General features: G+C 40.7%; 1 protein-coding gene across 22 annotated transcripts; it reads left to right on the forward strand.

The window, feature by feature from the left end:
• Window positions 1–92,241: 92,241 nt before the first annotated feature.
• On the forward strand, window positions 92,242–234,340 carry ARPP21 (cAMP regulated phosphoprotein 21). Of its 22 annotated transcripts, none has more exons than XM_059664211.1 (21): window positions 92,242–92,438; window positions 131,857–132,028; window positions 133,828–133,994; window positions 135,006–135,047; window positions 135,809–135,898; window positions 140,069–140,213; window positions 141,682–141,760; window positions 142,374–142,433; window positions 143,144–143,284; window positions 155,221–155,329; window positions 157,246–157,347; window positions 163,745–163,782; window positions 165,621–165,680; window positions 168,833–169,065; window positions 175,794–176,027; window positions 184,050–184,231; window positions 185,281–185,385; window positions 186,451–186,711; window positions 189,139–189,265; window positions 232,364–232,509; window positions 233,561–234,340. In XM_059664211.1, the coding sequence occupies exons 3-21, from the start codon at window positions 133,866–133,868 to the stop codon at window positions 233,816–233,818; spliced, it is 2,541 nt and encodes an 846-aa protein (XP_059520194.1). In that variant the 5' UTR covers window positions 92,242–92,438; window positions 131,857–132,028; window positions 133,828–133,865; the 3' UTR covers window positions 233,819–234,340. The 22 variants fall into 22 exon arrangements, 21 of the variants coding, with proteins under 21 accessions (XP_059520194.1, XP_059520200.1, XP_059520212.1 ...); XM_059664217.1 differs by lacking the exon at window positions 92,242–92,438 and adding an exon at window positions 92,495–92,516; XR_009448580.1 differs by lacking the exons at window positions 92,242–92,438; window positions 233,561–234,340 and adding exons at window positions 92,556–93,236; window positions 227,403–227,477 and having other exon boundaries at window positions 232,364–232,490.
• Window positions 234,341–288,358: the final 54,018 nt, after the last annotated feature.

Below are 288,358 nucleotides of genomic sequence, written 5' to 3' on the forward strand. Positions count from 1 at the left end.
ACTTCAGGGTTCTCTCATGGTGCTGTACATTCTATGGGTTTGGACAAATGTATAATGATATGTGTCTACCATTATGGTATCAAGCAGAGGATTTCCACAGAATAACTTTCTAGAATTTTTATTGGGATTGTATTGAGTCTATAGATCAGTTGGGGAAAAACTGACATCTTGGCAGTATTAAGTTATCCTGTCCATGAACTTGGAATATCTTTCTATTTATTTCATTTTTAGATTTCTTTTATCAGTGTTTTGAAGTTCTCCTCATATAGAGTTTATACGTATTTTGTTATATTTATACCTGAGTACTTCATTTTGGGAGGTGCTAATATAATTTTTTTTCAAATTCTACTTATTTATTACTTAGATATAGGGAAGTAGTTAACATCTGTGTATTAACCTTGTATCCTACAACCTTGCTATAATCACCTATTCAAAAAGTTTTTAAAATTCATTTGTGTTTTCTATATAGACAATCATGTCATGTGTGAACTAAGGCAGTTTTATGTACTCATTCCCAATCTGTATACTTTTTATTTCCTTTTTATTGCAATAATTCTAGTACAAGGTTGAAAAGGAATGGAAAAAGGTGACATCCTTACTTTGTATCTGGTATTACTGGGGAAATTGTAGTTTCTCACCATAAGTTGACATTAGCAGGAGATTTTTTAGAGATAATCTGTACCAAGTTGAGAAAGTTTTCTTCAATTTCTAGTTTACTGAAAGTTTTATCATGAATGTTATGGATTTTGACAAATGCTTTCGCTACATCTATTTATATAATCATAGGATTTATTTTCTTTAGCATTTTGATGTGATGATTTACATTAATTGATTTTCAGGTGCTGAACCATTCTTTCATACCTAGAATAAAATTCTACTTGGTGGTGAGTATAATTATTTTTATGTACTTTTCATTTCACTTACTAATATTTTATTCAGTATATTGGCAATTATTTTCATGAGAGATATTGACTATAATTATATTTTCTTATAATGTTATTGTCTGATTTTGGAGTTAAAGAAAGCCAAGCTTCATCAAACAAGTTAGGAAGTATTCTTCTACTATTCTTTAAGAGAGATTAGAGAAATGGCATAATTTCTTCCTTAAATATTTGGTAGAATATGTTATCTATTTTTATATTGAGCTGCAGTGGACCTGGTTTTAGGACTAGACTTGTACTTATCTATATACAATTTATCTCTAGTCAACTATGCCAGACTAAGAAAAGAATGTTTCAAAACTCACAGTTTATGTGAGTACGCACTGTCATGAGTACTATTTGGATGTCAAATGTTATTATTAATGTGTCCCGTTGTGGCCTTTAAGTGTCCCAGGAACATTTGTCCGTGGAGAGTTTAAGGAAAGCTGCCTCCGGTGTCTTATTGAGGGCTGGCTTTCCCTCTGGCTATTCTGATGCTCCAGCCTGTTTCATTTGGCTTTCTGCTTTGTCATCCACTTCCATGGATTCTAGAATCATCTCTAGGCTGTGACTGGGGGGGGGGAAAATCTTTTCGTTTTGGGCTTATTGATTTATACATAATAATTGCATTGAAGAGCTACTCACCCCATGCCCCACACTCCCAGAATTGTTAGAAATGTGAGGATAATCACTCACAACCAGAGGCCTGAGAGGTCTCTACTCTTTGCTCAAAGGGCTGTCATGTGGGACACATGATGATAGGTCCATGTGTTTTGCTAGAAAACACTCCTTCCTTACTTCAGCCTCCTCTTTTCCATCTGAAATTCAGTGAACCTGGAGATAACATATCCTGCCCCTAATCGGGCATCAATATGAGTATTACTTGTCATGTAATTGAAGAGGTTGTAGCATTGGAAGACCCAAGTCTTTGGCCTGTAACCTTCTATCACCTATGCAGGGAACACTGAAGTAAGTACATTATTCACTGCAGCAGCTAAATGAGGAGAAGTGTGTATAGGATTTGCTGGTGTAGGGGTTTTCATTTAATTAAATCTGCATTTGTATCTGCCCTGGGGACCTTATTGATAAAGGGAAGGTGCTGAAAAAGCTGTGTCGGTGTTTAAGTCCCGCGGTAACTTTTTCCTGATATAATTAAAGTCCGTCCATTGATTTTATTGTCAAGGAAGGTTATTGTTTTGGAGGCAACACTGTCATAGCTACTTTGCATATATAGGACAGCTTTATTAGTCCTGTGAACTTGTGCAAGTCACTTAACCCCTCTGACTTTTGGTTTAAAGCAGAGTTATTAATGTCTACTAAACAGAGCTGTTGTCAGGATACGCGAGATAATGAGTGTGGAAGGGCCTCATTACTTAGAAAGGCAGCCCACCTGCATTATCTCAGTTCATCCTGACGATACCAGTGGGTGCAGGATAGGCCAGTGTGTGTGTGTGTGTGTGTGTGTGTGTGTGTGTGTGTGTGTGTGTGACCCTACACTCCAGATGAGGATTCAGGTTCAGAAAAATTAAGTAAACTGTTTATCATTGCAGAGCTGGGAAGGTAGCAAAACAGAGATTTTCCTGTGGCTACTTGACATTCATCACACATCAGACCTACATATATTCCCTGACAGTAAAGCCTGACCTCATTTAGGAACCTCACATTGACTCTCAGTATGTTGCAAAAGATCAGACATTTAAGAGAGCAAACAAAAGACGCCCTTAGAAATCTATCGAAGAAATCTCTGGAAACTGACCTAGAACTGAAAGTGCTCAGTTTGGGGTAGAACCCCTGGTGTGCTGGGAAGGCTTATAGTGTCTTGTGAGAGTCAACGGTTAAATTGTTAGGAATTTTATGAGCCCATTGTTAAATACAACTATTATTAAAAACTAAATTATATGAACATAACATTAAATTATAGTGCAAACAAAGTGGATAAATACTCAAAACCTATCACTTCCTACATGTTTTTACTACATTTACTATTAACTATACACTTGAGCATATTGTATCTCTATGGTGGACATACTATATAATGGTCCCTTACTGCCCATTTGGCAGAAGTGATCGCATGTCCCTTTCGGTATTAGGCCATCAAAGACTTCAACTCCCATCCTGGGTTGCTTTCTCTGTGCCTCGTGGATCTCTCACTCCAGCTGCCATGTCCTATGGAGAGGCCCACATGGCAGGGAAATGAGGTCTCCATCTTGCAGCCAGAGAGCAGCTGAGGCCTGCCAATAACCACATGAGTCTGGAAGTCTTCAAAAGACTGCAGTCCCAGATGACAACTTTGCCGAAATTTCAAGAAAGACCTTGAGCCAGAACCAGCCAGTTAAGTTGCTCCCAGGAATCAATAATTACTACAGTAGCAAAGCATCTAAATATTTCATCTTGGTGTCCAATTTTGGAGGGGTTCCTGTAGAGGTCAGGAAACCTCTATTTTTCCCTAAACATTAAAAAATGGTTGGCCAAACCAAAAATTATTCCCACTATTAATATAAAAATGTGTCCTTTTATATGCTGTTAGTTAGTAGGTCCAGACAAAGCAATTCAACCTGCTCTCTGAAAATCTTTATTTTTGTCTCTTTAAATATGACCTGCCAAACATGCAAAATAAAACCGGCATTATCCAAGAAAGTCTCTCGTAGGTCAGTGCAAGGCATGAATAGATTCTTCTTAGCTGAAGTAAAAATTATGGGTGGGATTGTCCTTATTGACTAAGGGAAGAAACGTGGCCAATTTTCAGGTAACACATGCATCCAAAGAGCTCACTCAGGTACACAGGGCATCCCTCCCTGCTGAGCCAGAAAGCTGACCGGACCGGGAGGCTGGGGGTGCCACAGCCTTACTCTCTTGTTCCCAGAGCTGCTCTGGTAACTGCCTGGGAAAACACAATTTAGAAAATGGCATTCGACTCTCCTCAGAAAGACATCATTAGTTAATTAAACTGTAGCCATTTAAGTACCTGTAACAACTAATGGGAATTTCAATTCTACTGATAAAAAGGTATTATTTATAATGAGCCTTACCACCAAATGAGCTCTGAATGTGGAAGGCTAACCATTAAATTGTGAGTTTGAAGCTGCACATGATAGCGAGGAGAACTAGGATATGGAGAAAGTATGAGAGGTAATGATCCCAGCCTATAGGACTATTAGGCTCTCTCAGGAAGAATCTTCTCTGTTTGCTGGGGTAGAAATGGGAGGAAGGAAAGTATGCCAGGAATGGGGCCATTGTTTTGTTTCTCCCCAGTAATATGGGATTCAAAGGAGAATCCGGGTGTTTGATTTTTAAAAAAATATTTCTAGAAGGTTCTGCATTTTTCCTCTAGGAAATGTCAACAGCAACTGTAACTTCTTTTTTTAAATATATTTTATTTATTTTTTACAGAGAGGAAAGGAGAGGGATAGAGAGTTAGAAACATCATTGAGAGAGAAACATTGATCAGCTGCCCTCCTGCACACCCCCTAACTGAGGATGTGCCCGCAACCAAGGTACATGCCCTTGACCGGAATCGAACCTGGGACCCTTGAATCAGCAGGCAGACGCTCTATCCACTGAGCCAAACCGGTTAGGGCAACAACTGTAACTTCTTAGAGAAATCATTCAGTGATACTAGGATCAGTGCTCTTGGCTCCCATAACTTTTTAGACCATACTCTTTCCTTTGTCATTAAATGCCACCATTGAATTTGAGCTGTTCCATACCACCCACTACCTTAAGTTGTTAGAGTGAACTGCCAAGCCCCAGGACATTTACTCCCTTCCTTGAAGATTTTAGCTCTGCCTCACTGTCACTGTCCTATGTAGTCTGTCTGTCATGACCCTTGTGATAATGGGACAATTTTTCACGCATTGTGCATTTCTGAATGTATGTACTGATAAATCTGATGTGTGTTCTGAGAGAAGATGAGAAGACAAATTTTTACTTTCAGTAATTGTTCATTTTACTAAAATGGAGAACACTGAGACAAGAGCAGATTGCAGACTAGGGGTTGGAAAGACCAGAGTTCTAGTTTAGTTATGCAGTAGTTTAGTGCTTCTTCCCATATCTGAATGGAAATGTAAGTAGACTATGTTGCTGCAGCTCAGAGGAGAAATCAGGACCGGTAATCTTAATTGGCAGCTATGAACATGTGTCCCTCTCGTGAATGAAAGAGGTATAAAAGGGCCCCTAATCCATCGTTAGATATATTATTTCATAATTCCCTCCCAAGTTTTCTTCCTGAAAACTCCATAAAAGAGGGAGTTCTCCAACTCTCAAAAGAGTCTATTTTGTTTTGGATCTCAATTAGTGGCTAGATTTTTTTTTTCCTTTTGAGTCAAAAGTTGATTTCCTTAAATATTTATTCATTGGCCATTAGTCAGTCTGATGAAATACACAGAAAGTTCACATAAGAAACTTTAGAACATACAGGGGCCGTGATTACTTCTGATGCAAAACTTCTCTGTACTCTGTTAGGTACTCTTGCTTCTAAATGATTCACTCTACGCCCTGCAATTGGTTTTCTAGACCCACTACTACTTTATTCTTCCCCTTACAGACATGCGAATAGTTAGCAATGCCCTTTGCACAGCGTATATCTCAGAAGACGACTGTGGCAGCTCTTGTCATCATGTATTGGCAGCTGAACGTATTTTGCAAAGCTTCATGACCCTGTGTCTCTCATGGAGTAGAGGCCTGCAGTATTTGAAAGAAAATGATAAAAATTAAAAGCTATGTTTTTTACTTGCACAATAAATGTTGATTTAATTCAAGATGTATGTAATTGGGAGTGAAATTCTTTAGGCTGATTCTCTCTGGGACATACCGGTAAAAACCCTTCTAATTAGTACAATTTATAAATGGAGGCGTTTGCGTGTTTCTGAATCTGACAAATTGACTTTAAACCTCTGCCCTATTAGCTTGAGGGTTAATGCAATGGAACTTCCACTATAAAAAATATTAAACTTGAACAGTTGTGGACAGTTAGGAAAGGATAAAAAATAGTATCTCAGGTGCAGAAATAACAACTGAAGACTTGGACTGACTATATTTAATTGTCTAAATTAAAAACAAATTTCTGTTTTTCCTTAAAAGCATTTTTTATCATGTAAAGAATGGAGACCACAGTAGATGTGCTACACTTTGACATCAGTAAAATGCCTGCTAAAGTGTGTCATGAAGTATGACCCAGAAAATTGGTTTAAATTGACTTGCAAAAGGACATAGTCGCATGGCTTAGAAACTAGCTAAATCATGAGAAAAATCAATGATGATTACAAAGGTGGCGTCTCTATGTTTCGGGTCCCAGTGTTTAGTTAACCTTCTGATTAGGGATATTTCCATAATCACAATCGGCAAATGCAGTCATTTAAGAAGCGTCTGATTTAAACTGGTGCTCAGATAAGCTATATGTTGAATTAAATGGCCACAAATCAGCTGACAATCTTTTCATCCAAGACATGGAGCTTCTGTCCCTGTTACTGGAAAGGGGCCTGGTCCTTGCTGTTAGTGGGTAGGTTCTTGACTTCTTGCAGGAAAATATTCACAACACGAGTCCAGGTAAGTTTGAGAGGATTTTTTTTTTATATATATATAAATATATATACTTTTATTGATTTCAGAGAGGAAGGGAGAGGGAGGGATAGAAACATCAAGGACAAAAGAGAATCATTGACCTTCCGCCTCCTGCAGACCCCACACTGGGGTTCAAGCCTGCAACCCAGGCATGTGCCCTGACTGGGAGACGAACTGTGGCCTCCTGGTCCATAAGTTGACGCTCAGCTAGGGTTTTAAAGGCCGGGAGTTGAGGGGTGGTCTTCTGGGAGGACCAATAGAACACTCCTCAGCCGAGAGGATGTTGTTAAAGCTGGGGACAGTGAAACAAGAACGGGCTGGGGAATGAGGCTGGGCTGCTTTGGCTCACTAAGAAGTCAGAGAAAAAGGGGCCCTGGGGACAGGTTCAGGGGGATTAGCCTGGGGTGAACGGCCACTGCCCATTGCTCCCCTGGTTGCAAGCCTCCTGGGGTCCCTTGGAATTTAGCAGAGGCCTGCCTGTGGGGGAAGAAAGGAGGGCGAAGCACAGGCTTATTCCTGGGAGGGAGAGCATGTGATGGGACTTTTGCTTTTCGAGGGGTTTTAAAGGCTGGGTGTTTAAGGGGGTCTTAGGGGAAGATCAATAGAATATTCATCAGCTTTATGCTGATGTACCAAAATGAGATTCATTCTCTTAACTTCATCTGTCCTTGGGTGTGATTGGCAAATAGCACTAATTAGATTCTGCGATCTGTCTCCCTGGTTGGGGAGGAGAAGGGCAAACCATTTACTCTTCAGTGTCCTTGGTTTAAGGAAGAGAGGCTGCAAACTGCTTGGCATCTAGATTTCCTTGATGGCTGCAAACTGCTGTTTAACTGTCTGTCTCAGTTTCCCTGTTGGGCTTGTCCTGGCTTACTGGCCTCCCTCATCCCCTCCCCATGAGTATGAGCAGACTCAGTGTCTGCTTACAGAATACAGAAGTGACCTTGTGGTATTTCCCTGGCCCAGGACTGAAATCTTCCACTCCGAACTCCTCACTGTTTGCTCCCTTTGGGATCTCATCATTCTACCGTGACAAACCCAGATTGCACAGAGAAGGCAGATACGGTTCCTCCAGGCAGTAGACTAGCTGAACTCCCAGCTGACAGCGAGGATCAACTGCCAGCCTTGCGGAGAAAACATCCAGCCCCATAGGCCTTGGCTTGATGCAGCCCCAGCCACCACCGGAAGACAACTGCATAAGAGATCCCAGCTGACCCCTGCCACCCCAAGAAGTAGGAGAGATTATAATAAATTTGGGAAGTAAAAGTGGTTCCACAGCAATAGATAACTATAACAACCTTTAAATAGTGACAAAGGTGGTATTAAAAACAAAGCTATAATCTTTCAGCAAAAGATGCTTTCATTGACTTACATTAGGAAGTAATTGAAGATGCATAAGCTGGATATTTAGATACAAACAGCCCTGGTTGGTGTGGCTTAGTTGATTGAGCATCATAATCCCATGCACTAAGAGGTCACTGGTTCAGTTCCTGGTCAGGGCACATACCCAGGTAGTAGACTGGACCCTCAGTAAGGGGATGTGCCTATGGGTACTTCTCTCATGGATGTTTCTCTCATGGATGTTTCTCTCTCATCTCCTTCCTCTCTCTCTAAAATCAATAAAAGCATATTCAAAACAAAGCAAAATCTGCAAACAAATATAATTTCTACCCCTCAAATATCTCCCATAAATTTATTCTTTAATTTTCTCTTTGAATTCAGTGGCAAGGGAAGAAAGTGCTACTATATATACTATACTATGTAGTCTGGTTTAAGGTGAACACTTGGTTGTATTATAATATCTACAAAGCTAATAGGATTTGTTTAATTTTTTATTATGTTAATGGTTTTAGATGATATTGTACAGATCTCAGATTATGTTTTTTTAATAGCCCTACTGTGGTTAAACTATACTTAAAGTTAAAAGAACACATTCCAAAACAAACCACATTTTCTTTGTGAAAAAACAGTATTCACCCTTTCAAATAATAAGTGTGATGGTGGTGAAATAGTATCTGACTCAGGAATGAAACAGTCATTTTAGCCCCATAGGAGACACTCGAAAACTACCTGTTAATCAACTGATTGATGGCCTGGCCTACAGAAAAAGGTTCCATGTCATGAAGACAGACAACTCTGTACATCTCCGGCCACATCCTACATGCAAGGAAATGCTTCAGGCTGCAAGGTATAGACATTTATATAAATCAACACCTGGAGGACTCTTTTAAGTCTTTCCATTATCCATCTTTATCTAACTCTCTGACAGTTCATGTCATAGTACTAACCGTCCCACTACAATCTAGGTCTGGATTTTAGACATGGTAATTGATTGAAGATGGTCTCCAGTTCTTTTAAGAGAGAAAAGAAATGGAGTTAACTTGTGTGTGTTTTTTTCAGCACTCATACCAAACATTCATAAGAATTAAAATGCTGACATTTATTCATCTCATAACTCTTTAAGAACGAATTTAGATTTTATTTTTTTTTGGCACAACCTTTTGAATCAAAAATATAATTGGGAGGAGAAACCAGACATTTCAAAGAGTGCAAACTTTGCAATTGTTGCCTGCATTAAAAACAAACAAACAAAAAAAACACAACTACAAACAAACCATGTTTTTCTCTCTACTTGGAACTATGGTTAGCTAATACAATCCATTACTGACTCCAACTGGGACTCGTGCCAACATTGCAAATCGCCACCTGATCAAGACTCCTTACCTTCTTTTATGTGTGCCTCTTGCCAAAAAAAGAAAAAAAAAAAAAAAAGGAGTTTGAAAGAAAAGAGAGAGGGTTTATACAGGAAGTTAGCCTGGTGAGAAGGATAAGGAAGCGAGTAATGTGTGAATGTCAGAAATAGATGTTTTCTTGGCATTCCCTGGCTTTTGGTGTGTGTGGGATATTTATTTTTATTTTTTTACTATTTCCACCAGAGGAAAAAGGACTCAAATAAAATTGGAATGAAAGAGAGGATTTCTTCTTCCGATGTTTCCTGTGTCCCAAAATAAAATTGAATCAGAGAGAAAATAAAGCAGATACTCTTTCTACTTTCTTTAGATACCTTTTCCTCTCAGTTGCTTTTCAAGCCACTGCTTGTTCAGAACCTTGTGTGTGCGCATGTCTGTGTGCATGCGTGTGTGTGTGTGTGTGTGTGTGTGTGTGTGTGTATGCATGGGAAAGTACTCTTTAAGACACTTCAACTCTGAAGTTTCAAAGTATATGGCAAGGTTGTAGAAAAGTACCTCGTTGAGAGACATTGGGCAGAAGACTTTGTCACGCTTTATCTATTACCGGGTGAACGTGACTCTTCGGGGGTGTTTCCCTAACTCTCTGCTGGATGCTGTATCACAGTGCTTATCAGCCTAAGTGAGGCAAAATGAATCTGTAGAAATGAAACATGATAGAGATCTACTGAACACAAGGTTAAAACAGTGTTTCTTGAGACATCCAGACCTAAAAAGTCAAACACCAATGTTAGGACCCGAAATTTCACTAGTGGATTTTATGAAACATTTACATTATCAATCTCACACAAACTCTTCTAGAGAAGAGAAAAAAAGGAGATACTGACTAGTCTGTTTGATGGGCCCAACTTCACCTTGATACAAAAATGTAATAAATACATCATAAGAAAGGAAAATTGCAGGCCAATTCATCTTAATCTAGAAATACCTAAAGAGGATACCATTACATAGTTTAGAAATAACACCAGTAATATTAACAAACTAGGGGCCCGGTGCACGAAATTCGTGCACTGGGTGTGTGTGTGGGGGGGAGTGTCCCTCAGCCCAGCCTGCCCCCTCTCACATACTGGGAGCCCTCAGGCATTGACCCCCATCACCCTCCAATCGCAGGACCGGCCCCTTGCCCAGGCCTGACGCCTCTGGCCTAGGCGTCCGGCCCGGGCAGCAGGGACCCACAGCTGCAGCGGCCCCGCGATCCTGGGCTTCGCTTTAGGCCCAGGCAAGGGACCCCTAGCTCCTGGGACTGCCAGCTTCGACCTTGCCCAGCTCCCATCGCTGGCTCCACCCCTACTTCCTGCTATCACTGGCCAGGGCGGCAAAGGCACCTGATTCTCCAATCATGGCTGGGGGGGCAGGGCAAAGGCAGCCCCAGGGCCGCCTTTGCCCTGCCCCCCAGCTCTTAGCTCCCCCCTGGGTTTCCAATCACTGTCAGTGGCAGGGGGCTTCTTCCTGCTTTCCCTTTCGCCTCCCTGCATTGTGCCTACATATGCAAATTAACCGCCATCTTGTTGGCAGTTAACTGCCAATCTTAGTTGCATATAGCCCTGATTAGCCAATGAAAAGGGTAGCTCGTACGCCAATTACCATTTTTCTCTTTTATTAGTGTTGACTAGGGGCCCGGTGCACGAAATTCGTGCACTGGGTGTGTGTGGGGAGGGGAGTGTCCCTCAGCCCAGCCTGCCCCCTCTCACATACTGCGAGCCCTCAGGCGTTGACCCCCATCACCCTCCAATCGCCTGATCGGCCCCTTGCCCAGGCCTGACGCCTCCGCCAGAGGTGTCAGGCTTGGACAGGGGACCCCCATCTCCCCCTGATCACTGGCTCTGGCCCCCGCCCAGGCCTGAGGCCTCTGGCCCAGGAATCATGCCTGGGCAGGGAACCCCCATCTCCCTCTGATCGCTGGCTCCACCCCCCGCCCAAGCCTGACGCCTCTGACCCAGGCTTCAGGCCTGGGCAAGGGGCCCATCATATCCCCCCAATCCCCGGCTCAGCCCCCCGCCCAGGCCTGATGCCTCGGCCAGAGGAGTTGACCCTCATCACCCTCCGATCACCAATCACCGGATCGGCCCCTTGACCAGGCCTGAGGCCTCCGGCAGAGGTGTCAGGCCTGGGCAGGGGACCCCCAGCTCCCCGCGGTTGCAGGCTCCGCCCCTGCCCCTGCAGGAAGCCTCTGGCCTAGGCGTCCGGCCCGGGCAGCGGGGACCCGCAGCTGCAGCGGCTCTGCGATCGTGGGCTCTGCTTTAGGCCCAGGCAAGGGACCCCTAGCTCCCGGGACTGCCAGCCTCGACCGTGCCCAGCTCCCATCGCTGGCTCCACTCCTACTTCCTGCTATCACTGGCCAGGGCAGCAAAGGCGCCTGATTCTCCGATCATGGCTGGGGGGCAGGGCAAAGGTGGCCCCAGGGCCGCCTTTGCCCTGCCCCCCAGCTCTTAGCTCCCCCCTGGGTTTCTGATCACTGTCAGTGGCAGGGGGCTTCTTCCTGCTTTCCCTTTTGCCTCCCTGCATTGTGCCTACATATGCAAATTAACCGCCATCTTGTTGGCAGTTAACTGCCAATCAATCATAGTTGGCAGTTAATTTGCATATAGCCCTGATTAGCCAATGAAAAGGGTATCGTCGTACGCCAATTACCATTTTTCTCTTTTATTAGATAGGATAGGTGGGGAGATATATTGTGTCCATGGATTCTATCTCAATATTTTTATGAGGAATATAGTCCACCAATATCATTTCTTAAAACTGTAATTGAAATGCCAGCCTTTTTTTGAGGATAGTAACTGGTTTATTCTAACATTTATATAGAAATGAAAATGACCAAAAAATTCTTGAAGGAGAAAACATATATAGAACAGAATTCAAAGGTGAGAAACATATTCCTACAAATAATTTACCATCACTAAGGTTGAAATTTGGTTTTTCATTAATTTTATATCACTTGTTTTTCCACATATTTCTTTATTTAAATTATAGACTACTTAGGTGAGTAAGAAACTTTGTATATGTAGTATATTATAAAATATAACAGTAACTTTTATAATCTCAAGTGCCAGAAACAATATTTGTCTTACCGACCACTGTATTTCTAGACGTTGGAACACTGTCTGATATGTTATAAATTCTCACTAAATATTTGAAAAATAGAAATATGAGTGATTGACAGAAGAAACAAATAAGGATAAAATAAAAAAAATTAATGATCCATATACAAATTTTTTGATATATAGTAATAGGAAATTTAATTTTCCTGGTAGACCACAAAGTCTACCACAGCTTACTTAAAAATAATTTAGTGCCCTAGCTGGTTTGGCTTAGTGGATAGAGCGTCTGCCTGCAGACTGAAGGGTCCCGGGTTTGATTCCGGTCAAGGGCACATGCCTGGGTTGCAGGCTCAATCCCCGGTGGGGGTGTGCAGGAGGCAGCCAATCAATGATTCTCTCTCACCAGTGATATTTCCACCTCTTTCTCTCTTTCCCTTCCTCTCTGAAATCAATACAAATATATATATTTTTAAAAAATAATAATTTAGTAATAAAGACTGAAGGCATGAAGTTATCTAAGTAAGAAGTAAGGTGTGAAGAAATAAAAATGGTTATGCAAGAAAATCTTGAGAGGGATAACATGCAGATTTAACTAAAATGTAAATAAATATAGATTCATCCATAATGTAAAACACATGGCTGTGCATGAACCTAAACTTAGTCAATGTGTAAAGTGCTCAATTAACCCTTCACAAATTCACAGATCTGTGAGGTAGTTATCCTACCATGAACTGGCTAAGTGGGTGCAGCAGGACCTGGACTGGTTCGTTTCACGTGTGCAAATATAAGGATATATTTTAATTTAAAATCCTCCCTGCTCTTAAGCTTTTTCTTTCTGAAGGTTTTCCCCTTTAAAAAAAAAAAAAAAAAAAAAAAAAAAACAATCTACTTGGAATAAAAATTCAAAATGTCATGTGTAATTTTATCTACCAGGCATAACAAGGTAGTCCTTTTGGTTTATTTCCCATTGATTTTTGGATTATGGCTCCATTAGATATTAGAGTGAATCACGAATTCTCAGAATACAGAAGAATTTCAACATTGACCTTCAAAAACTAGATACAAGACAAAAACAATAGTGTTTGTATTCTTTTTGGTGTATAATGGACTACCGCAGCACCAACATGTAAAGAACTTAGAAGTTGTCCAATGTGTCTTTGGTTTCTTGGACCAATCAGAGAACTGTGGGAGAGGAAGAAATTTTCCTCTACCCTTCTAGGTTCTTTTTAGCTGGTCTGAAAATTAAATAGAGGTGAAACAGATTAATAAAATAAAATAACCAAAATTAGTTACATACTACATCCTGGAATTGTATACCCAGCCAAACTAGTACTCAAGAGGAGTCTCAGTTTTTCCCTCTCATTCACCCATTACCAAGAAGTTAATGGAGGATTATTCTACCCAAATGAGAGAATCAAGAAACAGGAGAATAATTTAGAAATATAGTTTTCAGAATGTAAGAATGAAGAGGGAATTTCTGGAATATTTTATAAGGGGAAAGCCCGGAAGGAGAGTTGTAAGGCAGGTCCAGAGAGCAAGTGGATCCGATGAGATTTATCAGTGTTAAATATATAGGGGAGTGTGAAAAGGTGGAAATGTGTAAACACGTTACTACTTGGTTCAGTAATAAGTAATTTATACTTATAATATAATATAGTTTGTGCAATGATTTCATACAACTGTGAGAATACTGCATTGTGGTATTAGTAGGAACTCAGAATTAGAAAATTATATAGGTGAATGGGGAGTCTGCAAGGCTAAATTATATTTTTTTTACATTATGAAGGAAAAATGATATCTAAGAAAAGTAAATATGTGTTATGGAACTAGGAAGTTTTAAAATAGCTTTAAAAAAGTTGAAAGTGTTAACTTCTAGGATATGGAAAAAGGCGTGGAGCTGACCTAGTTGGGGGGTTTGGGGAGGTTGCTATTTTTGTTTTATTATATACCTTGTAGAACAAATTTCAAATATTCTGTCTATGTATTTTTATAAAAAATGATATCTACATTTCAAAATGTAAGGAATTAAAATTAGACCATGGGGATTACTGAAATTCACACATGCGTTTTCCTAATTTTACCTTTTACTTTGAAATATAAATCTTCAAGTAAAATCTGAAAATTAGGGTCATTCTATTTTTTCCTGTTTTAATTCTAAAAGATTTATTGATCCCCTAATAGTAGCAACAAAGTATTAAACATTTAAACTGCCCCCTGTTTACCGTTCTTCTGATGTGGCTTTCATCTTTGTAATGACTTTTTTTCCCTCTTCTATTTTTTCCCTGAGCTAATTGAGCTCATTTTAATCACCTTTGCTTGTCATTTTGTCACCTTTTCAAAGAGAACATTTTCATTAGTTTTCTTCTGGCACTAAGGAAAACCATTTGAACTCTTTTGTCTCCTCGAGTAATTGCTTTCCTAGTGAATGCTTTCTCTTTTATTTTGTTTGTTCTCTGTTGCTTCATCTGACTGTTGTAAATGTCAATGTCCATGCATAGATCTTATGCTGATGCCATTTTGACGATTATAAATATTGAACTGGAGTATTCAGCTACATGCTGGGAAAGATTGTGGGGAGTGTAGAAGGATGTGAGCTGGGATGAAATGAAACTGTAACCTAAAGCACTTTCTTATCCAATCGAATGTGCCCTCTCTTCTGAAGACACATTTCCTCTGGCTTTTGCTGCCTGGATGGTTTGTGGGGCTCATGAGGAATCCCATCCAATTTTAGAACCTTCTATTGTGACGTGGCGATTTTTTTGGTCCCCTTGGCCCTTCATCTGGAAGCGTTTCGATCACAGTCCCATAACCAGGAGGCTGAATTACCAATAACAAGGTGATGTACCTTCAGTTTCTTTTTTTCTCTTTCACTTACCCGCCATTGTTTACTCTCGCATTCATCCTGTTCTTGGTAGCCAGCAGAATCAAATCACAAGAAAAGCTACAGCAGAGGGAGTTTTTAGTTGGAAACTGTAGAGACAAAAACGTCAGCAAACTTCAAATTTGGAGCTGTGACTGATAGATTTGCTTCCTGAGAATGATATTCTGCTCGATTTATATTGATTTCACAATGTATTATAAAGGTAGGATGGAACTCAGCATCCACCCTGAAGACTATTAGCTGTGGGCTGGTGAAGAGAAATTCTTTAAAAATCTTTACAACAGATACTAGCATGAAGTGTATGGATGCTGACATCAGAACTAATGAAAATGTATCGTCCTGGATGAATGCGGATACTGGCTATCACGATGACTTTATACTTGGAGTTATTTTGGTTCTTATGCTGGTTTCTGTGCCACTTGACACATATAGTAGAATTCTCAGGCTACTAAATATTGGTGAGTCAGGGGCTTTTTAAACATGGATGAATTTAACTGTGCTTTTTTTTTCTTTCTTCTTCTTTTTTTCTTTTTAGAGGGGAATGCAGTGTGGCAGTTTGCCACCTCTCTACTCCTTTATTATTTACTAGAGGCCCAGTGCACAAAAATTCATGCACACGGGAGGTTCCCTCAGCCCAGCCTGCGCCCTCTTGCAGTCCGGGACCGTTCAGGAGATGTTCACCTGCTGGCTTACACCCGCTCCCTGGGTTATCAGGCCTAAGCTGGCAGTCAGACGTCCCTCTGGCAGCCTGTGAGCCCTCAGGGGATGTCCGACTGACGGCTTAGGCCCGCTTCCCATGGGAGTGCAGTTGGGCATCCTTAGTGCATCCCAGGAGGCAGGAGAGGCTCCCACCACCACCGCTGAGCTCATAGCCCCATCAGCCCAGATTGTGGCTGAGTGGAGCTCCCCCTGTGGGAGCGCACTGACCACCAGGGGGCAGCTCCTGTATTGAGCATCTTCCCCCTGGTGGTCAGTGCATGTCATGGTGACTGGTCGTTCTCCCGTTAGGGTCAATTGGCATATTACCCATTTATTATATAGGATTATTTGTTTGTTTGTTTGTTTGTTTGTTTGTTTGTTGTTAATCCTCACCCAAGGATATTTTTCCATTGATTTTTAGAAAGTAGAAGAGAGAGGGAGAGAAAGTGAGAAACATCGATGTGAGAGAAACACATCGATTGGTTGCCTCCTGCACGAGCCCCGACGAAGGCCTGGCCAAGGAGGAGCCTGCAACCTAGGTACATGCCCTTGACCAGAATCGAACCTGAGACCCTTTGATCTGCAGACCAATACTCTATCCACTGAGCCAAACCGGTTAGGGCTAACTGTGCTCTTTTTCCATCTTCCATTTCAGCTGGTTAAATCAGGTGTAGGATGTCACTGCAAAATGATTATCAGTATGGAGGTATGCACTGAATAGTAGATAGCCTTATCTGAGGTTTAGCTTTCTGTGGTTTCACTAGCCTGCTGTCAGCCACCGTCAGTACATATGAAATGTAAGATTCCAAAAATAAACAATTCATAGTTTGAAATTGCACACCATTCTGAATAGCATGATGAAATCTTGTACCTCCTGCTCTGCCCTGCTCCATTCCACCTGGGATGTGAATCATCCCTTTGTCCAGTGTCTCTGCCATGTATACACTAACCGACTATGAGTCACTTAGTAGCCATCAAGGTTATGAGAGAGAGATCACATCTATATGACATTTATTACAGAGTATGTTACAATTGTTTAATTTTATTATTACTTACTAGAGTCCCGGTGCACGAAATTTGTGCACTTGGGGAAGTCCCATAGCCTGGCCTCCACCCTCTCGCAGTCCAGGAGCCCTCGGGGGATGTCCGACTGCCATGGAGGCAGGAGAGGCTCCCACCACCACCAGCTCTTGCCAGCCATGAGCCCGGCTTCTGGCTGAGCGGCACTCCCCCTGTGGGAGTGCACTGACCACCAGGGGGCAGCTCCTGCCTTGAGTGTCTGCCCCCTGGTGGTCAGTGCAGGTCACCAAATTGCCTTTAACAAATTTGCACTGATGTGCGATCCTAATTTATGTGAGACTGCACACCACCCTGTACCAGCTCTGGCACTAGCAGTTAATCAATACTTATATCTTAGCCAAAGTCAAAACCTGAGCACAGGATAGCTTTGCTCTTTGAAGTTTTACATGATGAGTTACTGTAAATAGAAAAATATCATTATAAGATGTATAGTGATTAACAGTTATTTTTAGTTAATTATTCCTGAAAATCTTCTCATTATTTTTTACCAGAGTCCTGTTTTTTTTAAATTAATGTATAAGGTTGTGTATGCTTATTCATATATCTCCCTGAAATTGGTCCTTTTTATTAAATGTATCTTTTATTTTCTCACTTGCTTTAAATTTTTTTCTCACAGGATTTTATATTACGAAAAATATGTTAGTTTTTAGGTAATAAAACCTATCAGTATTTTATATTATGGTTTCAGAGTCTACTATCATAATATGAAATACCTTCAGTAACCCAAAACTATATCTCTGCTTTCATATTTCTATAAATGTATTTTATTGCAATTGGCTATTAATACATCTATACTTAATTTGATGTTAGATAGAATTCTAACATGCCTCCTCAACTTGTCCAAATACAATTTATTGAATTAATTATTTTACCCGTTGCTTGAAATTCAAATTATATAATGTAAGTTGTTATAAGAAGTTCTTGGATCTATTTCTCAACTGCACAGTCATTTTCACTGCTCTGTTTGTCTTTCTGCACCAAATTTTGCCCTCGTCCTTCTTTTTTATTCCCAAAGTTTTAGTTTTTAGTTTGCTCTTTTATTTCTTTTCTTTTTGTCCAGTTCCTCATATAATCCCAATGGGTTTTAAGTAGAATAAATTTGGATAGAATTGGCATCTATACTATACTGAATCTACATATCTAGGACATGATAAGCATATGTTTTTGTGTAAAGTTTTTCAATGATCAAATAATGAGCTATTGTTTTCAAAAAGGTTCTACACAATTATTGTTATGTTTTATATTTTGGTCCCATAATTACTAGGTGATTAGGGCCTTTTCCATCTCAACTTAATAATCTTGCAAGCTCTTTATGTCTGTGTATCATTTTTTAAACTGCTTTCATTAAATAATCTGATTGGTTCTAAAAGGTTTGTAATTTATTTACTTTCTAATCAAACACTATTGCTGATAGCAACTATTATTTATTGTGTATATATTATATACCAGGCCCTACCCAAACACTCGGCACTTATTTAATAGCATGAGAGGCTAGGAAAGGTAGTCTTCCCTTTGTCCAGGAATGAGAAATGGTGTGGTGAGCACGTGACATTTCTGTCACAGTATATATGTTAATTTTTCAATCATGGTTTTCAATTAATTTAGTTATCCCCAGTTGTTAATTTTGCAACTTATTGAGTTGTGGCCAGAAAGTAGACTGAAAAGTTTAAATGTATTGAGTTTTTCTTTAAGAACTTGGTGGATATAATTAATTTTGTTAAATGGTCCATGGACATTCAGAACATTTGTGAATTCTTTCAAATGGTGGAAAGTTAATATATCTGTTAATCGAGCATATTTTATTCTTTAAAATCTCATCTGTATCTCCTTAAATAGTGTTATATTTCTACCTAGCAAAATTCTCTTTGTAATTTCTTCATATATGTAAATTATTTGTTTTACTTTACAGTCCTGACTTTATTCAGATATCCTTTCTCTGTTCATTTTCAGAATCTAGCCCAGGACACTATATTTTATTTAGTCTTCATGTCTCCATAGGCTTCTCTAAACTGTAACAGTCTCTCAGATGTTCTTTGTTGTTGATGACCTTGAGAGTTGGAAGAGCACTGGGCAGGCATTACATGGAATGTCCCTCAAATAGGATCTGTCTAATGTTTTCCAGATAATTAGACTGGCTTATGGGTTTGGGGGAGAAAAACAACAGAGGAAAAGCGCTATTCTCATCCCATCATATTGATGGTACACACTTACCACAATGGATGTAAACTTTGATCATCTGGCTGAGGTAGTGTTTGTCAGGTTTCTTCACTGTAAAGTTCTTTCCCCCTTTTCTATCCTGTATGTACTTTTGGGAGGAAGTGACTATCGGCATCCAACAATTAAGAAAAGTTGCCTACACTCCACTTCTTATGGGTGGAGCGTCCACATAAGGTGTTTGGAATTCCTCTTCACAGATCCATCATCGGGAGTCCTCCGATGAAGGAGTCTAAGTGTATGCCTTGATCTATGCCAGTGATTTGGCACACTGGTGTGCATGTGTATGCGTATGTCTGCTTGGAAAAAAAAGCAATTAGAACTTTTCAAAATGTTACCATGTGTTTTTAGTCTCTTTTCCTTAATTTCGCCTGAATTTCAAGGATTTGTATTAACAAACTTCTATGTTTTTTTCTTCTGAGAAATGTTTACTATTATTTATTTGAGTATTTTTATTTTCTTCTTTCTCATTAAAAATATTTTTTATTACATGCTCAAAATGCCTTCAAAGTAGATATCAAATCTCATTTCGAGATAGGCGATCTGAAGCACCCAGGATTTTACAACTCTCCCAGTCTGGTCAAACTACAATGCTCCTAACTTTTAAGAGAAAAGGATTATATTCAGTTTACATTTAAAAAGTAGAGCTCAGAGGGGTAATTTGTGTCAAGCAGTGTCACATAGTATGTTGGTGGAGGAGGGAGAAAGTACTAAGTCTACAACCCTAAATTCGGGGCTATCTTTTCTAATATTTCTACTTTTCTAATTTCAAATATTTTTCTAAGAACAGGAAGAAAACTATTCATTCTGAAAGCTCCAAGGGACACAGCGTAGGAGGGGCACTGGGGAGACGGGCGGGCCCCAGTGGATGGGACACACCCCGCCTGCAAGGGAAAGGATGGTTTGTAAATTCCTCCGCACACCACTGTGCAACGTGGCTCCCACAGCCAGGCTGTTCTTTTTCATTAAGGAGTCTTGGAGGTGGCAAGGCAGTCATCAGCTTATGCAAATTCCTGTGGGCACAAAAGAGGGACCTTTTAAGCTGCCTGTTACTTTATTATTGCTGAAAGAAAGGAAAGGAAAGCACAAAGGAAGAGAGGGGTGTGGGGAGAATTAAGGATCTAATAACAGTGAGAGCTCCCTGCGCAGGTTGTGTCTCTTGCTGCGTTTGAATGATTTTTCTTTGTCGACAGCCTTGCACTGGGCTATTTTTAGTATCTCTTTAATAATTGAGCTGTTGCAATTGTGCTCAGCAGCTGGAACAGGCAGGGAAAATAGCAACGCCAAGACATAGTACAGCAGGGTCAGAATATGAGTCAAGCTGCACCATAGAGCATACCTTTCTCTGAGGCTGAATGCTGAGGTGGGAAAAGAGAAAACAAATCTAAGACTAGAAAGAGAAGAAGACAAAAGGAAGTGATGGATGGAGAGTATTTTTGTGTTGTTGTTTTTTTAATTAAAAAAAAAATCTGAGAATGTGCCTTATCGGACAGATTCCTTCGATGGCAAAGAAAGTGGGGAGTCAGGGCCTTGCTCCTTTATGAGAAAAACAGGACAGAAGCTTAGGTTGCCAGAAGTGATGTTTGCCGTAGTCCCTGAGCTGAATGGAAAACGAGCATTTCTGCACAACATTGTGACTGGCATTTCACGAAGCTAGTGTGTTAGGAGGGAACTCTGGCTACTGACAGAGGAACTGGCTGGGATGAGGAAGGGGAAATCTCTCATTGCCCAATATTTTCCTAGCCCGAAAGGTTGTGGTCAAGGAGTATACAACTTTGGATGACACAGCTAGGTCTTTCAAAGTCCAATTCTCAGATCCATCATTGAACAGCTGATTTAGGTCATTCAGCCGGCGGGCATGGTATCCATCTCGCTTGGCCAAAATCGTTATTTTGCTGCTGCCTCTCTTCCAGTGGAGTCTCCAAAGTGAGATGGAGACTTGCCAAATGGAGACTTAATAAGTGTCCCTGTATCTGATCAGTGGAGACATTCAGCCTGAGTAATGCGGACAATCTAAACAAACAAACAAAATGGTAAAGGTTGTCTTTAATTGAATGATCAAACTAGCTCAGTAACTGCCCAATTGCTCATGTCTTTTTTGGCTAGACAGAGACTGCTAAAGACTGATGAGGTTGAGCTTTCTTCCTCAGCACTTCCAACTGTTTGCCTTTTAAATATATTTTTGTTTGTTTTGCTATAATCCTTGCTGTTCTTCACTACCTCCCTTTGTTTTCCCTGCTTACCTCCCTGTCATCCTCACTGCATTTCCCTCTGCCCTTGTGCTTTCTTGCTGTGGTATTAGATAGGAGCCTTTGGGATTGGAGAAACTTTCTAAGCAGGGAATTGGGTTGGTGTGACATTCCATCCAGTAGAGGTCAATGTGACAAAGGGAATTTCCACAACTCTAGGCATATCCACAGGCTAACAGCACAATGTGTCAAAAGTGAATGGCCACCCATGATTGGTTACAGGGCAAAGAAACAATTTTCCCACCAGCTCCTGTGTCCTCTCATTATAAAAATAGCCATTTAGTAGTTTAAAACTCATCTTTAGGCACTTGAAATGAAAAACCAGTATAAAAATACTTTTTTGTATATTCCTTAAACATCAGAGTGAATGATAATTCATGGTTCTTCTAAATAGAAGAGAAAAAAAAGAGAGAAGAAAGGTAGAAAGGTCTGTTACCATGATTTATTTAATCAAATTTTATGAGTGGGTGTTTAGGTGATTTTTTAATACCTGGACTTTACAACCAATTACCTCACTTTCACCCATGATAGACAGTGATACTTTATCACACAACTAGAGGCCCAGTGCACAAATTTGTGCATGGGTGGGGTCCTTCACCCTGGCCAGTGATCGGGGCTGATCGGGGCTGGCCAGGGGGGAGGGAGCGCGGGAGGTTGGCCGGCCACAGGAGGTTGGTTGTGGGAGTGCACTGACCACCAGGGGGCAGCTCCTGTGTTAAGTGTCTGCCCCCTGGTGGTCAGTGCACATCATAGCAACCAGTCTTTCTGTCGCTTAGGCTTTTATATGTATAGAGTCTTCCTGCTAAGATTGAACAAACAGAGCTTTTTTAAACACAGCAACTCAGGACTCTACTGCCAGCCAATCAGAGATAATGTATTTCTGTAAACGTATTTCCTGCTTCTCATTTCATGCGTCTCCGATTGGCTGATGTGAAATCATTGTCTATCCCCACCTCCTAATGCTCTATTCCTTGGAGGTGATACAGTATATGGACCACCACTGACTTCAGCACTTCCTGCTTCCATTTAGAACCTCCGGCCTGTCAAGATGTTAAGCCTACCTATCTGGCCATCCCCACCCTACTTCTTAGGTTATTTTTTTTTTCCTGATTCTTGCTTTGAATAAATGTATTTTTTAGTGAGGATGAGGGTTTGGAAGTAGGAAGCACTATTGAGGCATAGGAAATAAACAATGTTCAGACATCTCAAAAAGCAGCGCATAATAGGAGAGGTCTAGCTGGGTGGGCTGTTTTTCATTATTTACTTTTTTGAGTGTTTGGTTAAGCCAAAATGATGGGAGACATACCAATTCCTAACTCCTACACTGCCACCCACCCATGTGCCAAATCCTCCTTTATGCAGACTAGTCTAGTTATGTCATGAAGTACATTTCAAATATCTGTGGTTGTGTTTTAATTTCTAATCTCGTTCAATTGGCTTCATTATTAGAATGAATTTCCTCCAGATTCTGTAATTAGGCTTTCTGTTGATATTGGTGAGATTCTCATCTTTATTCACATATTCATATGTAGAGAAGTTGAGAAAGGCCATTTCTGGACCTGCACATCATACAAAATCTTAACTGATGACATGTATTTTAGATATGAATTCACACAGCTGTTATCTTGAGTTGCTATTTGCCCACTACAATCCACAAAGGTCAGTGACCTAACCAACTGAAATGAATTGAAGTTATTTCTTACTGCTTTATTGTAGGTTTTACATTTTCAACTGTAACTAATTGCATGGAACATGAAATCTAATTAAAACCTTATTGTACCATCTGGGGTCTTTGGTTAAAGGACATGTACTATTAAACACGTGTTGAAAAGGAGGCATTGAAAGAGTTACTTAAAATTCAGTTCCTTCTTGTCTCGAAGACTAGATGGTGGCAGGTTGTAATACTCCAATGTTGTATCTAATCTTTAAGCGCTCCTCAGAGCTGTAGCTAATTTTCCTATTGTTACAGACTAGAGATTTCACCGCCAAATTAAACCTCACAATTTTAGCAATAAAAGAGAGAGAAAAATAAAGAAACATGCACACACACAAATACATACACGCACACACACATATATAACATATTGAGAAAACCAATTTTGATAACGCCCACACACAACAGGTTTCTAAGGGTACTATGTTTTCTTCTCTCACCTTATTTAATGCAAATAAGGAGAATTGTGTTTAACTGGGGAATTTAAGGGTTTCCCCTGTCTGCAAATGGACCAACCCCAATAATTATAATTTCTCGGCATTACTTGGTACACAGGTTAGAGAGTAGAAAAGAAAGAAAATGAAGAAAGGATACTATTGCAGTGAAATACACATACCTTCAAAAAAAGTTAGCTGACTACCATGGCTTAACTCACACTAGTATGGCCTATACTTAGTTTATTCTTTCTCTAATTGTCATGTGACATTACAGAGAAATCATTGCTGTTGAGTCTTAATGTAAATGCTAAAAATCAGTTGCAAAGGAAATCCTCACAGGCTCCTACTATGTTAAAAAGTTAAAAAATATATTAATACACGTTGTCTTTGTAGATCTTAGATTAAAAACAAAAAAGAACTACGATGGCGTCTAGTTTATTTATATTCCAGCAGCTGCAGTCATGAAATCAAGATGCAATAAAACGATCTCTCAGTTATGCAGGCACCTGTTGCTAAAGGGAAATCTGGGCCAAATGGACAGAGGCTGTGGGAGGGGAGTCTAAGCGATGGTGGGGACGCTGAGGAAGTGGACATATTTGCAAGCAGCTGAGCCAGAGGTTTAGGCGTCAGTGGTGGAATGTCCCCTACTTTGGCCCTTCGTTAAACTGACCTTATTCACTCACAGGCAGACATCAATTGTCATGTGCAACTCACAGCAAAACTATGATGGAAGAAATTCTAATATTTCTCCTGCTTTTGAAGCTGTGTGCACTGTTGTAGAAGACCCCAAAGCACACAATAGCCCTCAACAAATGCCAGTGTCTACAATGGGACAATACATACTTCAGACTTGGAAATGACCCAGGACAACAGCAACCCACATTTAAACACAGTGGTTGTCCCACATATCTAAGGGGCTTGCGAGTGGTTGTAGTTTTCATAAGAGCCACACTTGAGGCACTTATGTGACGCTTAAAGATACTGTCATTCACAAAAGTCGAGTGATCCACGTAAGGTCACATAACAGAAAGCTGATCTAGGATGAGCATCCAATTGTTATAGTGACTCTAAGCCACCTGGGCACACAAACACCGATTGTGAATTCTGACTTCATCACTTGCTTTCTCTCGGAGACTCCATCTCCTTGTCTGTGCATGGTTTGATGTGGACTCAAATATAATCACTCACACCTGACGAAAACACCGCCACCATGAATGACACAGGGAGGACTGTACCTGGCATGTGGCAGGTGGCCTGTACTTCCTGTTTTCCACCCTCCCTGAGAGCACACACCTAAACTACCCAACGGAAATTTAAAGGGACCTGTAGGAATATGGTTCTTCTCTAAGACAGGTGTCTCTGCTCAAGGATAGCCCCATCACAGCCAAGGTTGGGGTCTAGGAAAGCAGTCAGTCCACCCTGATGGTAACACAGATTTCGATTTAAGGTCCTCAGTGTTCAGCTGCTTCCCACCTACCCGACCACAGCTCTCCCAATACCTGGGAAGTTATTGGGGAGGGCAGGAAAGTGAAAAGCATCAATAGTCATTTGATGCCATTCTCATAGGAACAAATGAGAAATATTTGATTCTGAAAATAAAATCCCTTGATTTTCCAGTTCATTGTTATTTTCAAAAGAGCAGGTATCATATGTCTTGATGATCTGTGGCTTTCAGACTTGAGGGAGCTCTAGAAAGAATATTCTGCCATAGACTCCTTGTGTCCAAACACATATTTAGATGCCGAAGTTCTATAATCCTTGTAAAGTAAACTCTGTTGATGGAATGCCTGAGTGCTCTTTGTCAACTCTGAGCAGTAAACCATCCTTTATTAATCAGCTAGGCTTCAGGCAGGACCTGCGAAACTTCTGCATCTCAAGCAGTTTTAGAAATTCCTTATTTCCATTTTTCACATATAAAATAAATTATGATGATAACATCGGTGATATATAAATCCACTGGGCACTTGCTGTTTGCCAAGCACCATACCAAGACTTGACAAACAAGAACACTCTCAGGTAGGTAGTCTTAGTAATTGCATTTTATAGAAAAGAAAACTCAAAAAGCGTACAGTAGTACTCAGGGCAGTCACTTATGTTGCACTATTAGCGAGCTATCTTTACATGACACATAATTATCTCTATCTATATATACATATACACACTTCATAACAACGCTATGAGAGAACAATTATTTCATTACCATTTACAAATGAGAACATGGAAGCAAGAAGGGACTATGTAACTTGCTTAAAGCCACACAGCAGCAAGTGGTCCAGGACAGACTTGAACCTAGAAAATCCAGTTCAGGGTCCATATCTGTCACTGTGCTGTGACGCCTCTTACGTACTCATAACATATTTGCTTTAAAAAGGAAAAATGCCAGTTAAGAAAGGACAGATTGCCATTTGCAACAACATGGGTGGATCTTGAGAGTATGGTGCTAAGTGAAATAAGTCAGGCGGAAAATGACAAGAACCATATGATTTCATGCATATGTGGGGTATAAAACAAAAAGCAATAAATGAACAACAAGAAAAAAAAACTACAAGTAAATTCATAGATATAGACAACAGACTAGTGGTTACCAGAGTGGTAGGGAGTAGGGGGAGAATGAAGAGAGTAAAGGGGATCAAATATGTGGTGATGGAAGGAGATTCGACTTCAGGTGGCTAGCACACAAGGGAATATACAGACGTTGTATTATGATGTTGCACAGATGAAATTTATATAGTGCCATTAACCAATATTACCCAATAAATTTAATTTAAAAAAGAAAGCTGAATGGATAGGTGAAAGTTCCTCTGATGATGCAGCAAATAATACATATAACAGAAACTCCTGCTCTGAACAACTGTGCTCTCTCACGCTTCTCATCTCACTCCAAAAGAATTGTAGTTGGCCTGGGTTGTCCTTTTAAAAGAAAAATACTCGGGATAAAAACCTGGGTTTTAGGCACTTGTCAGTGATGTGGTGAGACATTACTTGCACAGTGGAGCAGGAACTCCTGGGTGATATGACTGTATGTGAATAGTGATCCTTTCAGTAATTGCACCACATATTCTGAATATATTGTATAAAAATGAATGAGATGAAAATCACAAATTTATTAGCCAACTCCATGACAAACAAGAGCAGAAATCACCCTGGCTTAACATCAGTCTGAGAGTTTAAATTATTAGAATGGGAAAGAGGGGCTGATTTAGACACAGTCTGCAGGAATTGTGTGGGATAATTGACCCTTTGTAGTATGAAAAGTTAGCTTTTTATTAATTATAATTTTGCAGATAATTTTTGGTTTACTAAAACAAGTGATTCTTTCAAATAACTTCTTTCCTTTTTATAGTCTCAATATCTCCAAGACATAGTAGGCATTAAATAATTTTGGTCAAAGGCTTCAGGATTTTAAATCCAATTTAAAATTCAGATAGAGATACTCAGCTGGCTCTTCTTTTAGCATAATTAATACTTGTATGATTATAAATTATGAAAAGTAGAAAATAGAATTATTTTAGAAATAGAAATGGAATAGAAATATTTTAGAAATTATAAATTATGGAAAAACAGAAAAGCATTCATGTGAAATTTAAATATCAGTATTTTAATTAATACACAGGCTTGGGCAAAAGTAGGTTTAAAGTTGTTTGTGTGGAAAATAATACAATAATTAATAAGTTAAAATATAAATATAAACTGTGTTTTTTATACTCACAACTGTAAACCTATGTTTGCCCCCCCCCCATATTGATATGTATTCTAGCCAAGGTTAGTTGCTCATTTATAGTCTTTCTATTTTATAAAATAAGGATCTTACTTCCATGGTTATTTGTTTATATATTGTCATAATCTTCCATGTTACTAAATATTCTTCAAAACATCATTTTAATGAATGCTGAATATTTTACGGAGTAGGTAAACCATACTATGGTTAACCAATCCTCAATTAAACATTTAGATTTTCTGTTATAATCAATCTATGATGAGCATTCCCAAATACTGTGTGAATCTCTGTTAGGATCTGCAGAGGATCTAGGTACTTCTCAAAAATTTCATGAAGGATTGATATCTTAAGAAAAATGCCCGTGGACAGTTATTGTTTGCGAAGTATATTAAAATAGAAAAAAACCTGAAAATGCTTTATGTAATTTCTTTCATAAGTAAAAGCATCAGTAGGTGCAAATTTTAGAAATGGTCATTAGATTATAGTTTTCTAAATTGTATATTCATTGTAATAGTTCAAAAAAGACATTTACTCAGATAATTCCAGTTTCAGTTGAATGTATTTGGAATAGCAATTTCATTATAATCTTTATTTATATTATTAATAAGCCCATGTAAGACAAGTATAGAAAGAGAGAAATAACAGCATATTATTTTGAAAGAAATAATACTTTACAAGTCATTTCCATGGCAATTAATGCATTTTTATAAAAGGAAGTGGAAGTTTATGGAACGATATAAACATCATTTATTTTTATACCACTTTGATATTTAAGACCACATAAAGTTTGAAGAGCACTTACCATCCAAAGATAATTTTGAATTTATAGAAATACTCACGAGGAAAGATTATGGAGACAGTGAAAATATCAGTGGTTTCTAGGGCTGTGAGTTGGGGAGATGGTGGAGAGGGGGATGAGTAGGTGGAGCACAGAGGATTTTTAAGGCAATAAAAACATTTTATATGATATTATAATGATGGATACTTGACATTATATGTTTGTCCACATCCATAGAATGTACAACAAGAGTGAATCCTAGCCAAAACTGGTTTGGCTCAGTGGATAGAGTGTCGGCTTGCGGACTGAAAGGTCCCAGGTTCGATTCCGGTCAAGGGCATGTACCTGGGTTGCGGGCACGTCCCCAGTGGGGGGTGTGCAGGAGGCAGCTGATCGATGTTTCTCTCTCATCGATGTTTCTAACTCTCTATCTCTCTCCCTTCCTCTCTGTAAAAAAATCAATAAAATATATTAAAAAAAAAAAAAAGAGTGAATCCTAATGAAAACTATGGACTCTGGGGGCATTATGATTTTTCAATGTGGGTTCATCAACTGTAACAAATCTACTACTCTGGCAAGTGATATTGATAGTGGGGGGAGTTATGCATGTTGGGGAGCAAAGGTCTACATAGGAAATCTCAGTATCTTTCTCTCAATTTTGCTGTAAACATAAAACAGCTCTTAAAAAAAGTCTCTGATGAAAAGTACTCATATGTTCACACATTATTTTTTCAGTAAGAGTACACTTGGAAACACCAAGACCTCTTTAATGTTTCCATGTTCACTGGGCCCAGGCCTGCAAAGTCATTCTAGAAGTACATTAGCAACTTAATGCCCTAGAAGTAACCCTCATCCAGTGGGGGATGGAGCCAAGGGACAAATGCCCAGGCTGTCTTTCCATCATCAGCTAGGCAATTCTGGAAGGTATTCTACTTGCTTTTCAGGAGGCCCAGTGGAATCAAGTTTATTTTGTTCACTAGTAGGAAAAGAACACACATTTATTAACTCACAGTTTGCTGGGTCAGGAGTCTTGGAACAGCTTAACTGGTTCTCTGCTTTCATATTTCACAAGGTTGCAAATTGTTGGTTGGGGCTGCAGTCTCATCTGAAGCTCTACTGGGGAAGAATTGATTTTCAAGATTGTAAAATTGTTGGCAGCATCTAGTCCATTGTGAACTATTAAACTAAGAGCTTCTATTTCTTGATAGCTGTCAGTTGAAGATGTTTCTTGCCATGTGGACCTTTTCAACCTCACTGCTTGCTTCTCAAAGCCTTCAAGAGAGAAGTTCACCTAACAAAATATGTTAAAATCTTAAGTATCACTATCACAATAATGACATCCATCACCTCTATCATATTCTATTGATATAAATAAGTTATCGGCTCATAGTCAAGGGGGCAGAAATTTCATAGGGCATGAATACCAGGAGATGGGGATCTTAGGGCTACCTTTGAGTATGTCTACCATAAATGTATTTATATTTTAATATATTTTATAGCTATAAAAATGGTAGTAAAAGTTATTTTTCTTTTCTTAATTTCTTTCTGTTTTTGCTCTTTTCTGTTTCACTTACATTTGTCTTGCTATAGATCTGATGCTATGTATTTCTCTTAAGTTGGGGCAGCCAGCATCCCAGGTGAGTAATGGTCATAGGAAGCTGTCTACACCACAGCCATATCATGACTTGGTTTTCATTTTTACTAGAAAATTTGTAGTGAATGATATTTTGTAATAATTGAATAATTTAAAGAAACAATGTTATTCTTATAGAAAACAAGCCAACTGAGAAAAACAGGGCTCTGGAGGTAGATTCCAATTGTTTGGAGCTTTACAAATACAACATAGCACTGAAAGAATTAATTTATACATTTCATTGAATGCAAATAATTCAAGGGGAGGCCTACTAGACTGAAAATCAAATCCCCTTGTGCATTGGTCTGGGATTTCCTCATGATACATCTGCAGAATGAATTTTTCAGGGGAAGCGATCATTTATGTCTATTTCATTGTCTCTTGGAAAGGCTAATTTCTTTCAAACAACCAGGGCTCATTAATTTAGACTACTTTTTGGAAGTCCAGCCAAAATATTCAGAAATAACTATAGTCATTCAAATAGATCACATAAGTTCTTACTATATAAAAACCATTATACTGTAGAGTTTGGAGTATATAATGTTATAATTTATTAAGCCCCTATATTAAAGAAGAGTGACTTCACTGTCCATAATTATACTAGCTCAAGCTGTACCAACAAAAAGGTCCTTAGTTTTGGAATCAACAAGACCTGCTTTAGGAATTTATAGTTTTCCTCATTAACTTAATTTTTTTTCTATTTTAATTGTCTCGGGCTTATTGGTATTAAATGATTGAATGCTTTGACATTTTGTTAATGTTAATTTAACCAAATGATCTTATTCTTAGACTCCAAACCTAGCTGTTCCTGAGAAATTGATTTATAGACTCCAAGTTGTCTTAAGTTGTATCTCATAATTGTTAGGATGTCTCAGTCAAAAGTAAGGAGAAGGTCTTGGCGACCTACATAAGAATTAGAAGTCTGGAATCTTAGGCATCGTTTATGCTCCTTAATAATGGAATTAAGCAGCTTTACTGCAATTGAATCTGCTTTCTACTAACCATGGCTTTAGGTAAAATCCAAATTTCTTAAAATGTTCTCTAGGGTTTTGCACTATTTGGCCCCATACATACTTCTTCAGCTTGAACTTATACCAGGCCCCCCACCTTTACCCCAGCTCTTTTATTGTAGCTACTCTGCTACTTTGCCCAGTTTGCCAATGTTCTCTTCACCACCGTGCCTTTGCAAATACTCTTCTCTTGACCTTAGTTAATAAAAACACTCTCCCTTAACTGTCTTTCTTTCTCTCTATCCCCCGCCCCTCTCTTTAGTTAACTCTGTTCCTTTAAGCCTCAGCTCAATTTTTACTTGAGATTTCATCTCAATTGTATAGCATTTTCAAGCAATATGTACCTGTTTCCACTAGCAATTAACATACTTGTAATATTTTACAGTTTGTGTGGCTATATGTCTGTCTGTTTCACTAGATTGGCAGGGAGGGCAAACAGAAAACAGCTGGCCCAGGGAACAGAATAGGTGAACAAAAATTAGTGTTTATTCTTAAAGTAATGAAACAGATGCCTACCTAAGGAGTCGGGGAGAATGTGGTAGACAGTTAGATCCATTTGGAAGTAAATGCTTTAATCCACAGGCAGCCAGGGCAGATTTTTGAACACGAAAATAAAATTTTAAAACTCATGTTTCAGGAATATTAGTTCAGCCATTGTAGGCAGGGTAAATGGTAAACCAGGAAGTAAGAGGTCAGGCTTGAAAAAAAATGTAAGCATACAGCCTCAGATGGTGGCCTTAGGAGTAGAAAGGAATTGGTTTACACTGTGATAATCATTTTTCTTCAAGTATCTTTGAACAAGTTCACATTACAATCTTGGCACAGGTTTTTCCTGGAAGGCTTTCGAAGGGTAAGAACCACTTTAAAGTTGCAGACTCAGGTTGTCAAATTATCCTTCAAAATGCTTGAATTGATTTATACTTTCCATCAATAAGTGTGGAGTTGTCAGTTACCCCATTGATAATCACCACTCTTTTTTTTTTTCAATCTCATAGGCCACTGAGAAGTTCATTTCAGTTACCTTGTATGCCTAAGAACACCTCTACAACCACACTGAACCATATTTTTAATCTGTTTCTGTGTCTGTCCTTGATCTTCAAGTGCCTCTCACTTTAATGTTTCTGTTGTCTCTCTAGTTTTCTCTCATTCTTTCAACATGGGGATATCTGAGAGTAACACCAAAGAGACTGTCTCAGAGGAAAGTGATTAAATAGATAATATTCTTAGAACCAAAGAAGACAGAGGAGATATAAGAATTTTACACACACACACAAAAATGATGACCTACTTAGAGAATACAGTCATATGAAAGGAGAAAAATGTCTTCCATGCATGTAAAGGAATAACTTGAGATGTCACAGTTTAAAAGTTAAGATCATTTGGCATCATAACTAGGAAATAAACGTAATAGTCATATTATTACATGGTTATTTATAATTAAGAGATGTGATATTATTTCAAATAAATCTATAACATCTAGATTATTAGTCTATTCAATTAACATTTAATATAGAATTTAATAAAACTTCTTTATTAGAGTTCTTTCTTCGTAAAAAAAAAAATAAAAGTAGGGAAGGAATTTATTAATGAATACAAAATGAGATGGGATGTGCTTACACAGATCCAAGGTCTCCCTAAGATCCGAAACCTTCAGTTAATTCTACTTGTACATCACCTTCATTTAAATTCGGGACAGTTTGTAAAGCCCTCTATGGAAATAGCTTATTGAAATAATTATATACTATATCATAGGCTGCAAAATTGGAATCTTATTGACTTGAGTTTGCTTCACTGGGAAAAACAGGCAATTAAAATATAAGTGTGTGTGTGTGTGTGTGTGTGTGTGTGTGTATTACCCAAAGTTCTTGTATTAGGTAAGGAGTTGATACACCTGGAAGGGGCGCCAACTCTGGTCTTTATACTGGGTATTCAAATATACAGAAGAAACTAAGACCAGAAGTATCATAACCCGACATGAAGTGATGAAGGGACATCTCTTGTCTCTGTGATTTGGTGTTGACAGAGTCCAGGACTCTGGATCTAGATGCCCTTGCTTGGGCCACTTGGTCTCATGTTATCCTCACCCTTCACCACAGCTTTTTGATTCTTCAATTGCTCTTCTCCCCACAAAAGAAAGACCTTTCATTCTGGTACCTGCTTGTTTCCACATGACTTTATTAGTTTTCCAAGTTTCCCAGTACACTGACCTGTGTTTCACTGATCTTTAGCTAGTACTCATCCTGTTAAGCACTCTTATCCTCAGTAAAAAGATTTGAGGGTGCGGTAACCAACTGCATTCAAATTTCACTTTCCAACACAAATAACTACTGAGAGAAGCTTACCCCACACATCCTTTCTCAATCCTCCTGTGCCTCACTCCCTTTTAAAATTCTATTTCCATCAAAGGTATTCTGCTTCTCTGTTTGTATAAACTGCAAAGAGTAGAATCAAAGAATAAAAACACCAGGACAAGCAAACATGTTGGGAAATATCTATATTCTACACTGGAAAATGCTTTTGGTGTGAATGCAAAATTTCTTCAATTGATACTGATTGTCTAGATAACCTAATTGATAAGGATAGCGAGGGTTCATTTGTACCCAATTCGAAAGCTCTGTGATTGATTAATGATTTCTGGTTTAGTTATGGGACTACAGAGAGGTCATTTGCACTGGATATGTCATACTCTGACCTAGCCCACCCTCCTTTTTTTCAGTGGAAGGGTCTAAGGTTTTTAAAGTTTAAATAACTGCCTTTCTAAAGACCACACAGCTAGTCCCTGCTGAAAAGACAAACAAGATTTTCTGAGTCCTAGGAACCGGTGTCCAGGTATTAAAGATATCTAATTCCAAGAGTCACATTATCTTTACTTCTCCCATGTTCCAGGGCATCATAGTCACAACTCCTTAAAGCTTTCACTTCTTTATTCTTATTCTTTCTAGCACCTAAGTACAGTCTCTTTTCTTCTCACCTTCTGTCAAGCCCCTGCTAACTGTTTGTTTGTTTTTTTGTTTGGGGCTCTCACTAACTATTGCTCCAATCAGTCCTGTTCTCTGCACTAGATAAATCTCCCTAAAGCACTAATATGATAATCTTACTAACAATAACAATATAAATATTTCCAAGATTAAATTTATTTCTCTAACTACATTTTAAGGTCTTCCATGACCTTATCACTTGGGAAAATGCAACTCCTACTATGACTCAATAGGCAACATATTCACCAGCTATTGTGCTTTGTTATTTACCTGAATGTGGCATTATAATTTCTACCTAACAAAAACTCTTCATCTGTTTTCTCTATCCTATTGTTGCCAACTGCTTTTCTACATCTCCAGCATCTCATTCTAATCTCACAATACAAAGATCCACACACATAGATTCACACTTGACTTTTACCCAACAGAAATCTCATCAGTGCTCTAAGGGTCAGTGGAAATAACCAGGAAATAAAAGCATTATGTGCGAACCTTCACATATGAAGAGTCACAAAGAATGTTGGCTCAGTTCTATGGCATACATCGTAAGAAACCCAATAATTATTTTTCTCATAATGATGTTGGTATGAAAAGATTGTAGTGACTCAGATTGGCTGTAATTTTATTAATTTGAAGCATATCTACATACTGATTTTCTCTTAAAATAGACAGTTTAGAATCCCCAGACAATTCTTTTCATTACTTTCCTGAAATTGATCAATTTCATCCCTGGCTTGTTTGACAGTCAACAATGAAATTGAATTGCTTTTGAACAAGTAAATGGGTTCCCACTCCTTTTCTTTCTTGAAAGAAAATACTTATTTGCAGCACAAATAAACACTACACATGTCCATTTCCACAATACAAAACTTCTTTGAAGAATGCACTCAACTAGAAAATATAGGGGTAAGAAACTATACACAAGTCTAGAAACTGCATCAGGGGGAAAAATAAATCTGTCAGCGTCTGTACCTATTTATTCATTATATAAGGGACAGCTGTGGCACCAAAAGTTTCAGTTATTTTAGGCATCTCTTCACTGTAAGCCTAGGTTGGGTGAGGTTGCAGTGGGTGGGGCAGAAGAGATAAAAATCTAAACTAGATGTATTAGGAGCTTATTCCCCCTTTAATGTTGTTTTCATTTTTATTAATTTTAAGGGAAAATACTAGAAGTTAATAATGGTTAAGTTCTCGGTACAAGCAGTCCCACAGAGCCCTGTAGTTTATTCAGATTCCCTAAAGATCATGCACTATGTCAATTATTTTTTAAAAAAAATATATTTTATTGATTTTTTACAGAGAGGAAGGGAGAGGGATAGAGAGTTAGAAACATCTATGAGAGAGAAACATCGATCAGCTGCCTCCTGCACACCTCCTACTGGGGATGTGCCCACAACCAAGGTACATGCCCTTGACCGGAATCGAACCTGGGACCTTTCAGTCTGCAGGCTGATGCTCTATCCACTGAGCCAAACCAGTTAGGGCAATTCTTAATGTATAAGTAACAGAGCATCAAAATACTTGAGGAAAAAATGATGCCACTGCAAGGAGAAATAAGTGAATCCACTCTTAGAGTTGGCAACTTAACATCACTCTATCAGAAATGGACATATCAAGCAGGCAGAAAGTCAGTAAGAACATAAAGTTGAATTTAACTACACCACCAGTCACCTGAATATAATTGAAATCATAGACTACATCTTCCAAAAACAGCTAACATGAGACATATACCAAGATGGACCACATTCTGGGCCATAAAATATACCTTAACCAATTTAAAACAATAGAAACTATACAATGTCTGCTCCCAGACCATAATGGAATTAAATTAGAAATCTATAACAGAAAGATAGCTGGATACATTGACAATACTTGGAGATTAAACTGCATCCACTAAATAACACATGGGCTAAGGAAAAAAGTCCTCAAGAGAAATTTGAGTATATTTTGAGCTAAGTGAAAATGAAAATATAATTATCAAAATCTATGGGGTGCAGGGACAAAAATTGCTTAGAAGGAAATTTATATCATGAATGCATATGTTAGAAAAGAAGAAAGATCTAAAATCAATAACGTAAAGTTCCATCTTGGGAAACTAGGCAGAGAACAGCAAATTAAATCCAAAGGAAATAGAATAAAATAAATAAATAATAAAAATTAGAGGAGCACTCAAGGATATTTGAAACAGGAAATAGAGAAAATCAACAAAACCACAAGCTGTTATTTTTTTGTTTTGTTTTGTTTTTTACCCCCAAGAGGTTAATAAAGTCAATAAGCCTCTAACCAGGCCAACTAAGAAAAAAAGAGAGTATCATGTGTATATACAGTATCAGAAATAAAAGAGGGGAGGGTATTACTACAGAGCCCATAAGCATTAAAAGGATAATAAAGGATCATGAACAACTCAATGCCCGCATATTTATTAACATGGATGAAATAGACCAATATTTTGAAAGACAATCTATCAAAACTTTAAAAATAGACCATCTGAATTCAAGAATTAAATCAATGATAATAACATTCCAAAAGAGAAAACATTGGGCGCCGATGGGTTTACCAAATATCAAGAAAGAGATCACACCAATTCTCTACAGTTTTTTTCAGAAGGTAGAAATAGAGGGAAGGAATACTTTGTAACTTGTTCTATGAGGCCAGCATTATTCTAATACTAAAACCAAACAAAGATATTAAAAGAACTGCTGACCAGTATTTCTCATGAACATAAATGCAAAAATCATCAAAAATATTAGCAAATCTAATCTAACAATGTATTAAAAAATGAGACATCGCAACCAAGTGAGATTTACCCTTGTTATGAAAGATTTATCCAACCTTTTAAAAAAAATTAATGTGATAAGCAAAAGGAAATAAAAGGTATACAGATTGGGAAGGAAGAAATAAAATTCTTTGTTTGCAGTTAATGTTATTGTCTATGAAGAAAATTTGAAAGAATCAAGAACTAAAACCTCCTGTAGCTAATAAACGATGATAGCAAGGTAGCAGAATTGATTTTTTTATATACCAGATACGAACAAGTGGAATTTGAAATTAAAAACTCAGTACCACTCTCAAATTTTTTTAAAAAACCTCAATACTGCTTTTATTAGCTCCCACAAAAATGAAATGATTGGATATAAATCTAACAAAATGTGTGCAAGATCTATATAAGGAAAAAAACTCTGATAATTTAATTTAAAAATGAAATAAGTGGAGAGATATTTCACGTTCCTGAATGGAAGGCTCAAGACTGACAAGCTGTTTATACTTCCCAAATTAATCTATAGATTCAGTGTAATTCCAGTCAAAATTCCAACATTTTGTTAATATTGAAAATCAGGCTAGGGGACTGTCTAGGGCGGGGGGAAAAATGGACACATATGTAATACCCTTTGTAAAAAAAAAAAAAAAATCAGATTCTAATGTTTATATAGAGAAGCAAAACACCCAGAATAGCCAACTCCATATTGAAGAAAAACATAGTTGGAGGACTGATAGTTCCCAACTTCAGTATTCACCACAACACTATATTAACCAAGACAATGTGGAATTAGCAAAAGAATGGATAAGTAGATCAAGGGAACAGCGTAGTCCAGGAATAGAACCACCTAAATATAGTCAACTGATCTTTGACAAAAGATCAAAGGCAATGCAATGGAGCAAACATAGTCTCTTCACAAATGGTTGAAACAACTGGATATCTACAGGCAAAGATAAAAAAACACACAACACATATCTAGACATAGACCTTACATCCTTTGCAAAAATTAACTCAAAGTTGATCATATACTTAAACATAAAACACAAAATGATAAAATTCCAAGTTGATAACATAGAATATATTCTGACCTTGGCCATGGCAATGACTCGTTAGAAACAATGCAAAAAAAAAAAAAAAAAAACAGGACTCATGAAAGGAGTAATTATTAAGCTGGACTTTATTAAAATTAAAAATTCTTCTCTGGGAAAGAAGATGTCAGAGAATAAGATGACAAGATGCTGATATCTGATAAAGGACCATTGTCCAAAATATACAAAGAACTCTTCAAACTCAACAGTAAAAAGATGTACAATTAAAAAAAATGGTCAAAAGACATAAACACTTCATTAGAGGAGGTATACACCTGGCTCAGCTGGTGTGGCTAAGTGGTTGAGCATCGACCTATGAACCAGGAGGTCAAGGTTCAATTCCTGGTCAGGGCACATGGATCAATCCCCAGTGTGTGACATGCAGGAGGCAGCCGATCAATGATTCTCCTCATCATTTATGTTTCTATCTCTCCTTCTCTCTTCCTCTCTGAAATCAATAAAAATATTTTCATAAAGAAGGTATACACCTGAAAAATAAGCAAATGAAAAGATACTCCACATTATATGTTATTAGGGACATGCAAGTTAAAGTAACTATGTGATACTACTTCATACCTACTAGAATGGCCAAAATCCGGAGTACTGACAACATCAAATGTGGCAAGGATGTGGAACAACAGGAACTCTCACTGCTAATGGAATTACAAAATGTATAGTACAGACACTTTTAAAGACCTACAGTTTCAGTCAAAACTAAATATAATTTTACCCACACAATCCAGCAATTACACTCCTTGGTATCTACTCAAATGATATGAAAACTTATTTCTACAGAAAAGGCTGCAGATGGATGTTTATAGCAGGTTTGTTTATCCATAATTGCTAAAACCTGGTAGCAACCAAGATCCCTTTAGTAGGCGAAGGGTACAACCACAATGAAATACTTAGTTGTGGAAAAGAAATTAGCTATGGAGTCATGAAAAGATATGGAGGAACCATAAATGCATATTACTAAGTAAAAGAAGTCAATCTGAAAGGCCTCCATAAACTATGATTCCAACTATATTCCATTCTGGAAAAGGCAGTTTAAAGATCAGTGATTAACAGCGGTTCAAGATGGGGCAGGGATTAAAAAAAAAAAGCACAGAAAAAATTTAGGGCAGTGAAATTATTCTGTGTGATACTGGGATGATTGATACATGGCATACAGTTGACAAAACCTATAGAATGTGCAACACCAGGAATGAACCCTAATGTAAACTAAGGACTTCCAGTGATAACGATTTGTCAGTGTACATAATTCACTTCTCTGGTGAGAGATGTTGATAGCGGGGGAGAGCATTGCATGGAGGGAATGAGTTATAGAGAAGTTGTGTGTACTTTTTGCTCAATTTTGCTGTACACCTAAATCTGCTCTGAAAAATAGTTTATTTGAAAGGGGGGGAAAAGACCCACCAACTTAATTTTTAAGCTGTTGAATGATATTCCATAATATGAACATCATGTAATTACTGAAGCATTCTCCTATTGATGGGCACTTATGTGTTTGTGATATTTTCTTTATTAAAAATAAGGCTAAGAGGAAAATCATGTTTCACATCTGTTAGAGTAGAAATTGTCCAAGAGACCCAGGAATATGAAAGTTGATATTAATTGACAAATGATCTCTGAAACCTGATGCCAAGTTTTAGCCCCATCAACAGCACATAATAGTTGTTTTTTTCCCCTGAAATAATACTAACTTTGAGTGCTATTACTATTTTTAGTCTTTACCAAACCAATAGTGGGAAACATGCTTTATTCTAAAATAATTCCATGTTTCTTATTGTGTAGCTGGGAAATTCTTCATATGTTTTTGGACTATTTGTACTTCTTTCAGTAATTGCCAATTTTTTTTATTAATGTTATTATTTGATTGAGTGACTTGCCTTTCATTATTTAATAAAAATAAATGATTGAGCTAAGTACCCGAGTTAAAATGTTAAAGTATAATAAGATCAACCTTCAAGACGGGAAGAAAAAAGATATGAAATTCATCATGTATAAGTTATAATACTTAGAAAAATAAAAAGAACAAGTATACATTTGAAAAAAGGTGTTTTTATAAAAGGTCACTAAAATAACACTTTTGAAAAACTTATAAAAATAAATTATGAATATGTTAAATATTATTGAGGACAGAATCTTAGACATATGAAAGATTAAATATAAAAATGTCATTCCATGCTAATACATTTGAAAATCAGAATGAAATGCCTTTTTTTAGGAGATTAAAATTACTAAACTGATTTAGAAGAGTCTAATAACAGAGTAAGAAAGTTTGAAAATTTGCCCAAAGTACTCAAAGAAATGCTTCACATGTATTTATTTACTGTTAATTTTTGTAAGCAAGTGAAAAATATAAATATGTGTTAGGTGAAAATGTCCTTTCTGAAATAGGTAATACATTACAGGAAACACATTTGAATAGAAAAATTGATTGTTGAAGTTATGAATCTTGCTTAAGGAATTTAAAAGTCAGCATTCTTTGCTGGTCCTTAGCGATAAGAGTTCCAATGGATTCTATTTATATACTCAAGAATTACACATTGTTGGAATAAATAAATAGAATCTATTGGAAGCTACAGGAGATGCTGGATTCATGCTGTGCATATCTCTGGAATGTTATTTCATTAAAATCCACATACTTTATTTGCAAAAATAAATTTGCAGTGGTGATTAGTTGCAAATAAGGTCCTCAGCCTAGATAGTTTTATGGTTGAAGTCTATCAAACCTTCAAAGAATTAGAATACTAAATGCAATATTACATTCTAGAACCTAGAAAAATGCTGGCTTTCCCATTAATACTATACAGCTAGCATAATGCTAAAATGGAATTAGATTTTTAAAAATAGCCCAATGGGAATATGAAGATCAGTTCAACTAGAATACTAAATAAATACAATTTTATTAAAAAAAATAGTTGCAATTAAAGTTGTTGAATGAATGAATGAAATGTGTAGATTCACCAGGCCATTTGCTTAATTAATTAATTAATTAATTAATTTTTTTACTTTTTCAGAACAGAGTTTATTCATGATTTGTCATATTTGGAAGATATGTTTGGCCACATTAATGTGATACATTTTTTTTTACTCAAACTCAAGGTCCATCACTACAAGAGTATGTACATTTCTGGTCAAGCTGCTCACTTTTGAAGAAAATGTTGGATGTAAAGCACTATATAAATGTAATGTTAATAGCTCTGGCCAGGTGACTCCATTGGTTAGCGTATCATCCCAATATGCCAAGGTTGTGTGTTCGATTCCCAGTCAGGGCACATATAAGAATCAAACAATGAATGCATAAATAAGTGGATCTCTCGCTCTCTCTCTCGATCTCTCTCTCATCAATCCAATTAAAAAGGTACGTTAATGAAGTGTTTCTACAGTCTATAATTAAGAATGGCAATGCTTGAATGTCTCTGTAAGCAGAAAACTGCAGATATCTGGGAAAAAACCAGTCTTTTTTAAACATTACTGCTACTCAGGTGAATTTAGAATCAAAACATGAATTCATTATAATTTTCTTGCTGATACTGCTATCATCTGTGCCTTTTCAATGATAGCTTCCTTGGTTTGAAAATCACAAAGTAATGTTACATGAATTTAACTACTCAACATTGAGAATTCCATATTTATAATCCCTTCATATGACAAAGTGAATTATAAGAGACAACACAATGAAGAAGAATTACAGGCCAATATCCCTCATAGACATAGATGCCAAAATCCTCAATAACAGTCTAGCAAATCGGATCCAGCATTACATCAGAAAGATCATACACCATGACCAAGTAGGATTTATCCCAGGGATGCAAGGATGGTACAATATCTGCAAATCAATAAATGTGATACATTACATAAACAAATTGAGAGATAAAAATAACATAGTCATATCAATTGATGTAGAAAAAGCATTTGACAAAATCCAACACCCTTTCTTGATAAAAACACTCAGCAAAATTGGAATAGAGGGATCATACCTCAACATAATAAAAGCCTTATGTGACAAACCTACAGCCAACATCATACTCAGTGGGCAAAAACTAAAACCATTTCACCCAAGAACAGGAATGAGACAGGGATGCCCACTTTCACCACTCCTGTTAGACATAGCTCTGGAAGTGCTAGCCATAGCAATTACACAAGAAGAAGAAATAAGAGGTATCCAAATTGGAAAAGAAGACGTTAAACTGTAATTATTTGCAGATGACATGATACTGTATATAGAAAATCCTAAAGATTCCATCAACAATTATTAGACTTAATAAATGAATTCAGCAGTGTAGCAGGATACAAAATTAATGCCAAGAAATCTATGGCATTTTTATACACCAATAGTGAATTTATAGAAAGAGAGATTTAAAAAACAATTCCATTTACCACTGCACCAAAAAAATTAAAATACCAAGGAATAAACTTAACTAAAGAGGTAAAAGGCCCATACTCGGAAAACTACAGGACTGATAAAAGAGATAGAGGAAGACATAAACAGATGGAAGAACATACCGTGTTCATGGATTGGTCACATCAATATCATTAAAATGTCCATATTACCCAAAGCAATCTATAGAGCCAATGCAAGCCCTATTAAAATGCCATTTGCTTATTATACCTCAACATGGTTCTGTATCAAGGAAGAACCTAGGAACAATCATTTATTTTGAACATACTGTATGTCAGACAGGAAACTCTTTGAGGACACAGCATGAATAAATTATAGGCCTTGCCCTTGAGGAGGTCCCAGTCTGAATGTATACAACAGTTCTATAATGTGCATCCATGGTAGATTTGCTTCAAGAGGAAAATTATTTTCTGTTGCAAGAGTCACTTGCACTAGCAGTAAAGTCCTGCCTTAGCTTAAATCCTCAGCAGAATACCCATCACATAAAGGACACCTCAGGGAAGTGCCTTACTTTGGAGTGTATGCCTGGATTTTGAATTTTCACTTCCCCTAAGCCCAGTTCAGTGGCTGATAGTGGATTGATTCACACATCAAAAGAGCTCAAAGCTCTACATACTTAACCTTTGTAACCAGCTATTGCTGCAGAAATAATAAGCAAGTCTTAGGAGAGGAAAAGTGTTGCTTGAAATTCTGCAGTCCTTTTGATCTTGTGAAGGATGGGATATAAATCAGTAAATAACAATATCATCTAGTGGTGCAATTACATTTTCTGTCCACTTAAAAACACTGAGAAGATGTGGTTGGTTCCAAAAGCTTTCTTCCTTGGACAGTAATAACAGACTAAATTTTTCCTTCTGCTGCTAGGCCACGAGTCTGGGTCTGGGTTAGAGTCCTTCCAATGAGACAGAAATACTCTAATAAAAAATAAGTCCAAGTCCTTTCTCAAATTAGAAACATGTACGTCTTTAAAGCTATGTCTTAAATAGCTCCAAAAATTAGATTATTATACACAGAATCATAGAGATAGTTGGAATCTTTGAAGTGACTAATTTCAAGTGAGAAAAAAAGTGTTTTACCAAAAGCAATATAGCTACTTTTAGGTATTATCATATTATGCCTTAAGTACAAAACACTCTGCTAAGAATTTGGTCCAATATCAATTGTTTCCTCTCCATTATTATAGTTTAGCAGCTCCCTCTATACCAAAGGTATTTCAGTTCCTTAATGTAGAATTGTTGGGTCTTTTTCCCTGATTGGTTTGATTAAAAAAGTAATGAGATTTACTTTGCTGGAATGGGTACCATCATGCCGTTAAATATTAGGTATAAAATAACTTGCCTAAATTTTCAAATGAAAAGTATTCAATGCATATGTGCTCAGAATTCATCAGTATATGTTTTCTTCACTTTAAAAGAAATTCTTCTTTCACTTGGGATCTGAGTTGTTTACCTGGGAGGTTTGATGTAGGGTTTTAGGCTAGTATACATCTTGAGGCCCAATGATAATAGGAGCCAAGAAGGAAGGAAGAATTCATCAGCAGATTAAGTGGAATGGGTTGGAATGATAAAGAAAGAAAGGTAGAATTACAAATGTACTGTCAAGTGATAGTATCACAAAATGGATTTTGGAAAAGGTTAGATACACATTTACGTAGATGTGTAGGATGTTGAGAAGGTATGAGAACATGTGCAGACGTATGACAAGTTATGCAAAAATTTCGATCTAGAACTGCTGATAGAGAATAAACAGAGAGGGCAACTAATTTTAAAAACACAAGATTTGGAATCGGAGGATCCTGAGTGGAACGCATGTTCCTCTATATTCTCAGGGCATGACCCAAGGCCTTGTCACTTCACCTCTTTCCACTTCCATCTCCTCTCTGCTAAAATGTGGTTATTTCTGCCTGATAAGATTATTATAAGAGTAAGAGAGAGAGATCAAAACCACAATTGACTGCAGCAGCTTCTACCCCTCATTGCCCCCTGGAGCAGGTAACCTTTTGTTTAGCAAAACAAAATTATGGGACTTTTGGCTGTGACAATAGTGGCTTTGAGGCATGATAAGAAAGAAAGTGTTTAAAATAAAGAGGATTAAATTGCCCTCCATAATACACATGAATTTTCAAGTTTCTAGAACTGGAGAGAAGCCCACTAGGATGAGGAAGGTGGGGCCCCTGTGGGCTCTCAACCAGGGAAAGTAGCTCAAGGTCTCCTTAAGAAAGCCACTGCCCAGTAATAACCAGTTTTAACCTGTTTGCTGATTGTACAGCCGGACAACCCCACACCCATTATCCACAAATCTCCGTGAGGAACTGCTGCAGAAAAAGGCTACCATGTGGGGGACTCTGGTGAATGAATGTTGGGAAGGTGTCTGTTTGGGGGTGTTAAACAGTGAACAGCATGTAAGATTCCAGAAGAAACTCCAGAAGACTTACAGGTTTCCTATCACAGATGCAATAGACTTTGTCACCAAGGACAGTGTGTCTCCAGGTGACATCTGGGTTGCATTGGGGTAGCTAAATTAATGCAGGTAAAAATGCTTCATAACACCAAACAGAACAGTGCACAGTGAATGTTACTTCCGACTCACCCACGGAACAGAGCTTGGGATTGCACCCTCACTGGTTGGAATCATAATCCCAGTTTAGTCAGTATTGCCTACACTGGGCAATAAACATAGTGAACGCTCCGAGCCTCCATTTCCTTATTTATAAAATTTGGAAACTAATTTTAACTTATAGATTTCTACTTTGGCAAGAATTAAATACATTAACACACATAAAGTGCTTAGAACAAAGCCGTGAATATTTAAGTAAGTAATAAATATTACTGGCCCTGGCCAGGTGGTTTGGATGGTTGGCGCATCATCTCATACACCAAAAGGTTGCTGGTTGGATTTCCGGTCAGGGCACATAACTAGGTTGTGGGTTCAATCCCCAGTCAGGGCACATACAAGAGGCAACCAATCCATTTCTCTTTCACATTGATGTTTCTCTCTCTCTTCCTCCCTTCTTCTCTCTCTAAAATAAAAAATTTTAAAAAAACAGTACATATCCTTGGTGAGGATTAAAAAAAACATAAATATTTTTATTATTAAATATTTATCTCCTATACCTACTGTATTACAAAGCAATCTCATAACATTTAATTTCAACAGAGAAAGAAAGATCTTTTGGAAAGAGCAGTAACTGCGGGAGGTCTCGACAGACTGTGAAACCCTGAGTCCGGTTGTCCCTAAGGTTAAACTGCTTCATTTATAAATCATGGACTTTGAACCACATAATCCCAAAGGTGTATTTTCATCCTTACTAGCATATTTGAAATCTCTAATTCTATATAAGTGCATCCATTAGTAATATTCACATACATTTTATTGAAAAATCTTACACGCAAAGACAGTTAAGTTTTTCCATCCCCTGGGCAGAATTCTCCAAAGGCTCATAAAAGTACAAAGTGGCTTTTTATCCAAGCCATATACTTTTATGGAAATGCCTTTGTCTCTGTGAATCTTGGATTACCCACGTATAAAACTGAAGGGTGGTTTCCAAAGGATGGAATAATCTTTCTCAACTTGGGATTTGACTCAACATTATGGGAGTCAGAGTATGCAGAGAGGTAGAAGGCAAGAGGAAGTCAGGGATACGGAACACTGCCTGGCTTTGAGAGCGGCCACAGTGAGGAGCCATGGTCCTTAGAGAGCGATGAGGAAGCCAGAGGCCTCTGGGAACCTGAGTGGGTTAAAGGAACTGATGGGAAGAAGGTAGTGAAAGAAAGGGAGGGGCCAGAATTTGAGTGACAACTCCTGAGTTTTGCCCAAGACCCGCTAGTAGGAAAGTGATCTGTACGTATGGAAAAAGTAAGACAGAACTCTTCATACTTAATGTACCAGGCAAGAGATGATAACGTCTTAGACTAAAGTATTGGCAGTAGAAACAGAGAGAAGTTGATATAGTTGAGGTATCTTTGTGATTAAATTTCTAGGATTTACTGATATAGCAGAATGGGAGGTTGGGAAGAGGAAAAGTCAAGGATGATGCTAAATTTCTGACTTTAGCAATTGAGTTCTGGTTGACAGCCTTTAATTAAGTGGGAAAGACTAGATAAAGAATACGCCTGGGAAATAAAATAGCAAAATTAAGATTTCTGTTTTGGACCAGTTAATTTGAGATGCAGGTGTGAGTTCCAAATGGAAAAGTGAAATAGCAGTTTGATGAATGAGTCTGGCATACAAAGAACAGGTTTGAGGCACAAATATCCCTCCTGTGGCCCATGAGTGAGTAACTTTTTAAAGCATGGGGAAAGGATGAAATCACTGAAGCAGAGGGCCTCGCATCAAACCCCTGGCACCAGAATATGGAGTGGGAAAGAAGAAAGAACCTATTAAGGTGAAAGAGAAGAAGTGGCTAAAAAGGCAGGTGACCACTTTAAGAAGGCTGGATGTTCAGTTCTGTGAATTGCAGCTGAGAAGTTGAGCATAGAAAATAATGTTTTGGATTTTGAACATGGAAGTTTATTGTCGATTTTATAAGAGCAGTTTGGGTGGTGTCTTGTAAGCAAAAACCCAATTGAAATTTTTCAAAACTAAATTGGAAGTCTGACTGAAAGAAAGCAACACTTTCAGTAAAGTATTTTGCAAAATCACTTTTTCAGGGAAGCAGAGATACGGAGGGGAGCTTGACCAACTTGAATTTATTAAAAATTGCCTGAGTGTTTTTGTGTGTGTTTTCTGCTCATTGCTTGGTATTTCATCCTAATTCTGCTGCCATCTCTGACTACAGCTAGTGAATAGTGGTAGGCTCTGGGCTCACCACCTCTAGACTTCACATAATGTCAATTTAGTAAGACATGATTGAAACTTCTAGTCCATTATGGGTTTCTAGAAGCTCCCCTGGAGCTCTGAATCATCCTTCATGTAAAGCCAGAGGCTAAAGAAGATGATACCAGGGCAATCCAGATGGACGGGTCTCATTTAGGTGTGGTGCTGGTTAGGATCTTCTTTTGTTCCTAATATTCTGACTTTGAGATAACCACACACACCCCAGGGAGAGTTACCTTCTTACTCGACCCAGACACAAGTGCTCTTGCCCCAAGGAAAGACCTACATGGCTAGTGTATAGGGAGATGAAATCTGAGAGGTGGAGATAAGCAACAAGGGGCCCACAGAAGGCAAAGAGTTTCCTGGTCCCGTGGATTGCCTCCCCTGGGGCCTATACAGATCTTTCTAGCACAATTCAGAACCTAGATAGCTCCAAGAAAAAATTACATTCAAGTTAATTGACTGCAGATAGCATCTAATATTTATTATATTAGTTCAGAGTTCAAGCTATGCCATGTCATATCTTTTACCTGCGTTTTCTTGTTTTATTATAAGAATCCTATAATGTGGAATGTAGAGCATGAGGAGAAGAGCATGAAGCTCTGAGATGATGGCAAGTCTGAAGAACAGGAAGAACCGTGAGCCGGGCAGGCTGTGGGAGGCAGCAAGCCTGGGGGTGGGTGGGCAGTGCAGGAAGAGTAGTAGCTGGCAATGACCCAAAGCCATGAGATGCACTGTGTAATTATTCTCTTTAACTCGCCCACTATCAGTTTCTCTTTCCAAACAACACCTTGCCCTTGTTTTGAAGAAATAGTTCTTATGCATTAGAATCCAGCTGGAAATTAACAATGTTAGGGGCCTTGTCCTAGAAAAAAGGTGAACATATGAACTTGGAGAGGCTCTTCTCTGGGATTTGAAACTTAGAGGCACAAAAAGGCAGACATGTCTGGTATCCACTTTGGCCCCATGGATGTGTCCTGCACAATAGGGACTATCCCAGTAATTCTGGTTCTCACTTCTGCAACTGCCTTGTTTCCTGCCTTGCTTCTCTAATGTTTCTTTAATTTGCTGTGCCCGATTTTTTCTAGGGAATGGCATTTTGCTTGAATGCATTAGGGTTGAGTTTCTGTTGCTGGCAAGTAAGGATCCCTGACTGGTTCAGTGGTCACCATCCTTCAGAAGTTAGATGAGAACAGTTAGAAGGAGAATGTAAACCCATACACCTAACTGCAAGGTTGTTGAAAATGAACAAAGAGGAGTGGCAGGAAGAGGTTTGCATTTATCCAAACTTCAAGCACAAGAATTACCACTTTTAAAAGTTCCTCTGGCGATCCTTAATCTGTCCAGAGGCCCCTTTCTATCTCAGTGGCAAAGCTTTTAATCGTAATTATTGCAGAGCCTTCCACCTCCTGCCGTGAGATATGCCAGAAACTGGAATGTGTATGTTGTCAAAAGAGGAAGGAAGTGGTCTGGTGTGGGCTCTACCATCTGTCCCTTGGGCACTTCTCCTTGGTTCCCAGCACTGACCACGGAGGCCACATCATAGCTCTCCTTCTGTCACCCACCAGCCAGAAGGACACCTACCTGCAATTCTGTCTTCAGTGCTCAGTTCTTGGGAGAAGCTCAAATGTCAAGTCCAGCCACTTCTACTTTCCCTACTTAAACATTTCTCTCCATTTCCTCCCTCTACCCTGGAGAGTCATATCCCATTTTTCCCCTTCAACTGGCCTTTGGATCTACAACAGTGAATTTTTTTCTTATAGGTGGAGGTAGAGAAAGGAAGTACTAAGATCAGTTAGTCTTTTTATTTCTTGTTTTGATTTTGTTAATCCTCACCTGAGGATATTTTTCATTGATTTTATTTTATTTTATTTTAGAGAGCGTGGAAGGGAGGGGGAGAGAGAGAAAAAAAAAACATCGATGTGAGAGACACATTAATCGGTTGCTTCCCCCACATTCCCTGACCAGGGCCAGGGATTGAGCCTGCAACTGAGGTACATGCCCTTGTCTGGAATCAAACCTAGGACCCTTCAGTCCAGGGGTTGATGCTCTATCCACTGAGCCAAACCAGCCAGGGCATCTTTTTATTTCTCAATAACATGCTCTGTTAAAGAACGAATACAGTGCATCCCCCAATGTGTCATAATTATATTGTTTGTCTCTGACTATAAAGTCCTTGAAAACCTGAACATTGTTATCTGTCTTTACATATCTAATCCCCTGTTCCTGGACCTATTGAATACTCAATAAATGCTTGTTAAATAGAACAGCACAAAATCTCACTATGTAAGCTCATCTTAATGTCTTCGCTCTCTCGTTCCTGAGAATAGCTTTTGTGTGAAGTCATAAAAATGCATTGACGAGTAGATAGCATCCCCAAACCAAGATTTTCAATAATTAAATTCCGAGGAACAATTTAAAGCTTGCATAGTTTTCTCTCAAATACTCTCTAGAGACAGCTGGTGCTCGCTGGGGTTCGTGGGCTTCATTACGAGTTCATTTTCCTCTCTTCTGTGCTGGATGTACCGGCTGAACTCAGGTGGAGGGAGCGGGGAGCAGGAGTGAATCAGGTAGAGCCTGGAAGGCAGCAGAGCCCTCCCCTGGATTATTAAATAGTCGGCTTTGCACTCACTCTTGGCGATGCCAGGCTTTAGTGTCCTACGTGAAGTCAAGCAAGTCGTGGCAACAGACATCAGGTGGCGTTTAGTGACTGAGGTTCTGAGGGCAGTTCAATCAATGAAGGGCCTTCAACAAGCCTGTTATCTGTATTGTGCCTCACTTCTCTTTTTGGATAACAGGATTTATAAACTGCTGTCCCAGTAAGAAAGAATGAGAAACACCTCAAAATTTTGCACATACCTAACGGCACATGCTAGGAGTTTAAGCCAAAGGGGCTTTTGACTGGCCCAAGTTTAGAGTTTAATAAAGGAAAGACTGAAGACCTTTCTATTTCTACCCACTGGGATCCCTGAGGCCTTGCCATTTGGTGTTAGGGCTGCTCAGAATTAAATCTTCACCCCTATCTGCAACCCATTATAGGAACACCTTTCACTCCTGAACTTTCCAGGGACATCTTCTCCTCCCCTGAGAAATCTTTCTTTTCTTAGATTATATTTCCCTAGTTCCTCATTAGGTAGTAGTTGGCATTACATATCACCCTTGATTCTAGCAATGGTCATGGCTGCCCATAGAAGAGAAGAGTGTGTTTCTCAGATGGTAGCTGCGAAACCCCAAAGAGTTATCCCTGGTGAAATGTTTAGGCTGGTATCATGGGCAATAGAGGAGGGATGTTGTGGTTACACTGGATACCTGGGAGGTTAACAGCTTCTAGAAAACATTTCAGCATTCTCTCCACTGAGGAGGAAATGCTTAAAACTATTCTTTCATGTGAAGAAAAGGCACTACATACGTAGAGAAAAGCAAAGGATTAAATGCCTCACATTTTACTTTTCAAAGGACATTCTATGAATCATCTAATTTTATCTTTACTAACAAACCACTTTATAAATTAGGCAGGACTAGTAGTTACTCACAATTTTATGAGGTGAGGAAATTGTAGGTCCTACAGGAGAACAGAGAGGTGCTATTTTCAGCTCCACCATTGCCATCCTGAGGACGGGCACTGTGGGCGTTAGGACCTGCCTAATGCACAGGAACCGCAAGCAGGAAGATTGGCATGAGCATTGTACCTGCTCCGCTGTGGGAAGCGGGGCCTGTGGGAAGTCTGTGCTCCACCTGAACTTGAACATGTTGAGATTTATGCTTTGTAAATGCTGAGTGCTCTGTTACAACACAGGATTGTTATCTTTATTAAATTCTTTACTCCAGATTAACTCAGATAGTGTGTTGAAAATAGAAACTGACAAATAAGCCAGAGCCTGGGTGGGTTTTCTATCTCTGCTTTAGAATGATCAGTTAATAAACCAACTATTCATTGAGCCACTTATATTTCCAGGCGTAATTTTAGGTGTTAATGATTCAATAATAAACAAAAATCGGCAGAAATTTTACCCGTTTGATGCTTACGTTGTAGGGAGACTAATAAGTAATTGAAGGTATCAGACATTAGTTAGAACCAGGTGGCCTCAAGAGAAGAAAAAGCACATAGCAAATCACTGTCCAGGGATGGAATTACTATGCTATGGTGACATTTAATCCAAATATATGAGCACCAGCTTTGCCCAATGAGAGAAGTGTTGACTGGCAGGGGAGAGGGGTAAGTACATTTGAGAAGAGGTGTATGCAATGAGGGGAGACATGGTTGATTTACAAGCTTTCAGAAAGGGTATCAGTTTCCTACATGAATCCTAAGTCATTGAGTTATGTCATCTTAAACCAAGAAGAGTCTTTATTAGATTCCTAACCTAAACTCAATGATCCATACAGAGATAGTAATAAATGAGCCCACTGCCCCTGCCCCCACCCCCCAGGAAGTTATTTATGACGGACCTTGAACAGTGCTTAGCATTTATCACATGCTTAATAAACACGTATTTCTGTTTATTCATCAGAAACTAGAGGCCTGGTGCACAAAATTCATGCACTTAAGGCAGGGCGGGAGGGAGGAGAGGTCCCTTAGCCTGCCTGTGCACTCTCACAGTCCAGAAGCCTCTGGAAGCGGGCCTAAGCCATCAGTCAGACATCCTTAGCACTTCCACAGAGGTGGGGGAAAGGCTCCCACCACCGTTGTTGTGCTCGCCAGCCTTGAGCCTAGCTTCTGGCTGAGTGGCACTCCCCCTGTGGGAGCACACTGACCACCAGGGAGCAGCTCCTGCATTGAGCACATGCCTTCTGGTGGTCAGTGCATGTCATAGCGACGGGTCATTCTGGCTCTCTGACATCCCCTAAGGGGTCCCAGATTGCAAGAGGGTGAAGGCCAGGCTGAGGGACTCCACAAGTGCATGATCAGGGCAGAGAGGAACATGAGAGGTTGGCCAGACAGGGAGGGACTGCAGGAGGGCTCCAGGGCATGTCAGGCCCATCTCGCTCAGTCCCTATTGGCCGGACCCCAGCAGCAAGCTAACCTACAGGTTGGAGCATCTGCCCCCTGGTGATCTGTGCACATCATAGTGAGCAGTTGAGCAGCCTTAGCATATCATTAGCATATTACACTTTGATTGGTTGAACAGCCAACTGGATGACTGAACACTTGGTGTATTAGGCTTTTATTATATAGGATAGTGGAATCTTACAGGATTATGTTAGCTAAGGGGCTGGCATATTATACTCAGGGTATGATGGCATTTCTGCTTTCCATGTATTAATTTGTTATGAGAACTACTTGTTTATGTTACCATTGATATTTAGGGAAGGCACCTCGACTAGGAGAAGATGTTGGATCTGGGTTCTAGTATTGCTATAGAACCTGAGCAAGTCATTAAATAATTGAGTGCATTATTTTTATTATTTAAAAGCTACTCCCTCTATGTAGATGCAGTGAGATTGACTTAAGTCATGGTTGTAAAAAGTTCCTTAAAACATTGTAAAACACTGGGCTAATATTGAACAGTCCTGGTACCCTATAGACATGAAGAATTGATGTTTTAACATTGGGACAATCTTTTCAATGGAAGGGACCCATGTGATCTACCCAAGGGGCCGTGAGGACAGACTCATGGCTACGTCCCCTATTATGACATCTCCTCAACCCTCATAATGGTGCCTGGGATTGAAGTCCAGATATAGCTGTTATGGTTGTGCTGTTGAGCATGTAGAAGCAGCTTTTCTACTTGAGTTTCAGATGAATGACTTTTTGAAAAGTACAGAATTTGCTCTAAAGTACAAGATGATTTGGGATCAGAGTGATCCTGCTCTTTATCCTCGATAGTCATTGCAGGATTTCAAATACTTAGTGCCATAGTGAGCACAGATACACACAATAACAGCAACCCCTGGTTTTGTATTACCTAAGGAACCAATTTGAGACTTATGTTTGCACTCTATTAACAGTGAATTTTTAAAAATGGAACCAGAATACTAAAAAATGTCCTCTGCTTCCTTTGCTCTGTAAAGTCCACAGATATTTGAGTCCCCTCAACTTCACTATCACCTTTGCTTTAGAATTTTGCTGTTTAATAGGACACACTATTAAATAAATGTAGGGAATCCAGGGCAGCTGGTGGACTTGCAGCAATTTTGAATGTCTTCACTGAGGATGACATTTTTTCAACAGTGCATTGTGAAAACTGTAACATAATATGGTGTAAAGATACAGCAGTCAGTCGTCAATATTTCCCTGAAGCCGATTTATATAGTTTAATATTAAGTATTTGATGTATTAGGTGAAGCTCCTGCCTGCTGAGAAATACCAGGCAGGGGCTGTTTTATGTGATTTTCATTTGCTCACACGAAAGGGGTAATGACATCATTGGATCCACACTGAAGTGAATGTTTCATTGGGTATCCAGGAACTTCTTCTGTTGTATTATTTATTAGGGGCCATATGGTCCTATAAAGTGTCACTGAACATGCCAGAAATAAGTCCCAAGCTCCGAAGTCTTATGCCACAGCTGCTAATGTGACAGGATGGTGAGGTACAGAAAATTAAAACAGACAAGAAGACAAAACCTTCTTTTCATTCCATGAGTCAATAAGAGTGCGTTTACTATTTGATTTTCCTATGCGTAAGGTGTGAGAAAGGTTTCTAGGTAAAAGATTTGCTGTCCTTTCCATTTTTTTATTATTATCAGGTCAGCAAAATCAAGTCACAGATGGGCAATAAACTGAAAACTATTTAGACTTTTTTTTTTTTTTAACCAACCACATTTGTAAAATCAATTGTCTTACAGGTTCCAGAATACTAGCCAGCAGTGATTTTTTTTATTATGTGGTTCCCTGGAGGAAAAAAAAACACAGACAAACCAAAAAACTACTCTTAGCAGTCATCTTTAAAACAAAGATCCCACAGTAATATAATAAGAGACGTTTAGATGATTCTGTGAGTGAAATATTTTTTCTCCACCTCCTCTTACTGTGAGTGAGGGACCTTTCCTCTGTTCTTTCTTCTATCGCCACGTTGCAATACCATTCTTTATGTGATTCAGTCTCCCCACGTAATGTCTGCAGGATGAGAACAGGGCCTTGCCTGAGCCTCTCAGAGGGAGAGCTTTGCATTGAGGGGTAATTGAGAACTAAGTATATTTGGTTCAATTGAAGTATTTATTCTACCAAATTGTTGTGAAAGTGATGTCTCCTTTATAAACACACTAGAGGCCTGGTGCACGAAATTCGTGCAAGCGTAGGGTCCCTAGGCCTGGCCAGCAATCAGGGCTGATCAGGTTTCCCACCTCCGCACTTCCTCCTTCCCTCGCTCCCTCAGCACCCCGCCACTGCTGCTGGTCACCCACCATGTTCCACGCTTCCTCCTGGTAGTCAGCGCACGTCTTAGTGAGTGATTGAATTCCTGGTCAAACTCGGAGGGGATACTTTGCATATTAGCCTTTTATATATATAGATGTTCCCAATAGTTGGCATGAAGGAAAGGAAGACATTAAGACTATAAAACTGAAGAGACTACGCTGGGTGAAAGGTTCTAGAATTAGAAGATGCCAGATTAGGTGCCAAGAATGAGCCCTGGTTGGAAGAAAGGCAATGAGATGTTTGAAATTCTGTGTTCTTACTTTTAAGTTGCACTCAGATTCCTGTTTTGCCAGGATTCTAGGGTTGCTTGTTTTTTAACTTAATAGGAGACCTAATAAAAATCACTGGCCTTTGGAGAACTCAATGGATAGTCTTTAAATTAAGTCATCACTGCCCTACCCGGCTTGGTTAAAGTAGAGTCCCAGCCTGTGGACTGAAGGTCCTGGGTTTGATTCTGGTCAAGGGCATGTACTTCGGTTGTAGGCTCCATTCCTGGCCCTGGTGTGGGAGCAACCCATTGATATGTCTCTTCCACATTGATGCTTCTCTCTCTCTGACTCTTCCCCTCCCTTCCCCTCTCTCTAAAAATCAATGGAAAAAATATCCTCAGGTGAGAATTAACAACAAAAATTAATTCATCATATTCATATCAAACTTCTCAGTTATAGGGCTGATATATATATATATATATATATATATATATATATATATATATATATATAACTCTTACTGAGAAATACATTATAAGTATCAAAAATCTTAGGTAATATTAATTATGCTGCGTATTGGAGGTCCTAATGATAGGGTCTAGAGTAGTTTAAACAAGAATTTGCAGTTATGTAGGATGAATAATCTAGAGATCTAATGTACAGTATGATGATTATACTTAATATTATACAGAATACTGGAAATTTGCTAAAAGAGTAGATTTCAAGTACTTTTACCACACCCAAAAATGGTAACTATGTGAGGAGTTGAAATATTAATTAGCTTGACTGTAGTAATAATGTCACTGGTTATATGTGTATGAAAGATCATGTTGTATACCTTAAATACATACAATTACATTAAGATAGAATAAAATAAATAACAACATTTTAAAAAACAAGAATAGAAGAATCACTGCACTCATATTCAACCACAGCCTTAAAGATTTTAGTGAAAAAAGGAATATATGTTTATGAAAAAAAAGTGCAAATACAAATAATTCAATAAACACAAATGGCTTAGCCGCTATTGTCTATTATTGTCAAACTTACAATATTCAATGAAAAAGAAGACACACATTGTTGGTAGTTTATTCTATATACTCCACATGTTTTCAAAGTTGTTAACAATGTGTATTAATTTCTGATATAACTAGGGGGGAAAGGGCATTTAAATCTCATTTGGTTAGATTTACAGACAGCTACCTCTTCTTACAAATACCTTCTTTGTGATTCTGCTACAAATTACTTTAGATGACTAAATATCTTTATGTTCATGCAGTAACAAAGAGATTTTTATTTTTAACATCCAGCTGTACATTCCTGACATGTGCAGTTAATATTCTGCTGGGAGTGACTCTCTAGAATCTTGAAGCCTTAGGTAGATTCCTTTGTCGACTCAGAAAGTATAAATAGATTGCCATGAATTTGAAACATCCCTCTCCATAGCATGGTTGATGCTATCTCTTTGATTACATTAAAAATAACCCATATTCCCAGATATGACTTTTTGAAAACTTTTCTAGTTTATTTTAAATTTTCTTAATGTTTAGTAAACTCTGCTAGTCTGGTCATGAGTGACGTCTCTGAATATTACATATATTAGACGATTTTATGTCTTGAAAGCTCTAAAAACATTTTCAGGCAGGATCAGAGAAAGTTGTTGGTCTATCAGCTCCTTGCTTCAGCCTTCTTTATGTGTTCATATCCTTGGTCTGCTCAGAGCAGAGTCTTAATGTACTCAGACCTGGTCATGAGTGGGCCTCTGCTGTTCACTTCATGATGCCATTGTGTCTCCAGAGGCTCAGCACTCCCCCAGGGGAGCCCCCACCCTTCAGCTTTATTCCTGGGGCAGTATCTCAGACAAAAGCTGTATCTTACTTCCTCCAACTCCAGTCAAAAAATAACTGTTCCACAATCTCTGGGGGACCCTTTGTCTGCATTCCCTGCTAACTGCACAATCCAGCTATTTTTTCAAATAAAGCTGATAATTGATCATTAGCAAATAGATGATCCATCGACGTTGTATCCCTTTATATATGCATTTTTTTTTTACTCAGGAAAATATCACTACTTCAGCCCTAAATGCCTAAGAAAGTTTTTTTTTTCTTTGTTTTGTGGTGGTTGTTTTATATATATATATATTTATTTATTTCAGAGAGGAAAGGAGAGGGAGAGAGAAATAGAAACATCAGTGGTGAGAGAGAATCATTGATTGGCTGCCTCGTACACATCCCACACTGGAGATCAACCCCACAAACCTGGCATGTACCTTGACTGGGAATTGAACCATGATCTCCTGGTTCATAGATCGACACTCAACCACTGAGCTATGTCAGCTGAGCCCTAAGGAAGTTTTTAAATTATGTAAACACAGATTGGCACAGCAGCTAAAAGGGAACTTAACGATGAAGCTCACAATAGCTGGGAGAGGTACATGACTTCATCATTAAATAGTGGAAGAGCTGTGGCTAAAACATATAACCAAAGATCACATGGAAAATGAAAAGGTGCCAGAGAAAAGAGAAAGAAATCCAGGAAGCAGAAGATAGTATCCTGTAGCTGATCATGCTAAACCTGCCCTTGTCATTCACCCTGGGCAATATGTGTAAGGCCTGCCTATTTTTCAGACTCTGGAGTTTGTTCTAAACAAATAAACTGCTCTACTGCCCAGTTGGCATGGCTCAGTGGTTAAGCGTTGACCTATGCACTAAGAGGTCATGGTTCCATTCCAGGTCAGGGCTCATGCTTGGGTTTTAGGCTCTATCCCCAATGGAGGGCATGCTAGAGGCAACCAATTAATGATTCTCTCTCATTTTTTTTTATTAGTTAAGGTATTACAAATGTGTCCTCATCCCCCCCATTAACCCCCAACCTCCCCCCCACACACAAACTCATGCTCCCATCCCCCTGTTGTCCATGTCCATTGGTTTGGCTTATATACATGTATACAAGTCCTTCGGTTGATCTCTTCCCCTTACCCCCGCCCTCCCCTACTTTCCTTCTGGGGATTGATAGCCTGATCGCTGTTTCTCAGTCTTTGGGTCTGTCCCTGTTCATCAGTCTATGTTGTTCTCTATAATCCACAAATGAGTGAGATCATGTGGTATTTATCTTTCTCTGACTGGCTTATTTCACTTAGCATAATGCTCTCCAGTTCCATCCATGCTGTTGCAAAAGGCAAGTGTTCCTTTTTTTTTTTACTGCAGCATAGTATTCCATTGTGTATATGTACCACAGTTTTCTAATCCACTCATCTGCTGATGGGCACCTAGGCTGTTTCCAAATCTTAGCTATGGTGAATTGTGCTGCTATGAACATAGGGGTGCATATATCCTTTCTGATTGGCGTTTCTCTCTCTCCCTCTCCCTTCCTCTCTGAAATCAATAAAAATGCATATTTTTTGAAAACTACCCCAAGCATAATTCACTGGAAAACCATGCCATATCCTGATGAACCACTGTCCCGGCCTCTGTTATCTGGCCACCTGTGTGTGTCCACTCCGGGAACCACAAAAAGCTCAGCAGGACAGAACTGGATGGCCCAGTCCTGCTCAACCAGAGTGAGCTTTTCCATTGTAAATCAGGCTTAGCCCTAGCTGGTTTGGCTCAGTGGATAGAGCGTCAGCCTGCAGACTGGAAGGTCCCAGGTTCGAACGATTCCGGTCAAGGGTGCATGCCCAGGTTGTGGGCTCCATCCCCAGTGGGGGTTGTGCAGGAAGCAGCCAACCAATGATTCTCTCTCATCATTGATGTTTCTCTCTCTCTCTCCCTCTCCCTTCCTTTCTGAAATCAATATATATATTTTAAAAGAATACCAAAAGAAAAGGGAAAACCAGACTTAGATATTCTGGTTTAGATAAGCAAATATGATCTGTTCCTCTTGGTCTTGGGCAGAATTCTATTCAGATCATGATTTCCTATGTAAATTTTATTACCCTCCACTCCTCTTCCTGCAGTCCTCGCAGAGGGCTTTGGCATAGCTAGACAGTGTTTATTCTGACAAAATACAAAATATTACTGGGTAATATAAATATTTCAGAAAACATTTGCATGCCATGACAATGATACCCTAAGTTTTAAACCCAGCTAATATAATGTGCTAGTCTACTTGCATCGTTTTGTTTATTTCTGTTAACCAATTTAGCGCAGATCTAGACAGATGTTGTCTGAATTACTTCAAAACAGCTTTTTGTGTTTGAATATTTAGTGGACATTTCTGTGAGAACTTCGGATACTTGCATTGATGAAATAAGTGCTTGTCATGGAAAGTTGTTTTATTTTATTTTTATTTTTGTTGATGACCCCGAGCTAATGCCTCTTGGCTTATGTGGAAATAGGTATAGTATGATGTGACTTGTGGCTTCAAACATTATCCCACCAGCGCTTTGTCTTTTGGCATAAACTTAATGTATAAGAATGCTGGACAGGAGCTGCACCGAGGTGTTCTAATGAGGCTGGCCAACACATACTCAGTCACTGCTGAGAAAGATGGATTGTCAAATAAGCTACCCAGCGCTCTGACAAGCTACCTCGGTGTGATAATCTAGTTTAAGATCTTGCTACATTATTCATTAATTTTCCCTGCCACTAATCTTTGCAGCATGCTTTTGTTATGTTACTGTTTGCATTCTCAGAGCTGTGGAGACCGTTGTTTTATGATACAGATAAAGCCTTTCATTAATTTGCCCATACTTTGCAGTGAGAGCAAGGGAAAACAATGATTTCAGGCAGTGCACTGCTCCCAGACTGCTTCCTATAACTGATGACTCCCACTGGCTATAGGAGAATTAATTGTACATGGGTGGAGATGATAGCAGACTTAACTGGGTCTCTGTGAAATGTCCATGAAGAGGGGACTAATTAAAGGACTTCTGAACACATGCCTCCTTATTACAGCACCAACCTGGTTCCACCATGTTGCATGTTTGCCTATAAACACTTGGATGCGTGGACACAGACACAAGAACACTACTGCTTTGCAAACAACATATATCCCATTGCCTTTTGACATCAGTACAATGCAAGAATAAGGAGAGTCAGCACAGAGATGCAGTTAAAAATATCACAGAACAAAAGCTAAAAATTACCTTAAGATAAGTTTTAGAAAATAACTAAAAAATAACTTTAAATAACCGTGAAATTTCATTAAAATGTTATAGTAGAATTAATTCACTTCACGCAAAAGAAAGAAGCAAAGGAGGAATGAGAAAGTAAATAAGCAGGAGACAAAGATTTTTAAAAAAGCAAAATGGCAAACATAAATCCAATTATATCAATAACAACACAAGTGCCCAGATTAAAGAATCCAACCAAATGGCAAAAATGATCAGAATGGGTTTAAAGGAAGATTCAGCTATTTGATGTGTATAGGACACACACTTTAGATTCAAAAATACATATAAGTTGACACAAATAAATATAGAAACATACACAGTACAAATAGAAGCTATCAGAAAGCTGGAACAACAATAGTAATATCAGATGAAACAGACTTTAAAATAAAATTAAAATGTTATTAGAGATAAAGAGAAAAAATTATAGTGCTAAAGGGTCAATCCATCAGGAAGGTATAACAATTATAAACATATATGCACCTAATAACAAAGCCCCTAAAATACACGAAGCAAAACCTCACAGAATTAAAGTCAGTCAACTCAACAGTCATAGTTGGATACTTCAATACCCCACATTCAATTATGGATAGAACAACTTGACATAAGATCAACAGGCAAATAGAAAACCTGAACATATTAGAAACATACTTTAGAACGCTGTACCCACCTAAAACACCTTTTGTGGTGACAGAAGATGATTTGACTTTGAGTGGTGGACACACAGTGCAACGGACAGATCTTGTAACATAGAAATCCACACCTGAAACCTATATGATCCTATTAAACAACATTACCCAATACATTTAATAAGAATAAATAAGTAAAACATCTTTAGAACACTACACCCATCAACAGCACAATACATATTCTCAATTGCACATTAAACATTCTTCAGAATGTCAGATGCTACAAAACAAGCTCAATAAGTTATAAAAAGATTGAACACATGCAAAGCATCCCGTTTAACCACAATGAAGTATAAGGAGAAATCAATAACAAAAAACAAGTCAGAAATTGAAAATAAGATAATAGACTCTAAATAACCAATGACTCAGAGAGGGATCACAAGGTGAATGAGAATATACTTTGGAATAAATGACTATATAGACATACCATAACAAAACTAATGGGATACAGCTATGCTTAAAAGAAAATTTATAGCTCTGAAACCCTACATTAAAAGAAGAAGAAAAACCACAAATCAATAATCTTTCCTTTTAATACACTGGGAAAAAAGAGACCAAGGTACACCTAATAAAAGCAGAAGAAAAGAAATTATAAAATTAGAGTGGAAATTAATGAAGTAAAAAATAAAGAAAAGAACAACCAAAACTTGGTTATTTGAAAAAGTAAGCAAAATTGACAAAACTTTAACCAGACTGGCCAAGAGAAAGAGAGAGGACTCAAATTACTGAAATCAAACATCTAAAAGGGAACATTAATACTATGTAGAAATAAAACAAATAATAAGGAAAATCTATGAAGAATTGTATGCCTACAAATTAGATCGCATGGATAAAATGTACAAACTGCTAGAAAGACACAAACTACAAAGTGACTCAGGAAGAAACAGCAATCAGAATAGAGCTATAGCCAGTGAAGAGATTGAATTAGTCATCAAAAAGGTTCCCATAGGGGAAAGCCCCAGACCAACGGGCTTCAATCGTGAATTCTATAAAACATAAAAGAATGTATACATTCTTTATATATAAAATAATCTATGTATTCTTAAAATGTCAAATATAGGAGAATATATAAAAATAAAATGAATTATAAATCAAAAGATAAAATAAAAAAGAATGTATATTTTATATGATGTATATATAGTCAATAGACATTTTAGTTCAATTGATGCACAATTGACAGATAACATTGTAGTCCTCCGTCACTGAAGCAAGCAAGCCTCATGTTCAGTTTAAGCTGCCTGGCTGCCAGTCTCCATCTTGGCTGGCAGTTAATTTGCATATCTCCCTGATTAGCCAATGGGAAGGGTAGCGGTCGTACGCCAATTACCATGTTTCTCTTTTATTAGATAGGATGCTCAGACTTGATTCATCTTAGAACTGAAAATTTGTACCCTTTTACCAACCTCTCCTCATTGCTTCCATTCCCCAGCCCATGGCAACCACCATTGTACTCTGTTAGACTTTTGGAAACTATTGTTATCTACATATAGTGATACCATGCAGTGTTTGTCTTTTTCTATCTTGCTTATTTTACTTAGCATTCTGCCCTCCAATTTTATCCATGTTGTTGCGAATGACAGGATTTCCACTTTTAAAAGCTGAGCAATATTCCATTACTGTGAACCACCTAAGCATCCAATATAACACATTTTCTTTACCCATTTATCCATTGATGGATGCTTAGGTGGTTTTTATTTCTTGGCTATTATGAATACTGATCTGGAAAAACTATGAATTATTTTGTCATGCCTAGGTAAGATTCCATTTTTTTAATTTTTTTATTTAGCATATTTTCTAGTATAACTGGGCAGAGATGCAATAGCAAGTTAATTCACTGTGCCTTACCCTCTTTGGGAGTAAATGAAGGTTTTTTTGCATTTGATTTTATACACAATACAATGTCAGAACTTCCCTTGAAAACCATCACCACAAAAGCAACATTAAATACTATATATCTAGTGACCTACTTACAAGACTTATTTTTATATCATTTTAATAAGGTATAAAATTGGTTATTTTTAAAAGCTGAAAGACTTCAAGACCTACATCCCTCTTTTTTACCAAAAGCAATCTCCAGCTTAAAACCTCATAATCTTTAAGACCTCAGGATCCTATACTGCATTTTAATATAGGAGTTGTCATTGGTTGTGTATCTCTCAGAATAGAAAAATTAGAATCAGGATTGGTTTACATTAGTGTGCTATTTAAACAGCCAAAATGAGAGCTAGGCAATATTCTCATAAGCTAAGAGTCATCTATAAAATAAAAGCGTAATATGCAAATCAACCCAACGGCGGAACAACAGAATGACCATCCGGAGGACCACGCTATGACATGCACTGGCGCCAGGCTAGCCAAGGCATGTGCAATGTGATTGATGGGCGGGGGGGGGGGGCGGGGGGACGCCATCGCCCCACGATCACCCCACAGAGGGACACCCAGGCCACTGGCCAGTGGGGTGATCAATCGAGGGGGATGAAGGGGTGGTGGCGGACGCTGGCAGTGCCAGGCCAAGGTGGGTGTGGGCGGAGAGCAGGGCCAGCTGCCAGCAGCTGGGGGAAACCTGGGTGCCAGCAGCCGGAGGGAAGGAAGGCCTACGCTTGCATGAATTTCATGCATTGGGCCTCTAGTGTAATTATATTTTAACTAAACAATTAGTGTTGCCATGGCTGGACTTTGAAACATCAGTCGTTGGCTTTGGATAAGATACTAAAACAGAAGTGATGCCAGTCTATTGGGGGTAATGGGAGTGGCTGGCCCATGACATGACCTCTAGCTTTCCCTAGTTAGCAAGGGTGAGTTTATTAAAATACTAAATTTAGCACACTGACAACACTCAAGGGCCAGAGCTCACGTGTTAGAGGAAGTTTGGATATTTGAGCCCAAAAAATATAGAGGGCAGAAAGCATGGTGGAAAGGCCCTGTGAATTATGGCATCAAGAAAAGGGAGAAAGCTTTGAGATTCTGAGCCCCAGACTGTCTTTTACAGCAGTACCCAAAACAACATGTAGTAACGCTTATTGGGAGCTTACTTTATGCCAGGCCCTGTGCTAAGAATTCATACACCGTAACCCAAAGGAGCTATTTTATTCCACTTTACAGATGGGAAAACAGATTAAATAGCACATACAACTTTCCTAAGGTCACAGATAACAAGGATTCTATTGCATGTATTCTGACGCCAACGTTTAGCTACTTTAAGGGCTACCCTTTATTCAGAAACGGGAGACTCAAATGACCACTGGGGCCAGGTGATGATGTAAGTGCGTGATGCAAGTTGAGTGAAAACGCCAGGAGTCATGGTGCCTATGGAGAAGAGACACCTTTTAAAGGTTTACTTTAAGTTGCCCTGTGTTGTTTCTTTCCATTTTGAAAACATTTACGAGCCAAAGACAGATTGAACCCACGGTTTGCGTTTGCCAGTTGGACAGCGTCCCCGTGAGGGAATGAAGTTCAAGGGCTTTGTGACAAATCAGACCCAGAGCACCAGCCTTCTTATTTTTTCTTCTGAGAAATTAGTGGAGCATTTCCAATTAACACCTGGGTCAACTATGAAAAGAGAAATGGGTGGTAATGCCCACAGAGCTTGGCCTTTTCTGTCTTGTGCTCACAGTTTCCATTTCTAGATGCATCCTACAAAAAAAGCAAAACAACAAAATTCAAGAATCCGCTTTAATCAGTGGGATGTCAGCCCTCTAAACCTAAGAATTAGGGCAGGAAAATTCAAAAACATAGAGATGAACCTTCCTATTTTCCCTTTCCACTCACCACCAGCCTCTGAGTAGCTTGTCTTTAATCCAGACTCCCTGCCTGGGCAGGGGAGAGGAGCTCAAGGGGTTGCTTTTCCTTGTGAGTACAAAGGAGTAAGTTGAAGCATTTTGTTTTCGTGAATGATGCCTTATAATTACCGTCCTGTGCAACTCTGTGCTCTCTCTTCTGCTGTGTTGACATGTCCTTTTCCTCCTAAGAGGCAGTAAAGAGAACTGCCTATGAACCTGAACTTTATAGCCAAACTAATCTGGGTTTGATTCTTGACTCTCCTTTCAAAGGTAACTTGCATTCAAAATACTCCATTTATGAAAACTTTGGCTTCTTTTAACTATAAAATGAAGATGTTCAAGATTGGTGTCAAAGTTAAATAAGTTCATGCCTGGTACGTTGTAATTGTTCAGTAAATGGCTCTTATTATAATTATATCCACTTTTCAACCCACCTGGTCCTGGACACCCAACTCCACTGTCATTTCCACAGTCGAACATTAAATTATCTGTATAGACAGAAGTTTTCTTTGCTTCTCCAATCTGACTATAAGTCCCATAGTTGTCATTTTTTGATGGTATAATAAAGGTAGAAATTTATTTTTTCTTTATCAATTAAGGTATTACATATGTGTCCTTATCCCCCCACTGTCCCCCATCCCATCCCGCTCATGCCCTTACCCCCCGGTGTCTGTGTCCATTGGTTGTGCTTATATGCATGCATACAAGTCCTTCGGTTGATCTCTCTCCCTTACCCCCACCCTCCCCACCTTCCCTCTGAGGTTTGAGCATCATAACAACTACTCTAATAGGTGACATGGAAATAGTTGTACAAATTCTTATTTTCTGTATTTTAAATGATGATGTTAGAAGGGTAGAAATCATATCGTATTCATCATTTGTACCCACTGATGTCCAGTGTAGTTGCTGATAATAACCAATCAAAATCACTTATTAAATAAATTCAACACTCTTCCAATCATTTTGTTTACAAACATTAAGTTGCACAAATGATGTTTGCATAACTTACAGACATTAATTTGCACAAATTATAATTGTAGAGGATCAGGAGAAGATGCAAATGAGCATATCCATAGAAACTGGCACTAAGTTGAAAAAGCAGACATTACTAGCATATCATCAGCACCCTGAGGGTCACCTCTTCTACCTTGCCAATCACAGATAGCACCTTCCACACTGGTAATCACTATCCTGACGTGAACACCCTACCGTATTTTAGTTTTTTCTGTGTTTCAACCATGTGTATCTCTGTACCAATACGTATGCATAAATAGGAATGTTTATTACTTTTTGTTTTCTGATCAGCAACAGAAGTTCCTTTATTTTAATTGCCACTAGCATTTCATCATATGAATATTACATAATCTATCCATTCTACTGTGGATAAAAATTTGGGTTATTTCTTGGAAATTTGAAATTTTTAAATATACTCCTAAATAACCCATAGGTAAAAGAAGATATTACAATGGCAATTAGATGCCTTTAAAGACATGTTTAGAGTGAAATTTATAGCCTAAGATGCATATATTAGAAAAAAAAAGGAATGCTCAAACATAACTCAATAAACTCAGCATTTATATTAAGAATTTAGAGAAAGAATAAATTTAATTTCAGGAAAGTAGAGAAAGAAAATAGTGAAAATAAGCTTAGAAGATAATAAAATAGTAAAACAGTAGTGAGCATCAATAAAGTCAAAAGGTCAATTATTTTAAAGGACTATTAAAATTGACAAGCTTTGGCAAGAATAATCAAGGGGCAAAAAAAAGAGAAGGCTCAGTAACAAATCTAGGGAAAAAAGGGAAACATCACTACAGATCCTACATTCATAAAAAGATAAAAATAGGATATTCTGAATAACTGTCAGCACTGTATGAAAAATTATATGAAATGGACAAATTATAGAAAAGCAACAAAAACTGACATGCAAAATATTTGAAGTCAATTTTTTTTTAGTGTCTGTGAAACAAGTCAGGGAAGATACAAAAAAGGATAAAATTGTCCTTGGTTTGAAGGAACCTGCAATGTAGTAGGGCTCATTGGCAGACATATAAACCTAAAATGAGAAGAAGAATATAATTGAGAACTGGAGCCATGTACATATTCTATTTTGAGCACTTCTGATTTCTCATAAAAATTTTTTTCAGGCAAACTGAAGAAAAACAAAAAAAACGATCAATAAAAATATTTCAATAAACTGACAGCATTCAAAAACTAACAAAATAATAAGACATTGTTTCCACCAAACTTGAATGAAGTTCAAGGGCTTTGAGGAGGGAAAATGAGAACTCAGCAATAATTTAGTTTTTCCTTGAAGGCATTTACTAATCCTGGAAATTGGAACTTTCTTTTTTACACCCTCCCCTGAATAACAGGAAAGAAATTAATGATCAGGACTCACACAATGTAGGAAACATAAACCCACACAATTATCTCATGTCCTAAAGCACTACAGCCTGGGGATAAGATTGAATCAGATTATCCTGGGCATTTTTGCAGCCTGGGATTGGGTAGTCCGAAGCACCTCATGACTTGAATTTAATTGAAGGTGGTTCAAGACAAATAGTACCTCCTGATACTTGGGAAAAGCAAGTATATATCCTCTCTAGATGAGCACACCTTCATCCATACTCTAGTCTCTTTCCTAAAAATAATTTTACAAATACAAGGAGCATCCCACTGTGAAGAAAACAAAGGAACAACTTACGATGAGCAAGAACTGAGGCAATAAAAGCAGACCAGAAGAACCTTAGCTACAGGAGATATCACACACATTTTAATAAATAGAAGATGAGTCAAAGTGTTTGCAGTTAACAAAAAAAACTATAGAAAGTGATAGGTGCTGTTATGATTGATTATTCAAAGAGAAATACAATTCAGCTGGGAGAATGGCATAGGCTTCCTGAACGTGGCAGCATTTAAATTGACCGAGGTGGATTTTTACAGGCAAAGACAGAATTGAATGTGCCTTTCAGATGGGAAAAATCTCCAGAGTAATGACATGGGAGCCTGAAAGCATTAAGTATTTTTTAAAAGTGAAGATTCGTCCAGTTTGGTGTATAAGATATATGAGAGGGAGAGTGGAGATAAGATTGGTGATGGAACTTACATGTTACACTCTGCAATGATTGAATGGATGTTATAACAGTAGCACTGTCCCCTCCCCTAACCTTAACTACTTCTGTGATCTAAAACTAAATACATCTTATCATCCAGAGGACTCTAAAATCAATTATTCCCGGTGACCAGAGGAAGGCCCTGAGGATAATCTCAAAGTAAAGAGCAAAACACAAATTATAGTATAAAAAATAATGGTGAAAAGCATTGAGTCATGAATCATCTCAAAGTATATCTAAAAAACCATGGTAGGTGATGACAAAAGATAACCATGGTAGGAATTTTACATTTTTCATCATGCTAAAGCAGTCATGCAATGGATGAGGGAACATATCATAATTTACGTAGGGTTTGTATAGCTACCACAGCTATATATTTGTTATTCTGGCGGTAACTGCCTAGTTAGGGCATTAAAATGTGCCGGACAAGACATGCTTTTTGATGTGTCTATGGAATTTTAATGCTACAGATGTGATAAATAGCAATGATTAAACACTTATAGCCAAAGAATATGTCTTCTTCTTAAGATGGAAGGATGATAAAAGAGGTAAAGGGTATGTCCTTGCCAGCACTGAGAATTTAAACAAATTTCTGGAAGATAACAGGTGGATGGAAATAAACTGGTGGACCAACTTGAGCAGAGAGAAACAGCCAAGAGTGCCCTTGGGAAGTGATTGAAGAATATGAGAAATTCTCTTCTCTGAACAGAGATACTCATACTTGAACATGAGTTTCAGACAATTAGAATGAGAGGGACAAAAACTAAAATGGTTAATTTAAAAATGACTTATGGAACAAAGGTGTCAACTGCCACATCTCTTCTTTCCCCTCATTTTCAGTATTAAGAGCCAGTGATACAGCTCATTCAACCTCCAGAATAAAATTCTCCCCCCCCCAAAAAAAAATAATAAGACAAATTTCCTGAGGGGGAAATTAGATCTCCCAGTGTACAACTGGCTGGCTCTGGAACAAATGTCCCCAAATTGTAATGACTTAAAATGTTGATTTATTATTTTCCTTGAGTCTGTGACTCAGGAATTAGGGCAAGGTTCAACTGGGTGCTTCATCAGCAAATCAGCTTGGATTACTCACTTTGCTGCATTCATTTGGCAACTGGGCTGAGCTGGAAGACTTCACCCACATGCCTGGTACTTTAGTGCTCCTCCATGTTCATATCTCTCTCTGACCATTGTCTTCCTTGACAGACTCTACAGCATGGTAATGACTTTCCAGAGAGAGCATTCCTAATGGAGAAGCCCCAGTTGCAAGCCCTGAACAAAGTAAAGTGTGAGAATTAAACAAAGACTTACTTAGATATGGATTCATAAATATAATTTTCATTAACTTCCTTGGAAAATGCCAGCAAAATAAAACAAAACACAATAAAATAAAGCAGAGGAAAGAGGGAATATGACAGCTTCAACTCAGAGATCCAATAGACCAACTCAAAAGGGCAATGAAAAGAAATCCCACATTAGCTCATGGTTGTTGATCACCCCAATGGTTATGTTTATCTTTCAGGAGTAAAACCGGGCCAGGAGAGAAGGGAGGCAATCTTTTGATTCTCATCTGATTCCATCAGTTCAGATTAAATTAGTACCTAATGTTTGTATCACTTTTACAGTGATTTTCAAAGCAGACAAAGCTGGAGAAAACTCAAAAATAGGTTTCTTTGATACCAAATGTAAATTTTGTTTTCTGTAGTTCCCATATTCTTCTCATTTGCACTTTGAAGATTATCTTTAATATCAGTTTGATAGCCTTTGGGATTTTCATTGTTTCTTAGGTTGTGCCAGAAAGTGGATTTAATTTATTTTTAAATCTCTTCCTCTAGTTCTTTTGGTCTTTTGAGTTTTTGTTTTGTTTTGTTGTTTTCTTGACCTTCCTCCCACTCAGTGTTCTTTGTAGAATTGCTGACTGAAAGATATTGCCCATGACTTTCATGGTCTACCTTCCTGATTAAGCACTAATTAAGAAAATTAGGCTTCACCAAAAGCGCTGCCTTATTCAAAAAAGAGGGACTTAGGCGATCCACAAAGCTGTTCATTTTACACAGTGGATGATTCACATTGAAGAGGAAAAGAAAAGGAAAAGAGAAAGGAAGGGAGAAAGACAGGGAGGGAGGGACAGACAGACAGTACAGATGGGAAAATGTAAATGTCACATCTCTTGTACAAAACACCTTCTAAAAAGAGAGCTTTTTCTCTGGGAAACAAACTATGTTTTGTGGACATGATCTGACTAAATTGATGGCCTTTAACAAGCTGAGCAAAATGGGAAAGTTTATGATAGGTTAGGATTGGTGTTTCACAGAATGACAGCAAGGCTTAAATCCTATTTTCCTTACTTTTTCTGTTGTGTTCAGCTATTGCAGATTATAATTAAAACCCCTCACCTTGCAACTCTACTGATCTAACTAGAAGGTCTCTAGGACTTCATGGAAAAGTCAGACATGAATATGTATTTGTATGTGTATGACGTGTTTGTGTGATGGTTGTGAAGATCTCCTTTTTACTGTAAGCTTAAGGTTATTTTTTCAATTGAAATACAATTTGAGCTACCTAGTCAAGCCAAACCTATCTTATTCCTGTGTTAGACCAGACAGTGACCACTGTCTTTGATCAGGTGACAGGCTCACAGCTGCAGTGACCCCAGTAGAGGCTCCAACGAAACCCTGTCACCTGATCAAAGACAGTGGTCACTGTCTGGTCTAACACTTTGTTCTCACAGGTGAGGAACGCGATACCTAGAAATGTTCAGTGATTTCTTGAGGTCACATAGCAAAGAGTTGTCATAGCTGCCCAACAGTCACACCATCTTCTTTCACTATAGTGAATCTCCCAGGTCTCTTTATTAAAAATATCGGGGATAGGCCACAAGTCAAGGATAACATTTTAGCCTCTTAGAATAAAACTCACTGGATCTCCTCCTATGAATCATTTTGCAAAACTTCAAGACCTTTCCTACAACAGGGAATCCTTGACCTCATTCCAGAATTTAAAAATTAAAATCTCATAGGTCAGAATGAGAAGTCGGATATTTTACAAGATGATTCACCCAGATGATCCTGATGTAGCCCGCCAAGCAATGGACTGAGGATTTGATTATTCTGGAGAAGCTGTGACTTTCAAAACTCTGGAACTTAGAACTTCACATGCAGAAGAATATGTGGGTGATAATTAACTTATTACAGGGACAGGATGACTTAAACCAAGGAAGAATTACATGTACAGTTCACTAGCAACTGTGGTTTGGGAGAGCAGTGGATATTCTCATGAGTCTTGTGCAGATTTCTGCAGGAAACTCATTGGCCTGCACATGATCACATGACCACTAAGTCCAATGGGAAAGGCTATGGAAGCCGTAGTAACAGCCTCCTTCAGTTGTCCCTCTCTATGTAATATCTAACAGTAAATTTTTTGGCCTCCAAAGTTAAGACTGCTAAATATCTATTGGGAAAGCTCAATATACAAGTGTTTTCTACTTTATAATATATAAATTGGAAAATCTGAATTCATCCACGATAAAGTAAGGATGCCTTTATGTATAAAATAATGAGTTTTACAGATATCAGAGGCATCTCATAAATCAAAGAGTTTATCTCTACCGTTTACAGAGATTGCTTAGAGTTGAAGGAGCTCATACTTACATAGTATCAGGGATAGGCCCTGAGTCAAAGGCCAGGAAAGTGAGTACACTTCTTTAAAGTAAAGAAATATTTTAAATGAATTATTAAATGGTATACAAAATTAAGTGTCCTCCAGAATTTCATATACATGAAAATTGAAATAGGTAAGAATAAATAAAAACAAAATAGGATAAAGGAAATTTTTAATTCAAATCAGAATACAGATTATTGGGCACTTTGTAAACCATCATGGCAATTTTTAATAGTATTTATTGTAAATCAAATGTGGGCGCACTGTGGGCGCCCAGAAACTAGTGGGATCACCCTCACTAGTTTCTCAGCAAAGGGGGGGGGAGGGAACAGTGAGACTGAACTTGAGTTTTCAAAGACTGTGACTTTAGATGAAAATTCTTTTACAAAGTAAGAGCAAGGGGCAGTTATACCAAATGGCAGGATCCTAGAGGCTGCCCCCCAAAATGCTCGATCCTTAAGCAGACATGCAGACTCTTCAACCATAACTCACACTTCTTACAAATGCATCTTATATGCTGAAATGCAGCCCTGGGCAGCATTCATGGCTCTGCCTGGATGTGCCTTTAAGCAGCTGCTTCTAACTCTCCTCAGGTCCATCAGTTTATGAGGGAGCTGCGAAGGGGCCAGATCTGCTTCCTGCTGAGGAGAGAATCAATAGGCCCTGCTCCCCAGCTTCCCTGTCCTCGGCTACCTCTTCCACCGGCCCTGGGAAAGCCGAAAGAGACGCAGGAAATGCTGCTTCTGCAGGTCAGGTGGTCCAAGCTGTGTGCCAGCAAGTGTGGTGCTTGGACGTCTCATCATCTTGAAATGCAAATAGTCCTAGTTTTGAGCCTTGCTTTCTCCGCTGAGATCTTGTACAAATTATTTCACTGGTCTGATCTTGTGCCATCTCTGGGCCTTCATTTTGCACTTAGAAATGAGAACGATCAGAATAACAGTTCCTACTCTGATTTGTGGAGGCTTTTTCGTTTTCCTAGAGAAAAATAGCAAAGTTCTCCTTAATGATTAGTTTTCTCCTCAATATTCATCAGAGACCCCATGCCCAGATGTCCCTTTTGACAGGCACACCAGTTTAGCCTCTGCTGTATAATGAACCACCTAAAACATTTGCACCAGCAACCCTTTGCTGAGGTCAGAGTTCTGCAGATTGGCAATTTGGGTTGGACTTGGCTGGATGGTGTGTTACGGATTTGACTGATCCAAGCGAGGCCTGGCTCATGTATCTGCATTTAGCTGCTAAGTCAACCAGGGCAGCCTGGGACAACGGGGCCTTCTCGTTATAGAGAGCCAGGGCTTGTTCCTATGGAAATAGTGGAGGCACCAGGAGAGCAGAGTGGAAGCTGTAAGTCCCCTTGAGACCCAGGCTCGGCACCTAGGCCGCATTCTTTTGCTTACATAATTCACAAGCCCAACCCCGATTGAAGGGGCATAAAAGAAGTTCCTTTCCTCGGTGAAGAAGTTGAAAGAATGGTAGCATGTTTGCAATCTGCCGCAGCAGGGAGGCTCTTTCCGGAGCCGGTTTAACCGATGGGAGGAGCGCTGGACTGCCCAATAGGATGCTCGGTTCCTTGTCACTTTCCCGGGTCTTACCATCATCTGCCACGCAGGGCATTTGTCCCAAAGCTCTGCTCCTTGATTGTAATTTAAAGTTGTATCGTCTTGTGCTTTATCCCAGGTCTAAGACAACACAGATGCCATGCATTTATTTATTTGAGGGTTGGAGGGCTCCTCCTCTTCTTTTTTTTCTGACAGGTGTCCTGGGAAATCCTTCTGGAGGAGCAATCTGGCTCTTCCCGTTTTGCTAGTCTGATCACCCTGGGGTAGGGCGGTTTAACAGGAGTAATTAATCATAGTGTTTTCTGAAATTGGAAGCCGAGGAGGCACATTAGCCTCAGACCAGAGAGCATGTACGCAAGCGAGGGGTGAGGGAGGCGTGTGCGTAATGAGAGAGGTGAGAGTCTTATCATTAAGGAGGAGCATAAATAATAATGAAAGTCATTAGTGCCACTCGGTTGAACGAATGTCATAAATGTAATTGGGGCATTAAAGTGAAATCCATTATGACAAACATTCACACATACAAAGACGGGCTGGGGATGCCGTTATCTGGAGGTTGCCATAGACTGTCAGCTTCCAGTGAGGCCCAGATGGCCCTCGGGGAGATGTTGTGAGCGGTTTTATTTTAATATTTCGGGTGACGTGATATCTGGGAGTCGAATGACACAAACACAGGAGGAATTTTCACGTGCCCGGCCTGGAGCCGCTGGCAGAGAGGAGAGGTCACCGGAGGCAGCTGCGGCCTGGAGGGCGTCCATCTCCCCATCTCCAACACACGACGTTTTCTTGTAGGTGTTGGGGTAACTCGGTGCGGTCTGGCATCTTTCCTCCGTGAAATTCCCTGTTGAACCAGACGTGCAGTTTGGATGCTTTCTTTAAAAAATAGCCGAGTGTGGGGAAAGCGACGGGGATGAGAATGAGGACACTGAAACAATTATGCAGGAAATGATATGATGCTAAAATTGAACCGGGACAGACTGTTCAGTGGCAGAATTCCCACTCGTGCTGAGCTTTGCGAAGGGAAGGGTTATTTTTTTTTTCTTTCTCTCTGGGGCTGTCATTTTGGAGCAGGAAATAATTCAGAATATAAAGTAAAAGAAAGGCGCTTAAACAAGTCTAGAGACAAAGAGAAAAAGGAGGCGGCTGTTAGAAAAGAGAGAAAGAATTAAGATTGGGCGTGAGTGTGTGTGTGTGTGTGTGTGTGTTCAAAGGGAAGGGGAGATAAATGGTGGCGCTGGTTTGTGAAATGTTCTTCTCTGCAGATTCTTTTGGGGGCAGTGCAGATTCAAGGGGACCAAATCTCTGCCGACAGGACTGGATGAGTTAATACACATCAAAGTCCTAGCTCACTGACTGTGTGAGAATGGTAAACCCTCAATAAATGGGAGCTGTAAGAACTATTATTATAAGTGTTGTTGTTAGGCAAGGCTGGCAGAGCCATCCATCCATATATGGGGCCGGGGGTCTAGATTTGCACACATGACGGGGAAGAACGAGGAGTAAGCGACAACGGTGTGAAGCCCACTGTATGCAAGGAGGTTTAGGTAATATGTTAGCTCTCGTAATCCATATTGCAAAGCTGCTCAGCAGGTATTATTGCCTGTAATCAAGGAGACAAAGGATCAGATAGTTTGATTCTCATAAAGCTGTTAAAACAGTCACTGGGACATAATAAACACTCAATAAATGTGAGGTCTGATGATTTTTGTGCTCAGAGTCGCACAGCTAGCCATTGGGAGAGTCGGTATTTAAAGTCCTCTCTCTTTAATTCCAGTTGCACCAGGCTGGGTCTCCCCTGGCTCACCCGGCACAGGTCACATACCCCACAGATGGATGTTCTAGAGGCCATGGGGACAGCTGGGATGGAAAGGGAAGTCTTTAATGTCTGGAGCCAGAATCTTAGTTTGAAATGTCTGATACAGTCACTTAGATGCGTGGTTTTTGCCGTGCTCACGTAGGCATGGTGTCCAGAGTTCCCTTTGAGGAAGGACTGGTTGTCCCAGGTGCTGGGAAGACTGTTAATAGACAGTCTTCTGCTGTCAACCCTTTGGGGATTGATTTCGTTGTTAAGAATCATCTCACACAAGGTCACGGTCCTTCCTGAGTGAGTCCATAGTTGATGACTAACGACTGTGGGGATGTAAAGGCATAGGCATCCCAACTCAGCAGGAACAGGTCTGAAGGGCCATTACAGCTCCAGGGATCCTTATGGTCTGTGAGGGGAATGTTGACTAAAGCTGTCATTGGGACTGATGGCAAATGGACTTTCCCTACCTCTCCCCTTTTCTTCCCATTCCTTCCAAAGTGCCCTTGTAATAAACATTCTGCAGACTAAATTCTAGTGCAGAATCTGTTTCCTGGGGAATAATTATTCTGTCTATCTATCTCTATCTTTTCATATCTACTATTTGTAGGGCTATGAAATCCCCTCTAAACACAGCTTTAGCTACTTCTTGCTGGCTTGAAAAAAATTTTTCTTTATTTTAAATAGTTATATTCTGTTACTTCATTTTTAACCTGTTTATTATTTTAAAGTCTGAAATTTATTTTCCTGACATTTTTTGGAGGGCATTAATCATTCATATATTCTTGATTTCTAATTTTATTTTACTGGGATTACAAAATATGTTGTCTGGATTTTTAATTAGAGATAATTCCTTGTTGCCTAGCATATGATCTGTACATATAATATTTCATATGTATGTAACAAATGCATTTTTTTTCTTTGAAAGGCATGAGCTACTACTCTAGAAAGGTGTTTGATCATATTATTAATTACTAGATGCCCAGTGCAAAAATTCTTACACGAGTGGGGTCTGGCCAGCCCGCCCCGATCAGGGCCAGTCAGGGGTGGGACTGGCTGTGGGGAGGGGCCGCGAGCAGTTGGCCGGCTGGCCCTGACCTCTGGTCGAACTCCCGGTCGAGGGGACAATTTGCATATTAGGCTTTTATTATATAGGATATCATTTCACTCTGTCTTTACTATTTTTCCCTTTTTTAAGATAAGTCTATTTTCCCTATAAATTGTCCCATTTCAGCTTGATATATTTTCTGAAGCTTTTGAAAAATCATTTTGTCTTTTCAAAATTTTATTAGGAAGAGATTTCTTTGTATCCAAATGAATTTTTATTTTTAGGATTTTTCTAATAAAATGCTATCAGTCTTGGAAAAGGTGATACTACCAGCTGGCCTGGCAATCACAAGGTATTAATGCCATCTCCCCTCCTGAGCCTTTGCCAGACTTGGCTAATTGATCAAGGTCTTCCTTCCTGCAGAGTACAGATGCTACCTTGGAATATACTGCTCAAGTCATTTGCTACCAACTGATCACAGTTTGCCCTTCAGTTAAAATCTATTTGCCCTTACTGCTTAAAATATTATCAGTCAAGGTTAGAGGTAAAGGTGACCAATGTCTACTAGGTTTGGAGGGAAACACTGAATAATACTTATCTGTCAAGCTATTATTCAAGGCAAGTGGCCAACATTGTTAAACATAGGACATCTCAAGGTAAACATTATCTAGGAGACCTTCTTAAAATAATTATTTGACAAAATCCAGACAACCAAGAGATGACTCAAAGTAAATAATCCTGTATTAAGGAAACTATGATAAATGGAATCCCATCAAAATATGATTAACCAATTATAATTACAGGACAAAATATGCATAATGTATACACCCATGCAAATGAAAAATGCTACTAGAGAGAAATAAGTTAAAATAGGTAATCCGTGATTATTGGGAGGATATTGTGGAGAAAGGAAAAAGGCTTCTGACCCCATCGAATCTTCTTTTAAACACAATGATAACTAAACTCCTTGGTAAATAAGCTAGTGATATTTGCTAGGAGGGAGGGTTCTTATCTATGGGATACTCTTAACTGAATATCCCTGGGTTAGAATTGCTTATGATGGAAAGGACTAGTATAAATGGATTTAAGAAGCATGACTCCCAAAGAACATCATATACGCCTATGACCATCTGGGATATCAAATGGGAATGTTTTATGACTAAACCATTTTCCAATGTGTAAGGCTGTGGCGACTTTCCTTAGAGGCCTCATGTATCACTCTGGTCCAAAGACTTCTTGTCCCATAAGGGGAAGAGGAACCTGAGGAAGCCTGCAGTCTCTGGGGCCTCTCTTTGCTAAGACATCTCAATTCTTGCATATTTCAATTATTATTAAAATGTGATGTTGAATATGACCATTGACTTGCACGATTTATATTTGACAATATATTTTTAATGTTCGCTGAATAACAGAAATTGGGGTAATGTGTAGGCAGAAGTGCAAAAATGCCTATTTCTTTTCTTTAATTAATTACTTAAATTTATTGGGGTGTCATGAGTTAATAACAATATATGTTTCGTGTGTACAATTCTATGATACAACATCTGTATGTTGTATAGTGTGCAAAGAATGAAATTGCATTGCCATCTGACACAATACACAAAAACTAATTCCAAATGGATTTAAGACTTGAATATCAAACCTGAAACTGTAAAATACAAAGCAGAAAACGTAGACATAGGGAAAAAAATTATGTAGGCAGAACATGTAAGTAGTGAGTGTAGCATATTACTGGATACCATGGCAAAGTGTTAAGAGAAAGGTAACTTCAAGAGAACTGACTAATTTGCAAATAGAAATATGTAGAAGCAGAGGTCTAAGGTCAAAAAAGCGGACTGCTTCTAGATCCTAGTTAGGATGGCATGTAAAGAGGTTTTCTGCCCTAGCCAGTTTGTCTCAGTGGACTGAAAGGTCCCGGGTTTGATTCTGGTCAAGAGCACATACCTGATTTGCAAGCTCATCCCAGGCCCCAGTAAGGGTGTGCAGGAGGCAACCAATTGATGTATCTCTCTCACATCTATGTTTCTCTCTCTCTCTCTGTCTCTCCCCCTTCCTTTCACTCTCTCTAAAAATCAATGGAAAAATATCCTCAGGTAAGGATTAACAAAAAATAAAAATAAATAAAGAGGTTTAGAATGGAAATATCCCCAGAAAAGCTAATCATTTGATTAAAATGATGCAAGCAAAAATTAGAGTGTAGCCTACATACTTACCATTACAATGTTTCAGTGGATTAATGTTCCTGAAGAAAAAGATTGGACAAAGGGTGTGGCCTTCACATCTATTATTGTAGATAGACTTTTAGAAGCAAAAAGAGAGGAGAGGAGAGAGAGGGGGAGAGAGAGAGAGAGAGAGAGAGAGAGAGAGAGAGAGAGAGAGAGAGGTGGGGAGCAGGGCAGAGTTGTAGGAAAAAACTCAGTTTAGAAAATCACTGTGAGTATAGTTGTTGCTCATGGAATTAGCTGGAATCAAAATAGAAAATGCCCAGTCAGTCTTGAAAGATAGCTACTACTGAAGAAACCAATAGCTTGACACTTAAGATGATCCTTTGGCTCTCACATTTCTTCAGGCAGGAAGCAGAATAAGAAAGTTGCAAGGACCCTTCAGGAGGGCCAAGGAGGATAATGGAAAACGAACCTCCCAGAGAGTAGAAAACCTTAAGAATGTCTGCTCAGAAGGATTTCAGAACTGCTATACACCTGTGACTCTGTATCTCCCATTTTCCCACTTTCCAAATGGGAATGTTTATTGTGTTATCCTCTCATTGTCCAACTTCTGCATACTGGAGAGGAAGGAGGACAGGTAGCTCAATATATAGAGGTCCACATGGACCCGACGTAGTAATTATTATACATCATGAGAAACTAGACGTTGAAATAAATGTGTTGATTAGTTGGTATTTGGGATTGTCTCCCATGACAAATTGTTTTTTTAATGTGTGGGAAGAAGGGGACACAGAGATATAAGGTTGGTGACCATTGGTATGGAAAGTTATAGCATTCATATATTTATATGACTGAAAGTCAATATGAAGGACAACTGGATTTAGTAATTATTATTCATGTCTAGGTGTTGTGATGGCTCAGCAATATTGAATAATAGTATGAAGATATACTTTATAAATCATAGAATAATTTATAGATTAAATATTTATTCTATAAAACTTTCTTGCTTGCTTTTACTTCTGGTAAAATCAATAATCATGTTGTTATCAAAGTTTGTCCCATAATTTGTTTTCAAGTGGCAATCTATAATAATAAAAGTGTAATATACTAATTAGACCAGACAGCCAAACAACCTTCCGGACATCATTCTGGACGTCCTTCCAGATGAAGCCACCGTGGCGGGGGGCCGAGGCAGAGGTAGTTAGGGGTGATCAGGTAGGCAGACGAGTGGTTAGGGGTGATGAGGCAGGCAGAGTGGTTAGGAACAATCAGGCAGGCAAGCAGTTGAGCAGTTAGGAGCCAGTGGTCCCAGATTGCAAGAAGGTATAGGCCGGGCTGAGCCCCCCACCCCACCCCTGTGCATGAATTTTGTGTACCAGGCCTCTAGTAATGATATAAAAGATGAAAATACAAAGTAGAAATATATGCAAAGGGCAGACATTTTAAATATAAAACAAATGTAAACAAAAAATGTAGAGTATATATTTTCAAGAGTGTTATTTTCTGCTAAAGTATTCACTTTCTAATAAAAGTAGAACTATATAAAAATAAAATCACACATTTGAACAAATATTTAATAAAATTAATTTGCATTTATATTTTGAATTGTATTTAAATTAGTACTTTTTAGACATAAAACTACTCGCATTTCTAGTCTTTCATGTCCATCTAATTGCCAGTGTAAATCATCAGTATTGTCCTTCAGGCATATTGCCAATTTTATCAAATAATAACACAAGACACACTATACATTTGGATTTCAAATAAACAGCAATAATTTTTAGTATAAGTACGTCCCAAATATTGCATAAGATGCACTTATACTAAAAAAGTTACCGCTTTCCTATCTAAAATTCAAATTTAACTTGCTTCAATCGTCTGGCAACACTTTGCTTAACAGTACCACATTTTCCATAGCCAGTAGGTACAAATGTTGCAAATAGTATGATGACACCTAAGTGAATACCTGAGGAGGAAATAATTGAAAACCACAAGCAGCAACAAAACAGATACTTGGCAATCCCGGGAACATATTTTAATATATCAAAAAAATACATTTAATTCTCACCCAGAGGAAAGATTCAACAAGTTAATTAATTTGTCTTTTTTCTTACCTAAGTGCTTCCACTGCTCAAATTCTGCCGCAGCATCCATCTTCAGATTTACAACGCAAGACGTGTTCATGGTAGTCAAACAGGGTTGTGTTTTTGTGCCTAGGCCATGTGGCAGAAGTCCCGGAGAGGACTTTTCCCCTGGGACCTGAGATCTGAAGTGGTGTTAGTCATGAGAGTGCAGGTTAAGAGCTATGACTCATGCACTACAGTGCAAAGTCCTTCATCACCAATATAGTGATGATAATCAATAATAAGTGTGTGTGTTGGGCAGGGCCGGGGGGAAGGGGGCACGGGTGTCCTCATTAAATCCTGGGCTACAGAAAGCCCAGAACCCAGAGTACACATCCCTCATGCCCAGATGTAAAGATGCATAAATTAGACTTAAGATACATTTCTTTCCAAGTACCCATGCTCGGACAATGTCCCAGTTCCATCTGTAAGCCCTTCAGTCCACGTGACCAATTCCGGACAATGGACTGTGAGCACACTGTGTGTCCTCGCTGTGTGACACCCTTCGGCTGTTTCCAGTCACAGTGACTGCCTGGAGGTGGCAGCACAGCAAGACTGCAGAGCCTCTGTTTCTGACCGAGTGTAATAGAGCCCCTTGCCAGCCCACATGAGACACGTGGGAAACACCAGCAGGACTTCGGAAGACTTTTCCTCCCACCAAAGCAAACCTCGAGTGGTATCAATTCCAGACTTTACAAGAGCTTTCCAGATTTCAAGAGTATGTATCCACCTATGAGTTACTTTTCAGTTTGTGCTTTTTTATTCACATTTAAATATTGAATCCGACTAGAATTTTAATTTACTATAAGAGATAGCATATATATTTAAGTTTTTATTTTTTAAAAAAACAAAAAACAACTATCCAGGCAAAATTTACTATATAAGTAATTTTATTTCCCTAATAATTTCCAATACCATTTTTCTTATCTGCTACATGTCTAATTATGGAAAGATGGCTAGTCACACAGTGGAATGTTACATAGCTGTGAGGGGGAATGAACCATAACTGTAATATAAAAACATGGGCAAATCGTAGAAATTAATATTGAGTTTGAAAAATACCTGTTTAAGGAATTTCATGCAGTGTCTATGTATTTTTGTGTCTTCATAAAAATCTAAGAAACAAATCTGAACAACATATTGAAATGCACATATGCGGTAAAGTTATTTAAAAAGGAGCATAATGAAACAAAAACCCAGGTGGTGATGAACTTAGCAGTGAAGCTCTAGGATTCAACTTTGGACGCCATAGGTAGATTTTACTAATCTATAATAATAAAAGCATAATATGTTAATTAGACTGGACATCCTTCCAGACAAAGGCGGGGCTGCAAGGGAAGCCTGGGTCGTGGTTGCCAGAGGGAAGCCAGTGCTGGCAGCCTGGGGAAAGAAGGCCTACTCTTGCACGAATTTCGTGCATCGGGCCTCTAGTACTGACAATATTCTAGATAACATTCTAGAATCTAGACAATGCAAAGTTAGTGGGTTTAAAGCTGTTTGATTATTTTGCTTTGAAATCTCATTTAATTCATAAGTTCTTTTGTATATATCAATTTTTATTTTTAAATATCATAATGAAGAATATTTTTATCACAAATCAACTTTTTGTCCTTTGATTAAAAATTGTTCTCCATGGTTTCCTTACTGGCAGATAATTGTGCCTGAATGCTCTATAAAAAAAATAAAATAAAATAAAAACAGCCACTTATAAGAAGGAAAGAAAGAAAAAAAAACTCCATAAAAACATAATTCAATTTTGCCTGTGCCATATTGGCCCTGATGCAGTCAGTGGAGCAACAGCCGCGTCTTTGCGCCAATGTCATGAGGCATATTGGCTTTAATAATTACACAGGAAACATGCTGGGGTTGCTAAGGCCAGCCAGGAGGGCTGCGGAAAATGATGTTACATAGGAAATTTGAAGGCATCTATGTTTCTAATGCAAATGTTTCAGGTTCCAAATTGGAAGCGAGTGGTGCGTGATCCTTTTGTTTGCCCACATACAGAGAACGTAGCCTGGAAGAAAAGCCAGTTTGAGAGCCCTCCGTTTAAACATGGAGAGCAGCCCTTTCCTGGGGAGAAGTCACGGAGAGACGTTGTACAGTGTGTCCGAGGGAGCAAACTTCCAGAGCAGCCAGTTCCTAAAGACGGGGCCCCCCGCAGTGAACACTGAGCCATCTGCCAGGCGACACCGACGAGAATGGGAATGATCAGCGATGAATCCCATTCTGGTGACACTTCACAAACCCTCCGAAGATGGATCCGGGCCACACCACAGCAGAGGCTGGATACGCGCAACCAGAGTACCAGGTACAACAGCAGCAACCTCCCTGGAATCGGCTGCTTGAAAAGCCCTGCGTTTGCTGCCATTTCCCGTAAGCCTTTGGTCACGTTCTGTTTCACTGTTAATTTGCGGTCTTTAGAATTTGACCCTGTCGCAGAGCTGCCTGTGTAGACACCTTCACCTCTGCCAATGCTTACTTGTCAAAGGAACAATTGGGAGGTTTTCATTCTTTGGATTAGTCCAGCCTTCTTTACCAATTGTACCTTTTATAGATGCAGGCAGGCCTAGAAAATATACCCATTAGATTTCTGAAGCTTTACCTGCCTTCATCTTTGAAATTTAGAGAAAGGCATGTAAAAAGACTGTGCCAAATACACCACATGTTGAGATTGCCATAACATCCTCCTTGTCAACTAACTCCTCAGAATGCATAAGATTAGGCCTAAAATAGGCTTTTTTTCCCTCCTAAAGGGAGGAAATTGTGATCGAGACCCAGCCAAAATTTATCATGGGTACTGCTTTTAGGCAAATGAGACTTGGGGCAATAGAAAAGGTGTGTGAGGCCCCTCATGACTGCTTATCTACCCCTGGAGTTTGTTTTAGGATCAACATCAGGAACCCAACATCCATCTGGCTGCATAGTCATTCCCTCTATGATCTGATCTCACTGCGCTGCCCACGCTCTTTCCTTTCACCTAAATGTCCTCTCGCCCAGTTCAGTAGTCACTTAGCAGGTGTAAATATCTTTTTGACTCATAACACTACTCTCCCTCTCTGAAAAGACCTGTAGATTCTGAACTAGTTAGACATTCTCATCGCTTTTATCCTATCATGGCCTTTTTCCTGCCAAAGCTAAGTGCCCCGTGGGATATCATATCTACTTACGCAGTGTTCATGTTTATTACTAATGTGCATCCATATATGTTCTCATTCTTACTAGTGCCAATATCTTCCATCCTCTCTGAGACCACTGTTTCTGGCATCATTTTATTTAACAACCCCTCTGTTTAGGTTACTAACTTCTTGTATTCTCTAGTAAGCAACGCATGATATTCTGAAACATTTTATTTTATTTTCTATAACATACACCAGAAAATTTTTATATGGGTAGGACACCCCCAAGTAAAATTTTAAAATATTTAGATTGATCTCTTTCTACTCAAGTAAGCTCATTAGAATGGCATTGGTCAAGAAACAACACTGAACAGCATTTATTATTAAAGTAACTGGCAAAGTTAATACTTAAATATTATTAGTAGCAAATTGGGACACACTTCACAATTGATTGCAATATTCCAGGATATTGCAGTATGGTTAATAACCGCTGAATTGAAAGAAACATTCTTAAACATTTTTGTCTCAGTCAGAAAGACCAGCTTAGTTTTAATCCATGTTATATTGGCGAATAGATCCAGCAGGAAGATGTACAAAACTTCAAAAGCCCTGAGAAAGAGTTCCTCTGTTTATGGACATCTAATGAGAGGGTTTAAGAGTCTACTGCCAGCCAAGCCCAAGAGCTGCTGAGATAAGATGCTTTACCTCTGTCCTCGACAAACTATATTCCCTAAAATCTATCCAAGCCAGATTGATTGAAACAAATAGGCTTGCATTACAGAGAGAAATATCCAGCCTTCCAATTTCATAAGGAACAAGAGGCATGTAATTAGCTTAGAAACCAAAGTGGAGACAGTGTCAGATAATGTAGTCTGGTCTACTTAACACCAACGTCAGCTTCGTTTTCCCAGTCCTCCTTGACTATGGAAGATGGAAAAAGACCAATGTGAATGCTGAGGCTCTCTGACATCTCCCCATGATTATCATCCAACATAGTTCTTGGCAAGGGGGTATGAGCAAGTGAACCTGGAGATATTTCTCCCCTGTCCTCCGATTCAAAGTTTTCTGAATAGTATTTTCTTCTTTGTCTTCCACTTCTCCTCTTTCTTCATGAAACGTGGGGGAATATCTTTAGCCTAATTAAAAACAACTTTTATCCGTTGATTTTTTTTAAAAATTTGATAGTGTAATTTCCAGGTCTAGAATTTCTGTTTTATTCTTTCATAATTTTTTGCTTCTTTATTGGGGTTTTCTATCATTTTGTTCATTACAAGAATCTTTTCCTTTAGCTCCTTTAGCATGGTGACAGGTCCCTAAGGTAGCAAATGCTTGGGAGCAATTGAAGAGATGGTAGTTTGCAGACTGCAGTTGGTATCCCTGGTTGTTACTGATATATCCATTCACCCGCTCCTCCCTCTTTTTGTCAGGCAGCAGAAGGGGATGTCTTCTCATGTGTAAAAGAATAAAATATAGATCCACGTACCCATAATCTGAAAATGTGAAGGAAAGGGAATTTTTTTTCTTGGGAAATACAAATGTAAAATTTTAATACAAAAAGAACTAGAAAACTAAAATATGCCAGAAATCACAATTGAAATGGAAATACATCCTTAAATTCTACCTTTGTCAAGCCATCAAACTCAGATTTTCAAGATGCAGATTCTTCTTCTTTTTATTTGTTCTTTTCTGGAAGACAGAAAATCATGAGAGGTCAGTTAGCACACTAACTATATGATTTTAATTACTCCCCTAATTGCTTAAATAGATAAGGACACTTCAAGAAGGGAAAATTATAAATCGACCTAATTTAGGAACATGTAATAAAGTATTGGGAGATGAGAAGAATAGAATTTCTAATATATATATATATATATATATATATATATATATACACACACACACACACACACACACATATATACACATATATATACATACATACATACATATATATTTCTAATACATATCTAATATTAAAAATGAATGGAGGATTTAAGAAGAACATAAACATATAGGAAAGGAAAGTGGCAAAGCGAGATATGAGGAAATCATGCAGAATTCTGTGCAGAGAGAAATATGGAAATTTTCTAGAAAAGCTAAAGCTCATATCTAATATGCATCCCAGAAAAAGAGAGAATAAAAAAGGGACAATAATCAATACAGAAAATGTGAAATGAAAGTGATATATATTATCACATTTTTGCCCAAATTGTTGTGTCTATATTAATGACAGACAAGATAGAATCTGATGTGAAATCATTGCTAGATATAAACAGCATGCTTAATTATAGAAAAAATTAACAACCTATCCAGAAGACATGCTATTTGTAAACTTGTATCTGTCTAACAAAACATAATAAAAAATGCATAAAGCATAATTTAAATGATTATTAAAATTAATTAACAAAGCCATAAGAATGATCGAATATGTTAACACAGTTCTCTCAGAAGCAGATGGATCAAGCAGAGAGAACTGAAAGGACAATAAATGATTTTAAAAATAAACAGTTTAATTTTACAAATCTAAACTAATAGATAAACATAGAGCCCTGTACTAAATAAAGGACATGCATTGTTTTCAAGAGCACGTGGACTATTAACAGTAATTGTTCACATGCCAAGTCCTAACTAAGATCTCAACAAATTCAAAACCATTGACTTAACTGAAATAAAATTAAAGCCCAGTGATCAAAAGTAGAAACTCTCTAAAAAACAACATCTTTACAAACTAAAATTAAAGGAGAAAAAAATGTATTAAATAGTCCCTGGGATAAAAATGCTTTTTAATGGTAATTACTATACAGAATCAAATTAAGGAAGTACTAATAGCAAAACTTTTGTTATGCAGCTAAAATTTACTAAGATAAAAATAAATATTATTAAGTGTGTATGATAAGAAATATTAAAATTTAATGAGCTAAGCTTTCTCCTTAGGAGGCTATAAAATAATAATTGAACAAACCTCAAAATATTAGAAAGATACAAATGTAGGATTTAATGAAATAGAGCATGTAGATATTTTTAAAAACTGTTTTCTTTTGGAAGACCTAATACAAAAATATGTTGGCAATATTAATAAACATATGTAAGAGATGGTACAATTTAAAAACTCTAGAAATTAATGAAACCATACCTAGAAATAATTTGGATATTCCTGAGGGACATTAAAAACCCAACTGAAAAATAGAAGAGACTCATGATATTCACTTGTGGGAAGACAAGGCAAAGATGCCAGGTCTCTAATCAGTCTGTCAATTCAATACATTGTCAGTGAAAATACCAACAAAATGTTTGATAAACATTTATAGGCTATTTCAGGAGAACGGGGTCTCGCCTGGGAGATCTTTAGCCTCAATATAACACATCAGTAATTAGAACAGTGTGATATTGTTTAGGCAAAAACTTACTGCTATCGCCTCATTTTAGAAATTTAAAAAACAAAAATAACTGAGGCTTTAAGGTGGAAATGACTTATTCAAGTCTCATAGTGATCTGGTGACTGATTCAGGACCAAAGTTCTGGCCTCCTGAGTCTCAGGCCTGGCCTCTGTGTACTACAGTATGAATTACTGCTGTTTACTACAGTATGTGTTACTCTCTCACAGGCTGTTAGACTAGCAGAGTTAATAAATCAGGGAATCTAGATTGTGCTGTGGTAAGAAACAGTCCCCCAAATTCAGTTGGTTAAAAAACGATTCTTCTTTTCTTGCTTACTTTATATGTCTGACATGGGTCAGTGTTGAAGTCAGCTCCACACAGTCACTCAGGGACCCAGGCTGATGGAGGCTGATCATCTTGCAGCTAGAATGTCTGGGCAATGTCTGAGAATTCCCCAGAGGCTTTTCATTGCCTCAGCCCAAAGTGGCGTGTATCAGTTCCAGTCACATGTCATTGGTGACAGCTTGTCACTCAGCCCTGCCTGACTGCAGGAAGGCTGAAGAGTGAGGCATCCTATCTGTCTGATTAAGGAAGAAAAGAACTGGCTATGGTAAGCCCTGGATCACACTTTCATGAAGTAAAGCGAAAGTAACTGAATTGTTAGGCTGATACTTCTCTCTCTCTCTCTCTCTCTCTCTCTCTCTCTCTCTCTCTCTCTCATTGAGGCTTCCAGTTGTTTGTTTTTTTATTTTTTAATGTATTCCTAAATACATGTGTCTCTGCCCCCATGCTGGAGTTGAAGAAATATCTGATCGTGTAAGTGAAATCAGTGGCTCTGGGTCTGTGTGGTTAAATGATCAGCAAAGGAAGGGGATCAAAACAATGGTTTGGAGGCTTGCCCAGGGTGCCAGGGATCTTCTTTATTTCTGGAGTGCAAGAAGACAGACCTGTATTTTACCAAAGAGTAAACCCTTTCTTGACCTGAAAGGGTTCATTCAGCTTCCTTAAATATGTATCCTTTTTATAGAAAAAAATTAAAAAAACCCCGCCTGTTGCCTATGTTAAAGGAAAAGTCTGAAGCAAACAGATAATTAGTAAACTCATATAATTTTAATTAATTCTCTTTCCATAGCAAAAGTTTTTGCCTTAATTTAATACAATTCAATTAAACATAGACACAAAAATTTTTATGTTTTAATGGTGTATTTATTTTTTAATATATATAATTTACACCAGGAAGTCAGAGGTCAATCAACTCTTGTTTTTCAAAAACTAGTTTATTGATTTTTAGAGAGAGAGGAAGAGAGAGAGAGAAACATCTATGTGAAAGCATAAAATTGATTGGCTGCCTCCTGCATACCTCCTACTGGGGATTGAGCCCCCAGCCCAGAAATGTGCCCTGACCCAGAATGAATGGGCAACCTTGCAGTGCATGGGAAGTCACCCAACAACTGAGCCACACCGGCCAGGGCCAACTCTTTAATAAAGATTAGAAATCAAGGCAAAAGATATTCAGAAACTAATGTAGCATCTTAAACTCTAGAATTATGCCAAAATATAAAATATAGATACTTTTGAAGATCAATTCAAATTTTAAAGATTTGTCCTAAAGGGATAATCCTCCAATTTGGACACCATGCCCACAAATAGCTTTCAGTTATGTATAACATATACATGCATTGTATTTAACAGGCTACCATGTAGTCATTAATATATTGATGTAGTCAATGTCAATGAAAAGAACCCCATGACTTATTCTAAAGGACAAAGCAGGGAGCAGATTATAAAGTAACCTGCTTTGCAATCTATTTATGCAAAATAAAGCTATATATGGATGGATATATATGCACAGAGATTGGCTAGGCACAAAAAGTGATGACTGTTTGGGTGGTGATATTTTGAGAGATTTTTTTTTTTTTAATCTTGATTCCCCCTGCTTTTTAAAAAACAACATAGCTCTATAGATTTTGCAAATGTGCATTTATTTTCAAAAGGAATAAAGCTTTTTTAAAGAGTAGCTTTGGAGAACAAGTTGTACATACATCCATGCATAATTACAAATCTGCATATTCTTTTTCAGACACTGGCTATTGGCCTACAGCTAGGTTTCCAGTAAGATCTTAGTATTCTTTTGAAATATTAACACTGTGGATATGTTTTACCTCTTAACCCTACACACACACACACACACACACACACACACACTGTTTTAAGTTATGAAGAACAGTTTAAAATGTGAGTGACCTATATGTCATTAAGGATGGATTGTAGCTGTTTTATTCTAGTGCCTAAACCATAGACCTTTTAATATGATCTCATTGTTGAGAAGCCAAACATATTATTTATTGAAATTTTAGAATAACTTGCTAACCTTTGTCTTCCTTTGTGTGAAAAGGGGAACAGTGTCCGTGACAGAGAAAAATGCTGCTTCTCAGGCATGGGAGTGTAAAACTGGAGGCAGGATCCCACACAGCGCCCTGGCAAATGCGAGGTGATGCTCTGATTCGCCCCTTGCATTTCAGGGGGATGACATTTACCTCTCTTCTCCCCAAAGACGCTCCCAATGCTTTTCCTGCCTTTCTGCTTTCCATTCTGGGCCCAGGTTTTAAGAACGAAAGCGATGGGTTGTGGGTTCCATAGAACACACGTGCTGCAGGGGGTCCTGGAGGGGGTGCTCACACAGGCCAGGTAGAGAGGCCTGCAGACACCCTGCCTGCGCACACCTGCTCTGCGCTGGCTTCCCGCATCTGTGTGTGCTGTGCCGCCTGCTGCACTGGCCTCAGCTGTGCCAACGCCACGGCCCCGCGGGGCAAGGAGTGCAAAGACAGAAACACAGAACTCTGGGGGCCAGAGGGACACATCCCCAGATACTAACGATGTGTCTGAACCCTGGAATTTCTGCCCCGAGAGATGCTGAAAAGAAATCTGCCATTTAGCCCGCAGCCTTCCTGGTGTGCTGATGCGGAGGTCTCTTAGTGACACGTTTCCCCTGAGTGGATTTCTCCTCTTTCTTCTTCTTATGCCTCCTTGGGTTGGATGCATCTCTATGAAAACACTACACACGTTCATTTTATTTTATTTTGAGGAAGCCTCTTGGTTTGCATTCTCAGCAAAGTATTGCTGGGTGCGGGTGCAGGTCAAAGTTCATGTACGGTCTGCCCGGGAGAAGGATGGAGGAGATAATTTTCTTAGCACGGCGCACAGCAGATCACAGAGGAAACATGGCTCCCGCCGAGGGATCCGTGCCATGCGAACATTTGGTTCCTAGTTTCCCGAGTCCTCTTTGTTTTTGAGCGTGACATTTCTTCATGCTCAGATGCATGCGTGATGGAACATTCTTTGTTGATGTTCTGAAATGTGTCTTGGAGTTATTTTGGCTCCGCGTAAAATAAGAATTGGGGAAGTAAACTTCTCTGGCTGAAGTGCTAATCTTTTCTTTCCTGTTCTCAGTCCCCTGCCTTTCTCTAACCACGCACATTTGAATGCCTTTAAGCCCAAGACTGGTACTGAATGAGGCCTAGACCATTTTGTTGGAAACAGGGCGAATGAGAAGGCTCGCCAGGGGATCTGTGGGCCTTTCTGGTGGTGGGGGAGAATGCCCTGAAGGGGAGTTCCTCGCAGCCTAATTGTTGAGGAATGATGGAAGTTCAACAGTATGGAAATTCGACTTCTCGCTTCAGCTGCAAAGGTGCTTACAAAGGTAGCTGGGCGATCTTTGCAATTTGCCTTCCTTCGAAAATCCAATTTGGAAGCTTCATTAAAGGGCACTAATTTAGTGTCTCGGGGGAATCTGTGTTTAAAGGAGCTTGTCGAGATAATCTTAGATGTTTGCCAATGTGTAGGTGAGCTCAACTCCCCAAGCTGGGGTTACCTGGTTACATGCAGGTGCTTTCATTTCAAACATGATACCAAACAAAGTCAAAAGCACCGGCTCCAGGGGAGAGCAGCACCCCTTTCTCTCCGGACACCATCCTGGTTTCCTGACCTGAAAGTCAAGATGCTTTCAGTGCAAAAACACTTCTGTGACTGGCACTGTGGATCTGTCACCAGAGATCCAGTAAGGGACACGTCAGTGTTGGTGCGTTTAGTGGTGGCTGACTCAGGACAGCTCAAGGGCCTTTAGGAATGGGTACTGATTCAAATCGTTTTTAAAAATGCAAACACTTTGAATGCCTCGAATCACTTACTGCTCCCAGAAGTATATTTCAGTCCCACCGTGGGACCCAAAACTCTAAATTGGATCACAGAAAGTTCATTATCTACGTGGCCTCAAAGAAACAGGAGGCTTCCCCAGTTCCTAATTTGTTGGCAAAATATTATCACAAAAAAAGGTAGAAAATTGAGCTGAAGCCAATTAGTGTTGTTCTGTGTTGGGATGCTTTCTGCGTTGCATTCAGTTTTGTCATCAAGTTCATCCTTGCATCATTCAGATACTGAAACGTGCGTCTTGTTCTTTGACATGATCTCTGGAGTTTGTGCTGAGTGCAGCCTGATTGCCCCTCCTCCCACCCAGGGGCTACAGTTTCTAATCCCGTTTATGGCATCAAGTTCCATTTTCCTAGTGAATTCTCAGAGTAAAATCTGATTTGTTCTAGGAAGACTTTGTGTTAAGAGCAAGCTGTTAAGTTTCTCTGTGAGTTGGTGACACATCCATCCTTTCAAGAGTTGCTGAAGTCTAGTCCCCTCCAGAAGGAAAGTCAAATACACTGGCCCTCTTCCCATGCAGTCCCAAATGTGGGACTTTACGACACAGCACAGCTTGGCACAACAATCCCCCCGCCCTCCCTGAGTGGGATTTTTCCTGAGTTGAGATAAAGAGAATTAGAAATGCCTTTTATAAGTTTGCCCTTGGATTCCATATGCCTGTTAAAAAGCTTTTGGCGAGGACTGAGGAGAAATAGATCGACATAAGGGTCTTGAATTCCTTAGGCTTCCTTTGCTGAAATCTCATGCAGCAGATCCATTCTTATTCCAGCAATAGCTGATCCCCAGGGAGACAATTTCTAATATTTGGAAAATACAGTAATTATCTATTCATCAAGGACTAGTACACCTATTTCTTTCCACATTTTCTGGAACGATGCATAGTATCTGTTTGATATTTATAGTCACTCTCTTAGCCTATATGAATATGGCTATGCCTGTTGAAATTGCATTTCTATAAAAAGTGGAAGGCACATCCTTACTCAATCTGCTTATGATGTCTGTCACTGGAAATGGACGTCCATAAATGAAACTGAAAGGACGTGGAATTTTTTCATGATGTGGTTTATGCTAGTTATTGGATGGCTATCCCTGGGGTGACTACTTGCAGCTGGGGAAAGTTGACTTTCTCCTCTTCAATTTATTGGGGAACGAGGGTGTTCACTGCACCAGATCCGGAGTTATTCAGCATCTACATTTCAGAAGCTCATTTGCTGGATACTGTCAAAATGAGCTTTGGCAATCCCATGCAGGCATGCACAACTATAATTTGGCTTCACATTAATAACAACCTAGCAAAGAAGCCCAGGATCCAATGCCTTGTTCTCAGCTGGGGGCAGAGAGCCAGCGTGATACATCTTGGCTGGTGACTTAGAATGTTGGGAAAGTAGGCGCTGCAAGCACTCAGGATGGGTGGGTGGCATTCCGGAAATGTATTCCCATTCCCCCAGGATTCATGTGTGTGTGTGTGTGTGTGTGTGTGTGTGTGTGTGTGTGTGTGTGTGGTGTGTACCCTGAGACAATGAAAAAGACACACACAGATTTACAGATAATAAATAATAAAAATAGCACATCTCCAGAACAAGCGGGAAAGGCGATGCTTTTGTCTCTTCCAATGTCAACTCCGTTCCCTGCCCCACGCCCTGCCTGGCCCGCGTTTCCGCAGCATCTTTCTGATTCTAAACTAGCGCCCCGGTGGGTGGGCAGTGGTCCGGGCAGTTGCCCACAGGGAGTGCATTGGCGCAGCGCACTTGACTTTGGATCTTGCCCGAATCCCCGAGAGCCCTGAGGCTCCGGATTCCTGGGGTGGAGTGAGGTGTGGTGGTGGGGTATTCTCTGCAGAGTTGGCCTGGAAAGTGAGCGCCAGAGCGAGCAGCTGAGCAAGGCTGGGCCAAGTGTCCGGGGAGCCTCCAGGCGCCGGGAGCGGTACGCTGTGGGGCGCGGGCACTGGCCGGGAGCGGGGAGCGGCGTGGAGGGGCAGGGGGCAGCGTGCCAGCTTTCTCTCTGACTAATGATGCTCACGGCGCCGCGCGGGGCTCAGACGCTTTGTCTCCAGCCTCGGGGCTGGCGGAGAGCTGACGGGGCAGGGATGGCACGGCGGGCGCACGGGCCGGTGCCCGCTCTCCCACTCGGCCAACTCCGGCCGCGCCCGGGGCAGAGAGGCTCGGGCATCCGGCGCCCAGCGGCCAGCTCCCGGGCGTGGCGGGGCCGGGTCGGGGTCTGCCCCCCGAGCAGCTTCGGGGCTGCCGGCCACACGCGCAGCGCCGGGAGCCGGGGCGGGACCGGACGCCGCAGGGGCTGCGGAGGGAGCGGGGCGCCGCCCCCCGGGGCAGTGCCAGCCGCGTGGGAGGGCAGAGGCGGCCGGCGGACGGACGGGCAGACGGCGGAGGAGGCGGAGAGGTAGGGGCTGTGGCACCGAGGGACGGACCGGGGCTGGCTGGCTCCGAGTGGGACTGATAGTGACGGAGCCATGGACAGGTGCGAGCAGTTAGCTTGAGACGGGGGGAGGCAGAGGCAGAGAGAGAGAGAGAGAGAGAGAGAGAGAGAGAGAGAGAGAGAGAGAGAGAGAGAGAGAGAGAGAGCGCGCATTCGCGCTCTCCTTCCCCTGCAGACGCCCTCCTCTGTCCGAGGGAGAGGCTGGGGGGCTCGGAGAGAGGTGCGCGCCCAGAAGATGGCTAGAGGGACCCTGCATGGCTAGTGGGACCAAGAGAGGAACAGACAGACCCACTCAGGCACGGTCCGCCAGCGAGAGCCGCAGCTCTGAGAACGGAGCGCAGGAAAGCCAGAAGCCCGCGCTGTGCTTCCTGGCTGAGTGGCAGACAGACAGACGGGAAGGGACAGACTGGCAGACAGGAGGTGGGGGCACGTTCAGTCCCAGCAGCCACTCCGACAGAGAAGGCGGCGCGCCCCCAGAGCGTGTCCGGAGCAGCAGCCAGCAGCGGGGGTGCGGGGTCGCCAGCTGGAACCACCAGCGTGACCATAGCAGTGGTCGCCACAGCCTTGCCAGGATCGCAGCTGCCAAGGCTGTAAAAACCTCCTTTAACCAGCAGTTAAATAAATCGACAAAAAAAAAAAAAAAGCCAAGCTAAATCAAACAAATCCAGCCAACTCAATCATTGAAAAACAATCATATTAATAAAAGCCAAAAACTTAATCAAGGCACCAAGACGCTGGGGGGATATCCACTGTGCGGTCAAGGTAATTACCAAGGTCTTCCACGTGAACATCGCATGCCTTTTGTGTGTGTGTTTCTCCTCCTTCCTGCCATATGTCTGTGCTGTTCTTTATAATTGTTCGTAGTCTGTATTTCTCCTTGGTGTTTGTGTTTGTAGAAAGCTGTTGTTACCTATGTATTGTGTTGTGTTTGTCAAAGGAGGGGTTTAAACTCCCTCTCCCCCAAACGAGGCAGACTTGGAAAGCTGGGAGAGGACTGAAAAGGGCAATTGTTTCATCAGAGAAGTCTACAGTGATTTATGCAGATTTCAAGGTAGAAAGTTTGCAAGGCTCTGATTGCACTGGAAAGAGAGCTATGCTCGGGGCACAAAGTTGTCATCTGTTTGTTGTACTCGCAGGACTCAGGAAACTAGATGTTTACTTTGTTTTTACATGTGTGAAGTCTGTGTTTCATGGCCAACTCCAAATTCGATGTCTTCTGTGGCAGGTTGTAGATTTAGTGATAGAATTGAATGGAATGAGACAGGTGTTTAGGAAGTTTCTTGAGACGAGAAATTGACTCACTGTTTATGCATAGACATAGAGCTGGAGAGGATGTGGTTGCTGTTAGCTGCTCAGGTTCAGTACGTGGTCACCTCCTGACGATACAGGGTAAGGACAGAGACCAAGCCTAAAAGAAAAAAACAAAACAAAACAAAACAAAGAGGGAACTGCAAGTTATAGGGACGGGGAGCTCGTAAGCACAGCGCAAGGCTGGTAGATAGTCACTTTCAGGAGACTGTGTTTAGGATGCAGATAGCCACTGGATTTGGTGTTTTTTAAGTCTGTAGGCATGACACTTGAGCCTCTCTAAACAAGCCTGGCGTTCTCCAAAGTTGAAATGAATCTGTACAAGATTCTGCTCAAACAGTAACAGAATCCCAAGGATTCCTGCCTCCCCCTCACCCACTCTGGAGATCAAAATCGCTGGGATTGTTTTAAGAAAGCGGAGACATGGGGATGACAGGACAGTATCTTTTCATACGGTGAAAGTTAGGAGACCTTTGCCGCACGCTTTAAAACAAACGCACCTGCTCCTTTGATCCTCCGTGTTTGTGTCACCACAAGCCTGCGTGTCTTCATAGGATCGTAGTCAGTGTCATTTTCACAAAAGGCAGTCGTTTGGAAGCCGAGGGCTCTCGCTATGTTTTGTTCAAATAGCCGAGTAAGCCACCGTCTTGGCAATAACTGCTTCTGCTGCATTGCTAACGGGGATCGCGTGCACTCTTTTCGGGTTTATATGGATGTGTAAGGTACGTATCTGTGTGTGAACCTTTATTTCCTTTCGTATCATTTTTCCACTTCAACTGCCAGAATATTATAAAATTTTCTTTAAGGGGTACACTTCCTTGTCACAAGAGCTACAAAAGGCTAACCTATGACTGTCCTTGCTTATCATTGTGATGAACTGCTTTAAAAGAGTTGGGTTTGATTGTTTTAAAATAATTTGCTTTAATTTTCAAGACTTTTTGACTGCTGTGCATACATGTCTTAATTTACCCTGTCGGGACATGACTTACGTTATTTCATAAATCCTATAGAGTTGCTGTAGGTAAACGCCTAACAGAATAGGTTGTTTAGGTGAGTCATTGTTAAAGAAACTTACACAGCTCCTGAAATTGACTTGCAGCTTCCCAGTGACTGAATGCCACTACACGCTGATGTCTTTGGCAGTGCTCAGCTCAGAGGGAGTAGGGTTTGTGTGTGCTATTAGATTTGCAAATTGCTATCTCCCGGTGACTTTCCCTCCCAGATCCCAGCTGAGTAGAGTTACCCTGAGAACTATGGCATTAGCCCCGTCGGAGCATGCTCCGGCGGGGAGTTCTGTGCAGTCTATTTTTAATGCTATTTAATGAAGGAGCAAGCACCTCACCCAGCAATAAGAGAAGCATGATGGAACAGAGCAGTGCGTGGTTATGGATACTGGAGACGGATCTCTGCAAAGGTACAGACTGGCTGCTGGATATGGTAATTGTAATCAGTCCTAATATATTGCACTAACAGAAATCAATTGGTTTTCGTGAATAGTTTGATATGTCTTCATAAACCTCTTCAGTGATTCTTAGAAAGAAGACTCAATCATTCGAGTGCCTTAAAACTTAAGGGAGATGCTAACCAGGGAGTTCCTGCCTGAATACTATTTTTAATACAAGCTGTCTGGTTCTTGGGTGGCGAGAAGTGCGGAAATAATAGCAGATTCCTAACATGTTGTTCTGGTGAAGGGTTTGGAGCTTGCAAAATATTTTGGGCATAAAGTAACTAACATCCTCCTAAGATATTATGATAACTTGAAGCTCTGCCTTGTGAATTTTTTTTTTCCATTTTCTTTTGTAAAGTTGGAGGCTAGGTTCAGAATTGTGTCAACGGAGTGAAGCAGGAAGTTTTGATTGAACTTGATAGAATGTGTTTGAGTTGTTCTGTCTCCTTACTTTGAAATAAGCACAATAGATTATCTTACTGAAGGGTAACTACTTTAAAAATGTAGATTGAAAAGATGGCACTGATCATTTTTGGAGTGCAATAATGAGGGGGGAGTATCTTAATATTATCGTGCGTGAAACATAAGAAGTCATCTGTCTGCAGTGTTTGTATATATGCAGAACACTTGTCTTCAGATAGAAAGTGAGAATGTTCACTCAGAAAGGTCTGTGTTGTTCATTTTCATATTAATGACATACTACAATCAGGTTATTTCTTTGTTCAGAGCAAAGCTAATGAGACAAATGCCTCAGTGGTTTTAAAACTTAATAAATATAAGAGAACGTGATGTTTTGTTAAGTGAGAAAGTGAGAGCCACATTGTCATTAAACAAAGCTATTAGAGCGATGTACAACGTTGTTCTGGATTTGGCCAATTTTTTATGAAAAACAAGAAAGCAAAATCCCTAAGGGAAATACATCTCGAGGAGTTAAGTGTAATGTGTTGTTGTTATTGTTTGCGTTTTGCACTCTGTACTTCCAGATATTTTTTTTGCACTCTGTACCCTCGCTCTGATATTTTCCTTAGTGATCATGCTGTTTGGACCACAGTGCCGCTCTCTTTCTTAAGATTCTCAAGTCAGTGGGCATTCTCATCTGAATTCAATGTGTATTTTGTCTGTGAACGAGATAATGATAAGCTACATGAGCAGAGTGTGGAATGAGTCAGCCACTGAAGACACAATACCCAAGGTAGCCAGAAGTGAATATGATGGACTATCATTCGTATGGGGAGGCAGTTGGGAGTTCAAAAGGTTGGAAATTGCAAATGAGCCATTTGTGTAAGTTAGTTTAATTCAGATCTGCTTTCTGACAAGGTTGGTTAGGTAAGAATATGGGGCTGAAAAGTGATGTCGACATTGAAAGCCATTGCTTCCCATGGTAAGTACCGGCCTCGTTCTCACTGGCACCACAAGGTGGTAGCGTGTTTAGACATTTGTGAATCTCTAATCAGAAAAATAACCGGTTTCCTTCAAAATGCATTATGTCGCCTGGAAAGTTCTGAACATATTTCAAGTCAGTGATGACGAACTTCTAACATATACCCTTCGTCTCTTTAGACAAAGAGTTTCATTTTTTAGGAAATCTGTGGTTCCAGAGTTCTCTTCATTTCGGCTGATTTTGCTTTCTTTTATTTTTCATTCTAACGTTTAAAGTTAAGTATGATAAATGATTTCCAGCCGTGGCCTAAGTGAATGCTGAAGGACTTTTGAAGGTAGAAAAGAATATTAGTGAGATGTATCTGTGTCTAGATTTGTTTTTCTCAAGCTATCTTGGCTTCTGAGTGTTAGTTTCCTGTAAGGAGTATTTATGGCAAGTTCTAATAAATTGATATTTTTCAGTGACTCGGAGTCTTATAATTTAAAATGATTTTGCTGATTTTGGATTAAACTGACCCTGGATGTTCAAAGTATTGACCACTTGAATTCACATCACAGCCATTTCATTTCTGTGAGGATTAGATATGGACTGAGATATAAAGTATTAAATTGTATACATTAATATCATATGCTTGATAAAGAATAATGTGCTTTTTATTGTTTGGCAACATTGTTATCTGTGGTCTCAAAATCTTCTGGTGATATTTTCTTAAGGCATAAAACGCCCATATCACATTTTGAATGGACCTTTTTCTAAAATTACTGGGGCATATCTGTGCCCTGGGAAATAACTATGCAGGTAAACCAAAAAGTGAGTTGAATATTTATTTGGAACAATCGAAAGGAAATTGGAAAACAAAAGGTTTGACTAGAATACACCAAATTGACTCTCTACCTGAAAATTGAATTCTTGGCTTTATGTCACGCTCTCCTGTTCTAGCTGCCAGCACAGATCTTAATATTGCCAGAAGAAATGAATGTTAATCACTGTCCATGGCCACAGAAAAAGCAGTGTTTTAAATTCCTCTCCATACTTCCCCCAAGGAAGTTTCTTCCGGCAGTTTGTCATAAGCTCCGCTTAATATACATCTTGGTGCCACAGGTTACATGAGATTTTTTATAAGTTCAGTAATCAGGTGATATCTATTAGCATAAAATTACAATTGCGACTTCCTAAAATGCCAAAGATTGCGTCCAAAGTTGTCTCATTCAAGGTACACTCTCATAATTATTTCTCAGCCATAAATTTATACATTTTTAAAGGAATTTACAATCATTCATTTTAACTAGCAACAGAAAATCATTGAATTTTCTCGAGGTAAAGGGGACAGGAGGATCTACTAATAAATGTCCGTTGGAAAATCAAGCGTCCTATCACAGTCTCACATTTCAAACTACTTCAAAATTATACAGCAGTTCTTACATTAGAAATTCGTCGTGATTAACACAGAGACTATTAAGATTTTGTTAGCCTCACTTCCCTAAATAATAGCATTGGTTTTAAGGTAAATAAAATATGGTTTTAATTGAAAGGAAGGATTGAAGATTTTTAACAGAAAAACAATTACGTCACTTCTCATTTCACATCTTTTGGCAAATTTGGTAGAGATGTACTTGGCATGCTGTGGTTACTGTTTCTACGCAGAATTGCATAACGTAATATGCAGGTGTGTTTTTTTCTACAGGTTTTTTCATTGAGACATATTCACAAAGAATACCTACCTAGATAAACCCAGTAATCAATCCCTGATACTCACCCAAGCTAAGAAATAAGTTTTTGTGATAGGAACATCCCTGTGATTAGTCCCTGTGATAGGAACCCAGGGACTAATCAAGCAGACTGAGTTACTGGGATTCCGAACAACAGATACGCATTCTCTTACATTTGCATTATTGTTGGTTGCTTCTTTATTACACACTAAATACTTGAGATAAGAATAAGGGCCATCTATAAGGAAATGGAAATCAGAGGAATGGTGCTCATACATTTAGCAGATTTTCTTTTAATTGCCAAGATACAATACTCACTTTAGAACGTTCTAGTCCATAGAATCATACCTTAAAGGGGGAAAAAATGCATGTGGACGTATCTGCATCTGGTCGAAATTGAGAATCAACACCAACAATCGAGGCAAAACATTTCAAGATCATCAGAGAACAGGCTGGAACATTGATTTCTAAAAGTCTGATGGTTATCCCTTGATAAGTAAATCAGAAGGCCCAGCTCTTACCTAATTGTTTAGGCATTTGAGCTGCTTCCCGGTGATCTCATCACTATTAGAGAGATCTAGAAAAATCAAGCCCGGGGTTAGCAGAGAGTGAAGGAAGGGCTTCGGAACTCACTGCAATCAGGGACTAGCTGTGGTTGCGTAACTTTTATTTGCTGCTAAACTCAATAAGAAAATAAGAAGCTCTTAAATTGTCTTTGCAACTTTTACCAAAAGTTATGTAAAAACATTTCTAAAACCACAAGCTAAAATCCTCCCATGAAGCGCCTAATGTTTATTGATGAGAAAATACCTATACTCTGCATTGGCATGTTTTTCTTAGCACTTTGCTGATTAATATACATTAATATGTAGGTTTGGTAGAAATCCCAGCATTGCTGGCATTTGACTTAATGTAATCATCAAAAAGCTGTTGGACAGAAAATGGGTAGATTCTACATGAGTATGTGACAGAACCAAGATTTCTACAGCATTTGCAAGCTTCGAATACACATTGCTTCTTCAAAACACTATCTTTTTTAAAATGAGAGTATTAAAAACAAAGCTTTTAATTGCTAATATGGCACTTTACTTTCTTTTTTCTTTTTTTTTGGAGAAAGAAGATTAAGGTTTATAGTCAAATGATGGCTCTTTAAGCCAGTGTAGCACATCATTGTGTTAAAATTGCTGTTGACTTCTGCCAAATTAATTAATTCTCAGGACCTTGAAGCCATATCTATGATCCTATTTATTTTTTCTGGCTTATGAGAACAATTGCGTGAACACTTTTAAATACATAGTTTTATATTTGTTTATTTTAAGTTTAATTAGATATGCTGGTGTCGTCAGAATTTTAGGAAATGATCAGACATCTGCCATGGCATTAAAGATGAATTCAAAGATCCCACTTCAAACAACTAGCTGGTATTAATGATTCTGCCCTTTTTTCCACGCTGGTGCTGATTTAACTTTGGTCACAGCACATATTTCCTTTGTGAAGATTAAAATCTTACTGCAACCTTGAAATTTCCACATAATCACTAACAGAATTCTGGAAGAATTCTATCCTAGAGCCTGCCGTCATGTGGCGTGTACGTGCTGTTGCTATCTGCTTAAACACAATTAAGTACTCTAACAATGGGAAGCTTTCATCCTTAATTATTATTATCATTGTTGTCTTCACCCGGAACTATGGGTGGCAGTGGGCTTGTTTGTGTGTGTGTGTGTGTGTGTGTGTGTGTGTTTTCCCCCAGCATCAAGAGGTGAGAGAGCACACCTAGTAAAATGTGACAAAATTGATACGTTTGAAAAAAAATATATATATATATATGTGTGTGTGTGTGTGTGTGTGTGTGTGTCAGACAAAATATATATATTTTCTAGGGCAAGGATGCAAATATCCCATCAAGAGGGCTATTGTTTTATCACAAATTAATTAATTGTCAGGACCTTGCAGCCATAACTATGATTCTATTTATTTTTTCCAGCTTATGAGAACGATGATTGTCATGTCTGCATCATTTGTCAGCTATGACGTAGGAAGCTAAGATATGTCGAACTCAGTGGAACTTCCGATCAAAAGTCAGGTTAAAACTAACAGAGAGGTAGACCAAAGGTATGCTCAGAGCTTAGCTGAGGAGGAGCAGGCCACTGCTGTGTGTGATGAAGGAAGGCTTTCCCGCAGACACAGGGGCCTCCCTGAGACTTTGCAGGTTATAAAAATGTGCAAAATTTGGATTGAGAGTAAAGGTCTGGAGACATAAGGCCTCTATAGGGTGGTGTATCCAAATCTCACCTCCCCAAACTTACCTTCATAAATATGCAATGTACCTCCCGAACCAGCCATCCTGGTGTTTGGCTTCTGGGTCTGAATAACTAATAGTGTGACTATGGCCAAGACTCTAAACCTGTCTGTGCTTCACAGGTTCAGCAGGTTAAACTGGGTAACAACACCAGTTCATTCTGAACAGATTACTAGTTACGTGATTTGAGCAATTTCGTTAACTCCTCGTGGCATCAACGTTCTCCCCAAATTAAAGGCCTCCCTTGTAGGATTGGAGCAGAAACAAAGTACCCGGCACATAGGAATTATTCAGTATAAAGAAACGATTATCTTTTCATCTGGAAAACTTTAGAGAGATTTAACCTCATTACATAAAGGAGACAAACCTCCCTTTACAAATTCTTTTTAATTTTTAAAGATCTTTTAGTAATTTAGTGTTCTTCTGTTTCCACCCCATAAAAATCTGCATGGTTAGAATGGGAGACTGGCTTTACTCTTTCTGTGCCTATGAAATATCAAAGGCCAAGCCAGTGTAGCAGCTAATCTGGGAGGTGTGCATTGTACAGGAATCATGGTGCTTAAGAAGGCCATTATCTCCCCTCAGTCTCTCAGGGAGGGGATTACCCTGCCAGATTTGTCTAAATCCTGAACAGATAGGTATATGACTTCTCCAAAACATTTTACTTGTGAATGTCTGCCATCTAACAGGGGAGGCTGAAGAACCAACTGGCACAAACCCATGGAGGAGTAATGTTAAATCCTGCCCTACTGGGTGACAGCAGCAGCTTTGGAACGGAGGGGAGATGGAGGCAGTTTTCAGTGCCCTCCAAGCCCTGAAAGCAAGGGGAGCTGCGGGCTTGTGGGCGCCCTGCCTGGTACCCCCACAGCAGGCTCTCACTTCCTGTCGCTAAACACCCAGTGAGCTGCTTGGACTGGGAGATGACCTGGCCTCTCATCCTGAATGATCTGCACTTAGTTTTGCTGAAGTGAGTCACTTCTACACCGGTGTTCGAATGGCCAGAGGATGGGGAATCGTCTCTCAGAATTGGGGTTTAATCAGTTGGTTCCTCCACCAGGACATGGAGAGCCACAATGAGTGTTCAGCACAGCAGGAGGTGAGCCCTGCCAAGCAGTAAATTCACCATCAGCTAATTGCACTTCATTTTTAAATTATAATTTGAACATCAGCCATTCTTAGGGATGGCACAATCAGAAAGTTTTCCAATGAAACTTCTCTGAAGGCACCTGAGAATAAATTTATAAATTTATAACCTTTGCTTTCTAATATTGGCTGGAAAAAAAGGGAAGAGTAGACAAATTATATATATTTATATATACAGTATATATATGTTACATATATGTATATAAATTCAACAAATATATATATATACATAATATATATATCTATATATATATATAAATTCATCAAAAGACATATGCTTAAATACAAAAGTCATTTAAATAACTCATATTAAGCAAAAGGGTGATTTAGCCCCAAAGCATATTTCCACATATATTTTTCTTTATTGTCCTTAGCAGTTCTTGCTTACATGTGGCAGATATTTAATCAGTTTCCTGACTTAAAAAATTGACCTTTATATTGCTGATGGCATTTAATATTCAGGATTCAAAATCAGCTCTCAGTAAAGTTTTCAGTGTGTTTTTTCCCCCCTAAAATTTCAGCTAAAGTGTATCGGACATTCATCTTTCTGAAAAAGAGGACAAAGAGATGCCCTTACATTTAAATTGCAACTGACCTGGGAAATATGTTGGCTCTACAAAGAAGTTTCTTCTTCCGATCTCAGGCAATGATTAGGACTTCGCCAGTCTGCTTACACTGAATACATAGATCACTCTTCCATCTACATGGAGAGGGGTGAGGCCAAGGCAAGCTCACAAACAATTCCCAATCATTGCTGCACTGAAGTAGAGACAACTTGTGTTTAATAGATATGACCTGAGGGGAGTTAACCTTGGTCAAGGTGAGCCAGGAAGTAGGGAAAGAATTCACTCTTCTGAAGGTAGGGCAAGTCCACTGCATTAGATTAGAAGGCAGGGGTGAGGCAGAGAGGGGGAAGAGAATACTGACAAGTTGGGTAATTTCAGACCCCTCTTCCTGTCCTACGCAGAACAGCTCTAACCAAGCTCTATGTGAGTGCCCCTCTCTTCCTGCTACAGGGCAACAGCAATAGGATTAACCAGGTTAAATGACAAACCATTTAATCCACTCAGGGTCACTGAAAATTGGACTCATGTTTACCCCTCTCTAGAAAAATAATCTAGCCCAAAGAAAGGGATAGGCAATTCAGGGTAGAATGAGTTTGCTTTCTTCTTTTACCTCCTACATTTTGAGGTATGTCAAGTGTGGCTCTGATCACATGAACTTCTATTCACCCAATCCATTTCCCAAAGAAAACCCAAACCTGGTGCCTTAATTTAGAGAGACGAGGAGCACATTCTTTTTCTTCTCCGTGACTGTGGCAGGCTTTGGGAATACGCAGGAAGCAATAGATTTTGACACAGCTGGTCTTCTCCACAGGAAATCAGAAAATATATTCTGGACCACACTGTGTCAAAGCAGGGGGATTTCCATGCAAGCTGAATTGAGGAGCATTGAGCTCTTATGTCTGCATAAGAACACAAGACTTGTGTTTGCACCAGATACCATGGTTATTTATCCATTTGTTCAACCTTGTTTTTCAAATATTTATTGAGGGGCTTTCTATGTGTCAGGTCTCGTGCTAAATATTTGAGAAATTGGCTGTATGGGATTTTATAGGCATTTGGGAAAGATAAATGTATTTTAACAGTTAGAACAATGCAGTGAATGATTGAGAAAACTCCATAATGACAGATGGACAATATCGTGGATGGTAAAGCAATATGAAGTAATTTTGACAAATTAGAAGAAACATTTCTTTACTGGGAAAGTTAATTAGGAAGATCCAGAGGAGTTATCTCAAGGGTAGAAACCATACTGTTTCCAGAAAACAAGCAAGGAAGAATGAGCACCCCTGGTAAGTTGCTGGGGGAAAGTTCATATGATGGTCAGACCAGAAACTAAAACTGTCAGTTGAGAAGCTCTCAATCAAGAGAAAGGAGTCAGCTGATTAAGAGGATGTATATGGACTTGGGATGAGACACTATATTCTTTTTTGATCTTATGAAATAATGCATTAACAATATTGCTTATTAGAGTTTCAGGCAACTGATTCAACTTGAACTGGGACTCCAAACTGCAAAGTTCAAGTTCATATCAGATCATGGCAACAAATAGGTTTAGAATTATAAAAAAGGTTTTTGTAAAGGCTAATTATTCTTTGAGTTTGTTTTGCAGTTCCACATTTGCATGTTTGAGAAAGGAAACTAAAATAGACTTAGAATATTGGAAAGGTTCTTAATAGATTAAAAATAGTGCCCATAATGAGAAGGAGATGGGATTACATATAGTGTCATAGGAAAACTTCAGAGGAGTAAAAGATTTGATTTATTGGGTACCTGAAGGGTGATTTTTTTTAAAGGATGCAGTTCTTTTTTGTTGGCAGAGATAAATATTTAGGTTTCTGGAAGCAGAAAGAGATCTGGATATGTGGCCCCAGACCTGGTTCATGTTCTAATATCTTGCCCTGAAACACTGAGAAAGAACCTACTTTTAGAAGTTACCCATAAAGCAACAGGAATACACCAGATAATAGCTGGCATCTCTTCCAGTTTAGTTCCTATGATTCCATGGCTTTTTTGTAGAATATTCATGGACCAGTTGTATATTGCATTGTCTATAAATTTGGGGTATACATTTTATTTTAGCTTTGAAAATAAGGACTAATGCTCCAAGATAACATTGAAATGATGAGAAGGAAAACTTACCAAGAGTATTTGGTTAAGTAAAGAGAATATGGGGTCCCAGCTCGGGGTTCAGATCCCACCCTGCAACTTCATACATTTCTTAAGCTTTTTAGCATCAGCGTCCTCATTTCTAAAATAGGATGGCCATAAGAATGAAGGCTGAAGCACTTTGTCAAGCGCCTAGCATTATTAATTCATTTTTTCCTGGTGTTCATAATTTTTTATTTGCTTGTCCTTTGTTTAGTTCTTATCACAACCTTTGCTTGATGCCATTATCCTCACATAAATAAAGCATCCCCTTAAGATCCCTCCCAGCCTTAATGATGTTTTCATGATGTGGCTGTTATCTTGAGCATTTTGTTCATGCATAATTGGAGTTCATTTTCAGCACAACCATACTCTACACTGATAAGCAATTCCCAGCCAAGGGTTCAGTGAGGACGGGCCATCTGAGGACACCTGAAGTCCAGATGACTTTCTAGGAGGTGCTCTCCTCTGCACAGAGAGTAATACTTGACATTATAGGGAGCCTGGAAAAAGACAGCTGAGCATGGATGATTTATTATTCCATGTGTGTCTGAAATTCCACATAATATTTTATTATCTATTAATGGTGTCTCACTTGGAGATTGTAGCACTGTTGTTCATTTACAAAGAAAGTTAACTAGGCCTCCTAGATTGGTCTAGAAAACGTGTAGAAAGTTTAATCTTAGCATCTTTCCAGGAGCAATTTGGGGCCTTCAGGCCTAGAAGTGATTTCAAATGAAGTCACTGTGGACCTGTGATTTGTACACAATGCAGATAAAAGCAATAATTATGTCCAACAGAAGGCCATTGGTAGAGTCAGAGATGCACCAAAATGATCTAGCAAGAGATGAAGACTCTAAAATCAATTTTTCTAAAATCATCAGAAAAATGTTACCTCATTGCTTTGACCTGGCTGTAAAACATAGACTAGTTTTGATGTTTTAAGAAAGGATGGGGCGATTTTACTTGTGTCGTCATTTATAAATTAGATCCTTGGGTGTAGGCAGGGATCAAATGGTGTGATTGTTCATGGCAGTGAAATAGACCCAGACCTGCACATTTGAAAGGACTGATATGGTGAACTTGCCTAATATTTTGATTGATGGAGAGTCAACTTTGGGGTGCTCCTGCTGCAGTACACTGATAAAGGTAAGAAAAATCTAAATGAAAGGAACGCGACGCTTTTCTGAACTTTTTAGGGAAGCTACTGAGTGGCCATGTGTGGAGGAAATCTGAATTTATTATTGTATTGATTAGGTCATTAGTGTCATTTGTTGGGCTCTGTGGGAATTCTTTTACTTGGCTTGTTCCTTCTGCCCTCTGAATTACCTTGTTTCCCCAGGCACGAATTCTTATCAGCATCCAAGATTCCTGTAGCTCTGACTATATTATTTGTTGAAGCCACAGGGACAGTGTTAAGGAAAACTCAGCATTCCTCTACTCATTCTGAAGTTACCTCTGGATCATTTGGGATCATTGTTATTCTCTGTTATTGGGTCATTGTTATTTGGGAAAAATAATTTGTATTACGGTTTTGCAGTATAAATGGCAACTAATATTTATGAACTACCCCTTGTGTGAAAGGGACTTGTGTGCCCATGAGCTGTCTTCACAGATCTGTTCTTGGTTGTGGTCACAGCTGAGGCAAAATTTCAGTTGGAGCATACCTGGGGGTTCTTGTCTAAGGAGAAGGAAAGGTATATTTGTCATCCTTCTTTTATTTTTCCTTTGTAACACGATGTACACTGTAATAAGTAAAAGCCAAAGGAAGGCACTAGTTTGACTCAGCGTATAGAGTGTTGGCCTGCAGATTGAAGGGTCCCGGGTTTGATTCCAGTCAAAGACACATGCCCAGGTTGCGGGCTCAATCCCCAGTAGAGGGCGTGCAGGAGGCAGCCGATCAATGATTCTCTCTCATCATTGATATTTCTATCTCTCTCTCCCTCTCCCTTCCTCTCTGAAATCAATAAAAAATATATTTTAAAAATAAATAAAAGAAAAGCCCTAGAAAGCATGGAGAATTAGATCTATCTGGAGATCAGAACCAGGAATTGAGAATCCAGATAGCAGAAGGATAGGTGTCCGGGGTCATGACAAAAAGGACATGGAACTTAACTTTTGAAACTGGTTCTGAGTAGGTGGAAATTTGTGCGCCTGCGTGGGTCTCAAATCTGTACTTTTGGGGCAAGAGTGGATTCTCAGCGCCTGACATCACCTATCCTTGGGACACACTTTCTCCAAGAGTCCTAGAAAGGCAATAGGCTTGAGGTCAAGGTGACAAGTTTGAATTCCATTGCTGCCTCTCAATGGCCTGGCCACGTTAATTAACGATTAAGAGCTTCGATTTCCTTCTTAGAATATGTGAACAATAATACTCCCTTCATAAGGTATAGCATGTCAAACACTTGCTACATGTAGAACTAACACCAGGTAGATCACCCTATTCCCCGCCCACCTGCCAACACACATTTATGCAATTGACAGGTATTGAGAATGAAATTATCCTTTTTTACTAATATGTTTCCCCTGAAATTGTTTTCCGTTGATCTTGAATTAGAAGTAGCCAGTGTGAGCTTCCTTCATGGATTGTTTGTCCTCCATTTGTTTTCTACCCAGCAGACCCCAAACACCTGGAGCGCACACTCATTCGCGGCTGTGCTGTCCCTGTGTTTGGCACAGAGGGTGACGGTTGCTTCTGGCAGATGCTCAAGATCAAAGTGGCCCTTTTATCCTTCTACCCTCAGGGAGTCCGTTTCTCAGATACAGGAAGTGGTGGGGTTAACAGAAGTTTCAGCCATGCCTGAAACAAAAGCTAAGTGAAGTATGATAATCAGTCTCTCTATTAATTACTTGTCAAAGGGAGTGGCTTTGTTAAAATATTTGGAGAGATTCCGGGACTGCGCTAATTAAATGTGTTTTATTTATTAATTCTATGTTGTGACCTGAAGCAAAGTAAACAACCAACATAGTCTTATTTCTCTCTCCATTTATCTAACCTAAAGAAGTGGAAATATAGTTTATTGGTAAATAGGATTTATTTGATATCAATATATTTTACATTATATACAGCGAAAATATTGCCCTAAATTTCTTAATCTTTCTAATGCATAGATGAATTAGCTAGCCAGGTTTACTTAGATAAATGAGATTACCTACAATTTTATTGTTTGGAATATACATGCCTACTCTTTGATAAATATATATGTGCATGTCTTCATATATACATTTAGATACACATCTATACATACAAATATATATATGTTATATGTATTATACATACATTATACATATAAACTCACAACCTGGTTATATTATAAAAGGAGAAACCCCTATAATGGTGAGGTCAGCGAGGGGGAGGCCTTAGCTAGCTGCTTTATTACCTCATGTTCCCTCTGAATTCACTTATCTCACTGCTAATGAACAATACCTCATTGAAGACAGGGTTACAGAACAGAGTCCATGAGGAGAGGAAACTTGTGTTTACCCGTGCTCTCTACCCCTCAGCATTGATGACATGGCAAGATGGCAGTCGAGGGCAGGGAGATGAATTTCTTTCAAGTGAGGAGTTTAGGGATTTCTCTGCATTTCAGGGTTTGATTCCACAGCTCTGCTCCAGTGGCCAAAAGGAGCCAGACTACCTGTCTCACAAGTGTCAGTTGGGGACCTTGGGCTCATCTTTTAACACGAATGAGCCACCCTGTGCTTTATGCGAACCCTGTTGCAGAAGGAAGGAAGTGTGAGTGCGTAGCCACCTCGAAGGGGAGTTTCAGGCTAGGACATCCCGCCTCCTGTGCTACACAGCAAGCGCCATCCCTAGCGCAGCGGCTCTCAAACCTGCACAGGCAGCACAACTCACCTGCAGGGTTTACTCCAGCGCAGGTAGCCGGACCCTCTGATTCCGAGTATGTACGGCTGGTCTTGTGCTGGGCTGAATTTCAAGGGCAAGTGTACAAATGTCACACACAGTCTGATTCAGCGCATAGAGAGTGAGGCCCAGGTGTTAGCTTTTCCAACTAGTTTCCAGGGAACGCTGATGTGCCTGGTCCAGAGGCCGCAATCCGGGAACCCTGGGCCTAAAACATAAAAGACCTCATCACAGTGTAGAATTTGCATGATAGATGTTTCCTCATCTGAAACATTAAGGGGATGCTGTAAAATACCAACAACAAACAAACCTCAGAATAAAGTTTAATTTACTTCGATTTAAAATTATTTTTAAAACATAGCACCTCTAAAGAAGAGATGAGGATTCCAAACTCTACTCTAGACAGAAAGAAATTGGACAGACCTGCCCGTTATAGTCCTTACCTGTGGCTCCTCAAGCAGCGCTCTCCTACTTTCCCACTTGTCTCTTTTCTTAGAAGCCTTTTCTGTAAGCTTTATCCCTTTCAAAATGAATTCCAGGGGCAGGCATGTTTTGTCATTTCTACTAGCTGTGGGAGGCAGTGGTCAGAGCATGGGTTTTTCCGAGCAACATTTCAATGACAGCAATGCCATTTCACCTTCCCCAGGTTTCTTTACATTATGTGCAAGGCGACCTTTGCGGCATTTGGCACAACATATGCCATATGAAAACATGGTGGCTATTATTTTTTTTATAGTATGGGTTAATGGATCTGTGTTTATGTTGACTTAAATATGAGCAACTGTGGGACTTTGTGGTTATCATTATCTGATTACCAATTTTGTGATTTACTAAAAAAAACTGATATGAAATATCAATTTCCTTTGGCTACAACGGATGCTCTCAAGGTGCTTTCTGGTGACATAGCAGTAAGTTTTGTGAGGAAATGGAGCAATTTAAGTACGAGTTTAACTCCAGCACAACCTAGAGGTAAATATGTGTGTCTATAGGATGCAGACTTGATGCTTTTAACCAGCTGTCTCTTAGGTTCTTTCTGAACCCACCCCTCTTGGGCCCCCAGGCTCTGGTGTGTACGGCTGGACTGGCGCTGGGCGGAATTTCAAGGGCAAGGGTACAAATGCCACGCACAGCCTGCATGGGGCGAGACGGAGTGTAGGCCAATCTCCTGCAGCTGGGAAGAGCAATTAGCTGCTTCATGAATTAGGGTCTTGTTTACACTGTTGTCCAACATAATCATTTGTTTGTTTTAACTAAGATGCTCTATGTTCATCAGCAGCATCAGTCCTCATATTTAAATGATAAGGTCTTTGAATCTCATGAATGATGTTTGCGTTTCACAGCAGGAAGCCTGTCACCGCCCTTATTTTCGTATTTTCTCTCTCGCAGACTTTGGCAATCAAGACATGAGTTACATATATCTCTCAGATTATTCTCAAACAGCTATGAAAAAATTATGCGATCTATTCCCACAACACTTTGACACAGACCCATTGTAAAAGTGCCTTTTATATACATACATGTGCACAGACACACCCCACAAATTGCATGCACACAGGTGAAATAGAATTTTACAAAAGAAGGCATAGCTGGACCAAGGGTAATATACTCTGATTTTTTAAAAATATTTTTATTGATTTCAGAGATGAGAGGGAGAAAGAGAGAGATAGAAACATCAGTGATGAGAGAGAATCATCAATGGGCCGCTACCTGCATGCCTTGCACTGGGGATCAAGCCTGCAACCCAGGCATATGCCCTGACTGAGAATCGAACCATGACCTCCTGGTGCATAGGTTGACACTCTACCACTGAGCTATGCTGGCCAGGTCTCTAATTTTTACCTAATTTTACCTACTCTATTCTAGTCCACTTCATTCCACTCTATTTTACGCTCTGTTGACTTCATTTTAAAAGTCTACATTACCAGCCATGATTTGTCTTCCTGATTTACCAGTAGGTCATGATCTAAAGTTTGAAAAACATGGTTCTACAAAGAAATTTACTTCCCAGGAATTGTAGAAAGGGTTGCATCTGGTATTACTATGTCTTTCTGATCTTCAGCTAGAGGTGATCTTAAACACTTATCAAAATATGTCAGTCTTACCACTGGGCAAATGACAGTTGGTAGAACCCTTTCAAGATAGTAATGACATCCAGTCACTCAATCAGTACTTATTGATAAGCCAGATAAATTATTTTGGAAATCATGGGTGTGAGTCATTATTAAACTATATCCAGTTTTCCCAAAAGAGTGATTTCTGGAATAAGGTGGTCAGTGTGTCCCTGGAGAGTATTTGCTGATCTGAGCTTTGTTCTTTACATAGACACAAAACACAAGGCCAGTATTATCTTAAGGCATAAGCCTTATAAACATGTTCAAAAATAGGATTGTATTAATATAAACAATCAATATAATATATATACTATAATATAAATAATAAACCGTTAATATTTTAAATAATTGAAAAATGAGTACAGTTTTCCTGGTTAAGATGATTGGAAGACATTTCCCTTTTTAGAAACACTTATTAACTTCCTGTTATGTTCCTGGTGGTTCCTAGCAACCCAGAGATAAGCGAGGCATAGTCCCTGCCATTGGGGAACTTAGAGCCCGACTCTCAGATAACGTCAGGATCCTATGATGAGGGCTGAAATGGAAGTGTGTGTCCTGCTAGAGGCAGGTGTGGGCACAGAGGAAGAACAGACCATAGGAGTGGGGAGATAGCCATGGATTTGTTAGGGAAGATAAGACTTCTTTTTCCTTTTTATGGAATTCATTGGGGTGACACTGGTTAACAAAATTATACAAGTTTCAGGTTTTACAACACATCATCTGTACCCTGTATTGTGTGTTCACCATCCCAAGTCAAGTCTCCTCCCATCAGGGAAGATGTGACCTTTGATTCATCTTTTTGGTTCAAAACCGTGATCCCTCACATGCTGCAAAATGGGTTTCTCTAAAAGAAGAATCCGTTGGAGAGTGGAGGTGGCTGGGGCGTGGTCCTAGCTGATGGTGGGGCTTCCTGCTTTATACCAGACACACCATGCTATTCAGGGGCAGCTTAGTCAGGAAACAGGTGGGTACTTGATGACGCCTGGATGCGTGAAGATTCATGTAAGTTCTTGTAATAAACATATCAGAGAGCTGTTCTGTGACAAGTGTCACAGGTGTGCATTGCACCATCTGCTGGCGCAGGGAGAGCATGGGACACAGTGCGAAGGGCCAGACCAGTGTTCTAGCCCCGACAAGCCCTTCTGGCATCCTTCTCGGGGATTCTCAGGTTAAGGACTTGGGCTTTTTTGTTCCCTTTGACCGGGTTCAGTGAAAGAGGTGGTTTCCTTCGCTTCTAAATTACTGAAGGTTCTTTGAAATGTTTACAATTAAATAGTTCTTTTTCATTCCTCCAGGGGGACACAGGGGACTGGTGCATTCATGCTCTGAACGATGAGCAAGGATGGTTGCTCTATTGCGTCTGTGTTTGTTCTCAGCTTCAGCTTTTGACAGTGGTCTGACCCTTCCGGATCTGAGCTGACCTGCACTGCCTCTGTGTCTGCCCCCTGCACACACTCCCGCAATGCGCATCCCCACTGCCACCTTGGTCCTTTGCCCTTCCAACCCATCCTTGCCACCGGCTATAACTTGTGCCCTCTTTTCTGACCCTTGCTTGTCCCATCCCGGGAGAAAGGTCTGGAAGGAGCGAGCCATACTTGGGAACTCTTGGGCAGGGTGAGCAGAAGGTTACTCCCACCTTCAGTGTGTGTAACGACAGGTCAAGGTAATGACAAACTTCATTCTTAAAGTTCACTTCTTGATGGGCAATTGTCAGATGCAAACGGAGGATTATTAACTCTCAACTGAGGATTTTGAGTAAATATTTTCTTTCTTATTTAAAGGATACCATTCTGTTCATCTTATTGGAATTTCTTTGAATAAAGAACTATCTAGTCTAACTTTTTCCCTTGAAAATTAGTGAACGACCCTATGAGGATGCATTTGGAATTCACTGATTAACATAGTGGATGTCCCCCAAATATATACACCCTTTACAGCTGATAGCTCAATTGATGTTTCTTTCTTTTCAGATTTAACCCATTGGGATTAATAATTATTCAAAGTGTGTATACGTTTTGGGGGGACGCCCTGTACTTACTGAAAAACAGAGAAGATAAGTCCTTGGAAAGCTTAGCAACTCCTCATTTTTGGCAGCTTGTAAATGTTTGGAAGGCAGATGCTAGGCCCAGCCATGGGCAAACTACGGCCCGCGGGCCGAATTCGGCCCGTTTGAAATGAATAAAACTAAAAAAAAAAAAAAAAGGACTGTACCCTTTTATGTAATGATGTTTACTTTGAATTTATATATTAGTTCACACAAACACGCCATCCATGCTTTTGTTCTGGCCCTCCGGTCCAGTTTAAGAACCCATTGTGGCCCTCGAGTCAAAACGTTTGCCCACCCCTGTGCTAGACCATGCCTGTCTTTGTACCTCTCACGGTTCCTAAGAGAACGCCTTGCTGCTAGGAGGAGCTGAGGGAATCATTGCTCATCGACTCCATGGGCATTCACAGGTCTGAGTGCACATATGTCACACACACGTGGACTGTCTGGACAGTGAAAGCCGGGCTCCCTAAGAGACCAAATATTTTACTTTGACCAATTTAAATACAAGTCATCTCAGCTTTGAAAAACATCAAATGTGATTTAAGGTTCTCTTATTGATTCATTGTCATAGTAGGAAAATCAGTAATTGAGCTGTGCTTATGAGAATAATTAAGGACCCATGCTGCTAAGTCTTCACCTCCCCCAGGCCTGTCCACAAAGAGAAAGGGTGAACAAGAAACATAAAGAGGGAAAGAGAAAAAGTGACTTGTGAATCCTTACCGGTACAGTTCATGGACTACTGCTCACCACGTCGGAGCACAATGTAAGTGTTAGCTACTATTACAATTGTTTAGACTGCTCCTTTATTAGGATATTTGAAGTGCTCATGCGTATAACGCATCTGCTCTGCATGGAGTAGTGCAGAGAAACAAGAACACTTACAAATTTCTTATGGTCAGCTATAAAATTTTAAAAATAAAATTTAAGGTAAATGTTAAAATTAACCTTATTATATGTCCTGCCAGAAGAGTAATTTAGGTAGACAACAATAAAATTTCCTGGGTGAAAGTGAATTTAACTTGTGTGATCTTGGGCAAGTTTCCTGGCCTCCCTGAGTCTCAGTCATCCCATCTGTGTAATGGGAGCAGTGACCTCTAACTGTTAGTCATTGAGAGGGAGTAAATTCGATCATTTGTGCAAGCTGCTTAACATTTTATAGGCATCAACTAATACGTTAGCATGATATTTTGAATGCCTACTGTGTGCCAGGCATGGTGCTAGCTGCTGATGGTTTTGAAATTACATTTAAGGATATAACTTTCAGAAGTGCCTGTAAGTAGACATACATTTGATTTGAGATTACAGGATTCTGTAACCTATTAGAGGCCTCTGAGAGTAGGAGGTAAATAATAGGATAGAATAGATTTCATGTAGAGGTGAGAATTCACAACTTTGGGAAGAATCATAGATTTTTTTTTAAATAATTGACCAAATTGAATATGTGATCCCATAAGAACCAGTAACTCAGAAATGAATGATATATAAGTGCACAGTGAATGTACGAGCTTAATCACCTTTATAAATAGTGCAAGATTTGGATCAGTAATGAGGTGCCAGGGACGAGAGAAGGTGATTTAGAGGCGCTAGTAAGGGTCTTAAGCCAAGCAGTGGTTTTTAACCTGGGTTTTAAAACCAACACCAACGTAATGCAATTGCAACCTTCCCAAGGGATGTCCTGAGATGTCCCAGGTAGGGTTCTGGGAAGCAGACTCTAATACGGTGTTGAGTATGCAGGATGTTTACTGAGGAGTGTTATTGGCACCAGCACTGTGATGGGCAAAGAAGGGAGCAGGAGTGAGCAGAGGGAGCAGGCCAGTTCAGGCCAAAGGATGAGAACAGCCTTGGCCAACCCTGTGGGGAGCTCTTATCTAGAATGGCCTCCAGAGTGTCTTGCTGAGGATGAAACGGCCAGGCCTTAAACTCCCCCCTCCACCAGTTACTGGATGTGGACTGCCCTTAGAAAGAGTGCTGCCCTGGGGACTCAGCCCTCACAGCTGAAAGAATTCCTCAAGAGACAACAGTCCTTCCTTGAAGAGGGAACTGTGTGTACCAGAAAGGCAAAAATCTTAACCCCATGATGCCCTAGAACAGAGCATCGTGCGTCTGAGTGCCCACATCTGTGTTGAATAAAAACTGCCAGGAGTCACTCACAGGGAGAAAAGCCTTAAGTAGACACAGGTCAGTCGTTGTCAAAGACACTGTGGCCTATAAGAGGTTTTCAAACCTCATTCTCCCTGGAAACAATCATTGATCACCTACAAATCGGTGCATCTCCCCTCTAGACTGAAGCCCAGTTTTGCTGCATAGTCTTAGTATCTGAAGATGATTTAATCCCAGAGAAAGGGTTCCACAGTAATCTTTTTATGATGGAAATTTTCCAAACTCGCACAAGTAGAGGTCATGGAGGAACAAACCCCCAGGGATGCATCACGCACGGAGTGTCAATCCTCTGCCCTCCTCTTTCCAGAGGAATGTTGACCAGCTTAAAGCATAGCCTCCCCTGTTGACCTGAGACGGATCACACAGGTGTGTCCTCAGAGTAGGGTGAGATTTCACAACGTGTGAAGTCAGGGCTGTCTCTTAATAGTGCTGACGTGAGTGCAGTAGCTGTCAGAGCCCCAGTTCTGGGAAGAGACAGATCTACCCCCATACACCTGTGGAGCAGTGCCCAGCCATCCACTCACATTTCCACTGTCCTGGCTCCTCAGCTCATTCTTGAAAGCGGGATTTGAACTTGGAATGTGTGCTGATGCCTGAGGCTGTCTCCAGGCTCCATGGCACCCAAGAAGGCCACAGGCCAAGAGAGGTTCCAGACATCTACTTCATTTTCATAACGATGTTGTAGTGAGGAGCCTCCTGGCAATTGATGAACGTGGAAGTGACCTGCTACCTTCAGCCCAGTGTAGATCACAAATCAACATGTCTGTTTAGGAACGGGGTATCTTAGGGAAATTCTACAAAGGCTATCTGAAGCAGTGTCGAGGATCTGATTAGAACCTTCCCTGTGGGCTTGAACATCAAAACCATTTCTGAGTCCTTTGCAAGTTCGAGTCCCCAAGTGGGTCTGCCAAAGCGGTCAGGATGACACCCCAGTGCTGTTAAGCTTTGCCCAGGCTCTGTCCTGGGCAGAACAGCCTGGCATGCCTGGGAGTGAATCAGCAGTCCACGCTACCCCCTGCCACTCGAGTGAGCAGGAATTTGTTGGTTGTTCGGCCTCAGAGCAGGTGGCAGTGGGGGTTGCGGCGGTTGCATTTCCTCTTGGAGGTGGGGGCTCAGCTGTTTCCTTGGTCACACGCCCCTGGTAAGTGCCTGGAGGAGGCAGGAGGCCAAGAATACAGCTGAGACTTGAACTGCAGCCAACTCCCAGCAGCTGCTACTCTGTTCTCAGAGCTGGAACCAAGTCCAGGCTGCAGTGTGGCCTGATCTGGCATTTGGGGAGGGGCCTGGGAGGAGTGTCACTTGCACATTCTGAGCGACTTAACCCACCTGCTCTTTGTGCGTGTGTCCGGGGGTGGGGGGGGGAGGGGGGCGGGTGGGGGGCAGAGGGGAGAGGTGGCTAATTTAAGTGACACTTCTTTGACATTCAAATTTCATGAAATTTTTAGGTCAGTGAAAATAGTATTAGAGTTTCACTCTTTAGGTATCAGTGGATTTGAATATCTTAAATGAATTAGTTTAAAAAATCTAGGTGAGGATACGATCCTAAATCAGAAAGCAGGTGTCCTGTGGCCTTTGTAAGCATAGTCATGTGATTGATTTTGGACATCATCATTGCCCTTAGCCTAATTTTTGGTTTCTTCCTTTCTCTAATATGACAACTGAAGAGCATACATTTTCAGATCAGATTATAAGATCTTGTTTTTATGGGAGAAGTAAAGAACTTAAAGTAAGTGGCAAGTTCTGGGCAAAATGCTGTACATGGACCCTCTAAAAAAATATACACAGTCAAAATGGACACATCTATGCATCTGTTTCTACATTGCACTAGTTGGTAGGTCTTTTAAAATGGCTTACCATACAGTTGTCCTATGTAGGTAAAGATATTCACTGGGAGGTAAGAGATCATTTTAAACATTGAGGATTCTGTTACTCCCTATATTTGAGAAACAAGCAGAAAAAATTATTTGGGTAAACATCACATGAGTTCATGAAACTTTCCTCTTATGTAAAAGCGCTGCTATTGGTGAAGAGCCATTTGATGAGCTCCGCCCAATTTTTAAACAATCCAGCTTTCCCCTTAAGTCTGGGTCCTCCTGGAGAGATGGGCTGCATTCTGATCAAATTTGTACCCCTGTTTCTACCAAGGCACTTACTAAGAGCACATATAACAAATGAAAAGGTATTCCATTTATCCTCTGTTCAGTTCTTAAAGGAAAAATCACAATGTGTGCTGTGGTTTTAAAAATCCCCAGATCATCACTCTTGTTGGAATAGCTCAACTGGCCCTTGTCATCTTCTCAGACCCTTAGCGCCAACTGTGCCCCCCAAAACAGAGGCTGCAGGCAGGAGCTGTTTAAAAGCCATAAACACACATGGGGCTAGTAAATAGTCTGAAGAATGCTATAATGATCACAGATATCACACATGCGTCCTCCCCGGAACCCAAACCTACTACACAGAAGGGAATCGCATTTCTTGCCATGAAGTTATATAGGGTCTCCCCACAAACTGTTAATTTTCCCTGAAACTTTTCAGTTGATGCCTTATAGAGAGAAGTAAGCTCAGAACACAGTATTCAAGTCTGTGGCCCCATTTAAAAAAGATCCTTAAGTTCTTGAGAAATTTTAGCCCAGCCTGACATGGAATTATTCTTGACTTCGTTTTTAAGACATTTGAGTTGTTTTCATCGTGATATTTATCCCGAGCATAAAACAAGCATATTGTACGATAACTTCAATATTCACATAACTAGTCTTGAGATTGCTTTGGCATTATTCAATAGTTTTGTTTGTTTTTTATTAAATCGTTTGGCTTGGATGCGGGGCGTTTTCCTTTTGCTTTATCTTTGCCATTTATTTAAAACATGCAGTTTCAGAGACTTCCTTCCTTTTATTGCACATTTGAATCGATGTGCTTATTCTTTACTCTTGGCTTATTAACAGTTCTTGGCCTTGTCTTTACCTTCATGTTTTCTGGTTAAATGGGTAATTGCATTGGAAGCACAAACACGTTTCACAGGGCAATTAGCACTGCAAATGGCCACTTTGAACTTATTTATTATTTTTTGGTCTCTATGCTTACTTTTTCTGATTATAAAAGTAAAAGAGGTTTGTTTGAGAAGAATTAGGAACCCTGGAGTAGGCAGGGACCCTCAGCTGTCCCCTGTGGTTCAGGGCCATGCATTGCCCCTGGTGTCATGTTGGGAATGCCTTCGTTATTTATTGCCAGGCATGTACTGACTGTTATCCTGGCTCGTTCCAAAGTGTGGTGGTTACAGTTCAAGTCCTGGGACCAGTCTGTCAGAATTTGAACGCTGGCCCCACCCTTTCCTAGAGTGAAAAGTTGGCTGTGCAGTTTCATTTCTCTGTGACTCAGTTTCCTCTGCTCCCAAAAGAGGACATTTAAGGGTTGATCCTTTTATCCTCTGTATTTTTTTTTAATCAAAATAAAGCCAGGCACAGAGTGACTAGCCTCTAAGTCAGAGGTTCTCAACCTGTGGGTCGCGACCCCTTTGGCGGTCGAACGACCCTTTCACAGGGGTCGCCTAAGACCATCCTGCATATCCGATATTTACATGACGATTCATCACAGTAGCAACATGACAGTTATGAAGTAGCAACGAGAATAATGTTATGGTTGGGTCACAACATGAGGAACTGTATGTAAAGGGCCAGAAGGTTGAGAACCACTGCTCTAAGTGTATTGGAATTGCTTTAAATTGGCTCTGTTTACATTAGCGTTTCACTTTATGTAACATCTCAGATTGCATTCATAGTAAAAGCACTTTTATTTACCGATGTGATTTGTGGCAGTGATAACGCTAATGAGAAAGTGATTGCTCGTTCGGAAGCGAGGCCTCGGCGGTTCTGCCTTATGAATAGGCACCACAACCTCATGACTTGTTAGATTTATATATTAATTCACTAAATCGTTGCTTCTTCAAACCATTACCCAACGCCACGTGTTTCATAAAACGAAAATGAGGATATCCCGTTTTTAGAGAACTTATGGGAGAAAGAGAAGCACAGCTCACAGATTCTCCCGAAAGAAGTGACAGCCTTTGTTGCGATGGCTGTTGGAAGCTGGACCTCGGGTGCAGCTCCGCATACTTCCAATGCGTTTTGGAGAGGTGCTGGATTGCAAGAGGAGACAACACCCCTATTTCTACCAGGGAACTTACTAAGAGCACACAGGACAAATGAAAAGGTATTCCATTTACTCCTGATTTGCATATAGAACTTGAAAGATGCTTTGTAGTTAATTAAGGAAAAATGCAATTTAGTCTGAAGTGGGAAATCGCAGTGCAGAACAACTTAATTCATAGTGACATTTTGAATGGCACGGATACAGCCACCCCCGCCCCACCCCCGGATAACACACCCTGGAAGCTAGCAGCGGAGCGGGCATTTTTGACAGCGTTCCCCTTCTGGAACAGACCCCGGCTTTTAAGAGGCAGAGCTCTATGTGCTGGGATTGTGGCGGGCGGGGACCGCTAATGGTGACTGGGGCACCTCTGTATCATTTTTTTTACTTTGTTTTCCCATTTTTGGCAAGGAGTGGGCCTAAATATAAAAGTACTCACTTTTGCAGGAGCATTATCTCTACTAAACCAAGAAAAGGAAAAAAGGGGGAGCCTCAAGGGGGGAAGCTGCATGTATTACTTCTAATAAACATTGTATTAATTGCATCATTAACATATATTCCGAGAGAGAGAGAGAGAGAGAGAGAGAGAGAGAGAGAGAGAGAGAGAGAGAGAGAGAGAGAGAATCTATAGAGAGGTTATGTAAGATGGTTAGAGACTATACTCTGTATTGGCCATGGTGAACGTAACACCAATAGCTTATTATTGTCGGTCAGAAAACAAATTTTTGCCCCAGTGTTTATTTCAAGAAAAGGCTGCAATTATCTTTCAAAATGATCTGCCCCCAAAATTCAGTTGTACGTTTTAAGGAGAAGAGAAAATCAACAAACAGAATAAATTTACTCCTGATTTGCATATAGAACTTGAAAAAAATAAAATAGGTAAAAACGCTGCATCATCCTTCCCTCTAATAGGAAGCTTCCTAAAGTTTCCAACCAGTTTTTAGTAATGTTGCCAGGACACAAAACCTGCACCACAGCCCACGCCACTCATCCAGGTGGTGGGTGCCTAGAGAAAGGCAGCTCATAAAGGAGGTTTGGCTTATAACCAGAGCAGTTGTGTGTTTTTTTAAACAGAAATCTTCCAAAATTGGCTGACTGAATTCCAGCAGAAATGATACAGCAGATGGGGACAATGTATATAGGCAGCAGTTGTTTTTTTGGGTGTTTTTTTTTTTTCAGAGTCCCCTTAAGTTTGGCAGGTTGGTGAGCCCCGTGGATCCCCAGCAGAGGGAGGAAGTAGCTTTGTTTTCTGCTTCTATGTTATTCTCCCCACACTCCTGCTGGAGCCCCTGGAGTTTAGAAAAACTGTGAGCTGACCTGGAATATTCACCTCTGGGCATGCCCCAACCCCCCCCCCCCACCCCCAGGGATGGTCAGGCCACAGAGTTGCCAGCAGGAAGCCGGCGTGCCCAGGATTGAACACCACCTGCTAGATTATAAGGTTAGTTTGGGACCACAGAGGATTTCAAAGACCTGGGATTGCACAAATGATACACACGTTGTCTCTCTCTGTAGATATATATGTCTCTATATCTATCTTAATTCTTAATATTTAAATCACAATACTAGCAATGCTTTGTGAGGCTAAAAGTAGTCATTCACACTAACATGCTTAGTATTCTTTGGTACTTAGAGATTCCGATTACTTTTCTTATTTTCATGTACATGACTTTTGAGAGGTAATAGTTCCCGTCGTGTTCTTTACCTCCCTTATATTCTTTCAGTAAAAATGTGTTCTCATTCAAAGTATAGAACACATTTTCCTGCACACTGTACTTTAATAAATGCAGGGAAATGCTATTCCTAATATACTATTTATCAATAATGATGAATAATCCTGTCTCTGCTTAGATGCTAATAATAATGAGTGAGTAGCTTTTTTTATTCGTCTTCCTAGTTTTAAATCTATTTGTGAAAATTAAATTTTCTTGCAGGCTTCCTCATGAACTGCTACAAATATATCATGTTCCACTTTTACATATTAACTTTGCCAGGTTTTGTAGGTTTTGTTGACAATTGAGCTAGCTGATCAGCCTGCCTCCCTCCCTCCCTTCCTCCATTTCTTCTAAATTATCATTATGAGTATGAATTTTTCTCACTGCATGATTTTCCCTGTGTTTACACCTTGAAATTTTTATTAAGGAGACCATATTCAACAAAAGAGTTCACTTCTGAGCATGTATTGCTGTATGTTACGAATGTAACTACTGCTTTCTCCTTTCTTATCTATGTTTAAAATTTTGAAAGTATCACAAATAAGCTAGCAGCTCAAAAGCTGACAATTGCATATTACGTAAGATTGACAGATATTTCATTTCCGTGATACATTAAAACATAAATTTGATTCTTTCCCCAGATATTTTCAGCCTGGCCATTTCCATATCTGTAGCCTAGGTTACACTCTAGCAAACTTTAATAACGGCTTTCATGTTTCCATTCTTTGGTGCAATACCAACTTCCCAGTCCCCCTCCAGGGTTTAAGGTGTCCTACTTTGTTGCAGGGTTACTACGTACACCCCATTTGATTTTTAAGTGCTAGGTTGCACATTTGACACATCAAAGTAGGTGCTTTCGCTTCCTGTCTTTCTTCTGACAATGTCAGTTTGCACCAGGTCCACGTGTCGTTTTCTTTTTTTGAAGTCTCTGAGAAGCAAGTGTGCTTCAAGACTGTTTTGGTCTGATCACACCACACATGTGCAAAGCTAATCTCACTTCCATTGCCTTAGCTTGGGTATTCATTATAGAATCCGTGAATAACATGACACCAACTCTTCAACTTCACCATCAGGAACCCCAGGGAATTCTTGCACACAATGTAGTACCCCCTTTCCTTCGACAGCAATCACACCAGTCAGGCCAACATTTCCCATCATCTAAGCTGAGACTGGCCAAGGATCTCCTGAATTTCATCAATGGTTTCTTTCAGTCCCTTCATATAGAATGGTTTGACAACCTCTTTTATTCCTTTCTTCAGCTCCTGCTAGCTTTCGCAGGTTCTAACAACTCACAGAGCTTACACCAGCTCACACTATTATAAGACTAACAAGATGGATTAATATTTAAAAATATAGAACATTATAAGAAACATACACCCATTTTCCTTGACCCGGGTTTTTCAGGATTAAAGGGTCTTCTTGGAGGCTTGGAACATGGAGCACCCAAGCAGGAGAATCCATCCAAGCAGGAGGTATTCGCCTGCGTCATGCTTGTAGTCTTTGTTTTTTAATGGTTAAATCATGTTTTTATTTTATCCATTCCGGAATTCTGTGGGTTTTTATTGGGGGATTTAACCCATTTACATTTAAAATAATTATGGAAGCTAAGATCTTACTATTGCCATCTTGGGTTTTTCCCCCTTACATTTCTTTATTTATTATTTTTAAAGATTTATTGAATTGCTTGTAGTCTTGAATGAAACTAATTCTTTAGCTGCCCCTTCAAGCAAGAATGTTTGTTTTAATGGAGCTTTACCTGAGGTCAGGGACATGGGGTGTACTTCACCGTGCCTGGCCTGCCTTTGGAGGCAGGGAACAGTTATGTGATTCCAATTCTGACACTGAATGGCGGCAGGCCAGACAACTTTAAACTACAGATTCTCTCTTTCAAATGGCCAGCCACATGCTCATTTTAGGTTACTTTCCAAGCAGGGCATCTGGGATCCACTGAGCATGGCCACAGGTGGCCCAGACCTGGAATAGTGCCCAACACAACGAGACGCCCACCAACTCCTATATCTTAAGTAGGAAATTACTTTCTGATTGAGCCCTGGACATGGCAAAACACAGACTCCACGCCCCCAATATGTTGTAAGGTTCCTGAAAATGTCTCCCTCCCAAGAGTACCCATTTCTCCCTTCAGCAAGCTGGTCTGGATCTGTTCCTACTGTGTGATGAGTACTGTCAATGGTCCAAGTTAGAGTGGCCCAAGTGGCTTCTGTCTAGAGAATTTAGACTAGTGCCCACCTTGGTCATCAGGAACATTGAAAATTAAAGCAAGATCCAAACACAAGCAAAACCCTTGATGGCTCAGCAGTAAAGGCTCAGAGATTTTGTTTTGTAATTAGCTTTTATTTACTATACAGCACCCTGGTTCTACCCGAGTCTCCGTAAGTTCTCTCTCTGCAGACACATAGCACCTTTTCCTCCCTGGTTGCTTTCCCTCCCCCCCCCCACCCCCCCAGGAAAGGAGGTATCTCGGAAGCACTTTGACAACCTCTTTCTCACCTTTCTGGAGGCTGTATAGAGATTTAATTGTGGCGAGGAACAATTCCAACGTAATGTTGCTACCCGTTAGAACAAAAACCACACTGACATCAGATGAATTCATCTCTCCTATATTTCAAGTGCATCTCCTTCCAGGAAGTCTGAGGATAGCAGGAATTATTTATTGAGCACTTCTGTTCTCCAGCAAAAGTGGGGATCTCAGCTCAGTGGCTTTTGCATGTTCATGACTGCATCTGCAGGGTGTCGATCTGTAACTTTGTGTAGCACTACGTTAGGCTAGAGAATGAGGAAATACAGAACGGGGGAAAGGCTCCTGCATGAAAGGAGGGGCAGAGGGGGCACCTATGAGCACCATGGTACCTGAAGTGGGTGGCACTTCATCCAGAGGGAAGGACACTTGGGTGCGAACCCAGATGGAGTGAGCACTCGGAAGAAGCTTCATGCAGTAACTGTAAGGAGTAGGGTTGGGGGACAAATGAGAGGCACAATATATATCGCCTGGAAGTGTGAGCAAGGCCTACATGTCTGGTCATATCGTTTTATTACCACATACCATGCATTTGATTCATGTGATCACCTACTCAGAAAAACTCAGAAACTACCAACAGCCTGAAGAAACTCACCTGTGTGTGTGTGTGTGTCTTTAGTTCAAGGGTTCAGCACCCTTCTTTTGTCTTTGGTGAAAATGTCTTTCCCATTGTTCATTTTCTCTTAATTATATCTACTAGTTCCCTTAAGATGACTTTCAGAATTAGCCTCTGAGAGCACATGACTTTAAGAAAACCTAAGTGGAAGGGGAGCAGTGGTGTGTATTGTTTGCACAGATGCTTAGTCCCCTGATCTCTTTGTTCTCAAATCCCTTTGTCTGCTGAATTCTCTAGTTAGATTGGCAGCTCCATCAGGGCCAGCACCACCTCTTTCAATCATATCCTACCCAGAAGGCCACACAGCAGGTGCTCAATAAGTAAGCTTCAGCTCTCTATCTCCCAGTGGAGAGGCACCCTCTCACAGAGCTCAGCCAGACCAAAACCTTCTTGAGACCCGTCCATCCAGAAGCATGTCATGGGTTTTCCCTTAACCCTTGCCCCTGGTGTATAGGTCTCTGAGTCATTAGATGCCTTGCTTTTTTGGGTGGACAACAAGCAGGAAAGTCACCCAGCGCTCACGGATTGGTATCCAGTTAGAGTTTGGAACCTCCTTTTGTTCAGTGAGTCATCGGATCCTACTAGGTGCCAGACACTGTTCTCAACACAGGGGCTAACACCCAGGTATACTATACAGGCAACAACCTCTGTCATGGCGTAGCGTATAAAATAGTGGGAGGAGAGCGAATTTTATCACTTGGTTCAAGTTTTAATTAAGCCTTGGGAAAGAATGATTCATAGGCATCGCTAAGACCTGAGATCCAGGGACTGAAGGAGCCAGCAGCCAGCTGACTGAACACTAAAGAGGCAGGACAAGCAGGCAGCTGGCTTGTCGTCTTCCCCCCTGTAGGCTAGGAATGACTGGTGTGGTGGATATTAAGGAGAAAATGTAAAAATCAACGCAAGAGACTCAGCCCAAAATTACCCACGTCATAGTAAATACTCAGTAAAAACATGGATTAGTGTGGTTGTTGCATCTTGAAGTAATAGCAGTATCAGTATGTTAGTACCCAGTGGTAGCTCAGAGCTACTCTGCTTAACTAGAAACTCCCTTTGTTCCTGTGGCTCTTGACATTGCACATGCTGTACTTGGGGTGGCGGCATACATCCATGTCTGCTACATTTCTCTCTCCCTCTGGGGAACACACCTCCTATGGTCATAGAGCCTGTAGACCCCACATGTTGGCTTTTCATTTTGGGGAAATGCCTTTGCTTCCTTCGATTTCTTTGCTTCTCTGGAAAACCTTTCATTCGCCTGCTGTTGTGGGGGTTGGTGGGAAGAAGAGCTGGGTCATGGTGGGTGATTTAATCTCCTGCATTGATTCCTTTTGATTAGGGTCGGTAATGATCTCTAACAATAATTCTGCAAACGCAGTATGAAGGCGTGAGATATTTGTATGCTGTCGGACCAAATACCAAGCACTGACAGGAGAGAAAATAAAGACATCATAGCAGGGGAACCTCTTATTTCCCTAATTTAGATATGGGGGGTGGCGGGAGCCATACATTTTATCACATTTCAAAAATCTGACAGAGTAATAATTTACCAATTCATCTTCACTTTTATTCATTTCATCTGGATGTCTCTTCCTTTCCTCTTTTCTGCAAGAAAGGGTTTGAATAACTCAAACATTTCGCCCCCACTCTCGCACCTATAACAGCATCGCGTTTGTGAAGTTTCATTGTTTTTGAAATGACAGATGCCTCTTTCACGTCTTGTAGGAAGGAAGGAAGAAAGAGTTCATGTCAAATGTGATGAATATAATTAATACCCCCCCCCCACCTTTAGAAGTGCCTTTTCTCTCCATGATGATTTTTAAAAATCATTTTTAATCCTTTAAGCCAGAGTTGAAAACATGAGTTTTGTGATAAATCCTCGTTCCATTACAAGGTATTGCCAATATAAGTAACTGAAAATAAATAGCGGATTGTATTTTTGGTGTCCAGGTCAAGAGGAAATTTTAAAATATTGTTTGAACAGGAATGAATTGAATGAATCAGTGAGATTAATAAGTATCATTTCAGTTGCTGGTCCCTCCCATGCCTAAAATAGTGTTGCTGGTCACAGGAGGTCACAGTACAGGGATATTGAAGGGGATATTTACAATAAGTACATAACTCGGTGAGATGCCTGGAAGAGCTAACTATTTCGGAACATTTTTGTTTCAACAAAGTCATATGGAATTATTATCAACAAGATGCCTGCAGTGTTATTTACGTTCCTGAAAAATTTCGTTTTGGCTACAGTTGGGATGTGGAGGCAACTCCACATATCTGCAATCCTGGCACTTCTCTTGAGGATTAGGGGACAGCCATTTCTAAATGCTGCATATATTCCGGCACCAGGAGAGAGTCTAATTGTTCCAAATGCCTTTCTGCAACCCCAGGTACACTTCACCTGGAAATCATGCAGGGTTGTGAATTCCTGTGTGGGCTCTGGAAAGACGGGCACCTTGGGGTCTGGAGGTGGAGGAAGGAACGTGGGTAGTAGCCAGCAGGTAACTTTAGGACATTCTGATAGCTATTTATGGTTTATGGGCTTTCTGGATTTTTCACAGAGAAAGACGGAACATAATGTCTAGAAACCCAGATGGGTCCGTATGATTTTAAAGATAAAATCAGAGAAGAAACATTCACCAGAAGGTGTATGTGTGCAGCCACTGTGCAGTGCTTGCTGGCCGTGAGAGAGGAAGGAAGATAGCGGTCCAGTGAAAATCAACGTGTGGGGCTCTCTTGCAATATCCTGGGAATTGATTGCATAGATTAGGTGAGCCTGGTCAATTTCTAATAGAGCCGTCAGTAGAGGGCTACAGTGTATTAAAATGAGCTCTGGCCCCTAATCAAAATGAAAAGATTTGGGGCAGCTTTGTCACTATCTGGTTGTAAATCTTGTCCAAGTCACTGGATTTAATGTTGGCTACACTAGCTGATTTCAAGGTTCTCTGCAAAGCTACGGTTCTGTGTGTACTTGCACTGTGTTTTTTGTTGTTATTTTAAGTTTGCAACAACCTGGAGGCTGATGAGACTACCTTGTGTATGGACAAGTCATGCCTAGATTCTTAGTAGAATGAGGTAGGAAATATGAGGTAGTGATCAGCCTGCGGGGGTTGTGAAAGTTGAGGCTATTTAAAAATCCTGGAGCTTGTCCCAGTGGTCACATAATTGAACCAAAACCATTCTCAGCCCTAGCCAGTTTGGCTCAGTGGCTAGAGCATCGGCCTGCGGACTGAAGGGTCCTGGGTTCGATTCTGATCAGGGACACATGCCAGGGTTGCTGTCTTGATCCCCAGTGGGGGGCAGGCAGGAGGCAGCTAATCAATGATTGTCTCTCATCATTGATGTATCTATCTCTTCTTCTCCCTTCCTCTCTGAAATTAATAAAAATATATTTTTTAAAAATCCTCAATGCTCTCTCAGATTATTTGATTTATATTCTAACATGGCAGCAGGGCCATTGGCCCTGTTCCCTGTGGCATGGATTCTATTGCAGATACTCCTCATCTGCAATAAAAAAAAAATTTGCAAAAAAGGGGGGAAGGCAGTGATGGGACAAAACTGCTGGTCAGCTGCTCTGTCGCATCCAGTCCCCTCTCCCAGGTTACTGGCATCCTGAGGTTTGTAGGCAGCTGCACTCTGCCTAGAGTAAGCTCCGGCCATCAAAATTGATCATGTTGTATTTTTTAGTTAGAAATGGTGTCTGTTATCTTTTGTGGATGAGAACACGTTGGCATACACACATTGATGACTCTGGGAGCGATGCAGTGGAAGGCTTTCTGAACATCACCTTTTTATTCTTGCAATGTCCACATTGGGTGATTAAACAGCAAAGCTTATTGAAGCATAAAAGATGAGAGATGGATAAAATGAGGATGAGATAACTGAGGGTCCCATGTATTGTGTACCTGTTAGAGCCAGAGACAAACCTGGGCAGGTTACATGCATAAAACTTGTCTTTACAAGTATGTGTTCTCAATAGAGCAGCGGAAATTTTGTAAAGTGGTCCTATCATTTCTGTCTTTGATCTGTTTGTAGGTATACTGATTTTCTTATCCCTAATTTATATTGTATTCAGGAGGATAAATGTGTTGTTTTCTAGGTTTTTAATTGTGATCAAATATACATAATATGATATTTACCACCTTAGCATTCAGAAATGTACAATTCAGTGGCGTTAAATATTTTCATAATGTTGTGCAACTATCACCACATCTACACCCCCAACCTTTTTATCATCCCCAACAAAAACTCCATACCAATTAAACAATAACTCTTTTCTTCCCTACCTCCGGCCCCTAGTAATCTCTATTTTACTTTGTCTTTATGAATTTGCCTATTCTAGGTTCCTCATATAAGTGGACTTACATAATATTTGTTCTTCTGTTTCTGGAATATTTCACTAGGCATAATGTTTTTAAAGTCCATCCATATTGAAGCATGTATCAGAATTTCATTCCTTTTTTATGGTTTAGTAATATTTCATTGTATGCATATACCATATTTTGTTTATCCATTCATCTGTTGATGGACACTTGGGTTGTTTTCATTTTTTGATCATTATGAATAATGCTGCTATAAACATTAGTATACATACATCTGTTCAAGTGTTTTAATTATTTTGGGTAAATATTTAGAAGTGGAATTACTGGGTTCTGTGTTTTTAAAAGTAGGCTTTTCCCCCTTAGTTCTAACTTTTGTAGCAACACCAAGGCTTAATAATGTAATAGAATGCCTATGCGTTGGGTTGACCAAAATGCGTTTAGCTAAAGGGTAGAGCTCCTCTTTGAGTGTTACTTGTACCTGTATTGAAGAAAAGTTTCTTTGGGAAAATAAATCTATCTGAAAATTTCTTAATTGATTTTTTTGTCACCTGGGGAAATTTTCTCAAACTTGCTGAAGAGATTAGTTTGTGCATTGTTCATAGTATGGTTGCTCTTATTTCTGAAAGAATTGCATTTCCAATTACTTTGGTTCTTTTGCTTTTTACCTTACACATCTCTAATCTTTTTAAAAGCTTCAGCAGAATACTGTTTGGAGAATAGGATGTCTTTAGGTTTATAAAGTGGAGCAGCTCTTAAATATCATCACATGTGGCAAATTGACAAATCACTAATATCACCACAATTTGCAAGTGGTTTACATTTGAAGAACTGTGACCAGCTAGAACACGAAGGAACAGTGCATAGCAGGGAAACCTTTCAGTTATTAAAATTAAGTCTTGGTTATGTTGTTCCATCACAAAGTACCAATACTGCCTTGGGATAAGATTAGTCATCCTGTGTTAACTTTTAGTTAAAAAAAAATGAGAAAAGTGACTAAGGAAGTGACCCTTCCAACATGCTAATAGAATTCAACTTTAATTTCCCATTTCAGCTATCCCCTGAGAACTAAATTACTGTTGGAATCTGAATCAAGTTTGATCTTTCTTTCTCCACATGACAGACCAGAGATTAATATATGCCACACACGTAGAGAGAGGGAGAGGGAGGGGGGGGGGAGAGAGAGAGAGAGAGAGAGAGAGAGAGAGAGAGAGAGAGAGAGAGAAGACGTCTATTTTGTTGGTGGTGATGCAAGACAGAATATTTGATATTTTGCATTGTACTTTTCTCCTCTCTCGCTCTTTTTCTCATCCCCACAACCCCATAAATGCTACTATTTTCAACTCTAAACTAAGATGAGGAAATAAGAAACAGCAAAAATATAAGGTGAAATGGTAATGATTTTACTTAGTTTCCTCATTTAAATAGCTGCAAGCACTTTTGAACAATTGTTTTACAAGTGATTAACTACCTTGACTAAATACCATCCTCTAAATCAGAGACTTTCAATGGGTGCATCACAATAATTTTTTAAACATGCAATACCTGACTATTTCGTAAGGGGCATTGTTTTGTTTGTTTTTTTGTCAGATCAGCAAAAAATATATTTTTTGGTGTGTCGCAGAATTTTAGTAATCAGTTTATGTATGCAATGAAATGAAAAAGGTTGAAAAATCACTGCTTTAAATTATGGTTAAAATATTACTTTCATTGAAAGAACTGCAGTACCTTTTATTTTATGTATAGTGTCTTCTTTTACTTCCTCCACCCCTCTAACTATAACAATTGAAATTTGGCCAGGATATCTATGAACTAAATGTTGGATTAAAGGTATTTGTTAAAGATAGTTTTGCTTCTTTGTGAAAATGGGAGAAATGGGAACAGTTTAAGATGAAATGGCATTGGAAGAGTTGGGTTAGTTTGGTGAACAGAAAGCTGGGAGTAGAGTTGAATTCCTGGCACTGCTTTCTTAGCAAAGAGAACAATTTTAATCAGTTACAAAAATATTTGTGATCCATATGTTACTCTCTGCTCAGTCCCATATGCCCATATTCACTTTTATCCTGGTAGATGATGACTTTATGATTCAGGCATGCAAGAATAATACCTCGCTGGCTTCAGAGCTCAGTGCTATTTCAAAACGTGTCCTGGTAATTACGCACACTCATTCCAGTATATCCAGGCTGTTCGCGCCTTGAGTCGGTTTCAGTGGATATCAGTTTGTTCTGTTTCTTCATGGGAAGAAGTATATCTTGCATCCACCTACTGGGACTGAAATCATGCGACTAGGTTTAGATTTGAAAAACGCACTGCCATTCACCTGTTGGATTAAAGGCCACTGTTCAAATATGAGCATCAGAGAAAGGAGGCAAAAGGTGATGATGATTGTGAATCACTTCATTTTCTTTGGGAAATGGAAACAGAATTCCAAGGCAATCGACAATGGCTGGTTACTTAAATAGATTCTGATTTTGAGCCATGTTGACTACTATTTAATTTGAGTGTTAGTCAAAGTAGCCATGGTGAAGCTGATCAAATTGAAAAATTAAAATTACTGTTGATGAACGAATCATTTTTTGTCCTAAATAAATGTTCGCTTCTCTCTCAAGAAGCTGTATAATTTCTAACCAAAAAAGAAACATATTTCAAAGCCAAATTATCCGTTTTAATGAAACACGCATAAAGCTAGAAATGATTGCCTGTAGAAGCGATTGCATTTTCGAAAGTTGTTTTTCTCTTGCACAACAAATGGCGTTGTAACCCAATATGTTGTTAACATAGCCGCAGTGAAATCCAGTGAGGAACCACCTGTGTTCATCTGAACTTGGGAGGGGGGGGACCACCAGGGAGGGAGGCAAGAGGGTTTCTGGACTTCAGATTAACTAATAGAGATGCAGTTATTGTTCTCGAAGATGCATATATGATGGGAGAGGCGTGCATGCTGTTGGAATTAGCAGGTATGCAGCAGAGTGGCATTGCAGCGAAAGGCGGCAGAGACAGCCTGGTTTTGGCAAGTGTTATGAGAGCTCCGTCTCTCTGTTTGCATTCACGCCGTCTTTGCCTGGGCTCCTGTAGGAGTGATGAGAAAAAAGAAAGCGCACGTGAGTTCGAGCATGGGTAGTGTTCAACAGGCTCCGAGTCTGCAAAGCTGTGGACTCCCTCTGACAGCGTGTCTTTGCTGTCAAACAGAATGCCCAGCTGGCGGCGGCAGTCCTGCTGGGGAGGGAGGGGTCCGCAGAGGCTGCCTTCGCCCTGCAACAGGCATTTCAGGGATGCCTGGTCCCAAACTGCAAGCAGAGAGAGCTCTCTCTGCCGTGCCCCGGGGAGGGTGCCCTGGGTCCTTCACGGATAGAGAGTGCCTCCGCAGAACCGAAATCTTTGCCTGCGCTCCATGGGGAAAACTTTCATAAAGGAAGGAGTCCCAGACCCAACAGTGAGGGAAAGGATCGGGATCTGTAATGAAGACCAAGGCTTGGCTTTCAAAGAGGAGGCAGGACTTTTGCTCACAGGTGATCCGGGTTCTCATTGAGGCGAACACACGCGCTTGTGTGGCCTTTTTTTGTTGTTGTTGTTGTTTTAATATAAAGTGAGAGATTTCACTAAAAAAGGTTAAAATTGAAGTGAGTAATCTTCAGTGCATAATGCAATTGTTAATTTTAGCTCCTTGCGTGGGTGCCGCGCTGACTTGAACAGCCGGCTGGAGCCTTCATTAGAGGAGAAGCAGGCAGCTTGAGACAGGTGGAGCTGGAGCAAGCTGTGAACGGGACTGCGCCGGGAGCCGGTCACTAGTGTTAGGACCCGGGTCCTGTCCCTCTCGCCCTTCACCCTGCCATGCTCACTGCCATTCTCGGCACTGACTTTCCATCTCTTTTCAGGTTGACGATGTGTCACTCTGTGTGAGGGAGTCGCATGGCCATGGGCCTCCCGCACTGTTAATGGGGACATGGGACTCCGCTTGCCTCTGATCTGCGTGGATTTTCCCGGGGCAGAAAGACAGAAGCTACCAGTGAAGTCGCCGAGACCTACAGCAGGAATTCTGCGCCAAAGGTAAGAAGTCTTGTCCTTTGGCTGTCATCTCATCTGTGGGTTTTGTGTGTGTGTGTGTGTGTGTGTGTGTGTGTGTGTTTTATTATTGTTACATAAATGCACCTGTTTGCATTGAACAGTTCACACAATGTAAACAGAACTGACAGGGATCTGTATTAGGGACTCAGCTGGCTTCTCGTTTGTGAAATTGAACCCAACGTGTTCATTCCATTTTCCATGTGAAATCTGATCGGGCTCTGATTTTTATTGAAAAGCTCTGAAAGAAAGTTAGGGCAACAGAAGTCTCATCTCCTCCCCCTCCCCCGTACACTGAGAAACAAGCTGTTTGCTGTCGGGAAACAGAGCTTTTTCTTTTGTCAACTACATGCATACCCAGTTTCACGGAAAGAAGAGAAGTCAGTCACAGGGCCCTGGAGGGGACGGCCCACAACCTCCCTGGACCCAAAAGCATGGCTCACGAGTCACTCACAGACCCAAACCACCTGCCTTTAGGAGATCAGTCCCCTCTTCATTCCCACAATCCTTTGCCAAAGGAGCCAGTGTTTTTTAAGGATATCATTAGCTACCATCTGTCCAGTCATGGTGGCTCTTAGCAAATTTGCAACAGAAATTGCCGTGGTTTCGCTGTTTCTCATATTTCCTATAGCCTGCCGGAAATCAAGATACTGAATTAGCAAATGGTAATTAAACACTCCCCAGGAAACGTATCAAAACATGGATTTGTCCAATACTAATTACCATTGTCCCCACTGGGAACAGAACCGGCATTGCTGTGAAATGTTTATGAAAAAAAGCTGACTTTCTAGGCTATAGTGTCTTTTTCTCTCCTTTTTCCTTTCTCCTTCCCGTTCTCTCTCTCTCTTTCTCCCTCTTCCTTTCTCCCTCTCTCCCTCTCTCTTTCCTCCTTTATTTTGCTCACATCTTTAAAAAAAGAAACCAAGGAGAAAGTCAGTGCTAAATTATTCATGAGCCTCCTCTGACCGCAGCCCATCAGAAAGGGAAGTGTCAGGCAGGGGTCGAAGAAAAAGAAATAAATCATAAACAGGCGTGAACTTGGACAAGCCATCTCCAGAGCCTGGTCCAGCGCCGTGGTCCATTGTGAGCCTGGAGCAGCAGCGTGCAGGGCCAGAGCTGCTGCCAGAGACTCCTTTCCCTGGGCTCTGGGCAGAGGGCTCATGCACCAGCTGGGCAGAGGGCTCATGCTTTGAATCAAGTCGCTGTCAATTTGTAGCCAGTTTTTTTTCTGGCCCTGAAAGGTCTATTGTCCAGCCTAGGTCCTATGTTTATACTGAATGGTTGCCTCTTAAATTGATGTTTGCCCCTCGAGTGCACTGGGTTCCTTATCCCTAAAAAAGTATGTCTAGGGTGAAAACTTGCAAATCATTTTTGAGTCATCCTGAAGGCGCCGCCAAACACCAGTACCACCTCTTGACTCAGAAGCGCAGGGCGGTATCCGTGCAACAGTTGGAGAAATACTCTTTCTCTTTTCCTTCTGCTTTGAAGTGGGTCCTGGGGACTGTTCGTTGCGTGCAAGTATGTGTCTCTGTTTGCTTACCCGTTTTGATGGCAAGGGGCATCCACCAGGGCAGGGTGTGGAGAGGGCAACCAATTCTGCCTCCTGTGTTTGCCTTGGGTGCCTGGTGGCATCTTGCTTCGGTCTCCTTTTTGTATAAAAGTGGCAGGGATGCCCGAGCTGCGCATTTGAATGAGGATGTGAAGGGAGGAATGAAATATCTCAAAAATATCGGGGAATACTGCACCCGGCTCTAACCTGATTTTCTGACACCCTGACCTTGCAGGGCATCAAAGCTTGCTATTTGAATTTGCGTCTGAGAGGATGTCTGAGCCAGGGGACCTGAGTCAGGCCATCGCGGAGGAAGGCGGGACGGAGCAGGAAAGGACCACTCCGGAGAATGGCATCGTCAAGTCGGAGAGCCTGGATGAGGAGGAGAAGCTGGAACTGCAGGTAAGGGGGGAAACCGTTTCCCAGGCCATTGTGTACAGTTCCTGCTTTTCCTTGTTAGAGTGCTGTGAAGGTTTGCTTTCTTCTTTTCTACAAAAGAGCTTGACTAGGAGAATAACTAGGAAATCCATCAAGCTATCCTCTCCCTTCCCAATTATTGGTCGTTCATTTTTGCCCCTGACTAAATGGTGCTCAGAATGGCCCAGCGACTGAATTTGCACACAGCATCACCATCCTAATGTCCAGACCACCTCAAGGCGTTTGGGGGAGGCTTCTGCCCAGACAGCTTTAGGCGAGCTGAGTTTTTAAAAATGGATTTGCTATTCTGTGGAAAGACGAAGACTCGGCTCACGATAGACTAGGAAAAAATCAAAGACGTGAGCTCTGCTGACTGTCACAGGCAGGCTCAGGTTAGATTCTTATTAACAAGCAAACCCAAGTCCTAGAATTCCCAGCCAGAGGTGGAGAGAGAAAGAGAGATGGATGGACAGATAGAGAACTATAAGAGGGGTACAAATGGAAATGAGGGTGATTGAAATCCTGAAAAGGTGACATGATGAAATACATCCTGAGTTATGAGGGGGGAAAAGGTTCCGTAGAGAAAAAACAAACTGTACTCGTAAACAGCTTGTATAGATTTTCTTTGAACGAACCTACAAACATGTTAACTCTTTTTATTTACCAGCAAGCAAAGGCAGATAACCACATAATGGCCCAAAGCTTCAAGGTCAGCTTTTCTTCTAATAGCTGCTAAACCAGAGAGCAGAAAGTCCAGTGGTCAGAAGTTTGGGGAGCTAGAAAAGGAGTCCTCTCAGTGCCTACAATGCTGTTGTGGCTCTCACTGTTGGTTTCTCCACTGTAGTGACACCTGTTTTTGCTTCTCTCTCTCTCTCTCTCTCTCTCTCTCTCTCTCTCTCTCTCTCTCTCTCTCTCTTCTATCCCCCCCACATCTCTCTCTCTCATTGTTCATTTACGATTTGTTTGTTTTTATTTTGCTTTATTTCTAACCCACAGAGGCGGCTGGCAGCTCAGAACCAAGAAAGAAGAAAGTCCAAGGTAGGGTCCTGGGGATTCTACATAGACCTGGTGGCATATCAGTTGCATATTTGACACCTGAGTTAACGGGTTTGCCAACAATTCAGAGGGCTGTGTGGAGAGATTGTGGTAGATTTGGGCTGTGCTGGTGCTGTCTGCTTTCAGAGGGGTCATGTTCACGTCTCCTTTCCTTTCTTGCTCAGGGTGCTTTTCCATGAGAGCATTTAGGGTTCCCAAAGCTGCAATGTACCCATTTGATCCCCAGTTCACACCTGCAGGTTTGACATGCTTTGCAAAGCAAACAGCTGCTTGTTTTGTTTTCAGTGGAAGTAAAATTCGGGGTGAATGTTTCAGCCTCCCAACTGCTTTCCTTCTGGAAGTAGGACAGGGGCTGGTGTCTAGGACACGTTTGTCATCTTTGGTAAGCATCTCAGTGAAGTCGCTTCCCAGCTTCGTTTCAGTAGACTATTTTCTGTCACCTTTTTCTTCTGGCATTTCCGTGAAATGGCAGCGATTCATCCCTCCTGTGTTTCCAATGTGGTGGGCACAGTTGGCTGGAAGAATTCCTTAAATCCGTCCATTCACGTCTTCACTCACCTCTGTGCCCATCACCACCGGGGTCTGGTGCTTTGAGCCAACATAGACTGCGCTGAGCAGTCTGTTAAGAACCAAGATCTGGTTCGCGATGGTCATGTGAAGGTGGAGATGGTTTGGTGGCCTGAGAATGTTCTGTGTGTGTGTTCTTTATTTTCTCCTCCACCCCTCTTCTCTCCCCTTCCCAGTCAGGAGCCGGGAAAGGAAAACTGACCCGCAGTCTTGCTGTCTGTGAAGAATCTTCAGCCAGACCAGCAGGGGAAAGTCTCCAAGATCAGGTATACCCCCCCGTTACTATGGTTACTTGCACGAACGGGACCCACCTCTGTGTGCATGGGTATGAATTTGGCATTAGACAGTGTTTTGGGGGCGAAGGAGCAGCATTTGAAGAACAAAAGTGTTTCTCTGGCTTCATCCCCTGTGTATGAGACGTTGTAAACTAGTGTCAAGGTTTGTCACAGAGTATTATTACGTTTGTTTGTTTTCCAGACCCTCTGAAAACTGCAAATGGAAAGGAATGCAAAAGAATTTAGATTAAAACTTAAAAAGTAAGCCCGGTAGGGCTGGGTTTCCTCAAAGGCTCTCTCTTGATAAGACTGAACCAAATGCAGACCTAAGTGTCCCAGCTCCTTCCCTACGGGATAGTCTTACCTCTCACCTTCCCCCAATGCATTTGCCTATAAGAAACACAACCTATCATCAAACGTTAGAAACAGAGGAAAAAGGTGCACTGGACTTGGGAGAAGTACTTTTATGGCTGTTAGTGGAGATGTCTCCATACTGGGAAAACGATTCAGAAAGGATTCTGAGCCGATGGTGAATTTAAGTTAATGTTAGACGTGTATTGCTGCATATCCTCACGGTGAGCATTGCTAACTTACAGCAAGGCTACTAGGCTCTAAAAATTCAACTTCCAGCAAAACCCTCTCGTGACAAAAACGGGAAACTTCACCTCACCTTGATTTTGGTTTGCCTTGCAGGCATCATATTAGCTTTTATTAAAATAGTCTTGCTGCTGCTATTTCCCTTATTTTATCAGAGGCTGAGAGCAGTCAAGACAAAAGTGAAATGATTTATCTGAGCCCAGGGGAGGGACAATTGATTTAAGATATCATTATTTTTGTTTGGTCTTGTTTTGCTTTTCTCTTTGTACTTTAATTGAAATACTCTACATTCTCCTCATGGTCACAGAGAGCATTGAGAGCACTTTCTTTAAAAGGACCAAAAATAAAACCCTTCTAGATTTTGTCCTGAGAGTCCCTTTTTTCCCCCAGCCGCATTTTCTCGACATGCCACTCCTGTCGTGGGCATGAGCTGGCTGCCTTTCAGTGGCCATCAAGATGTTTCGTCCACAAGCTTTCTTTTCCTTGGGTTCTGAGAAATGTGTGGCTTTCCTTCAGCATTTTATTTGTGCTTCTATTTTTACTGGAGATTGAAAAGGGGGAATCATGTGACTATCCCGGCTTGTATTATTCAATGTTGATTGACGGCTTGTCATGTACTGCACACGCCACGTGTTAACTCTGCAGAAAGACAGACTCTGGGAGAAGGGCTGTCCCTGTTGTCCCCCTACTCCAATGCAGGGCAGAGGAGGACAGCTGTTAGAGACGTAATCTGATTTTTATCCCATGTGGCAAGGTACCAGGAGGAAAATTTTTTTAAAATAAATTTTTATTGGTTTCACGGAGGAAGGGAGAGGGAGACAGAAATAGAAACATCAATGATGAGAGAGAATCATTGATCAGCTGCCTCTTGCACACCCCACACTGGGGATCGAGCCCACAACCCGGGTATGTGCCCTGACCAGGAATTGAACCGTGACCTCCTGGTTCATAGGTCAGTGCTTAACCACTGAGCCACACTGGCCCGGCAGGAGGAGATTTTTTTTAAGAGAGCATCTGTATCCTAGTGCCCGTCCTAGACCTAAGTCTAGTTTCTCCATACAATTGGTGCAGAGAAATAAGATGCAAATGGTGCTTTGTTCCCACTGGTTCCAAGCTCAGTAACCAAGACTAGGCGAGAAGTAGAGCTTGCAAGCTTCTCTTTGGACTGGCTGAGGGGTGGTGGGAGCAGGGAGATGCCAGACAGTACCCAGACACACATGTAAGCAAGTGGCCGTGCTAGACTTCTAGAGAATAAAGAAGCAGACCTTTGAGCTTTATATGCAATGCCTTCATTAGCTACCACCGGCACTTACAAAGTATGGGATCTGAATCCCAGAGGACGCTGGCAGACGTATACAGCGTATGCATTGTATCGCTTCCCCTGTTTGTATATTTCACAGTATTTGGAAAACTGCCTTCATTTTCCTGCGTGGGAAAAAAATCTTGCTACCTGTACTACTTGATCTCAGACCCATAGTTGATGGTTCAGTCTGTCCTTCAGTTAAAGGAGTTCTGCTTTTCTAATGTTATCCTCTTTATCGGTGTATTATTACTGCAACTTGAATCATTCTTCTCCTGTTGTTGGACATAAACTTATCCTGTACTGATGTATTTATTAACACCTGTATTTTATTATTGAGCATATCAATAAAAATATTAAAAAATAACAGATTGTTTTCTACCAACTCTACAGCACTTTTGTGTGTTCTTTCAACACCATAATGTGTATGTTTGTGTAGAACAGATAGGTGTTTTTCTGAGTAAAGTATTAGTCCATACATGGCATGAGTTTGTCCATTTTTTGGTAAGTAATGTCCGTTAGCCTCTGCTCTGACATGAGTATTTCTAAGCCTCTTTGATTTAAGACTTAAACATCTGGAGGCTGGAAGGTTCAGTTGGTTTTGAAGAAGCAATGAGACCACTTTCATGGCCTGGTACCCTCAGTTTCCCACCCAATCAGCTGTCACATTCCCCACCCCTTCCTGTCTTCGGAACCAGGCATGTTCCAGCTGCTGTCTTAGCAAGTAGAAACAAATCATAACCCTAAAATCTGCCTGAAGCGTTGTGGACTAAGACATTTAGGTCCCAAATCAAGTGATAAAAACACTCAGTTTTACATATTTCTTGCTTGTTCATCTCCAGAATAAAATATGTGAATGTCAGGACATCAGCTCAGATAACTATGTCTCATGAGACTGTATTCTGTTTCATCTTCTGTATCACATGTCTTTCCAGTCTTGGTGACTTCTTATTCCAGCTATGAATTCACAATGGAGCCCCTCCCCCAAAAGAAAGTTGGCTTTGGAGGGCTTTGGTTTTATGCTTGTTCGGTCAGACAAGTGAACCAAGAACCAGTAAGAATCCCAGATTGGCCATAATTTGAGGATGTACAGCATCCATTTAGTCACATGTAGATGAGCACTAGTTTAGTTTTCCGTGAAAAACACTATTAGTCACTGGGAATATTTTGTCCCCTACATCATAAATTTTAATGTCACTAGTGAAAGAAAGCTTTCCCAGCAAATGATCTCTTACATAAGAACATGTGGGCTTAATGTTGACTAATTTGTCATCGTTTCAATCATAGCATAGGATTGTCATAAAACTAAAAAACATAATTTGGCTCATTCTTCTTCAAAACAGTGAACATACCATCAACCAAATGGCTGATATACAAGTTAATACAAAATGCTTCATTTTCAGCGCAAAATAAATAAATACAAAAGTGGATTCAGCGCAAATACTATACATGGTCAATCTTATACCAAGCAATAGTCCAAGAGAATCTTACATTTTGGAAAGGATTAACCAATGCTAAAACTAAACTCGTATTAACTATTTATATACAATTGAATGAAAATATAATTCTAGTTTCTACCCTTTCTAAAAGGCGATGCTTATTGTAACTATATATTATAATGACTTATTAGGGGCAATTGTAAACCATGCATGTATGACAATAATGCATACCTAATATTCCTGCAATTATATAGCTTGGTTTTTCTGAATAGTAAAAAAATCATTGTGGATACAGTGGTAAAGTAGACTTTTTCTTGTAAATTGGCTGGTAGGGCCTTTATTTATGTCTGTTCTATGTGTAATGATGATTCGTAACATCTGTCTGTTTGTATTTGTGCCAGTTTCTCCTTACAAGAGCTCATAGGAAAGAACTACGGAAGCCACTCCATGTTTGAGACATGGCTGTGGCTGAGATGCAAGCTGACTGATAAAGAAATGTTTCCTAGGTGCTTACCAGTAAACGTGTAGAGGAAACGAGAGCTGTGATCTACAGGAACATAAGTTGCTTAAGGTTAACCATCGGGCGCCAAAGTTTTAGTGCTAGATGTTTCTCCTGACCTGCCACTGACTCCTGAACTTTAATTCACCTGCAAGGGCAATTATTTTTCTGACAGGTTGAATATTTTACCATTTAAGAGAAGGAAAAAAAAAAAAACACTGCTCCTGGCTTTCATTTGCCTGTACGTGATAAGCTCTATGCAAAATGGAAGCCAGACAGAAATGATTAAATCTGGCCCTAAATTATTATATTTTTTCCCCCAACAGGAATCAATTCATTTACAGCTTTCCAGTTTCCCCAGCCTGCAAGAGGAGGATAAATCTAGGAAAGATGACCCTGAAAGAGAAAAAGAAAAGGATAAAAACAAAGATAAATCCTCTGAAAAACCCAAGATCAGAATGTTATCAAAAGGTGAATGTGAAAGTTTTCTTAACTTACTCAATTTAGAAAAATGAAGAATCACAGAATAATTCTAGATTTTACATGCATATTCACCTCCCACCAAACTCCGTATTTAATTGTGTGTGTGTGTGTGTGTGTGTGTGTGTGTGTGTGTCAAAGACGTGAACTTGATTTTTTTACCCTGTTCATGCTGTCATTATTTGTGTAGCCTAAAAGGTTATTTTTAGGATCACATTTTTTTTGGATTTTCATTGGGACCTCCTATTTTCAAAGATAAGTTTGTAGGAACAATGAATATAAATTTGCTCTTATTTCAGGTTTATTAGTTCCATTAATTTAGATAGATGAACAGCAATGATACCCAGTTTTATATCTTAACTTTCACGTTTATCTTTAAGGACAGATAGTGGGTTAGCAATTCTCAGTCCACAAGTGATATCCTTTCCAAAGCACAGATGTATGTATCCATGTCAACGAAATACACACTTAACATTTTACCTGCCACAGATGAACTTGGTTTGTGCAACCCATATACTGCTACGTAATATCTCCCTTAAAATACACACACTTATACTTCAATAAAGTTTTTCCCCCAAAAAAGTCATTCCTTCTAAATCTGCAATCCTACAATCCAGACTTTTCAAATTGTTGCCATACATGGAATTGTACAAAACTAAAAGAAAACAAAAGTAAAAACAAATTTAAATTAATTTGAACAATGCCACAAACAAATAGCTTCGCAGCAGACTTTTGTCAGTAACTGAGAAAGTACAGGGTATTCGATCAGCTGAGGAACAGCAACTACTTCTAACATTATGCTCTATAACCATTATCTGCTTATATTCGCTGCTGAATATCTAAAATTCAAGGTGTATATAAGAGTAAAGAAATACAGCATCCTAAAATGGTTTTAGAAATTAAGCTTTAGCTAGAATCAGAAGATTTGGAAGACTTAGAAATATTTACTATCCTGCTGCATTTTGTATTGATTAATATTTAGATAGTCTTAGGGTTTTCGTTTTCTTTTGTTTGTTTTTTTTGTTTTTGCCTTCTCTGTTTTAAGAGTAAGAGGGTTCCTTGAGGTCTCCAACTCCAGAGTTCTCTCTGTGGGTTGAGGGTACCGGTCACGTGGAGGTCATGCCCTTGCGGATTTTAAGCTCAAAAGGAACCCATGATAATTGACTCCACCCACCACCCACCCAGACTGTGCCTCCATGATGGTTGAGTCTGCCACACTCAGGATCTATCGGGTGTTCTCAATCCCTGAGTCTAATTTTTATCCTGATGTTACCGGTAGATTGTCAGACTGCTCATTTTGAAAGATGTATCTTTCATATCAATAGCTTCACCTAAAGTTTACCTGAGCAGGAGGGGAACCAGAAAGGTTGGGAAAACCTTTTGACTCCCCCACCCCCATCCCTCATTCCAACCACCTCCACCCTCATTCCTGACAACTCCATCATGCTGTTTGTTTCAGATTGCAGCCAAGAATACACGGATTCTACAGGCATAGACTTACATGAGTTTCTGATTAACACGCTAAAGAATAATTCCAGGTAAATTCTTAAAAAAAAAAAAACTCTTATTTTTAGAAGACTCAAGTGGGATATTATAGTTGAACTCATTGATCCAAGTACTTCTAAGAGGGGAGTTGTAAAGTATAGACACCTTCTCTGATGTCTTAAACCCTCTCCTGGATTTGTATGCTTACTATTGATAGAGTCTTAATTCCTGGGTGAATAAGTTATAGTTTAAAATTCTGCTTTCCTGGTCACAAAGAGATATGGGTTAAGGGGAAAAATCAATATCAAATAAACCAATTATGCTTCAATGCAGTTATATAGCCACCTGCTTGGGCGTTGCTTTGTTCTAGTTTCCAATTATTTAAAAATATACAGTTTATTTGATGTGCCTTATGGGCCTAATACCTTGCATATTCTAATTAACGTGAAAACTGCAAATGTGTCGATTATTACAAAATATTTCACCAGTGAGTTTAGAAATAATCTTAAGAGGAATGAAACCATATGTATTAGATAGCATATTCAAAAGAAGAGTTAGATAAGCGTTTGGAGCCACAATCTATGTCATGCATCCAAATGAACTCTTTGAGTCTTTCTTTGGCAATGGAAAGCACATTAAAAACTACATTTCACATTTATTTTGCAGGGATAGGATGATACTCTTGAAAATGGAGCAGGAGATTATTGATTTCATCAGTGACAACAAGTATGTCAAATGGCAGTTCTGGCTAATTTGTAAAAATGTATCTTAATTTGGTCTTTGGGTTGAATTATTCACTCTGGAAAGGTTTAGGGATGGATAAAGCATTTAATATGTTTGCTGATGTGTTAAGTGGAGATGCGATTGGAGCTCTATGCTAATGGGAATTGTCGCTTGGACCATGTATGCTCCTGCTTGTTAAATTCCTGACAAAATGACTATAAACCGGGGCCCACTGATTAGCATAGAGTAGCTGTAACAAGAAGCGACCCTTTTCATTTTTATGATAGTTTTTTAATGGGCTCCAGCTGGCTGCAGTCAGTTATGCCTGGAAATAATTGTGCCGCTGTCACTGTAAACCATGTAATGACACCTCTCCAGCGAGGCGTCTGCACTCCCATAGTATGTCGTATCGTTTGTCCTGTGCCTGGCTCCGGCGATAAGGTATCCTGGACTAAAACAGAGCACTTTCCAAACAGACACTGCGTTCCCCTTGGTGAGAGAAATGTGCAACTAGGAAACAAAGGTATTTATTGTCGTCTAATCGATGCATCTGTAATAAGTGGACAATTTATCTCAAAATGGGAGCAGGAAGTGATGCCAGAGATGAAACGGTTTGGATGAGAGAGCAATGGTTTTGTGTGTGTACCTGTGACATGTACTTGGGGCCAGAAACAAAAACGCTGATCCCACTGTGTCTCGGTCCTCTCTTTCAGTAACCATTACAAAAAGTTCCCTCAGATGTCCTCCTATCAGAGGATGCTCGTCCATCGTGTGGCCGCTTACTTCGGGTTGGACCACAATGTGGACCAGACAGGGAAGTCTGTCATCATCAATAAGACCAGCAGCACGCGAATGTAAGCCCCTTCGCCGCCTTTAGTTAGCATTTCCCTTTCCTCGTCTGTGTTCGTTTGTAAGAGCACAGTGTAAAATTCGAAGTACGTGACATTTAAAATGCACAGTGTTCTTTATCGCTCGCTCTTATCGGCAGCCGTGCGGCATTTATCTGGGGAGGATGATCGGAGGACCAGGGAAGTTTATAAAATTCAGGCGATGAAGTGGATTTATTCCCTGGTCTCTAACAGAGCTCCTGAAACATCTTTTTTTTTCCCTTCCATCAGTACCCCTTGCGATTATAAACAAAACCGTGACACGTTTCACGGCAAAACGTAACTCAAGTTAAAAATCACAGACATTTTAAAACAACAATGACTTGTGCAGGGTAATTGTCCTTTTATTTCTTTTTGCGGTTTCTCAAGTATAAAAAGCAGCAAACCTGGAGGTAGAACTCCTGCCTCTAAAACCCTGTTCTGTACTGACTGGCTATGTGGCCTGAACCGCGGCATTTAAAATCTGCCATCTCAGTGTCTGTCCCTTGCAAAATGACAGTTTTGAGCTAGATGATGCCTAAGTTCTAGCTTTAAAAAGAGGATGGTTTTGGGTTTGGTTTTTTTGTTTGTTTCTTTCTTTCCTTCAAAACAGTGTTTGCTTCTATCTTACTATCTTTCCACGGTCCCACCAGAAGCATAAGATGAGTAGTTATTCGCTTTGGACATTTGGAGCTGTCTTTCTCTTGAACTTGGGTCTCTTTTGAGTCCAGAGCAAGTCACTTTTATAAGCCAAATACATATGAAATGGAAAGCTGTCCTGAGTAAAGCATTCTCTTAAAACGTGTGTGTTAACATTTCATTTTTTTTACACTGTGCTTGGTAAATGGTGTGCATTGCATAGTTTTTAGGAATGCTATGTCACTGGAGTGAACGTTTGTGCCAAGCAAAGAAACACGGTTAAAACACTTTCTTTTCTGATCACCAGACGTTGGGACAGGAAGGGATGGAGATGAGGCTCTTTCTCGACTCCAGGCCCAGTCTGTGCTCAGCAGAACTAGAGTGAAGGTCATGGTGGAGAAGCACAAACTGGGAGATCAGAGACTGAGCTTGGCTCTTATCTCAGGGACACTGAGCACTTCTCTGGGCTTAAATTACTCATCTGCAGGAGAGTTTGAAGTGGAGAATACTTAAGAGCCCTTGAAGCTTCAGAATTATCGGGTCTGGTGGTTGCATTCTACTTTGCTGGCAAAATACATTTTGGAGTTTATCAGCTTTCCACTTCGATTGTTGGCACCCGTGCCTCCTGTTTTGAACAGTCGTAGAAAGAGAAAGGTCACTGCCCTTTAATCCTTCACATCTTCCCTCTCCATCAGATACTCTGAGTTCTTGCTATTGTTGTTACTTTTAATTCTCCATTCTGTATTGTTTTTGTGACTTTCAGATGCCACACACTGATTGCAAAGTAGGCAAGCAAGGAACTATTTCATTTTCGTTTGTTTTTCTCCTCTTTCTCTAAAAGCCCATAACAGAAAAGCCCATAGGTCAACTAGACAGTTTGGTATAGTTTCCACCAATACAGATAGTACATTTATTTTTTCATGCACACTCATTTTGCAATCACACGGTCACGAATATTAGTAGCCACGTTTGAGATCTGTTCTCTTGTAGAATTTACTGCTTTCTGGTTGATCATGAATGGAGATTTTGAGGTGACATTCGCCATATTGTGTTTTTCAACCTTTAGTTCTAGCTCTCTTTCCCCAGTATATTGCCAGAAGTAGGTTTCACTCTCTAGCACTTTGAAATGCTTTCGATTGGAATTCTTTGTTAACTGTCAGATTAAGTGTCAACACCAAATGAGCCTCTTGGAAATCTGGGGCGGAGGTATTAGGCTCTGGGCTATTTTGGTACCGCAAACAGTGTTTATAATGCATATACTCTCTATAATGTTGCTTTTTTGACATTCAAGATTGAGGCTAAAAAATGTGAACAGTGGTTTTATAAACACTATTTAAATGCTACAAATAGAAGAGTCTGATTTTATATGAGATGTTTTACCCTTCTCTTTGTCTCTCTTCCTTGATCTACACTTTCTCTGGCTTATTTTTTTTTTATGTTTTTAAGCCCAGAACAGCTCATGGATCATTTATTAAATAATTTTTTTTTCACTCCCTTTCCTTTTCTTCAATCTAGAGAAAGGATTCATGTCCAGGGTATATCTTTTGGAGACTAAAACCCATCTACTTGCACTAGTGCTTTCCAAAGGGCTAACATCAGTCAAGGGCAAAACCCCACATGCATCGGAATGTTTCTGCATATGTCAGAGTAGCTGTCTAACTAGTCCCGGATAATTTGTATGTTAAAAGGTTGTCATAGCTTGAATATTCTTTCTTGAATATTCTTGAATTGTCTTTCACATCCACCCACTGTCATTGCCTTAAATCCCCTACTCGAAAAGGACACAGCAAGAAAGGAAAGAGCAAATCCACTGAAGGAGAGTGGTCACGGGTCCCAGACACCCTGAAACAAGAAGAGTGGTCTAAAGGCAGAGGTTTGGGGGGCACCAACAGAGTCTAGTGCTCAAGAACTCAGTGCCCTGATTCCTAAGAAGTGCAGACCTAGGTATTTGATGAGTGATCTTAGTGACTTTAGTACTTTGCTTGCCTGTTTGTTCCAGAACAGATGGTCAGCTGAGCTGGTTATTAGGTGAATCAGAAGAACCATAAAACTTGTTCTAGCACTAAGTAACGCTTCTCTCTAGGTGAAGCAGTTGATCCCAGGTGATTTTGTTAAGAATCTTGAAGTGACAGATGGTTATTGCACTAGGAGGTAGGATCGTGGGATCTCCCACCTTCTCAGTGGGCCGATACAGAGAGGGGCGGACAGCAGTGCATCAGAATCTATGGACATCAGTTCTGCTTCATATCGGAAGAGGCAAAGGCTTAAAATGGGAATCTTTAGTCTTTGACCTCCCCTAGCCAGTGCGGCCACATGCGGCTCTTTGGCCCCTTGAGTGTGGCTCTTCCACAAAATACCGACTTCTGAGCATGGGCCACGAAGCTTCAATCGCACTATACGTGCGTGTCCACACGTGGTATTTTGTGGAAGAGCCACACTCAAGGGGCCAAAGAGCCGCATGTGGCTCGCGAGCCGCAGTGTGCCGACCACTTCCCTAGGCATTTCATTCCCTGAAAGTAATTGCATTTTTACCAAAACAAACAGAAAAAACACCATACTTCCCTCCCACGTTTATTATATTTCTTCACCTTTGGCTGTGAAGAAATAAACAGAGTGGCACCCTCATATGGATGCTTGCTTGACAGTCCTCTGAAGAAGACGAGGTACCTCCTGGACGTCCATGAGTGGCTGATTGGCATCTTGTCATTTCTAAACATGTCAAATTTCCTCTGCGCTTTTCATAGGAAGAACATTGAAAGTCATCTGACTTGCAGTCAAAGATCAGAAACCTAACTAAGAATTGCATTGCTCTCAAGAAAAACAATGAAGTTTTATTTACTCAACAGCCTCGTATTTTAATCAATACTCAGGCTCAAAGTAAGACATATGTTAACATTGGTCCAACTGCATATCATTTCTCTCAAATATTATATTTTCTCATATTATTATTATTATTCTCAAATATCTCAGAGACCATAAGGTTGTATAGATGAGATAGGTAAACCATGGAGATATAGTGAGGAGAGAAAATATGTTTGCTGTATTCCTTTCCCCACTTGAAATCATTTATGAGCCTTTGAGTGTCAGATGTGTAATTTCCCACTTAATTTTAGAAATGAAATATGCATGTGCCTTCTGTAACATTAGTATTCTTACTATAACATTTTTTAAACAAAGTTTTCCCATGGAATAATGATACTTTTAAAATTTTTATTTTTTTAATCTTAGAACATTCAAGGTAGATAAAGCTGAACCATTTTACAGGAGCAAAAACTGAGATTCGTATCTTGATCTTTCTTACCTACTCAATTCACAGAAGACCAAGACTAAAATCACTGCTCCTGGCCCTCAGCCATGACTCTTCTCCTAAGATTAGGAAAACAACAACCAATCTTAATAGAATAAATTCTCTGAAATGATGATAAGATCCCCAAACACTCTTCTTTCACCAGTACCCATTTATTTCCTTACAGCATCCTAATTTGCATTTAATTATTTTAAAAACTGAACAGAGAACTCAATTCAACAATGTTTATACTACGGTGAATGTTAAAACTATGACACCAACAATACTTTGGGATCACAGAACCCACAGGATTAAAAATTGTCCTTCTCAGGTGTTCCATATGGGCTGCCAACAAAAGAAGCATAGACTTTGAAACATTCCCATCTTCTGTTTATAGTTTGAGGAACCACTATAATTTTGGTCAGGACTCTGTGTGTGTGTAAGTATGTAAAAACATTATCTGTGTTTAGAAAAAGGTTCACTGTACATGTACATGCTACATATAGTATTGCCCTAAACATACAAGAGTAGTGGAGGGAGCGAGATGGCTGAGGGTTGGTTCTCCAACTACAGCTGTGCTTGTGTAGGCAGCAGAATGAGCCTCAGATCCTGAGAGCTTCCTTCATGGCTTCTAAGTCATAGGAATTGGCAGTCATTTCAGCACGTGGGAAAAGTTTTAGGACATACTTGTAGATGAAAACATGGTTGTATACAATGAAAAGCTGGTCTGTGTCTTACTGATCTTAAGATTTCTGTTAGTGGAGAGAGGCCGTTAGCATATTACCGTGGCCGCAGGAAGGAGATAATTAGGGCTTAGAGTAGATTTAAAAAAAAAAAAAGTTGTAGTTTATTGGTCAAAGGTGGTTGGTTTCCACTCAGTTGTGTACTTAAATGCTAGACTGTAATTATTGATACAGATCTTCAAACAACAAATTGGAATCTACCAAGAGAAGTGGATATCTACCTAATATGTTTTATGCCCCAACCAGACTCCTTCCAACTTCTCAGCCTTTCTAGATTCCACAACATTCCCAGGGGGACATAGCCCCAAACTTCCTCATCTCTACTTCCCAACCTCCTGGCCTTCAACCCAGAAATATGAACACATAGCATTTCTTTATACATACAAAAATTATCAGTTAATTCTATGTCAATTAAAATACACTAATCACTCTGCACCTTCTCAGCAAGTAAAAATATAATATTTGCACATAAGCTTAAATTGAATACTTATTTACACACCATTACAATATACACTGAGTGGCCAGATTATTATGACCACCCCATCAGTACTTGACACTTCCAAAAATACTGAATATTGAAAACTTCCTAAGCAAATACCCTCAAGGTTTTATTATTATTATTATTTGCATAACTAATTCACTTCATTGTACTGATGGGGTGGTCATAATAATCTGGCCGGTCATAAGAATCTGGCCACTCAGTGTATATACAAGCAAAAAGCCTTGAATGCCAAGAAACAATAGTCATATTCCGCAACTTTCAATGAACATGTTACTTTAAGAAAATTGTTACTTGTTTATTTGGAACTGATGAATCAAACCATTATTTGATTATTATAGATTGGATCTATCCTAATTAAGGTTAACACTAATGTAAATGTCAGTTCAATATCCATTGGTGGACTTTTAGATCTAGGCTACACAGAAAAATGTAAAAAGTGCTAAGAGTAGCTTGTAACATTTACTGAGTGCTTTGCTAGTGCCTGGCATTGGCTTGGCACTTTACTTGCATTGCTGTGTCTCACTTAATCCCCCTAAGCCTTTTGAAGTAAGTATTATTACTTTCCTTTTTTTTTCTTTACAACAAAACAAACAACACTTCTGTCATAGGGATGTTAAGAAGCTTGCAAGAAGTCACACAGTTAGTAAGCTGCAGAGCTGAAAAGACACAGTAATGGGTGTTTTGAAAAGCCACATTCTGTTAGGCTTGCCAATCAGCAATTTCTGTGTCAATTGTTTAAAACTTAGCTTAATTTTCAAACTGTTGCTATGTTACATTTAGTATGATCGTTCGCGTCCATTTTATGTCAAGTTGTTGGGTTGTGCTAATATGCATGGTGTTTTGTGGGGAGTAGAGCTTTGAGTCATTGGATATATTAATGCTACTTCCTTTTAAAGTTCATATAATATTTTTAATGATGTTCCTATAATATTGAAATGAAAGAATGGAGAGCTTAAGGAGAAGACAGTATCAGTATTAGCCCTCTTTAAAAAATATATTTTTATAGATTTCATAGAGGAAGGTTGAGGGAGAAAGATAGAAATATCAATGATGAGAGAGAATTATTGATTGGCTGCCGCCTGCACGCCCCACAACCTGGGCATGTGCCCTGATCAGAAATCGAACTGTGACCTCATGGTTCATAGGTTGATGCTCAACCACTGAGCCACGCTGACTGGGCAGCCTTCTTTTTAAATGTTTCATTTATGGAATTTCTCAATGTATAGGTACACTTGTAGCAATATGTCTGCTTTGTGAAGCTAAGTAGATCCAGCTGGTGTGTAAGCCTCTGTAGTATTGTTGCTGATACTGGGCTCCATACAGTTCAGAAATGGCCAAACTCACAAACAGATAATATAATATCCCAGGTCTTGTTTGCGTGTGATTTATTTCTCTTTTTCAAATTACACATTTTCTCCTTTATCCCTTATCCCTCTTATTCTTTTATAACATTATAATTTATATTTTCCCTGTAAAAGGAAGAAAAAGGTTGAGATTGGACACTATCACCTAGTTATTATCATTAGTAAACGCTTGTTTCTATGCATATAGATCAACAAAGACATAGCAATAAAATTTGTTTGCTTGCTTATTGGATTATATATATTGGAAGGTCTTAATGTAATAAGCCAAGACCAGAAGCAGGGACCATAATTAATCCTGGTATTTTTTAAAGTAGCAGAGCAGCAGAAAGTCTAAGAATTGCTTTGGCAAAATAAAACATTTTTAGCTGATTATAAAATAATATAGGCCATGAACGAAAATTTAGAAACTATTCAGAAAGTAAGAATGTTTTCATTGTTCATAATCCAGTGATTAAATACAAACCACTTTGAAATTGTTGAATTTGTTTCCTATCTTTCTAAACTAATCGTTTTGTTAATTTGTTGTTCTGAAAAAGTACATGTTTATTATAATACTCAGAAGTATATCAAAGGTTAGCCGTAAAAGTTACCCATTTTCTTACCATCCAGAGACAATCACTGCTACCAGTGTTGTTATTATTATATATTATAGTTTCAACAAACCTGGTCATGGTACATCTTTTACAAATTGCTTTTCTATGTTAGTAAAGTATTGAATATCATTTTATAAAGTTGCATATTACATATGGAGATATTTTAAGTTACTTAATCCACCATGGATTTCTACTGTTTTGCTGCCGTGATCAATGGAACTGTGTATTAATTCATTACTGTTTCCTATGATTTCAGTCTTAGAAATAGAATCACTGTGTCAAGGAGGGTTGACACTTTCAAGCCTCTTAATACCCATGGCCAGTGTGCCCGAGCAGTGGTACCAATTTAAGAGGAGGTGTCTTACTGACCCTTGTGGCCTTTGAATATTCTGCTTCATTTTGTTGTTGCTCATGAATAGCCTTATATTTGAGGAGGGTCAGGGTGTATCCTATGCTAGTTTGCATGTCTCTGTTTATACACACAGTACGCAATCAAAATAGAGAAGAATAAAATGAACTTTTCAAAGGTGTAGAGAATTGAGAACATCCTTTTGAAAGATGCTAATAGAGGAAGCACTGGCTATATTGGATTGATAAGGTATAGACTCACTTAACGAGACCAAAATGGTATAAAATGACAAAATAATAGTGGAGATTATGAAATACTTAAAGAAGAATGGCTGGGCTTTGTTTTTTAAAGAAAAAAATCAGTTGTAAATATTTTAATTGAAAAATTTAAGGGAAACTTAGATTCCTCTAATATGTTTGGCTTTAAGTCTTTTTGATAGATGTCTTGCACCACCAAAATCTTTATCCTGTTGTGTGCAGCAACCTTTCTTTATTAAGATATTTATGCATCTTGATGACCATCTTTCAGTTATTCAGTATGAAATTCAAAGTCTTTGTACACTTCCATATTTCACAGAATTTAATTCTTCATTTGTGTGTAGAGGGAGGAAGAAGACAGGAAAAAAAGTAATAAATTTGGGAAAAGCGTAATAAATTTGGCCTCAAGAAACTAGTGGTGAGAGCAAACCATTGAAAATACTTCTAGAACAAAAAGATTTTAAAAATCATTATAAGAACTGCTCATCTATTTTAAGCTCAAAGAGAAGAACTCTAACTGTAATTGGAATTAATTGACTAGAAGAATTAATTGATTGATTGACTTACATAGTATTTCACTCAGCCACACTTCCTTTCAATTCATGAGCTGTCTAATAAGGAACAATGAGGAGTTAATTCTAATTTTTTTTTGTTACTCCTCATTCGAGGATATTTTTCCATTGATCTTTAGAGAGAGTGGATGGGAGGGGGAGAGATAAAGAGAGAAACATTGATGGATATGAGAAAGACACATCGATTGGTTGCCTCCCACACGTGACCAGATCAGGGTTAGAGATCAAGCCTGCAATCGAGGTACGTGCCCTTGACTGGGATGAACCCAGGACCCTTCAGTCCACAGGCGGGCACTCTAACCACTGAGCAAACCCAGCTAGGGTGAGCTAATTCTAATTTTTGAAAGGTTTGGTTGGGGATGCCAGTGCTATCCACCATGCATGAACAAGGAATTTCACATGTGGATGCATGCTATGAATTGTGGGAAAACCTTGTTCTACATTTAAAGGGAAGAGTTTTTTTCATCAAGAAAAAATATTAAATTAATATTTTCTGCTTTTTGATGATGATACCGAGAAAGCTAGAAATAATAACTCATGAACTAAAATCCACTAGAAAAAAGAAATTTAAGCACCTGTAACACATGCCCATGAGATAAGTAGGAAACTCTAGTTATCAATACCTTCAGAAAGACCATGACATTTTGCAGCCTTGAGGAGTTTTTCTTAGCATTACATCCTTATATTGATACATTCAAGTAATTTATTCCCATTTTTTTAAAAAGGTACATATGTTATTTTGGCTTCGTTCACTTTATGGCTAAGAAATAATATTGCTCTGATGTTAAATTCGTGATAAAAAGGATTTTTGAAAGGTATAATATAATGGTACATTATCAGTAATTTCTAGTTTAATCACATGCAATACTTCAGCTATGTATTATAGTTTTCATGAGTTTCATCTGCAAATGGCTCTTTAGCTTTTCGAGTCATGGATCGTGCTCTATAAAACCGACCTGGAAAAATCTTATTAGGTTTATTTTGTTTCCTTTACACATACTTCAGATGGTTACTTCATAATCTCTGAAAATATTTTTGGAAAAACATGAAGTGGATTAATAATTTGGGATGTTGGGTTCTAATGTTGAAAAAATTTAAACAAGCTGTTTGAAAAGCAGTTATGGAAAATGCGCTTTGCATAATTTATATTAGAGTAAGAAATATTCTTGCTCTATTACTTACCTTGTTGATTGGAACAAATTCCTTTGACTACCCTTTACTTATGTGATGGGGCATTTTACTTAAATATGTCCTGCTGTGAAACACAAATAAATCAGCCTTACAAAGAAACGCAGATGAAATTTCAAAAATAGTGTTTGAATAGCTCTCTCCTAGATATGACACTCTAAGCCAGCGGTTCCCAACCTGTGGGTCGAGGCCCCTTTGGCAGTCGAACGACCCTTTCACAGGGGTCGCCTAAGACCATCCTACATATCAGATATTTACATTACGATTCATAACAGTAGCAACAGTACAGTTATGAAGTAGCAATGAAAATAATTTTATGGTTGGGTCACAACATGAGAACTGTATTTAAAGGGCCAGAAGGTTGAGAACCACTGCTGAGGAATCCAAAACTAGAGAAGCTAAGAATCTTATTTCCACCTCTCTTCCAAAGATAGCCTCAAATTTTTAAAAACTTTAATACCATGATTATTTTGGGTCCCCTTAAAGTGAAACATGGTTTTGATTTTTAAAGATCTTCTTATAATGATCTTATAAAGATCTTATAATGATCTTATAAAGATCTTATAATGATCTTCTTATAATTTGAACTTATGCTCCTACTAACCAGACTCTCTTCTGTTTTGTTTTATAATTTTACAATGTTTGACTGCATATCTTATTCAGTGACCCGTTGATCTTTTCCTTTAGTAGCATTGATTTATATACAGCTGGACTCAATTTTTATTCATGCATACATCTATTCATTTAGTTATTTAACCAAATGCCTCCCATATGCCAGGCACGGTTCTAGGCACTAAGGATTAAATATGTAAAAAAAGAAGATTTAGCCCTGGCCAGGTAGTTCAGTGGTTAGGGCATTGTCACATTTGCTCATCCAGATTGTTTGTTAGGTTTCACTACATTTTGATTGTGGTGGAAAACGTTTACATTGATCTTTAAGATGATGCGATGCAGGGGTTTTGTTTTCATTGCGAGGCTGAAGGCCCCTGGCCCACTGTGTGCAGCATTAACAGAGAGGGACTGCATCATAGCTCTGCAAGGATGTGAACAGACCGACGCCTGCGTCTCAGTGGACAAGTCTATAAACTTGGAGCCAAAATGTCACTGAGGGACGGTTTATTTATCTGTAAAAGAGGAAAAATATACTTGCTCCTCATACATCAAAGTTGTATTGCAAGGGTTGAAAAAGAATGTAAAATTTTGCAAACATTATACAAAGTTCTAGAAGCTATAACTGGTATTATTCCAGTTTTCTGTTAGTATCTGTTCACCACTATTAGTATAATTTATGTATATGCGTTTAAGGAAAGGATGAGTCCCACCAATATTTGAATTATACGCTTCAATGAACTCACTGTTTTCTAAGTGCTATTGACTTATTTTGGGATCTATAAGGAAACGGTGGCATGCCCTTAATCACTGGTCACCCATATGAAACAACAGATACTTTGAAGTGGCTTCCTAATGACTGAAGGCATAATGAACCCAGTAGGGATAGAAAACCCACTGAGCTTCGGAAGTAATCCATCAGCTATGACAGGGACACTGTAATGAGAGTCATAAATAACAACTGTTTCTAAGCCCAGGACAAATATTCCAGCACTTCCTCTGGGGAGGAACCCAAGCCCAAGTCATTCGTTGAGAAGTGCAGTGACGATTGTGGGAAATTAACAAGGAAGTGGAGCGCTTTCCTGTAATAATACAAAATGATTAAGAGGACCGGAAAAAAAAATCAATTGACTGATCAATAAGGTTTAACTGCTTGGAGCATTTTTTCCCCTTGCTAATCAGTCATTAAGCTGTTTAAACGAAATATTTCCAGTTTCTCCAATTACTGAACGGATTTATAAGACTTGGACAAGGATGTCAGAGCCTCCTGGAGCCAGATTCTAGAACAGTTATCAGTGGAGAAAGAAGGCAATAATTTATAAATGATCCTCTCTCAGTTCAGATTTAAAAAATTCTTTAACAGGAGGATATGCTGGGAATTGTCTCTCCTAGTTTCCGAACGTTGGTGAATTAATGTGTTACTCCCAAGTTCTAAACATGTAAATTTGTTCAATTGGTTCGAGAATGTGGGTGGGAACTTTATTTAATTCAAAAGTAATGGCGAGCCACATCACTCTAGGGACATCTACACACTTCATATGTGCAGGCCTTTACAATAGTTTTTCAACTTCAGCCATGGTGAGCCGCGTGCAGCAAACAAGACTCCGAATTCAAACCAACCAAAGGGATTCTAACAACACCTGTGAAGGGACAGATCATTACCTACCTGTATATTGCCAGAGATTCTAGTATCAAAACCGCGTGTTAACTTTTTCTTTTAAAGTTGAATGCCACTGTGGGGAAAAAAAAAAAAAGAACACTAAGAAATAACCTTAAACAGCAGGCAAAACTTTTTTATTGATATGTTTTACTTTGCTGGCAGACCAGAGCAAAGGTTTTGTGAACATTTAAAAGATGAAAAAGGTGAAGAATCCCAGAAGCGGTTTATCTTGAAGAGAGATAACTCTAGTATTGATAAAGAAGACAATCAGGTTGGTTCTCAAGTTTGAGAGTGGCTGACGTTGTTTTTGAAGGTGGGCTGACTGGTGTTTTTGTCGTCCCTCTGTGGCCCCTTTCTTCCTCTCCCTAGCCCTTCCTCACCCCCCACCCCCCACCTCTGATACGACCATCCTCTCTCCAACCTCCTTGCCCGCCTTGCCTCCCCCTTTGGCATTCAGTGGGGAGCCAGAAACCCACGTCCTGGTTGCTTTCGCCATGGCTCTGTGTTGGGCTGCATGGGTGGTGCTTGGCGCAGTTCCTGCTGCATGTGTTGGGGGTTGGGATGCCACAGGCTCCAAGCTGTTGGGAAAAGCTCTGTCAGTCGCGTGTGCAGATGTCTGTGTAACTATGGCAGTCCTTCCACTCCCTACAGCTTTGTCCTTCAGTTGTGCACAAATTGAGCTGGATTATCAAAACGGACCGCTGATCACCCCGGTGTAGCCGTAAAGAACAAACCTTGTTATGGTGAGGACAGGTGGATTTTGCAACTACCCTACAATCAGTCTTCACAGCAAAGAACCAAGTTCATGTTTTAGTCCCCCAACCCTCCTCCTGCCCATGTTTTATTGTCTGTGTAAATTGTCCGCTTGTTTGGCATGAACTGTAGCACAACTCTTTCTGTGTGTGTGTGTGTATGTCGCTTGTGATAAAACATTGTGTTGTCGTAGGTAGCCTGACCCATGGTACCTGGATAAGGGTGGAGATGTTTTACTAAATCTCTTCTCCAGATGGTGTGGGGTCCAGAGCTATTTAGGGAGAACACTAAGTAAATGGCAAAAGAAAACAAGTTTCACATGCAAAAAAGAACAGTAGAGAGTCATGTAAATGCCATTACACTTTGTGTCTCTGACAATCAGAATAGATTTTTTTGAAAATGACTGCTTTAAAACCCTTAAGGGCAAGATAATAAGCATCTCACTCAAGTTATTATTTTAATTACTCTCGGTGAGTCACGGGAAGGCAGTATGTGCGTCTCCGATGCACTTTAAAAAAAAAAAAGAAAGAAAGCTGTTCATCATTTGTATCTCATTTCCTCCCACCACCACCGACACCACCACCCACCCCCGAGCTCCTCCGTGGCTCGAGTTGACTCTGAAACATGTGCCTGCGTCGTGTACTGAGTGGGTATTCGTTGAATGGATGGATGAACGTGGCTAGGGCAGAGCATTTGGTGAGGGATGGCAAGACGAAGATGGGAGGGCAGGTGAGAAGCAGATTGTGGTTCAGATGAAGAAGAGCAGTCCTTATGCTGGGTTCTTTGAATGTTACCTTAGATGTCTAGATATTGACCCCGATCAACAAGCACATTTCAACTTTCATTCCTGCTTCCCATGCCAGATGCAATTCCCAGAATCAGTCATCGAGTGAATAAGAAAATAAAATAGGATCTAGAGAAATAGTGCCCACATCTTCCTTCCCACCCATTATTTCTTGACTCCCTTGCTGGGTTTCTCCAGTCCCCAAGTTTCCGAAGCCATGTCTTCCCTGAGCTACCTTGATCTAGCCATCACTTCCATTTTTACCGACACTCTGCCTCCTTCTGAGAAGTCAAAACCACACAGGTTAGCAAAGGAGACAGAGCCCATCACTGGTGAACTGTCACATAGCTGAGCTGGCTGAACACCTCAGGCACATCCAGGGACTTCCGTTTCAGAAACACGTGTGCTACTTGCTTCCAGCAAGGAGGCAACCAGCATACTTGCCCTGGCATTGCATGTCATGCGCACACAGCACACATAGCACACATGCCCCGCCCACCCCACAGCTTCCTCAGGGACCAGAAGGAGTGAGACTTTTCATGCTCCATTTGTTTAAGTGAACATTTGTTATCCTCAGCTGACAGTTGCTAAACCGCAGACTTCTAACAACTCGACTTGGATAACCCTCCTGATTTCTTTCTTCTGTTCAGCAAAACAGAATGCATCCATTTAGAGATGACAGACGAAGTAAATCAATTGAAGAGAGAGAAGAGGAGTATCAGAGAGTGAGGGACAGAATATTTGCACACGATGTGAGTAGTTGTTTTAATTGCCTCTTTAGTGCGGTCCTTCCATCAGCAGTAAGGCAGCCTCATTCCCCAGACAGCGAGCTGGCAGGGACGAAGGAAGCTGGAGCCAGGGAACACATCGAACTGCAGCAAACCCCAGATGTTTCTGGAAGAGGCCTGGGTTCAGGGAAGTGATGGAAAAGGAGCCAGGGGTTCACGCGTGTTCCTAGGATGTGACCGGTGTGGGAACTGCGGTATAATTTTGGTCAGTTCAATAGGCCTTGGGTACAGAGACAGGGTGCCAGGTTTGAAGAGATGCCTTCACGCCAATATTGGCCAGGAGATAGATGTCACCTTGCTGTCTTTTTCATATTAACTCTGTGCAGTAGAATTAAAAGGAAGCGGAGTATGCTGATCACATGCACGCACAGAACTTTCTTCTTTCTATCTTTCTTTTTTCTGCATTCTTAGTAAGCGTGGGTCTTTTATTATAGCAAAGTTAAATAGTGATACTCACCCCCCCCCCCCGTCAATTTCAGATCAAATTAGTTTTGTAAACAGTTCAAGGGAATGATGATAAAACAACCTCTTTTGTTCAAATTTCTACAAATAAGATGTGGTGGGGATTTATTAAACTCTGTTACTCTGGTCAAAATAAAATGCAATTAAATTAGGTAAAAATTAATAGGTACCAAAAAAAGGACTGGATTTAAATGTAAGAACATGAGAAGAGCAAGCAATTGCCAAAGCCATTCCATCCCATGAAATCATCTGGCAGCCTCCTATCATGTTGGGTCTGCCGTCTGCAGAAGTAGAGGTGTGGGCTCCTTTGTGTAGACTGGGCCAACACCTCCGGATCCACTGAGTCAGGTGGGGCATCTGACCCCCTGTTGCCATTTGCTCCTGGAGGCTCTTGCAGGGCCAGCCTAGTGACCTAGGCTTCCATGCTCAGCCTGAAGGAGGCCTGCTGTCCTCAGTGGGGTCTAGCCCAAGCCAGTTCCGGGACCTCCAGCTGGTGCTGAGTCCTTTAGCATGAAGCTGCAGAGGAAGCAACACTAGCTGTCCATTCCCTTCACCTTTACACAGGTTTCTGGCATCTCTTCCAGGTCCCCTCTGCCTTGCTTGGATATCTCACAGTCAAATTGTGATGGGTGAATACTCTGGCTTAGAACTCTAGAATGAGGAGAGTGGAAGAGACGGAGATGGAGGTAGCCATAGCTGGATGATGTTTGGGTACAATACTAGAAGATTCTGTACATGTGTGGACTAGATTGTTATAATGGTCAGAGTTATTGATGGTGCAGCCTGACACCTGGAAGGCCTTCAGTTGTGTTTGCTGGGTACCAGAATGAAGTAATGAGAGGATCTGTGCTAGTCCTGCTAGTGTAAGGAGGCCTCCTGTGGCCTGGAGGTGGCATGCTCTTGTCTGGTGACCTTCATGGAGAGACACTTTTCTGAAAACCAGTTCATTCTCTCTCTCTCTCTCTCTCTCTCTCTCTCTCTCTCTCTCTCTCTCTCTCTCTCACACACACACACACACACACACACACATACACACATTTTCCCTCTTTACACTTCTATTCAAAAGTAAATACTAATTCAAAAGCAAATACAAATCACCCAGACAATGTACAAGCAACATTATGCTTGTTTTCTCCCCAAAGCTGTGCCACATTGCCAGACACTCAAGAGCCAGACGACAGAAAACAGCATCGCTGATGCCTGTCTGTCCTTCCCATCTAGGAAGAGGTCATTACGGGGTCAAAAGGTCAGCATGACTTCCCTACGACCCTATCAAGCAGATTAATTGTAAAGGACCTGAGTCCCTGGTTAAAGATTGGAGGCAAGTGTTGCTACTTAACCATTTGTACACCATAAAGCACCTATAGACGCAAGCGGTGGACCTTTTTTAATTAAATTCAAAATATCATGGCAGTTAACTGGTCAAGGCCTCTATGGCCACATGCTGCATTGACATTAAAAAAAAAAAAATAACAGCAGACTTACATGTGAGAGAGCTTCAATGGCAAGCTATTGCCGTAGCCAACCCTTCCATGCAATCATTCGACATCCTCCTTTAAAGGCCTTGGCTTCTTCTCTCTGCGAGCGCAGCGGTGTGAGCTCCTTTGACGGGCGCTCTGGTGGCCAGCGTGTCTGGCTTTCCTAATTCAGCCTTGTTTCTGACACTGCTCTTCACCTGATCTCTTAGGGAAGAGGTTTTTCAATTGGCATCTTGCACTCAGAGGAGGTTTATAGATGGGCTTCAGAGATTAAAGTCCCAGAAATCATCTGCAAAATGCTATGTTCATGAGCAGATGTGCATTTTTCTAAGGAAAATGTCTCTAGTGTTTATTTGATTCTTATAACTTTCATCATCCTATAAAGCAGCGGTTCTCAACCTGTGGGTCGCGACCCCTTTGGTGGTCGAACGATCCTTTCACAGGGGTCGCCTAAGACCATCCTGCCTATCAGATATTTACATGACGATTCATAACAGTAGCAACATTACAGTTATGAAGTAGCAACGAAAATAATTTTATGGTTGGGTCACAACATGAGGAACTGTATTTAAAGGGCCAGAAGGTTGAGAACCACTGCTGTAAAGGCTAAGGGCCACTCTTCCTCCCCCATCTGATAGCTCTATACGGAGACAATGCAGTCATACCACCAACGTTCCCTGGGTTAGCTTTTTATTGCTGCACAAAAAATATTCCCCAAATTTTTCAGCTTAAAACAAAACATAATTCTTATCTCAGGGTTTCCATGGTATCAGGAGTCTGGAAGTGGTTTAGCTGAGTGATTCTGGCTCAAGGCTCAAGGTCTTTCACGAGGTTAAGGTCAGGCTGTCAGCTGGGCTGCAGTCATCTGCAGGCTCGATGAGTGAGTAGGTGCTTCCAGACTCACTCACATGCTGGAAGGCTTCAGTACCTTGCAGGTTATAGGCTGGAGATCTCAATGTTTATGATGCAGGCCTCTCCATAGGCTGTTGAGTGTCTGTGAGACATGGCAACTAGCTTCCCCCAATGCAGGTGACCCAAGAGAAAAGAGATGGCCTGAAATGGAAGACACAGTCTTTTCTAACCTAATCCTGGAAGTGACATGCCTCCCCTTCCATTGTATTCTGTTGAACCCATACTCTGGCCCTGGTCCCAGGAGAGAGATATACTACACAAGGTAGTAAATACCAAGAGTGGGGATCATTGGGGGTTACCCTGCATTAACAGGATATTACTGTTCCTCCTCTGTTAACACAGACTCAAGGACATAACAGTAATATGAACTTTCTTGAATATATGGGTGTTGTCCTCAAAAAACGTATACACACTTTGAATAATTATTCATTCTAATGGGTTAAATCTGAAAAGAAAGAAACATCAATTGAGCTATCTGCTGTTAAGTGTGTATACATGTTGGGGGGACGCCCTACATATAGTGACAAATCCTCCTATCACTTATACAAAGACAGGACACTTGAAGTAACCCTTCATCTCTGCAATTTCAGGTCCCAAAGGATCATTGCTGCTGCCCAGACTGTTGAGGTCCACGGATAATAATTAAACTCTATGAAATCAATTATAAAACAAATGCAAAGAACCCAGCATAAGGAAACTAAGTCATAGACATCTAATCCCTTTCTTAGCTGGTCTTTAATATAGTGCTCTCATAATTTAAAAACAGCTAATAAAGCCAGTTTTCCTTGCTAATTATTAAGTAGTGGAGTCATTCAAACAAGTGGATCTATTTATATACTTACAAGCCTTTTTTTTTTTCCTACTTGAAGTCTCAATGGAGAATTCTAGAGAAACATTTCCTGTTATTTGCACATCAGCAAAATTCAAATAGATTTTAAAATTTGATGCATTCTTGATAGTTTATAGATGAAATGTATTGTGATGTCTAAGGTGTGTGTGTATCTTGTGTGTGTGTGCTTTTTGTACATAGGTGCACCATCAGAATATCCAGGTTACTCTGGGATTTTCTAGAAAATGATTTTCAAATTCAGCTTGAGAACTTTGGCACCTTGAGGCAAATGTATTCATTATTTGAGAACTCAATTGTTGTAAGTCAGAACACAGAACAATTTAGTTCTCAAATAATAATACATAAGTGTATTTTGGTAGTCAGACGTGTTTGAAGTATAACTTGTATTTCCTTCAGCTGGCTTCTTGATGAATCCGGTGCAATGCTGCTAGTTTGGGGAAGGTTCATTTGAGAAAGCAATATATTTGAAAAAGACATGTTTTGGCTGGAGAGTGATTTCTGATGTGTAAACAGGGCCTCGGGGCGGAGCGCATCCTGGCTTGCTTTCATGTTCTGGGATTCCTCCTCTGCGAGGACTGATAAGGGCACATGGTGCCACCTGGATTGGGGGTGGGATGTGGGAGAGAAATCTGCAACCCATTAGGCAAAATCATTTTCTCCTTAAAAAAAATGAGCCCTTTATATCTGAGAGTGCGTGACAGCTTCGAATGCTGCATTAATCCCTGTGACAATTTTACCTTTCCCTGCTATTAAAATGTGCAAGTTATTAATACTACTTATTTTTTAAAGTTTATATGCATCAGCTACTGAATCACGGCCCATAGCCATTTCTGCGTTATTTATGAAAATGTGGTGGAGGGATGATGAGATGATTTTTATGACCTTTCCACAAAAATCAGAAAAAGTACTCTTGGGATATGTTTTAAGGAAAGGTATTATTAACTTCTAAGTGCTTTATTATTTTTTTTTTAATTCAAAGAGTTCAGGCTGCTTAACTTTTCCCAAAATGCCATTAGATTCAGGCATGTGAAGAGGTCAGAATGTCTTTGATCAACTCCTTCCAAGTAGTGGTAGAGTTTCAGTAATTTTGAAACCCAGCCAGAACATTGTAAATGCAACTGACCTCTTCCTAGCCAGAGCTGAGCTGTAGTAAAGAACGGAATTCATAATGTATCTCGGAGACAATCTCTCTTTCCCTTCCCATGACTTGACTCAAGCCAGTAGCAAAACCAAACTAAAGGACATTTAGACAGCAAGATAGTTCCTGGACTGTAAACACGCCTTCATAGGAATAATGTCAGTGGCACACCATTTGTATTTGTTTCCCTTTATAAAATACAGATTTTAAAAAACACACATATATTCTGAAAAGGTTTTTTTTGGAAATTGACTCAAGTTTTTGCCTTTTGTTAAATAAGGTTTGGGCACACTTGACTTCGAGGAGTGGTTCTAAAGATGCCCTCACCTGCGTGCTCAGGCCACTGAGGAAACATTACGCCCAAAGTTAGCCCTTTGGTTTTACACTTGATCTTAGCCAAAAGGCCGAGAAGCGATAGCCCTTTGGTTTTAGTGGAAGGATATGATTTCCCAGTAAAAAGTACCGAGAAACCAATATCCAATATGCCGCTCTGACTAATGGTTACATTAATGGCCTCTTCGAATTCAAGCATTTGATATTGAAAGGTCCCTATTATTTTTTAGTTTTATTCTCTCCTAAAATGGACCTGTTAAACCTCTATTTATTCCTTTAGCAGGTCACTTATCCATCATTAAGAAAATGGACACTGAAGTATGGTGGATATGTTTATGTTTAGAAACTCAACCGTTTGAAAATGGTTTTCTAAACACAGTCACTATATTATACGACCAGTGCACCAGCTTTTGTGTGGACTTTTTCTGTTGCTTAAATTTAATTTGATCTGCCCTTCCGTCTCATGTAATGATCATGGAATTTTATTTTCCCTGCATTGTGTATAAACACGAGAAGCTAAGATGAAAGTCATTTGGTTTTCTGTGTGAAAAACTAAGAAATCTTCCATGGAGGGTGACTTTTTTTTTTAATTAGCTTCATTTCATTTTCATTTGTCTTCTGCTCCTCCCTCCCCCTTAAGATTGATTGATGGCATCTCTTCAGTTGTAAGAGCCTTGCCTTCAGTCTGTTTATATCGTGAGAGTGTATCGTTGCCGGGGGATAACTGCAGGATCCTGGCTTTGCGCTCTCCCCTCCTGGGGGATCGTGCCAAGCTCGCACGCTCTGCCCTGATGTGATCCTGTCATCCATTGGGGGCTCTTGGCGGCTGCATCTCCTCAGCCCCAGAGGAGCCCGCTAGCTCAGGGTCCCAGGGTCCCAGGTTTCTCCGGCAGGCAGTTCAGTCTGCGTCTCTCTTCTGACCTTGATGCTGAACAGGCTCAATCTATATGAAACCTGGAGGTGTTCTGATGGAAAAGTACTGTGTGCTGCATGAGAATGGTTTCCGCTCTGACTCTAACCTATTTTTTTTCCTTTTTTTATTTCCTTTTTTTTTTTCTAAAAATGGTACATATGTTTTCTTAAAATTTTTCCCCTTGGAGGGGAAAATTAGTTTTTAAATCAGGCAAGGATTTGGGATCCCTTCAGCATATCCAGAACCTCTGATACAATCCTTTCTTTATTTTTCAGTCAGTTTGCTCCCAGGAAAGCCTTTTTGTGGAAAACAGGTAAAATGGAATTTGCTTTTTTCGTGTCTTTAGAGGAACAAAGTGTGTCATGTGTGTCCTGTATATTCATAGAGATATACATTGCATATATAAGCGTGTGCTTAAATATATGTATCAACAAATACATATATCTATGCGTACACACCTATATATGTACACATATATGTTACTTAGCATGTCTAAACATTATTTCATGGAGAAAAAAAAATTATCTCAGTTACTTCCAAACATGAGTTTAAATGTTTTCACTATTTAAAGTCTCAATTTCTCGTCTTCCAACAGTTGTAATTGCTACTGTTTTCGCCCGGCATGGAAAAGTATAAATATTGAGACCGTACAGGAACTTGCAGTTTCATTGGCTTATTAACGAGGCTGCTAAAAGCACTTGTATATTTGGTATTAATAACTACTTCTTTGCTCCATTATTATATATAGCTCTATAAATAATAATTAGAACACTATTGTTTTATGTTTCTCACTCTAAATAACCTACCAGTCTTTATAAAAGGCCTAACTTGGGAATCTTATCTAAACTAGTTTGGATTTAGCAGTACACTTGGCTTGGGAGTAAGTAGGAGGAGTTGGTTGCTATGAAATGAATAGGTTACAACATTTATATAAAATCTTGAGCAGAAGAGCATAAATTTTTCAAATTTAGCTTATACCTTTTTAAAATAGTTTTAAACTGACATAGGCATTAAAATGCTCCATTAATTTAATTGCAGATTTTTAAGGGGAATTAAGAATTCCACATTTGCTGTTATTAATGGGTAACTTGGAATGGAAATATGGTTATTTTAAAAGTGGCAGTTACTTTTATTTTAAAAGTAGTGGTTAATTTTATTTCAGGTGTCAGCTCAATGGGTGGCCCCTGTAAAATTGACTAAAATGCAGTCTGTTTTATTAAATTCCAAGACTTATAGAAAGTTTGAACTGGGCATTAGAAATGATTGGGGGGGAGGATGCCATCGTTTATATTAGCAATTAGAAATCTTCAAGTAACTAAGTCCCTCAATTGAATAATCTTATTTTGAAAGAAAAGATGAACTTAGAAAACAAGTCTACATGAGCATTCAAAAACAACTTTAAAATTCATGCAGATTCAGACTGCTATTTCTTATTTACAATACAGTTAAGAATTGACAAACATTAACATCTTAGGGATAGTTCTGAATAATTCCAAAATTTTCTATCCTTACCAAAACGATTAAGTGAGCATTTATAATTTAGTTTAGTGGGAAATCTTATTCCCTAGCCTTCTAACCAATCATTCTCTCCTACTTTATAATTTTATTCATTTATTTGGCTTTTGTACAAACATACTGCTAATACACTGTGTCCCTTTTATTCAAATTAGATTGTATTCATCAATACAATAATTGGTGACATACATACATTGCATGTATGAATAAGTCTTGATGTTCCCATAAAGCAAAAATTTAATGGAATGGATTCCTTACAAAAATAAATATATCTCTTAGATACCTGCCTTTGGAATGTCAATATTTCACTGCTCAAGAAATAAGGAATAACTTAAATATTACTCAAGAAAAATAGTCACAACTAATATATTTAATTAAATATCTGTTACATCTATATCAATTACTTTTCTCCTCTTCTATTTCCTCACCTCTTCCCTTTCCCTTACTAACATCAGTGTTTGAATCCTAGGTTAGGGAAAAACCATGCTGACATTAATTTATTATGGCTAAATTAAATGTCATACAAATAAAACAGTATATGGGATTGATTTGCAAGACAGGTGTGTTATACTAGGGTACACTTCCATTTTTTACCTTCAGGTTTTATATCATAAAAATCATGTTTTTCATTTCCAGTAGGCTCTTGGAAGACAGTAACATATGCAATGAGACCTATAAGAAAAGACAGCTCTTTCGGTTGGTATGGTTTACTTTTCTAAAACTGTGTTTTCAGATTATGTGGCAGAATCAATGTTAAATATAAGTGTATTAGTGTAAACTATCTCTGTTCATGAAATGAAATATGTTCAGTTATCTCTTTGTAAAGCTTTTTACAGAACTAGTGTGGAAGCCATATTGGATAATGTGAGATCCGGGACTGGGAGACCATTACTTTGATACAATCCTTTAGCGGTCTTCCTTTGATTTTCTGATTGTTTTTATTTTCTCAAGGGCTAACTTTAGAAGCACACTGATTTAACATTCCCAAATCAACTTCGGTGAATTACAGAGTTAAAATTTCTCTGACAGGTTGCAATTGTGTATATATTCCCAACACTGGAAACAAATCATTGATAACTCTATTTGAGTTCTTGATTTTTAGCTATTACTATCCATCATGCTATTTCAAACAGTATTTTTTCAAGAACAGATTTTATTTCTAAAGAAAAATAAGAGATTGCTTCCAATTATAATGAACTGCTTAAGTCAAGATCTTTTGTGGGCTATGGGTAATTTTATATATGTATATACATATAAAATTATATATAATATTAAATTATATAATATAATTATAATTTTGTAACTATAGTATAAATTATATATTTTTAAGTTGTGAGCTAGGCTAGAAGCTCCATTCAAACAGGGATCATACCTATATCACTACTCTATTAAATGTGCCTCTAGCATTCATTATGAAACTAAGGATATACACAGTCCTCCTTATACACTTAATACCTAATACATATATTAATGTGTTAGCTCTTTTGTGAATATTAGGATTCATTTCTGTTGTAGGATAGGCAGAATAAAGAAAGAAAACTTTATTAGGGACCCTGCCCACAATCCCAAGCATGTGCCCTGACTGGGGCTTGAACCCGTGACCTTTTGGTGCACCAGACAACTCTCAACTAAGTGAACTTCACCTGCCAGGGCTTGAATTCCCTCTTTTAACATGCACAGATCTTGATTTAGGATGATGACTTGTGCTGGTGGAGAAGCAGAAGAACTTAAGAAAATCTTAGGTTGCCTTATTAGCCAGGGGATACAGCACAAGTCTAGAGGAACTACACAATGTTCTAGAAACAGCCAGGCCAGAGGGAAGGGTGTATGTAAACTACAGCACCCTAGCTTGCACCCAGGAATAGTGGTGGACACCTCCTTTGCAGAGAAAGGGCCACCCACCCTGGCATTTAGGGGAAGTCTGGATTCCTGCCAGGGAGGTGCAGAGTTAACGGGGAGAGGGGCCACTGAAACAGAATTAGTTATGATCACCCCCCCATGGAGAACTTCCTTCTGACGCACCCTGCCTGCTGAGGTAAGAACCAACTCAAATGTTTCTGATAATAAACATTCCAAATTAGCTACACCTGAGATTACTGTCACACCCTTGGTACATTTACAGTTGCTAAATACTATTTAGGCAGGCTTGGTCAAAGATGGGTATAATTAACCAGAATTCAACGGGAAAAGAATGACGTTGAATTTGGAGATTGAGAGGGAGACAATCGGAGATGGAAAAATTCCTCTTTCTAGCAAAAAAGGGTGCTTTTCCTCCAGGCTACCTCCGCTGGCTTTCTTAAATTTCAAAGGACTTTAAGAACTAAAGTCACCTGGCCATTGGTGAGTGTTTGAGACTTCCTGCTCCCAACCTTGTCTTTTTTAAGATGGTCCTTGTTTCTAAAGCCGGCTCTAAGGCCCTGAGAACAGAGAGCATGTTTGTAAGGAAATAATAACAAAGGACAGCAGGGCACGAAGCGGGTTTTGTTTCGTGAGTTTTCTGTTCCACTTCCTCCCCTCACTTTACAAAGTTCCTATCACAGATGAGCTACGTCATTTTTATTATCTTTGGGTCCATTTACCTCCTTCCATTTTCATGAAATAAAAGAAAAAGCTTAGTAAGTAAAGTTGAAGTAAAACCTAAAATTTTCTCTGTACCTTCTGTACAATTGGGCGCATGTTTCAATCAGATATGCATACCTCTAGCTTCCCAAAGGCCATGATTGTCTTTAGAAGAATATTGATCAGCAAAGCTAATGATGCCATGTGTGAGATTTGGATCAAGCTGGAGTAGGTCACATCACAGTCCTATGAAAAGAGGGGTTATATCTACTGCCTGTGATGTATGTCCCCATCTACTTAAAATCCATGGGAATCGAAGAATATTTTAATGATCCATTATTTCCAACCGCAGAAAAGGCTTTGAAAATATTAAGTTACTCTTTAAGCAGATTGGAAACCAATGAAAATGCAAATTTCACCCACTTTCTCTAGAAAAGACATGCCATTTGGTACAGTGCTGACAGATTCTCTGGAGTCTTGAAAACTCACTTGTGGCTATTGGCCCTCTTCCAACACATTCGCTTTTTTTCTATTTGAATTTTGAACAAATGTGTTATTCCACCTCTGGAGCTTTTGTTGTTTGTTATTTCCATGGATCCCCCTGGAATGTCTCTCCTTGTTGTTATTTGCACCGGCTTTTCCATGTGAAAAGGATTAAGAGGCTCTTTCCTCTGCCTGTGAAGGGTGAATCACTGGGAAACACTCTCACCATCAGCCAACCGGGAGTTCCTGTGATTTCTGGACTGTCCCTCAAAGCTTTCATGAATTCAGACATGTAGCTCATGACGTTAGAAAACACATGAATGAATACATGCCTTTCTGGAGCTGTGTGCACTTCCCAGAGGCCAATTATTAATGCCAAAGGGGGAGAGAAAACTCTTCCTTGGTGGGCGTTGCTTTGAGGGTCATTCAGATCCCAGGTGTTTCCAAACATTGATTCCTTGTTGACGTGGGTCCGGAGACTTCATCCTCCCTCCCCTCCACAACAGACGTCTCCAATTATGTTCTCCGCCATGTTTTTCTAGTGGCTTCTCCTTCACCGGCAGAGGGATCGTGCGGCATTTCTGTTGGGTGTTTTCTGTTTGTGACACGCTATGTGTGATGCGTGACCCGTCTGCCATCCGTGAGGCATGTGTGGCCCTGCTGGGGAGGCAGCAGGTCTGCTGGAGGGGGTGGACGGGGAGGGTCTCGTGTAGACGACTCTTCGGAGAAAGGTCCCACCCTGTGCCCACGACTGCGCCTGGGATGTAACACTGTCCCCGTGCCTTTTTCTGACGGCCGTGCTCCAGGGGCAACCGAGATGGCTCGGGGAGAACGTCGGGGAGTCGGCAGAGCAGCTCGGAGAACGAACTCAAGTGGTGCGACCACCAAAGGGCCTGGAGCAGCACGGACTCCGAGAGCTCCAACCGCAATCTCAAGCCCGCCATGACCAAGACGGCGAGTTTTGGGGGCATCACGGTGCTGACCAGGGGTGACAGCACGTCCAGTACCAGGAGTACCGGGAAGCTGTCCAAAGCAGGTAGTTAGTACTGGAGGGGTTTAAGTCCCGTGGTGTTTTCTGAAGCCCACCCGAGCTGTAAAGGCGCCCTTCCCTCTGGCTCTGAGTCAACTAATGATGATATGAATCTGGGATCGATTGAGGTCAGAAGGTGCAATTTAAATCCCAGTACTGCCTCTGGCTAGCTGGGTGTGAAAGTCCAATTATTAACCTCTCTAATCTCTAGTTTCCTCATCTATAACATGTAGGTTATAATAGAATATTACTCGAACCCCCCCCCCCCCCAATAGACTATTTTAACTTCCATTCCAATGATTGCCCTAAAAATGGTTACCAAGGCACGTGCACCGGGCAATTGTTCTGTGAAGGTTAGCTTTTTAGAAATCTAATATTATGAGTTATTCCATAAAGCTACATTATAGCGATTTTGGTATTAGTAGTTTCCATTCCTGTTTTGGTATGGTGTTAGTATCATCCTCGGCAAGCTAGTTAACCCATGTGAGCCTCAGTTTTCTCATCAGAGAAATGGGAATAATAATAGCACCAATATTTCAAAGTAATTGCTAAAACCAAGAGTTAACATACCCAAAGCAATCCCTGGCAGGTTGTTAGGCCTCAATAGGCACCAGTTTCTGTTTATTTTGCTTATTCCCATGCAATGTTTCCATCCTTGCTTTGCCGATAAGGAGAGTGTTCCTCAAAGATTTAGAGTTTCCACGTAGCCAGGTCCATGCATCTGGGTTTTATTGTTTGTTTTGGTTTTTGGTGGTGTTTTTTTCTTCTTCTAAGTGAATAGTGATCTTTTGAGTTTGGTAGTTCAAGTTTGCATGGGCAGGCTTTGGGAGTTCTTAATGATGAGAGACCTCAAACCATTAACTTGAAACAAATTTAAACTGATGGAAGCATCAACACCATGGGCTTCACGAGTCTGTAAAACATGCTCTTCCATTTTTAACTCTTCTTTTCCCCAAGAATCTCTCACCATCGTTTACAAATTACTTTCAGATATTTATGATTTAAAAAACCTCATAAAGCCCTAACCGGTTTGGCTCAGTGGATAGAGCATCAGCCTGCAGACTGAAGGGTCCCAGGTTCGATTCCGGTCAAGGGCACGTACCTTGGTTGCGGGCACATCCCCAGTAGAGGGTGTGCAGGAGGCAGCTGATCGATGTTTCTAACTCTCTATTCCTTTCCCTTCCTCTCTATAAAAAAAATCAATAAAATATATTTTTAAAAAACCTCATAAAATCGCAGGAAGGTAACAGATGACCCTTCAGTAGCACTCCATGAACTTAAGTTTTTATTTGTATTTATTTATTATTTTTATTGAATTTACTGGCGTGACATTGGTGAGTAAAATTGTATAGGTTTCAGGTGTACAATTCTATAACACATCACCTGTATATTGTATTGGTGTTCATCACCCCCAAGTCAGGTCTCTTTCCATCACCATTTTAGTTTAGTATGTACTGTCGTTGTTTTGGTTTGGTTTGGGTTTTACTTCAGAAGTGGGGAGGCCCTGACTCTCAGATAGGGTGGGGGTAAGTACTGGGATTCCCTAGCAGGCCCTGGGTCTCAGGGTGCACGGGGGGTGCATTCAGGGCCTGGGGTCGCAGGTGAGTGGCAGGCCAGAGACAGGAGGAGAATGGTGAATGGGCAACACCAGCCAGCGTTTAGACATGGGCTGCCCTAGGCTGTGAGTACTTCCCAACCAAGCATCACACTCACTCTAGGGGGTGTTCCATGAAATCCAGGCTCATTATGCTAATGGTTTAACATAATTATGTTGTTGACAAATGCCTCCTGAGAAATTATCTCGTGTTTTCCTACATAGGCAGAAAATTAATAGCATTTAGTCATAGTCACTCCTTTAAATGTACATATCTTGCTTCTTGGAACCATTCAGGTGAGCTCACCCTGCCTTCTGTCGTTTTTATTCACCAATTGGAGAATTCTTGATTTCTAACTCTAATTAATTGCTCTTGGTATATCCCACTATTGCAGCAACTGAAGTCAAGAAAATCCACTGTGGTGCACTTAAGCACTTGTAAACTAAGAAAGGTTTAATAGTTTTACATCTTCTTAAAAGGCAGAAACCAAGTACCTTAAATGGCGCACTTGAAAATTCCAGTACACCTAAAGAGCTCTTACGATTTTTAAATGAATCCGCATTCTCCATGCACCAACCCCCAATCCCTTCCAAAGCAAAGGTTTTGGGAAACATTTAAAACACCTCAAGAATGCTAAAATGCCATGTTCTCTGAAGAATGGTCAGAAATTGTAAGTGCTTCAGACATTTTCTAATCTAAGTGTCTCCACTTGAAAGCTTGTCAAGGTGCAGGAATGGAAAGCAAAAAAAAAAAAAAAAAAAAAAAGTAAAATAATAATAATAAAGGCATCAAGATAGGCTGTCAAAACAAACTCACAGTTTCCCAAGCAGGTTTTTATGAAGCAAAGCTGTCAGTTCTACTGTCGTGAAACTTCAGAGCAGCACAAGTTTCCAATTTTTGACCTCACTGTGCACAGTGGGTTTGCAAACAGTCCTTCTGCCTCTTAGAAACCAAGTCTGGAGCAGTGACATGTCAGGTGCTCTTCTCCTCTGATTACATCGGTTGGAGTTTTGTATCCTATCTAATAAAAGAGAAAAATGGTAATTGGCGTACGAGCTACCCTTTTCATTGGCTAATCAGGGCTATATGCAAATTAACTGCCAACTATGATTGGCAGTTAACTGCCAACTAAGATTGGCAGTTAACTGCCAACAAGATGGCGGTTAATTTGCATATGTAGGCACAATGCAGGGAGGCGAAAGGGAAAGCAGGAAGAAGCCCCCTGCCACTGACAGTGATCAGAAACCCAGGGGGGAGCTAAGAGCTGGGGGGCAGGGCAAAGGCGGCCCTGGGGCCGCCTTTGCCCTGCCCCCCAGCCATAATCGGAGAATCAGGTGTCTTTTCCGCCCTGGCCAGTGATAGCAGGAAGTAGGGGTGGAGCCAGCGATGGGAGCTGGGCACGGTCGAAGCTGGCAGTCCCGGGAGCTAGGGGTCCCTTGCCTGGGCCTAAAGCGGAGCCCACGATTGCGGGGCCGCTGCAGCTGCGGGTCCCCGCTGCCTGGGCCAGATGCCTCAGCCGGGCGGAGCCTGCAACCGCGGGGAGCTGGGGGTCCCCTGCCCAGGCCTGACACCTCTGCCGGAGGCCTCAGGCCTGGTCAAGGGGCCGATCCGGTGATTGGTGATCGGAGGGTGATGAGGGTCAACTCCTCTGGCCGAGGCATCAGGCCTGGGCGGGGGGCGGAGCTGGGGATTGGGGGGATATGATGGTCCCCTTGCCCAGGCCTGAAGCCTGGGTCAGAGGCGTCAGGCTTGGGCGGGGGGTGGAGCAAGCAATCAGAGGGAGATGGGGGTCCCCTGCCCAGGCATGATTCCTGGGCCAGAGGCCTCAGGCCTGAGCGGGGGCCAGAGCCAGTGATCAGGGGGATATGGGGGTCCCCTGTCCAAGCCTGACACCTCTGGCGGAGGTGTCATGCCTGGGCAAGGGGCCGATCAGGCGATCGGAGGGTGATGGGGGTCTACGCCTCTGGCTGAGGCATCAGGCCTGGGCAAGGAGCCGATCCTGCAATTGGAGGGTGATGGGGGTCAACGCCTGAGGGCTCCCAGTATGTTAGAGGGGGCAGGCTGGGCTGAGGGACACTCCCCCCCACACACACACCCAGTGCACGAATTTCGTGCACCAGGCCCCTAGTAGATAATAATAGGACATTTTCCAAGTGGGAAACATGTTTTCCTACATTTGGGAGAAAACACAGCACTGAAGTCTGAACATACAAGCACAGTCTCTGGGGCCTGGGCTGCCCTTTCCCTGTTGCATCCCCCGCACGGAGCACGTGGCCACCTAACAGATGTCCAGCACACACCCTTGCAGGTGAATGACATCACTATGTCATTACATCCTCCTTGTGATGAGAATTTGAATGGTGCTTGTGCTGCAGCCTCAGCAGTTTCCTGGCAGTGGTGATGTGGTTGAAAAATAGGAGTATGACCCTTGTTTCTCTCCACTGTTTCTCTATCATCCCTCCCTCTTGACCTCCACAGTAGGGGTTCTCACCTTTAGCTGCATCAGTGTCATGTGAAGGATTTCTTAAGCACAGATTGCTTGTTCAGAAACCATGCCTGGAGAACAACTGTTCTAGAGAAATAGATAGCCTTCTGTTTTGTTTTAATTATTGTACATGGCCTGGCATTTTGTTTTCTGGACGCAAGGCCATTCTTGTTGCCCCTTTCCTAGTCTACACTCTAGAGTATTTTTAAAATTCTTTATTGTTGAAAGTTATAGTATTTTTGAAGCCAATGCAACACACTTCCTCTTGCTGCCACTCTTCTTCTGCATGTTTATTTTCATCATTACACTAATGCATCCTAGATATTTTCTTTTGCCCTGTAATACTGAATTTTGACCCCTGGATCTGGAAACATTTTTTTGAATTCAGAAAAAGAATACTTATGTTTCAGGGTTCTTAAAAAAAAGAAAATTGCATCAGATGAGTTAAACAGGCAAGGAAGACTTTATCTCATAATTATTGCAATAGGAGTTAAGACTATAACAATAGGGGAGAGAGATGAAACTCCACCCTGCTGAAACAAAGGGCCAGAAAGCATTAGTCAGCTGGTGGAAAAGTGCTGGATGACTTTAGAGAGGTGATTGGTCAATGTGATTGCACCATCTGTGTTTGCTACTTGGTGTTTATCAAAGTCAGGTTCTTACCCTCCCACAGAAGCTGACAGACAAGGGCACTATTCTTCTTGATCTCATTTCAAAGGGATGGCTCCCAAGTCCTCCCTAGCTCACACCTCAAATCAGAGTTCTGACATGCCTCATTGGCTCCAGCTCTTTCTCACGGTGTATCCCCTCCGCCCAGACATAGGCATGATCATTTTTATATGACCTTACATGTTGGGGGTCAGAAGTTTTATTGTATGATTACTGTTGTTGTTGTTGAGTCTTTACGATTGTCAAACTTGGACTGCAACATCAGATCATACATGGCAAGTCCTCAAACTCTGGGGCTGTGATTTCTGGGTCATAATATCAGTGAGGTGGTCTCAGAATTACTCCTAGCATTTTCAAAATTCTCTGTAGATCCTTTATTTCCCCCCTCATGCTATTCAGAAGTACATTAGTATTTTAAACTGGTTAGTTGGGGCATCCTGAATTAATCTGAAACTTTATTAATATTAAGAACCAAGTCATGGAAAAAGAGAAAATTCCCAACTGAGAACATCTGTGGTAGTCCATGGTATACTCATATGCATGCTTTTAGGAGGCAGTTGGGTCCTGGTTAAATCTATATTAGTCCACCAAGAATAAATCCTAGCTCTGTCATTTCCTAGCTCCGTGAGTCCACTTGAGTTACCTAACTTCAATTTCCCTATCCATATAGGCAGTAATAGTACTTATTATTAAGGTTTATCCAGATGCTCACACATACTGAATGCTCAAGGAAAGTCACCATCCTCCTCCTCAGAAACCAGCACTCTCCACTGGCCCCTCTTCCCCGCAGTGGCCTGCTGTATTCCTATCCCTTATTTTCAAAGAATCCCAGTTTAGTTTAAGGGTACATTTTAGAATCTTGAAAACAAGGTGAATATATGTGTTGTATATGTTAACCTTTAATGCCATAGAAGAATGCATTTTTTTTCATGTCCAAAGTCAATAGTGTGTGCTAATAATTTAAAAATGGTATTGTACGGCATTCTTGCAATCTATGGTAGCACCCAAATCAGTTATTGGCTTAAATTCACAGATATTTAAATATTGCTTGGTGTGTTTTCTCTTGGAAGCTCTGGTTAATAATCTGGTTGATGCCCAGAACAGTCATGGTCAAGGTCCCCACAGCCGCTTGACTCTGGTTGCAGGGAAGGGCCCTATTGCCTAATGGGATGGATGTAGCAACTGTTTCTTTATCCCAGAGAAAGGAGAGGGAGATCATTATGGCTAGATTCCACCTTGGGAGCTTATGCACACTGACCTAGTCACCTACAGGTGAGAAAGCCACACCCCACACGCATGCCCAATGACTTAACTGTTCTGTGTCACTTAAAGAATGCTTCTGATTGTCATGAAGACCAAACCCACCTTGGTCCACCTGTTGGTTATATTAATAAGACTTCTGCAAACGTGTGAACTACAGTGCAGAGCTTAAGCACTCCCAATAGGAATGATCCACTTCTACTCACATCTGGGGGGAAAGATGATTCCCAGCTCTGTGCCTTCACATTTTAACTTTGCAGATGTTGAAACACCGGTATTTAAGAACCATCTGTATGATTAGCATATCACAGGACTCCTCCTTAAACTGGTCTCTTGAAGCTCTATTTCAGTCATTTTCTTCTCATAACTCCAGTAAGACGTTCCCATGGCTTTAATTACTCAGGGTGATGGGAGTTCTCAGGCACTGAGTTCCGAGCTTTAGGGTACCATTTACCAGCCAATCACCCTAAGGGCATGTGCGAAGGCTAAGAGAGTGTTCATTCTTAATCTCGTTTTTAAGGAAATTGACACATCTGAAAACGGTGTAGCAGATATCTCAATAAAATATGAGCCCAAAATGTGGGAGGGGCATTCGTTACTCCTGCCCTGCAGCACTCACCTCGAACTCTTGAATGATAGATTATTTAAAGTAGCATTTAGACCCAGAGTTGTGGTTTTTGTCCTCTTCTCTTTGGTGAATGACGTGTCGCTTTGTATCTCTGTGGTAGGTTCTGAGTCCTCCAGCAGTGCCGGCTCCTCGGGATCCCTGTCCCGCACCCACCCGCCTCTCCAGAGCACACCCCTGGTCCCGGGCGTGGCGGCCACTTCTCCTGGCTGCGTGCCCTACCCGGAGAATGGGATGGGGGGCCAGGTCGGTCCAGGCAGCACCAGCTACATCCTCCTTCCACTGGAAGCTGCAACAGGCATCCCACCCGGAAGCATCCTTCTGAATCCGCACACAGGTTCGTGTATCATTTCCTCCGCTTTGGCAGGGACTCGAGACCAGAAGCTTGTTCTCGTGCTCAGTCTTGGGATTTTCCTAGCCAGTTATTTGAAAACGAGAGGTCCGATGCACGAATTTCATGCAAGGGGCTTAGCCCCCACCCGCCGCGGCTTTGTCCGGAAGGTCATAGGGAAGGACGTCTGGTCTAATTAGCATATTACCCTTTCATTATTATAGATTCTTGAGCAGGAGAGCTTGGTGCATGTACTTCTAGGGAGAGTCTTGGCTTGGGATCTGTTGCTACAACCTACATCTCCGTACTGCTATCAGTATTGATATAGGTATATAGGCATAGATGCTTCCCAGAAATGCCCCCTGTTCTCTGTCCGCTCATCACTGACCACGGTGTTTCTCATGTCTTCCCAGGAACTAAGATCTGAGATCAGTGAGTGGAGAGCTGGGATACACTAATTAAAACTTGGTGTTTCTCAGAATAAATCTATGCATTGCCTGTTATGATGTTAAAAGTGTCAAAATATTTCATGAACATGAGACATTAATTGGGACGCAGAGTGGATTCTTAACTGTAGCAGATATTCCTGGCCTTGCCACTTCCCCCAGTTCCTACTGGAGAATAAGGCACATCAGCGGCGAAGAGGGCACAGAGAGCAGATTCTTGTGTATTTTAGAGATTTAAGGCCTAGACTGGTTTTGGTAGAGTGTGGAAAAGTGGCAACTTCCTGATTATGGTTTCTTCAAAGGTAAAAGGCTATTGGCTCTTAGTTTTCTCATTTCTCTAGCATTTGGTTAACTTCCATAGACCCAGAGCGTTTGCTTTATGAGGGAGACTTCCCACGCTGGATAATGTTGCCCGTGCCTCCAAGGTATTTGGCAATATCTGCAGACGTTCTGATTATCATCCCGGGGAGGAGGGGGCTGCTACTGGCCAGAGGTAGAGGCCAGAGGTGCTACTAAACATCCTACAAGGCACACAGGTCAGCTCCTCACCGCACAGGAGTGCGCAGCCCCAAAATGTCAGCGGTGCAGTGGATGAGAGAGCCTGGGTTGGAAGGTTTGACCTTGACTCGTCACTTCCTCAGAAGGCTTTCTAGCGATTGAATTGTCTCAAAATATATCGGAGGTTTGGTTGAGGTTATTGCAGTGCACTTCTTCGATGTGCTAAACTTGAAAATGCAAAACCGGATGTGACGCTCATAAAAATGATCCGACTCCGTCTTCTGACATATAGAGTGCTATCAGCAATTAGGAAATTCAGAGAAACATGAGAATGATAGTAAAAGAGCTACTTGAATAATTGCCACAGTTTCATGAAAACATCTGGCACATTCCCAAGGCCTGGTGTTTGAGACGTTTTGAAAATGCCATCAGCTTTAGGGAAAAAGAAGGCATAATCATTTTATTGAAAACCATTTGAAAGCTTTCTGATTAGATACTTCTAAGGAGAATATTAGATTGCCTTTATCTTATTTGGATCATCGTAAGCACTATAAAATAAATTAAAAGAAAACCAGCATTCTATTCACTACTCTGGGTTCTGATTGAAGTATGATCTGACTCTGTTGGCTTAAATTCTTTCTCTTTTAATTGAGATGGTGGGCTTGCAGACAAGAGCACAAAACTAAGCATTCGTTTTGAGTTGTTTCATTTTCAGCCAAATTGCAGAGTGTTTCACAAAAGCACAACAGAGTATTTTTCGGGTAGAATGCGAGAATATTACTTGTAATGACAGTGTGGCTGTGCATGCGTATGTGTATATTATCATCTGTAATCTTGTTTACAGCAAAGGAAAGCAAGCTCTTTCTGGTGCCAAGCCCCAATTCTTATTCATGGGACGGAGTCATTTAGAGCTGTTGTCACAATCTCTCCTTTCAGAATGGATCCTCACTAAGGGACAGGATCTAATCAAGCCGTTGAACGGCTTTGCCATCCACACTTCTCTGATCTGACAAATGCTAGACCAGCAGTTCTCAACCTGTGGGTCGCGACCCCTTTGGCGGTCGAACGACCCTTTCACAGGGGTCGCCTAAGACCATCCTGCATATCAGATATTTACATTACGATTCCTAACAGTAGCAACATTACAGTTATGAAGTAGCAATGAAAATAATTTTATGGTTGGGTCACAACATGAGGAACTGTATTTAAAGAGCCAGAAGGTTGAGAACCACTGTGCTAGACCTTAAAATATCTCTAGACAAGGAGGAGAATGTACTAATACATTGTATACTATGGTTGAGTGGTGAGATGTAAGGTGGATTATGATGTTTCTTCCTTTACAGAATGTTTTTGTAAATTGAAAATATGTGCATAATTGTATGTATGTGTGTGTGTGTGTGTGTTGTATGTATATGTTCATGACTGTCTGTGTCTCTACCTGTCTAACCTCTTATAGGCCTCTACTATTGAAACTGGAAATCTTCCGCTTTGGGCTGGAACTCCCCTTTCTCTGTCATTTCTGTGAATGAAATCCACACTTCTCATCCTCTGCCAAATACATAGTAGACGTTCCTGGCTGTTAGGAACCAACAGGATATAAGTACTTTGCTTCTTATGTCCATTTTTCTGGGGTTCATTTCCTTGTTACCAGCACATTTATATGCTCCAGTGGAAAGGGACCATATTTGGCTATTTTTTACTTCCCTAGATTGGATAACAAATTAGTCTTATGCACTGTGCTTAGGCATAGGTGGTCAATAATTACATATAATTGAAATATTATCAACTACCCTTTATACACACATACACACACACACACACACACACACACACACACACACAGTGGCCAGATTATTATGACCAGCCAGATTATTATGACCACCCCATCAGTTCTTCATTGACACTTCCAAAAATACTGAATATTGAAAACTTCCTAAGCAAATACTCTCAAGGTTTTATTATTATTATTTGCATAACTAATTCACTTCATTGTACTGATGGGGTGGTCATAATAATCTGGCTGGTCATAATAATCTGGCCACTCAGTGTATATGTGTATATATATAAAGATGTACACATATATACATATATACACATCGATATTGAGGTGGCTAGGGGGCAGTTTTCCATCTAATGTCTTATATTTGAGAATGTGGCTCACGTATGACATTAGGATTGATGAAATATCTGTTTTAAGCAGGAGTAAGACAAGCAATGATTTGAAAATACGAAGTGCCTGCCAGCCGTCGTCTAAATGAAACCAAAACGAAGCTTCCTTTGTCGGCACAATTGACTCGGCTCTTGCTAAGCACTAACTATTTGGCTCTCGGCGTCCCCCAGGTACAGCCACAAGTTGTCGTCTTGTCTGGTCCTGGAGTTGGCGCTCAGGACAGCCTGTTCTTCCTTTGCGTTTCCGGCATCTGGAGGCTCTGTTTCAAAGTTACCTCTCCGTTGGGTCTTCGTGTTTGCAAGGCAAGCCTGTTCTGAGCCTTGACTTTGATCTTTCTTGGACTCAGCCTCCTTTCAGAAATTTCTAGCAGAAACTCAACTTTGTTTGGCTATTTTCTTTCAACTCAGTGCTATCCAGAGATGCCAGTCGCCGCTGGCATCCCCCAAGTACGTGTCAATCCCAGGATAGGTTTCATTCCACTTTGCTTTGCCTTCATCTGTGCGGGTGCATGAGGTGTGACGTGAGGGCTGCCTTCAGGGACCTCACTTTGAACAGCCCCGTCATCCCGATGGGCCTCCGTGACCCTCTCCTTTCTTTCTATTTCACAAGACTTCTAGCATCTGTTCTCCCAAACTGCTCCCACCTTTGTCTTAAATGCCCTGTGAAGTTTCTGTGTGCTACTATTCAAGCATATCTTTGCAAGATCTGGCTGAATCCTTGCCTATCCATAATCACCAGCTCCCTTATAATCTGACTAGAGGCCCGGTGCATGAAATTCATGCAAGGGGCTTGGCCCTAGCAGCCCCAGCTTCGTCCGGAAAGTAGTCTGGAAGGACGTCCGGTCCAATTAGCGTGTTACGCTTTTGTTATTATAGATTGATCACCTTCTAAACCCTAGGAAAGGAAAATCTTTCTCTCACCCCCTTTCTTCCTTTGAAAATAAACACCCTTCTGCCAAGTACATGGCTGTGACCGCCTTGGTGTTAAGAACCAAGAGCACGTGACTACTTTGCTTCTTGTGTCAGTTGCCCATGGGTTCATTTTCTTGATACCGGCATATTTATAAGCTCTTTCTGGGGACGAGGGGTCATACTTTGTTGTGTTTTTATTTTTGGTTTTGCATCCTGGAATGGATAACAAAGTCTTAGTCACTGTGCAGGGCTCAATAAGTATATATTAGTAAAATAATATCTATTACACATTATTCATGTTGCTGAGGAGAGGGGAGACATGTTTCGCCTGATGTCATGTATCAGAGAGGGATGAGCACTCTCCACGGAACCTTTCCTCAGCCCTGGCACAGCGCACAGCACGGGCTCACTCTGTGACTGCACTCTCTGTACTTGTGCCAGCACACGTGCCAGGGCCTGCTGGGCATGCCAGTGCAGGTCCTGACATGAAGACCTCTTCTGAGCTGGATAGTCCTGGGGTCGGCTAGTTTTTCTGTCCCCTTTGGACTTCAGCTGTCGTTCAAACTAACTGCTTGTATTCAGGGGTCACGGCACCTGGATGGTGGAAATGGTAGAACACAGAGAGGTGATCATTGCCCAACTTGAACACCAAGCGTCACCCATCCTTGCTCTCTTAGGAAATCATTTGTTCTCTTTCCTGGCATCCACCTCGCCTCTTTCATTTTCCTCCGTTATTTTTACCTCTCCTCAAATCAATCTTTTATACTTTCTTCTCCTTCCAGAAGAAGGTGCCACTACTCTCTACCCAAGTTGATTCTTAGTTCTTTTCCTATGTAACTATTTAGAAACATTTCTTTCTTCTGGTCCACAGCATATTGATAATATTTCAAACAGGGGATCTAAACTGTATCCAAAAGAACATCTGACTATCTGCAGTTATGTTATTCACCCTAATTATGCTCAGCTTTTCACACTTCCCTGGGATGTTGAAAGTCATATAGAATAGAATAGATTCTTTCTTTTAGTTTGTCATTGTTTGTATGTTTTTGTATTTTTGTAAGCACTATATAGACTAATTTTAAAATGGTTTCATATAAAGTTGCTGTGAAGATTTTTTTAAATATTAGGCACCTAAATTTTTCCTCATTTAAAGATACAAAAAATGGGGTGGAGGTGGGGGCTCTAAGGATTTGAACACTAAATGGCCTAAATAGAATTTTTTCTTTGGAAATTAAGCTATTTTTCATCTTTTCCAAAATTGCTGGTTTGTGGGGAGAAAAATGGGTTGCAGATTTAAAATCCAGAAGAAAGCTATTTTTTAAAAGAGATAAAATTAATGACAGTGACAGGAAAACAAGTATCCATAAAGAACAATAGAAAAAAGTGCCACTCAATTTAGCGATTGTTCCGTGAATATAATTCTGGTACATTTGCTTCCATCATAGCATGTGTGATTGGTTATGAAACTGTTATCAGTTCTGGCAGGTTATGTTCATGGAAATGCAGCATTTAAAGTTGCTTGTTATACACACACAGACACACACACACACACACACACACACATACATCTGGGCTGAAATTTCCTGGTAATGATGGGGAATGCTAAGCTCCCATACGGTTCCTAACTGAGCTGAAGTCAAATCCATTGTTCTTTGCCTGTGAGAACTTGGTTTGATTTCACTACAACACCAGCATTTGCCTCGCCAACCTATCCCAGTTTCCTTTCTTATGTCATTTACAGAGTGCACAGATGATGGGCATGACCTGCACACATCTGACGTGTGGCCTTAGCAAATATTTGCACATGTGAACACCTGCGTAAGCATCACCTGGCGTAAGACATAGAGCATGTCTCGTCTCCCAGGAGCGTCCCTCGTGGTCCCTTAGAGACACCACTATTCTGAGTTCCATTGTGTTGGCAAGTGATGCCTGATCTTGAATGAAATGGAACTGGAATTATACAGTCGCTGCCCTTTGGGGACTGGTTTCTTCCACTTAGCAAACATCATCTAATTAACATCATTTGAGAACAGTTGGTTCTTTGTTGTTAAGCAGCATACAGCTGTTTTTCACTAGACTATCATTTCCTTTGGGTCAGGTTTTATATTTCCCTCCCTGTTCTTTTTTTGGTGGTTGCCGCTGCTAATTTTCCTCACCTTGCTGGTGATCTTTGGTGGTTCTTCACATACGTTACAAAAGCACAAGGCTGGTTTCCTCAGCCATCACATGCCTCTTCCCTGGATCAGATGCTCGTGCAAGCCCTGCACACTGAACAGTGCAAGGAGAGGCCGGAGACACATGCTTGGGAAGAACTCAGCAAGCCGCCTCTGCCTCTGCCAGGCGGGCAGGGAGGGGTAAGCCTCCTCGGAGACACCAGCCTCCTGCTGGGAGTCCTCCTCCTCCCAGGCATTTCGCTCCGATTCCTAGAGAATGTTTTTGGAGCTTTAACTTGGGGACACACATACCCACTGCTTTCCCAGAGGGCAGCGGGGGTTATGGAAAAGGGGAGGAAGGACACACACAGTGTGCCAATTCATTGCCCCGTATTCGGATCCTCCTCATACTTTATCTGCCAGTCCTGGGTGTGATTTCATCTTGAAACATGGCCCCCACCTCTCGTGCATGGCTTGTTACTTTCCAGTGGTGGGTGATTTTTCCCATGGTACCTCAGTGTCCCAGCTACTCTTTATGTAGACGCAGCTGGTGGACTTCAGCCATTGGGTGTGATGCGGGGTGAATGGGCTGTGGAGTCACACTGACCATGAGCCTTTCCCGGTTCTCTCTCTTACTGTTTTTGTAGTTGTTTGTTTTTCGGTAAGTTGCTCACTCCCTCTGAGCCCTTACTTCTTTGTCTCCAGTCAGGTGAGATCGCATATCTGTGAGTTGTTGGAAGAGCTGAGGTCATGCATATCAGGTGCCTGTCACTGCACCTGCCACATTGGAAACCTATTGGTCCTGCCTTTTACCTCCTCCCTCCCCCTTCTCTTTCGTTTGCTGCCCTTGACTCTCTTCCCTTCAGCTCCTAATTCCTATCATCTTTCTGCAGGGCTTGTATTTCCTTCCTCACAGAGTCAAGATGAGGCTCCAATACTACTGTTCTGTAAACTCTAAAACACTCCCCAGATACTCGCAATAAAAAAGTGAGCTATGCCTTTATTTCACCAGGCAAAATACCACATTTCCCTGTGCCATTAGAAGCTGATTCCATGATAAATTTATTATGCATGACCTTTAAAATCGAAACTCATGTAATGTACTCCCCCGTGCGTCTATTCAGGGAAGCATGTGGATGGATGTGGTATGTTCTGTTGAATATATGTTTGTGGAAATGACAATGATACTGAATAGGTGACAAGGCCAGGGGAAGCTAGACAAACGTATTGGTAAATAACGTGCAGGCGAACGTCGCTGGGCTGCATAAAAGGAAAGCAGCCCCTCTCGGTGGGCGTCGTCCCGCTGATGGCTGTGAGGTCAGGGCAGCAAACACAAAGCTTCCTGAGATGGCTTCTCCACTGGGGCCTCTGCACACAGCCGCACCAGCTTTGGCAAATCTCCCCGAAGGTGGTGGACTTACGTGCTGCTCCTGACCTTGCTCTGGCCTCACATTATTACCCAGGTTAAGCGTGTGGCTCAAAAACAGCCACGTCTTCCCATGGTGAAGGTGAGGGTGTCCTGGATTCCCACTGCCTCGCCTCTTTACCTGAGTCGCTTTTTTTTTTTTTAATTTCAGAGAAGGAGGGAGAGAAAGATAGAAGCATCAATGATGAGAGAGAATCATTGATCGGCTGCCTCCTGTACTCCACACACTGGGGATGGAGCCCACAACCCGGGCATGTGCCCTGACCGGGAATCGAACCGTGACCTCCTGGTTCATAGGTCGATGCTCAGCCACTGAGCTACGCCGCCTGGGCAGGTGGCTGGTTAGCATGTATCAGAGTGGTTCTTTCTGGCAAAGGAGAGCTGAGCGCCCACCTGGACTGAGCTCCGTCTGACTCCATTGCAGGCCAGCCCTTTGTGAATCCCGATGGAAGCCCCGCCATCTACAACCCCCCTGCCAGCCAGCAGCCCCTGCGAGGCGCCGTGGTGGGGCCGGCCCAGCAGCAGCCCCGGCAGCAGCCCTCTCCTCAGCCGCAGCAGCAGGTGCAGCCACCGCAGCCGCAGATGGCGGGCCCGCTGGTCCCTCAGGTGAGGAGCTGGTTGGAAGGCAGGGGGATGGGGTCCCAGACAGAGACTGCGGTCTTCAGAGCAGCGGTGCACCAGGAAGGGGGCGTACTCTCCATCGGTCTCACCTCCATCCTCTTCTAAGTAAAACCTCGCAGCCTGGAGTCCATGGCTGCAGGTCGACAGGATCTTCTCACCTGGATCCTTAAGTTTAGACAGAAATGATGCCCCATCCAATGACTTACCTGGGAAGGATATAGAACTAGGGAGAATGCATGATGAGTTTTTTCTTAGGTCCAGATGCTACTTTTATGTATCAGGGAGCCTTTATTGGGAACTGAACTTACATTCCCACCCAGGTCTTGGTATCATCTGGCTCACCCATTCCCAACACAGGACAAGCGTTCGTGCCTGCAGAGAGTCAGTATTACAATTTTAAATCAGTGGGAAAAATAGAAATCAGTTCATTCCAAGGCGGCCTGGCTGTTCACACAAGCCTTAGAGACGTAGAGCTGCCCCCCATTGCCTAGGGTGACACATGAAACCTGAAGTGTTCAGGTAGTTTGCTGGAGCAAACCTCCTTTTAAGTATTTATTTCCTTACTTCTCAGTCCCTGAAGGTGGTAGATTTATTTGGCAAATCTTCCTGAAGGTGGTAGATTTCTTTTATTGCAGCTTAAATTGCTCTGCTTACGTTTTTATCTGGCTTACCCAGATGGCTCAAAAACAGCAAAATCTTTGCATGGGGGAAGGTCCTGATATGCACTATTTTGGGGGCAATATTTTTAGACCCAGGGGATCTAACCAACAGCATGAAAATGTAGCAGCACCTTCTGCCAAGAATGTTCACGCTGAGCAGACGAGCCTCCCTCAAGGCTGCCTGCCTCTGCCCTGCATGGATCTCACTTTCCCAGGTGGCCGGCTCCCCTCTCTGGAGTGCGTGGAGCCAAGAGGACCTGTGTGGGGCGGGGGGGGGGGGGGGGAGGGGGGTGGTAAGCTTCAGATATGACAGCCTTTCATGGGACTTCAACCCCCATGCTTCCCTGTTGCCTGATCCACTTTTTCTTTCCACAGTCTGTCCAGGGGCTGCAGGCTTCCTCCCAGTCAGTGCAATATCCAGCCGTTTCTTTTCCTCCCCAGCATCTCCTGCCCGTGTCTCCAACGCAGCAGTTCTCCATGGTAGGACTTCTGTGTGTGTGACTTCTCTGCTAATGTTCTCTTGGTTTTACCATGTTCCTGTGTAGGGCTGGCTGATGCTGGGTGGGTGCCCTGGGCTATGACACACACACACACACACACACACACACACACACACACTCTCTCTCTCTCTCTCTCTCTCTCTCTCTCTCTCTCTCTCTCTCTCTCTCTCTCTCTCTCTCTGTGTGTGTGTGTGTGTGTGTGTGTGAATGTCTCATTCCATCTGTGTAACCTATCTTCAAAATCCTGGTTTTCTTTCTGTCTCCGGCCCCACGTTGAGTGCTTCTGCAATCTGGTACCTTTGTAAAGAGTTTATCAGCTGACAGGAATTGAATGCATTCAGAATCAGAAGTCAGAAACACAGAAACTTTTCAACTTGGTATGAGGGTTTGGAAATACCTAAAAGTCAGTGTGGAGATAGTAACCGTCATCACCCTAAGCTCCTGATACAGTTGTTCCTCTCACATCCCAATCCCCCAACTTCCACTTCACTTTCCCTCCAGGTACTAGGTCCTTCTGGACAATTTCAGTGAATATCACCACTAAATCTCAGGCCAGGCGAGTGTGCGAAGACTCCCTAATAAACAAATGGGGTCCCACCCAGCCTGTTGGTGGTGCCAGTCCTGGTTCCATCTTTGCAGCAGCCATGGGCGACCATGACCGACCATGACCATGGGTCCTTCCTCTCCCCAGAGACAGATCCTGTGGTTACTGCTGGGAAGACCAGCTGGCCCTTCAGGACAGAACACCAAGCCCTCCTTGTCTCAGCACCAACCTGAGGGGCCCAAGCCCTTAATGAAAAAAAAATAGTTTCCACGGAAAGAGGGAGATTTGGGTCAAATTGTTTGCCATCTTGTCCCTTGGGATGATTAAATCTGATTTCTCTTGGTATGTTCTCTTGTTCTGGACCCCAAATTCCTTTCTTTTATTTTTTTTTCAATGTGTACTGCCTGCTTCTCCCACAGGGACAAGCATGTGGCCTGTGTCTGCCTCTCCCATTCCTCAGCTGATCTTGCTGATTTACTCCTTAATTTCTGTGTCTTGCAGAGAGAAGACGTGGCCACACAGTTCGGTCAGATGAACCTGAGCCGGCAGTCCTCAGGAGAGACCCCCGAGCCCCCATCCGGCCCTGTCTACCCACCATCCCTCATGCCACAGCCTAACCAACAGCCCAGCTATGTCATTGCCTCCACGGGCCAACAGCTCCCCACTGGCGGGTTCTCAGGCTCTGGACCGTCCATCTCTCAGCAAGTCCTCCAGGCCCCTCCCTCCCCACAGGGATTTGTGCAACAGCCTCCACCTGCACAGGTGAGCATGCTTTTTCTCACCCCTGTGACCTGTATGTTGTTGACCTGTAGTCTACTTGGATCCCTATCTTTCCATGTAAAGTATCACCAGTTCCTTCTGGTCTAGACATGTATTCCCCAACTGCAGGACTTGGTCTGTCCTTGTGCAAAGTCTTGTGGCTCAAAAAAGAAGTTCAATGAAACTGACCCAAATGTCCATGATACAGTGGGAAACACCTGTTTTCCAGACCCCGCTGGTACAGAGGCCACCCGGAGCCAGTCCCTTCCCTGGGGCGTCCTGCTCACTGGCTTGCCTAGGAAGGGGAAGCCTTGGGCGAGAAGGAAGCCTGCTGGCGGGGGGCGGGGGGGGGGGGCGGGGGGGGCAAGGGAGGGGTGCTGAGTGTTCTCTTGCTGCTGCTCTGGAAATTCGTTCTTTTCCCTTATTTTTTTTAAAAAATATATTTTTGATTTCAGAGAGGAAGGGAGAGAGTGAGAGAAACATCAAGAATGAGAGGGAATCGTTGATTGGCTGCCTCCTGCACGCCCCATACTGGGGATAGAGCCCACAACCCAGACATTTGCCCTGACCAGGAATTGAACCATGACCCCCTGACTCAGAGGTCGACGCTCAAACACCGAGCCATGCCGGCCAAGCGCATTCTTTCCCTTCTTGTGGATTCAAAGCATTTTCTGGAGCAAACCTGGTGCTCCAGGCAGGAGCTCCTCAGTAACATAAAGGCAGAAGCTAAGCCAGCTTCCACTGTGTCCTTCCCTTTCTCCAGGGGGAAGCTGAGCTCACTGGTGCTCTCACAAGTAGCCATTAATCATATTTAATTGACTGGAGCATGTATGACGCCACAGATCACTGATTTTTACTGTCTTCTCAAAGACTGATGATGTGTTGCTGTTCACCACCAAACATCTCGGGGGCTCTCCTGGGTGTCCCTTGCAGAATATTGCAAGTGATTACTGTCAAGATGTAAAATGCAGAGAGGCGTTTGTTGGTCCATTTTCAAGGCACACACATCTCAAGCAAGTTCCATCCTAATTATGAAATATTGTATTGGATGAGCTGCTTCAAGTAAGGTGTCAACTTCTTATCATTTGTTTCACCTCCATTATATCTTGAATAAATAATTTTCTTTTCAAGCCATGCAAAACCCTCCACCATGAAATAATTTTCACTCAGATGTTCATTTTACTTTGAGTGGTTAATAGTTCATCTTCAGTTGCCTTCTCGGGGATATCTTTTTGCTAATAGGGTTTAAGGAGATGTGAAAAATAATTTTAAGTTATAGGCGAAAGGGCTTCATTAATATATTAATTATTTTGCTAATAAAATGCTTTAAGCATAATTACTGGGAAAATTATGTAGTATATAATTAAACTTTACTATAAAATAGCATATAAGTGTTCTGACCCATTTTTGCTGTTAAAGAGAAGAGATGGAAGAGTATTTAATTGAAGGATTTAAAAAAAAATAAGTCCTTCCTCCATGAAGGAATTTCAGTTAGTGGACAGCTAGAGCAAAGACAGCTCAGAGCCCCTGGTATGTCTGCAACAGAAATTATTTTATTCCCCCTTATTGAGACTTAAAAATAGAAAGAGGAATGGGGAAAACAAAACAGGTGTTCATTATTCATGATCAGTTTGGACATCCATGAATTTCTATTTTAGAAGAAGTAAAGATGAAAGTATAGGTTATAACCCATAGTGATTTTAAATGATTTTAATAAACATTTTAAAATTGATTACTCAACTATAGACCAATGAAAAGAACTCTTGAGATGCAGTCCATGGGCAGACATGGAAACACGTTAAACTTGTGCAGAGAATGAACTATTTAATACCTCGAAGGTCAGTTTTGTCTGACTTGTCATGCATACTTGTTTCATTTTTATAAAACACAAAATTCAGTGTTTTAAAACAACCACCACAACGAGGTCAGCAGTTTGAACAGGACTCAGCAGGGATGGCTCTTCTCTCTGCACGTGGCATTGGCTGGGGCCACATGACCGGGGCTGGAACACCCAGATGGCCTCACCCCCATGCCTAGAACGTTGGTGTAGCCTGTTGACGGGGGTGCCTCTGCTCGCCCCCGGTCTTCTCCAGCCGGGTAGCCGGAAGTCTTGTCCTGGTGCCTGGGCTCTCCTCCCACGAAAGTGGGAGCTGCAAGTCTTCTCAAGGGGTCTTCAAAGTCATCATTTCAGCCTCGTGGGGCTGAATATACTACAGCCCCAGAGCCAGCTCAGATTCAAGGGCGTGGGAAACTGATTTCCCCTCTTCATGGGATGGTAGCATGTACACCTGCCTAGGTTTGGGGAAGATTTTGACAGCTGTGTTTATAATCTACTACAAGTATGTCATAAGATGACAATATATTTTAGGTTTAAAAAACTTTACTTAATGTACAGTTGTCATTCCTGCTGTTTTTCCCTTCCTCCCACAGATGCCCATATATTACTACCCGTCTGGTCAGTACCCTACCTCAACCACGCAGCAGTACCGGCCCATGGCCTCGGTTCAGTACAGTGCTCAGAGGGGCCAGCAGCTGCCGCAGACAGCACAGCAAGCAGGTACTTGGACTCGGTCTCCCATCTCCTCCTCTAACCCACTTCCTTTTGCACGTAAATCTCTCAGCTGTCCCCTCCGGATGAATATTCAAGTGCAGCGATTTATACCAGCTCATTGCCCTTTCCCAGGGAAGATAACGGGGCGTTTGATGAACTCTGTGCGGGAAAGTAACAGGTACCAGAAGGTGAAGCCCCATCTCTCAGCATCCCGGGCGTGCATGCTAAGTGCAGTCTCCACCAACGAGCCTGGAATCCTCTTAGTTAATTTTGAAGCAGAGAGACAACCATACCCCTATCTTCCTAGTTCAGACTTTTTTTTTTTTCTATTTCAACTTAAAGAGAATTCCTCCCCAGTCCCTAAGGCTAGGGGACCACGCCAGGTTGTTGCTGTCCCGCCCGGCAAAGCCCCGTCTTTAGAAGGAGACCACTGGCGTTGCAGCCTGTGTCCCGGTGCGACTCTGACTCCGCGGCGCCCTGCCCCAAGGGCCACCCGCCTCCGGCCGGAGCTCGGCAGCCACTGTGCAGTGGGAAGGGGGGCCGATGCACTGTACGAGAGTGAGTAGCAGGTCTCACAGTGAACCGGTCTCTTTCCCTACTGTGTCACACTCCTAACGGGATGCCGGGACCAGAGAGCAGCGGCGGCCTGGCAGGGCTGGGGACCGGTGCTGGGGGGAGGTGTCTGTCCCTCCTGCTGACCGCGCCGCAGGGCTCACTGTCATGCTGAAGACCAGACCGCCGGACTGGGGACCCTGCCTTCCTTCCGTAAGTAGGTCCTGTTAGAGCAGTGCCCCCTCCCCCCACCCCAGGACTGCTCATCCATGCCTGCTCCGTGGTCTGTCACCAGATTTCTGCACTCAGTGTGTGTATATAATAGCTACAGCTGTGTGTGTGTGAGACACACAGAAGATGTACCATTGTTATAAGCTGTGATAGGAAGTATAGTCCTTGCCGAGGGTTGAGACCAGTCACAGCCACCCCAACATCACTCACGCTGACACCGGCAGCATTTTGTCAGGTTGGAGCAATGTTTATGTTCCTCTGTGTTTGGGAGAGCCGTGTGGTCTTCAGTTCGCCCGCCTCGTGGCCATTTAAATTCTGTGGGAGAGGAACTAGAGAAACGTGTAGCATCCAACCAGACGCTGTCTTGTTGCAACACTGTGCCAGTTTGGGAAACATTCTCTGTTGACCTCTGAATTGACGTTATGCCTTTTCAGTAATAAGAAAACGAAAGGTTTCAAAAACTTAGTCGTTTTTAAAAAGAGCATTTGGTACATTTTTCTCTGAGTGTTGGAAAAAGTTTATCATCTGGTGGTAACTGTGTTATCCGTTTCGATATATACTACGGTAATGTGTTGTTTGCATTCTGCGCTACCTTATTTTCTTTGGCTAATGTGTATCAAAGAATTAACTTATTCATAATTTTCTAGCTATTGGTCCGAAGGCCATGGTGAAGCCTTGCTTTTGGTTCCTAATGCCTTTAGGAGGAGAAAGGTGCCTATCGCTAGTTATACAAATATTTCTGAATTTCGTTTCGTGCCATTGTGCGACAGTTTTCTACACAGATATTTCAGTCTTGTGTTAGAGTGCAGTTGATGTGTAGGAATGTGGTTATGTATGTTCTGGAACCCATGAAACCTGTCATCTCTGGGGCCATGTGAGGGGCTGAGAAAGTTGGATGGATGTGTTAACTGGGCAGCAGACTCAGGTTAGAAGCAAGCTTCAGGTTTCCTATGTGATCTCTTTTTACAAAAGAGAGAGAATTTAGGGACGCAGAAGCCCTCCCCATCTCAGAGAGCACTAGACCATGTTCTGTGGCAGCCTGGTGCCTTTGACCAGTTCTGTGTTCCCACCTCATCACGGAAATGCCACCCCAAGGCGAGAGAATGACATTGCGATGAGAAGAATGCCCTGGGAAGCAGTATTGTGCTCGAAATAGAAGTGCTTTAGGTATGAAGGAAGTGAGTGGCAGAAATGTGGTCTTGTAGGTGGTTGGGGAGGTGAGAAGAGAGAAATGATATATGAACAGTGCTTCCTCCAGAAGTGAAACATCAGTATACACACGTGGACGGAGACCTTTGAGCAACTAGTTCTTGTGGTCATCACAGGTGACAGCAGACCTAAAATCCAATGCAGTTCCCACTGTGGCGTTGAATTTGCTGAATGTTTGGGGAGGCAGACAATGTCCCCTGGCCTCTCTGAGAATCACCTCTGCTAATAAAATCCAGGACCCCACTCATGCAATGTCTTGTGACAACGCATGGCGGCTCCTGGTCCTACAGGTGGCGGCCCTTTTGCTGATTCAGTGACACTGGCTGAGACTTTTCAAAGGGACATTGGGTGAGTTGTTTGGGGGAGCAACTCTTTGTCAGTGGGTTACCTCATGGAGGACATAGCCTCTCTGGATAACGATAAAAACATTTCTTGAAGGAGCTCAAAGATAGGCCCTCTCTGTCTTTAAGCTGACCTTGAACCAGTGTTGGCATGGCACACCCCAATGCCCTGCCTCACTCTTCCTCCTGTCTCCTACAGGTCTGCATCCTGGGTCTCACTCTATTCCATCTTCTACTGTCACGGACACCAGATTGTAGCATAGCAAATTCAGCTATCATGTGATTAAGCATTAGAATGAGATAAGGTTATATCAGCTGAAGCCAAATGAGATTTTAATCCCAATTTGCTTCTTGGCATCATTCTTAATCTTTATTTAATTACAATAGGAAATGTCCCTGAAATTGCTGTAAGTTACTACATCTTTCTTAAGCCTGAAGAGTATCCATAGTGGAATTTTAGAAAGTGAATTGGATGTTCCATAATTGAGCAATAGGAACACTTAAGTGACACTGGGGCCCACTGAGGGGTCATAAGAGCCTTCTGTGGGTGGTTTTGAACCCTTTACTCTGCGAATGGGTGATCAAGGTGCTAAGCATGTGGCAGGAGCAGCTTATGTTGGTGATGACTATAAATAAAGGCCATGAATGTTAAAAATTTTGGAGAACTTAAGTAGCAGGCATGCAAAATGGTATTTGAACTTTGTAGCTACCTATGTGAGGAAAAGTAAAGCCTTTAATTTATATCTCTCTAATGGAGAAATTGATTATTGTCAATTTGGCATTAGCAGGTACCCACAACAGTGGAGGAGATGGCAATTTGAGTTAATTGTTGATAACCAAGACTCCATAGAAAAGCAGTTAGGTTAGAACTAAAAAAAAAAAAAAATTATGGTTTTCAAATCATTTTGGCTTTGAAAGATTTGGATGTGAGAGTCTTACTAGAGAACAGATTTTGCTCAGTGGCCAGATAATGAAATGACGTGCTGAGGAACAAACCTTTCAGTCCATCTTAGTCAGTTATTATACTGCTTTTAGTTAACACAGATGTCGCTATGGTTTTACTTTCTTTTTTTTATAGGATGTTTATTAAAGCTGGGGACAGTGAAACAAGGAAGGGCCTAGGAGGGGAAATGAGCCTAGGTTGGATTGCTTTGGCTCACTGAGAAGTCAGAGAAAAGGAGGCCTGGGAACAGAGTCAGGGTGTTAGCCTGGGACGAGCTGCCACTACTCATTGTTTTTACTCTTAATAACATCTTTAAGGCCATAGAAATGTTAGCGATAATTATATCCACCATGAGATCAGGATCTCTTATGGGCTAGTTGCTGTACTTAGTGTTTATCAACATTGCAATGTTTACTCCCCACCGCAAAATTATAAGGGAAATACAGCTATTAGCACTCCTGTGTTACAGACGGTAAACTGTTGCTCGGAGAGGTGGAATAAGTTACCCTGGGTCCCAAGGTTGATGAGTTGAAAGGAGCACCCAGGTGTTCATTAACCACTTCATGGTAACAACTTAAGCACAGTTACTGGTTCTGTCTTTATTGGTGGCGTGGATGAGCACATAGCAACGTGCATGTTGGAACTAAATAACCAGGCCCATGTTACAGAAGCAGATGACTATTAATTATTCCAATGCACAAGCTGGCTTAAGAACAGAACATATCAGGAACCTGGACTTTTGCTTCCCAATGCACCATGAGCTTCCACATGACTTCCCAGAGCTGGACAACAGCAGATGGCAGGAACATTTATGCCTAAATCATACATTGGAAAGGGCAGGGAGAATTCCTATAAAATAGTGGCTCCAACTCCACTTAAAATATATGTAGCGTCATTCTTGGCTCTCCAAAATCGTGGCCATATCCTAAAAGAAACTAAAATGTGCTTGTAAGGTCCTATACGCATTTATAAATGGGCTTTTAGGGATGATAAATCATGGTTTGGTATCAGAATAATACTGGCATCACAAAATGAACTGAGAAGTGTTTCTCTTTTAATTCTTAAAAATTTATCTTTATTGTTGAAAGTATTACAGATGTCCCCTTTCCTCCCCCCTTCTAGCCCACACCCAAGGCCTTCACCACACTATTGTCTGTGTGTATGGGTTATGCATATATGTATGCAAATTCTTGGTTAACCAGTTTTGAAAGAAATTGTGTAAAATTGGTGATAAAGTGTTTGATAGAATATTCCAGTGAAACCATGTGGGCCTGGAGATTTTGGGAAACATTATTGTTTACTTTATATTTGAAGATAATTTCCAGAGCTTTTTAATTATGAATTCAATTAATTACGGTCATAGGACTACTCAGACTATCACATCTTTGCTGACTTTTGGTAGTTTGTGGTAACTGAAGAAGTGTCCACTTCATCTAAGTTGTTAGCAGTATGTATTATCCTTTTAATAGCTACAGGATATGTTGTGATACCCTGTTTCATTCTTGATACTGGTGATTTTTAAATTCTCGTTTTATTTTTGTCAGTCTTGCTAGCTTTATCAATTTCAATGATATTTGCAAAGGACTAGTTGTTTGTTTCATTGGTTGTTTCTATTGTTTAACTGTTTCGATTTTGTTGACTTCTGCATTTACCTTTATTCTTTTCTTTCTTCTGCTCACTTTAGGTTTTGCCCTACTTTTTTGTAGTTTCTGGAGATCATTAGATTATTGATTTGAAAACTTTTTCTAATGTAAGCATTTAGTGCTATGGGTTTCCTTTTCAGCTCTGCTTTAGCTGTGTCCACACAAAATGAATATGCTACACATAAACATATGCTTGGTGTTTTTAATTTTTTGAGTGGGTTTAGAGATTTTCTGTTATAGTCAAAGAACACATTCTGCATTGTTTAAATTCTTATAAAATTGTTGAAGTTGGTTTTATGGCCTGGGATGTTGTCTATCTTGGTGAATGTTTCATGAGCTTTCTGCTGTTGTTGTGTGGAGCATTCTATACATGTTAATGAAATCCTGATCATATTTTGTTGTTCAGAACTTATATACTTTTGCTGATTTTCTGTTTACTAGTTTTATCAGTTGCTGAGAGGTGCATGTTCATGACTCCAATTATAAGACTTCTAAAAGTTTTAAAATGAATCTCAAGGCAAAGTTTGTCCCCAGTATCACTAAGACCCAGGTTGAGAGTTATTCAGAGCATGTTATTATTTGGTTTCATTCCCTAAAATAATATAGAAACATTCCATAGAAATAGTCTATAAGGCAAAGGCCCTCTGACCATATATAGCTGATATGTAAGTTCCTACAAGTTGCTGCCTATATCTCTTACTTGCCAAGCTTTCAATACTGCTGCTTAATGCCAGGTAATATTACTTTAGGTTGAGGTAGAATAATAATGTGGATAACTGTTTAAACAGACAACCCAACAGCTCTGCTTTCCTAATAGACCATCATCTTAAGTATCATGAAAATAGAGTACAAAGAGAAGATGGCTGCAGAGCAGGAAGGGCGAAAAACCACAGAACTTGGGTGAATTTTAATGAATTGGGTGAACTTATATCTGTAGTAAGTCATTTGGTGTGGATTCTGAAAACTGTAAAGATGCCTCTCACCTCTGCTTTTTAAAATCTCCCCCTCCTCCCACCCATCTGCTGAATGAGTCATTTAGGGTAAAAGCCAGTTTTATTGAACATTTTTCATGAAAATGTTTTACTTTTCAAAGTATAGTTCAGAAAGAAATCATGAAAAGATTATCTTATAAAAATGCATCAGATTGCAAAAATCTCACGTGGCTTCTGCCAGGTTTCTCTAAGCCTGTGGACTTGAATCTCTTGCAGGAGACAATGGTGAGGTCTTTAGAAGTTTTTGAGCTTCTTTTCTCACTCTTCAACAGAAGTCTCCCTTGGACTTGCTCTGACTCTCTGTCCAACAGCCATCATGAGATCTGAATAGTAGAAATAGAAATGGAGTTTAATCACTCAGTTTTGAGAAATGAGGAAACTGAAGGCCAGCCTCCCACCCAACGTGGAATAGCAGGCTCATTTAAGCTGACAGAGTCTGACCTGGGAGATTTGGCCCTTGACTGTGAACTCGGTACCTTCTAACATGCGGGTTGTAAGGAGAGCACAGAAAGAGAAGTGAAACTTTCCAGGAAACTTGGATATATGTTATGACGCCCCCTTCCCCCCGCCCTTCATTAGAGAGAAGTTGGAGCTTCACCATCATCTCCCCCTGCCTTGACAGAGAAGATGGAAATAAGCCTTCCACCAGGCTTTCTGTTGTCTAGTTAATCAGAGAGAAGAATGATGGGTGAGATAAAGATCGCAAATCCATGTAAAAGAAAGCAAGGCATACAGAGGGATGGGGAGGGAAGAGGAAGCCAGGCCAGGGAGTGTAGACCCTGTTGGTTTTACTTTGCTAACGATGATAGGATAACAGCATGATCCAAGAGTCATTCTGAGAAGCTCCCTGACCATTAGGATAGAGATTGCACTGATCCAAACCTTCATTCTAATACCCTGAAAACCAGTGTGTTTCTCTCAAGGAAGAAATACAGAGTTTGAGGGGGTCTGCCTGTCAAAAATACAAACTATACAATAGGACATTTGTTTCAGAGAGGAACAGACGAGTCGAAAGTCCAAAGCGCCTTTTGTCTTGTTAGGTAGAGCAATTGAACTCGAGGTCTCTAAAGCATCCTAACAGAGCTTGTAAATGCTATGCCCGCCCTCTCATGTGGTGTGTGGTTTTCGGATGCCAGTGCTCCTCACACTTTAATGTGTATATGTGTCTTGCTCAATGCATATTTTGATGCAGTAATTCTGGGGTGCATTCTGAGAGCCTGCATTTCTAGCACACTCACCGGTGATGCTCATGCTGGCCTACCATCATCAGACAATGTGACAGCACGTTCTTAGCCCTGACTGACCTGTATCTATAGGCCATTGCACAAGGAAAGCGCCACCCAAATTCACTCTTTTATTTGACATTATTTGTATTTTAGGCACAAATCTAATACCTCATAGTCATTGTATATTATTTTATGAATTATAGCTAGTAAACACTTAGAATTAATGTGTTAATGTTTACAAATGCAAATTATGAGTTAGAAAAGAAATACAGCATGATTCTGCTACATAGCAAATACTCATAGTGTTGAAAGAATGAATAATATGTGTACTTATTTTCATGTTGGCATGCATAGGGAATGTAAAGATTTCAAAGGCTAATTGGAAACCTCTCAGCCATTCAATTCAAACATAAATTTTACAGCAAAAACTGTAGTTACATGTTGTGAAATCAAGTAGATAGCCAGCCGAACAAACCAATTCACATCAATAAATGAATAAACACGTTTTTCAAAGTTCTAACACCCAAAGAATATGTCATAGAACCTATGAGCCACTTTCAGGGGTACAGTAGGTTTGCAATCATGGGCTTGGCAATTTGGTACTTTCTGTAAATGTAATGTAATAATGCTGCTACCACAACTCCTGTCAGGTGGCAGAGAATAATCAGGCCCTGGCCACCTTTGTATAGCCCCCCTTGTTCACAGCGGGTCTTTCCTTCTAACTGCATAGGAAAGAAATGGACTTGGGGTGTCTCTGGCAGGAAGGTATAATTAGCTATGAAACATGTATATTTGAAATAGGCCAAACCCTAGTTCCTTTCCCAATAGGTCTGCATACAAGTTCAATAAATAAGACCACTGTTAGCTTTAGTTGTTCCTTTGAGGTAGAATATTTTTGTGGTGTTAGCATGTTGTTTCCATTAGCAGCTCCTAGGAAGAAGGAAGATTATTAGTGTTCTGAAACACATTTGGAAGGGGGCAAAATGTACCTTAATGGAGTCTATAAATTTGTTTAAGCAGAGCAGTTGCGCGAAGGGGACAGCGAATTCTGGAGTTGTAGCTTGGCGTATGAAGCAGTCACTGGAATTGAGAGAGGTTTTATGTTAAGAAACCTTTCCTCTTTCTTTGTCCATATGATGCCTTACCTTGACTTTCTCCTGCCTTTGGGGTTGGCTAGAGACAGGGAGAAGGAGCACTACAGCTATTGAAAGACTTGGGAATACCAGTGGGACCAATCAGAGAAATTAATACATAGACAATGGGCTTTTCTCCTTTTATCTGAAATTGCCATTCTCAAATTTGGTGATTTTAATACAGACTTATACTTTTCCTACATTTTAATATTCAAAGGGCCCATTAATATATTTTTTTAATTTGAGAAAAAATGTGTTACCAATAACCACGCAGGGAAGCAACCCCCAAATTGTTCCACTTGGAAGCCCTGAAGAAGCAGGTTGTACTCTGGGTGTCGGCATCATGATGTTAGTAACAGCAGCGGGTAAATTCGCTGAGAGTTACATGAGGATTTAATTGTCTCATTTCTGTTAACATCAGTGGGAGTCACATGGGTAAGCCCGTGTGGAACATGCTGTTCTGAAAATATTAGTCTAGAAAAGGTTTCTATGGAAATGCTCATGTTTCTTTCATTAATTGGTCTAATTATTCCATTTATGGAAATGGGAATGAAAAGTATTAAACTGAGATTATGGGAAAGTTAACATTATTAGGAGCGATAATAGGAATCATGCTATTTTTAAGCCCGGAAATCAAACAGGTTCCCAAACCAATATAGACGGCAAGGTTTCCTCTGTCCCCTGGGAAGTTAAAAGAAAAGGGATTTATCTAACACATATGGAGTAGCTGCTTTCTAGCACTTTGCATTTCATGTAACTTCTGGTGTTTACATTTTCATTTGTTATGTAGTTAAGCACTACTGGCATGGTTAGGATTCTAACTTTTCTGTAAAGACAGGAAGTAAGGCAGATCATAGCATTATCTATTTTCCTTGTATTATGCAACAGCAAGTGGAAAGCAGTAGCTTAAAATAATTAGAGATGGTAAGAAAAGGTGACAAGATCCGCATAAAAATTCTGGTTTTTGAAAACTCTAACCCTCCTGTTTTTTTCTAAGAAGGAATCTGAATGCTTTAGAAAAAAAACTAAAGAACCCAAACACCTTATCCCAAGTGTCAGGTTTACCTAATGATGTAGGGAAACTAAATTAAGAAAAGTTTAAGGATTTTGTTTTCTCCCCCCCACCCCCACCCCCGCCTTCCTTTTATTTCGTTCATTTGTTTCCAACAATTCCTGCTGTCAGTTGTCACCTGGATCTATGAGTGACCCCATTTTTCTTTGGAAGCGCCCCCTTTTTGCAATTCCTTAGTCTCCATTTCCACCCCATTCTCAAATCTGTTTTCTTATATTCTGTCTTTAATTATTGACTCTACACAAGTTCTCTAAACTCTTTTTTCCTTTCTTCTTAAACAGGCTTTTCACTCCAAATTCTGGGTGTTTTCCACATCATGTTTTAGTTGTCTGCATTTTCCCTTTATCAGTCTCATTTCTCTCCATTCAACACATTCCTCTGCATTATGAGACAAGACACTAAAATCTAACACTCAAATGCTTACAAAGAACGTGCAGAATTTTCCCCACCATCTAGACACAGAGCACAGAGAGTGCTAGCTGTTTATCTCCTGCTCACCTTGATGTTCTGGGAGCCAGCGTAAAGTTAGCCCTCAGGATTTGGGATTTCACTTAGAGAGCTGTGGTGATAAAAGAGTGAAGAGCATCTTGAATGATGTTACTTTCATCTTGCTTTCCAAGTTCAAAGATACAGTGGTATCCACAGAAAAATGGTCAGGCTTTCAGCTGGTGTTCAAATGAGTCATTTCCAAGGGGTTCACGATTGCTTAAAATACCACTGCTCCAATTTTGAATGGAAAGCAATTTGCAAATCAGTAACTGGAAAGGATTCTACCCCTGAAGTGAGGAGCCCTGAAACACCTGCTCTTGAAAGCTATTTCTTCTTCCCACTGTCTTCGCATGTGGCTACTTTCTGCAGGGACACCATGTAAACCCAGCCAAACCTCCACCCTAGCTTGCCCTTTCCTCAAATCATCAGCAGGAGAACAAAACTGGAATCGGCCCCACCAGCTCTAAAATGCCAAGGGCCCTCTGTCCCGATGAGAGGCACATGAACGTTACGGTTCTGGAGCCAGGCAACAAGGCCTGTCGCCCAGGAAGGCTACAGGGTTGTGCGCGCCCAGGAGAGTCAGTGTAATTCCTTTAACCCACAGGGACTCACGGGCCCTCTTTAGGGCTGCGGGGGCTCGCACGTCGGGCCACTAATGGACCCAGGGGTCACGGCAGAGGCTTTTTTGCACACGCTCTCTCATTGACTACATGTTAGCAGCGTGCTCAAGCCGTCACACTTACACTGTTGTCCAAATCCCCGTTGTCGGCCTCCCTCTGTGATCTCATCCAGGTGCTCTCCACAGCTGTCAGCCCAGCCTCCCAGGCTGCAGAGATGGTGCTGCCCTTCAAGGCCTCCCGCCAACCCCTGATTGCCGGCTGACATGTCCCTGATCCCTACACCCCTTCCTTGGGGGCTCCCAGAGACTCATTAAAATTGCATCTTTAAGGTTCTCTCAGATGTTCTGACTCTGTTGGTTTTGGTTTTTTTATTTTTGCAGTAGGTCCAGCACCGTTGCACTTGCTATGAGCTATGGTGGGTTATAACTGTTTTGAGAATAAAAAAAAAAATGGCAGAAAGAGAGGCCAGAAGAGAGCCAAGAAATGCAGGACGCTGTAATGGAGTACACACACCATGGAATTGTAAGACTAGGCAGTAGAATCTTTCAAGCTTAGCTCCAAGTCGGTTTGCGTGCATTTTTTTTCTCAAGGAAAACAATTTATAAACAAATATCACTCTAATCGTTCCTCCAGGCAAGCACAGTGTTAACCAGAGTGTGGTATTCCATTACAGAAGTCCGAGTGCTCTTTAGTGAATTTTGATGGAGACCTTGATTTCCCCAATTAGGACCAACTAGATCTATCTGGCAGGAAAGGCTCAGCTTTTACTGGGAAGGTGAGTCAAAGAGAACAATCTGAGGACAAAAACTAAATCAGAGAGAAAAACTCCTGCCATAGCTAAAAACTGTGCATCAATTAGGAGAAAGAGAAGACAGCCCTAATGTTAATTTTGTTGTTTAATAGTGTATGTGCGTGTAACTTTTTATAAATTGTGAAAACACAATTGTTGTTTTCAACAGTACTTACAGTAATTTTTTAAAAAAACACAAAAACTCCCACTACCACAACAATGAATTCTATTTTTGCTTCTTTTTTTTCCTGCCTTTGAGCTTATGTTTATGCATGTCATGGACACATACCTGTACTGAAATCATAGACCATGCCACATTCTTATTAATGCAGCATTTTTATCTACTCAAAAATCCTCATTATAACTGATTCTTCCAACATTTGTGTGACACTGTTTTGGGGGAAGTAAACCTGCATTTGCAGATGGCATGCATGCTTACCTAAAAATTTCAAAACAGCCTACAAAAGTACTAGTACTAATAAGTGAATTTGACAGTGTTGCAGAGTGTAACATGCAGGAATTCATTGTATTTTTATAGACTGGCAGCAAATAAATGGAAAAATTTAAATGTCAATTTGTAATCATATGTGACACAACGTTAGTAGCAATAATTAATCACCCCACCCCCAACCTCATAGGTCCAGGGAGGCCCAGCACATTGCCTTGACCCCCCAACCTCATAGGTCTGGGGAGGCCTAGCACATTGCCTTGGTCATGTGGGACCCCCCACCAGGACCTCGGAGAGAAGCAGCAATTAAAACATGAAATGTTTCTCGGTGTAGTCCCTGTTCTCCTGGTTTCCTCCCCAAGAAGCAAGCACATATTTTTTTTTTTTTGGGGGGGGTGGGGCGGGACTAAGGCTTTCAAATCTCTCATTTATCTCCTTTAACTTCTCTACTCAACAAGTATTTCTTATTCTTATTGGCTTTGCTGCTGCTTTTCCAATACAGGGACAACTCTACAGAACTTCAGGGTACTTTTTCCTCCTCCTGGCAACCATTTTTGTCTCTTTAATTTTCCATTGTTAAACATGACACAGTGCAAGGAGCTCACACTCTGCGTTAAGCTCTACCTCCAGAGCCTCTGAATAGACCACACAAAGGAGGTGGTTTCCTTGGCAACAGGCATGTTGGAAAAAATCCCAGGGAAACATTTGCTCCCCACCTCCTTCCCTCGTGCCCCTCGCACTGCTGACTGCCAGGCATGGAAACCCCTCTTCAGATGAGAGCCAGTGCTTTTGATCGGTTTAGCCACGGGCTGTAAGACCCCACTGCCAACCACTTGCTCTGTTCCCCGTTAATGAAAACAGTTCAGCTCTGAAATGGGCATGTTCTCATTGTTGCCTTGAGCTTTTCTAAACATTCAAATAGAAAGGGAAACTGGGTTTTAAGAAGTTTGTGTATGTGTCTGAATGTGGTTGTCCAGATGAACTGAATTTAAATGACGACTGGCCCTTATTTTTACATTTAATTTTGGTCTCTGAAATTTGTATAAAAGGTATTTTTTAAACTCTGGCAGGACACAATGTCATGTTGGATAACTCCTATAAAAATTAATGTAGTACTTGGCAGACAGAACATATGACACGATGATTTAGTGTGCTGCTAAGTAAGTCCCCATGAGCTCAAACACTTAAAAATAGACATGTGCATTTATAGAAGGTGAATCTTAAGCAGTCTAATTTCAGGGACTTCACTCAGCAAGTATGCAGAGCTCACTGATGCGATTTTAAGTCCTAAGCTCTCCCTGCGCCCCTGGAACTCAATAAACCTGTAGCAGTGGATCCAAAGCTCAACTTCCTCTCAACCCACTTTCTCCCTCTTAACAATGATAGAGAACGTGCGTATAGCGTCGTTGATTTCTAAATTACTCTGTGGCTGAGCTTGTTGGTTGCTGAAGGATATTGAGCCAATGGAGGCTACCTCTTCTTTTTCCTGGTCATCAAACTACCTGTTCACTTCGGAACATCAGGAATTTAAGAATCCACCAATAGATTAACCTCTTACTCATAACAAGTAGAAAAGGTAAGAGAGTGAGTCTCTGCCCTGGTGGTGAAAACAATTGAAATTCATTTCCTTGCAGTTTAAGATGCTAGAAGTCCAAGATCAAGTTGTGGGCAAGTTCGGTTTTTCCTGAGTCCTCTCTCCTTTGGCTTTAAGAGCCTGCCCATGCTTTTTCAACTGAGGGAATGAAGAAAGATACTGAGAGCAGAAAGCCAGCGTGCTTTGCCATCGCGTTCTTATCATGTTTTCGGCCAACCCTGGCACTTGAAATTGTTTTACCGCCAAATGGAATCAACCAGAACACAAATAAAAGTTCTCCCAACTTTGCTTCTTCCCATTTTGAGCCACTCAGTGCTGCAGGAATTACATCATGCCCTCAGCAAGTAGGTGGAATATACAGAGGTGGGCGAAGGTAGGTGTACAGTTGTATGTGAAACAGTTTATTCTTGTATATTATCCATGATTAATAGATATTTCCCATACAAACCACTGTAAACCTACTTTTGCCCCACCCTGTATCAAGCATCACATTGTATCTGGGAGGGTGTTCATAAACAGAGATGCAAAACCTAAGGACACACTCGGATTTATTCAAGGGTCTATGAGAAACAGCCAATGAAAATCTTTCTTTCCCCCTCACCCCCAATTTGTTGTGCTTATTGTTGGCCTGTGGCGACAGTAACTGACTATAAATTATGTGGTTTGGTAATGCCAGCTCTCAGCAACCAGGGAGCTCTCTGCCTGTGCCACTCCCCTAGGGGCCCTCGGGTCTCTGGTCCTGTCCTGGAGACTGGCGACATGAATTCTGTCCACTCGCCTGGTCATGACAGCCAGCACTTCTACGGCGACAACTGCCGTCTGGCTCTTTCCGCTAGATTTGTAGCAGCACCCTCAGTTGGTTTGGGAGGAGGGGAGAGTCTCCAGGGAAACCAGAACCCCTGTGAAATCTCCACAGATGGCTTTATGTTGGCAGCTCACAGGTGCAGAGGTAGGAAAAGAAATCATCTGGGAGCCTGATGCCTTAAGACTCCAGGTGAACCTCCTCAATTCACTAGAGCTACATCACATACCTGGACGAATATGAGGGCATCGTGAAAGCCCAGGGAAACTCTTAAGTGAAAGACCCCAGCACAGAACTGTGGGGAGTAGACCCTTCCTTCGGAAAGGTGGTGATGTAACATAAATGCACTCTCGTGGCTCCTGAATTATTGTTTCTAGAGAGATGTTGCACCTGCGTTACCATGGAGAGGGGAGCTTACTAGTATACGAAATGCAGATAGCCTGCCGGAGTGGCTCGGTTGGTAGGAGTGTCAACCCATGCACCGAAAGGTTGCCAGTTCAGTCCCCATCAGGGCTCATACCTGGTTTGTGTGCTCCATCCCGGGTCAGGGAGCTTACAGAAGGCACCCGATCGATATGTTTTTTGTTTCTCTCTCTCTCTCTCTCTCTCTCTCTCTCTCTCTCTCTCTCTCTCTCTCTCTCTCTCTCTCTCTCTCTGCCTGTCGTTGGGTGGGTATTAAATAAATAATGCAGATAGCTAGATTTTCCTGAATTGCTGAGGGCTGGGCACCACCTCTCCCCAAGCACTGTATGTTAGATGCATTTCTCCAGTATCTTCAAAGAGGTGTTTTGTTTTGTTTTGTTTTGTTTTTAAACTAAGTATAACTCATTCTAATACTCATATCAGCTTTTCCAAAATGCATCCTCAAGCAATTAATATGCCATTAGTATTTAAGAACGCTGGCCTAAAGCTAATCCACTTCAAGAATTCTTTTGATTTGCTTCCTTCCCTGCGTTCTAAAGAATCCACGGGGCAGAGTACCATCCGGGTCAAATTGGGGGCACATTTCATTTCATTTTTTTAAAAAATATATTTTATTGATTTTTTACAGAGAGGAAGGGAGAGAGATAGTTAGAAACATCGATGGGAGAGAAACATCGATCAGCCGCCTCCTGCACATCTCCTACTGGGGATGTGTCCGCAACCCAGGTACATGCCCTTGATCGGAATCAAACCTGGGACCTTTCAGTCCGCAGGCCGACGCTCTATCCACTGAGCCAAACCGGTTTCGGCTCATTTCATATTTTTAAAGGTATCTCTGTTGTCAAGAATACCATCTGATACAGCAGATGTTGGCTTTCTGTGTGTTTAGGGATGTGTTCAGAGATGATTAAGATTAGGAGGTGGCTAAGGAATTAGATGTAGGCAAGGTACATGAAAAAAGGACACCTGGCCAGCCTTTTTGACTCTTTGTAAGACAAAGCTACTGGTAGGGCCTCTGCACCTTTACAGTCTTTCCTCTTATACATTAATATCGTGCACACGAAGACAGGGACTTTCTACTGGAGAACAGCCTTCCTGCACCACCTCCTCCTCCTCTCTGTGCCTTGATGCCCATGAAGGTGTCCCACTGAGGCTGTCAGCCAAGCTGGTGTTCTACTCTGTTTCTAAAGAGCACATTTTAATATGCTCGGGGGTGGGGGGAATGATCTGAGTGGAATGAAGAACCAGTGTGATTCTTTATGACGCAAAGTGACAGACAGTGGAAGCTAAGTTATGGTTGGGATATCCACAATATCTTGTTATGGTGATGCTGTTAGGGAAGGGCATTATGTGGAGAGTAGGACACTGGAAATATTAGCCAAAAAGTTGGTTCAGGGTATATCATGAGTTCTGTTTCAATACAGGTTTAATTCCCAAGTGAAAGCAGAACACTGGTTTTGCAGCCAGACATTGATTAACTAAGGAAGTGTTTATGGAGCCCCTACTAAGCCCAGGCAGAAATCCAGTGATATCTGGAGACACAGACCCAGTGTCATCCCTCACTGAAGCCACTGGTACCACTCATTTATGAATCCTTTCAAATCTATTGTGATTCTATAACACACAAGTAAAAGCCTTTTCTAAACACAGAGCACTCAGCACCAAAGTCAGAAACTTGTCAACTACATATACACATACACACTCACACGCATGTGGGTTATAATCCTTACACTTTAAATTCTTTTCCATAAGTCAGTTGTCATTTGCCATTTCTTCACTTATTTATCAACTAAATTTACAGAGATATTCTGTAATTACATGGAACATATTATTTGTTTGTTTAGTAAACAAGATAGACTATACCTTGAACACAATATTTGTGATGCTGCTAGGGAAGTGCTGATATTATTTCCCAGATTTTACTTAATTGCTCTTGTACATAAAAACAGTAACATTGGCAGCTGGCATTGCACATGTACACAGGAGTGATGCTATTCAGATTAATAGTATATTGTACCTCAATCTGGAACTTTAAGGTCCTCATATATTTTTGTTATTTTAATGTCTCCTTCTTTCTAGTAAATGTTAGGTTCATGAAGGCATAAAAGCTAGGGAAAGGAAAAAAACCCTGACTACTTACTATTTATATCCCTGATACTGATAGCCTCACAGAGCAGGTACACAGTCAACATGTCTCAAATGAACAAATGGTACAATTTCAAAAAAAATAAGACTAAATGTTGGAGAGGATAATTCTAAGTGTATAATTTAACCTTAATTTGAAGACTTTTATATGTTGAGATTTTGTTAAGTCTTAATTTAGCATTGTATTGACAGCTAGAAATTTAAAACCAAACTGGGCCTACAAAGCCAAGTAAACCATAGAGCACCGTCATTCCTCAACATCACTTAATTCTGGTGGGAGGGGTCCTTTCCCACTCTCTCTTCTAAATGCACTGATTCTAATGTTCAGATAGACCAGGTTTTCTGAGTCTTAAAGGATACAAATATAGGATCAAATAGTTCAATGTGATGGAGGAAAACCTGTGGACATGGGTCTATAATTAGTGGTTCTGTACGATTACACAGCTAGGATTGAGGAAACCCGTAAAAAAGTTCTCTAATATAATACTTTGAGTGCATTAAAGCCCCAGTGATTCTGATGAACAATTCTCCCACTTGAATCATCCTGCCTGTCTTGGGCATTTCCATTCCCACTGAGCTCTTGGTAGAAGATGGATTCTTTCATAGCCTTAGGACACAGCTAAGGGAGTCCACACCATGTTGTGATTTCAAATCCTGTCCAGGACTTCCAAGAACTGGAGTTTGTGAACCTGATCAAGTTGTTTAAACATCTTGGCATGTGTGTAACATCCACCCGTCTCTCATTGAGATGCCTCAGGAGTCAGGTAACGGCTGCCTCCACCATGCTTTTCACTGTGCAGTTACATCAATTAAGAAAAAGAGCCATTACCTCATTCCAAGGGACCAGGTGGATTACCAAAATGGTGACCCTGGGGTTCTGTTTTTGGCAATCACAAGTCCTTTCGGGTCACCATAAAATCTGATAAACTTCACAGAAGTGAATATAGTACATTAATCTTAGGTTTGGAATCATTACTGACTTAGTGGCAATTTAGAGGCTTAGGTAGGGACATTCCACAGTACCAGCATAGAAATCCTGTGTTAAGTGCTATCATTTCCAAATTTTCATCACCTTTTAGTAGTTGTAGAAACATTCAGTAATCTTTACTAATAATTATTTTGTAGCTCAAAGATTTCAAAGGAGGTTGAATGTCTAAGGATGACTAAAATAAAAATATACATTTTGTAAAAGTCAACTTATTTTAGGAACTTAAATGTTAGTGTCCATCCTTGTTCCATTCTCTGCTCTTACTCCCCCAAGACTATAGTTCATTTCTTTGTTTACATCTGTCAACATGTCACATTCTAAGCAGGATTGCCTTGCCCCCACCATTTTTTTTTTGCTCTGATTTGCATGGAAAGAGTGATAACATAGCTTGTTAGAAACAAGTCTGACATTGATTCTGAGTGATAGCTAAGCAGCTGAGCTCAGAACGAAAAGCATGGGGTATGGTACAGAAACGCTATAACATATAGTTAACTGGGTCCTCTCTCTTGCCCTGGGTCTTTCCGTTTATTACATAAGTGAAGAAGCAACAGCGTGCTGAGCATCAATCAGCAATCCCTCTTGTCAGTGGGGCATAGCTGGGGCATGATTTCGCGTGCTTTCTTGCCGTGGAACAAAGCTCAGCCTTCCCAAGAAACAAAGAGGTGACATGAAAATGTAAATGCAAGTGGAATGCTTTCAATACTTATTAAATTAATTGAATGTAAGTAGTTTCCTCCCACTGAGATACAAAATGAGAAACACAGAAAGATAAAAATTCTTTTAAATAGATCTGCCTCAATAATTATTACATATAATGTATCCTATATAATGGAATAGTTAAGAATAAGAACTAAGGAGTTAGATTATCAGGCTTCACATCTCTGCTTTTTACAGCTGTGTGACCTTGAAGAAGTTAACCACTCCGCCTTAGTGTTCTCATCTGCAAAATGCAGATCATCCTAGGACTAGCTCATCAATGATTAAATGCAACGGCGACAGCAGATTACTTAGTAAGTGCTCCATACATAGATAGCGATGAGTGATGGGTAATTGTAGCTCTGAGTGCCACATGAAGCCTGCAGAAGAAATGGGCAGTGACTCTGAAGACTCTGTCTTCCCTTTCCTACTTATGGGGAGTATCTAATAGCCAAGGAAGTGAGATGTTCTGTTCAATGATCTTCCATTAAACATGAAACTTGCTGGGTCTCTAACGCTTGTCACACAGCTAGAGTCATGTTTGAATTCTTTAAAGAGAAAACTGGGCATGTTGGATTCTTTGGTAAAATATAGGCCCAGGGTTCTGCCAAGTTCCCTTCTGCAGCCAATTTGTAAATCTCCAGCAGTTGTAGTTTTAATGGCGCACCTGCTTAAGGTAATACTGAATGCCTATGGCGGTGCCAATCCCTTCATTAATGAAAACAAGACAAGCTTCATTATTTTTTTTTTAAAAGCACTATCACAAAATAAAACGATTAGGCACTAATTTGTTTCTTTGCCTACCCTGGATGCCACTGCGTGTGAGGGATTATCATGGAAAACACATTCTTGCTGTAATTTGGAGCCTTTAGGCATTTAATGTGCCAATCGCCTTCACTTGGATCTGGTCTGTAATTTATCATTGGAGTGTCCTACCCTGCTCAAATGCGCCCTTTGTGGGCAGAGGCAAAGCTAATACACTTTCCAAGTGTGTCTGAATTGCCTCCATAAATCACAGCTGCCACTGTAAGCAGTTTTATCATTTGCCAGAACAATAAGTTATCTTCATGCTTTATAGATGCAATGCTCTCTAAGACTTTTATTTGTGTAAACTGTAATGCATCATAACACATTTCCTAAAATGAAATTAGGAAGCTCATTATATACATATATTTAAGATGCACGGAAGGGTTCCAAGGAAATCGTGTAAGCTCACCAAATAATAAATAATAATAATAATAATAATAATAATAATAATAATAATAAAATGGGGCAATTTTTATTTTATAGCAGCAATTTATTACTTATTTATTACTATAATGATGTGAGCATTAAATACTTGCAATTGGGGTTAAACTTCATTTATCTCTGCAATTGGGGTTAAACTTCATTTATCTCTTCATTGCTCCAGTGTGGGGTGAAACCAGCTCACAGAGAAATAGGACTAAGCACAAATAGGTCCTGTTGGGTCTGCCATGTATAAGATGGAGAAACCTGATGTTTGACAAATACCCATCTCTCGACCATTCTATAGACAGCCACTCCAATAAATCAGGCTGCAGAATCAAATTTGGGCCCATAGTGATCTCTGGGACTGACTTCAAATTCCTCTTTATTTCATAATGATGGAACCCAAATTCAAACCTGATTTGAACCCTTAGACTCCTAAGAGAAAAAAAATGTATTATATAACAATATTATGTCTGAAGTTCCCAATGAGAAAAACAATGTAATTTTAATACTATTGCAGGACTCTATTCAGTATGATGGACAATAAACTGTGTTCTTTTTTATTGGCTTGCCTTAAAAACTGCTAAATATTTATAAACTAATTTGCCATCCCTTCTTACATGATAAGAAACTACTTTTGTTTGTAATTGCCTCAATAGTTCACTCCAAGCAGAGAAAACAGTGTCTATAAAGATGCCAGGTTTTATAATTAGAAACAAATTTGTTTCAAAGCCAAGTGCTTTCCCATGCACATTGTAATATTTGAATTAGCTTTCATTCTTTCTGTCTTTATTGATAATAAGGGGCTTGTATGAATTTTAGATTTTTCCACCTATCTCTGGAAGTTTGCAATCCTGTTCATTTTTATATCAAACTACTCACTAGCTATTAATAAGAACCTTATAAACCTCTACTTTAGGCCTAATTACAGTATCTCCAAACCAATGTTTTCCAAGTTCTAGGTAGTGATCCCATTCTACTCCTTAAATAATCCTAAATATAAGTATTCAAGTTAGCATCACAACCCTCCCATCAGCATCCCCAGTTTAAGATGCACCCCATTATTTTCATCTTTCCATTACCCTCATTTCTATACAGTTTCTGGCTCTGTGAAACACCACCTTGCCTCTTTGATATCTAATCCAGTAAACCCACCCCAGTTCCAGGCTCATATCCTGCTCAGTGCCCATGCATTCTTGTGTGTGTGTGTGTGTGTTAAAAGGATGAAGAGGATGCAGGTGGAGATGGACCTCAGAGTCTTGACTGCTTTAAGTAGGTGCAATTTACCTCTCTCCTTCCCACTACCTCTTTTTCCAAGCTCCCCACCCCGTGCCCCTCCCTCTTTGAGTCCATTGAAAGGAGCCCATACCCTAGAATGGATTCAATGGGAAAATTCTGCTTCAAGCAGCTTAACTGGAAGGCAAACTATAATTTTTTTGGAAGATTTACTCATTTTTTCCAAAGTATGGGACATTGCCTAAGACAGATATTTGTGATTGCAATTATTTATGGAAGTACCACTGTTTTATCAATACCCATTTAGGAAAGAAAAATGACTGACATTTGATTTATGGCAATATCATTCATTTAAAGCAGTCCATCTTTGAGGAAAGGAGCTGCACAATAAATTATAGCATGCCTTCATGGGTAAGTGTTTGGAATGGAATTCCATTCACAAATTTGCTTTTTACTAAAAATGCCACTTTGGCATGTTGAGTTTTACTTTTTTTTTTTTCCAAGTGCTTAATTGAGCATGACTCACTCTCATTTAATTGTCTTTTCACTGAGAGGCCACCTGCATCCTGCTCTAAATATTATAATATTACAGTTTTAGGACTATAATTATTTTATCATCAAATGCTTGCAATTTTGTTCTTTCAACACGGGCAATAATTGGTGACGTTTATCAATATCCTGAGTTCTTTTTAAAGACACAATTTACTAAAGAATTAGGGATGGTAAGGAAATGAGAAAGGGCTAGAATAAAGGGATTTCTCCTCAGGGGTGTCAACCTGTGTTAAGCCTAGATGAAAGGTGAGAGGAAATGGTTAGCGATCATTCTTGGAGGCATTCCACACACCTATCTTTTTCTCCCATTTAGTTCTCTCCACCTCTATGATTCTATATCTATAACTTGAGACAGTAAAAATTAGCTTGGACTGAGCAAGTAATCTGCCCAGCCATTCATCAGGCTGGAATGACAGACACAGAGGACAGCAGGACCCAGATTCACCTTGTCCTCTAAAATTACAGACTATCACCTCTTTCTGTTTGACTTGAATTGATATCAGTGAAGAATAAAACTTCACACTCCTGCCTAGAAGACCCACGCAGAGGAGCAGCCTCAACCTCTCACGTGCAAGGTTTCAGATAGGCGTTGCTGAACAAGATATCCCACCTCTGTCTTAAATGTGTAGCCCCCAAAGAAACAGGCCCCTGGGTCCTCTATGCAGTCCACACAGGAAGTAGACTCCTTGACACAGTCCTGCTCTGCTTTAAACCTATGGAAACTCCATTGCATTTAAATGCCATCTAAACTCCTATGTTGTCTTCTAGCCTTTGTTGGTGAGACACCCCATACTTCCTGTGCTGTCTGGCTTCCCTCGCTGCAATGAGTAATACTTGGTCAGATTACAGTTTTATTCTTGGTAGGCCATCCGGGCCACCGTGGTGATAGTTAGATAAACTTTCATTGCTACCTGTCTAGACAGGTAAACGTTCTTCAAGCCACACCACCTCCCAAGAAGCAGAAAAGGCAGCTTGAGATAGAAACAGTGTGGGGGTAGAGGCGTTGCTTAGAAGAGCAGACGCTGCTTTGGCTTGACAAGTGTACCCCTACCGACAAAAATAAAAAGTGTACAACTCTGTGGGAGTGTCGGGGGTACGTAACCCATTCGGAGGAGATTTCACAATCCAGGTTGCTCAGTGCTTAGATTCGCTATGTTGTCATGGTTAATAGAGCCCATTGCATTCAGGCAAATATCAAAGCAGTTAGAAGCCTTCTCACTCACAGCATCTATTGACTACAAAACACTCATCTGAACTACACTTCCTTTTTGTTATCTCTGGGATGAAAAGCAAACCTATTTTATAGGATACACTTCTTCCCAGGAGGAGCGACATTCTTGGGCTTTTGAGCTCTTAAAGAAGGATATATCTGGTCTTTTAAATGTCTAGAAGTTCTCCTTTTACTCATTTCTTTTCACCCTGGCCTAGGGAAGACTGGCTTGGTTTTACCAATGGGAGTTTTTTAGGGTATATATTAGTCAGATTAGTAAATGGCTCCGCCTTCCTAGTCTTAGAAACTCTTCGATGCTTTTATAGTTGAACCTGCTATAGTTCCTGGCATGGCAGCCTTTTATCTCCATGACTTAAGGACAAAGCACTCTGATAGCATGTGGTTCTTTTCCCCACAAACAGCATTGGCCACTGGTGGTGAAACAGCCGCTGCCATGTTTTCAGAAGAAAGGGCTGGATGACACTCAACCTTCAGAAGTGAGAATAGATTTGATTAAGAGCGTTCACTGGTGGGCAGTGACTTTGCCAACTTTGATCATTGCCACCGTTGCTGAGCAATGTTTGAGCTGGTGGAAAGCCTGCAGACTTAAACATCCCATGCTAAAGCCGTCAACAGGAGTCTGCTGACTGTATTCTCGTGCCACAATTCTCCATGACAGCCGTCTTTATGTGTCTTTTGTGACAATGGGGAGGATATGCTGTCATATGTAATTTTGGTCCATGGTGGCAGGTTGGTGTGACAGACAGAATTGATGAATCATCAATAAAGACCCACGATTTTCAAATTAGAGTAGGAGAATGCCTGTCGATACTGGCAAAACATTAAGGTCCTGAGTGGCTGGAGCTGAAGGAATCACCCAGTTCTCTCAGTTGTCATCTAAGAAACTGAGGTCTAGTGAGTTATGTGCTGTGCCCAAAGCTAAAGCATTCATCGTCTGTGTGTGACCCAAGGCTCCATCTGAGACCATTTCCTTTCCCTCACTCCTGCTGGAAATTGTCTGTCCCTCGAAGCTAGAGTCACCCTTGGCCAGCAGGGAAATCAGAAGAGTTGAAGATTACAGTTCTTCCCTGCTTGGCTTTAGATCAGTTTCCCTGGCCTTCTGCACTTGGCTGTCCATTGCCTGTTTTGCTCCTGGGCCCCTGGGTTCCACTCTTTAGAAACAAAATGTGTAGGTGAAATCCTATGTAACATTGGGAGGTAATGCTGTTTTTCTATCAACATGCATTCAGTAATAACAATGCATTTATTAAGCATCTGCTGTGTGCAGGCATTGTACCTCCATGGAGGCTATGCAGCAAGCAAAGTGAGAATGGTGAAACAAAGATACATAACCCAGATGCAGTCTCTTAAAGGGACTGTCATCAAGGAGAAGAAAGGTGACTTTTTAAATCATTGCATATACATTAACAGTATATTTTTAAAGGCTTTTGGGACTTTGTTCTCTATTCAGATCAAGAGGACTTTTTTTGGTTTGTTTTTTTCCTCCCAAAAGATATATTTATAGACTGATCTTAATAGATTTTGGAAAAATCCAATTCACATCAGGCAGGGTTCTATTTTTTTTTTTTTTTTTTTTTTTTACTTAATATCGGATTTGGTTCAGCTTCAATATTATCTTCTTGGGTAACAAGTGTAGCAGTTCTCTTAAGTCATTGAAGTTCTCATTTTGGTTGCATCTGGTTATTGCACGCAGTCAGAAAGGAACCTGTGATAGATTTGACAAATGTATTTGAAACATTCAGGGGCATCTGTTGAAGGATCTGGTATCAGGACCAGCTATTCTTGGGAGGGAGATAAAAAAAGGAGAGAGATTTCAATGGAAAACATCTTGCAGAGCTTCAAAAGTGTGTGTCGGCATAATTCCTTCATTATCCTCAATAAAGCAATTCTGTTTGAACTATAGAATGTTAGACTCAGAGGAGGTCTTAAACTGGTCTGACTCAGCTTGAGTCCTTAGCTATACAGTGACACGGTGATAAGGAAACTCAGGCCCAGGGTAGTCATCACTAGTTCAGGGTCACACGACAACGTAAGAGTCATGAGCTGACCTTCAGGGTGCCAAGCAATTGCCCAGTGACCAGCATGGCGATCCTTGTCAGAGATGGGCTCTGTTCACTGCAGTCAGAGGCGAGGCAGTGGTCCTCTATTCACATCTCCATTATGCCTTGTTCAAAGCCGACCTGGTTTCTTTCCAGTCCAGTGAATTCACCTCTACCAGATACAATCCTCCCCTCCTTTTATTCCCCTTTATTTGGGGCAATCATCTGGGTGGTGATCACAGATGCCTTAGTTGCAGGAAAAGGAAAGGGCGCTGGATGTGTGAGGACAGCTGCACAGGCTTTGCCTGGGCTGATGCGTGGATGTCAGCCTCCCAGAGCAGGGGGCGAGCCGGAGCCGGGTCAGCTGCTCTTCCAGAATCTCACTTCTGTAACGGAGCCTGGCATTATTAGACTGTAATTATTTTTGCCCGCGGCAGTCTGTTCCTCGTAGATATGTTACTTTCTCTTGATGTGAGATAAAAAGGGATTTTGTACTTTATAAAGTGGCTTTCTTAGCCCTGTCTTCAGCCCAAGTAGGCACTGAGTTTCTAGTTATTCATAGGACTCAACACGATGTCTTTAAAAATCAGTAAAAAGTACATCATCTCAGGGATAAAGAACATTAGTAGAGCATGATGCCTTTTGGGAAAACCATGGTAAGAAAGTACTTTTAAAAAGCAAGTGACTTTCTAACTTCAGATCCTTTTTTTTTTAAGTTTTAAATAAAAGCAACTGAGTGCTTCCCATACTCCAGGCGGTATGCTTACAGCTTTCTACCACTTAATCCTCCCCAACCCTCGGAGACAGCTGTCAACAACTGTATGCCTTCCCCACTTTACAGGTGATGGGAACAGAGGTGTGACAAGGTATGGGGGTGAGGGCTAAACTGCTCCAGGGTCCAGAAGGAGTCTAGCTCCCACGGCCGTTCTTGACAAGACTACACTGTCTCTCATGCCTTGACAATCTGTGCCTACAAAACACAACAGTCATCATCTCTGCCTCCTCCCAAAGAAATGTCTTAGGCTGAGATATTTGCTTCCACGGAGACATCATAAGATATATAGTCTTGGGTGTTAGATATCGAATAGCAGCTTTCACACCGAGGTAAAGCAGTTGGAATCATCTATTTTTAAGCCACTCAACTAGCTACACCCTTCATCAAGATCTTGTTAATAATGCCAGGCCGCTGAGGAAGTCTTGGTCATGCAATCGCCTCAGAGAAGCTTTCCCCGGGCCCTCACCTACTAACTTTCCTTAATTAAAATTGCATTCTCCAACGGAACAGCTCTGTGTGGTTTTAGTACGTTAATAATGAAACTAATCATTGTGCCCTGCTGCACGCTTGGCTGCATGTATTTCAGCCTGGGCTTCGGGCGCTGGGTGTTCCCTGGCAGCGTCACAGAGGTGTGGTGTCGGCCAAGCCCATGCTTTCATGGAGAGGTTCCCCCGACGCCATTGTCATCAAGCACTTTTGAAAGAGGGAGTCTGTCTGTGTGCTGCCTTGGCTGTTAGGTACAAAGCCTCGCGGCTCAGGGTCAGCTGTGATTGTAGCCAGGGTAAAACACCCACCCTGCAAATGTGCTTACCCATTTAATAAGAGATGGCTGACAATAGTACTAAATGAGAAACATTTCCCTAGTAAATGATAGACTTTATACAGGGCGGGGTAGATGTAGGTTTACAGTTGTGAGGACGCAAAACAGTTTATTCTCGTATTGCTCCTTATTCACTGTTGTGTTACTTTCCATACGAACAACTGTAAACCCACGTTTGCCCCGCCTTGTATTTTGGGATGCCCTATCAGGCTTCCCTTCAATGATCAATTCACAAAGACGTTTCAAAGGAACATCTTACTTCTCTTGGTAGTTTCCCTTGGGTCAGTCAGAGATGCCTGAACTTGTCTAAGTGACATTAAAATACTCGTCATCAATGCAAACGCATTCCTTGTGGATTCCTCAAGCCCCGCCCCCCCCCATCACCACCACTCCTTTACAGCGCTTAGCATCTTGCTGGCGAGTGTATTGAGAATTGTCTGACATCTGAATGAAAAAGAATGAGAATTACTCATCTTTCTGGCTAGATGAGGACTTTTAAATTCGGCATTTTGTGACTACATTTCTGGAGTTCCTGAAACCAGAAAAATTTTATGCAAAATGTTTTTGTGTGTCAGGGTACAATTGACTAGAAAAAGAGGCCAAGCCTTTCATCGTGTTTTCAATGAGACCCATAGACCTCTCTGGTAAATGTCAGTGTCCTTGATCAGTACATTCCCCACTGGTGCCTATTGTTTCATTGCCCTGGTCTCCCCTCCCCCCTTTGGTAGGCTAGTGAGGAAATTAAGAAGCAATTCCCAAAACAGTGGATTTAAGGGTTTCTGGAAGTACCTGCTGTTGCAAACATTAAACTGTCAACTTAAAGAAGATTAATACTTCAAATTATTATAACTACTCCATCCCTCCCCCTCCCAAGAAAAGGAATTCTGAAGACACTGAGTGGGAGGCTGTGAGTAGGGATTAGAAGAGAGCACACAGTGTCTCAGTCACTCATTTCTTTTGCACTTTTTTGAACGCAATTATCTGTCAAACATATATACTTTCAATTCTAAACCATACATTGCTTAACACATATGCATAATGGACCATTGGTTAAAGACAGAACAACAAATGTTGCAATGCAATTTATGAGGAACACAGAAAGAGTAAACTTCCTCTAAATTCATCTCAATAAAATCTCCACTGGTTTCCTTAAAAATTATATTTACATATCTATAATAATAAAAGCATAATATGCTAATTAGACCAGATGTCCTTCCAGATGAAGCCAGGGCTGCGAGGGAAGTCCGGGTCCCGGGTGTCAGAGGGAAGCCGGTGCCTGCAGCTGGGGGAAGGAAGGCCTACTCTTGCACGAATTTCATGCATCCGGCCTCTAATATATGTATATATATATATATATATATATATACATGTTTATATATACACATATGTATACATTTGCAGATGTTTGTATATGTCTATAAACGTATGCATGTGTGCATATGTGTGTATACATACATTTATAGGGTGTCCCAAAAGTCACGCAAGATTTGCAATTGAATTGAATTACAAATCTTGCGTGATTTTTGGGACACCCTATAGTATATAGTCACCTGAACTCCTACACATTTGAGAGTAAAAAGGGAGGATATTAATTACACTAGAGAAACAGGCATTAACAGTGCAGTTATATATAGGGTGACCGTATGTGTCTATTTGACTCTGTTATTAAAAAAAAAAAACTGTTAGAATTGAAGGAGGTAGATTTTAATTTTTATGTTGTGCCGCTGTGGGCAATGTATACTAAGTAAAACTAATGACTAAAAGTAAACAAATATATTCCAAAGTTTAAAAGAAAAAAGTGGTGACATTTGTATCCAATCTGACTGCTTAGGAGGACTTTGCTATCTCTAATCTTCAGTGTCTTTCTGTGGATAAGTGCTTGCAGTGAGAAGCCTGAATCCTTTATCTCATAAGTTAGGAACAAAACAAAATCATCAAAACCAGCCAGTTACTTTTTAGTGCTTAAAGTATAACACCAAGTTTAAAAGAATTTTAAAAATCGATTATGACACTTTAACATGTCTTTAACTTAAATGTCCATTTATTATTCATTTGGGCCAACATTTCAAAAGATATTTGTTCACAAATCATGACTTTTTTTTTACTAACATAGTTAAATAAAAAGCACATGAAAGCCCTAACTGGTTTGGCTCAGTGGATAGAGCGTCAGCCTGCAGACTGAAGGATCCCAGGTTCGATTCTGGTCAAGGGCATGTACCTTGGTTGCGGGCACATCCCCAGTAGGGGGTGTGCAGGAGGCAGCTGATCGATGTTTCTCTCTCATCGATGTTTCTAACTCTCTATCCCTCTCCCTTCCTCTCTGTAAAAAATCAATAAAATATATTTTAAAAAATTAATTTAAAAAGCACATGAAAATTGTGCATTTGTTAAATGGGAAAAAAAGTAAAATTGGTCCATATGTGAATGTATGTGTGTGTGTGTGTATATATATAATATTAAATATTGCATTTGAAAGAATACTATAATATAATCAATGTCAACTGAAAATATGCTTTTTCTTAAAAATCACTTGCTTTATCATCTAGCCCAAAAAAATAGTATAAAAGAGATGAGCAATGTTGCTAAAGTGGAGGTTCTCCGTGGCTCTGCAAGGATCTCGGGGTCTAGGTGTGGGAAGCATTGTCATCATCTCAAGACAGAACATGGGCCTAGAGTGAGCAGCTGGCCTGGGGAAGCAGAGGCGGCAGCTGGTTTGTACCTTCTCTGTGATGTGGTGACAGGGGCCTCTATTTAATAAGTCACCATAAAGGACCGAAAGGTGCCCAGGATGCACTCAGCACCCTCTTGCCCTCAGACAGCTTCTGATGAGGAGAGGGAGCTCTCCCTTCCCTGAGTGCTCTGATCCCGGGCAGCCAATGTAGCCTGTAGCCTGCGGGAGGTGCCAGCAGAGCTTTAATCAGGAGACAAGAGACAGGGGGGAGGTGGCTTTGTTTCTCGTATGGGAACAAAAGGAGGCCTCGGTGTTTGGGATTAAACATGGAGTAGAGCCTCTAACTAAAGAACCTGGCGCCCTGGCTGTCCCAAAGCAGCAGCCTGGAAACCAGCGCTTGGAGTCTGGGCCCACGTGCCTTTCCTAATGATTCCTGCCTGCTTCCAAGTAATTGCTCCCAGGGCACACCAGCTTGCCTTTTGCACTTGCTACTCTACAGGTGCTTTGCCTGCCTTCACATACAGAACTGCTTCGCTGATTCCACTTCCCACAGAACCCAGGGGCAGAAGAGCACAATCATGGCATCCAGATGGATCGCACTTGACCAGGCCTTGGCTCGTGGGAATTTGAGGGTGCTGAAGCGTGAATGTGGTCAGCTAGGAGGAGCAGTGCCAAGATGTTTTTTGGGGGGAACGGGGGGGGAGGAAGAGGCAGGTGGAGTCCAACCAGGTATTGTTACAATTCCCAGTTGTTTTTCATTTAGGCTATAATTCTGAAGGGAATGACAATACTGTCATTTATGTAGCACCATTTGATGGAAACAAATGCCAACTGCCATGTAGGAAATGCCAGGTGCTGAAGAATGTGTGAGTCACATTACCCGATATCTACTTGACCTTCACAAGAGCCCTGGGAATTAGAGGTTATTAGCCCCCCAGTTAACAGGCAAGCAAAACAACGCTCAAAGATTCCAGATAACTTCCCGCAGTCTCAGAACCGAACCGTGGGCGGGGAGAGCATTCAGTCCCTTCTCTGATTACAGAGCCTGTGATTTTCCCATAAAGCAGCAGAAACTCAGCTTTAACACCAGAACGCTCATTTCAAGTCTCATTGAAATACCCCTTCACACTATTTCATCTTAGGATCGCCGCTTTAAGTATTTGAAAAATTATGGCTAAAGGTACTAAACTTGAGACTAATTTATGGCAGAGCATTTTCTACACCAAATAAGCTCGGGGAATGCAAGTATCATTGTAGAAATAGGCTAGGCCCCCCTTTTATCTTTTTTCATTTCCCCTGAAATAGCCTCTGCCTATTGTTATCCATCCGATCTCAGCCTTCTGGAGATGCAGCCAGCGCAGGAAAATGTCAAGTTCAACAAAATGAGGAGCACTGCTTGAGTTGAATCATAATTCAACTTTTTTATTCTTTGCCCTACAGGATCTTTAAACAGTAGCATTACTTAATAGTACTTCCTACATTATTAGCAATTCCCTACAAACGTTGCCATTTCCTCCAAATGGAAAGGCCAGCATCAGGGCAAAGAGTCAAATATTCTGACCTAATATCTAGTGACATAAAAACTTGAGAGTTAACATTTACTTAATTGCCAAAGCAGTCATGCTAAGTGCCCAGCCTGACATATTACCAGGTGTAAAGAAGGATCATTTCTGAAGGGGAAAAAGATCTATAAAACCAAGAGACGGTGCTCTGCTGAAATCATTACCTGACTCTCTTTAAAATCTTCATTGGACTCCGTAGCTTGCAGGAGTGTATTCTTGTAATCATTGAAGGGAAGGGATTTGCTGGTTAGTCTCCATTTGCCTCTCCTGCCACTACATAGCCACTCTCTGTCTTTCTCTCCTGACCACACACACTGCTCTCACAGGTTCCTCTGCCCTGTGCTTGATTCCAGGGGCGGTGGGGGGGGAGGTGGGGTGGGGAAGGGGAGTGTTTTTCCTAATGCAAGGTATCAGTGACAAGAGATGAGAGGGCAGAAGGAGCAAGAGATCAGAGTCCCTTCAGTGGTCCCCGGCCTTGGGTGCCCTGGGTTCTCCAGATGGCCCCTTCAGCTCTTACTGGAGGCCTCTGTACACTGGCTCCTCCCCTGAGGCCCTCAGGCCACTGGGAGAAAACCCTTCCCTACTGTTCTTTGGCTCCAGGTGCCTCTCTCTCCTGTTGGTCCCTTAACTTGCCTACTCACCTGGCAACGTTCTGTATATTAACATCTCCTCCCATGAATCCTTCCAGTGGGATTCTGTCGCCTACCAGGACCAGGTGGTGGCAAAGAAACCAGCAGAACACTACTGTAGTGACTTAATTCTGGCACTCCTGGGCTGTGTGGCCCCAAACCATCTACTCAGTTCCCCGCGCTTCATTTTGTTCCTCTGTAAAACGAGAAAAATAACTATTCCCACATCTAAAGGGCTTAGCTGAGTGAGTGGAGTCAGGCACACACAATAGTGAAGAATGGAGAACGCTTGCTTTTCCTGAATGGAGTTACTGTAAAGGCAGTCTCTACTAACCCACTATATGACCTCCACAGAATGTGCCTGTTGGTAAATATAACTGCTAATATCTACATCCAAATATGGGGATACAGTTGGGCTGATAGTTTCAAAAGAGATGGTTTGATTCTGTTTTTTTTTGCAACTCATTATAACTTCTTTGAATCTTCAGAACCCTTGTTTTCTTTCTCCCTAATGCCCTACTGTGTGCTACTTTAGAGAAGTCTGTTGATAGCCAGCTAGGTGAGCTCTAGTTCAGGTACACAAAATTCTCCAAGGTCACATTAATGATATAACAGCAGCAGCAGATCTGACAGATGTGTGGCTAGGAAACAAAAATTCCTAGTTGTCTAGTCTGTCCTATTTAGAGAAGCACTAGAGTATGAATGCTGACAAAGTGACTAGCAGGGAAGTGGTATTTTGACCCCACGTATGAGAAATTCTGTTTGCGATCCTGTGCAAGTCTTCCTTAGCCCTCTACACCCCAGCATCGTCACCAGAGCTTGGTGGACCAGGAGGTATTAGAACCATTGTACACTGTCCATTTGAATGACAGCATCTCAGATGAGGCCAAGAAGAGATTCAGAAAAGCAGCATAGACGAGATGTCTGCTATAGCAGTGAAAGTAGGCGAGGTCCTGGTCTCTTGGTGCTTGCTTTTCATTTAGGCCAAAGGAAGGCTGAGGCTCAATCACAACTTTGGTTAGCAAAGTCAGTCATGTCCTGAAAAACACAAGGCTACAAAAATCTGGTTTGTTTGCCCAGATGTCTCACCAAATGCTAACATAAAGCTGAGAATGCCAAACATAATTTTTCAGATACATCTTTTCTTCCCTCTCCACTCCATTTTCAGCGTCTTCCCATATTTCTTCCTCCCCTTCTTTTCTGGACCTATGTCTGCCCCATCTCAACAGCAAGAGGTGGGGATTAGGAAGAGTGCCGAGCCCTCTTTATTTGCTATTAGAAGGAACTTCTTTTTTTCCAGAAAGACAAAGAGGGTAAGAGAAAGCACCTGACCCTGGTCAGCTTTTCCTTGAGGAAAGGATTGTCCCCATCTTACAGATAATGAAAAGGAAGTCAGAGAGGGAGGTGGCCTCCCCCAGAGAGTTTGTCAGATGCCATCACCCACTCTATGAGGGGGAAAAGGGTGGATTAAACAACAGGAATGCAAGGCAGAAGGTTTGATTGAGCGGCAGGGCCCAGCAGTGATTCTCAAAGTGTGGTCCCCAGACCTGTGGCATCTGAATCACCTGGGAACTTGTCAGAGAGGCAAATTCTTGGGCCCCAACCTGCTGAATCAGAACCTGTGGGGGGTGGAGCCTAGCAACTGGTGTTTTAACTGGACCCCCAAGTGATTCAGGAACAGGCCAATGCTGAGAACCACGGATCCAGGGAAAAGAGCTCCTCCGTGGTGGTGGGGGGGGGGGGGGAGGAAGCAGGAAGCAGGTGACAAGATGATGAGGCAGGATTGAGTGTATTTGCATCATCATTACACTGAAGACATCAGTGGAATATCTGGCCCAGAGGGCTCCCTCTGCCTAAAGGTTTCGAGAGCTGGCTGTACCAGGCAGGGGAGCCCCCCTGAGGCCTGGAAGGGAACCTCAGGCACAAAGGCTAAGACTCTCTTAAGATGCTCACACTCCATTTGGGTGCTTATAAAGCTTTAACCATGATGAAGTGTGAGTAGTCCCCTTAAATGCCGTGGGTTGAAGGGAAAAGTTAACAAGTGAATGATCTGGATCATTTCTCTTCCTACCCTGGAGCAGGCTATTAAAAAAAATAATAAAACTGCTCTGTCACCATGGAGACAGCCTGCCCTAGGGGGATGATTGAAAGAGTCTTCAGGACGGACCATTTGTCCTTCAATTTTATTTTCACTTTAATTATTGTGAAATCGGATTTAAGTGTTGACCATAGCCTCCAATTCCAGCCAGCTGAAAAGATAAGCACATTTTTTGTATTTGTGTGCACAAGCTGGAAGACTTCTGATTGTTGTCTCAATCAAGATAAAAACCATGAATTTAAATAACAATTTCCCACATGGTGAGATACAAGATATTTCTTATTGCTATTACTAAGAATAATCAGGAGTTGATTATGTAAATTAACAGGAAGTACCTCTCCATTGCTGTTTGGAGTTGTGACATCATGGGGTACCCAGAAGGGCTTTCCTTTGAGGCCTTTGTTGGAATATTGATGAAGAGACAGGATAATAGGGAATTGGAATTCATGTTCCCCAAACTCCATAATGAAAACTTTACAAAATCTCGTTGGAAAGCTTTGGTTATAGGTAGCATACATAAATTCATACCAAGCTCATAAATATATTGGCTCCAAGAGCAGCTATGTCTTCATGTCTTCCACATCTGTATCTCTGAGACCAGCTGTTTGCCTAACTCTGTGAGCTCCAAAATTCTTTTGCTTATGTGTTTACTGATCTTCTCCATTTACTGTCCCCTCTTGTATGTATGGCCAAGGCACTGGCACTACCATCAACTCTCTCACCAAATGAGAACCTAGGGATTTGTTCTTGGGTTTTTCCTTTCTTTCATACCCTCCCTGCAGCTCAGAGGTGACAGTTTCAGACAGTTCACGTGCTAAGTATATCTCTAATATGTTCCTTCTCTACATCTCTACCATTTTGCCTTAGTTCATGTCTTCACTGACTGTACCCTAGATTGTTGCCATGCCCCTCTTAGTCAGTTCCCTACCTCTACTTATGCAATCACCAAGTGACTCCTGAAGAAACTTTATGAAGTGGTTGTTCTTTTATTGTTCTGCTTATAAACCTTACATGGCACTCTTAATCTTTCAACACTCAATTCCAATTTTATAAATGGCTTTCAAGGCCAGCAGGATTTGAGTCCAGCTTCCTTTTTCTCTTCCTGTATTCCTCTCCCCATTTCTAATCTGCTGCCACCTCTAAATACTTAGACACCTTGACCATATTTTTCACATCTCTGGGTTACTCACAGGCTAGTCCTTATGTTTATACCTGCTTTATTTTGATTATTCCCATTTCATCCCACCCCATTAGCAAACACCTGCTCGCCTTCTAATACTACATTCAAACAATCTCCTGGAAACCTTCTACCACATGCATCCCGTTTCTGATTCACACCAAAAGTGGTCCATGCATCTGAAACGTGTTCCTATCTAATGACATCCAGTGTACTATAGATTTCTATGCCTGTCTCCACTGATGGCACAAGCTCTGAGTAGCTTACAGTCATTCTTACACCAGTGTTCAAAAAAACAAATAGTAAACAAGACTTGAAGAAAAAAAGGATAAAAGAAACAAAATGTAAGTGAACTGAAAGTTTATCTGACACTGAATTTAGTCAGTGGTGTGCCAGAGCTCTCTCATTCAGGCTCACAGAGCAGGCGGGGCAGGGGGCGGCAGGGGGAGAGGGAGGCCAGGAATGTTTCCAGCTGACTAAGCTATATGTCGCTTGAAATTGGCCATGGTGGAAATATTTACACCAGGAGAATTATCAAGAACTACAATTAGGGTTTTTGTTGATCAGAAAGTTCAGTTTTATAGCAGATGACTGATAGTCATGATTATGGTACAGTCAATTCATCCAAGCTCTTGTCCATCAAACATGTGATGCACTAAAACTCCTAGATGCCAGTTGCTGAGAGCTCACATCCCAAATGTCTCTTCTCTCCATTCCTACCACAACTGCCTTACTTCAGGTCTTCACTGTCTCTGCCCTGAATTATGGCCTTCCAGTAGATTCCACCATGAGACAGTATTATTGTTTAAACCCACCACTAGAATGATCTTTGGGTAAGAAGCCTGCCAGTCTGAAATTAAGATAGATATCTTGGACTACTTGGGAAAAATAATGTACACTATTTTTTCTATAAGGAGGACACTGCACTTTTAGCCCACTATTTGTTGCCTATGAGGTCATTTTTCCTGTTATAGTGATAAGTAGATTTCTACAGATTGAATCTGTGCCCATAGCACTTATTTTCAACAATAGTGGGCCGGGGCTAGGTTACACCCTGTAGCCATCTGACAGTGACAGTAATTTGATCACAATGGTGTTGACCCCATGACTTGTGACCTCATGATTATCCCATTCTATCCAACTGATCAAAAGCAATTCGTCAATGAAAATACCCACCAGGGGGGATGTTACTGAGGGGGCAGTCATTAGAGCCATCTCTGTCCTGACGCCTTATGTTGCCTCAGCAGCAGTTTGCGGCCACCCAGCCTGGTTCTAAGCGTGCCCATAATGAACCCTGGTAAAGGGGCAAGAATGCGATGCGAGAATTCACGTTTCCTTCTAAGCCACGCAGCCTCATTAAGAAACGAAAACATTTTTGTGCCTTCGTGCAGCTTTTCTCCCTCTGGGTCGCTGAAGCTCGCTGGCTGTCAGCACAGCACCACGGGCCCGAAAAGTTCAGAGAATCACTTCAATAATATGACAGCCTCTCCCATTTAAAATGGAATTCAATGCTGGCTTCCCTCAGAGGCATTCATTGAAATTCCGTGCATGACCCATTCCTCTAGTCATTTAACAATGTCTCTCATGTTTGCCCTGATTTAAAAAAAAAAAGAAAGAAAACCAGCTTTGTAGTTGCGATAACATGGATCAGGACGGTGTAATTGCGGTGAAGAGGCCCCCGAGCTTGCAGTAATAGGATGGTTCATCTGATGTGTGTTGCCATTAGAAAATGACCCATGCATGCGCGGATGTTCTCAGGGGACAGTAAAGAGGCTTTTAAGAAGTACACTCTGTGCAGTATGAAAGCTAATGAGCAGAAGAGCACGTACGAAGGAAACGACTGCTTCAGGAGGCCTGGTTCCACTCATGGCCCGTCCCAGCTCTCCTCAAATTCATTAGGATGGACTGGTCGTCCCTGGGACACGGGCTGCATTACCCTGTTCCCCACGAGCCTCCCTGCAGGTCATTCTGCATCTATGCCTGAGAAACTAAAACCGCTGAATAAATGGTGAGCAAAAGAAAGGAGAGATGCAGTGAGTGTCCATAAATAAGGGGAAGGCGACAATGACACAAAGACGAGAGAAGTCATGATAGGTCTTAAGGCGGGGAAGCGCAATTTCTTGTCCTTTTTTTGAATTCTCAGGACTATTTCATGCTATTTTACTTCGTACCTAAGAACAGAATAGTATCTGATTATGATTTCCAGGCTAGGTATTTTTATCCAATATCTTAATTTTTCGATATGTTTGAAGATTAACAAAGGCTTTCAGTTAATCTATAGGACTTTCTCATTTTAAAACTCCTAATTAGAGTTTGTGGTTTCATACATTGGGAGGTTGGCATAGGCAGCGGTTCTCAACTTGTGGGTAGCGACCCCTTTGGGGGTCCAACGACCCTTTCACAGGGGTCGCCTAAATACATCCTGCATATCAGATATTTACATTACGATTCATAACAGTAGCAACATTACAGTTATGAAGTAGCAACGAAAATAATTTTATGGTTGGGGGTCACCACAACATGAGGAACTGTATTAAAGGGTCGCGGCATTAGGAAGGTTGAGAACCACTGGCATAGAGAATGCTTCAAAAGATTCATTCCTTGCTTCTCAGGGCTGGCCCCCTTGGCCTACATTGTCACACCTGGTTTTTTTACCTTGGACTTGTGTTAGAGTAGGACAGCTCTGCAAAGACCAATGAAATGAGGTGCCTTCCTTAGTGCCCAAGGACCCCTGGTTCAGGAAACCACAGGGATACCATGATTATCATGCTGCATCTCTCTTCTCCCCTCCCAAGCCTCCTGGAGCACCGGAGTGCCATAGGCAGATGAAGCTAGAAAGGACTTCCTTTCTGAGAGACAGTGCCCTAGTAACGAAGTAAACCTTGGGAACAAATCCATGGTGTTCACAGCATTACAAAGCATCATGACAGCGGTCTATAATCTCCCAAAGTACAGCCTACGTGGCCTGGGGGATCTTGAGTTCTCCAGGCCTTCATCTGACATACTAGATTATTCTGAAGTCTCTGTTTATCTTTTTTTCTCTTACCTATTTTTTATCATTCAAAATATGAATACTATTTTTGTTTCCAAAAGTCAAGAGACTGTCCTCAGGACAACCAGTTGCCTAGAATAGTCAAATGACCAAATTGATCTTACATTTTATGTGGAAATAAATTATTTTTACCTTATATTTTAATATCATGTTGATAAAGCAATTCAGAGGAAATATAAAATGAGGAGAGACTGTGAGGAGAGCCATTAATTGAAAAGGTCCTAGAAATTGAAAGCTATAGAATCGGCTGATAAGAAACTAATGAGGTAAATGAGAGGACTAGAGTCCACTTGACTAACCCCACCCCACTCTAGCCCAGTTGTGTGTCTGGTGCCCCAGTATTTGAGTGACAAATTTTAACACTGTTATTGAGAGGTTTGGGTTGATTTCAATTATGCTTTGCCTTTGATTTTCTTTCTTGGATACTAGCAAGATCTTATTCAGCGAAGTGTAGATCATAACTCTTGTCCACTTTGCTCAATTGTTTTAACTACTGAGAAAACAATTAACACAGTAAATGGCCATTGAGCATCTGCCACGTTTAAGAGGTTATGTTAAGGTATGAAAGTTGGAAGAATGTATAAGAAATAGTACTACCATCTAATGAGGAATAGCAAGGATGCCAAAGTCAGAAAACTACAACTTATAGTCCAGCTTTCTCTCCTCGTAGCTGTGTGACCTCTGACAAGTTCCTACATCTCTCTAAATCACACTTTTGTTTTGTTTTATAAAAGGTTAGTACCAGTGACCGCCTCTCAGGATTGTTGTGACAATACGGGAAAAGCTCTTCATTCACTGTTTGGATTAGAGTAAGTGATCACCGAGTAGAGCTGGTTAGCTAGTTTATAACGGAAAGGCTTCAAAGGAGATGAAAGTGTAGAGGAACTGATAGAATTCAAGGAACAAAATAGGCAGATATTGGAAAGTGGCGCAATGCGGGAACTATAAAAAGTCAGCAAAGGAAGAGACAGGCCTGGAAAAGCATTTTTCTTCTTCATATTGTTCCCCAGCTAGGTCACGACTGAGCTCCTGCAACCCCATCACAAAATTATGTGCAAACAGCAGAGATTGGATTCAGAATCCAAGAGCTAGCTCATTCATTAGGGACTTGGAGAAACATTTGTATTTTGACTCTCCCAAGATCAGTGATTTTTATGTTAGCAGGTTATTAATTTCAGTCATTTGCAAAGACCTTCTACCATAGTAAGAAGATGTCACTTAATAAACACAACATGAAAACTACCCTGCTTGCGCGGGTTGGGGAGGTGATGAGGACTGCCTCACTTCTCAGTTAATCTGTTCTGTAGATATTTGTCCTCTTTACACCCTTTCCCCATCTTCAACCTCCAAAACCAGCAGCCAGGGAAACAAAAACCTGAAAGTACAGGTTACTACTTTGTCATTTTCATTCATTTTCAAAATGTTGGATCTGTAACAGAGTATTCAAATAAAGTACAAGCTTAAATAATGTCAATCGTAATCATGCCAATTTATAATCCCCAATCAATTTACATTCCTTGACAGAATATCAATGAGTTATACTCAAACTACAAATAATATCCAATGACGGTTGTATTGTAGTAGAAACACTATTACATATTCAGATTTATGAGACCCAGGCATTTTAAATTTTGTAACTCCTCCATCTTAGGGGGATGCATTCTTCTACTTGCTAGGAGGCATTTGTCCACTCCTAACCTTTTTACGGCCAGAAAATAAAGGAGGCATGTGACTTGAAAATTGAATTAATCTTGACTGAAAGAAATAATAAAAATCACTAATGTCTTCATGGTCTCCACAGCACGCCTACAGGGCAGATACTGGTGGTGTTTCTGTTTCCCAAGATGTATTATATCTTGCTAATCCTCAATAAATATGAAAAACTGATCATTTCACAGCTGAGAATTGACAAACCGGAACACAGTTCTCATTTGAATAGACGAGATAAGCAGGTTGCCACCGACGCTGCCATCTCTGCCTTCGGGTGCGCTGTGTCCCAGGCAGACGCTGTCAGTTCATTCTTAGGTCACTGCTATCGCATTTCTATTTGTCTGTTTCTGGACCAGAGCTCAGATTCACATTCCACACGGCCTCCTTCCTGTCTGAAGGACCACGCTGCTACCTACCTGCTGTAACATAATTTACAGAAATGGGACCTCCAATTAAACTATTCCAGGTGTAAATCTCTTGCCCGGAGAGCAAATTGAGTAACGAATGGGATTCATGAATATAAATTGGGCTTTCTTTATACTTAAGTTTTCATTTCAAAATTGTAGAGCTTCATTCGCTCCCCACATAAATCTTTATTTGCCTTAAGTGTGTTTACTGTGGGAAGGCCAGCGCAGAGCTGGTAGCCCATTGCTATGCATAGCTGAATATTAAAGTGCACAAATCATCAGACGGAGGGGGCGCTGGGAGGGAGTCATGCAGCCTCGGCGTCTGGTCTGGGCTCTCGGCAAAGATGAATCGCGCTCCCACGGACTCTGCCCCTTTACTGGGAAGCGGCCACACCACCTCCTCGCTCTTTTCTCTCCTTGAATATTATCTGATGTGTGCCTTCCAGAACATTCTGTTTACTGAATGTCATCACATCTCTATTATCATAAGATTTATTTTCTCTTTACCCCAGTTTGGGCTTAAAGCTGGTATAATGTTGACTCTCTCCTAGGCCACCTCTATTCACTTTTGAACAAATTCAGTGAAAGGATGGGAGGAGTCACTACGCAAATACATAAATAGAAGCAACTCCCCCTTCCCTCCCCCCACACACCTCTCCTGGCCTCCTCTCTCCCCTGCTGTCCTCTCCTCTTTTTGTCTACATGCTAGCTGTGGGTATCCTGCCAAAGGTCCACTGAGGCCAGCTGGCCTTTCACCATATGACCAAATGCAAGTCAAAAATGTCGGACATTTCTCTCATTTTCAACCTGTACTTTGACTCTTCATCTGGAAATAAGGCTTTATTATATTTACCATCACAGGGACTTCAGAATGGGTTCACACCGCCTACCCTTTGCTATAGAACTAAATGGCCGGGAAGACTGTTTGGCCTAAGTTTTCCACCACCATACCCAGTTATTTTCTGTGTTTCACAATTATTGTTACAATGAATTTGGTGTGGCTAACCTTTTTACCTCCAGAAAAATAAATGGTGTGTGGCTAGGAGAAATGTAAAAACGAAATAGTAAAACAGCAATAGACTTTTTAGAGTCAACAGATATATGAATTAGAGTGGAAGACCTAGACAATGGGAAATAATAGAAGACTTTTTTATGGGCAATTAATATTAAAAGAAATTTGTCCCAAGTGTCTCTGCGTATGAGGCATTCTGGGAGGTAGTGAGGACTGTGACATGGGCTTAGTCACATTTCTTGTTTCCTAGTCTGATGGTTTTCCCCTGCTGTATAAACTGTAAACGATTTTAGCTGATGTTCCTAGTTTAACCCGCAGAGCATATTAAAGGAAGGCCGTAACTGTGTACAGTGGGCACAGTGTGGCTGGTGGGGGTAGGTCACCACTCTTAATCATATTCTTAATAGGTGGTACTTTATAAAACTTGAAAATCACTCATTAAAACTATGAAAATGAAGGCAAGGAATAGGAACGTAAAACAATGGGACATGTAGAGAAAGTCAAAAGGTGACTTTCTAGATTACATACTTGCTCCACCCACTGAATGCGGGCACAGGCAGGCCTCTCAAGCTTGCTGTCCCTGGTAGTCCAGACTGACTACTCCTTGTGTCATCTCTTTGATGAATATAGCTGACCTCTTAACTCAGTGATTCTTGGCAATCCATGTTTCCACACTATTTCTAAAATGGACAAAGATACTTTTTTTGTGTGGCCAAGGATAGGAAAATATTGTCCTCTGTAAAGACTATACTATAATTTTATCCTTTACCTTCCTCAATATAAGGTAAAACTCTCACATGCACTCAAAATATAGATTATTTATTAATAATGCATATCGATTAGGAATGTTTTTACCTTTTGTTCCAATTTTTGAAATCTAGTTGTAAGACTTACTTTAATGTTTATGTTGAGAAAAATCTAAGATCTTAAAGATTCTCCCTCAGAAAATTGTATTAAGAAAGCAGCTGCGGTGGTAATGCAGACTGGTGCAGCTGCTATGAAAAACAGTATGAAGTTTCCACAAAAAGTTAAATATGGAACTGCTATTTGACCCAGAGACCCAACTGCTGGGAATATATCCTAAGAAATCCAAAATACCAACCAGAAAGAATATATGTACCCATATGTTCATAGCAGTGCAATTTCTAATAACTAAGATCTGGAAACAGCCCAAGTGCCCATTAGTAGATGAGTAGATAAAACTGTGGTACATTTATGCCACGGAATACTATGCAGCTGTAAAAAAGAAGGATTGCTTACCCTTTAAGACAGCATGGAAGGACCAGGAGAGTATTATGCTAAGAACACTATTAAGCAAAATAAGCCAATCAGAGAAAGAAAAGTTTCATATGATCTCACTCATATGTGGAATCTAATGAACAAAATGAACTGATGAGCAAAATAGATCCAGAGTCAGACCGATGAATCTCGGGGGGAAGGCAGGGGTGCGTGGGTGGGTGGATAGAGATTAACCAAAGAACTTGTATACATATATGCATAACACATGGACACAGACAATAGGGTGGTGAAGGTCTGGGGGTTGAGGAGATGGGTGTGGAGTGGGGGAGGTAAATGGGGGATAAAGGGGTGCAACTTTAATACTTTCAACAATAAAGATTAAAAAGAGAGAGAGAAGCTGCACTGATTCCTAGGTACTCAGTGCATTTAATAACTCGGGCTCTGGAAGGACCTTGTTGACAGCAGGAAGCAAATTTGTTTCATTTCTCTGCCACCATAACAGTTCACCTAAGTCGTCACTTTTCCCCAACATGGACAAGAACAGTTCACAGTCTTCCTTTAAGAATACTTAAACTACTTCTTGTGGTGATTAAAATAATTAGAACACATAAATGCTGGCCCACCAAAAGAAAAGAAACTCAATTACCCACCCAGAAGGACACAAACATAAAATTTTTACATGTTGCCTTCTGGATCATCTGTTACATGTACATGGTCACATATTGGAGTGTTTTACCAGAACGTTCTCCCAGAACAAAAACATGCAGTTCCTTTCACTTGCTGTTGTGATCTTTTGTCTAAAGAAAAGGACATTGAGTCAGTCAGGGAGGGAATCGTTTCGTTCATGAGGACACAGAAAGTAGAATTCATGTTTGGTGCCCTTGGGGTGACATGAGGTTATGCAGAAAGGTGAAAAAGTAAAGAGTGTGTCAATTTAATTAGAAAAGAACTTGACAATCTGTGAATTCTCCAAATATCATCAAAACCAAAGCAAAAGACATAGGAAAGATAAAAATTATATCTGTCAACTGATGTCAATAGAGGTGCCTGTGTTTGTCATGAATTTACCATTGGCACAACATGCTCATTGGATTATTCTGCATGAAGATGGAAATACCAGTCAATTTTGGAGAGCCATACTCTTGTCCCCTCTTAGAACCCCCACCCAAAAAAAGCATTCTTACAAAGCAAGCATTTGGATAACACTTTCCTAATGTGGAGATTGAGATGTCTGAAGGTTGGCTTGTAAACAAATGCTCTCACCCCACCAAATATCACTTGTGTTTTTCCTGGCACAACCAGTTCAAAAGGTGGTTTTCCTTTGCAGGTTACCAGCCCGTCTTGTCTGGTCAACAGGGGTTCCAAGGCCTGATGGGAGTGCAGCAGGCTCAGAGTCAGAGCGTCATGAGCAACCAACCAGGAACTCCGGTGCAAAGTGTGATGGTCTCCTACCCAACAATGTCTTCTTATCAGGTGCACATCAGTAGGGTTATAACATAGCACTGGCCAAACAACAGGCTGTGGGTACACCCCATGCTGGGTGGGTGCTAGGCACAGCCACTATTCATAGTTGACTTTGAGTCAAGGTTATAACAGACGAATAGAACATGGGAAATGCTTGCTTCTATAATTACTGTGGCATGTGGCTGCCTTGCCAGTGTGGTGCCACATAAACTTTCTATTCATGCAAGAAAAGTCTTTAGTCCAAACTTCTGTTGATGAAGACCTTTGGGGGTTCTATAGAAATGTTGCTTATTGGGAGAAAGCCCTCAAATTACCATTCATTTTTTTACATACTCCCCCAAAACTTCATTTTACCACAATTATAAGTTATGAGATTTTAAAATGGCATCTCAGATTCATTCAAAGGACATTTATGGAGCCCAACAACTGCATTTTCCACAGTGTTATGCACTCTAGAAGAGGAAGTGAAGGGTAGTAAAATGCTTTCATCATTGTGTTTAGCTGCACCAAGTAACCAGGTACTTCTGGCCCTGAAGAATCTATCCTCAGTCCTCCTGCCCTGACAGTCCTTACTCACACTGTGCCAATGTCTACCTCCAGCTCCATGTTAGATGTTCTTTAAAGCTGAGAGGGACTTAGGTGCCTGGGACAAAAGCCCCTCTTGCTCTAGGCCACTTTGTTTGCATAAAACCAGAACAGGAGCATGGCTTTCCCAACAGAGAAATCCAGAATGGAGGTCCAGAGTGCTGTTCCAGGATGGTAACAAGAGAGGACAGAAGTCAAAACTAACAGCTCTGCACGTTTTCTGCATGCCAGACATGTACCAAGCATCGTACATCATCCTTGCAATCCCCTAGGAGGCACTTGAAGTACCTGACATTATGCAAATGGTCTAGGAAATCAGAGAGGTTAAGTGTCTTGTCCAATGTGAAACAGCAAATAAAAGATAGAGCTGAGATTCGTGAACCCCAAAACTTGACTATTATTCACATCACAGTACCTCGTTGCACACCCCAAAAGAACCTCTTCATGAACAGTTCTCTCTTGTGTCTTTCTGCAGGTGCCAATGACCCAGGGTTCTCAAGGACTGCCCCAGCAGTCATACCAACAGCCAATCATGCTACCTAACCAGACAGGTCAAGGGTCACTCCCAGCCACTGGAATGCCTGTTTACTGTAACGTCACACCGCCGACCCCTCAGAACAACCTTCGGCTGATTGGCCCACACTGTCCCTCCAGCACTGTCCCCGTGATGTCAGCTAGCTGCAGGACAAACTGTGCGAGTATGAGCAATGCCGGCTGGCAGGTCAAATTCTGAGCGCTCTGGCTGTGGTACGTTTCTTCAGATATTACTCATGGCCTTTATGGGAAGAGGAGCAAAAATGGGAAAACTGGCTGAGGACTTAACTATTCACTCAACACTCAAATGATTGCTGCTGGTATTCTGTAAAAAAAAACAAACAACAAAACAAAACAAAGACTAATACACACATTAGCTGGTTAATGGTGCATATTTCTGTCATGTCTGCTAGGTATGCCTTTTATAGCTTAGCTAGTGACATGAATTCATCAAGGTAAGGTTTTCTCCTACCACTGAATACCACTGTGTAGACCATAATATCCCTAATTTGGATTATTAGTTTTGTACTTTGTGTTGAGTTTGTGATGCTAAAAGTATTTAAAAATTATATACTGAACTCATACTGTACCAAAGCTGTAATGGAAAAGCAAAGAATCGATGATTGGAAGGAATAATTTATATACACTATAGAGTTTTCTTTTTTTAATGGATATATACTGTATTGTAGTGTTCAATCAAAAATAAAACTATTTGACCTTATGGAGGAAGGTCATGTTTTTACCACCAGTTTGGTTCACTCTCTCTTCCAATATGTGTTTTCTTATATGTCACTGGTTTCCCCTTTGAGCTCTATTTCATGAATAAGGCACGGAACAGATGTTCCAGGGGTTTGTAAGTGAACTGGAATCACATTGTAGGCAAACACTTAGCCAACTGCAATCCCTTGTCCTCATTCGACAGGGGTCCCAGGAGTTAGATGGCATCTATTTCATCCATTGGTTGACTTCACATTTTTGAAATATATACCTTGGTTTTAATATTAGGCCTATAGAATACATGTAGCTATTCTTCCCCAGTCAGGAAAACCTGAGTGTCTTGGTAACAGCAGTCCTATATCAAACCCTGTTTTACCTTCATTCAAGTTCCATCTACCTGGAAAATAAGATTTCTTCTCTTAAGGGGAAATTAGCAGGGGGGTGCTCTAATTCCATTGATTATATTGAGTCATACAATGTCACGTGCCACTCGTATTTGACTCAGAGGCTAATGTTTGTCCCAGTAACTGAATAAGGTAAAATATAGCAATCATTTAGTCACAAAGATTCAGAACATTGGCAAAAACTTCTTTAAAGAGGCTTGCTCCAGGCACTGGCCAGGTAGCTTGATTGGTTAGAGCACTGTCCCAGCATACCGACATTGTGAGTTCGATCTCGGGTAAGGGTGCAGACAAGAATCAACAAGGAATGCATAAATAAGTGAATAACAAATCGATGTTTCCTTCTCTCTTCCCCTTCCTCTATCTAAAAATCAATCAATAAAAATGTTTTAAATAAAATAAAAAGTAAAAGAGCCTTCTTTCTATTTAATTCCAAAACATTTACTCTCCTGTAGATTCTGCGATTAAGATTGACTTGACAAATAATAACAGAACTTTGAATGTCAGCTTTGGCCCACTGATAGGTTTTATAGGAATAAAATCCCAGAGCTTTTGCTTTACTTTCATAGCACCTGACTAGTAGTTTTGTTATTTAATACCATCTGCCTAAAAACTATTATTACCAATAAGAGGGATGTGCAAAGTATATCTGAATAATCCCCACTTAGCATCATAGCCAACTTGGTCATTTACAGTTGAAATTGAAACAAATTGTTTGGGCTTCCTAAGTAATATATAAGTAATATCCTAGAATAGCAGTTTCTCAATTAAAGGGTGTCCCAAAATTCACTCAAGGAGTAATTTTGATAGAAAACACAGGTTTATAATTAAAAATTATAAATTCTTTATTGATTCATAAAGTATACAGTATAGGGTTATGTATGGAATAGCATATCAGGTAAATGGCCTCCACAGCTTTGCTGGCACATACGCACTCTTTTGTTGAAATTTTCCATGACCGTTTTGCATAAATGTGGCTGAATTTCAATGAGGTTCATTTTCATCTTGATGGCTTGGTTTATCGACAAAATGGTCACATTTGGGGTTCATAAAATCCACAAGTAATTGTTGAGAAAAAAATGCATCTACAGTGTATCACTGTTTGGTGCGGATTTTGGGCTGGAGGCATCATTGGACCATTGTTCTTCAAAAATGCGGCTGCTCAGGCAATAACAAAAGAGTGCATATGTGCCAGCAAAGCTGTGGAGGCCATTTACCCGATATGCTATTCCATACATAACCCTATACTGTATACTTTACGAATCAATAAAAAATTTACAATTTTTAATTATAAACCTGTGTTTCCTATCAAAATTACTTCTTTTTTTCTTTTTTTTTTTAAATATATTTTATTGATTTTTCACAGAGATGAAGGGAGAGAGGTAGAGTCAGAAACATCGATGAGAGAGAAACATCGATCAGCTGCCTCCTGCACATCCCCCACCGGGGATGTGCCCGCAACCCAGGCACATGCCCCTGACCGGATTCGAACCCGGGACCTCTCAGTCCGCAGGCTGACGCTCCATCCACTGAGCCAAACCAGTTTTGGCTCAAAATTACTTATTGCGTGAATTTTGGGACACCCTTTATTTCCATGGAAGACTCCTTTCTTAGGATACTTGTCATTGTTATATGAAAAAGACCATAGACAATTATAATTGGGAGACATGGTTGATGAAGGTTAAATGATCTTTTAAAAAACCTTCTGATTTATGCAAGCCTTTAATCTATCAGTTTATATCATGAATTTCCAAGAGGGAGACATAATGTGTACAGTTCCTCAAACTTAATTGAACACAATATCCATTTATCACAGACTATATCAAAAGACTAATATCATGAAGAACATTTTTAAAAAATCATAGTAGAGAGTCCCAAAACAAGAGTGCAAGTATAGTTACTTTATTTCTATAGAAGCCATGTCATATATAAAAATGCAATATCACAACCCTACTTCCGATAGCTTTTGGTGACTGAGTGCACACTTCCTCCATGAATGTGTAAACCTAGAAGGTATGCCATATTGCCAATATTTCTAGACCTTTTTTATTTTCAAATTTATTAACATTGAAGAACTTGGTATTTATACTTATATCTAAAACTATGGTAATAGCTCTATAGATATAGAAGTATAGGTATCTCTAATGATCCTGTACACCTCTATGTGAGTATGACAGGGATGAGGGACTTAACGCATTCATTTATTGCACACTTACTGATTTCCAGACCTTGAGCCACAGTTGGTGAAGCCCCTGCTCTTAGGAAGTTTATGAGCTTTCAGAATTAACTATAGCAGTCTATAAATCACTAAAAATATAGGAAATCAGTCACAGGTCTCATGGGAAAAATACATGTTAAAGATAGGTTTTTTTAGAGAAGGAGCAGATGGTTTTTGGCTGTGGTTTTATGAGGCTTTTTACCACACCGATGAAATTTGGGCATGCAGACATGATGGTGGAAGAGTTATAGTCCCAGGCAAGAAAAATGCCTGAAAGAAAAGGAAAGAAGCAGGAAACACGAGCATCATAATTCAGGTTGATTGGAGTAGGAGGTGACTAGATAGAAGGAGGGGACAGGTTGAGTATTTGGAAATTCATTATGGGCCTGGTTGGCATGACCTTGAAAGCCAAAGAGTTAACAGGCGAACAGAAGCTTCTGAAGATGTTTGAATGAAAGGTAATATGATCTCAGCCACAGTTTATAAAGAAGTTTGGGCCGCAAGAAGTAGGATGGAATAGAGTTGAAAAGGCTCTTCCCTCAGCAACTGGGGATGAACACGAGAGTTAAGGTCTGGCACTGAGCTGCAGCTACAGCATGGCTGGAATAAGTCAGAGCCAGTACTAGCTTCTAAGTCTTAACTCTTAGCAACTCACTGCATGCATGGCAAAGCTTTGGCGGTGTGTATCTTGTCTTTGCCTCTTGGACAGAAACGCCTGCATGTAAGTGCCCTATCTTTGGCTCCATTACAAGGCACGGTTACTATAACCTGTCAGGGTAAGACAAACGAAGACTGAGCCGAAGTTGGAGACAGCATGGGAAGGCTGCCAGTCCCCATCACAGTATATTTGGTATCAATATACAATATGCAGTGAAATCTGATACAAATTCCTATTCCTTCTTTTTTAAAAAAAAAGGTGAGAACTCTCATTCATTATGCCTCAGAAAAAAATAAAATTGTTTTCTGTACCTTGTGGATGCCACTTCTCCACAAGACCAGAAACCCTTGCTTCTTCCCATGTGATTGGCCCCAAGCCCCCTCTACCAAGAAAGTTGTTCTCTCCAGAGCTTTGAGATTATTTTCCTACAGCTCTCAACTTCAGTGTTTGTCTCAAGTTCAAACCTGTATCACACGTCTTCTGTGGGGTGTTGTGACCTCCCATCTTCTCTACAGAACGAGTTGCCACTATTTTGTGATATCAGTGGCAAGAGCGTCTCCCTCTTTGACGGGTCCTCCTGCTCTAAGGCACTGTGTGCACACAGCGGGGGTGAGAGGCATCTGGTAATCTCCTGTAGAGGAAAATCACTTCCTGATTGATGTCCTCACACAGATCTGATTCTTCCATTGGGCATGAGGCCGACTTCTCTCACACAATATTCACCAGAAGCGCAGGGAGCGCCGGGATGCTTGTGTTTGTTATTTGATTGGTTTTGTTTTGCTGCTTTATTCCATTTTACTCTCCATGTTGGCACAGAAGGAGGGGAGCGAGGTCAGAAATTGAGCAAACAGGGGAAGACGTGAACCTGAATAGGGGTGAACACTGCAACTGGATTGGATAGACAGTCACGGAACAAACCCAGCAGGGATTCACGGTGAGGCACAGGCCCAGACCGGCAACATCTGGTTGGAGGAGAGTCGTTCTGAGTGCTCACAGCTTCACTCCTTCAGTGTCTGGTACAGAGAGGGGACTGGAGGCTTTGCAGGGGTGGGGAGGGAGAAAATAGGGCAGAGAGAGAGAGAGGTCCTGGTATTCAAAATAGAGCAGCTTATTGGAAAGTTTTGATTCACTTTCTTGCTAAAAGATCCAGTGGGCCTAGGAAATACTTCTATGAATGGCCCTAGAAAATACTTCTGGCTAATGGTGGTGGCAAGATAGGGCCATACTGCTTCCTCCGTTTCCCCAAAGTTTTCAGTGTGTTAGTATCTTGGAGACCGTCAATGTTCACGTCGCCATGATGCTATAAGACTCCCCCGCTTCCTGCAGTTTGATTTCTTTTGTATGTGGAGTTGGCAGCTGCCTCTCCTGGGTTCTTAAGCAAGAACGTCAGTAGACACCTCTGTCTGTGCAAATGTGTTCTCCCCTTTTGTGTAAAAGACAGCTAATGCAGGGCCACGTCTCCCTGAAGAAATAGGAGTGTGCTTCCCTTTCCATTACAGGAACATTGGAAGAAACACCAAGTACATAGCACAGTCTGGATTATTTGACACAAATAACTCAGTCCCATGAATTGTTTCTAAGCTGATGAAAAACAGACACAGGAAAATCGCCAGATTGTTTGAAGAAATAGCACGACCTACCTGTCTTTTCCGAGTGTTTTAAAGTTTTAGTCTGTAAGAATGAGGCCACATTTTCCAAGGAGATGCACAAGCCAATTTCATCCTTTTCAAAAGAGAGAGGAGTTACTTAAGGTGCCTAATAGCAGTGTAATAGAGAGCAATGGCCTGCGACTGAAAAAGCAGCAATTTAAATTGGACATTAAGAAAATTTCACTCGAAGCAAGGGCAATTATGCCATGAAATCATTTCCGAAGGGAGAAGCAGGGAGATGCCATTAAAAGACGTGTTTAAAAAAGAGGAGATGAAAACAATTGCAGCTGAACCTGCAGGAGGATCGTTTTATGATTTATTGCTTAGCTAGGCCTGCATGTCATCCTCACTGGAGAGTGCCCAGGCTCAGGGAGCTGACTTTACAGCAGGGAGGGAGCTGTATTCTATTTTGTATTCTACTCTGTATTCTATTTCTCTTCATGCAAAAACGTAAAGCTACAAATGGAATATGTATAACAGAGGCAAGGAGAACCTGGGGTCCTCTAGTTATTCAAAATCTACTCTGTGTCTTACAATATTTTTAAACACACAGTTATCCATATCTATTATCTATTTCTATCTATCTAATCTTATGTATATTTTCAAGAAACTAATTGATTGATTTGTTCAAATCAGTGGCTTTAAGCAGCTGGTGTTACTGGCAGAGGATGCGAGGCCTGGTTGTCTTTCACACCAATACAGGGCTCTACCTGCAGCGTGGGATCTAAAATGCGTCCTTTGCCTGAAGTCAGAAGCCGAGTTGAAGTCTTGCACTGGGGTTGTGCAAGGCCCATGGACCTCTCACAGTTTCACACTCACATTTGTAAATGGAAAGGTGGAATGCCCTATCAGCTGAACAGTGTTCACTAATAGAGGACGGTCTAGTTTTCAGTGCATCCTTGTATGTGATTCTGAATGAAAAAGAAGCTGCCACATTGGCCTACAAAATGCCCCGAAACTCTCACTATTAAGGTACACTCTGGCAACCTATGCATTTTAGTGGCTGTTTTATATCTTCTCTTGTGCTATCTAAGAGGAACCCATCATGGCAGTCTCCTTTCCCATCTTGCGATCCCCTAACTCCGTGGTTGGTAAACCGTGGCTCGTGAGCCACATCCGGCTCTTTGGCCCCTTGAGTGTGGCTCTTCCACAAAATACCACGTGCAGGCGCGCACGTACAGTGTGATTGAAACTTTGTGGCCCATGCGCAGAAGTCAGGATTTTGTGGAAGAGCTGGTATTTTGTGGAAGAGCCACACTCCAGGGGCCAGAGAGCCTCATGTGGCTCATGAGCCGCGGTTTGCCGAGCTGCAGTTTGCCGACCACTGCCCTAATTCACTCTGGAAAAGGGGCATATCACACCTTACTCAGTCTACATCAGTATATGAGACACCTACACTATCACTGGCCCTTGTATGTAATGGGTGTGTCTACCTGGGACAATTGGAAGACGCAGTGTTTGTATTCAGCCTTATTTACACGTAAGTGTGTAAGCACCACACTACTCCTGGGTGGACACACACTGTGACTGTGGCTGCCTGAATGTGGGCTCAGTGTCCTATGGATGGTCAAGCCATGAAGGCAGAGGACTCAGAAGTGCCTCCAGAAATCCTGCCTTAGATTCCAATGTCTGCTAGATTAAAGTAGATGAAAATCCCAAGTAAGTCAGGTGATGGATATAGTAGCTAACATGACGAGGGGAATCCATTTACAGTGCATACATAGATCAAATCATCATGTTGTACACTTTCATACCTCACAATTTTCTCAATTATACCTCAATGAAGCTGAAGTAAAGAATCCTAAATATAAAATGCAAAGCCATAAAATGTTAGAAGAAACCTTGGGAGAACATCTTTATGTCCTCAGGTTATGTACTAATCTTTTTAGAGAAGACAGAAAAATCACAATAAAGAAAAATTATTAGGAAATTGGGATTACCATACAATATAAAAATCCTATAAAAACAACACCAGGGCAAGGTAAAAAGAGAAGCTATTGACTAGAAAATATTCTATGTACTCAAAATATATAAATCAGTAAAAAATACACATAACCCAAAAGAAAAATAAAGAACTGAATTAAACAATCAATTCACTGAATAGTAAACTTGCATGCTCAAAACATGTACACTAATAAAAGAGAAACATGGTAATTGGCATACGACCGCTACCCTTTTCATTGGCTAATCAGCGAGATATGCAAATTAACTGTCAGCCAAGACAGCGGCTGGCCGCCAGGCAGCTTGAAACTAACATGAGGCTTGCTTGCCGCAGTGACGGAGGAAACCAACGTTCCCCACCTGCGGCTGCAGGCCTCTGAGTGGGCAGTTTAAGAAACATTGTAACAAATACCGCCGGACTTCAGCCAGCAGATTCGCAACATTGTAAGCAAAGGCCAGAAACCTACTTTCAGCCGTGGAGGCCTAAGAGCTGGAGCCAAGCCTCAAGGTAAAGCTGGCCCAGAATAAAAAAAGAAAAAAGAAAAAAAGGAGTGGTTGGGAACTTCAGTCACTCCCAGCCTGAAAACACCCTCAGCCCCTCACCCAGACTGGCCAGGCACCCCAGTGGGGACCCCCACCCTGATCCAGGACACCCTTCAGGGCAAACCAGCCGGCCCCACCCATGCACCAGGCTTCTACCCTATATAGTAAAAGGGTAATATGCCTCCCGGCACCGGGATCAGCGTGACAGGGGGCAGCGCCCAAACCCCCTGATCGCCCTGCAGCTCTGTGTGTGACAGGGGACAGGGCCCCAACCCCCTGAGCAGCCCTGTTCTGTGCCTGATAGGGGGGAGCTCCCAAACCCCCGACCCCCACGGGCCCTGCTCTGTGTGTGATGGGGTAGAGCCATAACCTCCCCATCAGCCATGCCCTGAGTGTGACAGTGGCGGCGCCCCAACCCCCTGATCGGCCCTGCTCTGTGGGTGATAGAGGGCGTGCCCCAACCCCCTGATGGGCCCTGCTCTGCGTGTGACGGGGGCAGCGCCCCAACCCCCTGATTGCCCTGCTCTGTGCGTGACAGGGGGTGGCGCCACAACCTCCCCATTGACCCTGCCTTGAGTATGACAGGGGACGGTGCCCCAACCCCCCAATTGGCCCTACCCTAAGCGTGACTGAGGGTGGCATCACAACCTCCCAATCTGCCCTGCTCTGTGCATGACGGGGTGGCGCCCCAACTCCCCAATCGGCCCTGCTCTGAGCCCGACTAGGGGCTGCACCTAGGGATTGGGCCTGCCCTCTGCCACCCGGGAGCAGGCCTAAACCAGCAGGTCATTATCTCCCGAGGGGTCCCAGACTGCAAGAGGGCACAGGCCGGGCTGAGGGACCCCCCCCCTCCCCGAGTACACAAATTTTTGTGCACCGGGCCTCTAGTATTTAAATAAAAACTCAATATCACTAGAGATCAGGAAAATGATAAGTTTAAAATTCCAGATATTATTTTACTGTCAATCACATTAGCAAAAATTAACAAATCTAGCAACAATAGGTATTAGGTGAGAACGTGAAGCAACAGGGATCTTATCCACAATTGGGGGCGTATAAATTGGTACAATCACTTTGGAAAACAAAGTAACATTATCTAGTAAAGTTGAAAATAAGCAAATGCAGCATCCAACAATTCCACCTGTAGGAAATACCCTAGAGTGTTCCTTGCACAGGTAAGCAAGAACATGCTTACAAGAATGATTAATGGCAGTGCTTTTAAAAGAACAAGTTGGAATCAACCTAAATCCCCACAAGTAGGAGAATGGATAAATTAATATTCATACAATGAAATTTAATGCAACAGTAATAATGAATGAACTAGAGCTGTAAATATCAGCATGGAAAATTCTCAAAGACATAAATTTGTAATAAACATACAAATAGTGGAGAAATATTTAAAACATGATGCTGAAATTTGAAAACATTCAGAATAACACTGTGTGTGGGTTTTGGCTATGGATAAAGTACAATTTAAAATGTGCAATAAATACTGTGCATGGGAATAATAAATATTAAATTCAAGCCACTGGTTAATTCTGAAGAGAAGGGACTGAGAAATGAAATGGGCATATTTACCTTAGAATCTTTAAATAGATCTGAAATATCAGATGTGAAACAAATGGAAGACCAATAATTTCACAAATAAATAGGTGGCTAAATATTGGATTGTTTGCAGTTTATTCTCTAGATTTTCCTGAAAATTTGACGTTTCAAAGTAAACATTATTTTAAGACACATAGAAAAAATGTTTTAACTTTTTTGTTTTACCCTTGAATTTGGTGAATCTTGTAACTGATACATAGTCTACATTTCTTGTTACAGACATTATAGAGTATAAGAGGGTACATACTGGAGGTTTGCTAGTTCATCCATAAGTACTGCTAGCATTTTTTTTTCTTTTTTGCCTGCCTTAGGAGACATGCTGCTTCAAATAATCATCTGGATACTGGCTGCCTATTTTGGTAAAAAACAAACAAACAAACAAAAAAAAAACCTCTCTTAGAAGAGAAAGCAGAACTGAAGCTGTTACTGGAAGAAAAGTACCAGGTGGTAGAGTGTGTGTGTGTGTGTGTGTGTGTGTGTGTGTGTGTGTGTGTGTGTGTACTTCAGGTCAAGTGCTGTGGATTAGTTGTTAAAGTAATGAGATTGGATATCTCAGAACTTTGGGGGGACTGGGGTATTTTTGGTACTTTTGTGTTCTGTTGAATTCAAATAACATTCCATCTCTAGTTTCACTGTTGCTATAAATCACAACTACTAGACCCTCATTGAATATCAACAGTACAGACTAACTGAACAACTGCATTAACCATAGTTAGAATTTTTCTTAAAATAAATATGCTTCCTCAGAGTTCTGATTTCTTGAAAGCACTGAGTCATTTCTACAGCTCCAGGCAAGTTAATAAATGTTGTGGGCTCCAGTTTCCTCAGATGAGAAAGGTATTATTTAGCTTACCCACTGTTTATTCTTCTCATTCCCATAAGACTTTTGTACATCACTGTAGCAGTAGGAAGTCACTGAATTGTAAACTGTCACCTAACAAGACTGTGGAGAGCATTTAATGCTAGCAGAGGCCCTAACTCTGTCGGGTGGATTTTGAAAACTCACAGTGAGTGTCAGGAGTGCAGTCCAGATGTTCTAGTTTCCAACTTAGTATTTATTCATTCTAAAATGAATTTACTTCATTATTTTTCTCTCTGTGAGTAAAAGGCAACCTCAATAAGTCTCTACATTTGTATGCACAATGTCCAACCCAAAAAAGTATAAGACATGCAAAGAGAATACCAAAAACTCATATAATGGCAGAAAACCCAGAGATAAATAAGATACAGGAGTAACTAGAGAAGTTCTAAATGGCCATCACAAATTAAATTAGAGAAAATAGGTGTTCTAAATGGCAAAAAGATGAAGAATTTCAATTGAGATTTGGAATCTACAAAAAGGAATCCCAAGGATATTTTAGAATCGAAAAAATACAATACATATAACTGAGAACTACTGAATGGGTAGAAAGAGGCATTTAGCAGAGGACATAATTAGTGAACTCGAAGACAGACAAGATAAAATGTCAAAATTGAAGCACAGAGTCACAAAAATAATGGGAAAGACAAAGAAGCATAGGAAATGTGTTGGACACGGATAGTGTAACATACATGTAAACGCGGTCCCAAAGAGGACAGAGAGATGCAATAAAGAGTAAATGGTCAAGATGTTTCCTAACATGTTAAAAATGGTCAGCCCACAGATTTAAGAAGCTCAACAAAATCCAAACAAGATTTACAAAGAAAACCACACCTCTTTTGAGCTATTTGGGCTGAGCTCACGGGTCTGACTGATCAGCTGCTAAGTTGAGAGAGGGCTGGATGGTGCAGAACGGCCTTAGCTAAGATGGACTGTATCTGGTCCATGTGGTCACTCATCCTCCAGCAGGCTTTCCTGCTTGTTGCCCCATGGGAACAAGGGGCTTCAAGAAAGTAAGTAAGGTTCAGAAGTGACACGTGTCCCTTCTACCACATCCTAGTAGCCAGAGCAAAAACAGGGCCAACCAGACTCAGGTGGTGGAGAAAACTGTCTTCACTTCTTGATGGCATGAGCTGCAAAGTCACATTGTATGGAGTATGGATGACGGGAAGGGAGGAATTATAGACAATTTTGTAATACTCTATGGATGATTATCTGGGAAGGTCAGAGCTCTTGGCATACATATACCATTTCTTGTAATTCACAGCCATAGTTTGGTTTATTCTGAATGAGAAAAAACAAAGGATACTGCATCTGAACATAAGAATATGCCGAAAATCAGTAAGAGTTTTTTAAAGTCTTCTAAAAACAAACAAATAAGCACAGGCAGGCAACTAACAGCACTGGCATCACTCAGATCAGGACTTTCACTACTTCAGTCCCAGCCTGCATATGTGTTTCAGAGCCTCCCATTCCAGCTCATTAGGGTGCTGGTATTACCTGCAGGTTCTCACATATGCCTGCGCTTCACTGCGCCCATGTCTTTGTATAAGTTGCTTCTTGTACCTAGAACGGCCTTCCCCATTAAGTCAAACCTTACCAATATCTTAAGACCGAACAAGAAGGCTGCATCATCTTTCATCAACTTGTCCCTAATCGTCCCCTCCAATCTTCTCAAGTAGAATAAGGCTCCTGGACTCAGAATAAATGTTAGCATATTCCACAGTATCCTTCACGTGGCATGACTTTGTATGTCATTTTTGTTCCTGTCTTGTCTCTGAAAAGTAGAACCTTGATCGCAGGGCCCAAGGCTGATTCATGCCTGCATTCTTTTACAGCCCCTGCTCACAGCAGAGGGTTGCTCACATGGCGGGTATTTGATAGATCACCTGTTCAATTTCTAAAGGAAAAGGACACAGTTCAATTCTATTCGATTATACAGACATTTTCAGTTGCGTCTTAATTTCTAACTATACAGGATAGATGGATGCTGGGAGATTAATTTTGCATGAGCGAGGTGATTGATGTCCAAGGAGGAGGGGAAAAAAAGCAACCTGGGCTTCACGTCTGATTTTGACACATCTATTTTCTTGGGCCTCTGGGCATCAAAGCCTCCCCTGCAAGCTTTGATGCATCACTTCATCGCTAACGAAGATCTTTTTCAAACTCTTCATGTTCACACATCTTGCTTCCCCTGAAAGATCTGAACAAATGGCAATTGCTTCCTGTTCCAGTTCATCACTCACGATGCCTGACAGCTTCCGATTTTAATGAACGCCACCAGAGCACCCAGTCCCTGAAACGTGGCTCTTTCCCTTTCTTGGCTCATGGCCCACACTAACACCGCTTTGATGCTGTGGACACAACAGAGTCTGTCGAACAGATGTAATCACAAGCTACCCTCCATTTAACAGTCAATCAATTTAGCTGACACGATGTCCTTTTGGCTAGGTGTTTATGTACTTATAACCGTTCTCGACAGCCTGTAAAATTCTCCATCAGATTGATCTGTTTTTCTAAACATGTGCAGTGGTTATGTCCCTTGTTCCACCATCTGAGGTTTTAAAAAATGCCTCATTATTTATCTAAATCAAATTCAGTTTAATTCAGAGCCTGCATTCCCCTGGGTGACAAGAAATTCAAACTCAGAGTTTGCTTTTTTTTTGTAATAAAACTGTATTTTAGAACAGTTTTAGATTTATAAAATGACTGCCAAAAAATACAGAGTTCTTGTACATACCTCACCTAGTTTCCCCACCGTTAATATATTACATTAGTATGGTGCTTTGGTAATAATAAATGAAGTAGTACTGATATATTCTTATTAATAAAGCCCAGGGTTTATTCAGGCTTCCTTAGATTTATCTGTCCACTTTCTGTCCCAGATCCCACGAAGAATAGCACGGTAAATGGTTAGCAGTTTTATTATCTCCTGAGACTCCTCTTAACTCTGACAGTCTCTGTCCTTGCTCTTGATGACATTAACAGTTTTGACACTGATGTTCAGGTATTTTGTATGTCCCTCAAATGAGACTTATCCGATGTTCTCCTCATAATGAAACTGGGGTTAAGGGTTTGGGGAGGAGACCACAAGGAAAAGTGCCATTTTCATCATATTACACCAAGTGTACACACTACCAACATGACTCATTATTGTTGATGTTGACCTTGATCTCCTGGCTGAGTGTTTGTCAGGTTTATCAATTTTTTTTTCTGTTTCCATTTCCTTTGGAGGAGGTAATTTACTCAGCTCACATTCATGAGTGAGAAGCTAGGCACCACCTACTTGAGGACAGAGTATTGACAGTTGGCTATATTTGTGTGAGTCTATTTCCAGGCATAGAATTCTGCTCCATTGGTCTATGTATCTGTTCTATCAACAATGTCATGCTGTCCTGATTACTGCAGTCTTACAGTAAGTCTATTATTTTAAATATATTTTTATTGATTTCAGAGAGGAAGGGAGAGGAAGACAGGCACAGAAACATCAATGAAAGAGAATCATTACCTCATCAGCTGCCTCCTACACGCTCCCTACTGGGGATGGAGCCCGCAACTGGAGCACTTGCTCAGACCTGGAATAAAACCATGACCTACTGTTCATAGGTCAATGCTCAACTACTGAGCTACAATGGCCAGGCTTATAGTAAGTCTGGATATTAGGGTTAAGACTTCTATCTTTGTTCTTCTTCAGTGTTTAGATGCTTAGTCAAGGCCTTTTGTCTTTTCATGAAATTTTACAATCAGTTCTCATTTTCTACAAGGTAGATAATACAGATGTAGACAAAAGAATAAATAAGATTATTTAAAATAGTGGAGATAATTGATAATGATAATGTGGTAGAGGGTGTTTGGGGCTAATTTTGACAGTGTGATCAGAGATCTCCTTAGGAAATGTCATTTGAGATAACTGAATGAAAGGAAAGCAAGTCCTGTTAAGTTTAAGAAAATAGATCTCTAATGTGGAAACTTAGGGGTGAAGGGATCTGAGTATGGTTCGGTTTGCTTTCTGGTAGCAACTCCAAGAAGGCCACTGTGGTGGCTACTAAGATAAGCGAGCCAGGGGAGAGCTGTAAGAGGAAGTTGGAGCAGTAGGCAGGGATTAGAACATGTAGGGATGGTGGGCAGTTCTACAGACCTTTAGACAGCAATAGGGAACAGAGTGACCCTGGACAATTATTTGACAGAATCTGGGCAGACATCCTAAAGGTTGATTCAAATTTGCTTACAAGAGATCATTTCTTGCATCATGTTCAAAATTTTTCCCACTCCTTTTTATTGTAGCAGTTATAAAGGTAGGTTAGAAAAAAATGAAAAAAAATATTTCAGAGACTTTTGTACTTTCCAATATGAACCATTTTTCAAAAACCATAAATATCTGCCTCACTTGTAGAAAACAGATTAAAGTGAAAGCACTGAATGTCCATGTCATCTGGGATGCTCTTCATGATCTTGGCCTTATCCTATCTAATAAAGAGGGAATATGCTAATTAACCCTCACACCATCACAAAGATGGTGGTGCCCACAGCCAATAAGGAGGGAATATGCTAATTGACTGCCATGCCCTCAAAGATGAGGGCGCCCACAGCCACAAGATGGCGGCACCCAGTTCCCTCAGCCCTGCTGGGGAGGTAGGCAAGTGCAGCAAGGCCAAGCCCGCCCCCAGGTGGGCCCGGCTGCTCCACGCACCTGCCTCCAGAGTCTCCCAGTCCCCTCAGCCCCCCAGCCGCCCAGGGCCACCAGAAGCTCAGGTAACCAGGGCCAGCTGAGACTTGTACTGCCGGCAGTGGCAGCAGCAGAGGTGTGATGGGGCATCGCCTTCCCCTGATCACAGGGCTGCCTCCTACCCCTGAGGGCTCCAAGACTGTGAGAGGGGGCAGGCTGGGCTGAGGGACCCCCCCTCCAGTGCATGAACTTTCATGTACTGGGCCTCTAGTTTGTGTGTAATTAAGTATTAAATTTTTGAAAAAAAAATTCTTTCTATTCTTTTAATACATCTCTCCTCCACCCTCTATCAATCTCTCTCACTCTTCCTCCCTCCCTCTCTCCTTCCTACTCCCCCCCCCTTTAAGTCTAATTCTATCTGCCTGTCTGTCTGTCTATCTCTCTATCTATTTTTAATCTGATCTAATTCAAGGATCTTACAAGGTAAGTCTGTTAGCACTGCAGCATTAGCTTGACTAGAGAGACTTTATGATTCCACAATATAGAATTATTTTCTATTCCCTCTACTCCTTCAGCCCTGTTTGTTTATGCTGTTTCCCTCCCCTGCATTATCTCCAGTAGGGCCCCACCCTGTAGAAATCCTACCAATCCTATAGGAGCCAAACGCAGTCTTCTGTAGAAATCACTTTTCAGAGTCAAAATGTCAGAGATGACTTTGGCCTGAGTAGTACTGGGTCTGAACTACGCTTTGGGGAAATGACTCTGATATAGGTGTACAGAATAACTGCAGGATAAAGAAATAAAAGAAAATAGTTCAGGTTGGTAAGACTCAGAAATCAATCGTCTTGAAAGCCTATGAGCCACTTCCCCCCAACTCTGCAGTTTTTGCACCTTTTCCCAAGACATATGTCAGTGGTGGCACAGGTGGTCAGTAATTTTGTTTCTTAATGAGAACAAATGAGTCCTGGATGTTTGACGGAGGCTGGCTGATGATGACAAAATCACCAGCTCCGTCTCCCGAGTTGAAAGAATACTATGCAAACATGGCTATGAGTCACACATATTCAATTTAGGCAATTGCATTTGGACGTGTGATGATTCTATCTGAAAATGGGATCAGTCAGGGAGAAAAATGGACTTTGTGAGGCTGAACAAACAAGTCACTCACCGAAAATTGAAATTTCCATTTTATCCCTGAGTTCTTAGATGAAGCTGTCCATGTCTCTGAAGCTCTGGTGATTTCTTTATTTCCCGTGTGTCAAATAGGATGTAGAGTGTGTGTGTGTGTGTGTGTGTGTGTGTGTGTGTGTGTGTATGTGTGTTTACCATACGCCAGCACTGATCCTGCTGTAGCTGGTACTGAGCAAGATGCCTGGCAATGTAGCTGTTGCTGCATTTGTCAATCTGCATCTTCCTTGGCACAGGCTGCAGGACAGCTATCCTGTTCTCTCCCTCACTCTCCTTCCCCTCCCCCCGCTTTGCAATCTGCATCAAAATGAACAACCATAATGAAATCTGCCTTAGCAAGCTGACTGCATTTCCTGAACTAAACAAGACAACACTAGGGCTCTTTGGGAACAGGACTTAACTAACTTTATATCTTTATGTTTGTAAAAATATGATTTCTTCTTCCCCTGTCTATCCATCAGAGCTAATGTGAAATGTGCATTGTCATTATTGTTTCTAAGGGCATACAGCCCTTGTTTCTGAGTCAGATCATCCTTTAACGTACTTTCAGTTACTGAAGCAGCAATTACAGGTTGATACTTGCTTTTTAGAATTATATTCAGTAGTTGGTAGGGGTAGCAAATAGTAATAGTGGTAGTGGTAATAATAACAATAATCATATTCTTTACTTGGCAATTATTATGCGCCAGCCATGGTGATAAGCACTTGCTATATAGTATATAATTTATTCCTTCTGCTCATCCTCTGTAATAGCAATTATTATCCCCATTTTGGCAACGAGGGGGTTCAGGCTCAGAGAGATTTATACGGCAAACAACTTACAAGTATTAGAGCCTGGATTCAATCCCAGGTCTTTTGAACTTGTCATCTAATCTCCCTGCCATATTGCCACTCAGAAACTTTAGAAGGAGAAGCTCTTGCCTGAAGATTAGAATCTATTGAGTGCAGGCAATACAATAGTGAGAGTGGGGCTTGTTTTAGAAGTTGACCACGGCCAATGGCATTTTCTATACTGAATAAAGGAATCTGAAAACTAATAGCATGATGAGGAAAGGGCAAGTTGATGTTGCTAAATGGAATTCAATGAACCGGTATTGATTTTTACTAAAGGCAAGGTATGGATAAGCACTAAACAGAAGGTGATGAATTGGACCCCATCCTTGACTTTAAGCACAGTTAAGAAAAGAGGCTCCTACATATAACAATTAAGATCAGGTTGGTATAAATGCTAAAAGGGAATGAAGTGATCATGGACTCTCATACCATTTGCAATAGTTGGAACATTGCACTTTAAATAGTAATATTCCAGAAAATTGTAGGTCAATGATCATATGAAACCATGTCAGGGGGTATAGCAAGGTCCAGAGGGAAGAAATATCACGCTTGTGTCTCTAGTAGCCTGAGAAATAGGCATGGAAAAAAGACTTCTCCTTGAGATCCTGGTGAAGAACAGTTGTGAATTCAGAGAACCATAAAAACTGGACTACTATGTTCATTGCAGCATTATTTACAATAGCCAAAATACAGAGGCCACCTGTGTCCATTGATGGACAAGTGGATAAAGAAAATATATATAATGGAATGTTATTCATCCATGAAAAAGAACAAAATCTTGCCATTTGCAACAACATGGATGGATCTAGAGGGCATTATGTTAAGTGAAATAAGTCAGAGAACGACAAATAGCATATGATTTCACTTATCCTATATAATATGCAAATCGATCGAACAGTGGAACAACTGGTCACTGTGATGCACACTGACCACCTGGGGGCAGACGCTCACTGCAGGAGCTGCCCCCTGGTGGTCAGTGCTCTCCCACAGGGGAAGCGCAGCTCAGCCAGAAGCCCAGAAGTCCCGCTCATGGCTGGCGAGCACAGCAGCGGTGACGGGAGCCTCTTCCGCCCGCCTCCGAAGCAGCACTAAGCCGTCTGTCATACATCCCCCAAGGGCTCCCGGACTGCGAGAGGACTGAGGGACACCCACCCGCCCCCAGTGCATGAATTTTCATGCACCAGGCCTCTAATATAAATATAAAAACAAAGTAAATGAAAAAAAGAAACAGAAAAAAACTCTTGGATACAGAGAACAAATTGATGGTTGCCAAATGGGAGAAGGGTTTGGGGGATGGGAGAAAAAGGGGAAGGAATTAATAAGTATAAATTGCCATTTGTAAAAACAGTCACAGGGATGTATATAGGGAATATAGTCCATTATATCAGAGTAACTATGCATGGTGTTAGATGGGCACTAGACTTATCAGATGATCATTTCATGTTATGTAAATACCTAAGCACTATGTTGTACATCTGAAACTCATATAATGTATGTCAACTATAATTGAAACAAACTGGATCAATTCCCTCCATCCACTCAAAGTGCCATGATAAAGAACACCAAAAAGATCAAATACTTTACCGCTTTACTCAAGATCAAACAGCTGCTTAGTAGTGATGTCAGAATGAAACCCCAAGTGTCCAGGCTACTGTTCCTGAGTTCTTTCCGGCCGGGTGCTTCTTTGAGTCACTGCCCACACAGCCGTTATCACAGAGGTCGGGGGGTTGAAAGATGGGCCTTCTTCGTTATCTCTTGGCACAACTCTCAGAGGACAAGAGGATCGGACGCCAATGTACAAGGAAGTGCTTCCAAACTATATCATTTTTTATTGGCTGTAAAGAGTCCCAGACAGCCCTGACGGATGGGAGAGGCGAATTCAGCTGAGGCACCTGTCCTGCACATCTCTTCCTCTCAGTCAACAAGTCCCAAGGTAAGCTAGGCAGGTTGAAATGCGAGTGGAGTGCAGGAGTTAAGAGTGTGGCTAAAGCCAGATGTGTCTCCATCCATCCCTTACCTCAACCAACCCACAGTTTTCTCATTTCCTCAAACCAGGGTAATACTAGAATTTCATTCAAAGCTTATGGGATGATTGGTGAATTAATACAAAAAAAGTACTGAGCACAGTGCCTGGTACAGGAAAACTTCTCACCAAATGACTCCTACGACTATAATTATTTCTGTTGATAACTTTGGTATTAACTCAGTGAGCATTAATTGGGTGTCTGTCCAACTCCTAGAATGAAGTGGATTTTGAACTCCCAAACCCAGGCCTTAAAAAGACAGACAGCTTCTGCTTCTTCTCTTTGGGGGCCCAGGCTCCATGCTCTCAGGAAGTCTACGATCAACTCTGAATGATTAGAGAAGCCCTGAAGAGAGACCCTAAATGATGAGAGTCCACCTTTGGGTGCCCCAGCTCCATCTCAACTCTACTCTTAGCTGATGGTGGCCACCTGAGTGACCCCAGACAGCATCACAGAGAACAGAAAAACTACCTAGCTGAGCCCTGCCCCCATTCCTGACCTACAGTTGGTGCTAAATCATAAATCGTCTGTGTTTTATTTTACCACGTTTGGGACTTTATTACATGACAATGGATAAGTGATACAATGTGTACTGAGTGTTGGGGGTTAGGGCAGAAATAGAGAGGTGGGCAGCTGGCTAGGTTACAATGGATTAAGAAAAAAATGAGTGAAGGGAAAAGGCAAAGACTACTGAGATGAGGAATCCAGCGGTGAAAGTGCAGAAGTAATCTGCTAATAACAAGGAAGAGATTCGATTTGTCAGTTTGATTGTTTCCAGGCCAGAGCAAGTTGGGTGTGCTGGCAGAAAGGAGAGAGTGACTGAGGAATGCTTGGCCATCTTTAACCTTCACCTGTTCCAAGGACTGCCCCCCAGTTTTGCCTAAAGAGCAGATGCCTAATACGGCCCATCACTAGGCCCTCTGGTCTGTGCCTCTCAGCTTTGCGTTTTCTGAATTCATTTTTCTCTTCTTCTCAGGAAAACTTTTCTGCAAAAAGTTTAGCATGCCTTTTAAAGGCGACACATTCATTTTAAATACATTGTTATACATATTTACTTAGTGTTATTCTCTAAATGCTTTAAGGCGACTGTGGCTTGGCCTGTGTGGTTTGAAATGCAAATTATAATTGGTATATTGCCCACTTACAGGGCGCACTTTTTGGCCTACAGACATGAGAAAGTGCTATGTCAGGTCCCTGTGCTTTTTGGACAATGCTATACTGGAAGCTGATCGCCTTCGTCCACATTCCATCCTATACAAACATACATGGCCACCCAAACGCACACGTTTGCTTGAAAACAGATGGCAGATGCTGCCTCCTTGAATCCTGCGTTCATGTAAAGAGGCATGTCAAAAGCAAAAAGAGACTGCCGTATTTTTACTGTGCTTTTTAGATGCCTCTCTCCTCCAACATTTGAGTGTATATATGCTTTTTCTGTAAGCTTGGGAGCTCCACAAGGGTGGTTTATTCCTCTAAGCTCAGTGCTTCAAGCACATCAGACTGTTCAATAATGTTAATAATTGAACATATGATCTGGTATCAGAGTCTGTGACATTAGGATCTTGTATGAGGCACTGAACTTCCAATGCTTGAGTACTTCTGCGTCTCTAGCTAAAAGGAAGGGATTGCTACTTGCTCCTGCCTACTCCATGCTGCTCCTCTGAAGTTTAACCAGTTAACCATCATAAAACGCTCAGAAGGTAAGGGACATGGAGCAATGCCAGATGGTAAATTCCCAAGGCATCTCGAAGAGACCTGTCAATCAGTGAAAAGTCATGGGATGCAACTTCAAGCACCACATATTCTGACAGCTGCGGAATCGCTTCTGTCTGTCATGCTGGTGTCAGGGGTCCTGGGGGCTCAGCTATGAGTCCTGCTGATAGATGCTCATAGTCTCAGCTCTGCTCACACCTGTTCGGATGTATCTTTGAAAGGTGAGTGTGTAGCATCGCTGCACTTGGCTGTGATATTCAATTTCACATGTGTTTTTTACTTATCTACAACAGATGCAAACCTTTTATAGTTGTGAATTCAAGGCGGGGACTGTCTAGGACAGGCTGATATTAGCAGCCCTAGAATGTGATTGTCAGTTCTTGCCATGCAATTCCACTTTGAATAATCAGATGTTGGATGAAAGCAAATACTACTGTTTTATTTTTTTTAAAAATATATTTTATTGATTTTTCACAGAGAGGAAGGGAGAGAAATAGAGAGTCAGAAACATCGATGAGCGAGAAACATCAATCAGCTGCCTCCTGCACATCCCCCACTGGGAGATGTGCCCGCAACCCAGGTACATGCCCTTGACCAGAATCGAACCTGGGACCTTTCAGTCCACAGGCCTACGCTCTATCCACTGAGCCAAACCGGTTTCGGCAAAAGCAAATACTACTGTTTTAATGTAAACAAACACGCATACAAATAAACAACACACGCGTAAATGCACGCTCCAAAATTTTCCACACTTCCCAATATTTCCACCTTCCAATATTTTCCAACATTTGCCACAACTATGGATCCGCCAATCCCCATTTAAGCCGTGGCAGATGATACTGCAAGAACTAGGAGATGTTCCCATCAAGCCCTGATCAAACTGAAGATTCAAGGGAAAAATGATTATGTTTTCAAGCCTCTAAGTTATAGGGTGATTTGTTACACAGCAGCTGATTACTGATACACTACCCTACCTATTCCTAATTCCTGCCGTTAGGGATAGCTATTTTAAATTGGTGTTGCCATTTATTTTAGAAGTTGCTTCCATATTTCTAGCTAGCACATCTCAATGAAAATTAAAGGAAGTTATGCCCACTTTCTGGGACTCAGTCTTATTTGTAAAATGAGGTAGCGATAGTAGCTGTGTCACTGGTTCGTCTTAGGATTACCTGAGACAATGAGCTTAGACATAGTTCAGGAAATGGCACACAGTAAGTACTATAAAACTATGACTTTTACAATGAGGAGAAAACTGCATTTTTTCACGTCAGAATGTAGGAATAATCAAATAGTAGAGACAGACCTATATCAAGGACCCACATGGCCAAGGTCTGTTTAAATTTAAAATTGGCATGACCTTGAAAACAGAAAATGCTGCATCAAGCACAGGTGAGTCAGTTCATACATATGTCTAGATAGCTATTTCTTTTTTACTATGTTTTAAATTTTGTTTCAATTACAGCTTATAGTCAGTATTATTTTGTATTGGTTTCAAGTGTACAGCATAGTGGTTAGGCAATCATTTACTTCACACAATGACCCCCCTATATTTCAATTACCCACTTGGCACCATCCATAGTTATTACAATATTATTGACCACACTCCCATGCTGTACTCCAAATTCCCAGGACTATTTTGTAACTACCGATTAGTACTTTTCATATAGCTATCTCTTGAGCTCTTAAGTAGTGGATATTATCTGTACAGTTAACAATACAGAATATGACCACTTACCTCTCTTCATAAGGATTATAAAGGCATTTCTTCTCCATATCTCTTATGTTAATATCACAAAATTTAGTTTAATTAATATTTACATTTTATAATTTTAAATATTTTTATCTGGTACATATTCTATTTAGTAATTTTTTTTATTTTTTGAAGCTAATCTTTATAACTTTTTTGTGGTTTTGCTTAATTTTCTATGTACCTGCCATTAATTCACAAACAAACTCTCTGCTTTCAGCTTTTCTCCGATTCTTGGCTCTCTGTTTAGGTCTGCGCTTGTTACTAAAAATCTGCCTAGAAATGACATTTCATAGGAAAAGCAAATCAGTAGGTGGTTTTGAATGGAAAGCTACATAGAGAGAAACATTGATGGGTTGCCTCACACACTCACCCCAACCGGGGATTAATCCTGCAACCTAGATAGATATGTGCCCTGACTGGGAATCAAACCCGCAACCTTTTGGTGTTCAAGATGACACTCCAACCAACTGAGGCGAGGCTCAATTCACATTTTGTAGTATTAATATGCCTTCTATTTCCTTTTTCTAAAAAGGATAATAATTCCCAGATGGCACATCATAGCAGAAAAATTAACCCGAGCATCTTCTAAAAAATAAGTTCTTCAAGTATAAAAATGGTGTTACTTATATTCTCCTTCTTCCTCCCTTCACCACTTTTTCTCTCCTCTCTTTTTCTTCCCTACTCTTCCTCCTCCACTCTCCCTCTTCCTCCTGTACTGGTACTAGATTTTTCTGAAATGAGTTTGTCCAAAGAAGATATTAAAGTCTATTTAAGAGCTAGAAAAAGATAGACAGGCAGGATAGTTTTAATGGTTGCAGTCTTGGTGATAAAAATCTAATGAAGCTTTAAGACCCGACTTTTCTCTCATCTGTATCCTCTTCTCTGTTTTAGAAATCCCAAAATGATTTGTCAAGACAGATCAAAGAGGAAAGAATTTTGCCATTGGGATTATTGCTTCTGAGGGTGAACAAAAGGCAGACTATGAGTTATAGGCAAGACAAAAATGAAAAGAAAATACATGATGTTCCGACTTCATTCTTCTTTATAAGGCCAACTAAGGATGACTTCTACCATCCCCCTGATCAAGAGAAGCTACAGTATTTCCATTCTCCCCTCATCTCTCTCAGAAGTAGGATAGTCTAATATCTTGCCCTCAATGTTGAGAGTAAAGAATTCTTACTATTTTCTATTTCTTCCATAGCACATAAAATGGAATGCAATGGGTGCTATGATCAACACATCTTAAGTTATCATGGACAACTCTTTTTGAACCTCATTGTTCTCTTATGTAAATAGGGTAACAATATTGTAGCTGGATGTGGAAAACAGTGAATTCTATGACAACCTCACTCTAGTCAGTTTTTGTCATTCATAGATAGATAGATAAATAGATTTATTTACGTGTGTGTGTGTAGAGAGAGAGAGGTAAACAGAGGAACATATTCAGAGACAAGATGGAAAGAAGTAATAGAGAAAAGAGAGGATTAGAATGAATATGTCTGTGCATATAATTTACATATGTATATATATACATACACACACTGAAATATATGCATAATTTCAACAGTGCAATAAAAACAAACAACTATGATTACATCAACACGACAGAAAAACATCCTTAAAAGCAATACTTTCCTTGGCCTTCACAGGGTAAACCACAACAAATTTAATTCAACTACATTGCCATTTTGTTTGTTCTAATATGCGTACGGCATAGAAGGCAGAATTAGGCTAATCTGAATGCATTAGCTGAACACTTGCCAGTTTGATCTTTGCACAGTACAAATGTGTTTCATGAATTAATGTCACTTGTTCTTTTCTAGATGCTGTCAAATTCCTGTCACTTTTTTTTGTATTCAGCTATTTGATGAAGAGGAAAAAACACTGTGGCAGAGGGTATAATTCTGTAAATAAAATCAGCTCTTAAAGGTGGCTGCAGAGTTTGCCGCGTGTGTGTGTGTGTGTGTGTGTGTGTGAGAGAGAGAGAGAGAGAGAGAGAGAGAGAGAGAGAGAGAGAGAGAGAGAGACAGACAGACAGACAGACATGCAGGGGGTATAAGATGTAAGTTTAGTCATATTAAAGAATACTTCACATCATGATAACACGTTTTTATAGGAATAGCTGCCTAGTCCAAAGCCTGTGAAAGAAATCTATTGAAGAGGTTTTATGGCCCTGACCAGTTTGGCTCAGTGGATAGAGCGTCAGCCTGTGGACTCAAGGGTCACAGGTTCGATTCTGTTCAAGGGCATGTGCCTTGGTTGCGGGCATATCCCCAGTGGGGAGTGTGTGGGAGGCAGCTGATCAATGTTTCTCTCTCATCGATGTTTCTGGCTCTCTGTCCCTCTCCCTTCCTCTCTGTAAAAAATCAATAAAATATATTTTTTTAAAAAAAAGAAAGAAAAGGTTTTATGATTGCAATAGAAAAAGAAAAAAAAAAGATTGGGTTCACGGCTGCCCTTTAATGCTCATTGAACTTAAAAGGTCAGCCTTAGTACTTTATCCGGCACTTACAAGACATTTGTCTCATCTTAGAAAATATAAATCTGTGGACAATGTAGGAATAATTATCAATAAATATTTGTTCATTTTGATAAAATTTCCCTTTATGGATCATAACCAGAGTTCATCATTTATTCCATAAACAGAAGGAAAAATCTGCTGAGGTATTTGTGTTTTGTTTTTTTTTTCATTATCATAGTAGGTGGAGCATAACAGTAAGAATCAATCCTCCCAAATCCCTCCAAACTTTGTGAGGGGTTGTCGCTCCCTACAACAGTATTGTAGGGCCCACAGCAGACATTGCCAGACACCCCAAATACAACAATTTTATAGGTAAAGACACTAAACCTCAGCAAGATGAATCAACTTCCCTGAGGTCATCTAGTTCATATATTGTGGTTACAGAATTCAAATCCAGATTTCTGATTTAAAAGCAATTCTGATTTCTGCAATTCCGCTAAAGACAGTGAGTTATTTGATAGCTTTGCGGCAGAGGTAGTTGTCCTGGTTTGTCATTCATTCATTCATCCATCCACCCATCCAGTCATACACTCATGCTTCAACAATTACTGAAAACATTATATATGGACAAGGTCTTTTCTTCAGACTATTTTAACTAAGAGAAATAGATTCTGTTAGGTTGTCATACTTTGCCTGAAGTGTCCGTGCATATGTGCTTTCTGCTCTGCCCTGAGGGAATATTTCAAATAAACATTAGCTATTATTAGAGTGATAAAAGTAGTGATTGTATTATAGATTCCCATACATTAGCATGTTAAAACTCGTGTTTAAAACTCCATGTTTATAGTGGAAATCATGAATCCTTCTGAAATGTAATCTTCTAGCCCATAATTGAATCTCATAATGAGGCTTTATAAAAGCAAAGGTAAATGACATGACAAGTCCTAAAATTTATACAAGGTTGCTTTCAGGGACATTACAGACTTAATTCACTTCACAAGGATATCTGACCGAGGTTGAGTAGCAGCTGAAATCTAGCCCCATCTCCTTCCCAAGCATCAGTCCATAGCTCCTTTTTCTAATTCAGACACATCCACTGTCCACTCACCCAAGCTGCACATCAATACAACTGTTTTATCCCAAAAAGAGATAGTATTATTTCCAATTCTCTCCAAAGTGCCATGTGGGCTAGTGGTGACCAAGCTGGGCTGGGTGCCCACCTGTGGACCCTGACTCAGTGGGACCTAAATGAAGGACAGTATTACAGTTCACCAGTGATTAGTTCTATAACATTCTAAGTCTAGATAAAAATACAGTATCAAGTTCTAAGAATTAGAGGCTATGATTAGAACTCTCCATTATGTCTAAACAATTTGGCTGTTTAGAAAAGTTGTCAAGGTGTAAATGAATAGATAACAAGATAGAGTACAGTAGATGCCATCACATGTCTAATTAACAACAATAATAATAATGTTCCATCTAGTCTCTGTAGGTCTATAATATCTTTGCTGCTATTATCAAACTATAAATAAATTGTGGGTTGGTACTTCACAGTGCAGAGATTTTGAGGGCTTCATCACATGTCCTGAATGGAAAAGGCTTTCATCCCATTGTAAAAAGAAATAGTCTGTCTGAATTCACGTTCTCATGGCAACACATTCTGACATGAAAGACTGCACTAAAATAGTGCAAAACATCTAGAGGTGCCCTTGCAAAGGGGTCAGTGTTTGACCACAAGTCAATGGAAGGAAAAGATCATACATAGAGCAAACAAATTCTCTGCATCCAATTCGATGCCTTTACTCATGTTTCTCTGCTGGAGTTCCATATTCCTGAGTTTCTAACTGCTTCTCTCCGTGACCATGAAACCTCTACTCATCCACCCACTCCTCATGCTTCCCCATTTCTTTCAAGTGCCTCTTTGAAGCTTATCAAAGCCACCTCTCTCGCAGTCGTTTTAAATTTCCTCTTTAATAACCTCCAAAGCTGAAGGTCCCTGACCCTGCTCTTTCTGGTTACTCTCTGATGCCTATAGATAATGGCTATTCCGATGGCTGTTTCTGGCTTAATGATTCTCCGATTATTCACGTGGCCCATCTGTGTCATACATTCCCTAGGAATTCATCATTCATTCCCAAGGAAATGGTGACACTCACAATTTGGATGTTTCAGATGGGTATGACCTAAATACTAATCTTGACAAGTCATGCATGTATGGTTAACGGGGGAGTCTCACTTTGATCAGGCGCTCTGAAAACTGTCACTGGGGCATGAGTGACTTTTGCTTCTGATAATGACAGACGAAGCTAAGCAGACCAACCCTCTTGCTGGGATCAATAGAATCACAGGAAATAGAGCTTGCTAAAAAGACACTGAATTGATAACAAGGCTATAAAAAAAAAACTACCCAAAAAAAAAGAACTAAGAAAAAAATGACAATTCAGGGAGGTAAGATTTCCATTTGAGGCCGCTTTCCTCCAACGTGCTTTTGCTGAATTCAGAAGAAAGAAATTGAGAAGCCAAGAAATACATTTAACAGCCTCATGGGTTGAGGAGAATAAAAATTGGATTCCTAGCCTTTCCTTTCAAAATCTTCAAGCTTTGGATTAGAATAAGAAGAGGTAAACTTTCTCTGTAAAGGGCTGGCAAACCAATATGTTTTGCCTTTTGCAGACCATACTCAACTCTGCTGTTGTTCCATGAAAGTAGCACACAATTCTTAAACGGGTTTCCCTGTGTCCCAACAAAACTTTATTACAAAAACCAGGCAGTGGCTATTTACCAACCACTTGATTATAATAACAAGGGCCTATACCCTAGGAAGGGGAAGCTGGAAATAAAAGAGATTTCACATGGACTGGATCTCATATCAATCCCTGAAATTGAACCGAGGCAATCATTGACTGAGTGATCCTAGGGCACTTGCCAGAAATAAATTCAAATCAGTTCTAGAGGAAAATAACATAATGCAATGCTTCAGCATATTTCCATCCTTCTTTTGAACTTATTTGAGCTAATTGTATGCTGTGACGCAGTGGTAAGAAATAACCTGGTGACATTATGCAGACCCTTCGCACAGCTTCCCCCTTGTTAATATCCTGCGTAACCACAGCACAGCACAGAATCACAACCAGAAAACTGACATTGATAGAGCCCACTTACCTTGTTCAGAGTTCTGCAATTTTACATGCACTCCTGGTGTGAATATGTATGGGTGTTAGCTCCCCACTATTTTGTTACATGTGTAGGTGGATGTGACCACAGTCGATACACAAAACATACACAGAAATAAATTCAAATCATCGCTGGAAGAAAACATAATGCAAGGCTTCAGCATATTTCTGTCCTTTAACTATTTATGCTGAGCTAATTGTATACTGAGACGCAGTGGTAAGAAATAACTCGCTGAGATTGTACAGACCCTTGACACCGTTCCCCACAGCGTTAACATCCTGCATAACCACAGCACAAAAGCACAACGAGGAAACTAACATTGATAGAATCCACTTACCTTGTTCAGAGCTCTTCAGTTTTACAGGCACTCCTGCTGTGTGTATGCATGTGTCACCCCTATTTTGTTACATATGTAGATGGATGTGACCATCGTCAATACACAGAAAATACACAGAAAAATTCCATTGCAAGGATCCCTCATGTTTTCCCTTTGTAGGCACAACCATCTCATTCCTTTGCCCCACCTCAATGCCTGGCAACCACTCATGTTTTCTCCATCTCTATAATTTTGTCATTTCAAAAAATATCATGTGAGTGGACTCATACCGCATGTAACTGTATGAGTTTGCTAGGGATGCCATAACAAAACACCAGAGACTGGGTGGCTGCAACAACAGAAACATATTGACTCACGGTTCTGGAGGCTGGAAGTCTGAGATGGAAGTGTTGGCAGGTCTGGTTCTTCCTGAGACTGCTCTCCTCCCTGTGTCTTCATCTGGTTATCCCTCTGTGCACACACATCCCAGGTCTCTCTTCCAGTTCCTATAGGGACATCAGTAACATCTGATTAGAGCTCCACCTTAATGGCCTCATTTAACTTAATCATTGCTTTAAAGATTATTTCCAAATATGGTTACCTTCGGAGGTACCAGGATTTGGGACTATAACTTTGAGGGGGACCACAATTCATGCCACAACAGCAATCCTTTGAGATTGACTTTTTTACTTAGCATTATGACACCGAGATCCATCCAAGTTATTATATGCGTTAGCAGTTTTTTCCTTTTTTGCTGAATAGTATTCCATGGCATAGGAATACCCCAGTTTTTTGACCATTCCCTGTTGAAGGAACTGGATTGTTTATATAATGGGGTCTATTACAAATAAAGCTGCTATAAACACACGTGTGTGTGTGTGTGTGTGTGTGTGTGTGTGTGTGTATAGTTACATACTATATGAATTCACTCATATTTTTAAATTACAAAATTATAGAGATAGAGAACATATTGTTTGCCAGAGAATGAGGAGGAATGAGAAAGTTAGGTGGTTTCATATATATATTAAATAATCTACTTAATCTATATAATAAAGTATATTGTATATATAGAAAAATGTAAAATATACAGTTTAATGGGTAATCATAAAACACACACACACAAGTACCAAGAAATAGAATTTCTCCAATCTTCCATATCTTCATCATGAGGCTCCTTCACTCCTACCCAAAGATTAAACATTGTCAAAATTTACTAGTAGCTTAATTTTGTTTCCTGAACTTTTATTAATGGAACCATTAAGTATACATTTTGTATCCAGTTTTCTTTTTATTCAATATTATGTTCATAGGATTCATCATTGTAGCAAGTAGTTGTGGCACATTTACTGTACATTGTGCAACACTTGACTGACCTTTCACAATTAAATTGCTTACCATTCGTTTGTCGGTGGATGTCTATCTATCTGTCTGCCTTCCTTCCTTCCCTTTTTAATGTTTCTTTAATTTTTTCAATGTAGCTGCTGTAAACATTTCATATTCATATCCTGGTAAATACATGCATGCATTTCTGAGGCATAGATCTTGGAATGGTGATGTTAGTCTGGCCACTCCAGCTCTCTAACAGTTACTGTTCATGATCTATCTTTTCCACCAACCTATTTATGTTTTTAAATATAAGGTGCATGTCTTTTAGACAGCATCTATTTGGGACTTTCCATTTTTATTCCATGTAATAATCCCTTTTGGGGAGGATGTTTATGGCATTTACATTTAATGCACTTATTACAAGGGTTGGATTTATAATTGCCCTTTTACTATTTGTCCTTTTGTCTCATGTCTAATTACTGCCCTTTTATTATTAAACCAGAGGCTCGAAGCACAAAATTCGTGCAAGAGTAGGCCTTCCTTCCTCCTGCTGCTGGCACTGGCTTCCCTCTGGCACCCGGGCTGCTTCCCTCTGGCTGCCGGCAGGCACCCGGGACCTGAGCTTCCCTCTGGCCCTGACTTTGTCTAGAAGGACGTCCAGTCTAATTAGCATATTACCCTTTTATTATTATAGATATTTTAGTGTGACACATTTCTTTGTTGACTTTTACTGTGTTATTTGGACCTACTTACTGGTTGCACTAGGGCAGTGATGGCGAACCTATGATACGCGTGTCAGAGGTGACACATGAACTCATTTTTTTTTTGGTTGATTTTTCTTTGTTAAATGGCATTTAAATATATAAAATAAATATCAAAAATATACATCTTTGTTTTACTATGGTTGCAAATATCAAAAAATTTCTATATGTGACACGGCACCAGAGTTAAGTTAGGGTTTTTCAAAATGCTGACACGCCGAGCTCAAAAGGTTCACCATCACTGCTCTAGGGAATACAAAATGCATTATAATTCATTACAATTGACTTCAAAAACCCAGACATTTCATTTCTCCTTTTCTTCCCCACACTTTTTCCTTTCATTGTCATGTTCTATACACCAACAATACAATGTTATAATTATTGCTTTATACTAACGCCTCCTTTTTAAAGAAAGAAATTGACAAGAATTTATTTTTATATAGACTTTTATAATCATTCACATACATTCAATTTTCTAGCTCTTTTCATTATTACCTATGGATACACATTACCATCTGGTGTCATTTTCAGCCAAAGAACTTTTTCTACTATTTTTTTTTTTTTAGGCCAGGTCTTTTAGCAACAATCATCTCCATCTTTGTTTATCTGGGAGTATTTATTTTGTCACTATTGAAGTGAATTTTTTTTCTTTCAGAGCTTTGAGTATGTTACAATAGTGTCTTGTGAACTCCATTGTTTCTAATGTAAACCAGCCATGAATCATCTGTTTTTGTGCCTCATGAGTATTTTTCCCTTTCTGCCTTCAAAATGATCTCATTTTTGCCTTTCAACAGTTTGGCTATGATCTGGCTAGCTGTAGGTATTTTTTAGTTCATGCGCTTTGGGGTTTACTAAAGGTCTTAGTATCATCAATGTATTTATAAATTGTGGGAATTTTCAGTTATTTTTATATACCTGTTTATCTCCTCCCCTTTCTCTACTTTCTCTTTCTGGCTCTCCCATTACGTGTATGTTGGTATGTTTTACTTTGTTCCACTGGTCTTTGAAGCTCTGCCTGGTAAATAGAAGATTCTCTGTGTTGAATGAGTTGACCATTTTGAAATGCTGAGTTTTTGCTTGATCAATATAATGATAATTGTCATCCCTGACAATTGTGCACGACCATGCCAATAATTTCAGTGGAACGGAAGTATGCACTTCGCCTATAAAAGGCATGCTATAAATTGGTTCTGTTTAGTCTTGTCAATTCACCCATGCTAAATCAGTGTGACTTCTCCCCTCAGATGTAATTTTGGGAAGTATCTTCTAAACCCTTATTTTTGCTCCCTACATTCTGACTAGTCTTTCTTGTCTCTATTGTCTTTCTTGTCTCTATTGTTTCATTTTCCAGTTAATTCATAAAGTGAGGTGTTAGGGACAGTTTAATCCCTACATGGCTAACCCAGTAAGTAGTCTAATACCCCAGCGATACTATGTATGACCAGGACAATTATGTCATCTCTACACCAAAGCAACTTCAGTGCCGTATTTAGTCTCTTTGAGGACTTCAAGCGATCAAAGAATTCTTCCTTGGACTAGGAAGCTTGTGTTGGGTAAAAATCAATAGGAAAGTGACAGCAAAGGGACCCACAGATTCTCCAGCCAGCACATGACTTAGTGTTCCTCGGGAGGAGTCTACTGGTTATAGGATCTAAAGGAGACCCCAAGGAGCTAGGAACACGAATGAGAGCTGACAGCTCATACACACTAGCAGACAGCTACAGAATATTCTTTGACACTAAACGCAGTTTAAAAGTCTGTTTCTCCTTCATCACAGATAGAATGTTCTAGTATATTTGTGTGAGTCAAGTGCTGTTTGAAGTATCCATCAGTGGAGAAAAACGTTCTTATAAAACATTTCTTATAAAAATGCTTATTCTAGGCAACTACTCTTCATTATTCAGTAGAATCGTGTGTATTTTTTCAGAAAACTTGCATCTGGCCCATGTGGCCTTCGCAGCTTACCTCCCTCCCCGCCTCCTGCTCTCCCATGAGGTGCTCACATGGAAAGTTTTGCCTTCACCAAATTCATTAGATGCTTTCATTCTCTCAGTTCAAATGATACCTACTCCGACTTCTTGCTTGGCTCATCCTAATCTGTTAAGGGCTTCCATTAATCATATATCTTACAATAATCTCTTTAGATATTCATTTTTTCCCCAGTATCATTTGGGCCATGACTGAATCTCCATGTGTCTTCAGATCCTAACACATGATAGCTAGGTTTATTTACTCAAGAATATTTAAAATAATTTTAGGTGCTGTCTCATAAGTTGGTCATGGTTGGCTAATGCCAAGAGAGAATTCTTCCTTAACTCTGAATATTTAAGGAACAGAAGTTGAATGTTTCTTCATCTGTTAGACTCTTAAGTATAGAAAATTATGTCTGAACTTTCTCTCTAATTCTGGCATCTAATGAAGGGCCTGATGAAGATGAGGCAATCAGTAAATACTGATTGAAATATGGCTAGAAATATAACATTAAAATTGGACTATTAGTATAAAAGTCAGTACATTTGACTTCTGAAAGTGAGAGCTTAAACTCATACTATGTTTGTAAAGCAGAAAGAGGAAAAGGTAGAATTACTTCTGGTTTAGGTTTGTTTTCCTCAAAGATTTGCTGAGCTATGTTGATGTTACAAATAGAATAGGGAAAATCAGTGTTCTAAGATGAACTGAAGCTACTGAGGTAAGGTGAACATTTTCAATCTAAAGTTAAGTTTTCTTGGGAATGTTTCCTTTAACTCCCCAAAAGACTGAATATTTGCTGAATGTTTTCACACTATTTTTGTCTTCGCACTATTTTTCCCTACGCTAAATTCCTACAGCAGAAACTATTAGATTGGTTTTAGGCTCTTATTAGCCCTCTAGTATTTAATGTAGCATCAAGGAAACCAGGACTGGAAATAATAAATGGAGGTTTATTTTTAACAAAATTCAGTCTGAGAGAAATGGTTAAGTCTCCTGAGGTTTCCTAGAGGAGACTCCTTTAATTTAAGCAAATCATACATAATCACATTTCCATTCCTACGGTAAAGATTTATTTTTAAGCCCTTGCTGAAAAGGGTCCACAACAGCCAACGGACTTAGCAGTTTTAGCCATAAATTTCAATAATTTAAGATCAAATGTAGCAATTTCAGGAAGGAGGGAAGAGACGTCAGTTTTCTCAACACCAACCCCAGATTTGATCTAATTCCAATAGAAAAGCCAATAGGTGACTAACAGAACTTGACAGTTTGAGTCTAAAATTGATGAAAATGTGAAAACCAAAGTGGAAAAAAAAAGGCAAAATACTGACGGAAAATAACAAGATGGGGAATAAGACAGATTTATTGACAAGAGAGAAAGACTAATTTATTTTAAAGGCTATTGATTAAAACAGTGTGAATTTGACTTAGGTATAAATAACTAGACCAATGGAACAGAGTAAAAATCTAAGAATAGACTGATGACAATATAGAAATTCAGTGCTTGTCAACTCCAACATTGCAGATAAATGGATGGGTAGATTACTCAATGAATAGTGCTATCTCTACCTGTTATACATATGGGGAAAATTAAATTGCAATTTCTACCTTACACAAATATGTGTGGGTAACCACTTAAATGTGCAGGGGAAAATTATAAACATTTAGAATAAGAATTATATTTATAAGATAAGAGTAGAGATATAGTCCTTACAGAAAATAGAGAAATACTCAATATATTTGAAAATGTTAAAGTGAATAACCTCTATTTCTGGAAAACTACTAGAGAGAAAATGAAGAGATATATGACATACTGGGAAGAAATATTTGTACCATATTCACCCAATATGGCATTCTTACCTAAAATAGTTAGAATGGCAATATGAATGAGATAAGAAATCCAGTAGAAAAATGGATAAAGGACTTAAGCAGGCACTTTACAGAAGAAGAAATGCAAATGAATTGTCTGAGTGGTCCAAACTTAATTAAATCAAATATTTAATTTATAATCGTTTTCTGATATATAGTCCCACAAGGCACCTTGCTGAAACAGATGAAAAGTTCTGTATTGAAAAACCCACATTAATCCAGACCCCCCAAAATTCATACACACACACACACATACACATATATATTGTAGTAGCTCACAGGGGGAAAATGTCACAAAATACACAGGAAACACATAAGGGAGTCACCAGAAAAGTAAAATACATCACAATCAGAGCCTAAAAATTATAGATACTGGGATTATCCAGCTCAAAAATAAAATGTTTAATATTTTTCAAGAAATTCACTGAGAGGGTTGAAAATATGAAAAAGGAGCACAAATAGGTTACACATTATATTAAATACTTCTAGAAATAAAATACTTAAAGTTCAGAAAGGATGTGATCTGAGGTGGAAGATACAAAGGGGAATAAAAAGCAAAGAAAGTAGTAAATATGGACAAAACTGACTGATTAAAATAATAATTACAATTAAAATATTGTTCACAAGAGGGAAAGGGAAATTATTTACTTCCCCCCCGCCCCCCCAAGTTGAAGGTTTATGGCAATCCTGCATCCAGCAAGTCTATTGGTGCCATTTTCTTTTTATGTGGATCATGTAAGAGTTATAACCCACTTTATTAGTAGACAAGCAAGAAAAAGATATTTAGTTGGTAAATAACATGCAGATAATGCATTATGAACATTAACACACTTAACTGAGTTTATGCTCTTCTTCAATACTAGTGGCCCTGTGCACGAAACTCATGCACAGGGGCGGGGGGGGGGGGTGCCCCTCATCCTGGCCTGCACCCTCTCCAATCTGGGACTCCTCAGGGGATATCCGAATGCCAGCAGTTGGACATCCTTCTCACAATCCAGGACCACTGCCTCCTAACCGCTCACCTACCTGCCTGCCTGATCTCCCCTAATTACTCTGTCTGCCGGCCTGCTCACCCCCAACTGCCCACCCCTCCTTGCCTGATCGTCCCTAGCCACCTCAGCCTCACCACCATGGCTTTGTCCAGAAGGACATCTGGAAGGTCTCCCGGTCTAATTAGCATATTACCCTTTTATTAGTATAGATTATAAAGACAGCTTTAAGCTGGATATTCAAGTAAGAAGTGATCAAATTATAATTGTTGTTTTCCGAATAACAGATATTCTTTCTCTTTTCATTTGCCTAAAATGTCTGGGGTTGGGTGTGTTTTTTTCAGTCTCCTGCTCCTGTTTCCTATAAAATATCTAAACTTTGAAACACACATCAGATATTTTTCAAAGATTATTCAAGAGGCAAATCGCTTTCACGTGGATAAAATCTTCACTGGCTTCATCTGAATTTATTATTGTCACACTTTTCCCTCAAATAATTAAACTCTCCTCTCTGTAGTGCTTTTAGCCCTTGTTTTATAATGAAATAAGTAAAGAAGATCTTGAAATATATGGTAAGTTCCTCCACAAACACATGTTGATGAAGCCAAAAGGAAAACAAAAACCAAAGGACATTTATTTGGAGGTTCCAGTTCAATAGGGGGACATAGGAGGCTCCCGAGCTCACCTGCTCCCATGGATACACCAAATCCACAGCTACATCCAGACCAATTCCCTCTGAAAGAAATTCAGAAACTGTAGGTACTAGTTACAATGGGACTCTTCTGGCCGAGAAGAAAACACATTTTGTGGCAATTTCTGGTAACTGGATCACAAATAAGGTGATATATTTCTAAAAGCAATGGTTCTGGTAATAGCTTTCTGTTCCCGAGATTTTAACGAAAGTCTGTCCCTACAAATTGGCACAGTTGCTTGGTGATTCCCAGCTTCGAGGCTGAGGCAAAGCAGTTTTCTTTATGAGCTGGTGTTTTGCATTATTTTGGGAGTTATCCCCTGAGACCAAGTCTGGCGACCGCTGCCCTGGCTCTTCCGACTATTTTGTAAGCCTTTAATTCCATGAATTCCAGTCCATGTCTACCAAAGGTGCTTCTTTTATCTATGACTGAGCTCTTACTGATGTAGCATTTGCTATCAGAAATAGTTGCAGATAAGAATGACATCCTTCAAGGGCTTATTGGGGGTATCGATGTTGCGGATTGGTTAGCAATAGGATCTTGGAGAATAGAGGTAGGTGAAAAGTTAATCATGATTTATTGCAATTACTGTGGCTGTTTTAAAAGTATCCACTTAAGCAAATCAACATGGCCCTGGTAGGTGGTGTGTAACTACTGATCAGGAAAATGCTATCTTCTCTTTTCTCTCTACTGATAAACAGAAAATACCAAAAGTAATAGTCCAGGTACCTGTGGGAGGCAACCGATAGATGTGTCTCTTTCACATCGATGTTTCTCTCTCTCTCCCCCTCCTCTACCTCCCTTTCCCTCGCTTTCTTTAAAAAAAAAATCAATAGAAAAAATATCCTCAGGTAAGGATTACAAAAAAAGAACGGAACAGTCCACCTTCATGATCTTGCCTCAAGGATACATAAACTCCCAGATTCCCATAAGCCAGCCACAAAAGGACAAATATTGTATGACTCCAACTTACATAAAATATCTAGAATAAGAACATTCAGAGACCAAGAGTAGACTAGAGGTTTCTAGGGGCAGGGAGTAGGGCAAATGGAGGCATTACTTAATGGGGTGCAGAGTGTCTGGGTGATGGAAAGTTTTGGAAATAGTGGTGATGATTGCACAACACTGAGAATGTAATATTACTGAATTGTATACTTCAAAATGGTTAAAATGGCCAATTTATGTCATATGTATTTTGGCCAAAAAAACAAATTTAAAAAGAAATTGAAGTCCTCCTTAACTTCTTATTCTAAGCATTTTCAACTAGAGAGTCTGGATTCTTGCACAACTCCATCTTGAAATGGGAATAGAGGCCCTTCAGTAGATGATAGCAGGGTTCTCTCACCAGAATGAGTGTATGTCCTTGGTTACCACAGAAATCACATTGGTTCTACAATTATTTCAACAACCTCCCATTTGAAGAGTTCAAAGAGATAACAAAACACAAAGATGATCACAGCACCAGGCTCCACATTCCAAATTCAAAAAGCCAGGTAACTCTCACCTTATAAAGGAATTCTCATCCTATGCAAAATTTTCTGTTCAAATTGTAGCACTAGAGCATGTCAAAAGTCATAGCAAATAACGAGTGACACCCAGCGAAGACAATTGACAAAAGAAACTTTTTTCTTTCAGGCTTTATCACCATGCCTATCAATAGAGCATATTTTCTGAATCTATTACAGTAAGCCCTCATTTAAGTTCATTGACTTTTAGTGAAATAACATATCATGAAACCAATTTTATCATAGGCTAATTGATATAAATAAGAGTTAAGTTCCTATGGAATCTCATCAATGTTATGAACAAATTATATTGAATGATAGGATGTTATTCGAGGATCTGCTGTGTTTGTGCATCTAAACTTTATTGAAATATTCCTTTTAACAAAAATTTATTTTTGCCAGTAATATTTCATCTGCTATTTCCCTTCAGAGGTTAATTCTGCCTCTATGGAATTAAGATGTCTGAGGGAGGGGAGAATCCTTATTTACTTTCTTGTAAAGTATCATTTGGACATTGCTGTCTTCTTGCAATGTCAGGAAATTAGAACAATCACCTCTAGCAACCAAGGTCCCTTGAAACTCTGTTCTTTCTCATGCAGATTATCAAATTGTCTCAGTTCCCTTTACCTCTTGGAGCCCTATGTTGCAGGCACTTCTGAAGGCAGGTGTGCCAGTTCTGTTATGGGTGTGTCTTAAAGAAATGGGAGCCTAGCCTGGCTGGTGTGGCTCAGTGGTTGAGCATCCACCCATGAACCAGAAGGTCATGGTTCAATTCCCGATCAGGGCACATGCCCCAGTTTCAGGCTCTACCTCGGTGTAGGGGAGGCAGCCCATAGATGATTCTCTCTCATCATTAATATTTCTATCTCTCTCTCTCCATTCCTCTCTCTGAAATCAATAAAAACATTTAAAAAAAAAAAAAAGAAAGAAATGGGAGCCTAACCCAAGCACCTCCACAGACCTGAATAACAGGAACTGCTTTTACTTCCTAGAAATTCCAGCTCCTGTTGGCTCTGGTGCAGTCTGCACGTCCGCACTGCCATCTGTGAATGAGAAACGCTCTCTTGCTTTGCGAGCTCTGCTCCTTCGAGCCTAGGAAGGTATTTCTCCTTTCTCTGACAGAGGTCATTCAGTTCCTCAGACACTGCTTTTTATTGGATGGTGGCTTACTATAGGCATCAGAATAAAAGTTACATTGGAATCCAAGAGATTTGTCTTTGTTCAGTTTCCAAGTAAATGCTGTATTTCCCTTTTATAGTCTAGAAATTTGATTGATTGTTTGGCTTCAAAAAATAGGGTAAATTAAGCCCAGTAGACTCTCTGATAGGCTTGTAGTTCTAAGCTGAAGAACAGGTGGTCTAAAATACACAGCCCTTTCAATTAATTTAGTGGACTTACTTGGATCTAATTCTGAGAATTAGATCCCATTTAGTAGCCATCAAGCTGTCAATCAGAGACCCTTGAGTCAAGAGATGGGCAAAGCAATAGGATCAAAGCAAAGCAATTATATTTGCCAAGCAGATGACTTTATTTCAGGAAAAGGAACAGCAACACCAATAGTTGTTAAATTGGATCAGCTGAAGTTTGTGTTTTCTAATGTGAATATGCTTTTTTCTCTACAGATTTTTTGGAAAACTTCACAGAGATGGCCGTTTATTGTTTTACTTTTATGACTAAATAAGGGCCTCTATAATTTCCGTATGCTACCTGGTATCTGCACTGTGTTGATATGTGTTTTCTGCCTTAAAGACCAGGCCCTTGGCTGTTTACTGGCACATGCTACTTTTGAAGCACAAATGTTTCCCATTTTCCATCTAGTACAGCCCTAATGCATATTAAAAACACCTAAATGCCCAAGGCAGGCCAGCAGGAGACATTTGTAACGTGTAAAAACAAGGGACTGACTTCTGGAATGTAAAAGAAACTCTTGTACATCATAATAGTTTTTAAAAATAAATGTAATAGAACAATGAGGAAAGGATATGAAACAAGAATCCTAATGGTTACTGAGTAGGAAGAAATTTAATATTGGCAATAGTCAGAAATGCAACATAAAACAAAAATGAGACACTGTCAACCTGAGTTGGTTACATAGGGTATGTTTCATTTCTAAAAATTTAGCTATATGCTTATTATATTTTCCTGTATGCTTATTATTTTTCAGTACAAAATTAAAGGAATTGAAAAGTAAAAGCAGTAGCATAATATTTAAGAAGAGAGATACCAATTTATACCCTTACAGAGTGACAAAAATTAGACAACTGAAATGCTATCAAATGCTAGCAGGGTTGTAAGGAAATGTGATACTTCTCACACTCCTAGTGGGAATATGAATCGATACCAATATTCTCAGGGGAAATAAACATCTGGCAATGTTCAGTGGAACTGAGGATTCTGGGCTCTAGAACACAATTCCACTCTGATACACACCAAGAATCTCTCATTCAGGTCCACAAAGGAACACGTATAAGAAGATCAGCGTGAGTAACAGTTATTTGAGTCTGATATAACAATTGAAATGTTTCACATCATGTGCTTGACATAGTGCCTTTCACCTACTGGGGACCACACATGTTAGCTAGTGGGGAAAAAGCTAAAGAGAAAGGGGCACACCTGACCTGATGCGAGATGGTATTTGTAAACAACTGAAGCTACTAAATTAACTACTACTCCACTATATTCACTTTTAGAAGAAAATATTTCCCCTTTGATTTCTAGCCTTGTGAAGGAAAATGGGGGGCTGGGTGGGAAGAAAACAGCAAACAAAATTGGCAGAAGAAGAAGTGTATGAAAAGAGGTAATGAAGCCTCTACAATGTCTCTGAGCCACAGGAAACCTCAGAAAGTCATTCTGGGTGATAGGGAGGACAGCGGTCTGAAAAGCCACCAGGGCCGACGAGGACTCAGGAAGTGACAAGCCAAGAAAGTATATTCGGCTGACACAGTGAGTGGCAGAAGGATAATGAAGAAAGAAGACCTTGACGCTGAGGATAAATCCAAGAGCGATAATACAGGCAAAAGTAAACCAACTGACTGCAGAGCTAATGATGTTTACGCTTCAGAGTCCCTCCCTGGCACAGGCCCATCACAGGCCTGTATCTCACCCTGTATTCTTCTTCCTAACAGTAACCTCCGCACGTTCTGTAAGCCTGCAGAAGAACCCCCACGTGCCCCATTCCTTGTCTCCACGCCACAGATAAGCCTTGCTGTTGTTTTGCCCTGCTGCGGGGGCGAGCCAAGACACCGCAGGGGTTATCTGTCCAGCGGTGTCACTCCCAGAGCTTTGCCTGGAGAGAGAGAATGTCCCAGGGATCAGCTCACACTCCCATAGTTTCATTTTCCAGTCCTTATCAGTACAAGATAAATGCTGGTCGGGCTTACCGGAGAATGAATTCAGAGCAGCAGCGGCCCAGACAGCCCAGGAAAAGACAGTGTCTTCATCCTCAGTCGCAGACGGGGTGAAGGAGGCAGGCAGGGGTGGTATAGCCTCTCCGACACGTGCAGCTTATTGAATTAATTACATCATTAAGCTTTCTCCCGTGTGCTCAGATATAAAACCTAAAAGAGCTAGGAAGACTTGCGAGAGGACACCAATAGGTCACTAGCCAGATTCACATTTCATATCATGAGGATTGATTACTTTTCTACCTGGGGCTGCATAAGACCACCAAGACCTGCATAATTGCTACATTTGGGGCAGAGATTTTCAGCCTCGAAACCTGTTTGGCCCCCTCCGAGGCCTTATAATTGCACTCAGTTAGCTAAATCAATGCGTAATCTGTAACCGCTGGCATACACTACCTAGTTCACAGGCTGCCCCAGAGCAGGAAAGAAATCAGGGAGAGACAAAGAGATTCCTTCTTGTAACTCCATCCACTGGGGGCAAGTTGATGAAACAGCGTATGCAGCTCATTAGTTAAGTGAGCTGACCCCTGAAGGGCAATCCGCAGCATCTGGAAGTATCCAGCCAGTCAAAGCAAGTAGAGGTAGACTCGACCTGCTGGACTGCGGCTCGATTGAACAGGATTTATTGTTTAGTCTTGCTACTTTCTCGAAGCTCGGGCCTGTATCAGCAGCATCGGCATCACCAGGGAGGTTAAGATGCAGGTTCTTAGGCCCCACCCCAGGCCCACTGAACAGAATTTGCAAGATCCCCAAATGGTTCATAGGCACAATAAAGTCTGGGAAGCACTGGTTTAAAGGAATTGAGATGATGAAAACTCCCCCGAGGCCAGTGGTTCTCAATCTTCTGGCCCTTTAAATACAGTTCCTCATGCTGTGACCCAACCATAAAATTATTTTCGTTGCTACTTCATAACTGTAATGTTGCTACTGTTATGAATCGTCATGTAAATATCTGATATGCAGGATGGTCTTAGGCGACCCCTGTGAAAGGGTCATTCGACCACCAAAGGGGTCGCGACCCACAGGTTGAGAACCTCTGCCCTAGGCTATCTGAAGTCTAAACTCACCATCGAAATTTGCAAACTCCTGCAGTGTTAGTTTACATGGGATCTGGAATCAGACCAAAAGGAAACAAACGCTAGACCAACCTTTACCACTTGTGTGCCCTTGGTAAGTTGTCAACCTCTGAAGCCACAGAGAACCACAGAATTGTGACATGCATGCCAAACTCAGACCATGTGGCCTGCAACAAGCCCTCAATATGTTTGCTTTTAATATTACAATGCTATGAGGCTATATCAGGGGTGGGCAAACTTTTTGACTCGAGGGCCACAATGGGTTCTTAAACTGGACCGGGGGGCTGGAACAAAAGCATGGATGGAGTGTTTGTGTGAACTAATATAAATTCAAAGTAAACATCATTACATAAAAGGGTACGGTCTTTTTTTTTTTTTTTAGTTTTATTCATTTCAAACCGGCTGGATCCAGCCCGCGGGCCTTGTTTGCCCACGGCTGCTATAAATGCTTAAGGCATGATTTGGGAACGCACAACTGAATCCAATGACCTCTGCTGACAGCCTTGATTATATGACGCGCTGACCCTCTGCCCGCCTCCTTTTGGCTCAGTTCTCCACAGGAAACACAAACTCCCTCAGTGACGTTGTTTGAATCCTAAACATTCACTCCTCTTGCCTTTTAATGCAACTGTGGGATTAGCTCATTTTCCTAGCAAGCTTTTTTTTTTTTTTTTTTGAGGAGTTGCATCTTTCTAAACTAGGCCAAAGTGGGAAATGTGCTGGTCTTTGCACAAATTATTTGCAATTCAGTAACACATAGATAGATACTCAACTGGCCCGTCTCCATATTTTAGGCATCTCAAAGGAGCTGACATAGAGGGGAAAATCCTAAAACTTGTTTGTTTGTTTATTTTTAATTACTCTAGCAGAAAGATGGTTAATGCAAAGTTTCTAAAGTACATAAAAATAGTTACTTTGGGGCTCAGGAGGGATGTGGGCAAGTTCCTGACAGCTGGTCTTGGGCTATGAAGAACCATTCTGCTCCATCTAAACAATATTCATATAGAGCTATCCCTCTTCCACCCTAGTGGGAAACAGTGTATTGTCTTCACTATCTGATAAACATAGACAGAGAACCCCCCCCACCCCCCCCACCCCCAAGGGCTGGGTGCCTTTGAAGCCCTAGCAAAGGTTGGAGCTAGGCGCCACCTCTGTTTGTCCAGACAGTGGTAGCTGAAGCAACTTCCCCATTTATTATTATGTAAATCCTTGCTGATGGGCTAGTCTGCCTGTTCCAGGGGTCGCCTGCCTAGGGGCTATGCTATGGGTGCATCCCAGAATCAATAAAAGCATGGTGAGGCCTGAGCATGGGAGGAAGTCCTTCCCCTTGAGTTGGACTTGCCTGCCTGGCCCCCCAATATTCCCAAATTATCTCTTGTCTTTTCATTTTCATTTGTGTGTGGCTCTGCTTCCAGTTCCTGAGCCCTGACCCACGCGGGACGTGGGAAGGAAACACACAACACCCCCCCAACTAACTGATCCTATTTTCTCAACCAATTCCTTGATATACTCTCCCTTCCAGAAAGTAAACAAACAAAAAATCTTATAACAATGAGAGGAAATTAAAACATGAGAATGGGAATTCCACATAACTAGGTAGGTACAGGTGAGGGAATTCTGGGTAGGGGTCAATGAAAAGGATTTTACCTGATACATGTCTCTGTATCCTCTTTTATTCCATTGGAAAATGGTTCAAGCATCTCTACTTCATAAAATGGAGGCACAATCCTTACAATTTACATGGGGATATCTGCAAACTTTAAAGCAGTCTTATCAAACACTATATATACACAGTGCAGCAGAATCACCCAGAGAGCCTGTGAAACACCTATTTCAGGGCTCCATCCCTACTGACTCTGACTCAGCAATTCTGGAGAGGAGTCTCAGAATTTACGTTTCTAGCAAGCTCTCAGGCAATGCCCAGGCTGCAGGGCCATGGGCCTCACCTGGTAGCATCCAGACCAGAGTCACACATTTTATTTCATTCCTTCTTGTCTCCTTTTACTGTGACAAATATAACCAATAAAAGGAGCCTAAGCTGTCCTGGTTAAGTCTCTTACCAATAACTGCATATGAATATCTTCGTTTTCATTGCTACTTGTCTATTGCTACTAAATATGGATTCCTGTTGCCAAGCCTGGCCCTTTCTAGGATTCCGGGTGGGATGGTGCTAGAGGCCGTGTGTGTAGTAGTTAAGAAGAATAGGGCTGGGACAGGGCCCTATGGTGACATCCCTGCTTGGTCGCTCTTCTAGTTACATGACCATAATCAAGTTATTTCATGTTCCTGTTCCTTGTTTTTTATTTTCAAGATACAAATCATATTAGTACATCTATTTCAGTGTTTTTTTCTGAAGATTCAATAAATAAATACAGGAAAAATATTTACAACAAGATTTGCCACCTAGCCTTTCAACCCAAGTTGGGCATGATTATAGACACAAGGAAAAATTCTCGTGCCAGGATGCCTCTGAGTGTTACAGACATTTTTCATCATGATCCTATATAATAAAAGCCTAATATTCTAAGTGTCCAACCATTCGTTCGACCAGTCACTATGACGAGCACTGACCACCAGGGGGCAGATGCTCCAACCAGTAGGTTAGCTTGCTGCTGGGGTCTGGCCGATTGGAACTGGGCGAGATGGGCCAGACATGCCCTGGAGCCCTCCCCTGTTCCCTCTCTGGGGCGGCCAACCTCCCGGGGTCCCTTCCTGGCCGGCCAGCCCCAATTGGCCCGATCAGGACTGGGCAAGATGGGCCGGACACGCCCTGGATGAATCTGTGCACCAGGCCTCTAGTTTTTATATAAATTTCACTTGGACTGAATAGGTTTGGCATCCTCACTTTTTAACAGAGATGGGAAATAGAATCTCTTGGGGTTATTTGCTCCTCAAAATGTCAGAATCAAGATTTGTTTCACAGACTTATCCTACTCCAAGCTCATAGTTTTATTCTTTTATTACTTATTTGTTTGTTTTTTTGTTTATTTTGGTCAACATGCATAGTTGTGGAGCATGAAGCTTGGTGAGCTCTTTGAAGCCACTCTGCCACACTTCCCAGAACACTCTCCTGAAGGCCATTGACCCCCAGGAAGGATTTACGTGATCACCTGGTGAAACAATTGTCAGGGGGCTCAACCATATGCACTTTGAGGAAATGAAATCAGACGTACCTACCTGGTAAGGGCCACTCTGCTCCGTGTAAAATGCCGAGGTGGGAATGAAGGCCCTAGTGAGAGGGGTGGGTACACCTTCAGCCTGAGGACGTGAACTTAAGGACTGGGCACAGGAACAAGGAGCCTCACTTCCCACCACAGTCACAGGGATTCACTTTACAGCTGCAGGAACAGACAACTTCACAAGGGCCCCAGGTTCAAGAAGAACGCCAGAGCGTACATGGTTTCCCCTCTGCTCCGAAGGCCCCATGGAAAAAGAAGTACAGAAACAAACTAAAGAGTAAACAGTATTAGCCAAGGGAAAGGGGGATGCTGGAGAGGCCACCAATGTGCAAGCAATTACAATAAAAGGTTTAAAGATTAAAAACAGTTGGACTGCTGACATATACAACAGGCTGAATAACCACAGCCTGCCATGTGTTAGGAGGGATGTATCTGCTGTGGAAAGGCTAGAGGAGCTTTGGTCTTAAAGATGACGGGTACAGCAGAGCTTACCAAAGATCATGTGTGCAGACCTTTTACTGAGCATTCGTCAGCAACCCCGTCATCCCTGCCACAGCTCCCACAGAGCACAGACTCCTTGGCATTTTGCTGAAAGCAAACCAACAAAAGACGGGTCTTCTAGGAGGAAATGCAATAAAATGACTGCAAAAAGCTAGGGATGTTAATGCCTAAAAAAAAAAAAAAAAACAAAAAACAACACCACTTCTCATTTTGACATTCAGGACATTTGCATCATGATATTGAGCTCTATGCCTGCTCACTTCAACACAGCTCCTCCCCCAAACAGCACCAATCAAACAACGCAAGCAGGGGCTCTAGCAGAGCGTCTTACAGAAACACTCAGAATCCCCAGGTATGTAAGGAGAACAGACAATATGCGAAGAGAACACGAAGCAAAGTTTTAAACGAAATTTTGCAGGCTTGATCCCCAGCCCAGGTCAAGGATCATGCAGGAGGCAACCAGTGTCTCTCTCACATTGATGTTTTTGATGTTTCTCTCTCTCTTCCTCCCTCCCTCCCTCCCTCCCTCCCTCTCTAAAAATCAATTAAAAAATATTCTCGGGTGAGGTTTAACAAAACAAAACAAAATTTTAAAGGGGAAAAAAACAAAAAGAAATAAAATGCTAGAAACAAATAAGATACTGAAATAGAAAATTGTGCTTTTGAGGCGTCTTTTGGGTGGGACCCCAACGGGCTGGCTACAAGGTAGTGGAATGGGAAGGCAGCTGCTCTTAGGGTAATCTAGAATGGGCACTACAGTTGGCCTCCTGCCAGAAGCAAACTTAAATGTAAAAGGCCTGGGGTGGGGTAGAACCAGGTGGAGGGGAACAATGGGGGGAAAAAGGGGGACTCTGTAACACTCTCAACAATAAAGATTTTTTTTTAATGTAAAAGGCCTTATTAGAGATCAAACGGCATATTTCATAAAAAAGAATTTCAATTCACTTGAAGCATACAGTAAATCTAAATGTTAAAGTCTCAAGTTATATGAAGAAAACATATAAAACTTATAGGGCCGAAACCGGTTTGGCTCAGTGGATAGAGCGTCAGCCTGCGGACTGAAAGGTCCTGAGTTCGATTTCGGTCAAGGGCATGTACCTGGGTTGTGGGCACTTCCCCAGTGGGGGATGTGCAGGAGGCAGCTGATCGATGTTTCTCTCTCATCGATGTTTCTAACTCTCTATCTCTCTCTCTTCCTCTCTGTAAAAAATCAATAAAATAAAAAAATAAAAAATAAGTTAAAAAAAAACTTATAGGAGAAAATGACATATATACATACAATCATAGTGGAAAATCTTAAAACATTTCTAGGTTCCACTGAATTTCAAAGAGGTCACTTCTTACAACATTGTCAGGCCTTAGCTAGTGGAAAAAAAAAAATTAAGATGAAGTAAAATGCCAAAGACTTGGAAAGAAAGAAAGAAAATGAACCATACTCACATGTACTATGGCTATGTGCCAGAAAATCTAGCAATTAATTAGATTTTTTAAATGAGTTAAATAAAACGCAAAGAGTAGTTTTTCTACTAACCTTCAATAAAGAATTTAAAATAACATTTTAAAAGGCTATTTAATCTCGGCTGGTGTGGCTCAGTGGATGAGGATTCAGGGGTGGGCAAACTTTTTGACTCGAGAGCCACAATGGGTTCTTACACTGGACCGGAGGGCCGGAACAAAAGCATGGATGGAGTGTTTGTGTGAACTAATATAAATTCAAAGTAAACATCATTACATAAAAGGGTACGGTCTCTTTTTTTTTTAGTTTTATTCATTTCAAACAGGCCGGATCCCGCCCGCGGGCCGTAGTTTGCCCATGGCTGGGATAGACCCATGAACCAAGGGGTCACTGGTTTGATTCCTGGTCAAGGGCACATGCCTGGGTTACAGGCTCAATCTCCAGTAGGGGGCGTGCAGGAGGTAGCAATGGTTGTTTCTCATCCTTCCTCTCTCTCTACAATCAATAAAAACATATATTTTTAAAGGCTATTTAAAAGAGAAAAACATATTAAATGCCTGAACAAAAGTATCAAGATGGCTCATGGACAGAGCATTGGCTAAAAGTTGGAGGAAAGCATGTGCGGAGAGAATGAAGGATCTCTCCATCGTCAACAGGCCGCAGGCACAAGGGAAATGTTATATATGTGGAGCAATGTGTGGAATAATCAGGAGATGCTGAGTAGGAGCACGCCAAATCTGAGTTAGAATCTGAGAAAATTAAACTGTTAGTGATATTTAAAATATATAAAAGTAATCAAAGACAGAAGCAAAAGCTTCCTAACCCCAAAACCATATTGGAAACAAAAGCAAGCAGAGAGAAATATGAAAAGATAGAAGTTTTCAGATGATTGGGTGTGGCTGGTAAGAAAAAAGTAGGAGGCATAGGACTCTAAGACTTACATTTAATGTGTACTTCCCCACCCCCACTCAGAGTCCCTAGATCAGATTTCAGGAAGCAGAAAGAATAGGTTTGGTAATTGGGCATTAATTTTTGTGTCCAACTGAACTGTCTAGATAAGAAAAGCCTAGTCATCATAATTTCTAGACTTAAAAAATCACCATCACTCCACACTTACAATAGATACATAGTGTCATGAATTTTCCTGGATGTAAAAATAATTTAAAAAATAAATTCCTAAGGATGCTCAGTGCTGATCTTTGTCTAGCTCAGTACAGCTTTTTCTGAGTTCAATTCACCGTTCTTTGAACTTGCCCCAGGGCTAAGCCAGCTCCCACAATTTTTTAGTTCAAGTCGTGTTTTATATTACTTGTATTTTGTGTCTGTTTCATTTGCTGCTTGTTAAATCATTTATTCATTCATTTCTTTATTATTTAGTCAGACCCACTGAAATATGAATGGAATTGAAAGATGAAAGAGACCCAGCCCTTCCCCACCAAAGATCTACACTTCAATATGTTACCTCCAAACAAATAATTATCATACCATCCGAGATAAAAGTCTCCCCTTATCACACTTTCTTTCTAAATAGTCTCCCTGGGGTTCCTATGGGATACCTCTTGCATTCCTTTCCTCAAATCTTTCCTTACTCTTCATTCATTATTTCTCTGTTCACTAATTTTGAATGTAACATTAGAGTTGGTATCATGAGCTGATAATAAAAAGGTATTTCCTCTACTGTTTTAAGTAGCATCTTTTCCAGCTGAATTCTCTCTTTCAGTTTGTATGAACCTTCTGAGCGATAACTCCCTAATTTTGTTAAAGAAAGAGGTCCAATACAGTATGTTCTCAGGGTATTTATGTAGTGGCAGCTTTTCAGAGAACATGTAAACTTGGCAGTTTTCATCTCAGAAGAAAAAAAAATGTAAATAAATTCAGTATTCCATTAGACAATGAAAAATACTGAGAATATTTGGCAGCAAATAGAGACATGTTGATGTAGATACACTTTTAAGTTTGGGTTGCAAAATTCAGTAGCTACTACCAGGAGAGAACACAGACTAGAATCTGAAGGTACAGCTGTGGGCCCATTGATGCTCAGAGAGGAATGCCCAGGCTGCTGAGTTGTTCTTTCCTACCTGTGACCCTGGGGCGTGATGTCAGAAGCTCCCAGTAGTAGCACCACTGTCCTTGACCGCCATCTACGCTGCGATTTCCGTGCTCAGTTGTCCCCGACACGTGACACAAGCCAAGTCAATTATCCATAGCAACTTGGCTTCACCCAGTTCCAGAATGTTTCTCCAGCATTCTGATCCTGAAATGTGAGCGCACAAAGGCTGATGAGTGTCACAGCAAATGAGAACAACTGGCTCTAACGCTCCAAATTGGCCCTTTAGGAGGACAGAGAGGATAACTTTGTAAAAAGCCTTATTTTTGCACAGTCAGCATCTCCCAGGAAGCAAAACAGTACAACGCAAAGCTAAAACAATTCCATCCCTCCTTTCAATACAAGTTGTGACCAAGTTTGGGCAATCTATACATTAAAATTGCTCTCAAATCTCGTGTTGCTCGTTTATCTTACATCCGGTGTTCCAGTACAAGCCCTTGTCATTTACACTCTGGAGTGTGACCGCTACTCCCTGCTAACTCTTCTTCTAACCTCCAACCCATATTGAGAGAGCAGCCTCTCTAAACTACATCTGATCATCTGTGGCTCCCCATTGCCCTGGGAATAGCATTCAAATTCCTCCGTGCGGAATACGAAGCCTGCCACCATCTGGTTCCAAGCAATCTTTCCTTCCTCTGGCTCTAAACTTCCCCCAGCCTGCTGTGGTTTTTCCTGTGTTCCCACATGTTACCTTCTGCAGACCCCTTACTCCCTGCCTTTATTCAAGCAGTTTCCCTGCCAGAAATTCCTTTTACTTTCTTAACCAGACATCTGTGTCCTATATTATCTTCTGTTTAAAACTGGGTTTTCTAGTTGCCCTCTTTCAACAAGTTATTATGTATTTTTATTTTCCTTTCCTAAAGCTCCCTTGGCATGACACTGACTACTTCCTCCCTCTAATCCTGCCTCCTCTCCTTCTCTTCCCAGATCTCTATTCTGCATGCGGCGGTCCTTCCTTTACTCCTAGAGCATTTCTTCCATTCATCTCCTGGGCCTCAGCCTGTAAAACCATCATTATAGTTGAGTCCTAGACAGGTTAAGACTCCCGGTGACATTCTGTCTTATCACATGTTAATCCTTCTCTCACACACGTCACATTCAAAGTGAATCAGTTGTATGATTTTTGCCTGCCCTGTTGGACTTCACACTTTGGGAGGTCAGGGGCAATGACTGATCTTTGGCTTTGCATGGAAATTGTCTGGACTTGTGTGGAACTTAATAGCTATTCACTATTTATTGGAAGACATCAAGCTGCCTAAATATAATAATGATATAAATGAATATAACATTTAAAGAAATAGTATTATAAATATTATTTATCACAATAGAAGTATATTGATAACATGATTACAAATTTCCAAGCTGACGTCATTTTCTGCATTAAATGCCTCACTCAAAAGAATGTGTCTTCATAAAAAAATCATGATTTGGGAAAATTTTTAACTCATGGGAGAAAAGTCATGTTTTGATTTTTTTTTAATTTCTGAATTATACACTGTTATGAAATTCTGTTTATTTTAAATTTATAGATTTGACATGTTATGTTTAATGGATACAATAATTTAATTTTTTTATTCGTGTATAAATTTTTGCTAAAGTATTTATAGCACTGCTATCTAATTAGCTAGATCAAACATGTCTCCTTAATATACGATTGGCATTTTCATCTGACTTATCAAGTAGTTTTAAACTAAATACCACAAAAAATTAAGTACAAATTCAAATATTTTTACTCAAATTTCACCAATTCCAATCGAAGGGATGTCTGTTAGGGCATTTAATTACCTTTAAGCGTGTAACACACTACAAGGTACATTTTAGTCAATGAATATAGTCTTAGTGCTGAAAAAATATTTGTTACAGCGCCTATTTTAGAATAGAAACTCTTTGAAGATAGGGAAGGTTTTAGCATTGTTATCATAGCTACAGGTTTTTAGTACATTGCTCAGGGCAAACACCAATAAAAGTCACTGGCTTCTGTCGGAACTTTGGACAAAAGGCTAATTATGATCACGGCCCCATCTCGCTCGGCATCTTGTGGAGAGACATCATGGGGCTCGTGGGTAGCTGGGTACCCTGTGATTCTGTGCCCCAGCCAAGGGCCCTATACTCTTCTATTTCATGCAACAAACATGAGAGCAACATTGCATGGGTGCCATTAACATTGAGGCTGGGATATTAAGAGGTCTGAGGTAAGGCACCAATGAATGAGGGCAGTTCTAAGCCATGCCAGCCTCCCACACTGCACATGGAAAACTTGGGTGCTGTGGGTCTGCAGGAATCGGGCTTGGGCACAGACCTTTTTTCTGGGAGGAGCCCAGCACCTAATATCACCAGGCAACCTGGGGTGAGCCCTAAGGCACCTAATTCAGAATTCTGGTGGCCAGCACCATGCACATCTTCTTTGTTCATAAACCCTTGTTTTCATAATGACCATGTTGAGACTGGGCTCAAACTATGTCTCTCCTTCTTTCTGTAATGAACTGGATAGATGGTGGCCTAGAAACTTGACTTGTTAGCCAATCAGAAGAAATTGGTTTTTATGTGATAATTAGATGAGAACAGGAATAAATAAAAGGGAAAAAAACCCAACTACTCTTTTTGTGACTCACCTGTTCCATCCTATCACGCCTATGAGGTAGGCATGAATGGCCCCTTTAAAACTAGGAAATGGAGAATCAGGTTAAATAAGTGACTCAAGGCCTCATTACTGGTAAAAGGCAGTCCTTTCTGAATCCAAAACCCATTTGTTGGGCTGATCTTTCTATGGTTCCCTTTGGAGTTATCAAATGCAAAAACAAACAAACAAAAACACAGTTTGCTGTTATGAGAACTACACAAAGAGTATGTGTCAATTGTTATCTGTGGGCCCGAGACAATGTGTCTACTGTGTTATTCTCTTGCCCTCATGTGATCATCCACTAATTATCAGTGGATTTTCTGCTCAAAATGGAATTAAACCACAAATCAGGAGCTTTCCAACTTTTTAAAATTAGTGGAATCCATTTTTAAATTAAAGAATAAATCAGAAGCCCTACTTTCTTTTCTTCATAAGAAAGGCACCCTTAAACTGCCTTGGAAGAATGGTGCTTATAGGACAATGCTAAGTGAAATAAGCCCATCAGAATACCATATGATTTCACTCATATGTGGAATCTAATGAACAAAATGTACTAACAAGCAAAACAGACAGACTCGTAGATAGAGAGCAGGCTGACAGCTTTGGGGGAGGTACTGGATGGAGGCAGGTGGAGGGATTGAGTGAAAAAGAAAAAATAAAATGAAGAACTCATGGATATGGACAACATGTGGTGGGGGGTAGAGGTGGAGGAGAGGGCATAGGGGGTATAAATGGTAATGAACAGAGACTTGACTGGGGTTGATGAACACACAATGCAATGTACAGAGGATGTGTTGTAAAATTGTGCACCTGAAACCTGTACAATTTTTTTAATCAATGTCACTCCAATAAATTCAATAAAAAGGAAAACAAACAAACCATGGGATTTGAAAGCCACTGCTTTAGCCAGAAAATTTACTACAGGAAACAAATGAGTGTGGCCAGCTGTGAGTTTTCTCGTCTTCCCAGGAACTCAGTCTCAGACAGAAGGCCATGCCCTGTAGGAGAAGTGACAGCAACTCACAGTCTATTGGCTGTGCAGCAGCAAAAGAAAGACAACATTAGTTCTAAAGTTTCAGCTCACAAAATGGGAGCCTCACCTCATTACCCCTGGATGCCTGTTACTGCAACTCAATTGTATGGTGTACAAATGTTTATGTCATAAAAATTATACTCTCTATATATCATGTTGAAACTGAACTAACCTCGCCCTGACAATAAACTCTTATGAAATCACATGGATTTGCAGTTTGACTCCATTTGTCTTCCTGACCCATTAATAGTGCATTTATCATCAAATGACCTTAGAATGATTTGCTGCTGTTTGCTTTCAGCGTTGGAGGTGACCAAGGTGCTGACATTAGCTGGCGAATCTCACCATGAGGCAGAGACTGCAGACACAGAAGCTACACAGAGTCTCTGAAAGAGGAAAATACGAGATTTAGCTGAAAGCAAATAGCAAAACAGAAAGTGAAATTACTGAATCAATTTAGGCTTTTTGTGGTGTTTTGGCTAATCTGAGGTGGCAAACACAGCTCCTTTTCTTGGCAACAACAAGGTTCAGCCTACCAGGATTATCTTATCCTGCATCATTGGGTTTTACTCACTGAATTTGTCCCTAAGGTCTCACATGGAAAAAAGCATTGTGACTGTCTTTATCATTTGGAGGTAAGAATAATAATTTTGTGATACCAGTGTTGCCTTGGCTCAAGGTTATTATATAAAATGCAGCAAAGATATCTAGCCCCTTCAATTTGGCAGGTTAATCGGATAGTCTTTGCAGGGACTATAAGGTCAGACATCAAATCTCCATGGGCCCCTTCAGCCATTACACCCATGCAGTCCCTTTTGTGTTTAAAACAACACCAAGAACAACAAAACAAAAAACGTCCACTCTTCTGTTCCTTCTAAGCTTCATCCAGCTTCTTTCTTCATAGCCAAACAATAAGCCAACTCTTAATGCCTTCTCCATACCACCAACTTCATCCTGGATCCTGAACCTTGCTTGCCTTCTCTTTCTACCCTCATCTAATTCTCCCCTTCCAAACAAGAGCACAGTGTGCTGCATCAGGAACGCCATGGATGCCTTGAGATTTCAGACTGTTTACAGAGGGTCGGGACTTGCCCAGAGTTCTTGAAGTTGTGTCAGACGCATTAATGCAAGAGAGAGGAAACCATATCTAGGCAGACAGTCCACCTGAGTCATAAATTCTAGGGTGGACGCTAAGCAGAACAAGGGCACTCTAGGAATAAGGAATGAGGAAGGAAACCTGGGATCCAATATAGAATCGCTGCTCCTTTTTAAAATTTTATTTATTTTTTCTAGTGTTTCTCCCTATATAGCACTAATCCCATCAAAAGGACTACCGTCTCATGAGCTCACATCACAATACGCTCACACTGGGGGGTTTGGGGCCTCAACAAGAATTTGGGGCAATACATTCAGTCTATAAGACTCTGTAACCTTGTACAAGCTACATAATAATGCATAAAAAGAGGATTAATAATATCTCCCTCAAAGAGTCATCTTAAAGGACTGCTATGATGCTTAAACGAGATACTGCAGAAA

This window comes from Myotis daubentonii, chromosome 14 (assembly GCF_963259705.1).
Source record: "Myotis daubentonii chromosome 14, mMyoDau2.1, whole genome shotgun sequence".
NCBI classification, from domain to species: domain Eukaryota; kingdom Metazoa; phylum Chordata; class Mammalia; order Chiroptera; family Vespertilionidae; genus Myotis; species Myotis daubentonii.

Coding starts and splice junctions, on each gene's coding strand:
- ARPP21 (XM_059664211.1), top strand. CDS start 133,866: ATGTCTGAGCCAGGGGACCTGAGTCAGGCCATCGCGGAGGAAGGCGGG. Junction 133,995..135,005: donor AGGAGAAGCTGGAACTGCAG/GTAAGGGGGGAA, acceptor TCTAACCCACAG/AGGCGGCTGGCAGCTCAGAA. Junction 165,681..168,832: donor AAGAAAAGACAGCTCTTTCG/GTTGGTATGGTT, acceptor GCCGTGCTCCAG/GGGCAACCGAGATGGCTCGG.